The 285,018-nt window shown below is 52.1% G+C and overlaps 1 protein-coding gene across 1 annotated transcript; it reads left to right on the top strand.

Moving 5' to 3' along the window:
* The first annotated feature begins 47,435 nt into the window (after positions 1-47,435).
* CTIF (cap binding complex dependent translation initiation factor) lies at positions 47,436-262,426 on the top strand. The gene is made up of 12 exons (XM_021686347.2): positions 47,436-47,617; positions 62,450-62,521; positions 81,229-81,302; positions 82,659-82,763; positions 88,430-88,505; positions 129,517-129,593; positions 170,109-170,598; positions 173,459-173,758; positions 222,216-222,371; positions 256,652-256,705; positions 258,380-259,490; positions 261,561-262,426. Exons 1-11 carry the CDS (start codon positions 47,438-47,440, stop codon positions 258,593-258,595), a joined length of 1,800 nt encoding a protein of 599 aa, XP_021542022.1. The 5' UTR covers positions 47,436-47,437; the 3' UTR covers positions 258,596-259,490; positions 261,561-262,426.
* The last annotated feature ends 22,592 nt before the right edge of the window (positions 262,427-285,018 follow it).

Raw genomic sequence — 285,018 nt, 5'->3', positions numbered from 1 at the left:
TTAAAAGCAGGAGGGACAGCCTGTAATTAAGATTTTGCTGAACCTTCTTCCTCTGAAGACCAGTTCAGTTCACAACAGCTGACAGTTAAAGCAGCTGAGACACTCCTGGGCCTCCAGGGCCTTCTGCTCTAGCTAAGTGTGTGCGGGGACCTGAGCGGCCTTGGGGAGGGCGGCACTGACCACCTGGCCCTTGCCTGGGCTGGGTCACACCTCCTGCTGCCCAAGGGCATGCCTTAGATCTCTGTCGGCAGCAACCTAGTCCTTGACTCGTCACACAGGGGCAGGGATTGGTCCCCAGTCGGTTAGAGGGCAGGGAGACAGATGGTAAATCTGGAGTGTTGGCCAACCCTCGTGTGAGCAATTTCAACCTGTAAATATTTGACTCCCCTCACCAAAGCTGTAAACATGGCCAAACTGACCGACTAACTTCCAGTCTTTCCTGTAAGTGGCGCACATGGCCCGACACAGGGGAGGAAGCAGAGATCTGAATGAGGCCCCTTACCCATTCCCGAGGGGTGCCATGGTGAGGCTAAGAGGGGAGAGCTTGTATAACCAGGGAAGAACGTGTGTGACCGATCCATTTGCAGGGAAGCATGTCCTGATTCTCAGAGCGTAAAAGCCAGCGATGACTAGAAAGAAGAACACTTGTCATCTGGGGCAGAGGAGACTGGGGTTTAATAAAGCCAGTTGCTGTCTAGGTGTTAGATTCTGAGGCTGCCCTCCCTTCGTGAATTTTTTTTTTTTAAGATTTTATTTATTTATTTGTCAGAGAGAGAGAGAGAGCACAAGCAGGGGGAGCGGCAGGCCGAGGGAGGAGCAGGCTCCCCCCTGAGCAGGGATCCCGATGCAGGACTCAATCTCAGGACCCTGGGATCACGACCTGAGCCGAAGCCAGACGCTTAACCAACTGAGCCACCCAGGTGTCCCCTTCCTTCATGAAATATTGAGAAGCTACTGTGTACCAGAACTGTGCTGTGTCCTGAGGAGATGGTCTCCTCCAGCCAGAGAGCCTTCAGAGGTGGTTGTAGAAAGTCAAGTACTGATGAATCACTGAACTCTCCCTCTGAAACTAATAATACACAATATGTTAATTAGTTGAATTTAAAGAAAATAAAATTTTAAAAAAAGGTGGTTTACCATAATAATTTTCTGTTAAGACATTCTTGCATTCCTAGCATAAATTCAACTTGGTCAAGATACATTTTAAAACACATTGCTAGATTGCCTTTGCTGGCTTTTTTGTTATTGTATGTGGGTTGTTTTTTTCTTAATATATATGTTAAGTTCTTAGATGACATTAGCCTACAATTTGTCTTCTTGATTGTTTTTTGAATCAAGGTTATACTGTGCTAATAAAATGAGTTATCAAGTGTGGAAAAAAAAGCAAAACAAAAGAAAATCAAGGGGGCGACTGGGTGGCTCAGCTGGTTAAACATCTGCCTTCGGCTCAGGTCATGATGCTGGGGTCCTGGGATCGAGTCCCCCGTCTGCAGGGAGCCTGCTTCTCCCTCTCCCTCTGCCTGCCACTCCCCCTACCTGCCGCTCCCCCTGCTTGTGCTCTCTCTCTCTTTCTCTCAGATAAATAAATAAAATTTCAAAAAAATTTAAAAACTGATTAAAAAAAAATAAAAAAGAAAGTCAAGTATTTTGTCCCTGCTCTGAAGGGATATGCAGCCTAGGGGAGGGGACAGACATTGGCACACAGAGTGAAGAGAGAAGCCCAGGGTCTGGGGGTTTCTGGAGGGGGCCTCGTTTAGCTTGGGGAATTCAGGGAAGGCTCCTTATGGAAGGGTTGAATATGTTGAGAGTTAAGTCAAACGGTGGGGGGGAATCAGTCTGACCAAGAGGTGGGGAGAGGAGTGCTTAAGGCAGAAGGCACATGATGTGCAAAGGCCCCGTGGTAGAATATGCACATGGGTGGGGGTGAGTCAGCTACTTCTTACGACACAGACTTGGAGGGAAGTGGTGGGGGGCGAGGACTAGGGCTGGAGAGATGAGCAGGTCCCCTGGGCTGGGGGACCACAGTTCTGGGCAGTCTGGACATGGCCCTACCCCTTTGCATGGTGTTCTGAGGGCTCATTCGGACCCCTCATTGACATCCAAGCTGGAGGATTTGTTCTTTGATTCTGCTGTGAGGTTTGGATGGGCTTCCTTGTCCTTCATACTAGGCTGCCTGGTTGTTTTCTGAGCTGTGGCTACCTCTGCCCCTTCATGCCAGTGCAGATCTCTTCAGAGCCTGGCAGCTTCACTGTTTAGGGTATAGACGCCAACTCAAAGGAGCCAACCTATGCATACTTGTTAGAGCCAGAGACCAGAAATAACAGGGGTTGTTTAAGATGGAGATTATTCATCTCTTGCATAAAAGGTAGGCTGACCCGAGCTGGTATGCTGGCTCCATGGGATCTAGTCCGCGTCTAGTATTTTGCTCCACCATCCTTTGCATGCAGCCCCTTTACTCAAGGTCAGCTCAGGGTCCAACATGGGCAAGGAGGAGGAGGAGGAACTGGGATCAGTTTTCCCTGGGCCACGCCATGTGCAAGGGAGTCTGGGAAATGTCGCTTTTCAGCTGAGCAATTACCCAAGGTTCTGTTTGTAGGGAAGAACGGGAGAATGGATACTGAGTATCCACCAGCAGCCCCTGCCATGGCATCCTGTAAGAGTGAGCTGAGGAGGACCACCAGCTCCCTGAGAGCCTGGCCCCACATGCCATCTCTTCGTCTGCAGCACCCAGCACTGCATGGCAAATAGGGGACGCAGCTGGAGGGGTCGATGAATTGAGACCGTGACACGGGGAACTCCAATTCTAATTAGTCACCAGCAAGCCCAGGTGACCAAGCATGTTATATTTGGATACATCTCAGAGAGGAGCAGCACTACGTGGGCTGGAGGTCTCATCCCACTTCTTACCTTCCTTATCTTCTTCGAGCCTCAGTTTCTCCCTCTTCAGAAAGGCGATACTTCTCCCCCGGCAGAATTGACACATGGGTCAAATGAGACTATAGACTGTACAGAACTATATACCTGTAATTCATGGTGGTGATAAGTAGGTTGGGTAGCTTTTCAGACTCTCTTCCTCCCCTTGATAAAGTCTGACAGATTAGATTACTTTTCTGAGCTCAGTTATATATACTGACTTCTCTCCGTGTCTCCACTGCAGTCGCCTCAGCCACAGGAATCATAATATCCCCTTGTGATTCCAGCCATCTTTCTACTGAAGAGCTCAAAGCCTTAATTACCTGTGAACCATCTAATATTCCAAGGTACAGAAGGAGCAAGAATTATTATTTCCATCTGGAAAATGGGCAGGTAACTCATCCAGGGTCAGAGCTGCAACTAAAAACTGGTCTTTTGACTCCCAAGCCCAGAGTTCTTTCTCCCATACTAGCCTGTAGGGACCTTTTGTTTTCAAACAATAGAAGCAGCAGTACAAAACAGTTCTTAGTCAGAGGGCCAGTGCACAAAACAGGGAACAGAATACCACTGGCTATTTGCTCCAGAAGCTACCTCCCTGGAAACTGCCCCTAACTCTTTCTGGAGTAGGAAGTAGGAGCCCCCAGCCCTCCCCTTCATTGCAGAGATAAGGAACTTGGTCAGCCTGTGACAGTGATAGATGTCATCACACCTGGCTTGGCTCCAGCCTGGGGTGGAGACCTCATCGTCTAGCCCCATCTCCTAACCCAGCTCAGATTCCCAAATAGGTTCTCAAGTGCTTTCCTGCTTGAAAAAAATTATAAATTGTATGATATAACCACATACAAGCAATTATAATTTGTTATCCATTTTCGTTTTATTTTTGAATGCTTTCTATTTTCTTCCAAGCTTCCAAGCTTCCTAACTTTTTACTGAATCTGCCCCTGTCCCTTCTCCTGCCTTCTCTGTGGTCTACATGGATTATTTAACAGAGTTCGCAGATAAAGTCAAAATAAAAGACATGCTCTAGAAACAATCCAAATGTTCCATCAACCAATCAATGGATGGATAAATAAAATGTGGTGTATCCATACAAGAGAATATTAGTTGCCATAAAAAACAGTGAAGTACTGACATGCTACAATGTGGATGAACCTCAGAAACATGATGCTAAGTGAAAGAAGCCAGACACAAAAGTTACATATTGTCTGATTCCATTTATGTGAACTGCCCAGAGTAGGTAAATCCATAGAGACAGAATGAAGGTAGGTGGTTAGCAGGGGCTAGGAGGTGGGGGGGGAAGAGGAAATAATCACTTGATGGGTACAGGGTAGGGGTTTCTTTTGGTGTGATAAAAATGCTTTGGAACTAGGGGCACCTGGGTGGCCCAGTTGGTTGAATGTCCGACTCTTGATTTTGGCTCAGGTCATGATCTCAGGGTCATGGGATTGAGCCCTGAGTAGGGCTCTGCACTCAGCAGGGAGTCTGCTTGAGATTCTCTCGCCCTCTCCCTCTGCCCCTCCCCCCACTCATGCACACTCTCTGTCTCTCTAAAATAAATAAATAAATAGATAAAATCTTTTTAAAAAATGCTTTGGAACTAGATAGAGGTAGTAGTTACACAACATTGTGAAGGTTCTAAATGCCACTGACTTGGACACTTTAATATGCCTAAAATGGTTAATTTCATGTTATGTGAATTTCACCTCAATAATTAAAAAAAAGATATAGTCCAAAGTATTGTTTGCACTCTGTCCCCATCCACCCACAACCCCCTTCCTTCTTGCCCAACTTCCTGCTAGAAGTAACAATTAAAAAAAAAATTTACTACTGAAGATTTCAAACAGATGTAAAAGTAGACAGATTAGTATAACAAACCACTGTGTGCCCATCGCCCAGCTTCCTCAAATATCGTCTCGTGGCAGGCTTGATTCTTTTCTGCTGTTCACTTGTCTATCCACGGATTACTTGAAGCAAATCCTAGACACCATATTATTTCGCTTATAAATAATTCAGTATATATAAAAGATAAGAACCCTTTAAAAAAACATAATCACAATAGGTAGCACTTTTAATAATATTTTGTTTCTTTCATATTTCTTTATGCACTACAAGGAATATATTATTTTCCCTTTTCTTACATCAAAGGGAACATAATGAAAATGCTATCCTGTACCTCGGTCCTTTCACCTGTCAGAATATTCTGTAGATCTCTCCCACGTCAGCACATAGTGATCCTCTTTGGGTTTTTTCCAAGTGCGTAATATTCTATCATATGGCTGCACTGCAGTTTATTTGCCCATTCTCTATTTCTGGGTGTTTAGGTGTTTTCCTTGATAGTCTGGGCTGGACACTGCAGACAGAGGGGTCAAAGGCAAATCGTATTTGGCTCCTGGCCTCAAGGAGCCTGGACTAGGCAGATTTTCCAGAAACAGAACTATTGGAAAGAGAATCCTCCTGGGGCCCTCTGTTCTTCTTTATGTGATATCCCAATGTGGTATTTCTGAATGATATCTCTGTGTGGCATCTCTATATGGTATCTCTGTGTGGCCTCTCTATGTGGCCTATGCAGCATTTCTGTGGCATCTCTGTGTAGTTTCTCTCTATGTGGTTAGCTTGGACTTCCTTCCAACATGGTGGTCTCAATGCAGTTGACCTTATTTCAAGATGGCTGGCTCCCCTCAGAACAGAAAAGCAAAACTTCCAGGCCTTTTTCAGGCTCGAGCCTGGGACAGACATAATGTCACTCCTGCTGCATGCTGAACATCCATTTGCACACTGGGAAGTGAGGACACTATTCCATCCACATAGGGAATGTCTTAGAAAGTCTGGATACTCAGTGTCATCAGACAGAGCACTGGACTGTCAGAGACCCAGCTCTTGGAGTAACTTCCTATGTGACCTAGCCCAAGACTCACTCCCTCTCTGAATCTAAAATGAGGGTAATAGAAATATTAGCCAGTCACCTACCTGCCTCACCAGACTGTTGCGAGGTCCGAATGAGATAAGACAGTAATAACCATGAAAGGTGTTGGCAGCTGGGTTCAGCAGGGTTCTGGGAACTTCCCACCCTGGAGCTCCCACCTCTGTTGCCAGGATTCCTGGGGGCAGGATCTGGGAGCATAGGCACCCATTGGTGGGTAGGACTCGAGCCCAATGGGGCGTAGGGGGCTAACTTTTACTGAGTGTTTAAAACCCACTGGGGGCTTTGCAGCTTTTACATCTTAAATCCTCAGAGCAGTTCTGTAAGCTAAGTGTCACTTCTGCCCCTTGGATAGATATCCCCACAGTGCCACAGCTGAGTGACAGAGCCAGAACCCCAGCTTGGGCCCATCAGGCTCCCCACCTCGTGCCCTTTACCCACAGAGCTGACGCTGGCTGGGGAGAGAGACTCTTGGCAAAATACCAGAATTTTCCTTACTGTGAACACTGTCGACTTTAATTAGATTAATTTTCACTTGTCTTTTGCCTTCAGGGGGTTTAAAGATGATACAGTGGGATTTCAGCCATGCACTATGAGTAGAACTGAGTGAGAACCTCCAAGGCTGAGAATCAGTCAGAGGCACATTTATTTATCCATGTGCCCCCCTTGCCCCCCAAGAAGCCCTGCTCATCCCCCGAGGGCAGGGATGGTCCGTGGAGACCCAGCCTCTTAGTCTAGTTCTGCTCTCCTGGGCTGTTCTCGGCTCCCCAGCCCGGCCCGTCACACATGCTGCCGGCCCGGCACGCAGTTTCATGAAAGCTACTTTGTGCCTGTGTCTGCACGGGGCTGTGTGGCCCCGGCCCCCGGCCCCCGGCCCCGGTTCTCGGGAGTAAATAAGCATCAGCAGCTGCTCCGGCCATCTTCTCAGGGAGACTGCCCAAGGAAGGGTGCTTGTCTGGATCCAGGCCTTAGGAAATGAGAGCTCTTTGCCCAGTTTCAGCCTTGCTTTTTCATCCCGGGAAGCCCACAACACACGTTTGTGGGGGCCCAGGGCCTGCCAGGCGGGCCCTGAGCTGGGGAAACGTGCCTTGTGGAACAATTGGCCTCAGAGGGAACTTGCCAAAGAACAATTGGGACTTGTGGATGGTCTCTTCGCTGACCTCGGGCAGCACTGGCCGCATGTAGGGCCCCCACGCGTGCCCGCCTGCCCAGCTCGGGAGCCTGCCTTCTGGGAGATGTGGGTGTTCGGTCACTGGCACCCAGGCTGCCCGGGGCAGTGCTGACCTTTGGAAGGGCGGACGTGTGGCCTTTGGGGCTTTGCCAGGCCAGCCTCCAGCCTCTCTCCTGTCCAGCAGGGTGCTTTCCCTTCTCCTCCGGCCTGGCCATTTTTATTGGAAAACCAGAAACACATAAGTGTTTTGCAATAATTGCGGGAGACGGGGCCCATGGGTACCTCACCTCCTTTTTCTGAGATGAGGCTTTTGTTCATCTGAAGACCTTGGCCCGTTTGCCCCACCTCTCGCTGGCATCCTCATCCGGGGCCTGGCTCACTGCTGTCCTCGCTCTCTGGGTCCCCTTTCTCTGCGGGTCTCCACTTGAGCCAACACGACTGTACTTCTGGCCAATACGCCAGAATAAGTAGGCGGAAAGCCGTCTCCAAACGGGGACCCTGTTTTCCAGATTCACTGTGCCAGCTGAGGCAGAACTGTTTAACCGCGAACCCTGAGTTTCCAGTAAAACCAAATAAAACATGGTCCCGTGGAGGCCAAAGCACAGGATTTGCGTGTGACACAAAGCAACGAGAAGAAGGAAATAGGTTAGGATTTGGTCTGCTCCGCTGTGCCTTTTAAAATTCTTCTGTTGTCGCCTGTCATTCCCTACTCTGCCTCATAAGCTTGGTGTTTGGGGATTTCAGCGCTTGTCTTTTGTGTGGTTTTGGGTTTTGGCTTTCTCCATCAAGGGAATAGTGTTCTAAAAGGTTGAAATTGCTAATTATTCTTAAAACCTGGAGAGCCCCTTATGTGGGATGTGTGATATTAGAGCCCTTTCCTCTGTCAGCCGTGACAGTGAATGTGCGTACGGAGCCTCCAGGGGAGGGTTTCGAGGGGAATTACTGAAGAGGAATCATTGTACCCGCTCAGGAAAAGCCACCGAAGAGTGACTCTGATCGGGGGGGCATATGGAAGGCATAAGGTGGGAGGTCTGACTCGGGCACAGCGTCGGGCATGAGTCGTGGCCTCTCCTCCCCTTCGGTGACCCAGGAGGAGAGGGGTCTGCCCACGGTCCCTGTGTCACGGTATGGTACTGAGCAGAGACTGCTGGCCTGGGGACTCTGACCGACTCTCGGGAACTTGAGGTTTGAGACACGAGGAGAAAACCACAAGAAATTATGGCTCCAGAGAAATACCGCCTCATCCAACCCAGGCAGGGAGTTTGGGTTAAAATGGACTCTGACGTGTGTCCCTGCTGTGGGACCAGAGGATGGTGACGGAGTTCAGGTGTTTGAGGCAGGTGGTGTCCAAAGCCACATCCAGAAGAAGATAATCTAGTTTGGGGGATCTGTTATTCTTTTGCCCTAAGAGATGTTAATCCAGACGGAGTGTGGGGGGATCGGCTCCTGAGATGCGCCCTTCCGTCTGACTTCTCTCACACTTCCTCTTGGTCTTTCTTCTTTTGTCTTCAACCAGATCACCTAAGTATGTGCTGTGGCCCTGCGTGGGCCCTCATCTCCTGTTCTTCCCCTGTAATTTCTTTAAAATAAAAGCTTTATTGAGATATAATTCATATACCACAGAAATTCACCCTTTTAAAGTAGGTGGCTTTTTCTGATTTCACTCGTATGTGGAATTTAAGAAACAAAACAAAGGAACAAAGAAAAAAAGAGAGAGAGAGACAAACCAAGAAACAGACTCTCAACTATGAAAACTAAGAAAACAAACTGATGGTCACCAGAGGGGAAGTGGGTGGGGGGTGGGTGAAAGAGGTGATGGGGATTAAGGGGTGCACTTGTCATAATGAGCACTGAGTAATGTCTGGAATTGTTGAATCATTATACTGTATGCCTGAAACTAATTTAACATTGTATGTTAAGTATGCTGGAATTAAAATTAAAAACTTAATTAAAAAATCAAAATAAAAAAGTAGGTGGCTTTTAATATATTCACAATGTTGTACAACCAGCACTACTATCCAGAACATTTTCTAGATACATCATTTTCTATTTTATTTTATCTTATCTTATCTTACTTTATTTATTTTTGAGAGAAAGAGAAAGACAGCATGCCCGCGAGGTGTGGGGGGGGGGGTTGGGGAGGGGCAGAGGGAGAGAGAGAATCCCAAGCAGGCTCCATGCCCAGCGAAGAACCCAATGTGGGGCTTGAGAACACGACCCGAGCTGAAATCAAGAGGCAGGCGCTTAACCGATTAAGCCACCCAGGCTCCCCTAGATACATCATTTTCTAAAACAGTGCCATCCAGAGCATTTCCATTACCTCCTATACCCATTTGCAGTCCCTCCTTATTTCTCCTCAACTCCTTCAGCCCTAGGCAACAACTAATCTACTTTCTTTCTCTATAGATTTGCCTATTCTGCACATTTCACATAAATGGAGTTATGTAATATGTGGTCTTTTGTGTCTGTCTTCTTTCACCTAGTATAGTGCTTTCAAGATTCATGTTGTAGCATGGATCAGTGCTTTATTCCTTTTTATTGCCAGATGATATTCCAATAAATGGTTATTCCGCATTTAATGTATCCATTAGCCGATGGGTGATCATTTGTGGGTTGTTTCCAAACTTCAGTTATGAATAATGCTACCGTGAGTATTCATGTATAAGTTTTCATATGGACATACATTTTTAATTTTCTTGGATATGTACCTAGGAGTAGAATTGTTGGGTTATATGGTATTAACCCTTTGAGGAATTGCCAGACTGTTTTCCAAAGTGACAGCACCATTTTACATTCCCATCAGCAATGTATGAGGGTTCCAGTTTCTCTACATCCTCACCAACACCTGGTATGGTGTGTCTTTTTGATCACAGTCATCCTAGTGGATGTGAAGTGTTGTCTTACTGTGGTTTTGATTTGCATTTCCTTAATGACTAAGGATATTGAACATCTTTTCATGTGCTTTGTAGTGTTAAAAGTTCAGGTTTACCTGTTCATCGAAGGGCAATGGGCCACTCGTGTGTCTTCTTTGGAGAAATGTCTCTTCAAATTTTTGCTTGTTTTCTAATTTGGTGATGTGTCCTTTCATTGTTGAGTTGTAAGAGTTTTTTATGCTCTTATCAGATCTATGATTTGCAGTATTTTCTCCCATTCCATGGGTTGTCATTTCACTTTCTTGATGATGTTCTTTGAAGCCCTATGTTTTTCATTTTGATGGAGTCTAATTTATCATTCTTTATTATTTCATTGCTTGTGTGTTTGTGTCATCACTAAAAAACTATCACGTCATCCAGGGTCATAAAGATTTATTCGTATGTTTTCTACAAGTTTTGTAATGTTCTTACCTTTAGGTCTGTGATCTTTTGGGGTTAGTTTTGATGTATGATGTGAAATACAGGGCCAGCTTGTTCTTCTACACATGGATATCCTGTTGTCTCACTGCTACTTACTGAGAAAACTATTCGTTTCCCATTGATTGGTCTTTTTTTTTTTTTTATCATGCCTTTTTCCTACTCCGAAATAACTGCCGGCTCTTTCTCTCCCTCTTCCTCATGTACACGTGTGCACGCGCACACTCACACACACACACACACACACACACACACACACACACACCTGCCATCCTCTCCTGAAGTAATGGGCATCTCCGCTGCTTGACAGAGGCCTCCATGCAGCCCAGGGCCTTGTCCCTAATTCCCAGGATTCTTTCCCAGACAGAGCTCTGCTTTCTCAGGTGTCTCTATGCACTCATTTTTCTCCTAGCGGGGGTATTCACCTCTTCCAGGGGAAGGGCATGAAGGAGGAGCTCATGTGACTGCAAAGACCCACACTAGTGCATTATCTTTTCACAACTGTATTTCCGGCTCCCAAGCCAGGTAAGCTTTCTTGGGGCCCCTCATCCTTCAGAACAGTCTTCACTGATTGGATAATTAAATGGAGGTTTCTATAAGGCCTCTGGCTGACAAATGGCTCATTAAAGTATTGGTTCATCCATCCATTCACCCAGCCATCTGTCCATTCATCCATTCATCCATCCATCCATCCATCCATCTGTCCGTCTTTTCTTTCTGTCCGTCAATCCATCCATCCCTCTGTCCGTCCACCTATCTCTCCATCCATCCATCCTTCCATCCATCCATCTGTCCTCCCACCCACCCGTCCGTCCATTGTCTCTGTATCCATCTACTAAAAAGGAAAAGGGCCGGTTGCTTGGCCCCTGCTGGCTAGGTCAGAGTTGTGCTACAGGTTTGTATTATAAGCTCAGATTTATCTGACCATCCCAAGGGTAGCAAATTTCCCAGAAATCCAGACTGAGTTTATCCTGCTGTTTTCCCTGGCAGAATGCTTGGTGAAGGTCATTGGCACAGGGGATCTTTTGGTGTGTGAGGAGGTCTTCTCAGGAGGCCAATGACCACCTGGTGAGCAAGAGTTAGAGTAGAGGGACAGGGTGGTCTCAGGGCCCCTTCCTCCACTCCAGGTGTATTTCTGTCTAAAGTGTGATTTCTGCTCATTAGAATTGAGTGCCACAGGATGGAGGTGGGGGCTGAGAAGTTCGCACTCTCGGGTGACTGATGCCGACCATTGGCCGCAAGTGATAGTACCCTGGGGACCTCTGGCTCCGTCTCACCTTAGAGCAGTTCCGTTCTCTATGTCCTGAGATTGGGCCCACACTGAACAGCTTTGGACTCCCTGATCCCATCACTGCTATCTGGAAAATTGGGGTTTTGACCTTGATCCACATTTTGGGAATACTTTCTGATGGGGGCTTTAATCCCTGGCCACAGTTTACCTGGACCACCCCTCTTTCTGGAAGCACAGGGTGTGTCTGCCCAGATGCCAGGCTGCTTCACCTGTTGGGCGTTCTTCCTTAGGGTTCCCGTATTCTGTCCCACAAGCTGGCCTCTATTTCTGCATCTCCCTGATTCCCCAAGAATCAGGGTCTAGCCTGAACCTCAGTGGAGGACAGGTCCCCTGGGAGCCCTTGGCAGTATGTAGATTGACCATTGGGGTGGGGGGTGGGGGTGGGGATTAGAAAGCAGCTAACCCAGTTGCCAGAAGCATCATCTCAGACATCCTCTTGTTGCTCCAGAAACCAGATCCTTCTGCAGGCTCGCCTCAGAGCCGACTTCTTCTTTCCATTTACCCATGAGTTGCCATGACTTTGCCGAGTCATCATACACTCCTTCTTCAACGTCATGCCAGCACCAGCCCCCTGATATTCATTTCTATACATTTTCCACTTCACAGCGAGGAAAGGTGAGGCAGCAAGACTCTATTTTCACAAATACCACAGCTGATCACTGATTTTTTATTTTTGGAGGAAAAAGTCCTGAGATCTACCACATCCCAGTAGGAGTTACAAAACTTAGCAGCCCTGTGTCCAGAACTACACTTCGGTCCTTGAATTTTCAAAAATAATTCTTGCCACCACCTTAGGTTTGGGAACTTTAGTCCGGGCCCCAGCTCCCTGTTCCAAGGGCTTTCCTTCTTGTTTTGTTTTTGTTTTTTCTGCTACCTGTGTCTGGGTTGGATCTAAAGGCTCTCCTCTCCTCGCTGGGCTCCTGCAGACTTCCTGGCATTTCTCTGACACTGGCACTTCCTCTGAGGGAAGCAGAGGAGAGGAATGAAGAGGAGCTGGCTGGGGAGGGAAAGGAATGCGTCCTCTGTTGGCAGAAATGGATCAGAGCAAGTGGCTGGTTTGCTCCCTGGGGTCAGGCTTTCATCACTGTGGCATTGCTGTGGGTCAGCACCTCCAATATGCCTAGGGCCATGTTCCTCACTCAACTCACCATGCCGTGTCTGTGATGGGGGCTGACCTTCATGCCGACCTTCAGGGGGCATTTGGGCAGTGGGACTGGACGGAGCCTGAGCACAGCCTCTGTTGCCCCTGCCGTGTGGCTGATCCCCCAGCCCACCTGGTCCTGGGAGGGAAATCTCTAGCCCTACCTTGGTGGTGGGGGGGGGGGGGCAGGTACGTGACAGCAGGTGCTCCAAGCATTGGCCCCGAGGGGTTCTTAAGCCTCCCAAAGAGCGAAGAACGACAGAGAAGTGGGTCTGGGGAAAGGAAGTTCTGTCTAACTGGTAGTCTGTGGAATAAGGTGCTGCAGAAAATTTTAATGAATGCCCTGTTACCTTAATGCTCTCAGAGTGTGAAGTGTATCCTAGGAATGTGCAAAGTGTATCATAGGAATGTGTGAAGTGTGTCATAGTGCATCATAGGAATGAGAGCGAGTCCAACCCAAGAGAACTTTGAATTCAGGTTTCATTACTCTTGGATTTATAGATTGGCAGGGGAGGAAGCTGGACTATTTTTAGGCAGCACTGTATTAATTTTGTAATTAACAGACAGCGTGCCCCTGCTACACGTGCTCCTTGCTCATGCCGTATTGTGATTAGTGTTTTAATCATCATCAAACAACATCATACGGCCTTTCTGGGCCTGGAACATGCGGCCTGCTTCTCACTGCTCTGTCCTCTGTGCTGGGCACCTGAGCATACCAGGAGGGTGGATTCTGTGGCGGAAGGCCCAGATGACTGGGGAGTTGACCAGTGAGAAGTTTGGTAGGTGGCAGGAGCAGCTTGACCAGACCATGGAGGGACAGAAAGCATGTAGCATCTGGGGAAGGGCAAGTGACAAGGAGTGCTGGGATGAAGTTGGGGACCAATGGAAAGAGGCAGGACAGGTGGTGCCTTGAATATCAAATCACTTTTCTCTTGTTTTTAGGGAGCCAGGGCTGAAAACATGTGCTGTGTTGAAAGAACATGAGCGTTTTCTGACCCTTGGTCTTTCTGAAGACTGAACTCTCTCACCCATGTGGCACCTTTGTCGGAATTAGGAAAAGGCATCCCTTATCTTGGTGGATGAATTTTGAGGAAAGCAACCCCTTCCCCTTCTTCTCCTCCCCAGGTGGCTGCAGCCTTGCATCAGGGCACATGGTTGGACAAATGCTGGTTCTTGGTTGGATATGAGCTGGTTCTTGGCCCTTACTCACTGTCTGGGTGGATATCTTTGAGCAGTGCACAAACTACACAACTGAATAGGGTCACCCTTTTAAGATTTAAGGTCTAGGTTTAGGCTTTTGATTGGAGAGAGTACAATATGGGAAGACTTCCTGGGTCACCCAACTCTGATCACCCTGTTGATTTCCATCCTTCTCTTGGCTGTATATTGCTGTTTTTTCCCGCAAAGAACCAGGGCCTGTTACCGCTGAAGGTCAGAACATTTACAAGTACATTGATTACAGTTTCCAAGTGTTGGTCCTGGACCCCAAAGAACATTGCCATCACCCAAGGAGCTTATCAAAATGCAGATTCCTCTTCCCCAGACTTATGTGCGATTCAGAAAGTAGAAGAGAGCCCAAGAATATGTATTTTTTGTAAGTTCCCAGCTGGAAACCACAGATCTAGCTCATCTCGTCAATTTATAGATAAAGAAACAGACCTAGAGAGGAGTGTTGACTTGCCCAGGGTGGGAGGTGACACCTGACATTTTCAGTGTGGCCTCCTTGGACCACTCCACGTGAACCCCCCTCCCCTCTCCGCTGGCTCTTTCCCTGTTCCCCCCACCACTGACAGTCCCTAAGGCCAGGAACCTGGCTCTGTACCATTTGGTTTGCTGATCACTTCCTGTTAATGTTTTTCTTCTTCTTAGTATTAACAGTATGTTACTGAAGTATAATTTACATACAGGATACACGCATGAATCTTTAGCGCATGGCTTGAGGGATTTTGACAAATGTTTATGTTCATGTAACTATTGCTCAGACCAAAATAAAGATCATTTCCATCACCCCAGAAGGTCATCAGTGGCTCTAAACACACATTAGGAAGGCTAGTGAGGATGGAGTGCACCTGTTTGGGGGACAGGGACAACCTCTCCCATTTGTTCCCTGTGTGTCTTATGTCCTCTGCAATTCCCCTTGGACGGCTGGGGCCTGTGTATGGGGCAGGGCTCAGGGAGCAGCAGGAATGACTTGTTGCCAAATTTCTCAAACCCAAAACACCTTCACGTGCCAGGGCCAGACCAAACGGCAGGATAAAAGTGGTACAGTTATTTGGACTGTCAAAAGCACTGGAAGACCATTCAGGAAAATTTGTCCTGTTTTTGAAATAAAGGGAGGCACAGAGAGCAGAACAAAAATCATTTGGACGGTGGAGATAAAAAATTACCTTTAAAGAAAGTTCCAGCTTGGCCTGAGCTTTCCGTAACCCCAGCCCTGGCTCCTCAGGGATGATGCAGTCTCCTCCTGGCCAGTCCCAGCCTTGGGGAGGGCTCATGGAGTACCAGTTATGGCATTGCTGGAGCCCATCAGAGGACCCCACAGCCTGCAGTGAGGTTGGGGTAGGGCCTGGGAACACAGCCTGGACACTGACACCACCCTCACCCCTGGGGCAGCCTGCTAGAAGGATGTCAGCCCTGGCTCCCATGCGGGTAGCCCACCCTCCAAGGCTTGCTTTGAAGAGTCCACACTTCTAAGACGCAAAGCTGTGAACAGGGGCCTGTGGGATTTTCATTCTGTCCCTTAGAGGGGTGGGGCGTGCAAGAGATGCAATCTACGGCAGTCTTGTGAGGCGGCTGGGATTTTGCTAAAGGGCCTTGCCTGTCATTCCTCCTTTAGGGACAGGATCTGCTCGAAGCATTTGAGCTGATGCCCCAGGCTCTGAGAACCACCAGTGCTCCATAGCACTCCCTTTCTGTGTCCCATGCTCTTGTTTTAGGCTCTCTTTTCTTTTGCCTCAACTTCATGACTCTTTATAGCTGAGCTAGAACAAAGAACAAAGAATGTTTTCCTCTTTGGGTGAACTCTCTGTGAGCTTTATGGTATTGCCAGGGCTGACTCCAAGAGCTATCCTGTGGGTTGTGGCCTCTGCCCTTAGTTTTCCCAAGGACATACGTAGTGAATTGTCGAAGACATCTTTGGTTATTTTCTTGATTCCCAGGTTATGCCTGGATTTCAGGATTTTTCAGGTTGCACACATTTTCACCCCTGCTAGCCGCATGTGAGAACACGAGTCTCCCCAACACTGGGTATTAGCATTCCTTTGCACCCTGCCCAATTTGATGGGTGTAAAATTGGATCTCATTTGGCTTTGCATTTCTTTGATCCCTAGTGAACCTGAAGATTTTTGCAGGCATTTATAGACTGCATGTATTTCTTCCCTTGGAAATTTACTTTTGCATGCTCTTTGCTTATGTTTCTAGTAATGTATGCATCTTTTTCTTTCATTTTAGTGAGAGATCTTAATTTATAGGTTAAGGCCTTGATTTCCAGTTTTGTTTCTTTTTTTTTTTTAAGATTTTAGTTATTTATTTGACAGAGAGAGACACAGTGAGAGAGGGAACACAAGCAGGGGGAGTGGGAGAGGGAGAAGCAGGCTTCCCGCTCAGCAGACAGCCCAATGTGGGGCTCGATCCCAGAACCCTGGGACCATGACCTGAGCTAAAGGCAGACGCTTAATGACTGAGCCACCCAGGCGCCCCTGATTTCCAGTTTTTAAACAATATTTATCTCACCTGGATAAATCTAGATAGACTCAGACTTGGAACAACTTAAATTAACTGCAAAGTGGTACCTGGCCACCAGTCATGGGCCCATCTCCAAAGTAGTCTTTGGGAGAGCTAGGAAAGGCACCCCTTCTAGGCAGGCACAGCTCCATTCCTAAGTGCAGGGCCTAGTGAGCAGCACACGGGTGGATCTTAGCCGGTTCTGGGTCCCTCGGCCAGGCACCCCTGTTCCGAGCACAGCTGCACAGCCTACAGGATCCAGAGAGCCTACGTCACCATAAGCAGCCACTCTGAATGTTGTAAAACTGAGTCGAGGGGCGCCTGGGTGGCTCAGTTGGTTAAGCGGCTGCCTTCGGCTCAGGTCATGATCTCGGGGTCCTGGGATTGAGCCCCATATCGGGCTCTCAGGAGTCTGCTTCTCCCTCTTCCTTTGCTCCCCACTTGTGCTCTCTCTCTCTCTCAGAAAGATAAATAAAATCTTTAAAAAAAAAAACAAAACTGAGTCGAGCCAGTTTTGAAAATAATACCCAAACTCCAAGGCATTGGATAGTACAATTTTTACTATAATCGAACCTCCTAAACCGTTGACATGGGCATCATGGTGTTTTGAGTGGAATCTGAACTCGGTTAGCCTTGATTTGGTTTGAGTAGCAACCACAAAGGCCTACAGGAGAGTTAAGAGGCAGTGGAGCCAGTCCTGCCTTTGGGACTAATGAATGATGTGACTTTGGCAAGCCAGCTAGCTTCACGGGGCCTCAGTACTCTCCCCAGTAAAGGGGAAGCTGCAACGAAGTAAACTCCTGGGTCGTTCTCAGCACTAAATATCCGTGAGTCCAAGTGCTAGCTATATTTTTTTTTTCCACAAAAAGATTGTGATATATTTAAAACAGCTTTGCTGTATTTTTTTCTTTAGCATCTGAGTTATATAAAAGCAAAAACATTTCAAAATCCAGTACATATGTTTTTGCATTTCACCAAATTTCAGTCTGACTTAGTTATGTTCCCAGTGTGTCCAAAACCAGTCCTCTCTTCTAGGTTTTTCCCTGAGGGCATCTTGGGTGTCTGTGCAGTCACTGGCGAGAAGGCAGGTGCATCTGACAATGGGATACTGGTCAAATCAGTATCTTAGGACATTCCATCTCCTTCTTCTTCCCCTCCTCAGTAACCACTCCTGGAATGTTCCCTTGGCGAGGCTCGGAAGCGAGCACGGCTTCAAAGACCTCGTTGCCTTTTGGGAGCGGTGGCACAAGCCTGACCTTACCAGGACCCTCCTGTGTGCCAGCTCCATGGCCATTCTGCCTTTGCTCCATTACTGTGCTGGCTCTCTTGGCAGCCACTCCCACTGAGGACCCCTCCCGCCCCCAACTCTCACTGCCTTTGACTCCCACGACCACGTTCCTCTGCTCCCCCGTGCCTTCCTTGATCCACACATCTGCCCTGTTCTCAGTGGCCTGTCCAAGGGGGATTTCCTGGGGTCCTAGTCGCAGTGCCTTCCCCCACTTGCCCTCCTCCTGCATCCTCTCACCTCCTCGGGTGACCCTGGTTGTCACCTGAGTGCCATTGACTGTCACATCTGTTCTCTACACCAGGCCTGTTCTCTGATCCCACCCACCTGCTTCCTGGACTCTTGACCTCAGGCACCCTCTAAATCCAGTGGTCCCGTCCATGCCCCTGCTGGGGTTTGTCTTCCTCTCACCCAGCTAGCCCCCCAGGCCTGCATCCTGCCTCCCCTCCCTGCCTGTCCCCGCGGACACACTCACTGACTCGGGCCATTGCTGCCCGCATAGCTTTCGCCAGGCCGTTCCCTGCCACCAGGGCCAAGCCCACGACTTCTCTGTCCTGGCCTTGTGCTGTTCTATCCCTTGCTCCTCTGCCTCCAGCCTCTCCCCCTCCCAGTCTGCCTTTGTTCTTTTGGTGCAAACTTAAAACAAGGAAAACTCCTGTCCTGGGAATGAATCTCCTTGGATATCTTTGCTCCGTCGCTTTACCGCACCCCTTCCTGTGTAGGGGAGGTTGCAAACTTGCAAGGATGAACTTGACCTATGCTTTATCAAGGTGGCCTTCCCCCTCCCCGTTTCTGTTGCCCCTCAGCACAGTGTAGGCAGGGGGAGATCAGCCCTGTGCTCTTCTCCATCCTTCCCTGAGTTAATCCCCTCTCACCACCACCCCTCCCATCCTCCTCCAGATGCTTAGTAGATCCAAGAACCCAGAGTTGGGTGTCAGAGCTGGAAGGAGCCTGTCTGATCCAACTTTTTACATTTTACACAGAAAAGGGAACCGAGGCCCAGGGGAGGGGCATGTTGAGGGTCACACAGCTAGGTGTTGGTGGTGGGTCCTCCTGGAAGCGTGCGTACCAGTATCCTGGGGCTGCTGTAACAAATCACCACAACCTGGGTGGCTCAGAACAACACAAATGTATTCTTACACGGTTCTGGAGGCCAGAAGTTGGAAATCAAGGTGTCGGCAAGGCCGTGCTTCCTCTGACATCACTAGGGGAGGATCCTTCCTTGCCTCTTCCCGGCTCCTGCTGGTGGCCGCCGGTCCTTGGTGCTCCTCGTGTTGTGGATGTGTTGCCCCAGTCTCTGCCTCTGTCTTCACATGGGCTTCTCCCTATGTGTGTCTCTGGGTCTGAATTTCCCTCTTTTTACAAAGACACCAGTTACTGGCTTCAGGGCCTATCCGACACCAGGAAGACCTCAACTTTACTTCATTCCATCCTCAAAGACCCTACTTCCAGATAAGGTCACATTCGCAGATGGGGGCGGGTGGTTAAGTCTTCAGGGTGTCTTTCTGCGGGATACCATCCAACCCACAACCCATCCCTGTCTGTGGTGCCACGGAGGCCGTGTGAGGTGTGGTTCACACTGGGTCGTCTTGCAGAGGATCCCGCCTGGTATTTTAGGTTGGAAACTCTCAGTGTGCTGCTTGTTGGACCTGTACTCTTAATAAACAGTTTGTGAGGAGTGAGCTTCTTTGTGTGTGTGTATGTGTGTGTGTGTGTGCGTGCGCACGCACGCGCGTGCGCGTGAGGGATGGTAGATGAAAGTCACATGGACCTCCTTTTGATACGTGGCCACCCATTTCAGGCCAGGGGAAGGGAGAATTGTCTCACAGGAGCAACATTCTTGCTTGTTAACCCTTTGTCCTTGTTCCAGTCTGGAGAGTGAACTTGCACGTGCTCCAGAACCTAGCTGCTGCGCATTCTCCCCGTTATATTAAGCTAAGCTAACAGGCTTGCTCCTGTTTTCCTTTATAGGCAAGTGCCTTATGCTGCTGGGGTTTTTTTTGTTTTGTTTTTTTTTTTTGATTGCTCTGAAATTTCATTGTTGCTCTGGCCCTCCTGACCTCTGTCTGGCCTTTGCCCGGGTGCAGAGTTTCTGAGTCAGCGTTTTGGGAGGGCCGGAGGGCGGGCAGCATGATTTTCCATAACGGCAGAGGTTCGGGCCCTCGGCCTGCAGGTGGGGAGCGGCGTGGGGCTGGGGCTCCATATTTAGTCTGGAATCCAGGTCCCAGCTGTAGCTCTGAGGCCCAGTGGATGCCAGAGTGGGCGGAGCACCGGCGCTGAGCCAGGGCCGCCACGCCTGCCAGCACAGCTGGGGACAGAGGGAACAGCCCATCTGTGCCAGGCCTGCCCCCTTGCCTGCCTGCACAATGACCAGGAGGCCCCGGGGAGAGGGACGGTGAGGCAAGCAAATACGGATTTCCGGAAGATGAGAGCTGGAAAGGGCCTCCGAGGTGACATAGGCCAATGCCCCTTTTCTATGGGTACAGACACCAGGCTGGTCCAGAGAGGTGACTTGCCCAAGGTCACATGGTTAGTTCGTTAACTACAGAAGCCACTAGACTTGGGTTTCTGGAGTCTGAGTCCTTTGCCTTTCCTCGGAACGATGCTGCCCCAGGGGCTGCGCTGCCATGAGGATTGGGTGGGGGGGCCTTCGAGCCTCAGCTTTACCAGAGACGGGGAAGAGAATGACCAGTGCCCCTGGCCGCACCCAGATTGGGAGGAGACAGGTGTCTGTTTTAGACCTCGTCTTGCCTCCCCTTCTGTGCCACTGTCTGTTTCCCACTGGCCTCTGCCCCTCCTTACCCACCTCCACCCCTAGTGAAACCTGCTGGTGTGAGTCATTGACACTGTAGTGTGAACGTCAGACCTCTCCCAGGGGGACTGAGGACTCATCCCTTGGAGTCAGACAGATGCAGCGTTCCAGGGCATGTGGTAAGGTACATGCGGGTGGAAAGAGGCGGACCTCAGGAACGGAAGATGCTCCAGGACCAGCTCTCTCTCCTCACGCTCTCAGAGCATCTCAGCTCCCCTCTGGTGCCTGCCCTGTCTTCCTTGTGCACAGACTGGTGACCCATTGCATGCTCTACAGTCCAGACCTGCTCAGGAGCTGGGCTGATGGCCTTGCTGATGACCCTCCCTCTTCCAGGGCGGAGTCCGCCCACCAGGCCACCTCGTGGGTCCCAGCAGCCGGAGAGTGGCCCACTGTTGGGTGTGGCCACTTGTGGGCCCAGAGCAGCCTGGCCTAAATCTGGCACCAGGACATGTGGGAGGGCATAGCTTCAGCATCGGGAAGAGCTGTGCCCCCTGACAGCAGTCCCCATGGCCCCGTGGCCCCTCCCCGTGTCCCCCGGATGTCCATGTGCCCCTTCCTGCTCTGTGCTCATCATATCGGGGCCTTCCTGGTCCTCTGGTTCCTCATCTCTAAGATGGGATCCCTCTCACAGACTAGGGGGAAGGTTGGAGACGATGCGTGGAAAGGCTTAGCTCCCAGCAGCCACCCACTACTGCTCTTATTATGAAATTTGTTGCCTCAGGTAATCCTCACAGCAACCCTGGGAGGGGGGCCGGGCCAGTACTCTCCAGCTTCGGGAACTGGTAGTAGAGCTGGAAAGGGACCCACTGGGCCCTTCAGATTGCCGGTGCGGTGTTCTGGCCACTGAAACAGCCTGGCCATATTTGTGGGCTTGGGGGTGGTTGTCTCCCCTGCCCCAGTGCACCCAGATACTGGTGAGTAAACCATCGTGAAGCTCTCCACCTGCCAGGCACCTTACTTCCCCCGGATGGTTTTGAAGTCATGCTCCCTGACATGCCAGGGGCCATGGCTCAGACTCAGTGGAGAAGCCGTGGGTGTCCAGTGCTCAGGGAGCGGGTTAACACCGACACAGGGCTGCCGCGAGCCCTGGACACTGTAATTCCCATGACATGCAACCTTTGTCACCGCCAACAGTCAGAGGCTGTGTGCGGGCAGAGGACTCTCGGAGGAGGGCACGGGAGGGCCTGGCACCGCTGAGGACAGCAATTAGCAGGAGTGGCTCCTGCTAATTGGGAAGCCGGCCTGCCCACGGTGATGCTCCACGACACCACAGACTTGCCTCCTTCTCCACGGCACATTGCAGAAGTTGGGGAAGTGGCCAGGCGAGAGCAGAGGGAGGTCCACGCTCTCAGGATTAGCAGGAGTGGCTCCTGCTAATCGCTCTGATCAGCCAAGCAGAAGCCAAGCCTGCCGTTCACAGGCCAAGTTGGGCTCCTGGGGCCCCGGGAGAGGAACAAAGGGAGTCGCTGTAAAATTTCCGGGGGCCTCTTCTCATTCTGGAGGGGCCGGCTGCTGCAGGAGCAGGGCATGGTGGGCAGCTGGGAGCTGGGGAGCCCAGAAACAGGCGGGGCCCAGCCAGGCTGGCCGACTCCACTGCTCCTGGAGCCCATGTCCTGCCACCCAATGAGCCAGCACGTTTTGTTTTAATGAGCCTGATAAAGTTTTCTCCTGTCCCTCCCACCGTGGAAATCCTCCGTGGCCAAAAAGGCTGTGGCACTGTGTGTCTGGCGGGAGCGTGGCACCAATCAGGGTTCAAGAGGAGGCCACGGGAGGGATCCCCTGAGGTCAGGACCCAAGTGGCAGAAACAGGAAGCCCCTGCCGTCTGATGCTCGCGTGGAGAGCAGGCATTCTGGCGCCGCCGCTGGGCGGGGACTCCGGAGATCTTGCAGAACGGACAAGTCTGTAGTGTGCGTGAGAGGATCCAGCTGGATCAAAGTGAAAGTATCTTGATTATTGTTATCGTGATTGGTATTAATAATGTGTGTTTAGCATGCTTTTATGATTTAGACCTGGTATTTATGTTCTTGACAACCCTGGGAGGTTAAAAAAATGAAGTGGATAAAAAAGGTATTGCTCTCATCTGTAGGTGTAGAAAAGGAGGCCTCACCACTCAGGCGACGGACACGGGGGATTAACCAAGGGGAGAACATACCTTTGCCTCATATGGGGCACCTGACCCATCAGGCCGGGTGGCACTAGGAACTCATCCAGACCCTTTTCTTCTGAGTATCTGGCATTCAGTTATAAAGCATGTGCTAGAGGCTCCTGAAAAATTATTTCAGGGACTCTTTTCTAACACCCAGATGACACAGACCAAAGAGGGGAATAATGACCTCTCCTACCACAGGTGTCTCTGAGAGCGTGGACCTCCCTCTGCTCTCGCCTGGCCACTTCCCCAACTTCTGCAATGTGCCGTGGAGAAGGAGGCAAGTCTGTGGTGTCGTGGAGCATCACCGTGGGCAGGCCGGCTTCCCAGGCGAGCCTCCTTGCACCTGCCCAGGGCCGCCCACCTAAACGGGTTAATGCTTGGTGAATGCTCAGCTGTCGCTGTTTTGAAATTCTTCTTTTGAACAAGAGGCCCCACGTTTCCATTTTGCACTGGGCCCCACAGAGGAGGTAGCTGGTCCTGCTTGCTCAAGGTGCCACAGCTGTTAGGGATATGAGGCCTGTGGTCCTTGCCACCACGCCTGGGGTCTTTGGGGTCGGTCAGCTGGCCTGGCTGCTGGGGAGGGGCAGGCAGAGGCTGTTTGTGGGGCCGGCATTGATGACAGCTGCACGTGGAAGCGGGGCAGCCGAGCAAGGCCAGGCGGTGATTTCTGGAATGAATGCACGCACATTCTCTGGCTGCCATCACCCTTCCCGGGCTGCCCCTTCCCTTCTCAACTGGAAGCACCACATGCACTCCCATGACCTTGCAAGCAGAGAGCCGCGGGCCGGAAACCTTCGTATCCACCAAAGACAGGTGTCCCACTGCCCCATCCTGATGGCTCCATCCTTGCTCCCCATGGGATTTATTTTTGATGGATGGAGAACATGAGAATGATCCAAGGTTTCAGGGCTGCGCTCCTGAGGGCCTCCTCCTCACCTGGTGTGCTCTGTTAGGCCATAGTAGGTCCTGAGCAAGCATGCACAGCAGGGCAGGACCAGGCCCTCAGGGATGCAGAACCCCCCATCCCCATACCCCCCCGCCAGAGTACAGTCCTTCCCGGGGCATCAAGTTCAGCAGGGAAACCATTAGAGAGCTGAGGAGAGAGATCAGAATTACGGCTTCCAGACTGTAAGCCCTGTGAGGCTCCAGAGAGTGGAGCTCAGTGGTTAGTGCCCACTTTACCACCTGGACCTAATGGTGTCCCAAGTGGGGTGCAGAAGCACCCACCCGAGAAGAATGTTAGAACTTCTAGGTGTATTTATTTTTTTATCCTTTAATTTCTACTTTAGGGTATGTTTTTGTAATACACATGTAATGCACGTGTTTTTTGTATTACCAGGGTGAGCGTGTGTATTGCGTATAATGTGTGTGTGCATATGTGTGCACGCAGGTGCGTTATGCACAGATGATCTTAGTTTGCTGCAACTGCTGTCACAAAGTACCACAAAATGAGTGGCTTCAACAACAGAAATTTATTTTCTCACAGTTCCATAAGCTAGAAGTCCAAGATCAAGGCCTCAGCAGGGCTGGTTCCTTCAGGGGGGCTGGGAGGGAGAATCTGTTCCATGTTGCCCCCAAACTAGTTTGGGGTGGTTTCCTGGCAGTCTTTGGCATTTCTTGGCTTGTGGAAGCATCACCCTGATCTCTGCCTTCATCTTAATTGGGCTTTCTCCCTGTGTGTGTGTTTGTGCGTGTGTGTGTATCTGTATGTTTGTGTATCTGTGTGGCTGTGTGCCAATTTCCCGTTTCTGTAAGGAGACCAGTCGCACTGGATTAAGGGCACACCCCACTCCAGTATGCCCTCATCTTAACTAATCCCATCTGCAATGACTCTATTTCCAAAGAAGGTCACATTCCGAGCTACTGGAGGTTAGGACTCCAACATACAAAAACTTGGGGAGACAGAGTTCAACCTATAACAGATGGCATAAGCAAGGTAGAAAACCCCTGGCTTAGCTAAGCTGTTGGACACCGTGGTCAGCTAGCCTGACTGTGTGTTCGTGCGGCTGTCTCAATTTCTCATGCGGAGGCTCTGGTCAAGGACTAGCCCTGCTGGTCAGCAGGAGTTGCTGCTGGGAGGGGTGGATAGGAGTTGTCTGGACAGGAACGAGTCAAGGAAGCAGCTCATGTGCTGGCATGCAGATCCATCCACCCGGGCCTAAAGCAGGGCCTTGCTAGGGTGTCTTCTCTAGCCTGAGAATTGGGGCTGTTTTAAGTGAGGAGACCCAGCAGCCAATGCAAGGGACAGACCTATACCCTCCAGCAGGGCCCATGACGTGGCCTCTTACTCTGGCACTTTGTCTACTTCATTCCTTCAGCTTTTCCAATCCATCCTCTGGCTCCTGGGCCCTACAGCCAAATTCTTTAGACTTCCAATGGGAATATACCAAGCTCCAGGCCCAGAAATGGTGAGCAGGGAGCCAAGGGGGAGGGGGTGCAGGGGAGCCCCAGCTAAGGGTACTGGGAGGTTCTAGGGGTCTTACCAGGGTTCCAGATTTCTCTGCTTGGGAACCTAAGCACAGGCATCCCCCACTTCTCCATTGCCTTCTAAGTCCCAAGAGACAACCGAAACCATACAGCAGCCTGTGAGCTTCTGCCCATTCACATTTAAGGTTTTAGAAGCTTCTGTGTGAAAGAAGTTAGAAGTGTGGTGTCATTAGCAAGACGGGAAGGTGTGGCAGGCACCTCTCAGCTCTGGGGCTAAGGTGGCACCATCCGAGGATGCTCAGACATTCCTGCCGCCTGCCTGCCCTCCAGCAGCGGGCACAGAATTAGGCAAGAGAGCCCACAGGGCAGTGGGGCATGCTGAGGGGCCGGGGGGTGGGTGGCGCAACTGGGAATAAGCTTATGGCACGCGCCATCTCTGTGCAGTCAAACTTTCAAGATCAGCACTTGGGACCATATCTCCCTTCAGTGCTTTGCCAGCAGGAGAATCCACTGCTGGGAGTGTGTGAAGTGGTGAGGCAGCGTTGTGGTGTGGACAGGCAGGCTCCCGTGCTTACCTGCATGGGGAAGGCAGAGAGAATTCTGTAGCAACACCCGGAGCAAGCACGGGGACGGCAGGGCCAATGATGACAACAGTGACATTTGTTGAGTATACGGAAGCGTTCAGCATGAGTTAAAAGCGCTTCATGGGGATTGTCTTCCCTCCAGCTCCCAGCCTTCTTCCCAGGGATGGGGTGCGGTGGGGGCAACTCCATTTCCTACCCCTCCGGCCCTACGCAAGTAAGCAGTGACACCCAGGATGACCAGTGGACAGGATGCCCACGTCGCCGAGGCTCTAGTGCCTGGGCAGAGCAGAAGATGACCTCAGTGCCAGTCAGCCTCAGGGATGCAAAAAGGCCTCGTAGAGGAGCAGTGTTCCTGCCGGAGGGGTGCGGGCAGGCGGGCCTCAGGGCAGGGGTGTGCCCAGCGGCGTGAGTGGCCACCCGAGTGTGGGAGGGCAGAGGCCCCCCCGAGCCAGTGCCTCAGCCAGGTGACCAACAGGCAGAACGGACCCCACAATCGACCTTCTATTTCCTCTTTAAACTAAAGTTTGCCTTTTTCTTATAAAAACGCCCAAACTCATTTTTGAAAAAAAAAAAAAGAAGAAGAAGGAAACATAGAAGAAGATAGTTTTAATTCCACCTCTGAGAGATGTTTTAGATTTTTTTGTTTTTCTTTTTAGTCATTTTTCTCTGCATTTTCCTATACTTGAGATACTAGTGTATATAAAAAATTGTGCTTTTTCCCGTAACACGGTAACATGAATGTTGCCAGGTTATTATAGTTCTTCATAAATAATTCCCGAGGGCCAAATAGTCTCTCAGGGAGATGGAGCCCCTTTCCGTTGCTGAGCAGGAGACATTTTGGCTCCCACCAGGCCGTTCCCCTCCGTGCCAGCCTGCCTGGCTGGGCCTCCGCGGCGCCCAAGTCAGCACAGCACCTGGCTCTGTTCCTAAGACCGAGCGAAGTTTCCGGAGACCCTCCTCCTTCCAGGGTCCGGGCAGCTCCTGTGCCTCGGGTAGACAGACAGGGTGCCCAGATGTGTGATGAGCACTCCAAGGGCCCTGGCAGAGGGTGCTCAGGCCCCTCCTCACTCAGCCCGTCTCGGGGTGGGGGGGATTCCCCAGCCAGCCCAGCGTTCCCAGCACTTTCCGGCCTGTGACACCTGCCAAGGAACCAGTAGGTTGCCTGCCAACATGTCCAATAACCCTCTGTGCCTCAGTTTCCTCACCGTCCAGTGGAGGCAGCATCCCTGGGGTTGTGGGCATAAAAAGGCATAAAAAGGGCATAAAGGCATAAAACGTGCTCAGAAGGTGTCTGGCCCCACAGAGGCACATAGGTGGGCTGTCACTCTTAGCTGCCATGAGGGGGGCTCCTGGGTGGCGGGGAGCTAGGACTGGCATGGAGGTAACATGGGTACTGTGGATGAGCGTGTGATCTCAGGGCTGAGCGAGGGGCTGCTCCGTACATACACTGTGTAGGCTCAGGTTCCACCAGCTACTAGGTGGCATCTCATGGGTGACAACGCCACAGTCTGGGTTTTGGATGGATGATCTTTTTTTTTTTTTTTTTTGAAGATTTTATTTATTTATTTGACAGAGAGAGACACAGCGAGAGAGGAAACACAAGCAGGGGGAGTGGGAGAGGGAGAAGCAGGCTTCCCGCGGAGCAGGGAGCCCGATGCGGGGCTCGATCCCAGGACCCTGGGACCATGACCTGAGCCGAAGGCAGACGCTTAATGACTGAGCCACCCAGGTGCCCCGGATGGATAATCTCATGCATCCCCCATGCTCTTTATCTTAACTCAGCACCAATAATGACAGTGAAGGAAAGAGGGGCCGTGTGCTCATGTAGCCCGTGGCTTCCCTGGCTGCTGTCGGGGGCAGAGATCCTGGACTCATTCCCACAGCCAGGCAGAGCAGGGCAGGAAGGGACGCCAGCTACAGGAGGAGGGGGCCCAGCCAATGCTCCCTGGCATGGACAGCTTCCCCACAGGGCCCCCTCCCTATGTCCCTGTCCTACGGTGAGAGTCACCTTGGCGAGTTCACAGGCTCATTTTGGGCAGGCAGAGTTGTCATGTGGCCTGAGGGCTTACGAGGAAGAGCTGGTTTCCTGTCCCTGCCTCCGAGGTTGTACACAGGGGCAAAGGGCAAGTCTCACTCCTCAACCCCTTCTGCCCAACTGGTTAGGATGATTTAGGGGCTGTTTTGTTTTGTTTTTAAAGGCTTTATTTATTTATTTAAGAGAGAGAGAGAGCATGCGTGCAAGAACATGAGCGGGGGGGGGCGCAGAGGAAGAGGGAGAAACAGCCTCCCCGTGGAGCAGGGAGCCTGCCGCGGGGTTCGATCCCAGAACCCCAGGATCATGACCTGAGCCGAAGGCAGACGCTTAACCAACTGAGCCACCTGTTTTATCCAGCAGGTGTCCTGCCCCAGCCACCTGGGCTTGTGGGTGTCGGGAGAGGATGCAATGTCAGGGCCTCACGGGACAGCACACAGGCTCAGGGTTGCCTCAGTGACGCGGTCCCTATACTGGGGGCCCCTCCCGTCCACGACCTGGCAGACCTTTTGCTCCTCCTCCAAGGTCACTCAAGGAATGCGCCCTCCGACCTTCTTCTCGACACACATTATTATTAATTGCCATTATTTATTGAGCCTCGAATGCATGTTGGATTCTAAGATAAGCATATCAAATACACGGCATCATAGATTGATGGCCTACTGTTTGCCTGGGACGGTGCTAAGTTGACATATTTGTAGATCATCGTCTTGACTGCCCTGGGAAGTAGAGATTTTTATCTGCTTTGGGGCCAGGAAGACAGAGGCTCAGAGAATTCACTCACTTATGGAGGCCATGGCGCAGAGCCCACAGCACTCTGAAAGCTGGGTTTGTCCGCTCCGGTCCCTCTGTGCTGACCCCTGTGCGTGCCCTTGGACCTGTGTCTTTGTGGCTCCTGCCGGGAATGCTTACACTGTACCATCCTCTGCGTGCCACCCTGGGGGGGGGGTGTCCCAAGGGCAGAGGCCACGGCTCACTCATCTGGCACCTCTGGGTCTAGCACGATGCCTGGCACGCACAGAGAGTGACCACTTTCGTTGCGCTCTGAGCCAAGGGTAGAGCCAGAATGAAGGGCATGGGATGCACCGAAGGGATTTTCTTTTGCGTTCTGACAGCTCAATGTCCTCAGCTCTGTTCCTGGCCCGTCACTACAAATCAGACCATAATATTGGGTATTTCTTTTCCTCCCTTGGGTAGGGCTGGATGAGATGGACAAATTCTTTATTACTTTTTGCAACATAACTAGTTCTTTCCTTTTTTTCCCGTGATATTTCTGACTAGTACTGAGTGGCTGTTTGTCACATCCATCCCAGTGTGGCTTGTCTTTATATTAGTTACATTTGATACTGGTGTGTCCCTGGCAAGACGTGCCCCTTGCTGAAATCTGAGATGTGTGCTCGCCTGGTCAGCTGCATAGACAGGGCCTTTCCACAAACCTGTTCTCATGCTTGTGGGGCAGGAGCGTTTCTGGTTCAGCCTTCACACTTTGGCCTTGCATTTGGGGAAGTGTGTCTCTGCTCATTTTAACTGGATCTACCCTCATCTCAAAGGCTTTACACCCATTCTTTATCCAGCTACAGGAAAAGGAAAAAAAATGTTGTTGCAGCAAAGAGTTACCTGACTATGTTAATCTGTGCTAATGTCAAGGGGCCAGGTCTGCAATGCCAGGTTCACAAAAGAAAAATGTGTTTTTCCCTATCTTGATCCAGTGCCCTGTAAGACAGATGCACTTCCAGGATGCGAGCAGCAGGTTCAGATATCGAGAAGCAATTCAGCATTCTCCTGAACTCCAAATATTCCGTGTGCTCACAACACACATAGTGCTTTCCAAGGGCAGGCTCAGCAAGGGCGTTTCCACACTGTTGTAAGCGGTCTGATGGGGAGGCCGTCTCCCTGGGGGCCCTGCCCATAGAGACAGCGTGAAACTCCCAAGAAAACACCCGGTTGGCCTCATTTATAAATATTTCACAGTATCGTTGAAGGGCAGTCTAGGGACCAGGCTGTGGGGAGTGGAAATGCAGGCTCATGGTGGCTATAAACTAATGGTCCTTCTTTGCCCACATTGAACTCGGCTCCTTAGATTGCACTGGAACAGGGTTTCTCATTACCCATCTTCACAGGGCTTGTAGGACAAACACTGTATGTACTAACATGTAAATCTTACCATCATGTATGCTCTAAAAGACTTTTGTTTTTTGTTGTTTGTTTTTAAGCAAGAAGATGTAAGAGAAGCTTAGAGATGGCAGTCTCCTGGAGGTAGCCCAAGGGAGTAGAAAATAAAACAGGGGCGCAAATCTCAGCTAACAAGCATTTCAGTCCTGGGTCTCTGATTTGGGCTGTGTCATGTCGCAGCTCCATGCTCCTGTGTCCTCACCTGTAATATAAGGGATTGGCTTGCCCCTTTCATTGCTTCTAGGAGGCACGGGTTTGTTTTTTTTTTTCCACGTGTTAATATCCATGAAGTCAGGTTTCATCTTACTATTGCTGGCCATCAGCCACATGCCAGGGATGACAGTCATTGTCTGAGCAGGAGTGACCATGGTCATGCTGTTCAGACTGTCATGACCTCAGTTGAATTAGGTGCGTTGTTGGTTTTACACGTGTTAAGTCTAATTGTCATTCAAAATTGTCTTCAGAAAGATTTTACCATGATTACTTAAGGATACCAGAGGTTACTGTGTATGCAGAAGGGCACGGAAACAGCAGTAAGGAATTGATTTGGTTTTAGAAAAGCAAATGTTCATTGTTGGGGGAAGAACTGCAATCTCATACTTTCTTGTAGAACAGCAAGAATTGGGAGTCTCTAGGGGCACCTGGGTGGCTCAGTCGGATAAGCATCTGACTCTTGATTTTGGCTCAGGTCATGATTTTCAGGTCCTGAGATCAAGCCCAGCATTGGGCTCTGCGCTGAGGGAGGAGCCTACTTAAGATACTCTCTCCCTCTCTCTGCACTGCTCACACTTTCTCTCTCTAAAAAGAAGGAGGAGGAGGGAGGGAGGGAGGAAAGGAAGGAAGAAAGGGAGGGAGGAAAAGAAAGAAAGAAAGGAAGGAAGGAAGGAAAGACAGACGGAAGGAAGGAAGGAAGGAAGGAAGGAAGGAAGGAAGAAAGGAAAGAAATTTAAATGGAAACAGGTTGGATATTAAATATTAAAAAAAAAAAGAATTGGCAGTCTCACACATGCTAAGCAATGCCACCAAAGGCCGGAGAAATCTCCAAATGCCTCAGAAGAGAGGAAATAATCTCAAAGCCACATGAGGCTCATGTGACCAATGTGTCTTCATGCAGGACCGTCATTAAGGCATTATGTCATAGATAAATTGTCAGCCCTTTTCTTTGCAGCTCATAAAATAATGGTGGGTCTTACAATTAATGACTTTGCTTTCTAAGGTTTCCCCTTGTTTCAGTAAATAATAGTTATATTTGCATTTTTCTGTCAATTAGAGCAAGCTAATAAAAATAACATTTTCAGTATTTCTTTTGTGTGTGGCTCTGCTCCTCTGGGCCCCACAGAAACAATGTCAATTGCCTCATTACTTTCCTACCTTTCCTGTTGTATCCCTAGGACCTAACACCAAGCTTGACTAGATGCTTTTTTTTTTTTTTTAAGATTTTATTTATTTATTTGACAGAGAGAGACACAGCGAGAGAGGAAACACAAGCAGGGGGAGTGGGAGAGGGAGAAGCAGGCTTCCCGTGGAGCAGGGAGCCTGATGCGGGGCTCGATCTCAGGACCCTGGGACCATGACCTGAGCCGAAGGCAGACGCTTAACGACTGAGCCACTCAGGCGCCCGACTAGATGCTTTTGAAATGGATGGATGGATGGATAGATGCATGAATGCATGATAAATGGATGGGTGGATGGCTGGCTGGCTGGCTGGCTGGATGGATGGATGATACATGGATGGATGGAGCCACACCCAGAGATGCATTCCTATCTTTGGTGAGGCAGTAGAATCTTTCTAGGGAAGCTAAAGACATCCCCCAGATTCAGTGGGAACTTAGACTCAGTTTTTCAGGCTTTTTGTTGATTCATTTATAGTCTCAGTTGATTCTCACAGCTGTAGTTTTCTCTGGAGAGATCTCCAAGCTAATCAGCCAGAGATTCCAACCCAAGGCAATTATCCTGGGGCCAGCTTGTATAAATACACTAAATTTTTAAAGTGCTTTATTGAGATATAATTCATATCCCATACAGTTCCCCTACTTACAGGGTATAATTAAGTGGTTCTCAATATAATCACACATATGAGCAACCAAAATTTTAGAATACCTTCATCACCTCAAAAAAAAAACCCCAAACCTTACCCTAAAGCTGTTACTCCCCTGCTCACATAGCTCATTCCCTACTGCATTCCTAAGCAACCACCAATCAAATTTTTGTCTCTATATTCTCTCTCATCTTCTGGACATTTCCTATCAATGGAATCATACACTGCATGGTTTTTTGTGATTTTCACTTAGCACAGTATTTTTAAGTTTCATTCATGTTTTTATGTACAGTATTTCCTTCCTTTTTATGGCCAAATAATATTCCACTGCGTGGGGTGGGGGAGAGAGGGAGAGAGAGAGAAGTATACTACATTTTGTTTATGTATCATCAGTTGGTTGACTGTTTTTGGGTAGTTTCCATATTCTGGCTATTATTAGTAATGCTACTAAAAACATTCATGTACAAGTTTTTGTGTGGACATATGTTTTCATTTCTCTTGGGTGTACACCTACAAATAGAACTGCTGGATCATATGTTAACTCAACATTTAATCACCTGAGGAACCATCAGACTGTTTCCCAAAGCGGCTGCACCATTTTTAATTCCCACCATCAGTGTATGAGTGTTCTGATTTTTCCAAGTCCTCGCCAACACTTGACTCAATGATCTGTAAGGTCCTTTCTACTTCTAAGCTCCTAGGATTCTGGGGTGAAACCCAGTGACTGTTGAGACAGTGAGAAGCCCCTCTCTGACTATATGTTCTCCTTCTCCTGTCTCAGAGGAGTGTGCAGTGGGCTGTGGGAAACTTCTCAGTTAATTATCTGCCAGTTAACCACTCAGCCTGCTCCCTGCGGTTGTAACTGGCTACAGACTGCCCCTGCTGCGTGCGTGTAGAGAGGTTATCTGCTGCTAGCACGCTCTACTGGGTGAAATTAACTGCAAGGATAATGGGAAATAGAGCCCGAACACTGTGATGGGCTAATAAGAACAGCCATCCAGGATCTGCCACCAGGCGTGCTCTCTGCAAGGCACGTGGCTGCATCTGGGAGACTCTACTATAACTACCCCAGACTAGCCTCAGGGAGAGAGCTCCAAGGCCCAGACGCCCAGGATGGGCCACTCCACAGGCCTCCTGAGGGCAGCCTGGGGTCCTTCCCCCACATCTTCTATGGAATCCTACCTTGTGCCAGACCTTGGAAATACAATGATGGGAAGACAAAATGATCCCTGTCCTCAAGAACTCAGACCATAGTGGATGCCCAGGCAAAGTGATCTGGAGCTCAGATTTTCTGGCTGCCTATTTCCCTAGTTCCTTGACCCCAGCATGTCCCAGAGAGAAACATTTGGGGACATCAACCTCAGGAGAACTACCATACCTGAGTCTTCAACAAGGACTTGGCCAAGTGCTCTCATCACCTGGCTTGGCCATCCATGGCCATGGACCTCCATCATGGGGGCTCCGTGTTCTCCAAGGTAAAAAGAGCTAGCACATGTTTATGGTCTGTGGCATTGAGCTTTCCCACACCCTCCCTTCAGAAGTCTTTGCAGCACATAGGTGTGGTTTTGCATCCCTTCTGCACATCATCCCTCAGAGCATCATCTCATCACAACAGGACATGGTGGGTACATTCAGGGATTCATTGGCTCGTGCCACAAGAAGTGGGACTCTGAGATGTTGCTGGTCCTAGGGAAACACCCGGGGCTGGAGTCAGGACTGGATTATAGTCTTGCCCTGTCCCTAGGCCACAGGCACATTGCTCCAAGGTCCCCATCTGTAAAAGAGAGGTGGGAACGTATGCCCGGCTTTACTCACACCTGAGGTTATTGAGAGGCAACTGGCTGGCTGGTGCTAGGCTGGGCAGACCCTAGGGGTATGAGGCCAGAACCCCTTCCAGTCCTCCCCAGATAACTTCTGACCACCTCGATAGTTCCTATCTGCTGGCAGCTCACTCTGGTACCCTGCAAGAGCATAAAGCCATGACCTGGAACAGGTTCCAGGGCACAAGTCAGGAATGACCACACGGAGGGCAGCTTTTGGGGAGATGTTGGGCAAGGAATAGCAATGTTGAGTGAGTGGAGCTCTGGGCACCTCCCTGCTGTTTAATCAGAGTAGCCATATCTTAGAGCCACTCTGGGGTCAAATCCTGACTCAGCCTTTTCCTGGCCAGGTGACCTCGGGCAACTCCTCTCTGCCTCGGTTTCCTAGTTTATACATGGGGACAAAAATGGCGCTTGAGTTATAGGATTGTCTTGAGGATTAAATTACTATATGACAAGCCTTTAGCACAGGGCTTGGCACATAGTAAAATGCTCAGGAAATGTTAGTTGTTACTATCTTTTATATATTGGGGGAGCCATTTAGAATTTCATTTGAGAAGTAAGCATTAAAGGAGAACAGTTTGGAAACCAGCAGTCTGTGGGGAATACGGTATTGATGGTTTTCTTTCTGGCATCAGTAAAGTCAAAGGGCAGCTACCCCTGAGTAAGAGGAGCCCTCCCTGGCGTTCTCCAAGCAAAGGCAGAGGCAGCTATGGGGTGCTGCCTCTGGACCAGGAGACCACCTGCAGCGAGGGTCTGGCCTTCGCTTTTCTGTGCGTTTTACACTCCTGGGCTCTTGCTGCACAGGGTTTTATCTCCCTTTGGTTCGTGGAGAATTCAGGGCATTGGATCGAGTTCGAGACTCCCGTGGTTGCTGTCCAGCAGGCATTGGGTGTGATGCCTACAGGTTACTCAGCCCAAGAGGGGCCCGCGCCCAGCCTCGCTCGCTCTGCTGGTTCCGCTGTTAATGTGACACCATCTCTATGCCCACCAGCAGCCAGGAGGTGCCTCTCTGCAAATACCAAGGGAAACAGAGCACTGGTTACCTGCTGACCATTCTCTAATTTCTGGGAACGTATCATCAAATACTCAGGGATTAACTGAAGGTCAACAGTGGGCGCAGGTCTGGCTCCCAGGGGACGAGGGAAGGAGCAGACAATGTCCTCGGCCTCTTAGAGCTCAGAGTTTAGCTGAGGAAGGAGGCAGCCCCTCGGACCATGTCAGGGCTGAGCGGGACTGTAGCGGGAGCATTCAGAGGAGCAGTGGGCTAACCCTGCACTTACTTGGGCCTTCCCTCAAGACACCCACGAGGGGCTCCCCATTCTCTGGATGGAATTTGGAGGTGGACTGCCTTCTTTGCTTCCGGTGCAGCCCAGTCCCTTCAGAGTGACACAACTGTCCCAGAATAGCTCTGTGGCTATCTTCAGCCAGGTAAGGGCTGAGTCCTACTGGTCTGGAAACATTTTTTTTTCCCTCCCTCTCTGCAATGACTTTGCCTATTTTTGTTTTGGACTGTCATTTGTTGATTCCACATTGTCACTCCCAGGGGACAGTCCTGGAGCCTGACTTCCAAGTTCTTAGGGATACTCCTCATTTTTGGAGTCACAGACCACCTACAGCTACTTTCTTGCAGGGAGGGCTCAAGCTCAGGTGCCTGTGAGGGCCAGGCAGGCCACCTGTGTGAGTGAGTGGAGCCACGTGAGAGTGGTGGTTGTAGGCAGTGGGGAGGCATTAGGGAGTGGCAGAGTCTGTGGAGAACTGAAGATTGCGTGCTCTGTCTGAAGGGGTCGGCCCTGCTTAGCTCTGGCTGATGGTTGCAGAGGAGAAAGGTGGGTCAGTGTGGCTAGATCTCCCAGTTCTCAAGAAAATCAGAAATGTGGAGTTTTACATGAAATCTTTTGATTTGTAAATGTTGGCTCAGATATTTTAAAAATACTGAACCGTCTAGGGGCGCCTGGGCGGCTCAGTCGGTTAAGGGTATGCTTTGGCTCAGGTCATGATCCCAGGGTCCTGGGTTTGAGCCCTGGGTTGGGCTCCCTGCTCGGCAGGGAGCCTGCTTCTCCCTCTTCCTCTTCCTCCCTCTCTGCCTACTTGTGCTCTCTCTCTCTGTCAAATAAATAAATAAAATCTTTTAAAAAAATACAGAACAGGCCAAATAAAATGCCTGTGGTCCAGATGTGGACCAAATGGACATTTGCAGTCTCTGCTTGGTGGTTATGCTTCCTTGCAGAATGAGTTCATTATCTGAGGGGGCAGGGGGCAGAGGCCAAAGGCCCAGTGGGTGGCTGCTGCCGGTGTTCCGAGGGACAGGGTCCCTGTGAGCTGGGTGGTGAGGGTGGCATCCAGGAGGTGGGCCTGAGGATGAGGAAGGGAGGAGGAGGAGGACCACTGGCTCTGCTGCGAGCCAGGCCGTGTGGACTGTGCAACAAGGCTTCTTGTTCCATCAGGCTCGCAGAGACGGCGTGGTGTTGCCACTGTTCCGGCTGGGCTCTAGTTCAGGAAGCCGTTGCCAGGAGGGAGTAAGCTGACTGGGGACCTTGGCTACCCCGTGAGAGACACTGGAGAGAGAGTGTCACTCGAGAAGCAAGGTGTGGGGTGCTGGGGCCACCACACTTGGAGGAGCTTCCCGGCCTTAACCCGAGGTGCTCTCACGGGTGCATTGCTGGGTTAGAGCCCGACACTGTTGCTCTCCCGTCCCGGCATGCTTGGAGTTAGTTTTCGTTCTTTGTCCATCCACCCAGAAGTTTTGGAAGGGGGGGGGGGGGGGGGGGGGGTGGGGGACACACCCTGTCTACCCCCAGGGCCCATGGAAGAGAGAGACTGGGTCCCTGGGAGTCCATGCAGGTCAGCAGAGCTGAGGGCAGCCCAGGAACTGGAGTACAGGGGAGGGCCACATGGAGGCCCTGAGCGAGGCACAGGCAGTTCAGAGTGGGGACACATTAGGGAGTGGTGGGGTCTGTGGAGAACTGGAGTTCAGAAGGAGCAGGACCAATGGTAGCCAGAGTGTCCACGGAGGGCTTCACAGAGGAGGTGAGTCTGGAGCCAGGCCCTGGGAGAGAAGATACAATTTGGAGAGGCAGAGGTGGGAGAGATTACAGAAGATAGAGTGGGGCACAGCTGGGGGGACAGTTGTGATGTCAAATGATAGCCACAACCAGTAGTAATTGAGTGCTTGCTGTATACCTGGCTATGCTGAACACTTTCTCGTGAGTTCTCGCTTAATCCTCACAACACTTTAAGAGATGATATTTTCATCATCAATATCCTCTGAAGACAAGGAAGCAGGCTGCCCGAGGTCCCAGAGCTAGGATGTCGATTAGCCAGCACTGAAACCCATAATCCCTATGTTACCCTGTCTTAGGACGAGGGGGCAGTGAGGAAGCCACCTGACTCCCACCAGGGATGTGGCTTGAGTCAGGTGGGCTCCTCACTGCCCCCTCGTACCTGTTATTTGGTGCGAGATGTCCGAGGAGGCTCTACAAATGCAGGAGGAAGGGGTTGGAGACCTATTCTGGGACCAGGTAACCCTGGTGGCCAGTGGAAGGGGGGATTGGACAGGTCCACCCCAGTACCCTTGGCTTTAACATTCTAAGGGCCAGGAGGGGCTGCGGGAGAGCCTGGGCCAGTGGCGGTGGGTGGGAGAGCTAAGGAGTCCCACGCTCAGGTTAGGAGTGAGCTGGATGCACCAGCATGGAGGGGCGCAGGAGACACAGGCCAGTCTGCCGGCCTGGGCTTGAGCTTGACAGGTGTAGGCTGCAGCGGGCCTCAAGGATCATGGAGTCTTGTCAAGACAAGATAAAAGCCCATAAAAAATTCAAGAGCAGGACGAGAGTTGGGTAACAGCACTGGGGAGGGGGAGGGGTGTCAGGAGGCAGCCTATCCTCAGCACCAAGGGAACACATGGGGGGGTAGTGTCAGGAGCGGGTTGGGGGTCAATGCCAGGAGCGGGTTGGGGGTCAGTGCTGGGAGCAGGTAGAGGGTCAGTGCTAAAGCAGGTGGGGAGTCAGTGCTAGGAGCCCCAGCTCCTGTGGGACTCAGGGGCCCAGGGCAAGGCAGACCTGGACAACAGGGATGACCAGGGATAAAGCAGGGGTGGGCTCTCCCAGAGCCCACCCTGGGTGCCATCCTGCCCATTGGCCCAGCCCGCCTACCAGTGTGGTGGCCTCCACAGAGCTGGGAAAGCTGCTTGGGTTGATGTTCTTCCTCCAAGAGGAAGTCCGAGGCAGGAGACTGGAATCTAATTGGCATCCCCTGGGTGGATGGCAGTGGGTGCCCACTCCTGCCAGTGGGTGGGCCACGGCAGCATGCTCAGGTGAGAAGGATTCACAGCATCTGTCTTGCCTTCCTGGCCTACAGTGACCTGTACCCTCACCCTGAAATCTGGTCCAGTTCCTCAGATACTCCTGGAGGCAGCTCTCAGGGAGGGGCCAGTGAGGCCTGAGCCCCATTTGTCTTCTCCATGCAAGTTCTGATAGACCCACAGGGCTTTCGGAGTGGGAGCTCAGTATGGTGACTTGGGGGTTGCCTGTTTATCTAGGAATAGCTGTCCTGTCATTACTGCTTGACGTAACGATTGTAACCCAAACTGCACTTGGGCTCCAAAGACATTGACGGTCACTGGGCTGGGGAGGGGAGGTGACTCTCAGCTCAGCAGGGGGTCTCCAGGGCTGGCAGGCTGTTGAGGGGCTTGGAGTCTGGGGACCTGGGTTGCAGACCCAGCTCTTTGCATAGGCAACTCCGTGCTCCTAGCAAGTTGGTTCCTTTCTCTGGGCTCCAGCGTCCTCATCTGCACAGGGGAGGGGCCGGTACCCTCTCATTCTCTAAGGACCACTGAGGTCACGAAGCTTCAGTTTTAGGAGCCCCTTTGGCTGGCTCCGACCAGTGGGACGCGTCTGGGCCTATAGCTCAGCATTGCTGGGCTCTGAGCAGGTGCTGTTATAGGTACCTGGCTGTGAGCCTCAGGTGGAGGTGGGTGGTCCTGGTGTCCACCAATAAATACTAACTCAGCCTGCCGAGGTCCAGCCTCACCCCAAGGGGGCCCTCAAAGCAGCGCTGCCCCCCCTGCAGGGAGCTGACCTGCAGGCCCGAGGGTCAGGATGGAGAACTTTCCAGACCACGGTGAGATATCTACATAAGGGAGGGAAGGGATGTGAGAGGTTTTCTAGATCTTGGCTATTCAAAGCAAGCCCCTCTGACCTGAAAAAACAACATCAGCTGGGAGCTGGTTAGAAATGCAGAATCCCAGGCGCCACCTCCAACCCTCAGAATCCGAATCTGCATTTGAACAAGACAGCCTGTGATTCTTGCCACATGGCACATGGAAGTCTGGAAGCCACTTTACTTAACCTCTTGGCCACGCCTCACAGAAGAAACACATCTTCCATGAACAGGGGGAGCACCGGTTCCGCCGAACAATAGTCATGCCTACAATGCATGTCACTCACTGATGGTTTCAATTCAGTTGTATATTTCTAAATGCTGAAATCATGACTTTATTTTACCCTAAGTTTATTTTACAGCCCAGTAAATAGCTGAGACGTGCAGTTTGAAAACCGTATGCTAGCTAACGCCCTGTCTGACCTTGGAGCCACAAAGGGTTACAGTGGGGGAGGGGGCTGTCAGACATTTAGAGCACCCCAGGTGTCCCTGACACTGACAGTAAATGTTGTTGATTGCTTTTTTAAAAATTTTTTAAAGATTTTATTTATTTGACAGAGAGAGACACCATGAGAGAGGGAACACAAGTGGGGGAGTGGGAGAGGGGAGAAGCAGGCTTCCCGCGGAGCAGGGAGCCCGATGTGGGGCTCGATCCCAGGACCCTGGGACCATGAGCTGAGCTGAAGGCAGCCACTTAACTGACTGAGCCAGCCAGACGCTCCACGAATGTTGATTCCTGAAGTCACCTCCAGCTCTGAGTGTATTTGAACTTTCCCATTTCTGGCAGTTGGGGACCGAAGGCTCCCGCATGCAGAGGTGTCCCCGAATCCCCCTGCTTTTCTTTGGCAAACACCAGTGTGGCCCAGAGTCCTCGGGGCCAGCACTGCCTGGAGAGGCAGAGTGGTGGGCATGAGGGCTGCAGGTGGCCGGGGGAGCGGGGGAGAAGCACTCTGTCTGGAGCCTCGTTTTTGCAGGAGGTGGAGCGTGGGCTGGACTCCAAGGGGTGGGCTGGCCACTGGCATTGTGAAGTGGGTCCCCATGGCTTCCTTGGGAGAGCTACGGGCGTCCTGTGTCCCTGAGCAGTGGCCTCTCTCCTCCTACCGTCTCAGCAGGCGGCTGTGACCTGGCTTGGCCCTGCCCGACAGCCCACAGAGGAGAGAGCTCTCCTTGCCGGCTCTGGGTGAAGGTTCCGTTGCCAGCGCAGAGGGGAGCTAAGACAGGGAGAAGGGAGGGGCTCTGTGTCCCCAGGAACCAACTGCTGGTAGGGGCCCTGAGGGAGGGAGGCTGTGGGGCACCGTGGCTGTGGGAAAAGTGGGGTGGAGACAGCGGTGGATGCCTTCAGCACGAGGTGAGCGGAGGTGACGTGCTGGGCCCTGCTGCCCACCCACAGCTCAGACGTGCCTGCCCCTGTCTGCGGAGGTACAGTACTACTGGGATGGGTGGATGGAGCCCGGGGCAAGCGCCACCGCCCCCCCCCCCCCGCCACCCCGCGCCGCACAGCTCCCCTGCAGCTGGCCTGGGGTCCAAGAGCCTAGGCTCCTCACAGCAGCCAAAAGCCCCCAAAAGCCACGTCAGGAAAGCAGAAACAAATCAGGAAAACAGAAATCGAGACCTTCCCAGGCTTCGTCTGTGCGCTCCCAGAAGGGGACCCAGGGTGAGTTGCTTGCTGAGGACCTGAGGAAAAAGGGTCTGATGAAGGGCGAGGGGGTACCGTGCTGCCTTGTTTGGGGGCCTGGAATGGTGGATTCCCTAGAAAAGGCCTGGTGGCAGGGGAGGTGAGGCATCTCATCTGGTTTGCAGGTCACCGAGTCATCCCGGGCACTGGAGGAGGAGGTAATGCCTTTAATGCCTTTAATGCCTGGCTGTTCTTAAAGGGATTGGCTAAATTTACAGCTACTAATGCCATTTGTCACTGGGCGTGCACAAAGGCATGATGAGCCGGCTGGGACGGTTCCAGCGTCTTGTCTCTGGGGATACACGGGGTGCCCGGTGATGTCAGCCTGCAGGTTTCCTCCAGATCTCTAGCCCCTGACCTTACCACTGGGAGCTCTCACAGCCTCAAAGGTGGGCAGGGCCAGAAGGGTGGGGAGAGACTTCTAGCCTCGGGCAGAGAGAGCTCGTCAGCAGAAACATCTCAAGTGCTGGTTTTCTTTTTTTTTTTTTTAATTTTATTATGTTATGTTAGTCACCATACAATACATCATTAGTTTTTGATGTAGTGATCCACGATCCATTGTTTTCGTATAACACCCAGTGCTCCATGCAGTATGTGCCCTCCTTAATACCCATCACCAGGCTAACCCATCCCCCCTCCCCCCTCCCCTCTAGAACCCTGTTTGTTTCTCAGAGTCCATAGTTTCTCATGCTTCATCTCTCCCTCCGATTCCCCCCCCTTCATTTTTCCCTTCCTTCTCCTAACGTCCTCCATGCTATTCCTTATGCTCCACAAATAAGTGAAACCATATGATAATTGACTTTCTCTGCTTGACTTATTTCACTTAGCATAATCTCCACCAGTCCCACCATGTTGATGTAAAAGTTGGGTATTCATCCTTTCTGATGGCTGAGTAAGTGCTGGTTTTCTAAGGGAACCACACTGCTCTGGGCAGAGGGGGGGCAGCAAGCAGAAGATTCACCGGGGTCTGAGTAGGGGGACACGAGTGGGGAGAGGGGTGCCTTTTCATCAAAGAACATGAGTGGTTTTTTTTCTGGCCTTAAAAATAGGCAGCCAGGTTCCCCTGACTCTAGTGGCCAGCCCATAAAAGGCTGCAGCGGGGGTGCGGGGGTGGGGGGGGTGACGGTGCCCTGGGCCCCTGGGGCTGGGATGGGGTCTCTGATCAACATCAGGAGGAGAACAAGAGTCTGGCCTTTCGCCAGACAGCTGTAGATGGGCCTAAGTCCCATCTGGGCAGTGCAGGCCAAGGAGGCCCCCACCCCGCTGTCCTTCCGTAGGCTTGGCCCCTTTGCACCCCTCCTTAAGCTCTGCTCGCCTGGCTCACCCCTCCTGCCCGCAGGCTCTGGGCTGCCTGCCCTTTACAGCAAAAAGCAGCCTCAGCGCTTTTCCCCGCTCCTGCTGCTTGCCTTTTTGTTCTTCTGCATCCATCACCTGGCAGTGGGGGCAGGGTGGGGAGAGGTGGCTGGCTGGCTGGCTGCATTGGCCAGCTTGTTCCTGGGCTCCCGCTTCCTCCGCTCTGCAATGCTCTGCATTCTGGATGGCTGCCGCTGGAGGTATCTCTTCTCGTCCACCCTCTCCTTCCTTCCTCCCCTGCTCCCTCCCCCCTCACTTCCACCGGGATCATGAAAACATAAGCTCCTCTCACTGGCCCTCTCAGCTTAGCCAGCGGCCCAGCCGTGTGGGCAATCTCCCATCCTGAATTTGCTGTGAGTGCGAAACCGAGCCAGGAGGAGACCCCCAAGCCCAGGCAGGAAGGGAGCACGACAAGCCCTTGAGAAAGCATCCCTGTATCTCCCTGGCCTTCCACTGGCCTGAGAGCTCGTTCACTCTGTGCCTCCTCATTCCTTTTACCTTAAAAATAGGGCAGAGCTTGCGGGTATGCACCTCAAAGAATTGAAAACAAGGACTCAAATGGTACACCCATGTTCATAACAGCACTACTCACAACGGCCAAAGGTGCAAACAAGCCACATGTCCATGGATGGATGATGGACGCACAAAATGGGGTTTCTGGGTACAATATGTTATTGTAATACCGCGTCTGACATGAAATTCTGATACATGTTCCACCGTGAGTGAATCTTGAAAACATTATCCTAAGTGAAAGAACCCAGTTACAAAAGAACAAATATTGTATGATTCCACTTACAGGAGGTACCCAGAATAGACAGATCCGTGGAGCCAGAAGGGAGAGCGAGAGTTGCCAGGGGCTGAGATGAGGGGAGTGGGAGTTGTTGCTGAATAGGCACAGAGTTTCTGTCTGGGATGCTGGAAAGTTCTGGAAATATAGTGATGATGCGTATACAACATTGTGAAAACTCTTAATACCACCGAACTGTATGCTTAAAAATAGTTACAGTGGTACGTTTTATGTTGTGCAAATGTATTTTACCAAAATTTTTAAAAATGGGGTGTGAGTGCCTGACTGAACTTCCAGCCCGGTAGCTGAGGAGATGGATGATGTGGACAGCACCCCCTTCCTCTCCTTTCTCCCTCGTCTCTGCTGAGGAGGTAAAGTGCCCTGGTTGGGACTCATTCTAGAATGTACAAATGAGCCCAGGTGATACGTTAGCCTGGTTCCCTCTCAGAAAGTGGAGTTCCTGGACGTACCCCAAGAACAGGCATCCCTGGGGAGAGTGACACAGGAGGAAGGAGGGCCAGAAAAAGGGGTGTTACGGGTCTGGTCCCCACTGTGGGCAGCTGGGCCCAGTCCACTGGGACCTGCTGAGGGACCGTGAAGAACACACCTCAGTTGTCATGAGAGACCCAGGAGAGAGTGTTCGTCAGGGGCTGCCCCGGGAGCAGTTAGCATCTCGTCCTGCTAGGGCACAGGAGCCAGGCGCCAGGGGGGGCCTGCTGGCATCTGCTGGGTGTACCAGGGGAGCCCTGGGCAGAATGCGCTCAGGGCAGCTGAGGGGAGGTACTGTCAGGCTCCCTGTGTGACTCTGACTACAACGGGAGGGGCACCGAGAGGATGTGAGGACACCCAAGCCATCCAGAAGCGACCAGTGTGGGAGTCCTCTGTTTCCCTCTGGGCACCAAACTTGGGCAGGCTGAGAGTGGGTCTCACTGCCTGTCCCTTTCTGCAGTGATCACTGATCCCAGGGCTCCTCACGGGACTGTGGTGTGGCCTGGTGAGGGGCCTGCGAGAGCCTGGGAGAGTCCAGCAGAGCAGGCCAGAGCTGCTGCTGCAGGCAAAGCCAGGCACTTGATCCTCCTGGAAACACTCCTGTCTAGTTCCTGCAAAGCCCAGTCCTCCACCCGTACCTGTAAAGTATGCCAGGAGGCCCTTGATAAGATCTTGTCTTCGAGGAATAATGGGCATGGCCTGAGACACTGGCTTTTCCAGCAGGCAGCTCCCTTTCAACCCTCTCTGGACATCTGCCTTATCATTCCACCCCCCCCGAGGCCCAGCCATCTGCCCAGTGCCGGGCAGTGAGCTAGGCACGGGGCCCAGCCCTCTAGAGCCTGCAGCCCAGTGGGGGGGTAAGAGGCACACACAGCACTTGAAGAATCCACTGGGCTTTGGAAGGGTAGTGGAGAATGAGAAGTGGGAGATGTCCTGAGAGCCTGAGCAGACTGCTAGGAGGTGGGATGAAGAGGCAGTGAGGTATAGGCATGCCTGGAACTGTGCTGTGCAAACTTGAGCAAGTTACCTAACCTCTCTGAACCTCAGTTTTCACTTTTTTTTTTTTTAAGATTTTATTTATTTATTCATAAGAGACAGAGAGAGGCAGAGGGAGAAGCAGGCTCCTCGCGGAGCAGGGAGCCCGATGCGGGACTCGATCCCAGGACCCTGGGATCATGACCTGAGCCGAAGGCAGATGCTTAACCATCTGAGCCACCCAGGCACCCCCTCAGTTTTTACTTTTCTAAGTAGTATAATTATACGAGTTTCATGGCATTATTGTGAGGGGTAAGTGGGAGAAGGTATATCAAGTGCTGGGAACAGTGCCTGGCACGTGATATAGTCCCAGGGCACTTTAGCCATTCCTGTTACTAGAAGTCACAGTATCCATGCCCACAGGCCAAGGTGGGGTGGATCCTTTGCCCACTAGCCCACTCTGAAAGCAGGGGATTGAGCTGGTTGCCAGATGGCCGCTGAGGCACTGTTCTAGCATTCTGTGCGTGTAAGGACTGCTGGATTTTGTAGGCAGAGGGAAGGGGAATGTGTCGCTGGGTGAGGGGCACAGTGTGAGCAAAAGCAGAGGCAGAGAGAGAGCATCACATGTTCGCTTTCTATGGCCTCGTAACAAACTGCTACAAACTTAGCAGCTTAAAACAATACCCGCTTATTACCTCACAGTTCTAAAAGTCCAGCTCAGTAAATCATGAGACAAACCCAAGTGTCAGCCAGGCTGAGTTCTCATTTGGAGACTTGGGGACAAAGTCTGCTCCCAGGCTCATCGGTTGTTGGCAGAAATTGCTTGCTTGCAGTTGTAGGACTGAGGTGCCCTTCTCCTTGCTGGTCATTGACCAAGGACTGCTTCTCAGTTCCTGGATGCTGCCTGCTTTCTTTGCACACGCTCCTTCTTCTTTAAGCCAGCCACAGTGTGCTGAGTCTTTCTCATGCTTTGAATCTCTGTCTCTACCTCCCATCCCAGATTTAAGAGGCTCATGTGACTGGATGAGGACCTCCTGAATAGTCTCCCTATCTTAAGGTCTGCTGATTTGGAATTTAATTATATTTGCAAAATCCCTTCCCAGGATTAGCTAGATTAGTGTTTGAGTAATTAGGAGAAGGTGTACACCCAGAACCCTCTTAGTGTTCTGCCTACCACACAGGGCATGTGGCCAGGACAAGGAGTAGGGTAAGAGGGGGTCATGGGCAACCATTGGAGCAGGAGGGGTAAGGTGGGCCGTGGTGGTAGGAAGGGTGTAAGCCTGCTATAGGCCTTGAATGGCAAGTGGAGGAAGGGGCATGGGACATCCCCACCTTCACCTCCGACCATGGCCCTGCACCACTCAGCATGCTTCTCCCCAGTCTGAGCCAACTCTCTGCAGACCTGCCACCACCCTGGCCTCCACACCTGCCCTCTGATGAGGGTACCCGGGCCCGAAACTTCGGACTCTTCCCTCTGGATCAGGTGCACATACCCATGAGGCCCAAGGCTGCAGAGCTCAGGAACCCAGAGCAAGCACAGCTCCTCTGTAGCTGGCCTGGGGTCCAGCGGAGGCAGGGCCCCATGCGGCAGCCAAAAGCCAAAATAGGAGCCAGGAAATCAGTTGAGGAATGTGTGCGTCCCCCCAGGCAGCTCTTCTTCCCCACCACCAGCACCAACCTTTGAAAAGGCCGGTGACGGTCTGGGGGAGTACATGTTCATGGTCTCAGCAGCATTTCTGGAACCCAGTGTCCTGTTTTGGATCCGTTACAGTTGAAAACTCAACAAACCCTTGATAGTTGGCAAATAACTGTGTTCCAAAAAAGTTCTCTACTAGTAATCCAAGGTCTTGAAATTCAAATGCTCCTTTCAATATACGAGGACCTTGCCTTTATTATCAACAGTCACTTTCTAGATGCATGCAGTCCCTTGTGGTCCCAGAGTGCTGTGTGTTATTCGGGTCTTCTTTGTGTATCTACTGGTGGTCATTTGGTAGACCATTCTACTAGTTGTGATGATGAGACCACATGCAGGCTGGGCTTCCTCCAGCTTGAATGCACGCCCCCATGGAAAGCAGCAATTTTCCGACGACGAAAGGGACACCAGATAAGCCTGAACGCCCCTTCCCATCTGGCCTAGAGCCTGTCAGAAGGAAGGGGAGGGTCTCTGGTGGGAAGGAACCCAGAGGTGAGAAGGGTCCCAGTTCTCCCCACTTCCAGGTGGGAACTTCGGGGGACAGGAGTAAGCAGTGGGGGGGGGGTGTCCCTGCAGGCCTGGGCCCCTGCAATGAATGGCTGGATTGGCCCAGTCTGGTCAGGGAAGGACAGCAGTTCTGTGGGTGGACTTCAGCAAGTATCCCTAGAATGCCAGTCACGTGATGCCAGGCCAGCACAGAGAGAGGGCCCGAGGGCTCATGAGAGAGCCACATGCCTATGGAGGGTGGCCAGACAGCGCCCATGGCTAGCGCATGCTCTCCCACACTCTTCATGTTCTCTCATTAAAAACCAGTCACATCCTTACAGACTGAGCGGAGTGTGTCCTGGTCAGCTGCATCGTAACAAGGCTGCAGAGTTGTGTATACACAATTAAGGCCTACAGGCCTCACCTAATTTAGGGGGTAGTGTGGTGTCCCAAGAGAAAGCATCTCTTTAGAAGGAGACATTTTCTTGCAAGACCCAGGCCCCTTAGGGGGTTTGTGTCTGGAGACCCTGGTACATCCCAGTGCTTGAGTCTGGGACGTCAAAGCCTATGGTCTGTTTCATTCTGCATTGTGGTAGATTTGGCTAAGTCCAGGTTGGGAAATGGGGCTTGGCTGGGAAGCTGGGTCTGTCTCCTGCCAAATCCCACATGGTAAGGTCCAGGTGTGGACTAAGACCCAACACCGCACAAGTTGCTGCGTTGGCCAGTTAGGCAAGCTACCTACCTTCCCTGGGCCTCAGTTTCCCTCCACGTGCAGGGAGACTTGCAGCGTATTCTTCACATTGAAGGCAAGCTGGTGCCCCACTCACTTCTCTGGGATGTTGGGAGGCCAAGATGCCGGGACGGATGAGACAAGGTTCCAGGAGTGGGCAGTAGTTCTCAAGTGGGGCATCGTCCACGCCTCCCTCCAGCTGTGTCTCACCAAGCCCGCTGTTGTGTCTCCTGCAGCCCCCACACAGCCCCTGAGCTGGAGGGATGGAGAACTCCTCTGCTGCGTCAGCCTCATCCGAGGCTGGGAGCAGCCGCTCCCAGGAGATCGAGGAGCTGGAGCGCTTCATTGACAGCTACGTGCTCGAGTACCAGGTGCAGGGGCTGTTGACCGACAAGACGGAGGGGGATGGTGAGAGCGAGCAGACGCAGTCCCACATCTCCCAGGTGAGCGCCGGCGGGGCCTGGGCAGGTGCAGGGGCCCTGGCAGACTCCAGTGGGGGGAGAGGGAACCCTAAATCCAGGGAGCATCTAGTTGCCTGGCCCTTGATTGCTGAGGCATGGATGGCCCCAGGTGGCAGAGCCTGGGATCCAGGCAGGAAGCCCTCTGCTCTACCGTGCCCCCATCCTGCGCCACTGGGCCGCCGGGGCCTGGCCAGACTCACAATTCATTGAACACATGTTTATTGAGAGCCCACTATGTGCTAAGCACTGTTCCCTGTCCTCCACAAGCTTATGTTCTAGGAGAGATCTGGAGATTGTGGCTTCTCCAGAATGCACATCATAAAAGGCTATAACTTGGGAACATTGTCTCTGATTTCAAATACAGGCAGTTGTTGGCAGCCAAAGAGCTGAGTCTCAGGCAGTCACTGAAGGCTCTGTGTGCCAGCCCTAGGTAGGCGCCTGAGGCCTTCTGACCAGAATGTCAGGTTGGTGTTATCTGCTCCTGGGCTAGTCTGCGGTAGCCCCGGCCTTGGGTGGAAAGCAGACTTGGCTAACCGTGGGCCAAGATTTGGAAATCTTGAGTTCTCAAGAGTAAAGTGTGAGCCATTAAGGGTGGTGGTGATATCACATGCGTCTTTCCTTAATACCATAAATCCTCAGGAGGTATTGGTTCAAGAGCTGGTTCCCGATTTCCTTCTAGCTGTCTGTGTGACTTCGGGCAAACCCTTCAACTTCTCTGAGCCTTGATTTTCTTAGCTGGTGAATGGGGATTATCCTCTTGCCTCAGGAATGTTGGAAGGTCAAGGTGATAAGAGGTTCCCAAAGCTACAGAGAAGCAGGGGCGCGTTTCTTCTCCTGTTTGGGATCTGGGTCTTAGGTGTTCACTTCTTGCCTTTGTTGTCCCACCTCAAGCCGGGTCCCCTCTGACCAGTGGAGGGGAACCACTGGGGTACCCTGCTTTGAAGAAAAAGCCAAGTGCAACCAGCTGGCTGCTCACTGTCTGGGTGGGCAGAAGATCCAGACCCTCTGGCCATTTAGAAAGCCAGAGGAAACCTGGAACTCGGGACCGGGGGTCAATCTGGGACATTTGGAGGCCCTGGTGGTCCCACACCTTACCCCACGGGGGCAGGGAAGAGAAAAATCGGCCCCGAGAGAGAAGTGGGAATGTATGTGATGCTTTCCTTCGTGTCCTTGAAGTTCTAAATCACAATTCACAGTTAGCATAAGCTTATAATGCATCCATTATTCGCTCTACAAGTGTGTATCGAGCACCTACCCCGTGCTGGACACCGTTCTAGGGCTGGGTATCTGGGAGTGAGCCAAAGAGGCATAAAGCTCTGCCCTCATGGGCCTTACATTCGAGGGGTGGGTGATAATTGCTGTGGAGAAAAATAAATTAAGAAAACGAAATAGGGAGTGATGAGGGTGAGGAGGGGTTTGTAGTTTTAAGTAGGCTATCAGGGAAGATGTCACCGAAGTAGGTGAGGGGTGAGCTGTGCAGATATCTCGGGCAAAGACCCAGCTGGAAGAGTATTCCAGGGACAGCAAGGCAGCTAAGGTGCAGAGCAAAAGGGAGAGACAGGGGGGATGGGTCAGGGAGAAAAGGGGGTCACGTTGATAAGAGGTGCAGGCGCCGAGCCCGGGGGTCTGCTAGCACTGAGCAAGCAGGGTTGGGAGGAGGAACCAGCCAGAGACCAGGAGTGGGGCTGGCAGGGAGGCAGAAGCAAAACCAGGCAGGGTGAAGTGCTAGGAGCCCCCAGGGAGGATGTGTTCAAGGAGATGGGGGACGGGTTGGCTGTGTTGATGGCAGCTGCTGGGCCATGGATTAGGAAGACCAAGAAGGACCTGACCAAGCTATGGGGGCTCTTAAGGGGACCCTACCTAGAGAGGTGCCCATCAAGTGGCAGGGGCTAACGTTAAGGAGATGGGTTGCAGATGGGGAGGGTAATGCAGATCCTCTATGTATTACAGGGGTGTCTCTGTAGAGGGGAGAGACCTGGTATTTGGGGAAGTGAGGTCAAAACAGGAGCATCCACATGTCGTATGCATGGATGGGAGTGGTCTGGGGCAGAGGGGAGGCTCCATGGAGCCATGGCCTTGAGTAAAGGAGAAGGCTTGGCCTTGGCTCGGGTCCCCAGCAGCTCACCCACAATCACAGAGCGGGGGTTTCCAGGCTTGTAGCTGTGCTTTCAGAAGGACCCCTCATTGTGCAACATAGCTGTGAGTTTCTCCAGCTACTTTCAGCCACGATGGCGCAGGTGCAAGTGCAGTTACAGAACTGAATTTAACCGGGACTGAAGTTTCTCTGGGTGATGCCACTGGAGGGAAAGAAGGAGGAAGGAGTCAGGAGGAGTCAGGACAGTGCATTCCCTGACACTGAGCCAGGCAAGGACAGGAGTAAGGACCCAAGGCAGTGATAGGTGCTGAAGAGTGGTGGGTCAGTGGATTGGGGGTCCCTAGGGTGTTGGTGAGTGGCTGGAGTCCTGCAGGAATGAGCAGCAAAGGGGAGTGTCCAGAGTGCGTGTTGGAAGTCCAGGGCAGAAGGTGCAGTAGTTGGCAATGAAAGGCTGGGCCCAAGCATGGAGGTATTGGGCAGAGAAGAGATCAAGAGGAGGGGACCATGGAGCTGATGGGCAGGGCACAGGAACCACCATCACTGACATCGACAGGTGCCGGAAGAGGTGGCCACGATCCAGGAGAAAAGTCTTGAAGAAGTACAGGGACTGAGGTGGGGGTGGGTGACCTGGGGGTCTACAGGTGACTGCAAGGACGGGGTGCCTTGTCTGATGATGTGTTAGTTTCAACCACCTTTATCATAGAGTTAACAATATCATCACCTGCAGTGGCAGGGGGAGGGGTCCTAGACTAGACTGGACAATTTCCAAGGGAAATAAACCTCTTTGGGTCGTGGAGGGCAGGAAGGGGAGGGAATTAGGTGAACCAACTCTTGCATACACCCGTAAGCATCCTGGAGCAGACTTCCCTGGGAGCAGGCCCCGGGGATGGGGTGTGGGGCTGGCCTGCCTCCCGCACTGCGTGGCCTCCAGCAGGGCATCCTTCAGAGGCTCCTCTTAAAGGAGGAGTGTCCAAAGATGCCGTGAAGCTTCACCCCAGAGGAATGCCTGACGAATGGTAGAATTTCTGTTCCCAGAGCAGCCACCGGGGAGATAATTCTGGAAGCAGGGGCCCTCCTGGTGTCTCTGGCCTCCCTGTGGTGATGGCGGTGCTCTCAAGATGCCGAGCAGATAGAGATGTGCCCTCACTCTGGGCCCTGCCCTTGCAGCTCCCACTCCTGGGAGAGGTCAGGCCTGACCATGCTTGGATGTCCACGTCTGCAGAGGCTTTCAAACAGATGTTTGTTGTGAGGCCACTTGTGACATCTGATGCGTTCCTTAAACTTTATGCGTTCTCTGATGTTCCCTGGAAGAATGCAAACACCTGGCAAGATCCCGGGGCCTGCCTGTGTACCTCTGGCCAAGGAGGGATGTTTTAACCCCACGCCCAGCAAACCTGCTACCAGACGCCCACAGACACAGCTGGGGTGCAGACTCCAGAGGAGGGGCAGCTGTGGATGGCTCTCAGTAAGGCTAGGGTTATATGTGTTTATTTGCACACTTCTTTAAAAAAATAAAGTCTCTGTTGACACAGCTTTAAGAGAAGTCTTTCTGCTAGAGCACTTTTGCTTGTTCTTATTTAACCTGATGACTATTTTAAATGGAAGCCAAGAACCAAAAAAAACCCTCAGAGAATGTCCCCATCTGCCTGTCTGCGGTGGTGTTTTGGTATTTCTGGGAGAGGAAAATTGTTAAGAATCTTGGAAACGTTGAGAAAACTTGAGAGAGTGGAGAATAATGTTGCTCTTCAGTTGGTGGGACCATTTTTTAGGATCTGAGAGATGATAGTTGACCCTCATGATGCTTGTACAGTTGTGTTCTCCCCATCCCCTCCTTTAGCAACAACTAGGAAGAAAGATGGATGGACGAATGGATGCATGCATGGATGGTTAGATGGTTGGAAAGAGATTAGGTAGGTAGGTAGGTAGGTAGGTAGGTAGATAGATAGATAGATAGAGTGAACCAGTGAGTTTCCTTTTCTTTAGATGAGTAACCAAGAGAATGTAAGTTCTAAGTTTCCCAACACTTTTAAGATACATGCCCCACCACCCACCCACCACACATCCATTTCAGGAGTGCATGCCCTCCAGTGGATTCCAAGTCCATAAAAGCACATCCTGAAAGTTGTCTTCACTCTGTCTTTGAGAGAAGGGAGGATTATAGCCCTATTCCACAGGAGAGAAGACTGCTGGAGTACAGATGTGGGAAGGGACGAAACCACACTGCTTGGTGGTAGCTGATCTGGGGCCCAACCCTTCCCTACCCACTTCTGGCCACCAGACTTGAGCTCCACTGTCGAATGGGTAGAATGTAGGGACATTGTAAAGAGCAGATACATTTAATGAAAGCATATTTCCCCATAAATTCTTGGGAACAGGTGAAATGAAGAACCAGTGAGGGTAAAAATAACTTCCTATGGTCCTTTTTGATGTTGTCAGGCACTTGAGGCTCCTAGGTTTTGTCTAAAATGCAGAGTGTCCTTAGCAAGAGCAGTGCAACCATGCGGATGTAAAGAATGGGATGCAAGTATTCAGATTGGCATGACTTCTCTCACTCACAGTGTTTTTCCTTCTCTTTCTCTTCGTGTTTTTCCTCATTCTGCCTTCCCTGTTCACTGTTCCCTCATCCCCCTTTTATCCCATTCCTTCATTTCCTCCTGCCCTTTGAACACTCTCCCCTGCCGTATTCACTCGTAGGAGGAAGCACTCAATGGTGGACCACCCATGAAAGGCTTAACTGAAGAAGTGAGTTTAAGAGGAATTGTGGGATGGTTGAGCATGGGAGCCTCATTTTCTTAGAGATACAATTTATTTTTAATTACACGAGTCCTCTATGCGTACATTCTTAGAGTACACAAGAATTCTAATATTAGCAATAAAATCTCCCTTAGCTGCTGCCTCATTCACCGCCTTGATTGGTGAGTTAACTTCATCACTCTTTTTAATGCATTTATCAACCTATATATAACATAGGACTTTTAGAAATACATTATTTCAAAATCATAAATCAGGGATGCCTGGGTGGCTCAGTTGGTTAAGCGTCTGCCTTTGGCTCAGGTCATAAGACTGGGGGTCCTGGGATCGAGCCCCGCATCGGGCTCCCTGCTCCACGGGAAGCCTGCTTCTCCCTCTCCCACTCCCCCTGCTTGTGTTCCTCTCTCGCTGTATCTCTCTCTGTCAAATAAATAAATAAAATCTTTTTTAAAAAATCATAAATCATAGCCAATGAATATATTGTTCAATGACCTACATCTTTCACCTTGCTGTATGCCGTAGGGATTCTTCCAGCCTTGTAAACCCACTGTGTTCTGTTTAATGGCTACATAGTAGTCCATACCATGGATGTCCCAGAGTTTAACATTCATCTGCTGAGGGGGATTCAGGGAACTTCTGAATTTTCCCCTGGAAATATAAGATACTTCAATGAGTGTCACTGAACATGCCTCTGCCTGCACGTATAAAAGTGTTTATTTAGGTAGATGCTGAGAAATAGAATCATTTTTAATAGCTATTGTCAGATTGTTTTCTAAAATGTTCTGTTTTTCACACCACCACCGGTGTATTGGGACAAATCATCTCGTGGCATCTTAATTTGCATCTTCTTGATGTCTAGTGAGGTTGTGTCCCTTTTTAATCTGATTATCAGTCATTTTTTAATGAGTTAAAATTTTATTTTACTTTTAAAGCAACAATTGGAAAAACAGAGGCAATCAGGAAACAGAGGAAGAAACCCAGCATAATTTTGTGATAAAACTAATGTCATTTTTGGGTATTATTTTTTCTTTATATACCTTTTACAACATTGAACTTCTCGCATACATGCAATTTTTAGTTCACTCATTTATTTAGCATGATCTCCTAGACATCATTTGGTGGTTCTTGGCATAAAGTATAATTGTTTAAATCTGCCCCTTTTCTGGTAATCACTATTGGTTAAAGAGTGAAGTATAATTAAAGCTAACATTTTGTTCATTCAAGCCCTGTTCTAAGCTCTGGGGATAAACTCAAGAACAGAATGAACCATAATCCCTGCCCCCCACCCCCCAGCCCTTCTTTTCAAATGGAGAAAGACAGATGACAGACCAAGAAGGAAATAGGATGGTAGAAGGTGTTATACACCCGAGTGGGCAGGACAGGGGTAGTGCTGGGCTGTCCCAGGGAGCTTACTTAGACTTTTGAGCAAAGATTTGAAGAAAGTGAGAGAATGAGGCCACATGGGAACCAGAGTTCCAGGCAAAGGGAATGTCAAGGGCCCAGCTCTGGTGTGGGAGTGTGTCCGGCTTCGAGGAACAGCTTGGGGGCCCAGTCTGGCTGGAGCAAAGTGAGCAAGGGGGGAGTGTCATAGAAGAGCCAGCTCTGCAGGGCCTTTCCCTCCCTGATGAAGACTCTGGCATTTTCTCTAGTGCAACGGGATGATGCCAGAGGGTTTTGAGCAGAGGATGGGTATGGTATGACTGGCTAAATCGGATCACTCAGGATGCTGTGTGGAGAAGAGGCTATGGCAAGGGGCTGGCAGTGGGGAGTGGTCAGGAAAGGAAGCAGGGAGACCAGGAAGCTGTTGGGCTGGTCCAGACAAGAGGTAATGATGGCTTGGAGCAGTGGGGTCACCGTGCAGGTGGTAAAAGGCAGTCAGATTCTTGTTATGCCTTAAAGGTACAGATAACATGATTTTCTGATGAATATCCCTGAGGATTTTAGCCTGAGTAAATGGAGGAATAGACTTTGCAGAAATGAGAGATATATAGGAGACCCTGAGAGTAGCTTTGGGGAGCAAAGATCAAGAGTTGAGTTTTGGAACGTGAAAGGTTTAAGATAGTATTAACGTCTTGGTGGAGATGCTGATCAAGCAGGTAGATGTGCAGAGGTGGCATTCAGAGGAGAGGAATGACCTGGAGACTTACGTCTGTCAATAGTAGCATATGGATGGCATTTTAAGCCCAGGAATGAGGGAGCTTAGAGAAGAGGGTCCAAGATTGAGCCCTACGAGACTGAGGAGATGAGCAGGAACTAACAAAGAATACTGAAGTGTGTCCATATTAACTCATTTACTCTTCACAACAATTCTGTGAAGATACTATTATTGTTGCCAGCTTACAGGGGAGGAAGCTAAGGCACAGAGAGGTTGAATAAGTTGCCCAAGGTCACACAGCAAGTATGTGGCCAGTCTAAGGTCTGAACCAGGTGGTCTTACTCCGGTTGCCATACACTTAACCTCTCTACTGCTGGTAGTTTCTGTTAATTATTACAGTTGGGGGAAATTGAGTCTTTGGGATAAAGTGGCTCGTCGGAGGTCATAGAGTAAGTGATAGAGCAGGAATAGGAACTCAAGATTCACCGCTTCAAGAATTCGAGCTCCTAGTCACTACATTATGCTGCTTCTACAACAGGAAAGTTGGGGTTTTTTTCTTTTTAAGACAGGAGCAAAAAGCCTTTCTTCCTCTCTCAAATCTCAGTCCTTGGGCAGCACCTCCTCCCCCTTCCACACAAGGCTTTTCTGGAGCATCACATGGATGGAGAGTGGGCTACCAACAAGTCTCTGCTCCCACCTTCCCTTCTTGTTTCTCCTCTCCATGGACAAGGAGCCCATGTACCCAGCATACAGGAACTCGTTCCAGACTTTGAGAAGCTCAGTCTGTAGGCTGGCAGGATTCTGCTCCTGGCTGGCCTATCTCTGAGCTCCGTGAGATGGTGAGGAAGCCACGTCCCCTTTCTGGGCATTGCGAGAAGACAGTGGCTCCCACTTGACCTTCAAACTGCTCCCTGGGCGGTCCTGCAGCCCCCTTGATTAAGAAGCCCTGGGTAAGATGACTTTTTAAATGATTTTTCACTTTGAAATAAATTCAGATGTAAATAAAAATGGCAATAATAGTACAAAGAATCCCTGTCTATCCTTCACCCAGAGTATCCGATTATTCATATTTTACCACTTTGCTTTCTGCCTCTCTTCCCTCAGAAAGAGAGAAAGAGATTCTATAAAGAGATTTTTTTTTAAAGATTTTATTTATTTATTTGACAGAGAGAGAGAAAGCGAGAGAGGGAACACAAGCAGGGGGGAGTGGGAAAGGGAGAAGCAGGCTTCCCGCTGAGCAGGGAGCCCGATGCGGGGCTTGATCCCAGGACCCCGAGATCATGACCTGAGCCGAGGGCAGTCACTTAACCGACTAAGCCACCCAGGTGCCCTGAGATTTTATTTATTTATTTATTTGAGAGTAAGTTGCAGACTCTCCTTTATTCCTAAACAGTTCAATGTGTGTTTTCTAAGAACAGAGACATTCTCTTACATAGTCATAGTATAGGAAATAAACATTGAAACAGTATTATTATTTAATCTATAGACCTTATATTTCACCAGTAATATCCTTTATAGCAAAGAAAGAAATTGTAGGTTCCTCAAAAATTAAACATAGAATTACCATGTGATGCAGCAGTTCTACTTCTGGATATATATCCCAAAGAATTCAAAGCAAGGATGTGAAGAGATATTTACACACCCATATTTATAGCAGCATTATTCACAATAACCAAAAGGTGGAAACAACCCAAGTGCCCATCAATAGATGACTGGATAAACCAAATGTGGTCTATCCATACAATGAAATAGTATTGAGGCTCAAGAAAAAAAAGGAAATTCTATGACATGCACAACATGGATGAATCTCGAGGACTTTATGCTCAGTGAAATAAACCAGACACGGAAGGACAGATACTGTATGATTCTACTTCCATGAGACACTTAGAATAGTAAAGTTCACAGAGAATGAAGGTGGAATAGTGAAATGGGTAACAGGAGCTAGGAGGCTGGGGGCTGGGAGTTAGTGTTTCATGGGGACAGAGTTTCAGTTTGGGATGATAAAGAAGTTCTGGAGATGGGCGCCTGGGTGGCTCAGTCGGTTAAGCGTCTGCCTTTGGCTCAGGTTATGATCCCAGGGTCCTGGGATCGAGTCCTGCATTGGGCTCCCTGCTCAGTGGGGAGTCTGCTTCTCCCTCTGCCCCTCCTTCCCCCACTCATGCTCTCTCTCTCTCTCAAAAAATAAATAAATAAAATCTTTAAAAAAACAGAAAGAAAAGGTCCTGGAGATGAATGGTGGTGGCGGCTGCATGGTGATGTGAATGTACTTAATGCCACTGAAATATACTCTTAAAAAAGGGTAAAATGGTACATTTTATGTTCTGTATATTTTACTATAATAAAAAAACTTCTGGTTCAGGGTCTAATCCAAGATCACACATTACATTTAGTATCCAACACTTTTATTGGCTCTTTGAATGAAAAGCTATTTCTGCCTTTCCTCATTCTGCCACTTTTTGGCCGTGTAACCCTGGGTGAGTTAGCAGCCATTCTATGCTTCAAATTCCGTATTTGCAAAGTGGGCATAATGAAGGTGCCTAGATCTCTGTGAAGCGTAAATGTTAATATATGTAATAGGCTAGATGTAAATGAAATCTTTATATATTCTGACAAACTAGTTCTTGTCATACACCCCGCAAGTAGCCTCTCACTTGGCTTTAATATTGTTCATGATTTCTTTTGTCACACAGAAGTTTTAGAATTCAGTGTAGTCTAAAACTCATAGCTTGGCATTTAATCGACTTGGAATGTGCTGTTGACAGATAGTATGAGGCAGACATTGAGAGTAATTTTTCCTCACTTTCCTCCAGTTGTCTCAATCCCAGTGTTTATTGATGATCTCTCCTTTCCCCTGTTTGGAAACACTGTCCTTATCATTATATAATCTATGATCTAAAATCCCATTTGTACATCTGTTTGTTTATGGATGCAGTTTTGTCAATTATCTCTTTGTCTCATCCTGGGTGAGACATACTGAGTCAACTTGCTGGTTTGGCTCAAGCCTTGTAATATACTGGGTATCAGGAAGTGCAATCCCTGGGGAGCTTCATACCATGGAAAAGTGGGGTGCACCCTCAGCCTCCCCCACTCCGTGCTCTTCCTACCCCAGGGTTCAAGGGGTTCCCCTGTCTTTCACCAAGTCTGCTCCTAAAATACTGTCCCTCCTGGGATGCAAATGACAGAGAGCAGATTATAATTTTTTTATTGTGAGATTATTTATTTGTTTATTGTTTAAGATTTTTATTTTAAGTGATCTCTACACCCAGTGTGGGGCTTGAACTTACAACCCCGAGATCAAGAGTCACATGCTCCCCCCAGCTGAGCCAGCCAGGTGCCCCTACTGTGAAATAATTTAAATGTGCCGATAAGAGCGAAGAATACTAGAATAAGCATCTATTTTGGGTATAGAATAAGCATCTGTACTCCCATTTATGAAACCTTCACCCCGTGCCATCTGTGTTTCAGGTTTTTAAAGTAAGAAATAAATTATAGCAGCAGGGTGGAGGCCCCACACTACTCATTCGATGTCCATCGTTCCCATATATAAAAAATGTCCCACTTTTCCTGCCTCCTTGTGTTCAATGACCTTTTCCGGAGGACACCACCTCTTCCCCCAGAGGACCTGCTCCTAGCAGCAAACCAGTTTCCCTTGAAGGAGAAACTCTCTAGTGTTGGAATCAGACATCTGGGTGGGAGAGCTGAGCCTGCTCTCCAGGCGGGGGCCCTTCTCTCTGTTCTGGAATCATCTCATACAGATAAGGACAGGTTCAGGGAAGGGCTGCGTCTGGAGATTTTTCTAGGCGATAGCTCAGAAAAGGCAAGGGAGAGGCAGGAGGTGGGGGCTACAGCCTAAGAGCAATCCCAGCAGAGGTGGGGAAGGGAGAGTTCCCAAGGGGCTTTAGGACCGGGGAAGGAGCCCTCATCCCTGCTGGAGGTGATCCCAGCACCAGGCAGCAGCAAGGAAGAGGCGGTCCCTGGGACAGCTGCTCCTGCAGGGGTTGGAGGTGGTGCCTCGCAAGCCCAGTGGGTACAGCTTTGTGGGGTAAGTGCAGTGATTCATGCTTAATTCCTTCCTGGGGCGCAGGAAAGCTGTGCACAGCTGGACCACACAGTCCCTTCTGCAACCACTTTGCCCAGGGACCTGCCTGTATGCAGCCCTGACTGGGTCTCTGGGGTGGGTTTCTGCAGACTTTATCGCCTTGCTTGCTCTCCTTCACACAGATCAGCCCCTCTGCTTGCTGCTTGTCTGTACCATGCTCTCAGATCCATTTCTTCACTTCCATCTCTGCCTCCACTGCCGGTGGAAAACCAGACGCTGGACTCAGAGCCTCCTGACCCGCTCCCCGCCCCGCCCCCACCCGGGCTAGTTAGCCTTCCCTAATACGGCTCTGATGACGCCCTCCCCTAGCAGGGTCACCCCGTTCTTCTGACCGGAAAAGTCTCCAAGTGCCTTGATCAGAGAGAGTCTTGCTTGCTGCACTCGGCCTCTGAGCTGGAGACTGTCCCGCTGCCTGTGTCCACACCCAGCCTCGCGCCTCTCTGGGAATCCCCACTTGCCCATTTTCCTTCCCCGCAACCCCCGCCCCGGGCCCCCTGCCAAGGGCATAGCTCTTTCTTCTCTCAGCCTTGCCTTCCACCTGGCATCGCTGTATCAGACAGCTCGCCTCTCCCACGAAGGGAGGTGCTTATTGCAGGTCCTGCATGGAAAGCGCCCAGAAAATGGCTTCTGGTTGGAGGATACTAATTTAGGGATGACTTTGACAAAGCAGAGCCATCTCTCGGGAGCCTGGAACCGCTCTCGGAAAGCCTAAGCAGGGGGTGAGGTTACCTCTGGCAGTGTGTGAAACCTCAGCCTTCTCTCTGCTTGCTTGGCAAGGGGAGCCATCGAGCCTCCCCGCCCTGCTTGCTGACCCCAGGAGCGTGCCCAACCACGAGTCACTCCTCCAGGAGATGTCACACAGGGGCTGTGCAGCTTGGGACACCTGGGATGGGGGGAAGCCTTTCTCTGCAAGGCTGTCCTAGGATGGGATGGAGGGTGCGTGATCCCAGCCCGTACTCGCTGTGGGCCTTGGCCACCCCCTACCCTGTCAGCAGGAAAGGAGAAGCCACCGCAAGGGTATAAAACAGAAGAATTGTTTTTATGGTAGTTTAAACACTTTATGCACATATGTACATACATATGCTTATCTGTATATATCATTCAAAAAATATGTATGCATACATACATATACGTATTACTTATTATTTTGAAATTATTTTAATTAAACTTAAGGCAAAGGTGTAAACATAGTACAGCGTGTTCCCATGGACCTGTCCAGCTTCCCCTAATACGAACACCTTACCTCACCATAGTACAATAATGAGAACTAAGGATTTAACATCGGTATCGTAAGACGTTATTCAGATTTCACCAGTTTTCCCACGAACATCCCTTTTTCTGTTCCAAGATCCAGATTTGCATCCAGTTGTCATGTCTCCTTATTCTCCTTCAGTCTGTGCATCCTTCCTGGGTCTGGTTTTCCATGACCTTGACTTGAGGAGTGCTGGTTACTTGTTTCATAGAAAATCTTCCTGATTAGATTGAGGTTGTACATTTTTGGCAAGAACACTTCAGAAGCACGTCATACTCGGGAGTCCATGATGTTGATAGGCTTCGTTATATGGCCAGTGTTATCCCCCATCTCTCGGTTGAGGTGGTGTCTGGTGGATTTCTCACTTTCCTTCATATAACTAATTAATTAATATATTTATTATACTTAATAATTGATATAGTTAATAAATATATTGGGGGAGATGCTTTGAGACTGCAAATATCCAGACAGAGGGAATTTAATCCAGGCAATTGGTTACCCAGATGATAAAAGAGCTGAGAAGCGAAATAAGCCAGATACTAGCAATCCCAGGAAGCCAATCCCACCTCCAGGCCTGAGGCACAAAAGGAGGAGTTGGTGTTTCCAGAGCCCAGGAGTCAGGGTCATGCACAGAAGGCTCATCTGGTGAGGTCTAGAGCCATGAAGGAGACCCAGTCCCTGCCGGCAGGGCCCTCCCTGAGGCACAGGGAGAGGGGAGAAACCAGCACCTTGGCTTCTTCCTTCTTTCTGCCTCCCAGTGGCCGAACCGAGCTGGAAGCCAGCTGACACAGGAGGCTGGGAATCGTAGTCTGCAGGGGTCAGCTCCTCGGCAGTGCCCAAGAGGGATGGGCCAGACGTGGCTGTTAGGACACACTTGCCCAGGACTGCTGCCCCGCTGTTTCCCTCGAGCTGTGCCATCCAGTATCATAGCCACTAGTCACGTGTGTCTCAAACACTTGAAATGTGGCTGGTCTAATTGGACATGTACTCTAAGTAGATTTCAAAAACTTGGTATGGAAAGAAGAATATAAAAGATCTCATTAATACTGTTTTGGGGCGCCTGGGTGGCTCAGTCGGTTAAGAGTCCAACTCTTGATTTTGGCTCAGGTCATCATCTCAGGGTTATGAGATCGAGCCCTGCATGGGGCTCTGAGCTCAGCGAGGAATCTGCTTGAGATTCTCTCTCTCCCTCTCCCTCTGCCCCTCCCCTCCCACACATTCTCTCTCTCAAATAAATAAATTAAAAAAAAAAATAATGTCATATGAATTACCTGTTGAAGTGATCATATTTTGGATATATTGAGATAAATAAAATATATTATTAAATTTAAGTTAGCCTTTTCCTTTTTAAAATCTGGCTGCTAGATCATTTTAAATTACCTCTGTGGCTCCTATTTGTGGCCCTCGTCTTATTTCATTTGGATAGTGCTGCTCTTATACCGGCCTGTGTCAGCGGCGCTGTGACAAAGGTCGTGCCCTTGACCTACAGTCAGGAGGGTGTGACCAGCTAAGGTTTTATAACACCGGGACTGCACTGGCCTTGAGCCGTTCACACTCACTCTGTTTTGACCAAGTATGTCAAACAGAGATATTGGGCTCCTCCGCTCTTCGTGTGTTGGTGTGGGTCAAGGTCAGTGTTCAACATTAGCCTAAGGGGCTAGATAACATTTAACGAGAATTAAAAACACCACCATATAGCTCGATGACACCTTACAGAGGAAAAGCTGTACTGTTACAACTACTTAATATCTCTACGGTGTTTTTATACGTTTACAGAGGTCCTTCATTTCAACCTTGCAGTCAGCCAGCCTGGCCGGCCCTGTTTTGTAGATGACCAGACAAAGCCTGGGAAATCCATGGATTTCAGCGGCTCTCAGACTTCTGGTGCATCACTAGGGAGTTTGTCAAAATGCAGCAGCTCAGCCCCACCCTCACTGAGGGTGGAGGGTGGGGCCCAGGGACCCCCGTGCAGCAGGTTTGGGGGGAATCTCATGCAAGTGGCCGTCAGACCACACTTTGGGGCACCGCGGATCTCTGAGCTCTTGAGGAGTGAATGCTGGGACTGGGCTGGAGCCAGGCTTCTGATGGCCAGTCTGGGTCTCTTCCTGTCAGCCCACAGGTCCATTGTCCCCTGGAGCTGGGTACACGGGAAGATCCACACGTATATGCCTCCCCTCCGGGTCAGGCAGTCAGACGCTGTGCTGGTTGTTCAAAATACAACCACCCTGTGTCCTGTGTGGTTGACTCTGGAAGGTAGCCGGGCTCGATCATTCTGGTGGGCTTAGGTGAAGGGAAGTAACTTTGCCTTCCCCAAGCATGCACCAGAGGGGTCACCTCAAGGTGGAATTTGGAGATGCCAAAGTGGACCCGCTGGTAGGGAAGGATTTGTCTTTGAAAATGGCCAAGTAGGCTTTTATCCTGGCTCTCCTGCAGAAGGGCAGGGCCGTCCCGGCAAGGCCCCGGCAGGGTGAGGACGAGCCTATGTGTCCAGCCATCACTGACCACTCCTTTCTCTCCTGCAGTGGGCAGCAGACCACGGTGAGCGGCTAGACAGCAGCTGTCCCTTCTCCCGAGGGCGAGCCCCCCCGCAGCAGGTAGGGAACCAGCTCTGTGCTCCTTTGGGGGTGCTCACGTGTCTTGTCTGTCTGGGTTCCTGGGCTGACTCGTGACCGCTCTCCTGAGCCGTGGTGATGAGGAGAGAGCGGGAAATAGGAGAGAGGAGGGTTGCAGTCTGCTCTCTGGAAAGTTCTCCCCGAACACGCAGCCCACAGTGAAACACCCCCTCCTCAAAACACATAGATTCCTGAGATTTTTTTCGTCATTTGATGATTTTTGCATCAACATCTGCAAACAACTGCATGGCCGTTGAGAGGAGAGTGGATAAATGAGGCGTGGAATAGTAGACGGCAGTAGCCCGAATGACCTTGGAGGTTCGCACATCAGCGTTGGTGATGGATCCCACAAACAGTGGGCCTCCTAGGGTTTGGGTGCTGGAGGGGCACTTGAGATCACTTCTGCTTCAGGTTTGCAGAGGACCTGGAGGGGTAGAATGTGGGGGTGAGGTGTCAGTCCCCCCAGACCCGCCAGCCATCCAGCTTCCTGTTTCCGGCTGGAACCCGCTGCTTCTGTCCCTCCTGCTTGCCTGTGAGATCCCCAGGGGGTACCCACACAGGTGTGGGGTGTGAGGCCAGGAGGAAAGAGGCAGCTGCTCTGGTGACCCTCAGGCCCCGTACACCCCCTCCTGGTCATCCATCTGTTTTTGCTGATACCTTCTTCCTGGAAGACCATGGGACTGGAGGCTGAAAAAACCCATCCATCCCCATCGGTCAGCCCAGCCTCCTGCTTTACCTGTCCAGAGAGACAGGGGGAGCCTTTCTTGGCTCCTGCACTCACCTGCTCCCAGTTTCAGAGCAGCTCCGTTCACACATTGCCCTGAGCCCACTTGCTTGTGTCTGACTTCTGATTAAATCAACTCATCTCTCTTCTGTCCCAAGCGAAGATGGTCAGTGGCCTCAGTTCTAGATCTTTCTTAGGCTGCCGGCCTTTGTACGCCATGGTGTGGGGGAATAGCTGCCCTCTCACACTGCAAGATGTGTGTGTGTGTTTCATTGTTTCTTGGGCAGGAGGCCATAACGAGAACCCTGGGTTGGGGTTGTGGGTCAGGGAGGAGGCAGGAGACCCAGGTTCTCCTGTTTGCTCTGCCACAAACTTGGTAGAAATTCTTTTCGTCCTCAGCTTCCTCCTATAAAAATCAGAGAACTCGATGGCCTCTGAGGGTTTGTCTAGCTTCTCTGTGCCACTTTGTAACTGAAGTCCATGGAGGTGTCATGACCTGACCCAGCTGGGACTTGAACCCAGGTCTCTCACCTGCCCCTCCCCCTATTTGGCCCTTTCCCTTGCTTTACTGTAGTAGGTGTCCTTCCATGGAGGACTGTTGTCCCTGCCACTAGACTACCAGTGCTTGGTCAGGAACCCCGTGTTATCCTCCCTGAATCCCTCCAGCCATGGCCTGAGGCCCGGAACATCAGGAGCACTGTCTGCCAATTTCCTACATAAAGACTCCTTTAACTCTTCAGTGGCAAAGGCGGGCTTGGATCTGGGGACTCAAGAACCAGAAGGTTCCAGGAAGGGGTTGAAATTCTTGGATAGGGGACATAAGTGGCTGATAAATGAGAGACCAAAAAGTAGCTCTCTATTATTTGGTCAGTAGGTATCTGGTGCTGGAATCTTCCCAGAATCTTCCTTTTTTTTTTCTCTCCCCTTTATCACCTTTTCTGGGCCCCCTCTTCCATTCCCTCTGGTCTCATTCTCCTGTCACTCCCAACAGGATTCCAGGGGGCTGCGAATGACTTGTGCTCCCACTTGCCCCTCATCTGCCTCCCTCACCCCACGCTGTCCTTTCATGGCCAGGTTCACGCCCCTGGAGAACAGTGGGTGGGGAGTTGGCCAGACCGTAGGCTGATGGAGCAGGGCTGGGGGACAGTGGGATGGGGCACCTTGGCACCACGAGCACGAGCTGACCCCCAATCCCACCTTCAGGAAGCAGTTGAACAGTTGGCTTGGGTAAGCGGGGTTAGACAAAATGAATGCAACTAAATTTAAAGAAGAAATCATAAAAGGCTCATATTTGATCATTTCTTGGCAGGTGGAACTGAGACATAGGTTCATTATGGGGGAAGAGCCCCAGGAAGGTGGAGATGGGGTCTGGTTAAAATAAACCTGCCTCAGGGTGCCTGGGTGGCTCAGTTGGTTGAGCGTCCGACTCTTGATTTCGGTTCAGGTCATAATCTCAGGTCATGGAATCGAGCCCCGCATCGGGCTGTGCACTAAGCATGGAGCCTGCTTGGGATTCTCTCTTTCCCTCTCCCTCTGCCCCTTCCTCCCCACTTGCTCTCACTCCCTCCCTCTCTCTCTAAAAAAAAAAAAAAAAAAAAAAAAAATTGAAATTAAAATTTTAAATACACATATAAACCTGCTTCTCTTCCCTGATGTGCCCAGAGGACGAGGCCTTTTTGAGAGGGGTCTCCTGGGTCACAAATTCATGTTGAATCAAACTGTTCCACATACATTTGGCTATCCCCTCAGCCAGCTGGTCAACCTTGAGATGAGTGCTAGGGCTGCCTCTGTATCTCTGACCACCCCTGCCTAGGGCTTTGAACACAGTAGTCACTCAGTTAAGACTCCTGAGACTGCACTGAGTTGGCCCAGGTCCAGTCCATGCAGTCAGTCCCTGGTGGGCTCTATTCCTCTCACCACCAATTTTGCTGAGCTTTCTCAGGTCGTTGGGATGGTGGAACAGCTCTGCTACCCCACATTCACCCATGGGGGAGAATTTCAGAAGGAACTAAAGGTAGATTGAAATGGGTGGCTGGCTGAGTTGGCATTCCCCCTTAGCCACATGGGCCCAGGAAAGTGGGGGCCAGCAGGAGGATGCTGAGGTTCTGCATCCTGCCCAGGGAGCTCTGTGTGGCAGGTCACAAACCGTGCCCTGAATGAGTAGCCCAGGTGCAGGCACCATTTGGGGATTAGCCATGCACTGGCATTATATATTTTGTTATTTCAACTAATGTAAGGAGAAGGGGAAGGGAAAAACCCTTGCCCTCTCTGAGCCCTTTCAGAGACACAAAGTGGGGATAACCTAGGGCAGGCTGAGTCCCATGAGATAAGAGGAAGGGGCTCAGAGGAAATTGGGCTATCTACCTGCCCACAATTGGGATTCAGCCGTATTGGGGAGTATTTGGTGTCCTGGCAGCCTCTTTCCAAGAGAGCTCATCCATCACCTAGTCACTTAGGAAGTTGTAGTCATTTCCAGCTTTTCACTGTAGTAGGGGAATCATTGTGGAGATGATTTACAGGAAAGTAGCTGATAGGAAAGAGTGCAACCCGGTGCATTTAGAAAATGTCTCAAGGTGCCAGCATGGGATTTAGCATTCAGGGAAGAAGGCCAAAGGCATATGGAAGGTTGTATGAGGTCAGGAGCTAGCAGCTCTTCTCTGTCTGCACAGAAGTGCCAAGGGAAGAAAATTAATGTGCACAACAACAGCAGAGCGTCTGATTAGTCCTGATTAGTCCTCCCTGACTGAAGAACTTGTTGGCCTGCAGCGTTGGCTGTTGAGCAAGGCGATGAAATCTTCACTGGGAGCCTGATGGGCACACTTCCTTATCGGGCAGTTTCATGCGGAGCCCTGGGAAAGGTGGGGGTGTGTTAGAAGTGATGTCTTTGAGTCCTGGCCAATGGCCTGGGATCCCACATTACCTGAAATGATGAGAGAAGGGCACTCCCCTGTGCCATCATGATGTCCACTAACAAATGAAGCCTCAGGAAGGAGTGAAAAGAGTCTTGTGCCAAGGGTCCAGAGAACCAGATGTTGATCCAGGTGTGGCACACAGTCCAGTGCCTCTTCTGCAAAATGATAGATTTCTCTGAACCTCTTTGGAAATCTCTTTCATTGTTTCTGGGTCTCCAGAAATGACCAGTTGGATCCAGATAGCTGCTAAAAGTAGCAGCAAGTCTGGATTTGTCTGATTTCTCCACTGTTCCCTTACCCTCCCTAATACCTGTGCTGACCTGCAGCTGGGTTCATTCTAGACACCAACATTGACTTAGACCCAAGAGATGGCAGGTGGTAGGCAGAGGTGAGCCTCAAATACATGGCTTACCTCTGACCCATAGGAAAGGGTAAAAGGAGTTTTCTGCCAGTCATCTTGTTGCCCTCCAGTAATTATAGTATTTGGTTCAGTGCCAGTTAAACTCATTAATACAAATGATATCTTAGTAGAAATACCTAGATTTTTACTAGTATACTTAAGAGTATCTGTGGATATTTAAGAAATATCACGTTCATGGCACTTCTATTTAGTCAGTATTTATTGAGTATCTGCTGTGAGCTTGGCAGACACAGATGAGCTGGAGCCTTTGGGCTCATTACCTGTTTGTGGAGTAGAGGCCACTTAACATGGAAGATATACAAGGCACCCAGTTAAGTCCCCCAAAGATATCTCCTGACCACAGATGCTGTGGTCATTCCAAAGAGTGGTCCTTTTCGTCTCTGTGGGTAGAGAGATGCCTTGTAGAATATGAGACCTGATCTGTGCTCTCAGGAATGGTTAGGACGCTTGACCAGACAGAAGGGAAGAGAGAAGAGGGTGAAGAGAGAAGAAATGGTGCTCACAAGGCTTGAAGTTGGGTGCAATATTGGGATGTTAGGGCAGCAGGAGAGCGTACACCTGGAGCGGGTGGTTTGTGTTGGGGTGACAGGAGTGGTGGGAATGAGGGTGGTAGATGCGGCGCTGTCTGTGCACTCAGCTGAGATGCTGGAACTGCTGTCCAACCCCACCCCTGCTTGTGTACCTCGTATATCTTCTGTTGTCTCCGGTGTTCCATCCAGGTAAAGTCTGTCCCCTTGTATCAGTCAGGATAGCCTAGGTCATGCTGCAGCAACAAACAGCCTTGAATCTCGGTAACCGTAAACAACCCATCCAGGACCTAGCTTGATGGAGCAATTGCCATTCTCAGCAGTCACCAGGATAGAGGGAGAAGGACCACTGGAGGGTCTTGCATTGGCAAGTTAACACTCCAACCCAGATATAATACACATTACTTCCCGTCTTAGCTTGTTGCCTGGAACCGGTCACATGGCTCCACCCAATCATAAGCACCCTACAAAGTATAATCCTACTATGTGCCTGGAATTCAGGAAGCCAGAACTATTTGGTGACTGGCTAGAATAACTCTCACATGCGCCGCCTCTAGTAGAAGCTCCCAGGAGCTGGGGCTGACCTCTTCCTCCCACATCAGATCCAGAGCCCCTAAAACATCATGGGCTCTCAGGATGACCAGGAGCTCAGAGGTCACCTGATCCAACCCCCACCCGGCAGTACAGGAGCCCCCTCATATGGCTGTTGAGATGCTGGACATTTCCAGTAATGGGGAGCTCACTCCTTCAAAAGGCATCTCAGAACATTGTTAGGCAGCTCCATTGATTAGAATGTGTTTCTCTGATTTAGCCCCAAACCACCTTCTCCAACCTCCAGCTGATGGTTTTAGTTTCACCTCCTTTGTCCACGGCTGTTTAGTCTCGCCCACAGTCCAGCATGGCGAGTCTGTGTTTTGAGCTAAATATCCTCATTCCTGCAGCTGTTGCCCTTTGTCACGGTTAAGTTGGTTCATTCCTCTGTTTATTTATTGGTTTTTTCACACATTGATCTAATCATCACATCATCATGGAGGGCAGCTTGCAGGAAAGCAGCATGGTGAAGGTGATGGGCGCAATCTCTGTTTACATAGAGGTTAGAGAGGAGAAGACAGACACTTACACTGCAGTGCTGAGAGGTCTGGGACATGACCTGATGGTTCTTAGGTCCTGTCCCATCCTACAGACTATCGTTCCTCCTAATAAGCCTCCCCAAACTGAACACGGTCCTGTTGGCATGATCTGATTCTGCAGACTCTGGTTCGGCCAGCATGTGAGCTTCTATTTTCCAGAAGATACCACCTATCCTTGTCCTCAAGGTACCTTCTGGCTCCAGCTCACCTGAAGGAACCAGGCTACAACATTTAAAACAGTAGCGACGGTTGACTTGTAGGGAAACAGTCAGCAGCCACCCATTGAGCCCCTGCAGTCAGTAGTATGAGCCATGTGGCATGGACTCTGTCCTCAGAGAACCTGGAGTCTGCTTAGAGAAATAAGACTTTCTCTAGTGGGAAAGCAACAGTCCAGAGCAGCATGGGAATACAGGCAGGAATGGGGCTGGTGTCTGCGGGGGACCTTGCAGCGGGCAGAGGAGGTCAGATGCGCAGGCACAAGGGAGGAGGCGCCATGCTGTCATGGTAACAGCACTGGACTGAGAGCAAGGAGACATGAGTTCTAGCCTCTGTACCTCTGACTTACTCTACGATCATGGTGAGACAATCATCATCTTGCAGTAGCCCATTTCCCTCTGAAAAACGAGATGACCTAGACTTAAGGCCATCAAAATATTTTGTTAAAAATATGGACCTAGATTTCTGCTTTGGGAAGATGGAGTAGATGTTCTTTTTTATATTCCTTCTGCTAAGGGCAACTAAAATCCTGGACATTCTGTGTAAAACAAACATAAGATTCTGAAAGGTAGAGATAAGAAGGCAGACCAGCTAGGGTTTGGGGGACCCAAGCAAGGACACAGTCATGACTTCCCTGGGTTTCCTTTTTACAGGTTTGAGTACAGGTTTTTGTGTGAACATAAGTTTTCATTTCTCTGGGATAAACACCTGGGAGTAAAACTGGAAAGTAAAACACCTGGGAGTAAAAACATCCCAGACTTGGGGCCAAAGAAGGAGGTAACCAGGAAATGGCAGTGGACACAGATTTTCAAAGTCCCAATAAAAGTCTGGTCTCTCTAAGCAAAGGTCCAGGCAGAGGACAACCTATCAAGATAGAAAAGTTTTAGACAATAACTGCTCTACTCCAGCCAAGTAGCACAGAACAAAGTGTGGCCCCACCCTCACCCACACCAGCAAAGACCCACTGGGAGTCTAGACTGCCACTCTCAGAGTGTTGTAATGAGCCCTCCCACCCCTACTGGGGTGGTTGTCAGAAAAGGCCAGGCAGGAAGCTGAGACTTTCATCCCTGCCAGCTCATAAGTAGGACCCCTAGCACCCCATGGCATTATTGGAGACCGTGTGGGGGCCTGGACTTCCACCCCCACTCAGCAGTTTTGAGGCACCCCTTCTCTCCCTGGTGGGTTGTGTCAGAGGAAATTTTAATAGAAAGTTGGGACTTCCACTATTGCCCAGTGGTAATGAGGCCACCCCCCACGGCAGGGTCACTGGGGAGTCTGTGGAATCCTAAAACTCCCACCTAGAATTCCCACCTCCTAGCCATGAAAAGTGTACCCCTGGACTTCTGCCTCCACTGGAAGTACTGAGGCTGTGCCCCCCGCCTTTCCCTGCCAGAGTGTTATTACAAAAAGCCAGTTAAAAAAGAAGACTTAAATACAATTCAGGGTCTCATAACATAACATGGAAGTGTCCTTATTGCAATAAAAAAATCATTTGTCTTACTAAGAACCAGAAATATTTCAAACTAAATGGAGAAAAGACAAGCAGTAGATGTCAACACTGAGATGAGAAATTAGACTTTATCAATATTAAAAACTTTGCTCTGGGAAAACCCCTGTTCAGAGGATGAAGGGACAAATTACAGAGAGGGAGAAAATTTTGCAAAACATGTATCTGACAAATGGACTAGTATCCAGAATATATAAAGAACTCCCCAAACTCAGCATGTAAAACAATGCAATTAGAAAATGGACAAAAGATATGAAGAGACATTTTTCCCTGAAGAGAAAGGATGTACAGATGGCAAATAAGCACACAAAAAGATGTGCAACATCATTAGCTGTAGGGGAAATGCAAATTAAAGCCACAATGAGAGATTTCACACCTATCAAAATAGCTAATTAAAAAAAAAATAGTGACAACACTGAATGCTGGTGAAGATACAGAGAAATTGGATCACTCATACATAGCTGGTAGGAGTGTAAAGTGGTACAGCCATTCTGGAAAACAATTTGGCAGTTTCTTAAAAAACTGAACCTGCAAATACCATACGATCCAGCAGTTTTACTCCCGGGTGTTTATCCCAGAGAAATGAAAACGTATGTTCACACAAAAACCTGTACTCAAATGTTTATAGCAGCTTTATTCATAATAGCCCCAAAATGGAAACAACCCAGCTGTCCTTCAACAGGTGAACAGTTAAAACAAGCGGTGGCAATCAGCAGTAAAAAGGAATCAGCTAGTGACACATGCCATAACCTGGGTATTATGCCGAGTAAAAAAAGCCAATCCCCCAAAGTTGCATACTCTGATTCCATATATATAACATTCTTGAAATGGCAAGATGATAGAAATGGGGACTAGGTTAGCTGTTCCAGGGATTAGGGAAGGGAGGGGCAGAATGAAACGGTTTTGGCACAAAAGGGCAACAGGTGGGAGCCTTGTGCTGATGGAAATGTTCTGCATCTTGACTGTATCAATGTCAATATCCTGGTTTTACTATTGAGCTATACTTTTACAAGTTTCCCCATGGGGGAAACTGAGTGAAGGGTACAGGGGATCCCTGGGTTATTTCTTACAGCTAGATGTGAATCTACAATTACCTAAAATAAAAGTTAATTTTTTTAAAGAACAGAACCTTTTGTTTCTTTAGAATCTTTCAGCGAAATCCCATAAGGAAAACAGAAGGGGCAAAACTGCTTGGTGAGGCGGGGGAAGGAGGAGCCCACCTGCTGTCTCTCCCACTTCATCTACTTCATTGCTCTGGGAGCACCTCTGTAGAAGCCCCAGGTCACCCCTTGGACCCAATGATCTCTCAATTCCTTTCCTCCCTCGCCTTCTATGGTTCTGAGTCTGGGGCTGGCAGTAGGGAGTATCCCTGGGGCCTGGGGAGCTTCAAGAAGGCTTAGTGAGGAGCCTTGGAGGATGGGATCCTTTCTCTGCAGAGGGGCATGGGCAGCGTGGACAACTGGGGACAAGTGAATGGCCCCCATTATTTCAGCAGATGCTGAATAGGAAGCCAGCCAGAAGGGGCCTGTGGTGTGGCCCAGTCCAGGACAGTTTCAAATAACATGGCCATTTAAATCCGAAAGCACAAACTTAGTTAGCCAAAGAGAGTGGGCAGAAAGGATTGAATTCAAAGAAATATACTTGGTCACGGGCTTCAGTCATTATCTCCCACATTTCCCTTTGGGTTTTAATTCAAAGACAGTGGGGTCTAGTAGAGAAGGAAGGGACAGAATGAATGGATAGACAAGAAAGTTCCAGAATGAAAGGAATGGCCTTTCCTGCTCCTGAACTCAGCTCTGGTGCCATCCAAGAGGCCCTCTGTGCTGGTTGTTCTGCCATTCTCCTGCCCCAAAGATCCTTCTATTGTAGGGGCATTAAAATATTGGGGGGGCGGAATCTATCATTGTCTCCCACCAGCATGTGGGATGCTGTCCTTGGTGCTGAACACAAACATGCACATACATGCACACGCACTCACACACACACGGAATTACTAGGACAGGACTGTTTTTCAAATTCTGGTTTAATTGGAGCCTAAGAGGAGTTTCAGACCTGGCCTATAGGAAGCCCCTGTTTGGGCCTGGGAGATGCCTTCAGGGGCCTTTGGTCTCAGTGTCTCATATGGTCCACCTGCTCTCCCCACCCCAACCCACCCCAACTGGGAGTCACTGGTCCAGTCCAAAGACTCATCGTGCAGAGGGAACAGCACAGGTCCGAGTGACTCTCCTGAGCCCTCCAGGATGCAGCTTGCAGGCCTGGAACCTGCTTTCCCCACTTTTAATCCAAACCATGTTGCTACTCGAAGGAAGTTTTCCTGGAGTCTTGGAGCACCTCTGTTCTCTCCCCCAAAACCAGCCACAGGGTTGGCAGGTATCATGTCATGTGGTGCTTGACCACGTGCCATCTTCCATTGTTCTCTTTGTTTCTGTGATTCCTGGTGGGGTGGTGAGACCTTCGAGGGCAGGGATGATAGCCTCAGGACTAGCACTGTGCTAGTCCACTTCTGTGGGTGATAGATCGGGGCTGAGGCAGGGGAGTTGGGGTGGGGTCTTTCGAGAGGAAGGAGAGAAGTTTCATCTGTGTCTAAAGGGATGGCCCTCCCAGTCAGCTACGCTGGGAACCTGTGTCCTTGAAGTGAGAGAACCCACATGAGGGTCAGGCTTGCTGTTGGCCCTCATGATGGGCAGAATCTGTAGAAGAACATTCTACACTGAGAAGGGAAATGGACTGGGATAGTGAGCCCTCTGAGGAGCAGGGGCTCTACTGCCCTTTGCTTTCTGGTGTCCAGCACCGGGCTGTGTATACACAGCTGCTCCCCTACTGGACTTTCAGTTGTGGGAGGCCAGGACCAAAGGCTGGCCACCCCTGCCTCAGTGGCCCCTGGCACAGTGGACAAATAGCAGGCATACTGGGGAAGTCCAGACCAACATGCCCCAGCTTCCTCTAGCTGGAACTTCACCTGTGACCCTCCCAGGAATGGGGGCAGTCCTCCTGCTGCTGGATGTCCGATTCAGTCAAGTTCTGCTTAGTCTCTAAACCCTCGTAGCCTGGAATTGTCCACACCTGTATACCCACACACATGCACATGCACGAGCAAAAACCACTCCACAGTTTTATACTAATACAGCAAAGACGGCGGCACAGAGGAGGGTTTATTTTCCTACTGCTCCTGACTTAGCATGTTTTTCTAGCGTGCAGTGATTTACTCCCACCTGGTTTCATTCACCCAGGCACAGAGCCCCCGCCCCCTGCCATCTTTATCCAGCCCAGCTCACACCCCCAGATGCCCTCTTCACTTCGCTGCAGGCGGTTTACTCCCTCCGCCCGCACTACCTTCCCAGACGTGGGCAGAGATAGACTTGGAGAACCCAGCTGTCTTGGGTTGGGGGGGATGGATACCTTACTGCATTATAGCAATCCACGCTGGGGTCATGGTTTATTTGGGTGATGGCACTGCACGGTGCCACGGTTAAGAGCGTAAACTCTGGGCCACACTGTCTACATTCCCATCCTAGGAACTAGCTCTCTGAACACAGGTAGGTTCTGAGCCTGTTTTCTCATCAGTGAAATGGGGCTTCCTAAGGTTGTAACCAGTGTGAAGTGCTCAGAGGGTGGCCGGCATTTAGCGAGTGCTGCCTCAGTGCCTTTGCTCTTGTCATCGCCCGGAGTCCAGCCCCCCACCTCCGAGCTGGGGGTAGCCGTGCATACCTGCGGGGCCCTCAGAGGCGGCTCCAGTCTCCCTGCCCGCAGGCAGGCTGTTTCCTTTTCTTCTCCACGTGGTGTAAAGTGCTCATTATCTCTTTGTGCTCTGTTCTGAGAGCAGCATGGTTCACGCTGGCATGAGGCCCCCTAATTGCCAGGGAAAGGGGCTGTTGTGAAGGATTCGGCAGCGTTTAAGTGCTAAACACCATCCCTGAAAAGGGTGGTTGCTCCTGATGAGGCTTCTCAGAACCTCGGCCTTGCAGCAACCTGGGAGGCAGGGGCCAGCCGACCCCCGGGTGGAGCAGGGATGGGGCTCAGAGAAAAACTGCAGCCACAGGAATGGCAAACTGGAGGATGTGCTTGAGGAAGCCAGTGCAGTTTTGTGGGGGGCTCTCAATGCCCGAATCCTTGCTAAAAAGTATTTAATGAATAAAGCTGGGTCCCACGGCTAGGATGAGGGGTGAGTGGGCAGAGGGATGCAACAAAAAAAGTGAAGCCAGGGTTCCCAGTTGAGGGGATGCAGAATCACTAGGGAAGAGGGTTAGAAGACTGTTTCCCAAAGTAGGTTCTGTGGAACCCTGGTCCTGCCCCCCCCCCCCCCACCGCCAAAAAATGCTCTGTGGAATAAAGAGGAAGGATGGGGTGGGTTTTTGGCCAAAGGAGTTTGGGGAATATTGCATACTATACTGCCACCTCTTGAAGAGTCAATCTCCATCCAAGGCCAATAAAGGCACTGAGAAGTTTTGCAATAAAGTAATTTATTTAACAATCTTTTACCCAGTGTATCCCAAACATTTGATGAAGGAACCTTTTTTGTGTGTGTCCCCCACAAAACCCTTCTAACATCCAGTGTTTCTGAAAGTGTGTTTCGTGGACCACCCCAGCTGCACTAAATTTAACCTAGCAATGCCCCTCTCTCCACATGATTCTGATGCATATTGACATCTGAGAGCCAGTGGGTTAGTGTTTCTAGAACACCACTGGGAAGCTCTGCAGCCGAAGAGTTAGGAAGCGCTGGACGTGCTGTGGGTTCCTGGGGCACAAGCTTCGAGGACACGGCAGAGGGGCAGAGAGGAGGGGTCTTGAGCTGGTTCCTGTCAGAAACAAAGACTGGGGGCAGGGAGGACATTTGTTTCTCTGAGTCCAGGAAGAGCACAGTGGTCCAAAGAGGAATATAATCCCATATCTTGGGCAGCACAGTGTGGCCTCAGAGCCCTTGACGCTAACACCACGCATTACTTGTGTGCCAGGAAAGCCGACGCTTGAGAGCGCAGGGAGCGCCTGGGAACAAGCCAAGTCCTGGTCACCCTCTGCTCTGTCCTCTGCTTGTCCTTGCTTCTCACGTGGCTCCTCAGTGTGAGCACGGGGTGGTTTGGAGAGTGAGGTGGGTGTGGCTCCAGGTGTGAGTTTCCAGAAATCAGATTGCCGTCTGCCTGTCTGTGGGTCTGTCTGTCTGCAAGATCCTGCCTCTTTGTAACTTACAACCTACTTGGGCTCATGGATGAACCTCTCTGCAATCATAAGAGGGTTTGTGGAACAGGTGGTGTGTATATTGGGGGTTGCAAGGTTTGAGGATTGGTGTCCAGAACTCAAGAAAGGGGGAATATCCAGACACTTCAAGGACTTAGACAGGATCTGAAGCCCCATGGCAAGGTGGCCTCACGGTCAGCTTGGATGCTGCCAGCACAGGGCTGGGGCGCTGGGGATGGGCGTGTGAAGCTCTTGGTTCCTGGTGGTCCAGTTTCACTGTGGCACTCAGTCACTCTGCCAAGTGAGGCCTGGTCCCTCTGGGCAGTGCCCAGGCCACCACCTCTGCATTGACAAGGGACAGCAAAGGAAGGCTCAGCAGGTGAGGTTCTTCCCTCTCTGGGCTGAGATTTGATGGAGATTGATTTTGCTTCCAAGTGCCAGGCAGTGTCTCCAGCCCCTGTTGAGAAACGGTTGCATGCAGTGATTATATGCCTGTCACATTGCATTACAAGAAGCTCTGAGGAAACATCCAGATTCTTGTTATATGCTGCAGTTATTGCGTCAAGTAGAGCAACAATAAATAGGTCAGCCCCTGTGACCCAGACTTTCATTGTGAGCTTCTCCAGACTTGCCCTCTCACCTGTTAATGGGGCTACCTTCTGTCCCATTCAGCAAAGACCGGCCGAACCTCTGGCCCACAGCCCTCGGCACCTCCAGCTCAGCAGCCTGAGGGCCTTCCTTCTTGCCCAGGGCCATCACCTCCTCCGGGGCTGCTGAGTGACACAGGGCCGGGGTCCCGTCCACGTTATTCTTTTCCTGGCTGTGACCTTCCCATCCCTTCATCATAGTCATTCTCTCTGCTGCCCACATGCCTCGCTCTTCAGTGGCCTTGAATCCTAGGCTGGTAAATCGATCTTGACTTCCCAACCTGTGAATCAATCGTTCAGACTCAAAAGCAGCAGGGTGGAGTCCATTTAATTGGTTGGCAGGCATTGGAGGCAAACCTACTGTGTGCCTAGCTTGGCCACTGTGGAGGCCCAAGAAGAGAAGGTAGCTGTAGTCAAGGGGCTTACAAGTCTGGCTCCAGGTGTGAGGCTGGGCTCATGGATGGACCTTGAGGACATTATGCTAAGTGAAGTCAGCTAGTCACAAAAAGACAAATCCTGTATGATTCCACTCGGGTGAGGTATCAGAGTGGTGCAAATCATGGAGACAGAAAGTAGGAAGGTGGGGGCTGGGGAAGGGGGAGGGGAAATGCGGAGCTAGCATCCAGTGGGATTGGAGGTCCAGTTTTACAGGGTGAGTGCTGGAGAAGGATGATGATGAGGGCTGCACAACCATGTGAACGTACTTAATGCTGCTGAACCGTATACTTAGAAATGGTTAGGATGGTAAATTTTATGTTGTGTGCACTTTACCGCAAGAAAACAATTTGGGAAAAAAACTTACCTGGAAGATTTAACTTTTTTTTTTAAATTTATTTATTTATTTGAGAGAGAGAGAGCAAGTCGGGGGAAGGGCAGAGGGAGAGGGAGAGAGAGAATCTCCAGCAGACTCCCGGGTGAGTATGGAGCCTGACACGGGGCTCCCTGACATCATGACCTGAGCCAAAATCACAAGTCGGATGCTTAGCCAACTGAGCCACCCAGTCACCCCAATATTTAACATTCTTATAAGGGAACCATGACAAGCAATGGTCCCCTTAGGCTGAATTTGTAAGTGCCAGAGTCAGTTGGGTATTTAAAGCATAGGGGATCAGGGAAAGAGATTTCGTGTGCTACTCTGAAGGACGGTGAACTTCACTCTGGGTGAGGTCTCAGACATGTACTTCGGAAGCAGAATTTATTTGTTTCTTTGATTTTGTTGTTGTTTTTTGACCTTTGCATCTGAAATGCTCTACTACCCATGAGAGCTGGCTAGGTCAAGAGTGCGTGTGACTCTTGATCTCAGGGTTGTGAGTTCAAGCCCCATGTTAGGCATGCAGCCTACTTAAAAAATTGTGAAATGCTCATGGATTATTGCATTTGAGGCCTGGACCAGCTAACATCTCAGGAGGCCTGGGGGCTGTCTCCTTGTGGGGGTTGATTGTGAGTCTCTCTAGCCATGTGCAATTTCAAAATTGCATTTGAAGCAAGCCAGGCACCAGGAGTTGGGATGGGGAGGATGATGAAGCAACTCAAGAAGGGAGGGAGAGGGGGTGATCTGGAACATTAGCAGTCAGCTAATTCGAGGACTGTAAATCATGCCATGATTGATTAGTGATGTCTGCCCCTGGTGGGAGAGGGCTTGGCATCAGTGTGCGTGCCAAAAGAAACCCATCTGTAGCACACAGCATTGCACTCTCAGAGACCGCTTTACTTAAATACAAAGAATCTCAAGTCCAGACTTCACTGAGGTCACAAGGCAAGGTCACTGTGGCAAGAGGAAAACACAAGCTTGAGGAAGACAGTGGAAGTTCATTGAAGTGGAAGTCAGTTCGGCAGACACTTCTCAGGCAGTGAGCAAAGAGCCCTGGGGGACCAGGGAGGTGCCTGCCAGCCAGGGTCTCTGATCTAGTGCAGGGGAGGGATCGCTGGATGGAGTGATGGAGTGAGAACTGCCACAGGTGGGCTCTGCTGCCACACGTCACCTGCTTGTGTGGTAAGTTCAGGACAGAGCAAGGTGACTGTAGTTTGGGAGGTGAGATGAGCTTCCTGGAGGAGCCAAGCTTTGAAGGAGAAGGGCAGGCGAGGAGCAGGTTGAGTTGGTAAGACCGTGTCAGTAATGAAAGGGATTGCGGGAACGTGGGACGGGACAGGTGTGGGTAGGAAGCACCTAGTGCACAGAGCTGCCGCCTGGCACCATATGGAGAGGCCTACGGCCCTAAGTCAACGTGGTTGATTCACAGGAGGATTGTGGCACAGTGGGAGGAGAAGGAGCTCTCAGGGCACGGGGGGAGGAGAAAGTTTTCACTTAGAACCTAGGGCTTCTGGCTGGTGGTGCCACTGGGAGGGGCCAGTCCCCATTTTATTGATAAGGTCTGAGGTCACACACCACTCCCCTTTGTTCCCTCAGCCCCCCCATTGACGGCCCTCCCTTTTCCCTACACCCCCTCATTGTCTCCTGCCGGTGTCTGTGAGGGGCCGAGCGCTTGGGCCCCTCTGCTGGGAGGCTGCGCTACTCAACCTTTCCACCGGCCAGTGTGTTCCCTTTCCTTCAGATTGATTAAAGGCTGAAATGCACCTGCAAACTCCTCACTCTCCCTGGAAGCTAGGTTGGTTTCCACGTGAGGGGCTGGTGAGTCGGGCGTGCTGAGCATGATGCAGTAAGGGAGGAGAGTGTGCTCACCAGCTCTGACCAACGTGAAGAAAATGAAGAGAATCAAAAACAAAACCAAACCCCCACATCGTGGGCCTTCTCTGTCAAGGTGCTGGTATCTCCGTTTTCTGGGAGAAGCACAGGGCTGGGGTCACTGAGCCTGCTTCAGGTTCATTTCTTATCCACTGGGGCTTTGTTCAGCAGGCTCTGGGGTGATGTTGGCTGTGGTCTGCAGGGGAGTGGCCACCAAGGAAGATAGCAGATGGGGCTTTTCAGGGGCCGGCTCCTGGGGAGGTGGATGTTGGGAGTCAGAGACCAGCCCAAGCCGGCCTGGGTCTGGGCTTGTCTGCCCAGGCTGCTTTGTTTGTAGGATTTGGGAGACCCTAGCCCTCAGGTGTTTGGTGTGACTATGAGGACAGGAGGAGGTCATGGGGTTGGGGCAGGGGCAAATGCTGACTGCAGGAGAAAGGGACACAACTGACCACCCTCACAAAGGGAATTTGTAGAGAGATGGATGGTTGATCGCCATATTATTTTGCTAGAGCTGCTTGATTTCACACTTCTGACCCCCAAACTGGGTCAACCTGGTGAAAGGTATTGTCATCCCACAGTTCTGGAGTCCAGAAATCTGAAATCAGGGTGTTGGAAGAGCCATGTATCTCTGTGAAGGCACCAAGGAAGGATCTGGTCCAGGTCTCTCTCCCAGCTCCCAGTAGTTCCTTGGCTTGTGGCAGCATGCCTCCGATTTCCCCATGGCATCCTCCCTCTGTGCGTGTCTGTCTCTGTGTCCAAATTTCCTCTTTTTATGAGACCAGTCATATTGCATTAGGGCCCACACGTATGACCTCATCTTAACTAATTCCATCTGCAACCACCCTATTCCCAAATAGAGTCACATTCTGAGTACTGGGGGTTAGAACTTCAACATACGCATTGGAGGGGGCCACCATGCAAACCCAACAATCACTGAGGAATACTTGTGGGGCTCCTAGGAAGTCCTGGCCAGGACAGAGTGGAGACAGTTGGAGACCACCAACTCACCCAGGGTTTGGGGCTCCTGGACACTCCCCAGGCTGCTGTGCTCCATAGAGGCCCTGAAGTTACCTAGAACATCCTGTTGTGTCCTGCCCTTTCCACACTCCGTCCCCTTTGCCAGGATGACCCTGTCCCTGCTTTTCCCTCTGCTTGCCTGACCCTCCGGAATACTTGCAACCTCTGCTCACGGAAAGTCCCCAGGAAAGTTGTCTGTGCTACTATGGCCCCTTGAATCAGTGTACGTATCACACTGTCTTGTAATTATTTACTACATATGTGTCATCATACACCATTCTTTGCAGGTAGGGCCTGTGACTTTTCTACTTCTGTGTCTTCAGTGTCTGGCCAGGCCTAGGCCTATGGATAGGTCTCAAAAGAAGATTGTCCAGTGTAGGAGCTAAAGGACCTGAGACATGGCAGGTTTGGGGAGAGATCAGTCATAAAGACAGGGAATACTACCAGGAATCTAACCAGGAGGTCCTAACACACATGGAAAATAGTGCACATATCACGTGCGTACAGTTCAGTGGGTTTTCACAAGCTGAACACATTTTTGTAACCAGCACCCAGATCAAGAAACAGAACATTACCAGCCCCCACCCCGTACCCCCTCTGGGGTCCCCTTCCAGGTACTATCTGAATTCTGTCTCCACAGGTTAGTTTGCCTGTTCTTGAACTTTATATAAATCGAATCATAGAATTGGCACTTTTTTGTGTCTGGGTTCTTTTGTTCTACTTTGTGTTTGGGGGAATTTACTTATGCTATTGTATGTTGTTTTAATTTGTTCATTCTCCCGGCTGGGTAAAATTCCAGTATGTGAATTATACCACAGTTTATGTGTCTGGTCAACTGCTGGTAAGCATTTAGGTGGTTTCCAATGTGGATGTGTTATGCAGAGTCCTGCTCTGCACCTCTGTGCTTCATACTGTTAGTGAACATTTGTGCATGTTTCAGTTGTGTTTGTACCTGGGCATGACTTCTGGGTCATAAGGCATGCAAATGCCCAGGTGTACCAGAGGTGGAAGTGTTATTTGTGAAGAGTGTGATGATGAAAGTGGCCTGTAGGGGTAATGAGGGATGGATGACATCAGGAGTGAAGGCACGTTGCTGGAGAACTTGGGGAGATCGTCAGCCAAAGGGCAGAGAAGCCAAATTATAGAAACCGGATGGAATAAAGTGCTTTCTGTCTACGGGATGTATCATGTAGGAAGTACTGGGGGACAAAGACTGGAGCGGGTTGACTTAGAGAAGTTAATAACTGGTGTAGCCTTGGTCAATGGGGGCTTCTCAGTGCTGCCTGATTTTGTGAAGTGGGGGCTTAACTCCAGAGGAAGCCAGCCCCTCCACACGGACCTGCCACCGTGTCTGGCTTTGCAGAGCCTCTGTGCCTGGGAAGAAGCCACTGCTATCAGGCTGCAGCTCAATAGCATGGCAGCTTTGAGGACAGAGCCATGGGCTGGGGGCAGCAGAGACCCAGGCTATTTCTGTACTGACCGCACAGGTGTCAGATACCATCGAAGGGGGGGGCCTGTGCCTGGGGGGTTGCCAGGGGTCCTTGTGACTCTTACTGGGGGCACCAGCCAGGATGCCCACTCCAGTGGCTCTCTCCAGCCCACAGCCTGCCCAGAATGACCACCCAAGGGGGGAGACCTCTGCAGCCCTCTCTGGGAATGGGCCTTTGCCCACTTCTTCTCTGTGTCCTGACCTAGCAAATAATGCCACCCTTCTCATCCCCTGTTTCTTCCAGAATGGCAGCAAAGACAACTCTCTGGACATGCTGGGCACGGATATCTGGGCTGCCAACACCTTTGATTCCTTCAGGTAAGCTCCTCTTCCTCTTGTCTGTGCCATATGCCTCTGGCTGGAATGCCAGCTTCTTGTCCTTATAGAAGCCCTGTGGGGTCTTTAGAGGTTGAGTAAATGGTGAGTATTCACTGATCAAGAAGTGGAGAGAAACAAAGAGAGGGTGAAGTAGAAAGGATGAGACTGCTGAGGAAGGAGGTCAGAGAGAGAAAGAGAGAAGGAGATGGAAGGAAGGAAAATGAGGGGAGAGCATCCAAAGGAAAGAGAGAAAGAGAAGGAAGAGGTTGAGAGAGGGTTAAGGGGAAAGAGAAGACATGCTAACAGTCCAACTACAGGGAAGAGGGAGAGAAGGCAGAGGAGTGGACTGGTGATTGGAAGAGCAAAGGACAATGGCACGTGGCACACACCAGGCAACCTATGTTAGAGCCAGGGACAGATGGCTGTGACTGCAGATACCCGCCCCCCCCCCCCCCCCCCCCCCCCCCGGCCGCAGGCCTGTGGGGGGGGGGGGGGAGGGGGGGGGGGGGGGGAACCCCCCCCCCCCCCCCCCCCCCGCCGCTCCCGGGGTCATAGGCATTGGGGGTGATGGCTGCAGGGAGGTCTGGAGGAAAGAAGGGTTGTCAGTGGTTCAGATTCTAGAAGGTTCCTGATGGGCCAGGTTGGAAGAACAGGTATTGACCAGGGTTTCCTCAGTATGTGGGGATGGTGCCCCTGAAAGCTTTGCTAATGGGTACCTACCATATGTTCACTCCTCTGGGGAGTGATAGCTTCGGACTATGGATGGCAGTGGCCCTTTAGCTCTACTCTGCCCCTGGCTTGGAGCTGGCCGACACTGGGCATGCTCCAGGCACACCCCTGGCTCAGACTCAGAACAGAAGCACCATGGTCTCCTGGGACTGGGGCTGGTGGCAGCCGGCGTCCTGCCGTGCTGACTTGCCTTATCTACCTCAGAGCTGCCTTGCCTCCATTTTGAGCTGCTATCAGAAGCTTCAGGTTTTTGGCCTCCTTTTTCTCCAGCCTTCCTCAAATGTAGGTGTGAAAGCAAACTCTGAAGTGTTTTAGGGGACCGCTGTAGGGTAAGCATCAGACCGACACTTGTGTTTTATAGGCCCGCATTATTGCCCAGCAGCGCGGAGAAGAGGTGGGGGCTTCGCACGCAGCTTCCTGCCCCTTTGTCTGTGAGCACAGAGCTGACACCACAGCCTCCATTCCGAGTGACGGGTCTCTGTCCATCCTGCCCTTGGCTGGTGGGGGCCTTCCCCGTCCAGCCCACCTCTTTGTGAGGACACTCCCTGTGTCCACTTGTCTGGTCCCCATCAGTGACTGGGCTGGTCGCCCCCTTACCTCACTTCCTCACCTTTTCTCATCCTCTAGTGGTGCCACCTGGGACCTGCAGCCTGAAAAGCTGGACTTCACCCAGTTCCACCGGAAGCTGAGACACACGCCCAAGCAGCCCCTGCCACATATCGACCGGGAAGGGTAAGGAGTGACCAGGGGCTCTTGCATGGGGGTGGGTGGGGTTGCAGCCGTCCTGGGGTTGAGAAGGGCCTTTCTCTGGGCAGGCAGGCATCTCTGCTGAACTGGGGACACATAGGTGGCTGATGTCCAGAGAGGCTCTCCACCTAGAACTGCAGGCTCACTGGCCTCTCTCCAGAATCCCTCCACACTTCCCTGCCCAGCCCCCTCCATCCGCAGCCCCTGCTCCTCTTCATGACCACCACGGCTCTGCTTGTCAGTCATCAAGTGCAGTGGGTCTCACATTTGATCAGGACCCCTGGGAGACTTGTCAAAACAGCCAGAACATCCTGAACTCCCATTCAGAAGTTCTGGGTTGGGGCCTGAGAATGTGCATTCCTAACAAGTTCCCAAGGAATGCTGGTGCTGCTGGTCCAGGGACCCCACTTTGAGAACCACTGGTGTAGTGTTTGATCTTAACACCGGGTTGTCTCATCCTCTGCTTTCTTCGTGTATCAGTGTTGCCTTCTTCTCTTAATGATGTGTCCGGGCCTGGGCTGACCTCAGGACAGCAATGTGACTGACACAGGGGAATGAGACAGATGGGGGTTTTTTCCCTTTCTTTTTAAAATGATTGTTATTAACTTAGAATTCACATAACAATGCATTAACCATTTTGAAGTGTTCAATTTAGTTTTGTTGCGTATTTTCATAATATGGGGTAGCTACCACCTCCCTGTAGTTCCAAAACATTTTCAACGGCCCAGAATAGAATCAGATCCACTAAGCAGTTACACCCCAGCCCCTTCTTATACCTGGCAACCACCCGTGTGCTTTCTGTTTCTGTGAATTTACCTCTTCCAGATATTTATAGAAATGGGATCATATGTGGTCTTTGGGCTCTGGCTTCTTTCACTCAGCATATTTTTGAGGTTCATCCACATTGTAGCATCTATCAGCACTTCATCCCTTTTTGTGGCTGCATAATATTCCATCACATGGCTCTATCCCTGTTTGTTTATCCATTCATCTGCTAATGGGCGTTTGGGTTCTTTCCATGCTCTGGCTATTGTGAATGATTCTGTGATGAACATTTGTGTACAACTATTTGTTTCAGTCCCTGTTTTCAGTGCTTCGGGGTATGAGCCTGGGGATGAAATTGCTGAGTCACACAGTCTAATTCTGACACCAGTTCTGAAGTGTGTGTGGTTTTTTTCCCCAACACCACCAAGCAGTTTTCTGGTATCAGCTGAGTATCCTGCGATCTGGCTCAATTCTGACACCATCTACCTGGAAAAAAGTGTCAGACTCCACAGGTTGAGAATTCAGTCCTACACGTTGTCCCCTCCCCGCATTGCAGATGCCAGTCGAAAGACCAGGCTGTCATCTGTGCTTCAGATCTCTGGCTCTAGATTGGGGGTTCCAGCGACCCCCTCCCTGGCTTCTATTGATTTGCTGGGGTGGGTGGTGCATGGGAGTTGGGAAAACACTGTACTCACTAAATGACTGGTTTATATAAAAGGATGTAACTCAGAAACAGCCAGATGGAAGAGAGGCATAGGACGAGGGATGGGGAAAGGTGCCGAGCTTCATGCCCTGTCCAGAGTGACACTCTCCCGGAATCTCCCCGTGCTCTCCACCCCGGCGCTCTCTAAAGCCTCTCCTTTTAGGCTTTTGTGGAGGCTTCATTACACAGTCATGATTGATCGAATCATTGGCCATTGGCGATTGATTCCAACTTCAGCCCCTCTCCCCTCCCTGGAGGTCAGAGTCAGGACTGAAAGTTCTAACCCTCCCATCATATAGTTGGGTCCCCTGCCAAGTAGCCCCCTCCCTTAGGTTCCCTAGGTGTTTTTGCAGAAGTCGCCTCATTAACATAACAAAAGACACCTTGATCTCTGTCTTGGCTTAAGAAATTCCAAGGATTTTAGTTCTGTACCAGGACTGGGGACACAGACCAAATATATCTTATATAAATCACAATACCACACATGGTAATTCCATGTTTTAAGTTTTTGAGGAAATGGCCAAATGATTTTCCACGAAGGCTGAATATTTTGCATTCCCACCAGCAATATTCAGGGTTGCTGATTTTTCCACATCTTAGCCAACACTGGTTGTTCCCCCCCCTTTTTTTTTAATTATGCGATGGCTTTTACTTTTCCTTCCAATCCCTTCCTGTCCACTCCCGCCTCCCGTCACTGCAGATCTAAACATAACTGGTATTATTGGTTATATTAAACATAACTGCCTCTCACCTGCTCCCTACCCCACCCTAGTGGGCACCCCCTCTCTGGCCACCCTGGTCTCACCAGTGTCATGAACAACAATCTAGGGAGGGAGATGCTCTTGTCCCTATTTCAGAGATGAGAGAAATGCAGCTCAGAGAGGCAGACTAACTTGCCCAAATGGAAGAGCCATGATTTAAGGCCTTCTGACACCATCCAGTGCCCAGGTCACCATAATAGAGTATCTGTGAATCAGCTTAACCCCCTTAAAGTTTCATGCAAAATCACGTGCTTGTATAAATTTTTCTGGGGAGAGACCCATCACTTGCCTCATACTCTCCCAGGAGACCCCAGCCTCTCACCAAGGCTCCTTTTTCCATCATCCTGCCTGTGTGGGTTCCATCAGAGCTCCCAAGAGCATTTTTTGCTTGGGTAGAGAGGGGAGATGGCCTTCAGCATGGAGGCACCCTATTAGAATGGGATAGAGCAGAGGCGAGACCAGGCCTCCCCAGGTTCCTGGGGGATTGTGGGTGTAGCATCCAGTGGCCACCTTGTGGGTGAGGCAGGAACTGTGTCACCCTTAGAGTCCAGCCATACTGGGGGCGGACTCCACGTGCCCAGCCACTGCAGCATCCCTCGGAAGCAGGGTACCAAGGTTGGTTGCCAAGGCTTCCCGCAGCCCATGTTTCCATGGAGGGACAGAAATCAGAGAAGGCTGTTGCCTTGGAAACCCTGTTGGCAGCAGTGACTCAGCTGGGTAGTAGCAACCTTCTGCCCTCCGAACCTGCAGTCCCTCCAGGGAGTTCCGAATCCCAGGCAGGACGGTCTAGGGGGACAGCAGCTCTCCCTGCACGCAGTCCCCTGCCATCCCCAGGGGCTGCCGAGGCGCCTGTGCTGAGCTAAGCTGGTGTGTAGCATGTGCTTGGAGCTCGGGGCAGCTGAGAGTCCAGAGGTGGGGGGTAGCATACGTGATCTGGGGGTGAGGGTGTCAGCCATTCCAGTCAGCCAGCGGTCCCCAGCTTCCACACCTCCTGCTGCCATGGTACGCATGAAATACAGATGCAAGCCATTGGTACCTTCACCAGCCAGCCTGTAGTTAAAAGGTAGCTGGATGTTTCCAGACCTTTCTCCGCCTCCTTACCTACATGCAGCCCAGGGCATCAGGAGGCTGGGGTGGGGGCAGCGGGAGCAAGAACTCTCCTCTTTTCCCTCATGTCCTTCACACCCTCCTTACACCCCTCCCACCCCAGCTCCACCTCCCAGAACCTGAGCTGTCCTTCCAGCCCTGGTCCTCTAGCACCATCTTGCCCCTTTACCCACCCCCACCCCCGCCCCACTCCCCTGGCAGGAAGGCTGGCATCCCAGCTGGCAACATACTTGGGCTTAGCTCCAGGCCATTGCCTTGCTGCCCTCTGCCCAGGACATTCTCCCGAGTTCTCTGCTTGGCCAGCTCATGACCCACCTCCCTCCCTCTGCCCCAGACCATTCTGGACGCCTCTGGACGGTCTGGGCAGCACTCCTGTCGGTTCCTGAGCTGCCCTCGGTTGCTCCGAGAGGCCCAGTCTATGCATGGTTTACACTGGGGCCCAGCCTGAGCTGGAGCCCACACAGAAACACTTGTTGAATGGGGGCATAGCTCACATCCTCTGCCCTCTTCCACCCAAGCCTTGCTAGGATATGCAGCCACCCCAGCTCCGCCTTCTGTAAGGCTTCCCTGATGCTTATCACATGCTGCCCCCTACTGGTGGTCAGGCTCACTGCCCTGTCAGATGAGTTTAGGATTTGTTTCCCAAGAGCTGTTGAGTCGTGGAGGGCAGGAACTACACCAGATTTATTTTCCATGACTCCAAGGGAGGTTAACAAGGCCAAAAACACAAGAGATGCTCGGCAAATACTGAACAAATAAATGCTCTGAAATTTGAGAGTTGCATTAATTCTGCAGCTGGAAAATGCCGCAGCCATCACACCAGGCAGCCCTCACCATGCCTGGGTCCCTAATAATAACAATGAGAGCAGTGGTCACTAATCCATCCTGGGCACCGTTCCCAGTGCTCACCTCGTATTATTTAAAACTCACCAAACCTAGGGAGGCAGGAGCATTATTCACGTCAACAAATTGCGGGAGCCCAGAGGCGCAGAGAAATGAGTAACTTTCGTGGGCTGAGGTCGGCTCCAGGGTCTAGGCTCTTAATCAGTCTCCGTGCTGGTGCTCTCTTCCCCGGCAGCAGCCACAGCAAAACAGGGGCGCCTGGCGTTGAGCGTCTGCCTTTGACTCAGGTCATGATCCCAGCGTCCTGGGACCGAGCCCCGCATCAGGCTCCCTGCTCCGCGGGAAGCCTGCTTCTCCCTCTCCCACTCCCGCTGCTTGTGTTCCCTCTCTCGCTGTGTCTTTCTCTGTCAAATAAATAAAATCTTTTTTTTAAAAAAGTAGCAAAACAGTAATAGTAGGAGTACTAGTAAGATAGTTGTAAACAGTATTAGTACTAGGAGTGTTAGCCCTAGTGGCACCATATTATTTATCTTATTATAACTTGATGTGATTATTACCCGTATTTACCATAATAATATGTTTACCGTTAAATATGGTATGTAAATATGGTTGTATATATGGGGGTGTGTGAGTGTGCGAGCACGCTCGTGCGCGCCGGGCATGATTGTAAGCACTTAGATACATTAACTGGTTTAATCCTCCTACCACCTTAGTTAGACACTACTAATGATCCCCATTTTACAAATGGGGAAACTGAGGTCCGGAGAGGTTACATGACTTGCATAGGGTCCCCCAGTTAGTAAGGGATGCAGCTGGGGTTCCAGCCTGGCAGTCGGGTCCGAGTCTGCACCTTCAATACACAGAAGACATGGGTGTTTGATAGCGAATCGAGGCCAGTGTCTGTGCCCTGATGGTAGGGCTGCCCATGGAGGGCATGAAGACAAAGCATCAGCATCTGAGTGGGCTCGCTGGACGGGCTGAGAGGCAGGCCATGGAAGGAGAAATCCCTGTTGCTGGCCTGTGTGACCTCAAGAAAGTTGTTTGGTCTTTCTGTTCATTCATTGTCCCTTTGGTATAATGGGGGAGATGATGGGCTTTTGCTGGAGCTGTGATAGGTTTTGGGGTATTCATCGGCAGGGAGCTTAGCGTCTTTGCCTGGAAGGATCCAGGGGAGCTCTGGTACCTCTGTTACCCTCCCTGGGGGTTGGATGTCACATTAGTGCTCCCTGCCCCGGGACTGGTCCCAGCACGCCCACCTGCACAAAGTCCTTCGTTCCCGAGGCAGGGCCTGTGTTGCCAGGCCTGAGGAAGGAAGGCATGCTTCTCCAGAGCTGTTTCCTCTGGGTGGGACAGACTGATCCTGCAGGCCTTGGGGAGGCAAGGCCAGGTGTCTGCTCTTCCTGCTTGCCGGGCCGGGATAGGATGCCTGAACATGCTGACTTTTCAGTGCCTTTCTGTCTTTTCTGGTCCAGGTGTGGAAAAGGGAAGCTAGAAGATGGGGATGGCATCAACCTGAATGACATCGAGAAGGTCCTCCCAGCCTGGCAGGTAGGTGCAGGAACAGAGTCTCCAACCCCCCCAGCCAGGTCCTGATCCTCAGCCTGGGCAGAGCCTACCTGCTCTTTTGGCCCCTTGCTCTGGCAGTGGTAGATGGGCAGGGGTGGGCGCCTGCCGAGGTCCAGGGTGTCCCATGGTGATGCGTGTGGCAGCACGCTCTTGGCTATGCTATAGGCATTGGTGGCAGGCCTGACATCCCCCAGAGATGAAATGAGGCCATGCTCTGGCAACTCGGCGCACTTGGAAATTTTTTGTCCCTTGACCTGAAATCTCTGCAGGTGAGGTGTCCTGCAGTGTGTTCCAGTGGGACTGGTGGGGCTGCTGGCATTTCCAGCATGGTCAGGGCTATTTTTAGGCTTTTGAAAAGTGGAGTTGTCCTGCCAGCCTCCAGGTGTCCGCTGTGCTTGCTGATTTTATCACCATTTGGGCTCCTTTCCCTGAATTGAGCCAGGCTCTGGGACAATAGGATCCACTCAGCAAAGAGAAAGCAGATCTGAGTCTTTAGATGCTTCTGGTGCAGAAATAGTAGGAATCTGCATCCGGGTACGGGGTTGGGACCTGCCACAACGGAGTGCGAGCCCGTCTCCTAGGTGACTGAGCCTGCTCTGCCCCTGATCTGCCACCACACTCACCACTTCACCCTTTCCTTCTCTTCTGAATCTCATGCCACTTCACCTGCACCCATTCTCTTCCTGCTCCTTTTGTGCTTGTCCCATTTTGTGGGTTCAGTGTTCATGCCTTGGGCCCATTAATGAGAGACAATCGAATGTACGGTCAAGGTCTCAGCAATCTGAAGAGGATGTGCCTTGAGCTGGTTTTTCTTTGTTTCTTCTACTTGGCATTTATTGAGTTTCTTGGATCTGTAAGTTTATGGTTTTCATCAAATTTGGAAAAATTTCAGCTACCACCTCCTCCCACCACTGGGATTCCAATGATATGTCTGCTGTGCTTCTTCATATTTTCCCACGGCTCACCAAACTCTGCTTAATTTTTTTTTTAAGTCTTTCTTCTCTGTGTGCTTCATTTTGGATAGTTTCCATTGCTATGTCTTCAGGTTCACTAGTCTTTTCTTGCAAAGCCTAACCTACCATTAATACTGTCCAGTATATTGTTCATTTTGGATGTTGTATTATTCGTGTCTAGAAGTTCACTTTGGATCTTTTTTCTCTCTCTTCCATTTCTCTCTTCTTCATGCCCATGCTTTCCCCAATCTTCTTGAGCATAAGAAATATATTTATAATAACTGCTTTAAGGTTCTTCTCTACTAATTCTGTCATCCATGTCATTTCAGTGTCTGTTTCTATTCATTGATTTTTCTCCTGGATATAGGTCATATTTTTTTCTGTGTGCCTGGTGATTTTAGATTAGATGCCAGGTATTAGAAATTTTACATTGTTGGGTGCTGGATTTTTGTTGGTATTCATTTAAACATTTGGGGCATTGTTCTGGAGCACAGTTAAGTTACTTCCGAAGAGTTTGATCTTTTCAAGGCTTGCTTTTAAAGCCTTGTTAGGTGAAAGGCCTTTAGTCTAGGATACATCTTACTCTACTACTGAGTCAGTACCCTCTGAGATTGCTTCCGAATGTGAGTGTTTCTACCTCATCCACTGGAAACATAGACTATTTCTAGCCCTGTGTGATCTCAGGGGATTGTTCTGTCTATTCCTTTCGGGAAGCCTTCTACTGGCTCTGGAAGTTTCCCCAAGCTGCAGATTTCTGGATTTCTCTTCTCTGGTGCTCTGCCTTGCAAACTCTAGTTGCCTCAGACTCCCTGAATTTTGAACTCTTTCCCCATAACTCATTGAGACCACTTGGCTCTGTGTAGACTACTCCCCCTGTGCTATAGACTGCAAATTCTCTTCCAGGTACCAGACTGGGGCACACGTAGGGCTCACTCATCACAAAGGGAAATATGTGACCTTATGGTGGAGAAACCTGCCAGAGTCTAATCTGACCATATGATGGAGGTTAAGGTCATTAGCGACAGGACGGGTAGCCACCACGTGCTGTCTGGTGTGCAGCACGGAGAAACCCAACATCCTTTCTGAGGGGTTTCCTGCTAAGAAAGCACAGCTTGAGTCTGGTCACGAGGAAACAAATGTAAGGACCATTCCCTAAAATAGCTTGCATATGAAAAACAGGAAAAGACTGAGGAATCTTCCAGGTTGGAGGGGCCTAAAGAGGCAGACTGAATGCCACGTGTGTTCTTTGCTGAGATCCTGGACCAGAAGACTTTATTGGACAGTTGGAGAATGTGAATGGGGATCTGTGGGGCAAGGGGAGAGCAGTGTTGCCTGGGTGTTGGTGTCCTGACTTGAAGGGCTACATGATGGCTATAGAGACAAGTGTCCTTGTTTTTCAGAAATACACAGTAGAGGATTTGAGGGATATGGGGCTTCCTGTCTGCAGCCTGTCCTCAAATGTTTAGAGAAACAAAAAATAATGGGTATATAGATACACAGATGGAATGAAGAGCAAATGGTGAGCTTTAACAGTCAGGGGATCTGAGTGAGGAGCATAGGAAAGTTCTTTGTATTGTCCTTACAACTTTCCTGTAAGTTTGAGAGAAAAAAGAACCAGTATCCTCAGCCATGGTGTGTAGGTCAATGGCATGGAGTATCAGTGCATGAAACATCCTCTGGGTTGGATCTGTATTAAATTATCACCGTGAATATAAAGCTAGCTTTGGTGCAAACAATAAAAGGATAAAGTACTCAGAAATTACTGTTTTATTGCTCCATTCCTAAATGCCTACAGCATTCACTGTTGATAGAAAAAATCATTTGAGAGACACAGATCCAGGTGAGGATCCAGATTCCCCCTGCCCTAGGTGAGGTGTTGACCCTTCGGTGGCCTTTGAGCCAGAAGCCTGGGACATCCTGGCCGGGAAGCTAACAGGTCTGACCTCTTTCTCCTATTTGGCGCCTGTCTCCTAGCTCCCAGGGGAGCAGAGCAGAGTGGAGGGCCTTTCATTTCTGCTCAAAGGGCAGGAATAGCTGGGCCCCTGGCTAGGAGGGAGGCAGCAGAGCTCAGGGGTTAAGGGCTTGGTGTCTGGACCCCAGACATGGACTTTATGGAATCCTGGCCCTGCCACTGACTAAGCAAGGAATCGGGCTAATTACTTATTGTCACTCTGCCTCAGTTTCCTCCTGTGTAAAATGAAGGTAATGGCAATCTCTACTTCATAGGGGCGTTGGCGAAGATTGAGTACTGAGTTCATGTGAAGTATTGAGAACAATGCCTGGTGCGGAGCAGGTGCTCCCTCCCTCTGATGGTGGACTCCCATAGCCTGGTTAGGAGGTGGGAGAGGGAGCAGTTCCCTGTACCCCACCCTGTGCACTTTTCCTAAGTGACCTCCCAGGCAGTGCAGAAAGATTGCACTAGAAGTCAGGAGAATCAAGCTGTAGACTTCTGCCCCAGAAGTGCTGTGTGACCTCCCCTCCCTGGGCCTCAGTTTACTCATTAGTAAAGTGACTCAGTTAGACTAGATCACAGGTTTGCAAACTGAAGCTCCTGGGTTTTTCAGAGGTTCTTTGGGGGTGCTACTACGGGTGTAGGGTGGGAGTAGGGAGGCTGGAGAAGCAGGCTCAGGGGCCCGTACTTGGGCTCACCCAGAACTGCTCCCCTGGTGTCTCTAAACCAGTCTACTGTGAATTATTTCATTTGAGGAAATGGTTCTACTACTAAACAAATGGTGAAAATCATCAGGCCAAGGCCCCCCTCAGGTTGCATATTCCATGTTTTCTCTCTTTCTTCCAGGGAGCAATAAGTCAGCAAGCACTCCTGGTTCTCCGGGGCCGCGTCTGACACTTAAGCAGTTAGGGGCTGCTGGTAGTGGAGGTCTCCACTTCTCGTCTCCATGTGCAGTGTGGGTCCACACAGTAGCAGGGCTTTGATACACACACACGCCACTTTGAATCAGCTTTGCCCCCAGAAAACTCTCAGCAGATAGGCCCCTAAACCCATGGTACTGAACCTTGGCTGCACATCAGATCTGCCTGGGAAGCTTTTAAATCTACAGCTTTCTGGCCTTACCATAGACCCACTGCATGAATTATCTCCTGCCATATAATAAATAGTTTAACATCTAGCAGCTTAAAAAAACAGACATTTACCATCACACGTACATTCAGAGAGCCAGGAATCTGGGAACAGCTTGGCTGGGGGTTCTGGCTCAGGGGGTCTCTCCTGAAGTTGTAGTCAGGCTGATGACCAGGGCTGTAGCCATCTGAAGGCTTGACTGGGGCTGGAGGGCCTCCTTCCGTCACGGCCCCCTCACACGGTTCCCTCAGTTCCACCTTGGTTGTTGGCAGAAGGCCTCAATTTCTTGCCATGTGGGCCTCTTCGTAAACTGCTGAGAGTCCTCCCAACATGGCAGCAGGCTTCCTCCAAAGCAAGTGATCTGAGAGAGAGAGAGAGAATCCAACATAGAAGTCCCCATCTTTTATAACGTAATCTCAGAAGTGACATGCTATCACTCTACCACATGCCATATGTTGATTGCAAACACACCAACCCTGGTACACCGCAGAAGGGACTGCACAAAGGTGTGACTGTCAGGAGGCAGGGATCATTGGGGCTGGTGACCACACCTACTGAATCATATCCAGGAATCTGTATTTTTTAAAGCATCACAGGACATTCTGCAATTTTATCAAAATTATCAATAAGAGTTGAAATCCTAGAGTTACAGATGATAATGCTCATGACGCCTCTTCTTGGGTGTTTGTACTTCATATGGGTACCATTAGGGCAGGACTGACAGGCTTCCTGATCCCAAAGCAGAGCTGTGGTGGTAGAATTTGAGGCCCTAGGAGAGCACATTGGGATGATTTTTCCGAGTTTTCCTAGCATTCTTCAGAGCCCCTCACAGACAGGGCTGGCTGGCTGAGTTGTCCAGCTTTGGGTCCTCAGGGTCAGCTAGCCTAGCTATTGGCATTGGGGTTGGGACAAATCTTAACTGGATGAAAGTGTCTGATGCAATGTAGGATGTTCAGTGTTCCCGGTCTCAGCCACTGAACTCTGGTCACTGGGGATGGATGAGCAGCCATGGTGACCACCAGAAGTACTTCCAGATACACCAAGGAGACACTGTGCACCCAGTTGAAGACCACTGAAGGGGAAAGAAAGCCCACCCATAGCCTGGGGCCCCCCCCAGCCCTCCCACAGAGTCTTGGGCCTGAGCAGAGATGAGGGGGCTTCATACACTGTCTTTGAGAAAAGTCAGAGTTTGAGGAGTAGAAAGAAACCTACACTGGTTAACCATGGTTAGTTAACCTCATCCACAGGTTAGTGGTTAACTTCAGTAGTTAACCGAATCTGCAGTTTCGCCTTCCTTGGTCTCAGTTACCTGAGGTCAACTGAGGTGCAGGAGCGATGAAGGTCAGTGACAGCCTAACCCGACGTCACAGGCCCCGCGTCCTTCACCTCACTTCCTGTCCTCAGGCAGGCATGTTACCACCTCACATCATCACAAGAGGGGTGAGTACAGTACAGTGAGATTTGGGGAGAGAGACCACATCCACAGAACTTTAATTACAGTATAATTGTTCTATCTTATTGTTGTTAACCTCTTACTGTGCCTGATTTGTAAATTAAACTTTAGCATAGTATGTATGTCCCGGAAAATATAGAGTGTGTGTGTGTGTGTGTGTGTGTGTATGCGTGTGCGTGTGCGTGTGCGCGCACGCGCGCACGGTTCAATACTAACTGTTTTAAGGTTTTAAAAGGTCTTGGAACATGTCCCCCGTGGATAAGAGGGGACTGCTGTATTGCCTCCCCTCCCCTACTGGGAGGCAAAAAGAAAGGAAAATAGGAGGATGAAGGGAGAGTTTGGCCTGAAGCCCATTGCCCACCTGCCCACCATTTCTTCCACCCCAGAAGAAGAGAAGCATTAGGGCTGTACCCCACTCTTTTCGCTCCAGCATCTCCTCACCCCATAGAGGCCCGAGGCACCATTCCTGACCCCTACCCTCCCTGTTCAGACTCCTTAGCATCTAGGAGGCTTTGTGATTTGCCCCAGCGCCCCTATGCCTTGCCCAGGTCAGAGTCCTTGCAGGGGCACGTCTGGGCCCTCTCCCTGCAGACTTCGCCTGTCTCCTCCGTGCTACTACAGAAGCTGTTCTCTGGGACTTGAATGCATGGCTGAGTATGGAGCATTGACCCCAGCGGCCCCCAGACTTAATGACTATTTCCAGGGAGCTCTGGCTTATCTCTCACTGGGAGTTGCACATGGGGTGCCCGTCACAGTGAGTGGTCCTAGGTAGGCGTGCCTCGGTCAGGTCAGATGCCGTCACCTGGGTACCTGGCCAAACTCCCCTCCAGTCAAAGCTGAGGACCCTTATCCCTGATTGGTGGCCCTGCCTGGCTGTATTTCCACAGAGGGATCCTCGGGGATCCCTATTGCTGGGACCACTGGGGCCAAGTCCCCGGAAGCACCCAAGGACCTGGGAACAGGGCACACAGGTGCCCATGTCTTCCAGGTATAGTTCTTTACCCGTAAAAGGCATTTAGTTGGTTGATAAGGGCTGGTGCTGATGATATTGCCTGTCGCCAAGGTCTCTGTGCCTATAGTGGTGGCTGAGGGTGTGGGTGATAGCCAGCAGCCACATCTTTGCATCCACGAACACTTGGCGGCCTCCAGTGAGCTCGGGCTAGCATTGTTCCCCCACACTGCTGATGGGGGGAGGGCAGCTGGAGGCTCTGAGCGTGGTGACACGGACTTGGGTCATCATCAGTCACGGTTCCAGGTGGTGAAGCCATGGAGCAGGGCCGAAGCTGAGACCCACACAGTGGGACCCAGGATGGAGTCCTAGGGGCCCCTCTGTTGGGAGCCGTGTGAAGGTGGACTGGGCTTAGCCGGCCTGCCACGTGGCCGGTGATGTGATCACTGCGGTGCCCGTCGCCCGTTAACTGCTGCAGCGTGGTCCCAGCTCAGCGGGGCCTGGTGCAGAGGCCAGGCAGGGACACTGGCTGCACCATGATCTGCTCCCACTAGAGGACACCAGCGCACCGCTCTGGAGGCTCAGTCTGGCGTTTGCAGTCGCAAGTCCCACGTCCCCAGCAGCCAAAGGTGTCCTGGCCTCCTTATTGGTGCTCAACATGCAAAATGTCAAAAAAATGACCCAGGCCGATGCTCAGGCCCTTGCTGGCCAGAACAAGGGACAGGATGAGGTGGGAGCGGAGGTGGTCACACACAGGTGTTAGGGACATACCTGTTTGACCCAAATGTGCCCCACTGTGCAAAGGCCCGACATCCCTCCGGGGGGTCCTACCCCCTCCCCGGGAACACATGGCTGCTCCTAGGAAGGCACACCCCTTAAGCCTCCGTCAGCCACATAGACAAGGAGGGTGCCTTCCCATGGAGTGAGGGGTGCAGGCAGCATTCCCTGCACCAGACTTGACCTGGGCCTGCAGGGGAGGTGCCCACTGGCGTGGGGCCTGGGGCCTTCCAGAGCGCTGGCTTCTGCCCTTGGAAGAACAGGCGCTGGCCGGCTGTATGAGGGCAAAGATGGAGCGCCATAATGCAGGCCAAGTTAAACCTGACTACGTGCATGTGAAGCCCAGGGAATAGACTCTGAAGAAGCCCGAGACCCCTGCCCAGACACCACCCAAGGCTCCTTCCCCCTCAGGTGTGGTCACTCGCTGAGCGGCTTCTCCCCCGCGTCCCCTCAGGTTCCAGAGCTCAGGGGACCACACAGCCTCAGGGCCCTGCGGAGAGGCTGCCTCCCTCTTCCCCACGCGGCCCTGGATGCTTCTGTGTCTTGTACGAAACCCCAGTTGAGAGACGGTGGTCTTGAATTATCCTGCGTCTTGCCCAAGGCTTTCTATAAGGACATATTTCGATCGTTTTTCTTGAATTCTGTCAGACAAACGTGAGGTCGGCCGCCTTTTGTCTGACAAGAGGAACTGCATAACCCAACTGATTTCCCTTTTTGCCTTCCTGTGAGGAAATTTTGAAACTGAATTCTGTGCCTGCCTGCAGTTAATTATGAGCTCACTGTGACCTGGTCAGGTCCCTCGCTTTGATCCTCTGGTGACTGACCTAGTTTGGTAGTAGACACTGTATAATCCCACCGTCGTGCGGTTGGCAGGGTACCCAGCTGGACACCCAGCATTACCGCGTCAGGTGGGATTTCGGGCCCCACGCGTGCTCCCTAGGTTCTGTCCCCTGAGGGGCCCAGCAGAGCCAGGGAAGGGGGAGTGGGAGTTCAGACCTCACGAGAGTGTCCACAGCAATCTCTTCACACGGGACCCACAGAGGGGACAGACCCGCTAAAGCAGGGGACAGGGAGGTGTGCGGTTAAGCACCCCATCCCCCGGGCGCCTGGGTGGCTCAGTTGGTTAAGCGACTGCCTTCGGCTCAGGTCATGATCCTTGAGTCCCGGGATCGAGTCCCACGTCGGGCTCCCTGATCAGCAGGGAGTCTGCTTCTCTCTCTGACCCTCCCCCCTCTCATGCTCTCTATCTCATTCTCTCTCTCAAATAAATAAATAAAATCTTTAAAAAAAAAAAAAAGCACCCCATCCCCCTGCTTGGCCCCGAATAAGGACAGGATGAGAATCTCGCCCGCCCCACCCCTCTGAGGGACAAATGAGCTTTGAGAATGGAGAATGAAAATCACTGCTCTCCTGAATGACGACCAGCAGCCCCCCTCGCCCCCCACTGGGTGCCCTGAAGAATAAAACTGGTGGCCACTGCAAGAGCAGCCTCGCTCCTCCGGTAGGTGGCGCTGTTGCCGTTTGGAAACCGGGTTGGCGGGACTGGGCCCCCCTACTGGATTGAAGCTGCTGTAGCCCAGTTCCCAGCTATCCAGATGGGAAGGAGTGACTTTATTGTTCCCTAGAGCTATGCCAGCTCTGTTGCTAAGACTTCTGGAAGTTTCTAGGATATGCTAACTCACAGGCATCAGGGTTATTAAAATAACCCAAGATGCTGAGGAACAGTCATGTGAAAACCAAGCCCTACCTGGAACCCCCAGGCCTGTCATCTTCCCCAAGCACTACTACTTCATGTCCCCTCTTGGTCTCACTGGAGGTATGGTCTGACTTCATTCACCCGGGCTAACTACTGACTGAGCACCTTTCTGGGGAGAGGCACTGTCTTAGCCATGAGGGACTGATTTAGAATGCAGGGGCTGGCTTCCTGTCCAGTGGACGGGGACATGGGATTCTCCCACTGTTCCTTCAGAGAGCATTCAACAACTGTACTGCCCCGTAGGAACACTGGAAACCCTTGCCGAGTGCTTTCCACGCTTTCGGAGCTGTGACAACGTTTCCTCTTTCTTTTTTTTTTTTTTTTTTTTTTAAAGATTTTATTTATTTATTTGAGAGAGAGAGAGCACATGAGAGGGGGGAGGGTTGGGAGGGTCAGAGGGAGAAGCAGACTCCCCGCCGAGCAGGGAGCCCGACGCGGGACTCGATCCAGGGACTCCAGGATCATGACCCGAGCCGAAGGCAGCCGCCCAACCAACTGAGCCACCCAGGCGCCCACGTTTCCTCTTTCTTATCTTGCTTATCCGCCCGCCGTCCCTGGGGAATGGGTTGTCTCTGGTCAGATGTCACCTTCTCAACAGGCCTTTTGAACACCTCGCCGCCCCCCCTCCCTTATTCTTCTCCATTGCATTCATCATGTATTTGCTTTATTTATTTCGTGGTCTTCACTCTCCCACTGGACATACAGGTGCTCATGAAATATTCAGTGAATGACTGAATGAGGCCTGACTTGCTCCTGTCCCGGAGGGACTCACTCCCAGCACCCCAGTCCAGAGCCTGGGCCCCCTTCACAGGGGCTCGAGCACTGTCTGAGCTAGGGTCTGCATACCACCCTTTCTGAGTTCATGTAACGGCCCCATAGAGCAGAGGTATTACTGTTATCGCCATGGGAGATATTAACGCAAATGCGAGAATTGAGATCAAATACTTTGCCCAGGTCACGTGGCTTATAGATGGGGGAGTGGAAACTGGAATTTAGGCAGCACGACTCCTCTGGCACCCCTTTGTAAGGAATGTTGATGAGGAGGAAGAGGTGCTGGAAAACCATTTTCTATATTCTAGGTGACCGTAGTCACGTACAGCAAGTGAAGGGTGAATGTCATTTCCTTAATAAGCAAGAACAAGAAAATGGATATCTTTTTTTTTTCCTCTCCTGCTGAAGGCACTAAAAATGGAAAGAGAGAGAGGAGCCCCACGGACACCTTCGAAAGAGGAAGAGATACGGTTTTTACTTTTTTTAAAAAAATCAGTTTCTAATGCCCTCCCCCACAATCCCTGCTGACCCAAGACAGTGCATCAGCTATCAAGGAGGAATGCTTACCTAGGAGATCCCCTCCCTCTGCCTCTCTGGCCACCTCCCCCCCTCCCCCCAGTGCTTCCTCCCTCAGGACAAAAATAGGTGCCCCATACAATAAAGGAGGATACCAGGAGTCCTTCATTCCACGGTTTCCTGTCGGAGGCCGCCAGGTAGCAAGGCCCATTGGGAATGGGGCAACATGCTCTGTGAGGCAAGCCTATTTTTATTTTTGTTGTTTGTCAGTCTTTTTACAAGAAGTCACCACTTGGGGGTGAAGACTTTTGCTGGTGACAGCTAGGGAAGTTCCTAGGGAGCAGGCTGTGGCCACGTCTGGAGTGGGTTCCCACGCGGTCTCAAGGAGCTGGGACAACAGGTAGCAAGTGCTTTCTGGCTCCAGGGGGCCCGGGGAACAACTGTCTCCCTTACCAAGCTGCTTCGATGATCCGGAACACGGCTAGGGTCTTCAACAGGGATGGCAAACTGGCACAGACCAAGTCCGGCCCTCCAGCCTGTTTCTGCAAATAAAGTTTTATTGGCACGCAGTCCGCCAGCTGTTGGCTCCCTGTGGCTGTGTTTGGGCTACAGGGCAGAGCTGAGGAGTTACAGTGGGACCCTACCGCCTGCAAAGCGTAAAGTATTTACTGTCTGGCCCCTTACAGAAAAAGTTTGTCAAACACTGACCTAGAATATACAGAGTAAAAAGCTCTGAGAATTTTTTTTTAAATGTTAAAAAAAAAAAAAAAGCTGGCAAAAATCTGAGGTTCATTGAACTTCCAACGTCTGAGAACCCTTCAGTCCCACGCACAGAGCATTGTGACATTCGCCGAAAATCATTCTCTTCCAGCTTCCATTTCTCCAGCTATAAAATGGGATCATACACCTGTTTGACTTACATCGCAAAGCTATCCTGAGGCCATCTCACAAACCAGGTTATATAATGACAGCTCTTTATAAACCGAAAAACTGCTCTACGTACGTGAAATGTCCTTACTAAGTAGCACAGTGATAACTGGAAGCAAGGACAGAACCGCTGAGCTTAACAGGCAAGAAACGTGCTTGGGAAGCCTCCCACAGGGCCCTCCTGTGATCTGGGGAGCACGGGGGTGGAGATTGTGTTGAGTTTCCCCGGCTCCTTCTAAGACCGAGCTCTCAGAGAGCAACCGTCTGCCTGTGTAGGACTCAGGCTGAGCAGGACCTCACCAGCTGTGCCCTCCCCACTCCTTACACCTGCTGTGTCCTTACCGCCCCCCTGGCCCAGATCGCCCACCATCTTTCATGGCCCCGTTCACACTTTCCCTCCTTCGTGGAACTATCCTCAATGAAGCAGATTGCCACAGGCCTCGGAGAGTTCGTGGACGTTGGAGGCCTTGATTCTAGACCAGTTGTGAGGTCCTCCGGTTGTTTCCTGCCTCTCCTTGTGTTTATGCTTCCTGGAGGAGGCAGACCTTGAACTGGACCGTGGGGGTGGCCAGGGAGGTTCTCTAGGGAGAAAAGAAAAGGTCTGGCATTCAGGGCTGTAGAAATAAGTGAGTAGTGGTTCAGAAGCAGTAGAGGCTGTGGAGAATGGGGGTGTCCAGGAACCAGAAGGGGCATTTTTGTAAGTAGAGAGAGCCATTGGTATGGGTCCTTGAGGCCTTGGGACTTGACCAAATAAGGACTCAGTCAAATGCTCTTGAGCAGCAAAATGCATGATGGAAAGAGGATTTAGGAAGCCAAGGGCTAGGGCCTGACCAGTCCTTGTTTTCTTGGGACCTATAGGGAATTCCTAGGACCATACACATCTTCCCTCAGTGGCCAGGAAAGGAATTTTTGTGACTTCATTAGAGACAGGCCAGTGTCCCTTAAAAACAGGACTTGCCCCCAGTAGACAGGTCATCTTGTCCATGCCCTGCTTTGGGCCAGACCACATCCAGAATCCTTTGCTGAGTGCCTGTGGGCTTGATCAGTCAGGTGGGAGGGAGCACCTGGGGGCGAGGGTGGCGAGCCCAAGCAAGGCCAGACTAAACACTACCTCCACCAAGAACACGGCTGGGCCCAGGCCATCTCACAAAGAACAAGAGCTATCCCAACCAGCCCAGCTCGGGAGTGGCGTGGGCTTGGAATGAGGAGGCCAGCAGAGGTGCCAGAGTTGTGAGTAGGCCCTAAGCTGGCCTATGGGGGCCCTGGCTACCAATGCTCAGAGACTCCTGCACGCGCCCACCCACCCACCAGTGATGCAGCAGTCCTGCCCGGAGAGGCCCCGAAGCACAGGATGAATGGCATCACCCCACCTGCAGCCCCACCAACCATTCCAGGGCTGGCCTAACACCTCCAGCCATCTTGGTGATGCCCTGGTGACTTGAGCCAGTCCTGGTTAGACCAGGCTGCATTCTGGTCCAGCACCTTTCCTCCTCTGTCCTTGGCCCGTGCAAGGAGCAGCTGAGGCTAGAGGAAGAGGAAGGTGTTGCTAAGGGTGTGAAGCATCCATTATTCCTTTATTAGCCAGTGTGCCATTTCTGGTCGCGTTCCCCTTCCTGGCGGCGGTGAGCTTGGGGGCGGAGAAGCCCAGTTATTTTCGTTTACCCCAGCTTCTCACTGGGAGTAGTCAGAGGCTGCAGGCAGAGGGGGTGGGGGCGGACGGGGCTACGTGCTCTCCAGCAGGCGTTTGTGAATGGGCCCCAGCTCCCAGGCCACCCGACGGCAGGCTCCCCGCCCCCCCACCCCCAGGACGCGCTGACTCTCACTGGCTGGACATCGTCATTTCTAGCTTTGCAATGGCCAGGCAGGAGGAAGCTTTCTTCTGGCCCAAGAACAATACCAGGGTCAGCCCGGGGACCTCCCTCCTACACCCTCTTCCTTCCATTGTGAGCTGCTATACAATCCCAGGCTGCTCGGCTCTGCACAGCCTGGGGGCGGGAGGACTTGCCCAGGAGAGATTAGCAATGTGGGTGACACCTCTAGTCATCTGCCTCCACTTCCCAGGCTGGGCCAGGGTTCTGGAGGCAGCAGATGGACAGACAGACCAAGCATGTGTGAGTAGCTGTCGAATCCCTCTGCTTTGCAAGGGGCTGCTAGCAGGGTGAGGCCACTAGCTGGGTGGCCTCACTCTCTCCCTCTGCCCCCATTGAATCACAGCATGTCAAGGCCGCAAAGGCCTACTTAGACCTTCTGCCCATCAGCCCATTATACAGACAAGGAAAGTGAGACCCAGAAAGGTAAAGGTTTTACCCAACTTCTTATTGCCCTGCTTAAAAATTCTTCACTGATTCCCTTGGCCTATGAGAAAACCGCAGACTTCCCTTTCTGCCTGGTATCCGCCAGCCTTCCAGGCTTCTCTCCTGTCACTCCCCAACTTGTGCTTTAGCCTTGTGACTAACTAATAGGCCCTTGATCCAGCAGCACTGGTCCCCCTGCCGTAAATGTCCTTCCTGCTTCATTTGCCTCCCTGCCGTATCCCTGTTCTTCAAAGACTCTGCCTGCAGGTCACCTCCTCTGTGCACCCCTCCCTGACAGGCATTTCCTTGTTGATTCACCTGGGCTTCTCCAGCACTTAATATAGACCTACAGAAGGGCTGCCCCCCTCCTTGTCATTGGTAAGCACGTGTGTGTCCCACACGTCCCCCTACAACACACACTCCGGATCCTAAAGGCTGAAAACATCTCATTTGCCTTTGCAACATTTACGGCAGGGGTTCTCCAGGTGGGGTCCTCAGACTAGCTGCATTAGTATCACCTGGGAACGTGCTAGAGGTGCAAATTCTTGGGGCTCCCTTCTCTTTCACTGAACCAGAAACTCTGGGGGTGGGGCTCAGCGATCTGTATGTTACCATCCCAACAGGTGATTCTGATGCCTGCTCCCATCTGAGAACCAGCACCTTAGGACCTGCTTGCAGGCAGCTGGCTCTTAATTATTTCTTCTATTCTCGCTCTTTTTTCTTGTCTTTTTAAATCGAGATATATTTGACATACAACGCCGTGTGAGTTTAAGGTGTGTGACATATCGATTTTATATGTTTATGTCGCCGTTTACATTGTGTGGCTCACCCCACCTCCCTGGCATCACGGAGTTATCACTTCTTCTAGTGTTGGGAACAGTTGAGATCTGGTCTCCTAGCAAGTGTGATATTTATAGTACAGATTTGTTGTCTATCTTCATAATTTCTTGATAGTGTCATGAATAATTGACATCACCCATTCCCTTCTATTTGCTGCCAAAATCTTTGGTTGTTTGTTTGTTCTTTATCATTATTTTGCTCCAATGAAGGACAAAGAATCTTGCCCTCTTGGACAACCAAGGGTATGGATTTGCAGAGGGTTGAGTGATTCAAGATTGACACAGTGCCCCAGGCTCCAGCACCTGATCCTGTCACTGGCCATACCCCAGATGGATGACCCATTGGCCCCGACAGTCCCGGGTGAGCCCCTGCAGGTTACCTTCCCGCCTATGAAAGGTAGAAACCTCAGGAGAGTCCCCAGGGACACCGCACACTTGCAGGGGATCAAGGCCACCCCCTGGGGTGAAGATATGGGGGCAGCTTGTGTTTTCAGAGATGACTAGAACGCCCTGAGCTCTTCTCGGCGGATCCCATTGCTGCATGTGGAGCTGATTTGCCCACCCAGTGTGTTGGGTGACGGCTGGTGTTGAAGGGAGTTTGTCCCTGAGCTCAGAGACTCTGTCGGCAGCAGGCAGTGACCCTGACGCATTCTTGGTGGCAGGAGGAAGCTGACCTGGGGATAAAACAACAAACACTAACTTCTGCCTACAAAGGGAGTAATCAAAAGTTGCTACTAAATAGACTATAAATAATAACAGTACTGTAATTGCAGGCCTAGCCAAACAGACTATGGGAAGGCCAAACATTGAGATCGTGTCCGGAAAACAGCCCTGGCCTTTCCCTCTGAGGTTCAGTGTTCTAACTTTTGGAGCAGAGGGACTGAGGAGGCCAGAGCCCTGACCCAGAGACAGGTGATCATGCCCCACCTCTGAGCCTCATTGTCCACTCCCTGTGAAATAGGGGTGAAGCCTGTGCCACCCTCTGGGCCCAACCCTGTGACTCTCCTTACCCACGTGCTTTATCACTCCCTCTACATAATTTTCTTATTTTCTTTTTTTTTTTTTTTAGATTTTATTTGAGAGAGAGAATGAGAGAGAGAGAGAGAGCACATGAGAGGGGGGAGGGTCAGAGGGAGAAGCAGACTCCCTGCTGAGCAGGGAGCCCGATGCGGGACTCGATCCCGGGACTCCAGGATCATGACCTGAGCCGAAGGCAGACGCTTAACGACTGAGCCACCCAGGTGCCCCAATTTTCTTATTTTCATCTTGATGGTTTGAAGAATAAGTTGTGGACATGGTGTCACTTTACCCCTAAATACCTCCATGTGTTTTCCTAAAAACAGGGGCAATTCTCTTACATAATTGGAGTTTCAGGGTCAAAATCAGGAAGTCAACATCGATAGAATCCTATTACGTAATCTACAGACCTTGCTTCCATTTTGCAGTTGTCCGGTAATTGCCTAGCTAAAGAAAAGGTAATGTTTGGTTGTGTTTTCAGACTTAGAACCCAGGAGAAAGTCACACTTTGCTTTTCATCGTCATGTCTTGTGAGATTCCTCTATCTTTCTGTCTTTCATGATCTTGACATTTTTTTGAAGAGGACAGACCCGTTATTTTGTAGAATGTCTATCGAGTTGGGTTTGTCTGATGTCTCCTCGTGATTAAACGTATGCACTTTTGAAAGGAATGCCACAGAAGAGGCTCGGTGTCCTCAATGCAGGATATCAAGAGGCACAAGATGTTGATTGGGTGACTGGGACACAGACCACCTGTTCAGGTGGGAACTTCTAGAAAGTTACTACATTCCCCTTTATAATTAAGAACTGTCTCACAGGGAGATATTTGAGACAGTGTCAATATACTGTTTCTGATAATACTTTTACCCATTCACTTTAGCATTCATTGATAATTCTTGCCTGAAATAGCATCATGTTTGCTGGCAAATGGTGACTTTTCTAATTCCATCTACATATTTTAGTTGACTTCCTACTGTAAGGAAGATCATTCCTTTCTCTTATTTATTTATTCATTCATTCTTTCATCATTCATTTATTAAATGTCTTGGCTTATAGATTTTTACATTTCTGGTTATAATCCATGACTATCTGATGTCTAATGGTTGGAGATTTGATGAGCGGGAGCCCCTTCAGGTCACTTCTGTGTATTTCTGAAATGCCCTAAATGATTATTCTTTGAATACTTCCTCACTTGCTGGCACAAGAAGTGGTTCCAGGTTTATTGGGTACTTTCTCTGCCTGGCCCTGGGATCCATTACCCATGGCACCCAGTTACTTCTTAGCGGACGGTTTTTAGAAACCCAGATCCAGGTGCTAGGTGAGCTCACTGCGACTGAATCCGCTGTCTTTTGATCCATTTCTCTCTCCCATTTTCTGAGTCCCCAGATCAGAGCTTCTCCAGAAAATAAAATCTCTTGCCTGGAGGTGGGGATAGAAGGATATTGCATGGCTGTGTGGGGTGGGGAAAGACACCTGGGGGGAGTCCATATCCAGACTCTTCTCTCAGCACCTGAACCCTGCCTTTTGTGGTCCCTGGTCCCTCCGAGCTCTGAGCTCCCTGGGCGTTTGGCACATTTCTCTTTCGTGTTCCCCTCTGCTGAGTTACCCACCACTCCACTCACGTTCTGTCTTCTTAACTTGGTGGAAATCTCTTTGCTCATTCTCTGTATTTTTATAGGTTTACAGCCTTTTTTATTATTATTATTAATTAGAAAGGAAAATTTGAAATGAGTGCATGTAGTCAATCTACCATGAGAGTCAGAAGTCCAGTTGGTTAGATTTAAGTCATCAGGGAGAGAGGGAGATCGTTGAAGGGGACACTGAGCTTCACATACTTGTCGGGAGCAGATGTTTGTGTCTGGGAGTAGAGGGATGAAGTGACCCGTCCTCTGAGTCTATGCAGGAGGACCAGTATGTGCCAGAGGCCCTGGGCACGTAGTCATTGGGATCAGAATATAAAGGGGGGAGGGGGGGCAGCAGGATGTACCTGAATGCCAATAAATAGATTCTTTTCTTTCCTGTTGTTCAAAGAACTCTGGGAGGGGACACACACACAACACACACACACACACACACACCCCAACTGTCTGAGGTGCCTGAGAAAATCTGCTTGGATTCAGACCTTACAGAGAGGCTTACTCTCACCTGAGAGCCAAGAACCATCAGGACAAATGCTCTCCCCATGGAGGACCCAAGTATAAGTCTTTATTGCCTAGCCATGTAGGATTCCAGCCACACCCTGCCTTGCTGTCCATTGCCTAGTGGGAAAGACTTTCCTCCAGCAAGTCTCCAGGTCCTCGGGAGCAAGGCTGTTGTCCAGCACCACACCTGGGCCGGTGTTGGACACAGGGTGGGAGCTCAGAAAATCACAGAACCATAGATAGTTGCTAAATGCCAGAGCAAATGTGTGAGCCAGCTGTGCCAAGGAGGGGAGCAAAGCAGCCTCTTACCCTGAAAACCTGCAGGTCATTGCTGGGCTGTCTCCTTCCACAGCTGTCTGAGTCTCTCCCCTTTGGCATTACTAAGAAACCTGACCCCCACCCACCCCCAGTGGTATGCTGGCTCCAGAAGCCCTCACATAAAGTACAAGCTGTCCCTTCCTTTTGCCAATTCGCATTTCAACAATCCACGCATTCTGCAGTTCCTGAAAACCATTTATGTAGAACTTCTGGTAGCTTTAATCTCCTTACTTGGGAGTTCCCGCTCATTTCTGGAAATGGTGAAATAAGCAAGTATGCCCTTAAGGGCAGGCAGGCTAGGTTTGCTGGCATAACTAGCTTGTACCCTCGTGATAAAGGGCAGCACCCCAAAGAGCCGACCCTGGTGGACGGTGGGCTATTCTGTGTGCTGTTCTCGTCTCGGGAACACAGAGCCCTGAAAGGCAAGGACTCTGGGTACATCCTGTTACCTGGAAGCGCTCCATTTCCAGCTGATCACTGGCAGGGATCCGTTCTGTGGACAGGTTGTCACCTCGGGGCCCCGTGAGCAGGATAAAGCTGGAGCGTACTTGGAATGGGGCTGGCGGTGGGGGCAGGGTCAGATATGGGCAGGCCCAGGAGTAGGGGACACCAAGAATGACTACCAAGACGCACTGAGAGAATGCAAGCCACTTGGCTGCCTCAGCCTGGTGCCCGGGGCAAAGAGCAGCCCGCGTTGGTCAGTGGGGCAGGAGTTGAAATCTGTCCCTGGGCATCCAGCTTGGAGACCAGCTAGTCAACATTCTAAGCCATGAGGAAAGCATTCTGAACACATCATGCTCCCCAAGGAAACGAAGGTCCCCCATGGGGAAGGGCTGCACCCAAGGGCATGCAGCCCACCCAACGACAGATTTGGGGCCCCAGATCCACAGGTCACTGCTCTTTCCCACACATCCTGCAGTTTCATTTAGGATGAATTCTCATGATTGGTCCTTGTAGAAGGCTCACAGGATATCTGTTTAATAATTCAGTCTGGAATTTCACTAGGGATCCGATTCAATAGGTATATTTGAAAAGGCCTCATCGCTAAACTGCACATAAAACATTCTGTAGAAAGGAAATTCGAAATCCCACCTGCAGCGGGCTCTGCATCTCCCACACCCAGCCCCAGCCCAGCAAGGCCATCGGAGTGGCCAACAGCAGCCCTGATCCCACACGGTGCTCCCTGAGGCCTGATGCTCAGCCCTGCTGGGTCCAGGGCATGGAGAGACGGAGGGCTGGCCACAAGGATGCAGTGAACTGGGCCTCTGTAAACACCGTGGAGGAGAAGGATTTTCTGCCGTGGCATCTGGACATCCCATGTCACGTCCCCGCTTTGGTCCCTGTTCTAAATACTGAGCCATGGGGCCGGCGTTTGAGTCCTTTTTTAGCCCCTAAAGAAGTGGAAAGTGTTCTAGTACATGGACCAGCCTGCCACTGACCAGACTGGCCATGTGTGCAAAATAGAAAGAGAAGCTCCTTCCTCACACTCGACAGCCTCTGCCCAAAATTGTCAAAAATCATCCAAATCCACGGTGACTGGGGTGAGGACCGTCTCCTGGAGTAGCACAGAGCAGGTGTCGGCCGCAGGCTGTTCTTTTTTTTTTTTTTTTAAAGATTTTATTTATTTGAGAGAGAGACACAGTGAGAGAGGGAACACAAGCAGGGGGAGTGGGAGGGAGAGAAGCAGGCTTCCCGCGGAGCAGGGAGCCCAACGCAGGGCTCGATCCTAGGACCCTGGGATCATGACCTGAGCCGAAGGCAGACGCTCAACCAACTGAGCCGCCCAGGCGCCCCCGCAGGCTGTTCTTTTTAAGCAAATGTCACAAACGGGCTTGAGTTGAATACCTAGGCCACTAGTTCATATTATAGAAGGCCAGGCTTTGAGTTTAGAGTATTTCCAGCAAAAGAGAATCCCCCTTGGAGATTAATATCTGACAGCCCGGAAGGCTGAGTAACCCATTCTATTTCTTCGGGTGAAAGGAGTCACAAGGCCATAGCAGGATACAGATTATGAGACCTGAAAGGACCCTAATGTCATTGGAGGCAGCTCCTTTCATTTTGCAACTGGGAACACTGAGGCTCGCACAGACGTCCCTGCCCTGAGCACAGGGCTCTGCCCCTCCCCAGTACGGGGGTGAGGAGCTGAATTCTAGAGGCTGTTGTGAGTCAGAGGTCCTCGTACCCGAGAGACCCCTGCAGTCCGGGAAGGGCTGGATGCAGAGATAATGTGGAAAGAAGAAAAGCTGCTACCAGATTCCCCAAGTTCTTCCAAGCCCACAATGAGACCCTAGCACGTGACCTCGTTCACCTGCTCTGGTCACCAATCACGCGCTCAGCATTGGATTCTTCTTACAGCAACGTAAGTGAGCCTCGATGATGCAGGCCAGTTGGGGGGGATTCTGATTGTAAGGAATTTATTGCAAAGACCCTCAGCAAAGTTGGCCATCAGAAGCAGGCATTCTGAAAGCAGATCCTTCCTGGTCCTCGCCCATACACCCTATACCCAGCCCAGCCAGGGCCTAGCGGCTGGTCAGGGGCTGCTCACCTGAGGGGCAGTTGTCCCTCTTCCAAGTGTCCCGATGCACCTGCATACGCATGTACACACACTCTCTCTCAACATGCTAAAAATGTTGGGAACAATTCATCCTCGTTCTTGACCTATGACCTCCAGGGCAGCTCGGTGGCCTCTGGATCATTGTATTTTGCTTCAGAGAGTACCCTCCAGGTCAAAGCAGAAACATGTGCTTGGCAAGAAAAGAGAAGATGTTCCTTTATGTGGCCTTTCCTGGCAGCAAGAAAAGGGACATTGTTCCAGCAGGCTGGCGTGTGGTGTGGTCAAGGAAATGCATCATACCCCTCAGCAAGGCCCTTTCAGGACAACCCAAAGGGCAGCAGCACCAGCAGCTGGCCACATGGGCCAGGTTGGTCGCTCAGGTTGGGCAACCGGCACAGGATGTCCATGCACAGGAAAACCTGATTGGTGGAAGACAGACGGGTGGACAGACTGCACCTGCAGATGAGGACTGGGGAGGAACCTTGCTGGGTCACTGGGGACCCTGGGCCGGGGGACCTCTCCATCCCTCAAGAAGAGAGATGCCTCAAAGACCTTGGGATGATTCAGAGACAGATGTTAGTAACTGAAAAGAACAACTTCTTTCGGTCCTGCGATTAGCATGGTGGGGAAACCAAAGCACCCCTCTGCAAAGCTGAGTAGACCTTATTTCAAGGTCTCTGGAATGAGGCATTGCATCCCTCCTCTCATTCCTTGCTGCATGTTAGAGTTGGCTGGGGAGCTCTTGAAAAATATCCATGCCTGGACCCCAACACCGGCAGATCAGAATCTCTGGGTGATGGATCCTGGGCACCTGTCACCTTTAAAGCTCCCCAGGTAAATCTAATGTGCAGCCAGGGCCAAGACCCTCTGTGCTCAGGTCTTAGGGATTTCTTACATTGTGCCATCCTGGAAGGTGTTTGCACCAGAGAAAAGCAAGGGGTTGGCCAGGATTTGATCCAAACTTATAAAATATTAGCATAGTAACCTCTGCCTTCTTGATATTAATTACATTCTGCCTAGCTTAATACTCCTTCATTTTCGATCTGTCTTGCAAGGATGTACTGTTCCTTCAGAACTGGGACTGTGTGTTATTTGCCATTTCTCACGGATGATGCCCTATCCCCCCATCCCCCCTCGCATCCTTCACCAAAACCAGCCGATTTTATTCTTAGATATTCATAGACCCTCCTTCTATCCCTCTGCCATTTCCCTGATCCTTACATTAGCCATTGGCATCTCTTGGCCATTGGGACATCTTCTTAACTGCTCTGCCCTGTGCTGCACTTGAATCCCCTTGAATCTGTCCTCCACACCACGTCCAGCACGATCCACAAAGTATACAAATCTAGCTGTTTTACTAATGTGCCTTTCCTTGCTTCCCCATCACATGTAGGATGTAGCTCCTGCCCTGTAAGGCCTCCCCCATCCAGCCCCTGCTCTCCTTCCAGCCTTGGATCCCGCACTTTCCCTATCATGCCCCCTATGTAACAGCCACACCGACTCGTTGTGGGGTCCTGAATACAGAAGGGCCAGGCATCCGTCTTTGGCTGGCATTGGATTGGCAATGCTGAGAAGACCCCGAGCAGGTAGTGAACCCACTCACAGTGGCTCTTTTTCTTCTCCCTTTACTCATATCTAGAGTAGGGATGTTAAAATCTATGTCCTACCTGCCACTGTCTCAGGAGGAGAATCTAGAGAGACGATCATTGAGAAAGTCCTTGGACAGCTGTGAGGCGCTAGTCAAATCTAAGAGCTTCTACGAGGACATGAAGACATAGGTGTTGCATGGCAGTTCACTGGGGCCCATTGGGAGTCATTCGCACAGAACACTGTGCACGTGCTGGTGAGCAGGGCAGGAGTGTTGGTGGCGATACCGGCCTCTTCCCTTAGTGTTTTCATAAAGGGAATCGGGTGAAGGAAATGTCTTGGAATAGACAATCTTCCTAAACTCCCCCGAAATAACTTCAGTGGAAACAATTGTGGTACCGTCCACTGCACAGTTATTGTTCCAATCTACCACAACATGGGAAAAATCTCCCGGCATTTCCAACTCAACTGGGAATCAACTTGACTTCCAGAGGCTTGGAAACAAAGGGATTGTGCTCAAGGGCTGCTCTGGGTCTTCATGGCCTACTGGAGCTGAGGACAATCCCAGGGCTTGTACACAGTTTAGCTTTTCCTCTCCACTTCCCTTTGGGAGTCTTGTTTGCTAGAGACCTTTGTATTTTCCCATAGATAACTTTTGGGGGTCATGACCAAAAGACTTTATTACAACAATACTCGAGATTCTAGATTTCCTTCCAGTCAGTTCTATAGCACAGCATTGCAGATTTGAGACCTCAGAATGCTCTTGCCCACACCCACCAAATGGAATTAATAGAATAGTATAGTATAGTATAGAACAGAATAGAATAGAATAGAATAGAATAGAATAGAATAGAATAGAATAGAGTAGAATTCCCTCCTTTGGAAGGTCTTCCTTGGTGCCCTATTCTTCTACCTTCTCAAAGGCTCTATCTTCCAGACCTGGTTAGAGCCTCCCGTCTGGTCGTCCTGTCTCCCTGCTGCTTCTCATACTAATCTGTCCTCTTCAAAGAAACTGTCAGAGCACCTTTGCCCAAGTCCCTTCTCCTGTTACATCCCTCCTTGACTCAAGAGGCAACATGCAGCTCCCCACTGGCCCATGAGACAAAACCAGGAGCTCTCTGCAGGGCATCCATAGTCCCTGGAATCTTCCTTCATGACCCCATCCATTCTGATCACCCACCACCTCTTTTTTTTTTTTTTTTAAGATTTTATTTATTTATTCATGACAGACAGACAGACAGACAGAGGCAGAGGGAGAAGCAGGCTCCCAAGGAGCAGGGAGCCCGATGCGGGACTCGATCCCAGGACCCTGAGATCATGACCTGAGCCTAAGGCAGATGCTTAACCATCTGAGCCACCCAGGCGCCCCACCCACCACCTCTTAATTGCTGCCCCCACTTGACCAAGACCAACCTGATTTTCCTGTCATTTTATCCTTTTAAAAAACTCGAGCTTGTTAAATGTGTAACTAAGTGTGATTTAATTTTCTTTTGTAAAAAACACATTTTGACCTCTTCTGCTGGCTCACCCTCCCAGAAGACCAGTCTCCTCTTGCCTTTGTATTTGGAGTCCTCCCCACCACCTCTCTGCCTCAAATTCTCCCATCCCTCAGAATATCTCCTCTCTCCCTTCCTCCAAGAAGTGTTCCCTGATTACTGTGCTGGGACATTCTAGAGTCTTCTCTTTCTCAGAACAAGGTACCTTAGAGCAGCACTTCTGACACTTGAATGAGCATGCAGGTAGCATGCAGGGCCAATTTCTATGCAGACTCTGACTTAGTAGAGCAGGGCTAGGGCCTGAATTCCTGCATTCCTAACCAGCTCCCAGGTGATGCTGATGATGCTGGTCCATGGACCGCGTTCGAGTAGCGGGATCTTTTAACCATGGTTCCCAGATTTTGTTGCACATTAGAATCACCTGGGAATTTTATTTTTTTTTAAAGATTTTATTTATATATTTGAGAGAGAGAGAAGGAGAGACAGAGAGTACAAGCGGGGAGGAGAGGGAGAAGCGAGCTCCCTGCACAGCAAGGAGCCCGATGTGGGGCTTGATCCCAGGCTCCTGCGATCATGACCTGAGCCGAAGGCAGACGCTTAACCGACTGAGCCACCCGGGCGCCCCTCACCTGAGACTTTGAAGAGACCTGTGCCAATCTTCCACCCTTAGGCGTTCTGATGTTATTGGCATAGGGTACAACCCAGGCATTGAGATTTTCTAAATCTTCCCAGGTGATTGCGGGGCACAGTCAGGTGTGACAACAGCTGCCTTATCATATAGCGTGAATATAGCTAAGCCTGTTACATATTTCATCTGTGCTTACCTTATCTCCCTGCCTTAGACAACAGTCCCTTTTAAGGCAGGACTTGGTCACTTTTTTTTTTTTTTTTAAATGAGGCTTGATTGACTGATGTTTGACTTTTAGGCTGTTAGCCATGTTTTTGATGATAAACCGGTGTTCACAGAGTACATATTGCCAGTAGGGAACCATAGTAGATGTCAAGAGGGGAACAAAGGAGAAGGTCTTGGATTTTGCCAGAGAGTGGTAAAATCTACACGGCGCCAGCCTTGGCTGAGGGGAACTGCCTATGTGGCAGGGTTTCAAGGGCTCTGGACACGCTTCCTCCTCATCTCCACCCCTGCGCGGGGGGGGGGGGGGGGGGGGGGGTGGAACCAACAATCTCTCCCTGGTTCATTTATTCCCAAAACACTACCACTGTTTTTGTTTTCCTTTTGATCTAAGGCTGTGGTTCTCAACTTGACCACCCTTTAGAATCACCTAAAGAGCTTTTAAAATCTCCACTGCCTGGGCTGTACCTCAGACCACTTGCCTCAGAGCCTCCCAAGTGGCACCTGGCCATCTGGATGTTTTAAAGCTCCCCTGGGGCTGTCAGTGAGTTGCCAGGGGCTGAGAGCCACTGACCTTAGGTTTTTATTGATTGAAATGTAAATATAATCCATTTATTCTCCTCTCAAGGGATTGAGGTTATCAGGGCCTTCCCTGAAGACAGATTCAAATAGCAGTAAAGGGAGAATGTGAGGAAGCTGGGTACCTATCAAGCTCAAGAAGTCACCACTGAGTTGGGGGAAAGGCCTAGAGAGGGAGGACAAAACTACAGCAAAATGCACTTGGCCTCCCAAGAATTCATTAGAGCAGGGGTCAGCAAATGACAGCTTACGGGCCAAATCTGGCCCACCACCTGTTTTTATAAATAAAGTTTTATTGGAACACAGCTATGCTTCTATGGCTACTTCTGCTGTACAAAATGACAGTTGAGACCACATGGCTTGCAGATCCTAAAATATTTACTATCTGGCTCTCTTTTTTTTTTTTTTTTAAGATTTTATTTATTTATTTGTCAGAGAGAGACAGAGTGCATGCACAAGCAGGGGGAGTGACAGAGGGAGAAGCAAGCTCCCCGCTGAGCAGGGAGCCCAATGCAGGACTCGATCCCAGGACCCTGGGATCATGACCTGAGCTGAAGTCAGACGTTTAACTGACTGAGCCACCCAGGCGTCCCTATCTGGCTCTTTATAGAAAAAGTTTGCCAACTCCTTTTCTGGAGGGTTGCTCTGCATATACTCCCTAGCTACAATTTATGTGTCAATACACATGCTCAGAATTTTTAAAACTACTTCTCTGTAATTTTTTAGTTACTTTTAAAACAGAACAGAGTGTCCTGATAGAGGTCTGAGAATAAGTCCTGGTTGGGATAAGGTATGGCTCTCGCTCAGCCTCCGGGTGGTGGGCTGTGGGTGGCCATGGTTGCAAGCTGCCACCCTCTGGCCCCCAAGCAGCCTCACTGGGGTACCCTCATGTGCCATGCACATGTCACCATCCTTCTTATGGGCTGCGGGGTGGGAAGACTGGGAGCCCCCACATCAAAACCTGATAGATGGTAGGAGGTTGGAAAGGCTGCCCAGGGACGATGGAGTCAGGAGAGGGGCTGCAGGAAGCAAAGGCTCCGCAGATGGAGAGAGGTGGCAGGGATGAGCACTGTGCTTGACCAGCGCGGGAGGGCAGCCAGGAAGTGCCTGAAGCCTGCGCTTCAAAGTCCTGTGTCCAGGCTCTCGTGTTCCCCTCCTTTCCTTCTTGAGCCACCACTGTGCCCCTGAAAGTAGGTCAGATCGCTGTCTGCTACAGAGACGTGGAGGGAAATAGATACCAACTAGGTCACCATCGCTGCTGGTGCCTGGTGAGCCGGCCGAGACCAATGGCTGCCCGATTGAAGACAACCCATAAAGACTCTTTTATGTGGCAGGGACTCCTTAATAGCCAAATCCACACGACAAAAGGTCAGCCCTGCTTTCTGGGAATGGAACAAGTAATTGAATTTCTGAAATGGTACATTTCCTGTAGTCAGAGAGAGGTACAACCCATGTCCTTAAAGTATTCCCTTAAAAAATTAGTAAGTTGGAGGCAATTATTTCTTTTACCAAAGATATTTGCAACCGGACTTCTAATTTCCTACTCCCGTTAAAGCACAGTTGCATGCAGGAAGTTTTTGCACGCACGCAGCTTTGAAGGAATTCGTCTGTATCTACTGATGTCCTATCTTTCTTCCTCATTGGAATCCTTCACCAACATAAGACCATGTTCCTTAGAGTTTTCAATTTGGACAACACCCGGGTCAGGTCCCGTGGTGCTCATCATATGAATATTTAGCTTGGAGGCTTAGCTATTAGTGATTTAACTTGGAAGGAGGGAAAAGGAGGAAGCAAGGTGCCCCCAGCATAGATCAAACATACCAAACCTGGGAGTGTATGCTTTTTTTTTTTTTTTTAAAGATTTTATTTATTTATTTGAGAGCCAGAGACAGAGATAGCAAGTGAGAACACTGAGCGGGGAGGAGAGGGAGAAGCAGGCTCCCCACCGAGCAGGGAGCCCGATGCGGGACTCGATCCCGGGACTCCAGGATCATGACCTGAGCCGAAGGCAGACGCTTAACCGACTGAGCCACCCAGGCGCCCCGAATGTATGCTTTTGACACTGCCAACTGTCCACAGCGTGAATCCAGGGGCGACCATGAGTGGGCTAACCCTACACATGGCTTGCTGTAAACCGTGCTTATCATTCATTCATTCATTTTCTCATTCTACCAACAAACGTCGTGGAGTACCTGCTATGCGACAATCACCGTGCAAAGTGCATTGTGATGGAAACCAGGGGTCCATTGCCCGAGAGATGCAACGCCCCCGAATTCTGGATTGGTGCGTGCTGTGGTGCCAGGCCTCCGATCTGCCGCTGGGCAGTTCCGTCCTGAGCCTGAGTTGATGTCCCGGGCTCTATTGCACATTGTTTTAGGTCTGCTGTTTAATTGAATCCATCCTCCCTTTCCTCTCCCGTCGAGAATGGATAATAAGAGTACCTCCCTCTCAGGGTCGATGTGAGGTTTAAATTAGTTGATACATATAAAACTCTTCGCTCCGAGCACTCAGTAAGTGATAGACACTGCTGTTATCCTTATCATAGCTCACAATCCTTGCAGACACAATTTAGTTCCTTCTATGGTAAGAAGACCTTTTGAATACCTTCCAGGGAAACGGAATTGCTCACTCAGTGGAAGGGAGTGTATTTATGGGGCAGGACTGGAGGGGAAGGAAAGCCTTTGCAGGCTAGCTTCCCCCCATTGTTGGGCTAGCTCATCCGCATGGGCTGCCCTAGCCTCACCTTGCTATCTTCTGGCCGCCCAAAGTGGCCTAGGAGGTGGCCTAGGAAGGAGCCAAAGAGAAGCTACTGCAGACAGACAAGGAGTGTGCAGGCGGGTGTTTCTGCGTGTACGAGCTGCCTCCCATGTGTGTCTCCCCTCCACCTCTTCCCCAGCTGTCAGTGTCCTTGGTCAAGTGGAAGAGTCTCACTGAGCATGTGCAACATGTGAGATGCTGTTTTGGAGGTAAGACTTTGATAGGGAAGGCAGGACTCTCAGGGGTCTCCTAGCCTTTGCCTATGCTGTGGTCCCAGCTGTGACCTGGAATTCAACTACCCCCCGCCCCCAACCAAGTGCTTCACACCAAGCAAAGAGCACAGATCCAGGGCAGAGAGCAGGGGCTGAATGCTATTCTGGAATCAATGACCGTAACCCAGGAGGGGCCGTTGAGTGGGACCTTCCTATGGGTGCCTGACTCCTGGTCACAGCTTGGGCCAGCCCACCTTCAAACTGCCTTGTGCAGAAGGAGCCTTGTTTAGAGTCCCTGAGGAGACCATGCCTACCTCCTTGGACCCTGCAGCCCATTCATCCCTCTGCCCAGTAAGGTGAACTCTTGGTATCACCTCCCTGGCTCCTGTTCCTTCTGTGACTTCTCCAGACCGTATTCCTGCCCTGGTGGGTACTGACCGCCCCCCCTCAGCCTGTCTGGCCTCAGCTCTGTAGACCGAGGGTACTCTTGGACCCTTCTCTTTGAGGGCTGGTCTGGGCATGAGCACCTCCCCATTTGAGTTGAGTAAACATGTATCCAAAGACTGGCCACGCTGTGTTCCCATGTGTCCTCTCCTTTGACTTCCAGCAGCTCATTTAATCCTCACAACAGAAGGAATGCTTAAGTTCTCCGTTTTAGAGCAGAAGAGACCATGGCCCAGAGAAGGGAAGGGAGCAGACCTACTACCTGGCCCGACTGCCCTCTGCCTTGCACATAGGGTGGGCTTGGCAGAAGTGGGATGCTTGTTACAAACTAGGGGGCCTGTGGAGTCGAGTGGTCGGCACCAAAATCCACAGTGTCATTGTCACCATGCAGGCCAGCGAACGGCCACCTTGGTTCTCAGAGAGCTTACAGTCTAACCGAAGACTGGGGGATCCGGGTCTTCATATCTTCTGCATTTAACTGGAGGAGAATTGCAATTACAGATTGAGGGCTGAGGGAGCTGTGGAGCATCCTAACTTCTTACAATGCAGGAGACATTCCACGGTTGAGGGCCGCAGTCTATAGGCCCTGGGTCACCTGTGAATGCCGCCGGTCCACAGTGGATGGAAGGGGGGTGGCCCAACTCTGGTCATCTAGGGTCGTCAGTCATCTTAACTTTTCACCCAACAAGGAATTATGGAGGACTGCAGTATCTAAGGCACGGTGGGGCACACAGGAAAGAAGGAAACACGGCCCCCGAGCCCCTGAAAGTTTGTAGCATGGGTGGGGAGACAAGCTTATAAGCAACTATCTAGTCCGTTTAGATACCAGGATGGAGTGCTAAGAAGTTGGTCCAATGTGCTGTGTGACCAAATGGGTCAATTCTCATGTGAACTAGGATTGTTGGTTTTTTTAATGGGCATGAGCATTTATGCCAATGGCAAGGTCTAGACAGTATTTTAGGGGTGAACAGAAGTGGGGAAGATGTGGCAGGGAGAGGGAAAAGCCTGGTTCCGCAATGTGTCGTGCAAGGGTGAGGGTGGCAGGCACATGAGGCGGGGAGGAGTGGACGCTCCTTAAAGATCTGGAGAACAGTCCACTTCCAACCCCAGGGCGGGAAACCGGGTCTCCTGGCCCCTGGCCCAGTGCGCCTTCTGATGCATTTCCATAAATAGAAGCTTAAAGCCAGTTCTCAGGACCAGCAGTAGGGGGTACAGATGGGGAGGTGGGGGGGACAGTGATTAAAGCTTTTCCTCCAGGTAGGTTCCTGATCTGACACAGAAGCATGGGCAGTGAGAGCAGAAAGAATTGCTTCCTCCACGGAAGTGGTTTGGTTGGAAAGGCTGTGGTTCTGCCAGGAATCCTGGCCGTGCCCTTAAATCCTGGCCCTCAAGTCAGCCACCCAGCCCTGTGGCCCCGAAGCTCATCCCGTGGGCCAAGCTTGTGCACACTGACCTTCCTGGTTATGCTGGGGGTGCTCTGAGCCTGGAGCTGGGGGGCTTTGCAGGGCAGCTCTCCACTCCTGAAGGGCGGCACTAGTGGAAATGTTGCCTTCTCAAAAAAGGAGGGAGGGAGGGGGAAACTCATCCCTGATAACCTCATGGATAAAGGGGACAGCAAGTGCACCAGCTTTCCCTTCTGTTTCGGCAGCTGGGCGATCTGGCAGATGGGGATTGCCCTTCTGAGATCTCCCGTCATGGTGGCGACAGCCTGGCTGCGTCCTGAGCTCGGGGAGGGCCTGACGGTTGGCACAGGAGGCACTTTGATATGTTCTGGGGAGGCTGCTTCAGGGTTAGGAGCTGCTGGCCGCTGAGGGCTGGGTGCTTATAGGTCAGTGGGTGCTCACCCAACTAACTGCATTGTGTCAGTGACCCAAGGAGGATAGCACAGTGGCCAACGCAGATAAGCCAGAGGTCTTCCGCTGGTCTTTGGCAAAACGAGAAAAATGCTAAGTTCACAGTTTCCTTGGGGATTGAGGTCAGGTGAAAAGGATCACATTTGTGCAGAATTATACTTGAAAATCCCTTAAATGGCCCATGAAGTTGAGAATACTTGGTTTGGAGTATGTACCCTGGGCGTTATTATGTACATATAAATGTATACTGCATGGTCTGCTATAAAGAGGGCATAAGCCTCATTGAGTATTTTCATTTTATCTCTAAGTACATGTAGGTGAACTTGAGTAAGGTAGGTAAGCACCTGCCTGAGACCCTGTGTAAAGGGTCTATAGGATAGCGTAGTGCTTTGCACAGAGCTGAGGCCGATCCGTGGAAAGGACCACCTTTTATTTAAAGTCCTGTCCTTTGTGAAATGAAGGTTATAGTAGCTGGGATGTCCTCAGGCAGAATGAAAGGTAACAACTCCCCATTTTTAAATTTAAATTTTACTGGTCTATGAAATTCAAAAGGCAGGGAGCTACTAGTCTAAGCCTACTACTTTAAGTTAAAGAAACTCTTAAGCTTTGTATGTTGAAGACTAAACAGAAGGAGAGTCAACTCTTTCATTTTTTTTTTTCTCCTATAGAGAACATTTGACTTTCTCTCAATCTATCCACCTGGTCATTCCGGTTGGGCTCCAATGTCACTTTCTTAGAGAGACCTTTTCTGATCCTCCGGTTGAAAGCATTGCCCTCTTCACTTTCGTTGTTTCTTTTTGTTCCAGTGCACTGGTCTCTGTTTAAGTTATCTTTTTCTTTTTAGCTGCATCCTATTGGCTATCCCCTTCCCCTTGTGAGATGGAAACCCTGATCTGTGGTTCAGTCCACTGTTGGGTTTGCAGCACCTCCATCATCCCAGGAGCGTCGCAGGAATGAATGAAATTCCGGGTGGTTCCTGAGGGACGGACCATATTTTGGCCTCTTGCATCCAGCACCAATGCTGAGGCTACCCCTGCAGGCGCTCAGTCAGCCTGAGCGCAGAAGCCAGTCCCTCCGCACTCTCTCCCTGCACTCCTCGTCTGGTGTGGCCTGACCCCTTCTATGGCCTGCGAACTGTCTGCTGCCCACAGCCTGGCCATGCTGGTCTGACTCAGTGCTTCACTCACCACTTCTCTTGCATCGGGGTGGACGTTGACCGTCTACAGGGAGGAGGCTGAGGCTGCAGCAAGCTGCACTTTTGTCCCCTGAGAATGTTCTGGACACAGCCAGGGAGCTCAGGAAGCGGTTGGTGGGGGGACCCAGGTGGCCACATTCTAGAATGGCATCCCTGGGGGTTTGAGCTCCTGCTTCCCAACAGGCTCATGAGGGACATGGGTGGAAATACTGAGGAGGTCTCAGGGGTGGAGGGCTTTCCTACCTAGGACAGGGGCTTGGGGCGCAGATGGAGGTATCTCACAGACTGTGCCAAAGAAAAGAAGAGGGTGAGGGGGATCTCAGCATCACTGCTAGAGGTGGTTTGGGCACGAGATCCCTCCACATGGCCCGCAGGTGCCCTCACACTTACTGACCCCTGACTATTGCTAGTTTGTATAATGAGCTGCGCCAGAGTACATTAAGGAGAAGCAAGAGCAAAGCCATTAAAGCCTGCTTCCTAGTAACCTGCGCCAAGGCCGCCATCTTTCTTAGCCTGCTTCCGGTCACTCGGAGGGTAGCCTTGGGCACCCCTTCCTCCAGGTGGTCCTTGTTCCGTTCCATTCCTTGCGCAGCTTCCAGCCTTTGGTCTGCAATGGCTCGAAGGGGGTGGCTTTTCAGTTCATCAGGGCTCCCGGGACCCTCAGTAAATGTCCCTCATCAGGGGAGTGGAGAGCGCGTGTCTGCCCCAGTTGCATCCTCGTGGCTGCCGCTGTGTCAATGAGCCCCGGGAATACCACTGTGCATCCAGGACTGCCCCTGGACTGACTTGCACAATGGAAGGCTGACAATGGTCATTGAAAACCCAGCCCCACAGCAACGGGTTCCTTTACATTTTATACCATAGAATGCTGAAATGGTGTTCTAACATTGTTCTGTTGTCTCTTAGTTCTGTTCACGTTCTCACTCATTTTTTTCTCTTCACTCAAAATTGTCAAGCAAATGCCATTTGTATTTGCACTGACATGGTTTCCAGTGGGAAGGGGAGGGGATGGTCATGTTTGCTTTCTATGACTTCACAGATGAAATGAGATCCAGCACAACACCGTCTAAAGCTATCTCATGCTGGATTGCTTAGGACTTCTTTGGTTATAAGTGATAGAAACCCACCTCAAAATATTTGAAAGATAAGAAGGGGAAATTTATCGGCTCACAAAAATCAAAGGAAGTCATGACAAAAGAGGCAAATATTTTCATCTTCATCCTCCACCAGAAGGAGGAGAGAGAGGGCCCCAGGCGTGGCAACAGAGCTGGGACCCAGGTTGTGCGACGGGTGTGTGTGATTTATTAGTCAGGACTCTTTTGGCTTTTACGGCGAGAAATCCAACTTGAAGGAAAAGGGAGGGATGGGTTTTATCGGTTTAGTGCATCCAAGGAAGGCTTGCCCATGGCAGCAAGCTAGTCTCTTAACTGCACCACCATGCAGCACAGACCCCCAGATTATGATGAAGGTCATGGGCTCACCCCGAAGACTGACAGAGGCACAGTGTTCGCGTGCAATTCAGGAGGGTCACAGAGAGCCTCAGTTCATCTCCTCCTCTAGAAGAATGTCCAGTTCTCGTGGAGCCAGCATCGATAGGCTATCAAGAGCAGACCTTCTCAGAGTGGGTGGAGTCTAGGGTCATGTTCCAGGGTGTGAGTGGAACTGTAGCTAGGGGTGAGTGCCGGTGGCTCAGCCTCTGGATCTCATCCCTGTCACTTTTATCTGTGTTTTTTACATGGGAGCTCCAGCTAAGGTCTTGTTTTTTTTTTTAAGTCTCTGCTGATTAAAAAAGAAAACCACAAATTTAAACACAGGGGAGCCTGTCTGCCCCTCACCTTTCTTTCTAAAACAGGTCTGCCTCTCTGAATAGCTGTGCAGCCTGGAGATTCCAGGAATTTTAGAAACATTACCTGTTTATTTCATTGGACGTGACCCACATATCCTGCCCACGTGCCCACAGCGAGACCTTGGTAGGATAACTTCTTAGAAGCTTTGAAAAAACATGACCCCCCGCAGGAGGAAGCCTCCGCTATTGAGACAAGCTCATTGTCAGGGAACTGTACTTGGTATTTTTATGGCCCATTAAGTTGCCAAGTGCTGCGGCTGATTTGTACCGTTCACCCTCGGGATATCTCCCCAAGTTGGGCTGGAGATGGGGGAGTCCCGAGCTGGCTTGGCCAGAGGGTCTGCCCTGCCTCTGCAGGGCTCTAGCTCCCTGGGCTTGCCCAGTGGGCACAGCAGAACCAACATCCAGTCTTTCTTCTGCCAGGCTATCGATAGGGCCCTCCACCTGAATCCTCTGGAATCTTCTGGAGAGAAGGAACCATTAGTTCCCATGTACTTCTTGCGAGTGACAGGAGCCTGGTTGGGCCAATGAACATGCAAGCTCGTGAAGAAAAGGAGAGGGATCGTGCTTTCCAAGAGGCCCAGGTGGAGAGTCAACATCCAGGTGTGATGGGGGCAGACAGGTGTGTCATCGGAGAGAGCAGGGCTGGAGCGCAGGGCCTGCCTCATCAGGAAACCAGTGAAGATGCCTCGCCACATGAAACCTCACACTGCAGTCTCACCAGGACCAGGTTCCCCAGCCTTCTTTCCAACTCCGGCATTTCATAGCTCCACTGCCTCCCAATAAAGACCACGCAGTTAGTGCTGTTTGTCCAGATCTTCTGGTCTCGGGGGATCCTTCACACACTAGGAGGAAGATTCCTTATATTTGCATAATGCTCTCTCCCTCTGCAAAGAGCTGGTGTGTGAGGGAAAGATAACGGACATGGGAAGCAGTTCGGCTTGGAGGATTTCTATCAGGCTCAGGTCTGGGGTTAGTGGCCAGAGGTCAAGGGTCACAGGAATATTAGGAAAATCTCTCTGAGGGGAAAGTGGGCATGGGGTTCCCTGAAGTATGCACATCTTTCCATCTGCCCTGCCTCTCCTGTCTCCCTGGTCCCTGCAGGTGTGCCAGATGCTGGGGCTGGGCCAAGAGGCAGATGAACCCTGCCTGCTCTAGGGGTTTGGGTCTCTTTTCTCAGATAGACCAAAAGCACTGGGAAGGTAGGGGCCTGGGCAGGGTCTCAGGCTGGTGGTTTGATGGGAAGCCAGACGAGCCTAGCACAGAGCCTGGGCACTCCACCGCTGGAGCAGCATGACCCTATGGGTTATGGCCCCAAAGGCTCTGGAGTGGAACAGGTGTGGGGTTGGTAGCACTCACCCACCAGGGAGAATCAGATGGACTTAGGACCACCCATGTCAGATAGGGTCCTGGAGGACCACACTGAAAGGAGCAAGCTGCTGAGGAGGAGGGAGCACATGGGGGGAGGCCATCAGGCCAGCCTCGTGCTGTGGGCCTGCAGCTGGGACCGTGCTGTGGGATCTGGATGGGAGGGCCAGGACTGTATTCATGTTCTAGAGCCACCATAACAAAGTACCACAAACTGGGTGACTTAAAGAACAGACGTTTATTGTCCCACAGTTCTGGAGCTAGAAGTCTGGGATGGAGGAGTCCGTAGGGCCCGTGCTCCTTCTGAAGGCTCTTTTTGCCACTAGCTTCTGGTGGCTTCCAGAAGTCCTTGGTGGTCTTTGGCTCAAGCTGCATCAGTCCAACACTGCCTGCATCTTCCCGTGGCCTTCTCCCTCTGTGTTTCCTGTTCTTCTGTAGCCAAATTTCCTTCTTCTTGTAAGGACACCAGTCCTTGGATTTAGGGCCCACTCTCATCCAGGACGAACCCATCTTCACTTGATCATATCTGCAAAGACCCTATTTCCAAATAAGGTCATGTTCACAGCTCTGCAGGGTTAGGACTCCAACTAATCTTTTTGAGGCACAGAATTCTACCTGTTCCAGGGGGTGAAGAGGACGGTAGAGATGGCACCAAGCCGGACACTGGTCAGGAGCACCAGCGCGGGCCGTCAGAATACCCTGGGGCTTCCCTGTCTGCCCACAGTGCCAAGCACATCTCCACACGCTGCCGTGACCCTAGCATCATTGGCCGGCAGGTAGAGGTGGTAACACACCTTCTGGTCTTCTCGTGAGCCCCTATGAAACGACTTAGGACTCAGCCCAGGTTCCGCTCTGTGGCGGAGGCTTCCCTGACCCTTCTCCCAAGCAGGGAGAAGACCTGCTCCCAAGCATTCCTTCTTCCGGGCTGCCAGAGGCGCCTGTTCAGTGTCTCCTGTGGCACATGGCGTCCATCAGCTTACTCGTTTTGTGTCCCCCTGACCTCCAGGGCTGGAACTGGGTCTCTTCATTCTGGTATTCTCCATCTGAGGCACCTGGCACCTGGTAGGCCTTCAGCGCTGACTGAGTGAGAAAGGACCACAGATGGACATACGGGTGGGTGGGTAGACGGATGGAGGTCGAGTAACAGAAGTCTTCCATGACCACCCCCACCCCTGCACGCATCCCCTTGCCAGGCCTGTTCTGCTCCATAGCGTTTTCGTCAATTATCACAGCATCTGCTCATCTGACTGTTGTCTTTCTGCTTTCCCTAGAATGCGTGCTCTGTACAAACAAGCATTTTGCCTATTTATTTTTTACTACTGTATATGCAGTGCCTAAAACGGCCATTTTTATAGGCTAGGTGGGTAGAAGAGGGGTGGGGGGCAGGGAGCCCAGCGGAAGTGTGTCACTGTGATCAGAGTCCACGGGTCACAGAGCCGTCACCGTGCAGGCTCCTTTGTTCAGTGAGCTCCTTGGCCCCCGCTTACGGCACCCTCACCCCAGACCCAAGATTTGTATGTTTATACTGGCATCTCAGGACAAGGCCCTTACACTCGCAGCCTGGGGCCCGCAGCTCTGCTGGGCTTGCCTTTAATCCCTCAGAAATACTGCCCTGGGTTGTGAGTATCAGCCTCAGCCTGCCCTGGAAGGGGAGGACTTTACATAACATGTTTGTGCAACTGAAGCAACCAGGCACTGCCCTGCAAAGCTGCGTCTTACACCATTGCTGACCTCCGAGTCAGGTGTGTGTGTGTGTGTGTGTTTGTGTGTTGCATGTGTATTCTGCCAGTGCTGCATGTGGAAGGAGTATTATCTTCCCTCTGTCCCTGGAGAGGCTTGGTTTATATAATCTGCTTGTCTCCCAGGCCCATTTAGTGAGCAAAAGTGGTCAGAGGTTGGGGGGGCGGGGACTGCAGCCAGGTCTCAGAGTGACGGGAAGAAGGGTTCTCAGGCAGAGAAGTGGAAGAAGAGCAGGCAGGGCCTGGGGTGGTCCAGCATACTGCTACAGAGGCTCCCGCGACGGAAGACTACTGAGACCCACCAAGCAGCTGGTAAACCAGAAGGCCGGTGCTCTCATTTATGGAGGTGGGGGTGCTCTCACACTTGGACCGACGTTACCTGGACTGACATCCATATGGGCCTCTTGCAAAGCATGGAGTGGAAGAATTTGTTGAGTAAAGAATTATAGCAAAGGCCACTCTTGAAGGATAATTCTGACAAGCCTGATAAATTTCCCATTCTCCACTTGAGGGATAGATTCTAAAAAGCAGGGAGGGATCTCTGGTCTAAAGCCAAAGTACCATCTCCCCTGACCAGGCCTAGAGATACCAATTCATGCTCCTTTCCAGATTCCTCATTAGTCACACTTGTCAGTGGGTGCCTCTTACCTAGGACGGGCTGCCCTTTGCAGCCCTATCTTATGTAAAATGTTTTAGGGCAGCTGCTTTCTGGAGAGTAATTGAGTGAGAGAGGAACACTTTCCATTGTGGCTGGATCTTCTTTTTTCTTTCTTTTAACACTTGCTGTCCCCTCTACCCGGAATATACTGCCCCCAGGTTTTCTTCCCACCTTTTTAAATTGAGACATGATTTACATACCATGAAACTCACCCTTTTAAATCATACGGTTCGTTGTTTTTTTAGTATATTCACAAGGTCAAGCAACCATCACCACTGTCTAATTCCAGAATATTTCCATCACCCAAAAAGAAACACAGTACTCATTAGCAGTCATTCCCCTTCCTCTTTCTCCCCAGCCCCTGGCCGCCACTCATCTACTTTCTGTCTGCAGATTTGCCTATTCTGGATATTTCGTAAAGATGAACAATATGTCGTCTTTGGTGACTAGCTTCTTTCCCTGAGCATGATGTTTTTAAGGTTTCCCTGGTCTTTGTACAATATGTGGTCTTCGGTGACTAGCTTCTTTCCCTGAGCATGATGTTTTTAAGGTTCATCCACGTTGTCACATGTATCAGAACCTCCTTCCTTTTAGGGATGCCTGGGTGGCTCAGTTGGTTAAGCAGCCAACTCTTGGTTTCAGCTCAGGTTGTGATTTCAGGGTCGTGAGATTGAGCCCCACATCAGGCTCTGTGCTCAGCAGGGAGTCTGCTTGAAGATTCTCTCTCTGCCCCTCCCCGCCACTCTCTCTCGTTCTCTCTCTCTCTCTCAAATAAATAAATCTTAAAAAAAAAAAAAAAAAGAACTTCCTTCAATGGTAATATAATATCCCGTTGTATGGACATACCACATTTTGCTTATCCAATCATCAGTTAGTGGACATTCAGGGTGTTTCCAGTTGTAGCTATTATGAATAATGCTGCCATGACATTCATGTCTTACCTCTGGCCTGTGAGTAAAGAACTTCTGCCAACTCAGGTCAGCAGCTAGCCTGATGGCAGATGTGTGACTAAGAACAGATTTTCTCTTTCTTCATCTGCTGGCCTCATCTTTGCCCCTGTTGACACCCAGTTACCCTTGTCTTAGAAGGACTGTGAGCAGCATCTTGAGTTGTATGTGTCAGTTGGTGGCGACCACCCACTTGAGAAACAAAGTGACTGATTGCAGAGGGCCCTCCAGCGAAGCTTGCATAAATAGTGTGCCCTATCTCGAGCAGGAGCACCTGAAAGTCCTATGTAATTCACTCATTCATTTATTCACCCAGATGCCTATAGCCTGGGGCTCCAGGTGGTCTTGGGGGTGGGACCTCTCCTCCATCACCCTGGCCTGGATTGCTCCTGGGGAGGGAGGGCCTCAGAAGTGCAAGACTTTGTCCTTTGACGCTTTTGTAGCTGATTTCTGGCCTCCCGCTGAGGTCTGTCAGCCTCGCACTGAAGAAGGCACAGGCAGAATTTCTCCCTCCTTCTCCAGCTCCATACCTGGGTCACCATGCCCTCTGCTAATCTGCCTTCTCTAACCTGAGGTTCCCCCCCGCCACACAACCCCCTGCGAACCACCTCAGCCAGTCTCTGTGCCGGGACCGGGGGCTCCACGAGGAGAGGGACCAGCACAGCCTGCTGGTTTGGGCCCACCTGGCCCTGAGCAGAGTGTCAGGACCATGGGGACGATGATGAAGGTGAGGGTGATGGAGGTACCACTGGAGAGACTTACGGAGGTTTACTACATACCAGGCACTAGGCTACATTCTTTACATGCTTATCAACTCAGCTAAGCCTCACCAGGACCCGAGGAGGCTGATGCTGTTATGACAGATGTGGAAACCGAGTGCTGTCAGGTGAGGTTAGCTATCAAAGTCCCACGATCATCAAAAGGAAGAGCCGGGAGCTGACTGCTCACAGTACAGCTGCAGAGTCCATGCTTTGACTACTATGACATCTTCTCTGCGGGCACACGTATATATTAATTTGGGGGGAGATGGATGGACACAGAGGCCACAGCAATGGCTTCATTAGAAGCCCCGAGCAGCACGGCAGGCCCTCTGGGCCACCCTGAGTCTGGTGGAGAGCTAGAACTCTGGCTGAGGTTGAGTCCCCCGAGGGCAGCTCCTCCTGCTATGGTTCGTGGAGGAGGAGGGCAGGATGGAGGGCAGAGCCCCGGACTCTGAAGCCCAGACAAGGGCAGCCGCCCGTCCTGGGCTCATGGAAGGCCCGGTGTTGCGGAGAGCTCCATCTGCCCGGCCTCACGGTGAGATCCTGATCCAGGCCGCCAGCTTGAGAGGGAGCCTCAGCTTCCTTCCATTGTCTGCGTGGGGCACACCCAGTGTGTTCCTGCGGTGACCCGAGGCCAGGAGGGAGGGAAGGGGCCAGCCCGGAGCTGGGTCAGGATGGGAGAGGGGAAATGAGAGGGGAAGACGTGGTGTTTTTCCTTGTTTGTGTTTTGTATTAAAGAAAAGCAAATAATATCCTTTGAGAAAACCATTAAACAAAGCACATCCTAAGGCTGCGAGGCCCATTGTGGCTGCCTGGAGCCCGGAATTCATTCATGCCTTTTTGGCCAGATTGTTAGAGACAAGAGACAGGGTAGGAGAGAGGGAGTGTTATAACAATAAATGTTGAAATGTGTCATTCCCTCCCTGAACTCAGTAGGAGGCTAGGCCATGCATCCATAATGCCAGAGTCCCTGTGTCCTCCTGAGCCTATCACCTGTTGTCCTCCAACTACCCCTCCCTGGGAAGCTCCTTGAGACTGGCCAGAGCTGTCAGCATCCACCCCACCCCAGTCAGGGGCTAAGCCCTGAGAAGGCAGCCAGGGCGGCCCTCCACGGTGGACCCTGAAACCAGAGGGCTGCTACCATAGAGGATCAGGGCCTCAGGCTCCCTGTCTATAAAGGGTGGGGGGGAGGGGGGCTAAATGGACGCTCACTGACCACTCTCCAGCACACTGGGTCCTGTCACTCCCTCTCACCTTGTGTGTGTGCAGGGCCTCGTGCGTGGCATTGGCCGGGGCGGGGGGGGGGTGCGGGGCGGGGCAGTGGGGGTTGTCACACGCAGGCTGTAGACTGCACCAGGACTTGTACACAGGTATCCCAGGCCCAAGTCAAACCACCCCCTCCTTCCAGCCTTCCAGGCTAGGGTCCCCTCTACCACCCCCTGCCCACCCACCCTCAGAGACTGCCCATAATGTGATGACAGTGCTCGCCCCCATGTCCCACCAGAACACACCTCTGCTGGGAGAAGGGCGATGGTAAGAACAGAGCTGGCCATTAGCCCAGCTTCGGCAGATAATTCTGCCTGGGGCCTGGCATTGGCAGGATCAGCCTCGTGTTATAAGCAGAGGGTCCATCTCCAGCCTTGACATAGGTGTATAGCTGTTGTCTCGATGACAATATACAAAAGACCATGCTTGGGATTTTCCCCAGTTTAAAGTTTAAAAAAGCATTGAACTATGTCATGTTTCCCCTAAACACTCCCCAGGAGTGTGAAGAATGAGGGTCTTGGGGCAGAATTGCACAGGCCGTCCTGGACCAGGGTGAGGCACCCGGGGTCCTAGCACACTGCGTCTGCATGAGGCTCAGAGTTTGCAAGGGGCTGCATCTCCTTGGTCCCCTCAACAGCCCAGAGAAGATACTGACATTCCCACTGTGTCGGGAGGCTTAGAGAAGTCATGAGTGTTCAAAGAGTAACTTGTCCTTGGACATACAGCCATGAGTCCGGGATCTGGTCCCAGCTCCGTTGCTAAATCTCTGCAAGACCTTGAATGGGTTCATTCACCCCTCTGGCCGTGAGTGTCGTCACCTGGAATTTGAGTGACTGGATATGACACATTCTAAGGTCCCCTTTGTCTCCTTACTGTTCTTTGGTAGTGTAATTCCAGCATCATTGCCTGGTGGGAAATTGATTCACCCTCCCATTTTCCATTTTTCAGTCTGGATTTGGCGGTCAGAGTCTAGTCTTTCCAAACTCCCAGTTTCTTTTGGTCATAGATGTTATCATCAATAGTTACGTGCAAGAAGGTCTTTGCTCTCTTTCCCAAGTTACTCATGATCCCCCTTCCTCCCACACCACACAGGGCTACCACCCAATGCCCCACGAAGTGGAGATCGCCCACACCAAGAAGCTGTTCCGGCGGCGGAGAAATGACCGGAGGTAGGAGAGACTCCGTCGCGAGCTTCGGGTTTTCTGTTCTTGGCCAGCCATCTGTAGCTCCGTCAGTTCTGGCCTGGGTTTCGCTTTTCCCAGGGACCTGCTGTTACCTATGAGATGAAGCAGTGGGGTCAGGTACCAGTTGGGAAGCAGGAGCCCCACTTCTCGGGACTGGCCCAGGGAATGGATCCCTTCAGGAGTCCAGGGACGGGGTGCAGGTTCCACAGCTCAGAAAGAGAAAGGCTCTTTCCACTTGCTGCAAGGACCTCAGTCCTCAAGGGATTAGGTCCCAGCTGACATGTGTTTTGAAACATGGCCTCCAGGAGGCTCCAGAGCTCGCGATTTCAAGGGTATCTGTGTCTCCTGCTCTTCCCTCGTCACTGCAAGTCGTCCCTGGCTGTGCTCGGCTCTGCAGTGACAGGCGAAACGCAGATCAGCAGCCTCACGTGCACCTGCCCTCCAGTGCCTGGAGGAGCTCACTTAAACTAGGGCAGGACCCAGGTCTCCCCACAGTTCGGTGTGCTGGGTGATAGCAAGGGGCCGGAAAAAGTGCCCCGAGACAGCTCTGGATACACGAGCAGCTGAGGCTGGGCATCCCAGGAAGACCTACCTTCATTCCCTTAGAGCCTTTCTTGCATGGAAAGGTCTTCCTAGTATATTTCATGTGGAAAACTCCAGGTACAGAGCGATGTTTGTAGTCTGTGGACATTCGTAATAAAGCAGGGTTAGAGTGTATTTTTTGTTTGGATATGCATCAGTTATTTCTGGTTGGAAATATAAAAAAAAAAAAAAGGAAGGGAAGGAGGCAGGAAAGAAGGAAAGAGAAAAAAGGCTTCTGCCTGGGAATTAAAATGAGGCGTGTGCCTCTATAGGGAATTTCTTCTTAGATCAAAGTGATGGCCTGTGGTTTTACCTTTAACAAACAGAGAATATTCTCAGAGAGCCAAGGAACAGTCCAGGCGACATCCCTTGCTCAGAAAGCGGAGGTACATGTTCTCCTGCTGCCCCTTGAAACTAGGGCTGTGGCTGGTCGGGGTTCCTGGGCCTTCCCTCCACATGTGGGCCCTGAACAAGGAGTGCTGGGTGGTGGCCACAGCTCGGGTTGGCTGGAGGATGGGGCACCCAGAACTCGTCATCAGCTGGTGGATTTAGTGAGTCTGCGGCCTTCCCAGGGGACAGTAACCATACCGCTAACTAGGAGGAAGGCCGTCCTGGCTTAGAAAGCAGAACCACTAGGCACGTTATGTAGCAGCAGGAAAAGGGGAAACTGAACCAGGCGAGTTGGACCAAGCCCCGGGCCAGGCTTGACCAGGGTGCAGTGATGGCTGTGTGCCCCAGCTCAGTGCTATGCGGCTTCACAGAGGCTGACACCTCGTTTCTGGGCACCTGGCAGGGGGAAGAAGCAGGGAGCACCCTTCTAAAAGGGGAATGGGGCTCTCGGGGGACTGGGGAAGAGTCAGCAAGAGCAGAGGCTGGGTGTCCCTCCTCCCCTGCCCGCTGCTCCCTAGTCTATGTCTGGAGGTGTGGGGAGTCCCCGAGCTTTGACTGCAAAGTCACCCCCTGACCCAGGAGCAGTGGCAGGCTGCTGCCTTGCATCCAGGTCAGCCACACCTTGGCTCATGGGCCAGGCCGCGTGGCCCGGCAAGCACCCCCTGGACAGCAGCAGGCCTCCGGAAAGCAGCGTGACCCAGGGCTATAGGAAGAGGAGCGCACACTGGGAAGCTGACCTTCCGCTGAGCCACGCTCGTGTTAACAGATGCCCGGTTAGGTCAGCGCACCTCGCAAAGGATGTGGACCCGGGACAGGGTCCAGAGCAAGGCAATAAAGATGATTAAAGGGATGGAAAGTATGTCCCAGGAGGAGAGGCTAACGGGACGGGGCCAGGGAAGAGGAGGCTGCAGGGAAAGAACATTCACGCCAATAAACTCATGAAAGATTTACACGGAGGCTAAGGGAGAGCTGCCTCGCATTCATAGGGACCCAAACCAGAGGAAGCTAGCTGGGAGTGGAAGAAGACAGTGTTCAGCTAGACCAAAGATGGGCTCAAGGAAGAAACGTCTTGGTAGCTGAAGCTGGATGGTGTGGTGCCTTGTAGCCTGGAGCAGGAAGTCTGCATCATAGCCCAGCTCCGGCGGGACGCCAGGCTGGGCGTGCCCTCACTGCTTTTCGTCCCAGTTGTTGAAGTCGGAGACACATGCCCTGGAATTAGGCCCTGGATGTGAATTCTGCCTCCCCCATTCCCTAACTGTGTGACCTGGGCAGATTGCTTCATGCCCCTATTTCCTCTTCTGTAAAGTGGGTCTACTAAGTGGGAGGCTTGAACGATCTAATCCTCGTAAGGCCCCTGGAAACAGGCTTAGCGCTGGCCCACTCTTGAGTCCGAGGTACATGGGAAACACTGTAAGGGGAGAGGTGGGGAGATGCCTACAGCGAGGGTGGGCTGCCACCCGGGATCTCACTTGTGAGCCCGGGGAGCTTTGCTCTGCATTCCCTCCAGGATCAACTGCCCAGGCAGGCAAGGCTCCCTCCAGTGCAGGGGTCTGCCGAATCTGCTCCCACACTCCAGGGGCTGCTCCCAGGGGCTCTGTGATTAAAGTTGAGCTGTGAGAAGGAGAAGCTCCTGACCAGTTCATAGGTTGTTTTCCTGAAAAATGTTCTCAAAACTTAAACAACTCGTAACCACTTGTTTCTTTTGGGAGACTACTCAGATGTTTGATTTCAGACAAAATGATGCATTTCATGATATGAATGTTCTAAATGAGTATTTCAAGCATTCCTCAGACAGCAGCATGCCTCAGGTGCTCAGTCCCCAGAGCCCTGCTGGCTGGAGGGGGGCCTGCAGAGGGTTCCCCTCCCGCCCCAAGCTACCCACCCAGCAGGTGCAGGCAGAGGAGCAGGCTCCCAGAGGGCTGAGTCCTGGCCATGCTGCTGACCCACTGCCTGTGTTGACCTTGAGTGAGTGCTCACCTGCTGGGGGTGCAGGTTTCTCTCGACTCCTCCCCCACCCTGCTCCATTTTGCAGAGTGAACAAACTGAGGCAACGAACGACCCATCAGAGTCTCTGTTCCCTGGGAAGCAGAGTCTGGGATGGAGATGAGCGGGCAGGGCACTTACTGAGGTGCCTCCTTTGGATCAATAGATGTAGACGGGGAGGGAAGGGAGCAGGATGGGGCAGAGGGAGAAGCTGAGCTGCAGTGCAGTCTGGCTGGGGAGCTCTGACCCTACAGGGAGGTGACTTCAGAGCTGTCCCAAGATGGAGTAAAGGAGCAGGTCTTTATATCCGCATGTCTGCTGATCATTGGAGAGAATTGCCACAACCTTAGGCCAGCAACTGTCATCGCCCAGGGCAGTTTCTGTAGGGCCTGAGAGACACCCCAGCACGTGCAGCAGCTGGTGCGGGGAGTGCGCCATTCGTAAAGGGGGACCCGGCTGGTGCCTCACAGTGAATACCCCGGTTGGAGCAGGACTTAACTCTCCTACTGGGACTGATGGAATGGCGCTCCATACTACCTGCTGAGCTCTGGAGCAGGGCAGAGAAGTGTCAGCCTTGGTCCCTGCTCTCCGGGGCCGGGGTACAGCTTGCACAACCCCCTCTGGCTCCTGAAGCCACCAGAACGTGGTGTGTGACTGTGTAGCATCCGAGCATGCAGAGAAAGGAGCCAGCAGGGGGTGGCTGCGGACAGCTTCCTGGAAGAGGTGGGCATTGAACTAGCCGTGAGACACCGCAAGGATTTGGAAGGGGGGTGGGAGAAGTGTGAAAGTTGCTACAGCCGAACAGGTGTGGGAGCCAGGGATTGCCACCCCCCCCCCCAAAGCTCCCTAGAAACAGCACCAGAAGGGTGGAGCTCACAGCAGCCACCACCCCCAGCTGAACTAAATGGAAGGGAAAAGCCGGAGCTCCTGGTTCCGGAAGGGCCCGGCCCAGGGTGTTACAAGTCTCTGTCGACACCACGCACTCCCAAGAGCCCAGCGTCCTGACAGAGCGGACCAGCTGATGCAGGCACTATCGTTCCATCCCACGCTGCCCTAGCAGCCGGGGAGAAAAGAGAGCCATTCTCCAAATTAATCTGTTTCATTAAGGGCGGTCTCAGAATGGTTCATTTACTCTGTGTGCAAAGCAGATTTGGAAGGAAGAAGGAAAGAATGCCGTGGTCATCCAACTAGTGTCAGATGGCCCTGCTGGGTGAGGAGCAGGAGAGCGAGCTGTCCCACACCTCCACATGCCACCCCCTCCCTGGGTCCCCAGGTGGTGCAGTCAGACCACATCCGGGACACTGCAGGGTGATTCGAACCTCCAGCAGCTCTTGCTGCTTCTGTCCTACCAATGACCATGACCGTGGCTCGGTGTCCCCTAATTGTGGAACCAATTAAGAATCTCATCCCGCCTTCCCTTCCTCTGCCAGCAGGTGCCCAAACCCTCCCTGGGTGCCAGGCTCTTTCCCTAGGGACAAAGTGTCAGCCATCAGATTTGATTTTGCAAGCTCTCTGTGACATCATCTGGGTCACTGATAAAAATGAACAGGACATCTGGAATTAGTGGTGATGGATATGCAACTTGGTAAATAAACTAAAAATCCTGGATTATGTAATTTAAAAGGGTAGATTTTGTTGTATGATTTACATGTCAATTAAAACATTTTTAATGAATAAGTCCACTCCCCGGACAGAGTGATACCACAAGCCCCTGGGAACATTCCTTGAATCTTGACGTCTGCAGGGTTCCCCAGATACATCAGGCAAGTGACCCTTTCAAAAGAGGCAGTAAATCTGGTCTAGTTTTGTGTGAATCTGTTCTAGCTATTAGTGGTGACATTGTTTCTTCCAAATCATCTCTTTGGGAATCTCTGAGAGAAAGCCTATCTGTATTTTTCTGGTTTTTTGCAAAATTGGAACTGTATGCACACAGTCTCTAGCACTTTGTCTGTTCTCCAAGACTCCTCAGACGTGTTCCAGGGCCATTTATGACCTTAGTGCAGAGTTCTCTTTTCCTGAGCAATATTATTCAGCCCTTGGGCAAGAAGATGAGCATTCAGAGCACCCGTCATTTCCCACCATCCTGTCCTAGGTTCTGGGCATCATAGGGATGCTCTGCAGCGTCTGCCTTTCCTGGGCCAGCCTCTGATAGAAGGCAAATCTTTGTTTCAGCTGCCCCTTTAATTTTACATCATCCCCATCAGCGACCTCATGCTTCCATCCTCCTTCTCACTCGAAAGACAAAAATACAATTTTAGGACTATCGTCAACCCTTGGTCAGTGCACTCCTTGACACGTTCTCACGACTACCCCATGCTTTGATAGTCATCACTGGTTATGGGCAACCCGTCATTCCATTCTAGAATCACTTTATCCCTCCTCCTCACTTCAAGGCTCGCGGGCGAGGACCCTGGGGATGCCCTCTGCCTCCTTAACCCCCTTCCCGTAAGTCACAGTTCCTTTTGGGAGCTTGCTGCTCCCTTCAGCACCGCAGATGACCCCTGCCATCATGGAGTCCTTCATCCTATGAGGATGACTAAGTCCCAGATCTTGCCAACCAGGAGCGGATCAGGAAATAACCTCGTTCGGAGCCCTGGATTTATCCATCGGCTCATTCACACAAGTTGTTAAGTTAGCCCTTTTGGAAGTAGAGTCCGTCCTCATTACTCGTGGATTCCATTTGCAAATTTGCCTACTTGCTAAAACGTATGTGTAACCCCTGAAATCAGTACTCGCCGTCCTTTCAAGGTCATTCGCGGACATGCGTGGGGCAGTGAGAAATTTCACTTGCCCGATATGCACATTCCCAGCTGAGGTCAGACCAGGAGATGCCCCTCCTTTGGGTTTCAGCCCTCGACCTGCAAACAAGCATCCTTTCCGTGATCGCCTTAGCACCATAACGTTCACGTGTGTGTGCTTCGTGTTGGTGAATTTGCTGTTTGAAGTGCTCCCGAGTGTAGTGCCGAGGTACTCTCTCCTGTTCCTCAGGGCAAGAAGGCTGTGATGTACCTTCTGGAGAAAAATACGTGTGTTAGAGAAGTGTCGTTGAGGCACGAGTTATATACAGTTGTGATACTTACGACGTATTTTCAGGATCAATAGAGTGCCGTTGACCATGACTTCACCATTGATGCATCAACACTATACATTAAGCAAGGTGTCTTTAAGCAGAAACACATAATATAAAGTTTATGTATTGATCAAATGGGGAAAATGTTGTGACCAGGGGCTTGTGGAAACCTAACCCTGTATATCCCCTGGGAGCAATTGTTCAGTATTCCCTAATTTGGTATTTGCAGGACTTAGTAGAACTTCACTACGGTGAATAATGAGAACCAACTGTGCTTGCTCTTCAAAGCCGGGTAGAGAGGTGCTCAAGGTAAAGGAATATATTGTGAGGGATGGGATTTCAGACCCAGTAATTTATCTTGTGTGGGTGGTGGTGGTAGAACTGGGGACCAGAGAGCCTTCCTCCCCTGGATGTCCCCTGGCTTGGGTCTCATTGAGGAGACCTCTGCTTCATTTGCCCCATCCTGGGATGACACCGTCCCTAAACACCCCCCCCCCCAGACTGCTTAGCGCTGCGGTGACCATCATTGTCATCCTGTCATCAGGAGCCCAGGGGACAGCAAGACAGATCACACTGCCATTGCCTGAGGTTTGTCTTTCTATCCCAGCAAGGAAATTGCCCTCATTAAGTCCCTGCTAAAGATAGATAAGAAAATGGGACAGGCAAACCCCCACCTGGCAGGCAGCCCTGTCAGATTCGAAGCAACATGAGTCAGATAGGAATTATTTTTAGTCTCCTTCTCCTCCCTCCCCCACGCCCACCCCCAAGCAGGCACTCTTGGAAAGAAGAACAGCTCATTTCTTGAAGCCACATGTCCACGTCTGTGTCCAATGGATGTGAAATTCCAGCCCTGATATGCCTAGAGAAGACCCCAGCCGCTGTACAATCATGATGGTCAGATCTTCCTGTGGACCATGCAGCCGCCTCGGGCAGTGTTCCTGAGCAGAGCTGGCTGTGAGAGGGCCCGGGAAGGCCGGCCCGTGACTCACCTAAGGCCCGCGCACCTTCCCTGGATGCCCTCCCTTGCCCCTCTCTCCTGGCACACGCTTCATGCTCAGGATCGGCTCTATGCATCACACTTCGCGGGAAAGAAAACAAGGCCCTGGGGCCCCTCTCCCAGGGAAGGGCCAGCATGTCCCTTGGGCCCAGGCCCGCATCCGTGGGAGGGCCATTTTGTGCATTTTGGCAGAGCTCCCGGGTGCCGGGCCTGCCCACCCTGGCAGTGGGCATCTCCCAGTCTGTGCCCGCTCTGGGAAGCTGAGCATTGCCCTTCTCTGTTGGCTCTCTTGCCCTCTTTCCAGCTCTTAGGGTGTATTCACACCCCACTGACCCCAGATAGCAAAGGAGAGGGACCAGGAGGCAGCAGGGGGCCCGCGTCTAGAGGCCTGGGCGGCGCCAGGGTTGCTGACCAGGAAACTGGCTGAGACAGAGGAATGCCATCTTCACGGGCTCTGTGCCCGGGACAGGAGGGAGGGCGGATACCCCAGGAAACAGCCACCTGTGTGCGTTCAGTTTCTCCTCCTCAGGGGCCTCAGTCTCTCGGTTTCGGCCATCTTGGCATCTGGGAATTGGCTCAGAAATGTTAACCCCCAGCCCTTCCTCCCTTGCTAGAGCATATGGAAACGGGCAACTCTGGGGGTCCCGAATGACTGGGCCCCAGGCGCCAAGTCTGTGTAGCCTTGCGCGGGGGCGGCATGCGTGGTGGGCAGCCCAGGGCCTGCACCAGCCTCACTCGGCTTCAGGACTGGCTCCCCTGTCACTGGGCAGGGGATCTTGAGGAGCTAAGGACCCTCGTCAAGCCCGTTCTTCTTGCCATCTCAAGGACATGGATGTGCAGCCTGCAGGGATGTGGTCAGGTGACAAAGGCAGGCCCTATCTGCTGCCCCCGTGTGCATCTTTCAGGACCCAGTCTGGTCCAGGTCTGTCCCCTGGGTACCCTGCCCGCCTCTGAGTCCCCATACTCCCAGCATCTGGCTGCCTGCGATGGGATGCTGCCTGGGACCACCTCACTCGGAGGGTAGGCGGCACATCCCACTGGGTCTGGGGCCTTTTGGCTGGACCCACGGGCAAGCCCAGCCCACCCTCAGTCCTCCAGAAGGCACTCAGCAATTTAACAAGCGCTTCCAGAATGCTCACCATGTTCGGGACACACTGAGCCCTTTACAAAATATCAGCTCCTATCGTCTTGCCACCAATAAGGAGAGGAGATACTGGTTTTATTTCCATTTTACAAATGGGGCAAGTCACTGGCACAGAGTGGTGAAGGAGCTGAGCCAGACGGCAAAGCTGAGCAGTCTGGCTTCAGAGCCTGTGTCCCCATCCAGTTCTCTGCAGAAAGCTCTCGGTCCCCTCCCCGGCATGCTCCGCCTCCCTTTTGGGTCCTTCACCGCCTTCTGCGTACACTCCCTAATTAACTCATGTGCCAGGGGTGGTGAGCAGCGTGGGGCTGCTATTTTCAAATGGACTGAGCAGAAAGCTAGTGCATAATTCAAAGGAATGAGTGAATGGCAAGGTTTCAGACGAGACCTACCCGACAGCACCACTCACCTTCTGCCTCCTGCACCCCAGCCCCAGCTCAGTCATGCCTGGAGAACCCTTCCCTGGTTCAGATGACTCACGCATGGGCGTATTTAGGAGGTCTCTGCAGTAGCCCGGATTGCGGGGGCCGCACCCGGTGAGAAGCTGGAGGAGAGGTGGTATGAGTTCTAGAATGATGGGCAGCACTCCAACGGAGGGCAGTGTGGCCCGGAGCACCTCCTCCCACTCCCCTAGTCCCAGGGGGTTGGGCCCAGGGCACACTCCCCAAGGTTTCCCAGCAGGGACATGAGCACAGGCTTTAAAAATACCAAGGAGCCTTCCTGCCTAATCAGCGTCTACCCTGAGCTCCAAGAGTTATTTGTGAGTCTTCCCTAGTAATTTAAGTTTAGTCACTTATTCCAGTGTGTGTGTTTTGGGGAAGCCAAGGTGGCCTCTATTATGGTTTGGAGTATTTGGGGGGGCCTTGGTTTCCAGAAGTGATGCAGGGCCTCGATTAGGCAAGACATCAGCAAACAGAATTAAAATAACTCAACAAGATAGGCCCCTGGGTCCTCGGAGGTGATCCCTGTGCTTAGCCCCTGGGGTGGGCGGGGGAATGTAGACCGAGGTGTCCCCAGTCCCTTGTGTCAGGGTCATCTTTCAGGTAGCACCTGCAGGCATCTCAGTGCCCTTGAAAATGCAGAATCGATAGAGCTGCCAGTTCTTTCCAAGTAGATCTGAACAGACAGCCGGAGAGACAGACAGCCGGAACGCCAGGAGCAGACAGGCCCACGGCCGTGGCAAGCTCTGTAGGTCCGGTTGTAGGTGGACACTCAAACGTACCAGCAGTTCAAGGGGAGCTTACCACTTACAGTCCCCAGCACATTAACACCTTAGCAGTTTGGGGCAGAATTATCGATAATCCTCCCCACAACCCCCAGGAAGAGATCGTTTTTATTTCCATTTTACAGATGAGGAAAGTAGCTTGCAAAGAGCAGTGAAGGAACCCGACAGCATATAACCTTCCTCCTAGACCTCCAGAACCCCCTACCAGTGCCGGCCATACCTGCCCCCTCCCCTCCAGTCCCTGGAGGCCTGACCCCCCCGCCTGCCCCCTTGCCTGCCCCCCACACACACACACCCCTCCCTTCTGCTGCACAGTCCTCACTGCGCTCTCCGTCTGCACAGGAACCCTCCCACCTGACTGTTGCCCTTGCGGGCTCCCTCCCACTGTACAGGCCCCACCTGCCCCACCCTCCACCCAGCAAGGTCTTTTTAGGCCTGTCTGGTCCTCCTCTCTGACCTTGCCCACCGAGGAAGGCCTGGCGTGCACCCAGAGAGCTCTGCCTGCCTCACTCAAGCTCGCTGGCTCATGTGGAGCAGGTGCAGCAGCTGAGGGATCTGGGGACAGGCGGATGCCCCAGGACATGCAGGACCCTGGTTCAGTGGTCCCCATATTCTGAGCCACCTCTCCAGGTGAACAGACAAGCCCAGAACAAAAGTAGCCACCCCGGGGCCACATTACCCACAGTTACACCCTCCCTCAGGAATACACCAGCCCTTGAGCTGTCTTCAGACTCTGATTTTCAGCTGATTGCAGGCTTTCTGTTTGTCGGGCCAGCTCTGAAGTCCAGGATGATGTGTGTGGACCCAAACAAAGGTGAGGAATGTTGTGAGAAGGAGAAAATACGATATGGGGCTGCCTGTGTGTTTGTTTGGTCTGGTGGCCCGGTGGCCACAGTAAGCGAGTTCCAGACTGGCTCAGGGCATCAGGGGACAGATGGCACAGCCTCGTTACCGTGAGCAGGAAACCTAGTGCCTTTGAACCGTGAGCTCCAGCCGTGGCTCGGAGAGAAGAGCGGGAATGGGACAGGCAGAGGGCAGAATTCTGACTTTGCCCTGATGTTCTGGAAGGTTGGAGGTGTTCGGTCAGGAGTGGGGTGGGGAGGTGATCGCTGGGATGTCTCTAGGCAGGGTCCAACTAGGTCAGCTCCCTCTGAAGGCCCCCCTCTCCAGTTCCCATCCCACTGCCCTCAGGACAGCAGGGGAGTCTGGGGCACCCTTTCCTGGCTGAAGCTCTAGTATATTTTCACTTCGGTGCTTCTTCTGACACGATTGGGGGAAACCACCTCCACCTCTCCATCCACCCCCACCTCTCACTATTCCTAAACAGCTCCTGTTGCCCAGATTTTATGCTTTTGCATCCCATCTTGTGAACTGGGGTGTCCGTGGTCGATCTGGCCTTAATGGGTAACCAGGGCAGGTCACTTTGCATTTGGCCTGAGTTAAGAGAATGATCTAGTGCTGAGAGTTTCTGGCACCCTGAGAAACCAGTACAGGGAGGGTTGAGAGGGAGGGAAGGTTGAGAGGAAGGGAGGGTTGAGAGGGAGGGAGGGTATTTCCTGAAGACAGGAGTTTTAGCTCCTAAAAGCCCAAAACCATCCCACTGTAGGCAAACATCCCTTGGGCCCCTACCTTCACTTTCTGGAAGTCACAGAACAGGAGGCTCTGCAGCCAAATGTGTAGGTGGCCCCTTGAGTGTGCAGACTTGTGCAGACTTGGTTTGGGTCTCGTTGCTAGACATGGAGCCTCAGGCGCATTTCTGCACCTCTCCGGGACGTGTTTCTCATCTGTAACAAAGGACATCTACCTTCTAAGACTGTTTGCAGTTCAAATGGGACGATGCTTAGAAAGCAGGTGAAATGTCAAGGGCTGCACAACGCGAGGACTCCCTGCCCGTATGTGTGTCCGTAGGGCACACGTGTCTGTGTGCACAGTTGTGTGTGTGTGATGGCTCTGGGGACTCCGCCATTTTGCCGTTTCCAAGGATAGTTCGCTGGAAATGGAGCTTGGCCTGGGCGTTTGTATTGGTTATCTATTGCTGCATAACAAACTGCTCCAAAATGCAGAGCTTAAAACAACAAACATTTATGGTCGCACGTGGTTTCCAAGGGTCAAGAATCCAGGAGCAGCTTAATTGGGTGGTTCTGGCTCAGAGTCTCTCTTGAGATCACAGTCAAGCTGTTGGCGGGGATTGTGATCATCTGAAAACTTGATTCGGATGGGCCTGGAGGGTCCACTTCCAAGCTCACTGACGTGGTTGTTGGCAGGCCTTAGTTCCTCACTGGCTGTTGGCCGGAAGCTTCATTTCCTTGCAGTGCGGGCCTCTCTGTAGGGTGCTCATGACAGAATGAGTGATCCAAGAGAGAGGGACAGAGACAGAGAGAGAGAAGCTGTCATGTGTTTTACAACCTAATCTCAAAAGTGACATCCCATCCCTTCTGCCATATTCTATTGGTCATACAGACTAACCCCGGTACAGTGTGGAAAAGGATGAACCAAGAGCGTGAATACCAGGGGACGGGGACCATCTGTATCTGTTTCTAGTTCCTTTCTGTGTCTATTGCTTTCCCCCACCCTCCGCCCCCACTTTAAATGACCTAGTAAAATCCACCAATAGCTTTGAATGGGTTGAGGTGTTTTGTGTTTTCTCTTTTCTGGTTCAACTTCGAATCTTTCCAAGAATGCCTTCCTTATCTTCTCCTCTATTTTTCCGTCCCCCCTGTCCATGGTTCCTCTGTAGAGTGGAGCGTGAGTGAGAGTATTTCCTCTCTGGGGAAGGTGTTAAGCCAGAGGATGCCGTTGTCTGAGCTTTGGAACATACGTGTCCTCCAGGGGGTCCAGCAGGTACTTCCAGGAAAAGGGAACTTTCCAAGATACACACACACACTCACACTCACACTCACACACATACTTATTTTCCTTTAAGCTCTATAATCTCAACGATTGTAAAAAGTTAGGCTTTAATTAGAAGCATACTGAAATACTTGAATCTGTCAGACACTGACAGGGAAGGCTGCTTGGGTAGGAGAGAAAAGAATACAAATTTTTTTTTATGATTTTATTTATTTATTTAGAAAGCGAGTGAGCAAGAGAGCACAAGCAGAGGGAGGGTCTCAAGCAGACTCCGCGCTGAGTGCAGAGCCCCACACGGGGCTTGATCTCATGACCCTGAGATCATGACTTGAGCCAAAGTCAAGAGCGGACGCTTAACCTCCTGAGCCACCTGGGCGCCCCGAAAAGTATACAAATATTAGCACCACAAGTAGAGATGTCTTCCACGGTGTTCCTCCCCGGATCCCCACAGCAGCCCTGGGAAGCAAAAAGACAGAGGCAAATGTCCCCCTCGTAAGAGTTATATAGGGGAGGCTCAGAGAGGCCACGTGGTTTCCTCAAGCCCTTGCAGAACTGGATCGGAATACCCAGATGTTCTTCCACAGGATTCTGTGTCATTGGCCCTGTACAGGGAGACATGCGCTTCTTTTGTACCCACCCCAGAAGACAAGGTAATTTGGAGTTGTCTGCCTGTCTGGGTGAGGGGTGTCCTGCCTGGGATGGACGAGCAGATATTATAGGGGTTCAGAATAGCAGGGAGAGGAGAGACAGCCGTCAGAACTGGAAACGTTTTGGTGGGTGTGATAAAAGGTTGTGAGGGAACCGTGGTGATGGGCGAAAGAGGACCCTCTGTAGTCTGTCCCTTCCCGTCTGCAGGTGCCCCTCCCACCAGAGGTACTTCAGGGGGCATTGGCTCCAGATGGAGTCACAGGATGAAGAGATGACAAGCCCTTTCTGACCGGAGCTGTGCTGTCTGGTACAGTTGCTACGGTGGCTACGGAACGAGTTAAAATGAAATAAAGTTAAAATTTGTCCTTCGGTCCCCCGGCCACTTTTCAAGTGCTCACTAGCTCCACGCAGCCGATGGTTATCATGGCGGACAGTGCAAATAGAGAACATCTCCGTCCTTGCCGGAAGTTCTGTTAGATAGCCCTGCTCTGCAGAAGCCTCCTGGGCCCCAGAGAGCCAGGCCTGAGCTGGCTGCGGGAGAGAGAAGGCTGAGGTAGAACAGTCCGAGGGGCTGGGCAGGGGGAAGAGGCCTGAAGAGCAGAAGAAAGAAGCTGAGAAAGAGAAAGACAGGTTCACTGAGCACACATGCCCCGCCCCCCGGGGGTGGGGGCTCGGGAAGGGGTTGCTCCTCTTTGTGCTGCGTCTGGGGACGAGGAACACTGCCCACCGTGTTGGGGTTCCAGAGCCTACAAGGGCCGCTTTTTCCAGATCTTTGCTCAGAAGTGTGGCTGGAGGCAGACAGAATGCTACCCCTGGGGAACGGCCTTCAGACCCTCTCTGTGAGCCAACAGGACCCCTGGGAGCTGAGCAGCCTCCTCCAGACCTGACGGGGACATCACTGAGAGAGGTGCGTGCAGAGCCCTAATTGTGGGTGACCCAGGGCACATCCTTGGGAACAAGGAGAGACACTGAGTTAGGGAAACTAAACGTATAAACCAATAGAAGAAGACCTCCTTAGTTTTGATCACGTTGGGCCCAGAACCCAACAGTCCGCGCCCACCACCACTGCTGTCCCTATGTCCCCACTACTGTAAAGTAGTTACTGCAGCTGCTCCTTATGGAGTGGCCCCTGTCCTGGGCATCCTGTCTGGATCAGGGGTCAGCAAACTTATCCCATAAAGGCCCAGATAGTTAAACAAACTTTATTCACAAAAACAGATGGTGGGGCATTTGGTCCGCAGGCCATCGTTTGCAAATCCCTGATTTAGATTATCACAGAGCCTCCAATAAGCCCAAAGAAAAGAAAATTTGTTTCTGCCATACAGCTGAGACCAAGGCACAGCCAGTGAAGTAACGCTTCTCACTCTGCTCTCACATGTGTCTTGGGGCAAATCCAGGCCTCTCTGGCCGGTGCTCACGTCCCCTGCCCCTCCTCCCTGCTGAGAATGAGTGCCTGCCCAGGGTCCCTCCCCAGGACAGAGGTAGCCAGAAGAGAGGTGCTGGGGGCCCCAGGCCGCCTTGCCCCATTCCCCAGCATACTCTAGTCCTTGAACGCAGCACTAGATCTGAGAGGTGCACATCTCAGGCTAGTGTGCTGGCCAGATGCTTGAGCTCAGTCTGATCAGCCTCACACGCCCTGTTGGCTCCCCGCTCCAGAGTGGACTAAGGTCCCTGGGGATGCATTTTGACCTGGAGGCTGCAGAAAGTCTTGCCAAATGCCGCCGAGGGAGACCTCAGGATTCAGGGTAACATGGGAGTAGCCAGGGACACCTAATGGGTAGCCGCAGAACTTGGAAGGTTAGACTCCACGGAACACGGAGTCACAGGTGCCCTGCTTCCCTGAAGTTGTTAAGGTAAGGGCCTGAGAAGGTGGAGGCCAGAGGAGAAGGAGGACCAGCAGGGTGGGGCAGCACACCCAGGACAGGTCTTGCTGCAGCGATGGGGCTGGCCAGCCCAGACCCGTGCCTGCCAAAGGGCAGCCACAGCCTCCAGCATCCCCCTGCTGGAAAGCCTACACCAGGGGGGCCTCTTCTCCAAGTGCAAAGCCTCTAGCTAACATAGCAGCCCAAAGCATCTGCAGGCTAAGGGGGTCTCTTGCTCTCGGTGACCCATCCCTGAGCAGCCCCTTCTGGACACCAGTCTTCTCGTTCATTCTCTGGAGTTCTTTGGGATCACAGCAGTGCCTCTTCTGCAGACTAGTATGGCCCAGCCAGCCAATGCCGTCACTTTTGTGCCCTCCATCCTGCACCACCATGCCGCCAAGGGTCGGGGCTGCCCAGCTCCCTGCCAGGGTATCTGTCTGGAGTGTAGGCACGAGCAGGCACCCACTAATGTGAGCAGCCGTCTGGGAGTGTCAGTCTTCTTTGTGCCCTCAGTAGAGGCCTAGTGGACTCTCCGTAGATTTTCCACCTGCACATTAATCGCGTGAATAATCATAGCGTGAATGAATGTTATTTTGAGAGGTGCTGGGACTGGGCTGTCTGGACCTCCATCATTAGCACATGCCTTCATAGGGTTAAAAATCCACATTTCCTGTGTTCCCTGCAAGGTGTAGCTGCCCTCCTGGGGGAAGTAGTATCCCGAGACTCTCAGACCCCTTCTCGGGATGGACTTCCTCGAGACGGTGGATGGCGGATGAGGGATGGGGGCGAAGAGGGGCAGAAAGGGAAGTTGGAAACAGCATGGGGGTGGTGGCGAGGGGCAGGGGAATTGAAGGCCCAGCTTGGTGGCCTAACGACTGGGCCTTAGTCCTACCCGCCTATTTTGGGAGGCCACTCTGCGGCCTCCCACGTCCATTAAATCCCTCAGATGCCCCCACCCAGCCGAAGGGGTTGAAGCAGGACCAGCCGGGCTCCTGGCCAGCTACTCTTCTCCTGGAGGAGCCTCCTGAGCGCAGGGTCAGGAGAAGGGCTCTCTGGGGCTGACGGAGCCACGCCCAAGCCCCACGGAGCCCCTGTGGTCGGGAGGAGTCTCGGGAACACAGGTGGCCTGGCAGGAGTCTCTGGCTGCCAGGGAGGGGGCCTACCAGCTTTGGTGACATCATTTTAAGGTGGGCATTTACAGTGCAGCCGGCCCAGCCCACCAAGGAGCCACAGGGAGTGTCGGGAAGGAAGAAAACTCTCCCAGTCTGCCCAAGGGTTTTCATTTTGTAAGAGCAGCAATGTGGAAGAAGTCTCCTTTGGGCCACACCTGCAGGGACCCTTCCAGCCAAGCCAGCAGGTGCCCAGCCCACCTCAGAGTGGTTGCCCTGACTCCCCCTTCAGCCCCTTTCCCCAAGAAACCACGACTAGCCCAGCCCTTCTCCACATCTCTCAGGGCTGGGCTCAGATGTAAGCTTCTCCTGGGTAAAGGCCTACTTCCCATCTTTTTTTTTTAAGATTTTATTTATTTATTTGAGAGAGAGAGAGCATGAGTGGTGAGGAGGGGCAGAGGCAGAGGGAGAAGCAGACTCCCTGCTGAGCACAGAGCCTGCCGTGGGGCTCCATCCCAGGGCGCCGAGATCATGACCTGAGCCAAAGTCAGACACTTAACTGACTGAGCCACCCAGGTGCCCCCCTACTTCCCATCCTAAGACTCTGTGCCTTAGCAGCGGTCTTAATTCTGATGGAGGTGGATGGCAATTTGGAGTCCACTAAAAGAGATATTTGGAGATAGAGCCAGCCATCTCCCCAAGGCAGGGTTCAGTCTCAGCAAGGCCATTAGGGATGTTGGGTTCTTCAAATTCCACAGAGGCTGCCCTGTGAGCCCCAGCTCAAATCCAGCACGGGACAGGTGGGGTTGGAAGGGAGGCTGGAGGCCCCATCCTGTCTCCCCAGGGCCGGGAGTTGGGGAGACCTTCAAGACCGCTCCTTCCCTTGGCAGTGACTGCCCACAGAAATAGGTCAGGGCTGCCCCCCTCCAGCATGGCTGTGGTCAAAGAGATGATGTCTGCTGAGCTACATTAAAGTGATTCCAATCCCAGGATTCATTTATCTCCCGTTTATCCTCAGGGCAGCATGGTAGGGCAGAGGGGAAAGTTTTTTCTGAGGCAGAAGCACTTCGCAGTGTTGGCCTCACCCACCTCATGATCCCCGGGTGGTGGGAGCCAGGCCTGTCGCCATCCCTTTACAGGGAGATGAGCAGGACTGGAAAAGCGGGCTTCGGTCAGGAAGGGGGGTCTGCTGAGTGCCTTGCAGGCCTATGTCTGTACCAGTGTGCAGCCTAGTTAGAGATAGAAGATGAAGATATGCTGAACAGGGGCGCCTGGCTGGCTCGGTCCGTAGAATAGGCGACTCTTGATCTCGGGGTCATGAGTTTGAGCCCCATGTTGGGCGTAGAGACTATTAAAAAAAAAAAAGATATGCTGAACAATTCACTTTGTAATGTGGTTGCATGTGTGTGTCTTTATGTATGTACGTGTGTGTGTATGGTGTGCCCGTGTGTGTGTGTGTGTGTGTGTGCAATGCAGTCCATAGGCCCTGGGACTTGAGAAAAAGGAAAGATTTCTGGGGTTTACCATAGCAGCCAAGAAGCCTTCCTGGAGGAGGCACAATGTGATCGGTCCCTTCAGTGGGGCCAGGTGGAGGGCAGGGGGAAGCGAAGGGCGTGGTTCCCGGTAAGTGACTGAGCAGAGGAAAAAGTCCAGTGGCATTCAGGGACAGTGGGCAGGGCGGCCTGACTGGAGAGCACAGCACCCAAGTGGAGAGGGCAGGTCAGGGAGGTGGGCCCTCTGCAGAGAGCCTGAAAAGCGAGCGAAGGGTTTAGACCCAGCACATCAAGCTACAGCTGCATCCATGATGCATTGCATACAGATATCCAGGCAGCAAGTCTAGGAGAGGACATCCCTGGAGGGGACAGCAGGTGCCAAGGAACACGGTTGGAAAGCTTGAGACTTATGGAGGGTGGTACTGAGGACGAAGTTCACAGTGGCAAGAAGGAGGTGAGATTGGGAGATGGAAGAAGGGAGATGTTGATGGGCGAGGAGAGGGCACCTGAACAGATTCTCTATCTTCTGGTGTCTGAGGGAGCCTCAGATCTTTGTCTTGAGTCCCAGAGCCCAGTTCCCATCCTTTCAGGCTGAGGTCTGCAGAATCCTGGCTGGTGATTAAACTCCCCCGTCAAGATAGGTCATGCTGAAAACGTCTACCCAGGGGCGCTTAGGTCTGCTCAGAAGGTGGAGGTGCTCCCGTGCCACCTGCTGTGCTCCCCAGGAGCTCCGGCCCGTGGATCTGGGGCCAGAACAGGATAGACCTCATGCGTGCTTGTGGAGGGGAGAACCGACGGTCCCGGGGGCAGGGCTGGGCTGGTTGTTATCCTGTATGTCAGAGGAAGCGGAGGAGTTGGAAAGGGCACACCAGGGTGGTCCGGCGGTTAGGATGGACTCATTCCTGGGAATGGTTGCCACGAAGCCTTTCCCCCACTTCTCCAGAGCGGCAACGGCTCCTTCCCGGAGTGTTATGAAAACCTGTAATTACCGAGCTGGCGCTGTGTGGGAGCGTTCAGACCTCCTCGTCTTTCTTCCAAGATACACTGAGTCAAGACCCGGTCAGTGCAGAAAGTGGATTCCTCTCCCATGTTCCTTTCCGCACGGCCCCACGGGCTGTGGTTAATGAGCTTGGTGACTGTGGATTTGACGTCTGGGATTTGAAAGGTGAAGGGCGTAGCATGAGTGCCTGTGCCCCTCCAGGCTCCGCAGCTCCTCCTCCTGCTCTCGGCATGCTCCGGGGCCACTCCGCAGACCCCACGGAGTCCCCAGGGTCCGGGGTCCTCCCTGCCCCTAGCTGCAGCGAGCGGAAGTCAGAGCTGTGGATGGAAGCTTGGAGAAGACGTTGAGCCTGAGCGTGTGAGGCACAGCTTAGTGGGAAGCCCCACCCAGGCTGCCACTTTGGGACGGCTCATAGTTTTGCTCTTTCTATTTCTTCCAGGGATTTTTCTTTCTGGCATATTTATTTCCTGGCCTCTTGCCTTTACATGTGTGAGTTGTGTTTGGGAGTGTGGGGAGAGAAGGAAAAACAGAAAGGATGGGTGGCTCCAGATCTGAAATTTTTTTCCATGGAAGAAAGAATAAAAACAATGCTCATGCTCTGGGAACTTTCTGGATCTGCACCACTGTGGCCAGGGAGCCCCCAGGCTCCAGACGGCCCTCGTGGGGAAGGTGACCCTGGCCCAGCCTCAGGCAGGAAGAGTGCAGGAGCCTCCTGTCAGGGCAGGCCAGCCGTGGCGGCTCAGCCTTTACCTCCCTGGGGGGAGTGTTCAGCCCTCTGCCATCCCGACCAGCTGCCCGGTCACCTGCTGTTCCACTCTGATCCTGGCATCTGTGAACTCCCTGGAACTGTATTGCCCAGCTGGCTGCTCCCACTGACCCCCTGCTTTGTAAGCACACTCCTGCCTCCTGCTCACAGCTCTGTCTCCATAACCCAGCACGTGGCTCCTTGTCACCTAGCAGCCCTTGCCATATGCAGCAAACCAGTGATGGGGCAGAGACAGTCACACGATGGAACTCTTGTCTTTATTGCCTTCCCCTAAGATGACTTTGCCAGGAGCAGTTTCAGATCAGCCTACACCCATCCTCATAGAGAACCAGTGTCCCCTCCAAGGCCCATAGAACGTCTAGTCCAGGCTCCTCATTTTGCAGCAAGAGTGGGGCTCCCCAAGGTCAAACACTTGACGTTGGCAGAGCCCGACTATGACCTGAGTCCCCGGTTTCTGCCCTGATACTTCTCCTAGCGTATGACAAGGCCCCACTATGCCTATCTCAAGAATCAGGGAGTTCTAGAAGCTCAAAACAGGAAGAAACCACAGAATAACCCATTCTCTTGTAAACTGCTGCACATGGAATCCTAGAGACTGCTTGCCCCTTACCCAGAGTGGTAGTGCTTGCTAGAATTGAGCCACCATGGTACAGACATTTCTAAAAATCTATAAAAGTGGGCGGGGGGCGGGGGGGTGTGGGGAAGCCATCCTAAAAATAAAAAGCAGAGAGAAATGAATGACCTTAAATAATAGTAACAGAAAAAAAGCAAAGTGGAAAAAGTATACATAGTACACTTGTGTTTCTCCCTGAAAAGGCAGATACAAGTATGTATTCATATTCACTTATATTAAATATAATGAATGGATAGATAAACCATTAAACTAATAAAATGATTATTTATAGAGGCAAAAGGAGGAGAAGAGTAGAAGCTAGTTCTTCATTTTGCAGACTTAACTTTGGAACTGTGCAAATATTTTACATAATTATAAATGAAAATTAAACTGAAATAAAAACAAACTTTTTGCTGAGCCTAAGAGAGCAGGTGCATTGCCTGAGCCAGGGTATCCGGCCAGCTCCTGGGGCAGCCATCTCCTTGAGCTCCAGGCTCCTGGATCCTCCAAATGTCCTCAACATCATGGAATGGGTATCTCATAGACTTCTCAAACTCAGCATATCCAAGAGTGAGCTTCTGCCCTCCTCCGAGTCTCCCCTGGCTCAGGTAACACAGCTCCATCCTTGCACCTTCTGAGACCAAATACCTTGGAGGCATCCTTGACTCCTCCCCTTCTCCTACCCATGTCTAGCCCATCTGCAGTTCCTGCCAGCCCTACCTTCAGACCCAATCCAAAATCCACCCACCTCTCACCATCTCTGTTCCTGCCCCTGTGGCCCAGGGCACCATTGGCTCTCATCTGGATTATTCTTGTAACCTCAGTAGTCTCCCAAATTCTTTTCAAATGTCATTTCTTTATTAAGAATCCTTCAGTAGTTCCCCATTTTATGTAGAGTAAGGGCCAAAACCCTTTCAGTGGCCTACAAGGCCCCAGATGACCTGGTTCCCATGACCTCTGACCTCATCGTCTACCATCCCCCTCACACTCTGCACTCCAGCTACCACCGACCTTGTTGGGGGCTTCGAGCGTGCCAGCAAGCTTCTACCTCAGGGCCTTTGCACTTGCTGTCCCCTCTACCTGGATTGCTCCTCTCCCGGATATTTACATGACTGCTCCCTCACATCTTTGCTCAGCGGCACCATTTTGGTAAGAGCTGACCTGGCCTACCCACTCTATCCAAAGGTGCAGCCTCTCGCACAGATGCTCCCATCACACACCAGCACTCCCAGTCCTCCTTCCTGGCTTCGTATTCTCCATAGAACTTAACACCTTCTAATGTTCTGCATGATGCATTTCTTCTGTTTATTGTCTCTTTCTCCCCACTAGAAGATGAGCTCTGCAAGAGCAGGGCTCTTTGTCACATTACTCCCGACCATATCCCCAGGGCCTGGCATGTAGTAGATCCTCGGGAAATACTGAGGACAAGAAGGTAGCCAGCCTGCCCCAGGGTCCCAACTTCATCCTCTTGGGGCCTTTCAGCACTCCGTTACGGTCCTGCCAGCTTTGGAGTACCTGCCCTCGCGCAGGTCTCCCTGCTGTGGCCCAGAAATAAGTCTGTTAGACAACCCAGGAGAGACTAACATCAGCGTCCAGGTTTGAAGCAGAAAGAAACGTTGGTTTCCAGTGACCACTCTGGGCCTTTGTTAGGAAGGCTCAGGCCTGGATCATCAAGCAGCAGCTGGTAGAGGGACAGTGCTGATGGACGTTAAGCCTCAAGCAGGACCCTAGAGGATGGGTCATGGTGGCCCATGCATAGAGCTCTCTTGGGAGGTGAAGTTCAGTTCAAGTCAAATCATGACAAATAAAGATCCTTGACGTGTCATTCAGGTGCCTCCTGTGCAGGGTGCCTGGTCATGGGTTGGCCTTGAGTTGTACGTACCTTCTTGATTCAACCCCCAGTGGCAGAGGAGGGCCAGGCACTGCCAGATGTTACCCCCAGCCCCATGTCCTCTTGTCTTACCTCATGGCAATGTGAGAGAAAGAGCACTGGGCTGGGAGTCAGGGCCTAGGTAGACCATCTCTTTGGCCAAGGCAGGTCAGGAACTTGATCAGGCCACCTACTCTTTAGGGCCTCCATTGATTCCCTGGTCAAACAAGGGGAACTGAGTCTACTGATCTCTAACTAGGTGGGGGCAGGGGTCTGCTTTCCCTGGGACTGTCCAATTTTTAGCACAGAAATGCCCGTATCCCTGGAAACCCTCAGTGCCGGGCAAACCTGGGTCACCGCGTCTCTAAGGCTCCTCCCACATCTGGGCATGTGACGTTGAAATTCCTTAGATGTCATCACCAGGGGAGTATTAATTACTCCTCGCCCTCCCCCAAACCAGTCAGATAGACATGATTCCTCCTGGTTTAGGAGCCTTTGAAACAGGCCCGAGGGACTTGTGGGGGAGAGTTAGTATCGGGCAAAATGGATTATTGAAGAAAAGCGAGGTGTCTGGAGGGACAGGTCTAACCCCAAGCTGGATGCCAAGCGAGGACACCCACTCGCTGTGGCCTGTGACACCTTCAGGAGGGGCAAACTTTGGCTTGATGGGCCCGGGCCTGGCGGCATGCTGTGGGAGAGGCCACAGTCCATCCTGCTCAGACCCTGGCCTACCCCTCTCCATTCTTTGGCCTGTGGGCTAACCTTTCTGTCCCTCCTCAGGTCTCTTCATCTTTGGAGGGTCACAAAAGAATCACTACCACTCATGGGAGATGGGGTGAGTCCTCGGTGTGGCTGTTGCACCCATACTGAATGGGTGGCATTCCAAAATGGCGGCCTGGCCAAGAGCCGACGTGGGAGGCCCTTGGGGGATGCTGTGCTATAATGAGCTATGGTTTCAAAGTTCACAGATGCCTTTTGTTCATCCTTCTGGAAGGACCCATGGGGAGAGCCATGCTGATCATCGGAATATAGTCTGCTCCTCATCCGCTACCTCCTGTCCTTCTCCCACACCCCAGATGTCTGCCTGGCCATCTGGGGTGGCCCAGATTGCTTCCCGCTGATGTGCCACAAGTCCGACTGGCCTACCCATTGTATTTAGTGAATTCTTAGAGAGGGTGTCCTGGGTTTGAAGGGTTCTACAGTTATCAGTGCACATGGTACAACCACCCTTTGAGGTGGGTACCATGATATCCACATTTTACAAGGAAAGAAACTGAGACACAGAGAGGTAACATAATTCACCCGCGTCACACAGTGAGACAGAGGCAGAGCCAGGGCCTGAATTCAGGCAGGCTGCTGGAGGGGCCTCCCCAGGGCAGCTCCCCCTCTTCATCTCTCAGCTCAGCCTCCCAGGACCTCTCTCAGCTGCCAGTGATCCAGCCGCTCCCTGGCTCACCACCCCTGCAGCCCTGTCCCTGACCCAGCTCTGACCGTCCAGTGTCTAGGCTCCAACAAGACTTGCTCCAGCCAAAACCAAGGTTCCTGCTCCCCCCATACCATCAGCATGAGAGCCCCAAACCTGGCCCTGACCTAACCTTCCAGAATCTCTTCCCACCACCCCACTCTCACTGCCCGTGTGCCCTGTGTCATGATCAGCCAGACCACTACCCTGGCTCTGACCAGGCCCAGGCCTTCCTGTGGGACCACTCATCACCCTCATAGAAATCCCACCCACGCTGTGAGGTGGCTTGGGTCTTCTAAGACCCCACCCCACAGGGTCAGACTGGTTGTTCTTCTGTTTCCCCTGTGGCCCTTAAGGCAGGACAACGGGGAGGAAGAAGGGCTTTCTAGCCACCGGTCAGGGAGTTGCGGCTCCTCAGGTCATTGCCCTTGGCCTGCCTTGACTGTTCCTCTGTGTCCCCGGAGAGCAGAGAAGCTCTGGCTTCGGAAGGAGTGGGCGGCACTGCGTACACCTCTCTCCCGTGGTGGTCAGCCCGTTGGAATCCGGATAGAGCCAAGAACAGACCATTAAAAAATGACTAACAGGCTGTAGAAATATCACAACGTTAGAGGTTAGAGCTTAATGAGTCTCTAGAAATCATTCTCTCGAGCCTCCTCTAGCCCCTCTGCCAAGTGTGGAGGGATAGCCTGGGCTCTGCCCAGCTTCTCACCCTCTAGCTATGTGACTGAGGCAGGTGACATCACCTCTCTAGGCCTGTTTTGTCAGCTGTACAGTGAGGATCCTAAGGTGGCCATTTACCTCCACAGGGTTGTGGGGATGATTGAATAAACTGATTTGTGTTCTTAGAAGAGTGCCTTGGACCTAGAAAGTACCATTCAAGTGTCATTCCTTGTAGTTGTTGCTAGAAAAGAGAACTAGGGCCCAGAGAGGTATTTTCGTTAACCCAGTGGCACCCAGCCGACAGCCCCAGAGCTAGAGTGGAGCCCAGTGGCCCGCCGCCCCCTCTCCAGCTACTGTCTCTGGCTACTGTGCCCCTCCCTCTCCTTTGTTATGCGTTTTCAGGCAGTGGGTTATCAGTGCATCTGAAGTGAAGCTGAAGGAATGAGAATGTGAGTCCCACCCGGGCCCAGCCCAATCCCATAGCTTTGCAGCCCCACCTGCCCCTCAACCCCATCACTTCCCGTAACCAGGGCCAGTAGTTAGAGGCCCACCTTGGTTTCCCACCTGAAAGGAATGGTCTCACTGAGCTGTACTGAGAGACTCGTCCCTTTGCCACCCTGACCTGCCCCTCACCTGCCCTCAGACCATGCTCACCCCTAAAGAGAACAGAGAGCAGGTGAATGCTGCTGGGAGCAAGGCCCTCTGAAACACCCTTCGAGCGTCACCCCCCCATCCCAGAAACCACTTCCCATGAGCCCGCGCTGAGAACCCAACCATCCATTGCCAGTGGATCTTGATACTTCCCATAGTGAATCTGGCAGGAGCAGAGCAAGAAGAGATCCCTGCCTGCCCTCCAGGAATGAGCTGTGGACACAGGCTCTAAACACAGGGATATTCACCATCAACCCGGGGAGAGATCCTAGGGACACAGCGCATTCACCGTGGGCCGGGTGACCAGGATAGATCCCCCAGTGGGGCACACTTGAGACCAGTGGGGAGGAGTTCGGGTGTCAGGGATGAGGGAGGCAGGCAGCTTCGAGCACACTGCTCAGGCCTCCAGTGCATTTCAAGGCTTTGAGACTTCCCCAGGGGCCAGCCAAAGAATCCAAGCCATCCTGAATACCCCACACTGGTACAATAAACCTGAGGTCATATGGAAGGGGTCAAGCTTGCCATGGAACCCTGTGGAGGCAGAAGAGGTGTCTTCTGGGCTCAGGCCTCCTAGCTCCATACCCAGGGGCAAGAACACTGTACCCAGGGGTGCCTGGGTGGCTCAGTCGTTAAGCGTCTGCCTTCGGCTCAGGTCATGATCCCAGGGTCCTGGGATCGAGCCCCGCATCGGGCTCCCTGCTCAGCGGGAAGCCTGCTTCTCCCTCTCCCACTCCCCCTGCCTGTGTTCCCTCTCTCGCTGTGTCTCTCTCTGTCAAATAAATAAAATCTTAAAAAAAAAAAAAGAACACTGTACCCAGAGTCCCGGCTTGTCACAGCTCCTATTTCCCAAATGAAGCTACGGCAGCTTATCCAGCCCTTGCCCTGGGTCAAGTGAAGCTTATTTCACCATCAAACCTTATGCAGTACCCCTTATCATCCTTCCCCCATTTTACAAATGGGAAACTAAGGTACAAGTCAGTAAGAGTCTTGCCCTGGGGCACACAGCTAGGTGGTGACAGGGCCCTGCTTTGAGCCCAGGCCTGGTGGGTTCCAGAATCAGGCTCTTACCTCCATGCCAGAAGTAGCTTTTTACCCTAAAGGCAAAACCACCCAGCATGAGCCCCACCCCATGGATGTGGGGTGAGTGCCCAGCTTAATGGAGATGGGAGAAGCACGCCCAGGTCTCAGCCCCCAGCCAATGCATCAGCCAACAGCCCCGGGAGCCACTTTGGTGGTTTTGACCATTACGCAGTTTGAAATTATTTTTATTCTTGGCCAAATATTTAATTTTTACCATAATGGACAGTTGGTTAAAGGCAGGAAGCATTAAAGAACACTGATATTAAAAGGCTGGTTCATGAGGAACAAACAAGTGGTAATAATTCTGCACATTTGCCTCGGGTGCTCTGCCCAGATCCAGAGTCCCATTCATCTGGTCGGAGTCCCTGGGCAGCAGCTTATGGAGCTGCAGAACCCCAGCCCGGCCAGCTTCCAGCTCTGTTCCCAAGGAGCCGGAATCCTCCACGCTCTTGCCCTGCTACTTGGGCAAAAGTGATTGCATGTGAAAATTTCCTGAAACTTCTCGGATATTGTCATTTAGAAAAAAGCAAGAAAATTATAAAAACAAACCAGGTGTTTTTTGTTTTTTTTTTAAGATTTTACTTATTTGTCAGAGAGAGAGCGAGAGAGCACAAGCATGGGGGAGTGGTAGGCAGAGGGCGAAGTGGGCTCCCACTGAGCAGGGAGCCCAATGCAGGACTCGATCCCAGGACCCTAGAATCACGACCTGAGCCGAAGGCAGATGCTTAACCAACTGAGTCACCTAGGCTTCCCGTAACCAGGTGATTTTTATTTTAAACAAACAAACATAAAATTCAGGAATTCCAAACAATGGGCCACGAGATCAGTTTTCGCCTTTTGTTTCTTTTTCTGCCTTATATAGTCAAAGATTAGCCTACATGTTAACATGTATCTGGTGCCAAAGCCACAATGTAATGGTAGTATGGCATTTTGAAACTTCTCTGTAGAAAATCATGCTTTTGCTTTCATAACTCACTTGTAGGAATAAACGGAGGAGAAGGGCATCACTTGATAAGTGGGGGAAGGTCAAATTTTGTCTTTATTCGTGGATGTTCTTAAAGATCATATTAAACATGAACCTTATAATTTACTCCCAATAATATATCAATATAAAAACCATGTTTTAGGGGCGCCTAGGTGGCACCGTCAGTTGAGTGACCAACTCTTGGTTTCAGCTCAGGTTATGATCTTGGGGTTGTGAGATCGAGTCCCAAGTCGGGCTCAGCACTCAGCGCAGAGTCTGCTTGAGGTTCTCTCTCCCTCTCCCTCTGCCTCTCCCACTGTGCTCTCGCCCGCGCGTGCTCGCTCACTGTCTCTCTCAAATAAATAAATAAATCTTAAAAAAAAAACATGTTTTATGTAAAATAACTTTTTTATTGTATACTGTCAAAAATAACAAAATATTCTTTAAGCTACTAGGGATGTTTGCAAGGTGATGTATCACCATGAGAGCAGTTCTCAAAGCTAAAAAGCTGAGCGAGGCTGCAGCCAGCCCACTAACCTGCCTCAGTTTCCACAGGTATAAAAATAAGAAGAATAAAAATACATCCTTTTTCCCACTCATTGAGGGACTAGGTCTCCTGGTGGGTGACATACAGGCCCATCCCGGGGAACAGAGTCTTGCTTTATCCAAGAGGGCAAAGGAACTAGTTTATGATGGTGCACGGGATGCTTGCAGGCCCATGTCCCCCAGGATATGGGAGTTTGGCTGCCCTTCAGACTCTGCCCAGATACTTGACTTCCATTAAGGACTTCTATGGGTCTCAAGGACACAAATGTGCAACGAGCTCTGTGTTCACCTCCAGCGCCACCGTCCCTGTGTGAGGAGGGGGCTCTGCAGTTTTACCTGCTGCTCGCTGGATTCTCTGTGGTCAGTTTCACTGTGTTTTATTTGTTACTTCCTGGGGTTGTTACATATGAAACTGACTGAAGAAAAAATGCCACCTTGTGTTTGATGAGTCTCCTGTTTGTTCTAGAATGCCCTCTCCAGTCTTCCCTTCCAACTGAATCCTACTCGTGTGTTTAAAACTTTTGTTTTGACAAAATTTCAGACTCAGAATAGTGGCAAGAATCGTACAAAGAATTGTCATAGATTATTTGCCCAGATATTAACATTTTAACATATTTGCTTTATCTTTCTTCCCCTGGTATACTTTTTTTTTCTGACCTGTTTGAGAGAAAGTTGCCAAAATGATGCCTTTTACTGCTAAGTACTTCACAGGGTGTTTCTTTATGAAGACATTTTTTGCCATCGCCGCAGTACAATAATCAGGATCAGGAAACCAGCATAGACTTGATGCTATTATCCACAGCCCTTGCTTGTTTTTCTCCAGTGAACCTAGATCCTGGGCTATGTTCAATCGTCACGTCTCTTTAGTTTTTTGTTTTCTTTTTTTAATCTGGGGACAGTTCCCAAGTCTTTGTGTTTCATGACATTGACTTTTTTTTAAAAGAATGACCAGTTATTTTTGTAGAAGGTCCCTCATTTGGGATTTCTCTGATATTCCCTCAGGTTCCAGGCACATGAGTGATGGCGTGTCCTTCTCAGGGCATGGGACTGGGGGACTCAGGCTGCCCTGTCGTCCCATGACTCGTGGTGTTAACTTTGATTCCTTGGTTAAAGGCAGTGTCTGCCAAGTTTCTCCACTATAAAGTTACAAGTTTTCCCTTTGTAATTAAGAAGTAGCTTGTGGGGAGATACTTTGAGACTGTTCCAATATTCTGTTTTTCCTCAAACTTTCACCCACTGGCCTCCAGTGATGATTCTTGCCGGAAACAATTATTATTGTGATGTTTGCCAAATGATTTCCTAATTCCATCATTCCTTCTCATCTTACTGGTTGTCTTTCTGCTGTCGGAGAGAGTCTCTGATCGATTTTAAACTCACTACGCTAAGCCTCAAGATCCCCCACATTTGGGAGCTAGGGAGAGTAAGTCTGAGTGTCCCTGAGTATGTGCACCGAGTGCTGATGGATAGGTGTTTAATGGGAAGGCCATCTGCACCCTGCTACCAATACCTTGTGCTCTGGAACATTCTAGCCCCAGAATCCATCTGCTGTGCAGCTGTGCCCTGGCACGGCTGGGTGGGGGTTGGGGACCATGAAGTGTGTGAAGCTGTTGAGTGGCTCTGCTTCTGCCATCACGTCTGGCCGTGGACTTGTCAGTTCCTCCAGCCCTGGCTGCAAAATGGGGCCAGAGGGAGGCCCCACTCCAGCTAACTCCCTGTCACATTCCCTCTCCTTCCAGGAGGGAAAAACAGCCCTTCCGGGATGGAGCAGACCTGCCAGTAATGAACTGTGAGGGAGGAAGGTATCCCAGGAGGGTGGCTGATGGCGAGAGGCGGGGGGGGGGGCAGCCGGTAGTGTTTCCCGGGAGAGCCTGCAAGCGCAGCGGGACTCAGCAGCCACACAAAGCCAAATCGGCTCCCCGACTGCCCTGAGCAGCCCTGCTTCCCATACGGGAGCCATCTTCCTTCACCTTCCCCAGAGCCCCCAGGGCTGGCCGAGAAAACCTGGGGTCCCCTCCCGGGGCTGGCTGAGGCAGAGGGAGAACGGGCAAGGTTTATCGCCCAGCCCTGCAGTCATCCCTTTCAGCTCAGCCTCTCTCCTGTTTTCCAGTCAGGAGGCCCACTTGATTGATACAACAACTGAGGGGCAGAGAGGGTAGGCAACTTGTCCGAGACCACCTGGCTAGATGTGTGGGCAAAATCAGGGTAAACCCAGTGTGTCGTGTTTTCGAGTTGTCACTGCATCATGCTGCCTCTCCAAGTGTGGACTCCTGGGATGACTGCTGGGACCCAGGAGGGCTTCCTGGAGGAGGTACTAAGTGCAGAATAGGCAGCTTAGGGAGAAGAGGTCTCCATAGCTGTTGGTCAGTGATTCTTGTGACAGGGAGCTCACTAAATTCCCAGGCAACCCCCTTAACTGGGGGGACAGCTCTCTCTGTGAGGAAGTTTCTCCATTCGGTGCACTCAGGCTATGTCTCTGGGCTTTCTTCCCCATGGTTCAGAAGGGCTCAGAGGTTGGTCACACCCGGGATTTAAAAACTCTTAGGAGACTCTCTCCCTCCTCTTCCTCTATCCTACCTGTTGCCGTTTGAGGGCTATTCCACAGCCCTCGTGGAGATGGTGAAGTGGCCCTGAAAGAGGGCTCTTTCCTGAGTGTGCTCTGAAGTCAGCACATGGGGTAAGCGAGGCCACGCGGGACCAGCTGAGGCCCACTGGCCAGCTGTGGTGGACGCTGATGGCCAGGCGTTAGCCAGGGAGTAAACGAGTCATTGGAGGTGGCCCCCAAGCCTGTGGGGTCCCCTTGGGTAGTGTTTCTCTTGGGAAGACAGTGTGAGTATTTGGTGATGAAGAATTCCATCCTGAGAAATCAAATCCAGGACGCAGCCCTTAGAGGGTAGAATTAGAGCAAAAGCCAGAAGCTGGACATCTTGGGGTTTCTCCCTTGATTCTTAACACTTGAAACAGCCTGTTTTCCCCATGGCTTCAGCTTTCCTGCCTGTACTGTGGGTGTGCTCCTAGTCATCGCTTCCTCTGAATATCTAATGGATTCATGCTGTATTGCTTGGAAAACCCACAACATATTATCATTACAAGCAAACACTAGTATAACACCTAGGCTCCTTCAGGACTCCAGGAACCCCAGGAGATGGGGGTACTCTGTCCCCATTTTAAAGATGAAGAAGCTAAGGCCCAGAGGGGTTAAAGTACTTGCCCAGTGTTGCACAGCTGGAAGTACAGAGCCAGGATCTGAACTCTGGGGTTCTGGCTCCTACGTCCATACTTTGAAATACAGCCGTATGTTGCTTCTTGGAAAATGCCCTGGGAGTTTGGGTTGAGCACCTTCCATGTTGCAGGCAGTGAGGGCCTGTGGATGAAGGTGCACGGTGGTGCAAGTTCACACCCATAGCTGGACCTCCCCTGTTCTTTAGGAAAAGTGAGTGGGGCCGGCAGACTCTCGAGCCTCCAAAAAGGTGGCCAGAGCCAGATTTTGCTTCCTGGTGTTGAGTCACGTGACTGGGCCAGTTTGGCCACAGGTCCTTAGAGCTGGAAAATCAAATATCCCAGCTAAGACTTGACCAGCGTTCATGGCTGATGTCTGCCAGCCTCTTATTGAGCGCCCGGCGCCGACACGCAGCTCAGTGGATGCCCTGCCTGGCCAGCAGGCCGCACTGAGGGTCCGCAGCTGGACCTGAGCGCCTGTGGGGCTTGGCCAGGCCGGACAGAAGGGCAAGGGCCTTCTCCTGGAAACACTCCGCCGAGGCGGCCGCACACTCGTCCCATGACATCACGCTGCCTAAGAACGCATGAGGCCAAGGATTCTTGGAATGCCTGATTCACACTGGAACAAAAATAATACCTCGTATGTATAATGTGCCTTTGTTCCCCAAATGCTCTCCTGGCCTTGATAGTATTGTAATTTCTGACCAGCCTGGTGACCCAGGCAGGAATGCAGAGAAGGGGGGAACTCACCTAAGGGTACACCTTGAGTGGGGTTTTAGTATTCCCATTCTGCAGGTGGGAATACTGAGACACGAGGACTCAGCTGGATTGCCAAAGCTGCCCGGCACTGCAAGGCTGGTCAGGAGCCCTGCATTACCAGAGCTATTGGGAGGAGGACCTCAGAAATGCCTGAGCAGTTGAGTGAGACTTGGGGACCCCCCACTAATACCCCAAAGAAAGCCATTTCTCCATGGCTTTCTGTGCTGCCCCAAGATGGAGGAAGGTGGCAGGAGCCTGCAGCTCCTCCTTCCCTTCCCCTAGGGTTCGGCAGTGAAGCCGGAGGGCCATCCTGAAAACCCCACCTCCCAGCCCTGCCCCACAGGCCCCAGCCACGGGAGCTAGCAGACTGGCGGGGAAAGGATAGTTCCCAGCACAGATGGAAAGCCAAGGGCCACACGTGGCTTCTGTGGTTTTCCCCAGACTCACTGGAGCCAAGGCTGGAAGCCGGATTTCCAAACCTCGACTTGGGGCTCTGTCCAGAGCCCTCCCAGGCTTTCCCCTTCCCCTCCCACGGGCCTCAGCTTCCCTGTTCCCAGTGGCCCCAGGCTCAGCCTTTGGCCCTTGCGTCTGCATATCTAGCCCTGCTTCCGCCACGCGCCACCAGCCCACAGTCCCTTCCCCCTCTGGCTTTGGCCAACGCCTGAGAGCCTCTGGATTTGGATTTGGATTTCAGTGGCTCAGCAGTGATGCCAGTGGCCCCAGGCCCTTCGGACCCTCTGACAGGCCTCAAAACCATGAGGCAAGAGAGCGTGGTGGTTGAGAGCACGCATTCTAAGGTCAAACTACCCAAATTTAAACCCACGCTCTACCTCTTGCAAGCTGTGTGGCCTTCAGCAAGTACTGGCCTTCTCTGTGCCTCATGACCTCTCTGTAACACGGGGTTGCCAACAGTCCCTCCCTGTTAGGGTGAGGAGAAATCCGTGCCTGGCACATGGTCCGTGCCTCGTATGTGTTAGCATGTTTTGCTTACTGTTGCGCCGTGTCCTTGTTATCTCCCTTCCAGTCCTGTCCTTCAGGGCCACTCTGGGCAGGGCTCAGTGTTCTGCCAGTGCCATCTTGAAATTCTCAGTGGTTTTTGAACAAGAGGCCCACATTGTCATTTTGCACTGGGTCCCACAAAGTATGAGGTCTGTCCCGCCTCCAGGACCAGGCTGTCACAGATCCCTGGGCTATTCTCTGCTTCCTTTCCTTTGGGACTCTTGTCCCTGATTGTCACCAGATAACCTGTTTCTATAATTAATGGATTCGTGTTTGTCTCTCCAAATGGATCCTAAGCTCCATGAGGGCATTGCCCTATGTCAGGGTCATCGCTGTGTCCCCAGGGCCTGGACATTGTGGGGCTCACTGGAGGCATGGATGAAGGTCCAGCTCCCAGCCAGACCCCGAGGGAGGTAGAGAGAATGTTCTGCCCCATCAGAAGGAAGTGGATGCAATTAAGGCCATACAAGAAGAATGCATGAGGCATAGACTGGGAAGTCAGGCTGTAATCACATCAGGAGTCTGAAGGCGGGGGAAGGGGCCTCCAGGGAGCTGGGGAAGGCTGCTGGGCAGATCTGGGCCTTGGAGCCCAGATGGGATTAGGAGAGGTAGTGAGACACTCCTGAGGGACAGCTGAACAGCTTTTGTCACCCACAGCCCCAGCTCCCCTCAGAGTGTTCCAGGAGCTCTGTGATCTTGAGCAAGCCCATTGACACCTCCAATTAACCTCCAGGCAGAGCAGAATCTCACATGCTTCATTAATGAAGCAATAAATGAAGCAGTCTTCCCTCTCATCATCCGTTTGCTCATGCATTCTATAATTGGAAAAGTCTCTTCTCTGCCTTCAGGGGGCAGAGGTACCAGTCAGACCCTCTCATTTCCATTCCAGAGCATCCCTTTGGCCAGGTAAACATCTGGTTTCCAAAGCTTTCGATTCATGCAGTGGAATACCTTTGCCTTGACTGGCAGTCTTGAATTACTTTCTTCCCAACTCTGAGCATGAGAGTCCCAGAGCCTGCTGGAGTAGAAGAACCTGGAGCTTGTCCAAGGCAGCAGGCGTGTTCTGGAAGCACGCTGGCTCTCTCCTTGAGAACCATCAGGGGCACCCACTGTGGGGAGCAGGCCAGGCACTCAGAAAGCCAGCCAACAGTGTGCTGCCGTCACCGCTGTGATGTTGATGGGGTTCCCGGGGGGTCCGGTTGTCGGAGCTGTGGTGGTGCCTCAGTTCTCCAGAGAGCAGTAAGACCCTAGACAAGTAACTACAAAATCCAGTCATAGAGCGTTTCAGGCAGCGCCTTAGCACAGAAACACAGATTGGAGCTCCTGCCCAGGCTTCGTCACCAACTCCTTGGGCAACCCAAGGGGAAAAGGCAACCTCTCCGAACCGTGGCTTAGTCATCTGTGAGACTGTCGTGCTCTCACTCCATAATCCTCACAGCCACCCCTGAGCTGGGGGCCGACACAACTGGGAACAGATGCAGAGCCATACACCTGAAGTGGCCGAGCCAGGCTCTGGGCTGGTTGCAGTCTCCCAGACAGGCCTGCTGAGGGGTGTCTTGTGGAACAGACCCAGTGGATTTCCATTACCTCATCCGGCCCCGAGCGCACAGTAGGTGCTCAGTTAACATAGGCCGCCATGATTCTGGTCCCTTTGTTAAGCCAATGGCGTGATTCCCTCCGTTGGCTCCCTGAACCCTACACTCTCCCTTGTGAAGCATCCCAGTCTTTCTGCAGACGGGGGCAGGCATGTGTGTGTGTGTGTGTGTGTGTGTGTGTGTGTGTGTGTGTGTGTGGCCGTGACCCTCGTTCCCAGGCCCCGCATGCCTGCGCTAAGCTAAGCGGCCCCAGAGCTGCGAGGAGCCCTGCGCCTGCGCAGTCCGGCTCTCGCATGGCCCCCGCGGCTGGGTGCGGAAGGTAGGACCCCGTGCAGGGCGTGTGTAGGTGGGCAGGAATAGAGGCGCCTAAGCTAGTAATAAGCAGTCATCACTTTTCCTGAAGGCAAGAAATATGAGTCCGTGCATAGTTTTAAAACCACTTGCCCTAGGAATTTTGCTTTCAGAAATTTTTAAGCAGACCTACAAATTATGTGGTAAAGTGTCCGACATTGAGAGAACCATAATAAGTCAGTGGCCCTCGGAATATCTAGTTGGGAACAATTATGAAATAAAAAATGAACAGAGAGACGTTTGTCTGCATTTGGACTGCTGTTAGAATCATTTTTTAAAACAAAATCTGAAATTATTCTCCCTACACCCACCTCCCAAAATGCAGCTGTGGTGTGGGGAACTTTTTCCTTTTTTTTTTTTTTTTTTAATAAAAGAGCACAGTCTTAGAGTGAAACAAGACATCTGATTTCAGAACCCAAAGAAGGAAGAATAAACTAAATGAGTGATGGAAAAAGCATACTGACAATGTCCGTTCTCCCCACCCCCAAAAAAAGCATTTCCCTAACAGCAGGTGTTGCCAATGGCACAAATGGAATATTAATCCTATCTCCTGAGCCATTCCTCTCCCCTCAACCACCACCACCAGAGAAGACTTCCCCAGAGAGATTAGAGCATAATGAGTAGACGAGGAGATGGATTTTTGCCCTTTTTTTGCTCACGAGGCTGCAAAACTGCATGTCTGCTATGTTTCCAAAACCTGGACCCCCACGTCCATGTATCTGAGACCAAGGGCTTCCTTGGCTGGCCACAGGGAGCAAAAGGATCTCATCTGCAGCCAGGCCCAACCTAAACCCACAGGTTTCGTGGTGAGCAGCCAGCTGGCCCCTCTCGGGAGGTATGGACGAAACCCAGGGCCAACAAACGCAGGGGAGAGAGAGGAGCTGGTTTTGGCCAGCTCGGCCAGCGACTACTGACAAATATTTGTGAATGGCCAGAGCAGGGAAGCCTGGGTCTCCATTGCTGGGACCGAGGCCCGGCCCCCAGTCTGCTCCAGTAGCTAGGGCTCTCTCAGCCATTTCCCACGCTCAGGCCGTGGACCTCGTGTGGCCATGACTGCAATAGATCTCAGTGGTAACTTGGCCCTTCTCTCCTGAATGTCTGGATCTGAGGGCAGAGGGGAGAGAGACTGGAGGTGAGCACTGGGTGCCGGGACTAGCTGACAGCCTGGGCACACTCCGGAGGGTGTGTGGGACTTCACCTCACCGAGCCTCAGTTGACTTATCTATAAAGTGGGAAGAAAACTTCTTGACCAGCCTGCACACAGAGACCAGTCCCAAGCAATCAGTGGCCCTAAGAACTAATCAGAGCTTTGAATAAGAAGGAGGAAAAGGGAAAGAAAAAGGCTTCATGCCCGCTGCCTCCAATGGTATCTGGCTCTTCTGTGCCCCCCCGCCCAAGGGCCCACCCAGCCAGTATCATTGGCCGTCCAGCCCCCTATCAGCCCTCTTCTTTTTGACTCCATTGTCTTGCCTGCCCAGGTAGGAGGGGGCCCATAAGGGTGGACTCCCAGGCCTCCCCTCCTGCCTACAGACAGCACTCCTTGGGTGCAAAGGAGCTGCCACCCAGGCAGAATGGGTCTGAGAACACCCAATAAATGCCCAGCAACCTGGACATCCCTGGTCATTGCTGGATGGACAGAACTGGCTGGCTCCAAGGTCTTGCAAACTAGGATGACTTGGAGTTCCAGGCCCCCCAAAATTTCCAGCAAGAACAGCAGAATGTCTGCAAGACCTAGCTGCTTTCTTTCTGAGCCCTTGACCACCAGCCATGTCAAAATTACCTCCTTCCTCCTCCAGGTGGAGAGAAGTTTTGTTTTGTTTTGTTTTGTTTTGTGGGGGAAGGAGGGAGGATGTTGGGCAGAGACAGGGAAATCCCTGATATGGCAAGTGGGAAGCCAGACAGTTTCAAGACAAATGCAGGGAAGGACTTGGTCAACCATCGTTTGGGGGCATTCCTTGGGCCATAGCTGCATTCACCACAAATTTTCTAAATAAGGATGGGAAAAGTCGTGAGAATCAAGCGTTATCTGCCAGGGAATTTCCAAGGTTCTTCTCTGGCCTTAAAAATTACTCATACTCCAAGAACAAAGAGAGTGGAAGGAGAGAGGGCAAATTACTTGAAAGTCACTGAAAAATAAAAGCAGGGAGAATTCGCAAAATGTCACAGGCGTGTGGCACCCTGAGGAGTGGGAGGGCCATGGAATTCCTCCAGCTCCCAGGTCCTGGAGGCTGGTCTGTGCCTCTCAGGTGAGGGCCACCAGCTTCCAAGCCGACCTGTGGCTCAGGCATCTGGGTTTAGGTCTGGGCAGTCCGAAGGCCAGTTGGTGATCCTGGAAAGAAGCTGAGCCAGTGACTTACTTTGCAGAGGGGCCCAGCCCTTGCCTGGGGGCCTGTGCCCATGAGCCCTGCCCCTCGGTGGATGCAAAAGGACCGTCTTCCAGAACCTAAAGCATTGGTGCCTCGCTGACCCCTGTTTCTAGAATGAGTCCACTGGGGAATAAAACTGAGAGTTGTAGGCATGCTGGCAGAGGTGAGGGGTGTGAGACGGAGGGGCTGCCTCTTCCACCCGAGGATCAGGGCAGCACGGTTCTTTGCACCAGGGATGTGCTTCAGACCCAGTGAGATTGAACCTGGACATCAAGGATGGAAAATACCACGCAGGCCTCATGAGAAGGGCCCAGGGAACACCCAGGCAGCCAGACGCCATGCCATGTACCAGGCTTCCATAGATGTTTCTATAATGACTCTTAAATTATTAAAATAAATTCAGACAACTAGAAACCCTGAACATTCTATATAAAAACAAACATAAGAGGACTCTGAAAGGTTGGAGAGAAGGCAGACCGGCTGGGGACCATGGTGCCCAAGGAATGATAGAGTAGTAACTTGCTCGATTTCTTCCTGGCCTCACAGATCCCAGACTTAGAGCCAAACAAGTCGGCAACCCAGAAACACCAGTAGGCACAGGCAGACCAAGAAGCCCCAACAAAAACCTGCCCTCTCTAGCCAGAGGACCAGGAAAGGGGCAGCCTCGCAAGGCAGAAAACTCTTGGTTGGTAACACTCAACTCTAGAAAAACCCCCAGAAAAAAAAACAGGCTCCGCCCTGACTCACACAAGCAAAGGCCAAGGAAAGAGCCAAGAGTTGACACTCACCGGGCTGTGAGGAGGCTCCCAAATGCTCCACCAGGGTGGTGTCAGAAAGGCTGAGTGAGGACTTGGGACTCGTCCCCGCCCCGTGGGGCATGGAGCACCCCTCTCTCTGTGTCAGTGGGGAATAACAGTGTGTACCCTTCTCCTAGCCAGGGAGGCATCAGTGTGGGGAGCCAGAACTCCCACCCCTGCTCAGCAGTAAAGAGGACCTCCCTTGGGGTGTCAGAGAAGGCCCAGTAGGGAACCCGACCTCTACTCCCCGCTTGGCAGTAACAAGTCCCAGCAGCCCTTTCCACTAGTGGAGCAAAGTCAGAGGAAGCCCACTAAAACCGCTCTAGGACTCTGACCTTAACAAAGTCCAGACTCACATAACGTAATACCCAAGATGTCCAAGTTTCAACCGAAAATCTCCTAGTCGTACTGAAACCCAGAAAGATCTCAACTGAATGAGAAAATACACTAGATGCCAAGACCAAGATGACAGAAACGTTAGAATTATCTAACAAAAGATTTTCAAGCAGCCAGCATAAAAATGCTTCAAAGGACAATTAGGAACATACTTGAAACAAATGAAAAATTAGGTCTTGGCAAAGAAACAGAAGCCATGATAAAGACCCAAATGAAACTTCATAAATTAAAAACTCAATGCATGGCCTCCACAGCAGAACGTAGGGACAAGGGAAAGATCCGGTGTACTGGAAGATAGAATAGAAATGACCCAGTCTGAGCCACACAGAGAGAATAGGCTGGGGGAGAAAAAAAAAAAAAAAAAAAGGCGAAGGAGCTTCTGGGACCTGGGAGTCCACAATATCATATCTAACATGCGTGTTCTCAGAATCCATGTGGTCGAGGAGGGGGATTACTGAAAACAGCTTGTGTGTTGGTGGTGGGAATGTAAAATGGTACAGCCTCTCTGGAAGAGTTCAACAATTTGGGGGTTTTTGTTTGTTTGTTTGTTTGTTTGTTTTAACTAAATGAGCAACTACTCTGGGGCACCTGAGTGGCTCGGTCGGTTAAACACCGGACTCTGGTTCAATCTCAGGCTTGTGAGATGGAGCCCCATGTGGGGCTCTGCGCTGGGCTTGGAGCCTGCTGGGGATTCTCTCGCTCCCTCTTCCTCTGCCCCTCCCCCCTCTAAAAAAAAAGAGAAAAAGGAAAAGGCATTCATGTTCATTTAGAAAACACAAAAAAGAAAAGAAGAATCCTCATCCCATCCCCCAGAGATAACCACTGTTAGCATTTTGGTGTCTGCTTCCAGATTTTTCTAGGCACATAAATATCTGCCTTAAAAAATAGCACCATGCTACACATTCTACAACATGTGCTTTCTTCCATCAACCAGAGTCAAGTCTTACACCATATTCTTTTTTTTTTTTTTTAAGATTTTATTTATTTATTTGAGAGGGAGAGAATGAGAGACAGAGAGCACGAGAGGGAAGAGGGCAGAGGGAGAAGCAGACCCCCTGCCGAGCAGGGAGCCCGACGTGGGACTCGATCCCGGGACTCCAGGATCATGACCTGAGCCGAAGGCAGTCGCTTAACCAACTGAGCCACCCAGGCGCCCCGTCTTACACCATGTTCTTAATGTTCCACATTCAGTTTCTCACTGTTACACACTGCCGTGATGAACATCCTTGTACCTACATCCCTACGCAGGGCTTTTGATTATTTTCTTTGGATAAACTGCCACAAGTGGAATTACAAGGTCCAGTGGTTTACATGTTCTAGAGGCTCTTGTAACAAATCTTCAAATTTCCCTCCAGAAACATACTAATTTCTACTTCTAATATACAATGTTTTTAGTTACCATTTGTGTGGAAACAAAAGACTACACACCTGTCTCCCACTTAACAACTTTAAGTCCCCCTTGAAAACCCTGCTAGTAGGGAAAACTTTTCAATGAAAAAAAAATTGTTTTCATTTATTTTAATGGGAAAGTGACATGTTTAGCCTCAACCTAAGATGCCTCCAAATTTTCACAGATACAAAATTATCAAGTGAACATTGAAACTGACTTTATATAAGTAATAGTTTCAAAGTCAATAAATACCTTTTTTGTTCATAAAATGCAATGCAATGCAATGAAGGTCTGTTCTACCCACCGGAGAGATGGGTCACAGACGAGGGTGTAAGCGTCATTCTTTAGAAGGTAAAGTCTTCTTTCTGCGAACTTCCTTCACCAACTTTGCAACTTTTGAGGGGCTCTTGGTCATCTTGTTCTCCATCTGCACTTCATATAAAGTCATGCTGTGGAAAATACTGTGAGGTTGGACACGAAAGGTTTTCCAGAGATGGAAGCAGCCTTTGTGGACAAGACCGGAGGGTCCCCAGGATGCCCCTCCCATGCCCTCGCTTGCCTTCAGTCCACAAATCAAAACGTTTGGGGTTCATCCCATGTGCACACCTCAAGTGTTCCATGTGATATTCTCTGCCTTAGAAATAGCGTGTCCAGTAAATCGGTGGGTCACATGTCACTCTCGTATTAGTTAGCTCAGACTCCCATAACAAAATACCAAAGACAGGGTGGCTCAACAACAGAAATTGAGCTTCTGAGACTTCTAGAGGCTGGAAGTCCGAGGTTAAGGTGTCTGCAGGATTAGCCTCTTCTGGGGCGTCTCCCCTCGCAGATGGCTGTCTTGCCATCTCACACGGTCTTTCTTCTGTGTGCCTGCATCCCTGGTGTCTCTCTGTGTCTAGATTTCCTCTTGTCATAAGGATACCAGTCAGATTGGATTGGGGCCCACCCTAATGGCCTAACGGATTAACTTAATCCCCTCGTTAAGGGCCCTCTCTTCAAATACAGTCACATTCTGAGGTAGTAGGGATTGGGGCTTCCACATGTGAAATGTGGGGCTGAGGGACACATAATTCAGCCCGTAACAACTTCTCATTGCATATTTTGTTAGTGGGCTTGGGGATAGAAATGTCAATCTACCAAAAAAAACAAAAACAAAAACAAAGGTTGTTTAACAAATGCTGTAACTTTACAAGAGCCATTATGGTAAAAATCCATGAATGGGATAGTTGTTCCGAGACGCAGGTCTGTGTGTTTGTCTTTGCGGGAACGTGCATGGAATATGTTTGGAAGCTTCCCAAAATGGTAGCAGTTGCTTCAAGAGGACCCGCTGGGTGGCTATGGTCGTCAGGAGGATTCACTGTCTCCTCCAGCGCCTCCTTTGAATTTGGTTCCCCACACATATGCTGATGTGTATTCTAATAAGGGAATAAAATAATACCTGAACTCAAGGACTGACCTAAACCCTCGGGAATACAGGGACCTGTCTGTGTCCTGCTCTGCAGTATCCGCAGGCCCTGTCATGGAGCCTGGCCCAGAGGAGGTGTTCAGGAAGCATGAATGACTGAATGAATGAATGAACAACTCAGTGAATTGCTGTCCTGGTGTTTGGCACAGGGACCCTGAGCAGCCCTCCCGGTGACCCTCTGTGTCTTGCCCCTTTGGTTTGCAGACGGCAGCAGAGACCTCCAGGAGGAAACAAGCCCCAACAGCATGGTGACCACCAGCCGGGCAGTGCCAAACACAACAGGGACCACCAGAAATCCTACCCGGGGGGCTCAGTGCCGCACCCCTCAGGGAGGCCCACCCATCACGGCTACAGCCAGAACCGGCGCTGGCACAACAACATGAAGCACCCCCCAGGCGACAAGGGGGAGGCAGGCACCCACCGCAATGCCAAAGAGACCGTGACCATGGAGAGCGCCAAACTTGAGGACGCCCTGGGGGACACGGGGCACAGCGGCCTCGAGCCCCCCCGCAGCCCTGATGCCCCAGCCCCCGTGGCTTCTGAGAGGCTGCCCCCACAGCAGCCGGGGGGTCCAGAGGCTGAGACAAAGCGTAAAGACAGTATTATTCCCGAGCGCATCGGGGAGCGGCCCAAAATTACCCTGCTCCAGTCTTCCAAAGACAGGCTGCGGCGAAGGCTGAAAGAAAAGGTACCGGTAATTGAATTTTTGTTGTTCTCTTGCACCAGGGAGGACAGCGCGAGGTAGGCACTTTGGTAGGTGGGCACGAGTTTGAGGGGGCCGCCACTGCCTTAGGGACCCCTGGCCGCCAGAGGGCTGGCTCGTGGCCAGCTCTGCATGAACCCCTCCAGCACATTTCAGCTCCTCGCCTTCTGGTCCCCCAAGAGGCCCACGGGGGCACCGGGCACCAGCCCCCAGCCTGAGAGGGAAGGGGAGGAAGGGGCACGTGGCCAAGGGGGGTGGGAAGGGAATGGGGAAAGCCTGGTTCTTCCCTCCAGCCTTCTCTGTGGTCAGACACTGCCCTGATAGTGCTAAAGGGCATTTGGGGGGAACTCAGAGCTGATACGATGAGAAGGACTGATGCTTCTCCCCCAGGTAAGTGCTGGCCAGCTGCGGTCCCCACCAGAGTCGAGAGCAAAGGTGAGTTGGGCAGAGTGTGAGCAGGCCTCAGCTTGGCCATTCTCCTCCTTCATCAGCAGCCAGGGAAGGGTCTAAGGGACAAAATTTAAGGAGGCCTCCCTTCCTCCCCCCTGCCAGCATCCCACAGGTCCCAACCCTGCATTGGCACAGCCCTGAGAGTAGGGCCTTCTTAAATGTTGCCCCCTGCCTCCCGCCCCAAGCCTCTCTGTCTTCACTTTACCCTTGGCCCTGGCTTCCAGAGGCTGGCTCGCTGATTCAGGAGGACATATCCCTGAGCCTCTAGCGAAGGGTTGGGGCTATGTCACTGGCAGCCTCAGGTCTACTGTGCTCACCCTAGGCCCCCTTCCTGCCAGAGATGCAGGAGAAGTCGCCTTGCGAAGGAGCTGTTCCTGAGAAAGGCCGATTTGCCCCCAGCCCTCCCCAGAGTCCTCCTTCTGGGGCTTCTGCAGAGCTCGAAGCTGTGGGCTTCTCCCCAGCCTCTCTCGACCGCCTACTCTCCTCCACCTTTTGCCTAAGAAACCAGGTCTAGGGGGCGCCTGGGTGGCTCAGTTGGTTAAGCAGCTGCCTTCAGCTCAGGTCATGATCCCAGGGTTCTGGGATGGAACCCCGCATTGGGCTCCCTGCTCAGTGGAGAGCCTGCTTCTCCCTCTCCCTCTATCTGCCACCCTGCCTACTTGTGCTCTCTCTCTGTCAAATAAATAAATAAAATCTTTAAAAAAAAGAAGAAGCCAGGTCCAGGTCCACACTCAGGCAGGACGAGGCAGGTCAGACCTCTTCCCAAGCCAGCGCTTGAAGCTGAGATGCTGTTCCTGGCATCCTTTGTGGCCCTGAGTTCCCACCCACCACTCCCCAGGGGGCAAGCAGCTGTGAGGTCCAGGAGGAAAGCACCGTTCATTTCCCTGCTTCTCAAAGGTGGGAGCCTGGAAGTGGTTCCCAGCTGGTGACCAGTATGTCTTCTCCTGGAGACCTTCCAAGACATATTCCTACAGCCTGGCCGGGGTGGGGGGGTTATTCATTATATTCCCTCCAGTTCTACTAAATGTAGCTGCAGTGTCCTAGAGTGGAAACAACATGGGCTTGAGAGTCCAGCAGACCAGCTGATGTTCACTCTGCCTTTGACTGGCTAGGTGACCTTGGGCAAGTCACCTAGCCTCTCTGAGTCCCAGTTGACTCATCTGTACCCACCTTGCAGACAGACCGTGAAGATTAAATGTCATAACATGCATAAAGACCCCTGTGGGTGGTGGTTATTTTATGTACAGACCACTCTTCTGCCCTGGGGCCCAGATAGTTGGGCAGTGGGGTGGGCAAGGAGGGGCTAGAATAAGGGTAGATCCATAGCGCCTATACATGGGTTTCAAGGATTCCCCTTAGATGAGGCCCCCTGGATTCCTAAACCAGGAGGACATTGGCATAGGCAGTAACAGGCCTCAGGAGAAACGATACATCATCTAACCTCCTCGTCTTACTGGTGAGTAAACTGAGGCCCAGAGAGTGAAACCACTGCCAGTAGCCAAATAGCCAGAGGCAGACAGCAGGCTCCAGGACCCTGGTCTGTGCCTCCCAGCCTAGAGCTCTTCTTGTTGAGAACAGAAGGGCAAGCGTGGGACCTCGCTTTATGTCCCTGACCGTGCCCTTCACCCCAATCTTACATCCCAGCAGTTAGGGTGATCACATGCTTGGCCATCAATCCATTGCTTTTGCATAAATACTTTTGAGACTGTCAGATGCCATTTTCTTCCTTCACCAGCCCGGGGCCTGATCCACCTGCAGTGAAACTTCTTAAGGGTGTTGAGTTTGTTGTTTGAAACTTCCTTCCAGGAAGTGCCAATCGATTTAGTGGCACATGGCAGGATTCCTTGGTAGATAGCATTTGTTATAGAAGGCCAGCACAATCTCCTCCATAGGACACAAAACCAGGGCCATATTTACCCAGAGAACACAATCGTCCTTGGGCTGTAGGAACCAAGAGTCTGGTAGACAAGGTAGCCATTCCATGGGCGTCCTTAACCAAGGTGGTAGGCATTTTGGATACCTCCCTCCTTCCTGCAAAAAAATATTTTGTTTGTTATCTAATTTCATCTTTTACAAGCCCCATTAAGTTATTTCCAGCTTGAGACATTTTATAGGCAGGTAGACAGACACAGCCAATATATATGGGAGTCCTGGGTAAGAGTTAGAGCTTGCAAGAAGGGTCAGCCCCAGATGTCACAGGAGCCAAGAAAAAGGTCAGCAGAGGACCCTGGGGCCCGAGGGTCCTTGGTGGAGGTCAGTATTCCCAGAGGGGCCAGACCTCAGGTTCAAGAAGGTAGGGCTGAATCCTTTCTGGGGGCGGCAGCCCTCCCTCCCCTGGTCACCCCCAGCGTTATCCTCTGCTCCACTCAGGCGCGACTCGGTTTGTCTCCCACACCCCCAGGACGAAGTGGCAGTGGAGACCACCAACCCTCAGCAGAATAAGATGGACAAGTTGATTGAGATCCTGAACAGCATGAGGAACAACAGCAGCGACGTGGATGCCAAACTCACCACCTTCATGGAGGAGGCCCAGAACTCGACCAACTCCGAGGAGATGCTGGGAGAGATCGTCCGGACCATCTACCAGAAGGCCGTGTCTGACCGCAGCTTCGCCTTCACGGCCGCCAAGCTCTGCGACAAGATGGCACTCTTCATGGTGGAGGGGACCAAGTTCCGGAGCCTGCTTCTCAACATGCTTCAGGTAAGCGGACACCGGCAGCTGCGGGCCCCCCGCCCCCGTCCCCACCGCGCCGCGCCCGCCCCTGGGTTATTACTAGAGAGAAGGCTGCTGATTCTGACCACTGTTGAACTTTTCCCAAGTTCCACCCATGCCCGATTAATTACAGAAAATAAAAAGGCACCCGAGGGGCGAGGGATGTGTGTCTGGATTTGCGTGTGTTTGTGTGAGTCTCCATGGTTACAACGGACCAATATACTTGCATAAGTGCTTCATGTTGCATCAGCCTTTCTTTCCCTCTTTCTACTTCCATGATAAGAGCGCTGACGCTCGGTCTTAACCCGTCTCTGTGCTTTGACCTCTCTGCGTCCGAGTGGACTCGAACTTGGTGTGGACTTCTCTTTTCCTCCTCCTCTTCCTCCTGCCCCGGACCACCCCCCGCCCCCAGCCCCTGGAGGTGGTGTAGCCAGTGCTTAGGTTTGGTCTGGCTGCCCATACACTGGGCTTCCTGAGACCACCTTTAAGGCAGAGGGGAAGCATGGAGATCCAAGACCGTCTTGTTCCTCGGTACCTTCCCACTCAAAATCCCTCCTGAGAGCGTAATCTCGATCCTTTTCATCTCTTCCTCCGTGGGTGCCAGCGCTCAGTGCTGGTTTTATCAGTGTCAGAGGGTAGTGGGCACGGGAGTGGGCGCACAGACTAAGACTGTTCCATCTCGTGAGCTGGAGGCCAGCACCTGCTCTTCTGTCATGGCTGCGGTAGCAGGGGGACTGGCGGCGTCAGGGAGAGGTAGCAGGTGGGACGGCATGGCCACCACGCCTGGGGACCCTTCGCTGCAGAAAAGTCGTCTCTATTCTGACTTTGTACCTTAGACTCCTTGAGATGTGAGCTGAGTTTCCAGTCCAGGTGAGGTAAGACAGGAGCCTGGACGTTCTGAACGCAGAGTTCCAGAACGGGAGGAGAACCCCTGCAGGTCTGCCTGAACGAGGGGGAGCACAGGAGAGGTTATCCAAACCCCGGCACTTCTGAGAGGCCCAGGGGCTCTATCCATAATTACACCCGGACACCAGGCGTAAACCAAGGCATGTGGTCACGCCGGTCTTAACCAGCTGGTTGAAAGTCTGCCGTCTCTTCCCCCCAAAACAGGGAGGAGGGAGCCCCCTGTGTGTGCTGCCCGCAGGGCTCCATCCGTGCTGTCCTCCCCTCTTCCTGGGGAGTCTGCTCAACTGCAACCTGAGCCCTCGCTGGCCAGCCCGGGCGGCTTCTTTCCAGCCCCAGGCCCCGATCAGGTTCCCATTCCTGGATCGCCCACGCTCCCCTGGTGACGAATTCCCGCATTACCTGAGGGATTTGCACATCGGGCATGTTCCTCACGGGCCGGAATGTCCTGGGAGACTGTGGAGGGTGGCGGCGGGGAGCAGCCTGTCTGCCACGTACTACCACGCACGGGGGAGTCAGGGACCGATTGGCCTTTGGCTTTGGTTTTTGGTCTTTTTCAGAGAAGGGCCAGGATAGGGCAAGACTTGCAGACAATGGCTGCTAGCTCCAAGTAACCTAGCCAGAGCCAGCGGCGGACAGACAGCCAGGGTGTGGGGACAAGACGCACCCGGCCGGGAAGGGCAGCTGGCCGCAGGGTCCGCCCAGGATCCTGCCCGGGTCAGGCATTTCTTCCAACGACCGGTGGTCAGAGCAGCCTTGCCCACAGTGTCCGGCAGGGCATCCATCCTGGGACATGCTCAGCCACAGAAGGGGCTCCGTGGCACACCCGCCTCTCCATCAGCCACAAAGTGGACTGGCTTAGCACAGCAGGAAGGGAACATGTTTGGCCCCGCCGAACTCAACGAGTCCTCTTTGCATCCCCTGGCTAATAACGTCTTGTGGAAGTAGTGTGCCAAGGGACATAGTTTGGCAAACGCTAGCACAGGGCAAGAGCACTAAATCGAGAGCCGGGAAACAGGGCTTCTCGACCTGATTCAGCGGTCAGCAGCTGGTGCTGGGTCTCTGCTGCTCCCACTGGGAAGGGCTTGGCTTGGCTGCTTGACCCTCCTCCGTGGACCTTACAGGTTAACCCTGCTGGAGATGAGTCAGGGGCCTTGAGGAGGTACCCCACAGGAGCCTCATCCACCCTCACTTTCCCTGGGCCCTGCCGCTGCCGGAAACAGTCCTGGATGCCCCTAGTCCTCAGAACCCCACCCACCCCATAGCATGGCTCAATGACAGGTATGACATATGCTTTGGGAGCCAGCCCAGGAGACCCAGCCCGACTGATGCCACCTCGTCTCTGGGGCAGAGGAGGGCTGTCAGTCCCACATCTGCCATTTGCCTGGGTAGGGTATTTGTGGGTCAGGTACTGAGAAATCTGAATGTCCCCCGTAGGCCCCCACTCACCACCTCCCCAGCGCCTGCAGCCCCAGCTTTTGTGTAAGCTAAGGAGAGAGCCCCTTGAAGGGCTTGAGCTGGACACTCACTTTCAAGCCCTTTGGGCAGGCTGGATATGCTGCCATGGGGCTGCCTCTAAGCTCCTGACGGACCAACTCCCCGATTACAAGGCTCAGAGGAAGCCAACCCCATGGGTCTGCTCGGGCCCCCTCGGGCCCTGCTGTCTCTCCCTGGCACTGAGGAGGTGGCAGATTGAAATCAGCTTTCCAAGCAGCATGATTCGTGGCCATTGACCACCCCAGACTCACAAGGTACAAGAAAAGCGGGAAGTGGACATGGCTCATCAAGCCCCACTTTCCTTCTTCACGCCCACCGGGGTGCCTTTTTTGACTTGCCTTCATTTTCTAGCAAACCTGATTTGTGTCCCTCTCCTGGCAGACAGTCCCCGGCCCCCAGAGGTCTTCCCTTCCCTTTCTCTCTGTGCAGCTCATACTCAGCTCTGTCCTCTCGAGGCCCGCTCCCTCTGGCTCTCCAGCCGGTCACAGCTGGGCTGCTGTCGCCACGTCAGAGGCCCGGCTTAGCGACGCCGGCCGCAATGACGCCGGGGTGTGAACACAGCTCCCAGCGCTGGCTTTGGATGGTGCTCTCCTTGGCCGACTGCTTTTGCTGCCCAGGTTTCGGCAGTGGGACCTGGCAGCATAGGGGGAGAGGGGCAGGCTCTGCTGGAGGGGACACTCTGGCAGAGGCATGAGAGCTGCCTGCCAAGCTGGGGTGCGGAAACTGCGGGGCAGTAGTGGGGCCAAAGGGAGGTCAAAGGGCCTTGAACCCTTCCCAGCCAAAGACTCAGCATTGTCCTCTCCAGGAACCCAGAAACACTGCCCTCATAAGCCGGGACAACGCCAGAGCCCCGAGGGTTTCAGTGGACCCATCGCCAATCCCATAGCTCAAAAATGGTCTTTGATTTTTACATCAAAACCAAGTTGTTTTGCCTTAAATGTGGGGTCCTTTTTTTACTGTTCTTATAAATAAAATTCCACTTATTAAATGTCTGTTACGCGTCGAGCGTTAGATCAGTGTTTCTCATCAGATCAGTGCTTCTCAAACTTGAATGTGCTTTTGAATCGCATGGTATTTCATTTAAATGCAGGTTCTGGTTCCGTAGTTCTGAGTGCACCCTGAGATTCTCAGGTCTGACGAGCTCCCAGATGATGTGGGCACTGTGGGCCCAGGGACCTGACACTTTGAGTCACAAGGCCTTGTATTGGATGACTGATGGTTTGTGAGTGAGGGGTCAGTTTCATAGATGGGCCCACTGAGGCACAGTCTTATTGCTGTGCTTGTCAGACGGGGGGATCCAGCCTGGGAACTCTGAGTTTCAGCCACCGGGTTTTCTGTAGGCCAGTGGTTCTCAGCCTAGCTGCCCGCTAGAATCATATGGAGAGGAGCCTACTGGTGCAGGGGTCCTACCGTGGACCAGTTGAATTAGATTGTCCGGGGACAGCTGGCCATCCTTTGGAAAGATCTCCCCCCACCCCCACCCCCGCCGGCGCATGATGCTGCTGTGTAGGCAGGTGAACACCACTTGTGGGGTAGATACTCCAGAGATGCCCCGACTGTGCCACCGTTGTCCCTTAGGAACCAGCGGCCCTGCCTGTCATCCCGGGAGCCAGTCAAGAAATTCGTAGCAGGTACGTAGCAGAGTAGTGTGGAGGAAGCGGAGCCTGAGCTGGGGAGCGAACAGAGCAGGAGACATGACAGCTGAGACAGTCCCTTCGCCTTGCTCGGCCTGAGGTTCCCCTCTGGGCAGTGAGAAGGCTGTTCTGGACCATCCTGGGGGCCCTTTCTCACATTCCTCGCCACCATTCCGGGGTTCCTCTGGAAGCAGCTCCGCACTAACCAAGTCAACCAAGCGGGAGCCCAGAGTCGCCTCTCCTCACTGCTGGCCCTAGTCCTCTCTGTCCTCGGCTTGTCTCCCCGTGTCCTTTTCCTTTTTCTTGGCCTCGGACATTTGTCGGAGCAGCTATCACGTGTTTTAGGGAAAGGACCTCACTCTGAACCCACATGGCCCGCGTGTGCCAGAGGCTGGGCCACCTGGTAAAGCTGGGGAGGAGGCTGGCTTCACTGCTTGGCTCCCGGCTTCACTGCCTGGCTCCCGACTTCACATTTGCAGGGTCCCACACCCACTGGAGTGTGTGCATTGATGCTGTCTGACTTCCAGGAGAATGTGGGGTGCCCAGGACCCCCGGGTGACAGAAGTCACCAAAACTCTTGGCCTTGATCCTCGCCCAGGAATTGCAGGATGATAACGGGGCGGCGGGGAGGTTCCAGCTTCACGAGGCGGGGAGGAATGACTGTGCCTCTTTTTATGGGACCTCTGGAATGAGAAGAATTGGAGGCCTGAGCCCCCTCCGCCCAGCACTGCCCTGTCACCACCCCAGGCCTTCCCCCTGGGCTCCGGCAGTGGTCCTTGGCCGAGGTATGCCTGGTAGGACAAGTTCAAGCCCTCCTTGGTTGAAATGTGCGTGCCCTGTTTAGCCGAGAGGTGTCTGCATCTGAGCTATGTGGAGCGAAGTATTATTAGAGCAAGCATCAGTGTGTCTGTAACTGACCCCAGCTCTCCCTAGCAACCGTTGCCAACAACACATCTAACAGAAGGATGCGATACTTTTTTGAAAAAAAAAAAAAAAAACAAGTCATCTCAACTCAAGTTGTAAACACAGCAGCAGGGCTATTGTGGAAAAAAAAAAAAAAAAAAACCACGCCAAATCGGAATCTGGCATATGACCAGATTTCAAAATAAATTGCTCTCCACCAGCACCTTCTATAAGATTGTCTCTTAAAAAAAAACTGGTCTCAAGCTAGAGAACAGACAAACTCCTGCGTTTCTGGCTGGGTCACCGGTCAGCACTGTGTTTAGGGCTTTTGATACATGGAAACTCCATTGAGTGGCGCCAGGGGCTGCAAGGGGGTTCTGAGGGGTCTCTGGGAGTGATTTTAACTGTGGGTTTTAGGCCCAGAAGGCGCACTCAAGATCTCCTGGCCTGGCGGCCCCATCACTACATCAAAAACATAAGATACATCTCCAGGGCTGGTGGGACACATACATCCTACTCTTGCCCCGTTTCTCCCATCCTCTGCCCCCTGTCTTGGTCCCACATTTGCTGGCTTGGGCAGAGGCCCTGGGCCATCCTTCTAACTGCACTCATCAGAGAGAACTTCCTTCTCTCCTGGTTATTGCAAGGTTTCAGGAAAATCAAACCTGTTCCTCCTCACCTACAACCTGGAGTTCCTAACTCCCATCTTTTACAGGGAGAGCGGGGAGAGGGGCTAACGTTGATTCTTGGGGTTCTAAGCAGCTCTAAATGTAAACTCGAGAGCAGGAGTCCTGGCTGAGTTGGCATCTGACATGACCAGCTGCTGACATCATGACTTGGGCATAGTGGTGCTCAGGAAATGATTGTAAGGGAAGGATGGAACCCTCCATCTTAAGTCCCAGTGCTCCCTTCTGTGTGGTGGGCTCCTCCACTCCTGAGCACTTTGTGTGTGAATGTCAAGACTCTCTCTCTGAGCTGGGTTCCAGGGCAGGAGTCCTTCCCCGTGTTTACAGATGAGAAAAGTGGCTCAGGAAAGCTACAAGCCTTACCCAAAATCACTGGGCTGAATGGAGGCTGTTAGTCCAGCACCCCAAGCTCCTGGCTCCCATGCCACCCACCCACCCACCCCCCACCCCCCCCGCCGCCCAGATAGGGTGTCAAGGTCAGAAAGTTGGGAAGATCAGGAATCTGTCTCCTGAAGCTGTCAGTGGGGATTCCAAAATCCACCCTTCCAGTATAATCCCACTGTATTTCCAGCAGTCTCGGAGTCTGAGCTTTCTGGGTCAGGGGAGGGCTGAGGGTCTCTGAGGAATCACCTTCACATTTCCGTTGGCTTTATCCAGATGAACCACACAGCTGCTATTCCTGAGGTGAGGTCTGGCTCACCCCCTGGCACCCTCTCTCTGCTCAGACCTCCCTCACTTCTGCACGCCCACCGCTGAGCTGACATGCACTCCAGGCATGGAAACTAATTTTACTGTTGGCCAAGCCTGGCATACTCAGGGATAGAAGCGCATTGTTCTGTGCATTCCAGAGCCTGAGCAAAGCCCGGGGCTGTACCCACCCCGAGTTCCCCTCCACTGGTTGCTAGAAATCAAGAGGGGATAAAGCAAAGGGCTCCCAGCAATGCAGACCGCTTTCCCTGTGGGCAGACTGTGGATGGCGATTGCAAAGACCCACAAAAGTCTTTTGCTCTTTAAAAAAAAAAAAAAGTTACCCCACCTGCTGGCCGGGGTGCGAGCACCCTTTGAGTCGTTATGCCTGCCCGTACTGAAGTCCTTGCCCTGTGAGGGCCATGGGGAGCTGCAGACATATCCCCCCCCGAGGATGGGCACCAGCAAGCCTGCCTCCCATGCCACGGGAGACCGACTGTCCCAAGAGCTTGACCTTCTGCATCAGAGTCCATGGCGGGCACAGCCACTGCGCCAGGGAGAGCCGATGCTTGGCTGCTACCCAGGCTCCTAGTGCACTCTACCAGAACCAGCAGGGACACACTTGTTGCCCACCCTGGCTTTGGAATGAGTGGGTTGTACCTTCTTTCTTCCAGTCCTCATTTCTTCCTCTCAACAAACCCGTTATTGAGCCTTTGCTGCGTATCTTGCCCCATGGCCCAGCCTGCCAATGTGTTGTCGCTGCTAATCTGCGCCCCCCTCTGGTCTTCTCCCAGTTTGTGCAGATGGGGGTATTGTCCAGAGTCTGAGTGCTGTACCTGAGGCCCCAGCTGGAAGGTCTCAAAGGCCCCAGGTTCCTCAGATTGTTCAACTTGGGGTGGCATGTGGTGGAGGGGGTGGTGGGAGGTCATGGTGGCTTTCGAAAGTGCTAAATGGAACTTTGGAATGCTGGGTGGGACAGAAGCAGCCCGTGACTTGAACGGGAAAAAAAGCATTTTGAATTTTTAATCGGAAAATAAGCAGAGGAAAGAAAATGATCGTGGACCCTCAGTAAGTCCCAGAAGGAGCCCAGAGCAGCAGCTTGCCCGTTAAGGTTTTCTTGTCGGAGGCTGTGTTCCTTGGCGTCTTGGGAGCGGAGACTGTGTTCTTGTCACCTTTGTGCACCCCGCCCCCCCTACCATGCCAGCACATAGTGGGTACTGGGCCAGCATCAGATGGTCGGGTCCAGGAGCTTCAGTCCAGCGGGGACAAAGGAGCATTGGTGACAGCAGAAGGGGACAGTTCAGCGTTCTGCTCCCGCCTGTCTCTGGGCCAGGGGAACTTTACCCGGGTCAGAAATTGTTTCGCCATCACCTGTGTCCCTTGCCAGGCCGTGTCCTCCTCCCCGCATACCCTCACCCCCCACCCCGGCTTCATTTTCCCTGCTAAATCCCCTGAGAGAACTTGGCCGGGGCGCTTCCCTGTCTGAGGCTGCCATGCCGAAGCAGGCACTGTAGATAAGTGGGTTATCGGAGAAGGCCAGCTCGGGTGTCCCGGGCCCCAGAGGGTCACCCCTGGCTGGCTGGCAGCTCACCCCCAGTACCTCCTCCTTTCCCCTTCCCAGAGCCAGGCCAGCAGGAGACAGCAGATCCTCCCCACAGCTCAGCGAGTGGCCGGCCCCCAGCCGCCGCTGGGAATCTGAGCTATGCTAAGCCACTCCAGATCACAGCATCGCTGCCCTGCCCAGGCACGGCCGGCCCAGACAGGGCGCCTCTACCTGCCGTGGCCGCCTCTGAAAAGCTGGCACTGCCTAGGCCGATGGAAAAAATCTCCCTGCAGGTTATGTAACTGCTCACCACCCTGTCCCTGGCTCCCCAGGGAGGCTCCCGGCCACCACCCAGGATGAGCGGCAGTCTCCGGGGAAGGAAGGGGATGGTGGAAGGTCATTCCTTCCAAGAGAAGTCAGTAGCCTTGAGTCCCTGTCCAAGGTCTTCCTCTGAACCCAGGGTCCACAAGGCCCTAAGGAGACTGCCGTTCCCTGTAGCTTGTGGAGCTCCAACGCCTGCCCCAGCCATGTAGCCCAGAAGAGTGAGAAAGGCTTGTCAAGGGACCTGGACTCGGCCGGAGGGGCTGAGAAGGAGAGCGGGAAGGATGGTGTCGTTGTTGGCTTGTTTGGTTTGGTTGGGTTTCTTTATTTGGCCTTTTATTGTATTGTGATAAACTATATGCAACATAAAATTTACCATTTGAACCACGTTTAAGCACGTAACTGAGTGGCACCAAGCACAACCACAAGGTTGCAGCGCCTCTGCCACCATCCACCCCCGGGACCTCTCATCATCCCAAACCGAAGCCCCATAGCCGCCAAACAATAACCCCCCAGCCCCTCACCTTCTGTCTCCATGACTCTCATGCTCTGCACATACTGCACATGTGTGGATTCATAAGATAGTTGTCCTTGTGTGTCTGGCTGATGTCACTTAGCAAAGTTTCAAAGTTCATCCATGTAGCACCCGTCGGAATGTCATTCCTTGTCACGGCTGAATAATATTCCATCGTGTGGATCTGCCCATTTTGTCTATCCATTCATTCATCATTGGACACTTGGGTTGTGTTCTCCTTTGGCTATTGTGAGTCACACCGCTGTGAACGTGCACATGCAAGTATCTGTTTGGCCCCTTCTTTCCGTTCTTGTGGGTATATACCTAGAAGTGGAATTGCTGAATCACATGGAAATTCTACTTTTAACTCTTTAGGAACTGCCAAACTGTTTTCTGGGAGATCGTTTTTTTGTTTTTGTTTTTGTTTTTTTAAAGATTTTATTTTATTTATTTGAGAGCGAGAGAATGAGAGACAGAGAGCATGAGAAGGAGGAGGGTCAGAGGGAGAAGCAGACTCCCTGCCGAGCAGGGAGCCCGATGCGGGACTCGATCCCGGGACTCCAGGATCATGACCTGAGCTGAAGGCAGTCGCTTAACCAACTGAGCCACCCAGGCACCCTGGGAGATCGTTTTTTGATGGGGGAGATAAAATGAGCCAAGATCCAAAGAAACGATGCAAGTAAGGGACAGTGGGGACCCCACCTGGCCTGGCATCAAGGGTGTAAGTGGAGAGTTGGAGGAAGTCCATAAGATGAAACGAAAGGATTTGGGCTTCATGGAGTAGGACCAGAGAGCCATTGTTGGTTCTTGAGCCGTAGCATCCCAAGGTTAACTAAAAATCAGAGAATGGTATGGACCGAAGGATGGATCTATAGATTACCCATCCAACCCTTTCATATTGTAGATGAGAGACTCGAGGCCCAGGAAGGTTAACAGAAGCCAGGCTTCAGGAAGACACGTATGACGGGTTATAGGATGTTATGCTCAGAAATCTCTTAGGTAAGAGAACCAGGAGTTCTGGGTGAGCGCTCCCCCTCGCCGTCCTGCCCCCGGACCTGCGTGCATTGGCTGTGCTCTGGATGCCTGGTGTGGACGAGAGTGACTGACCCGCAGTTAAGGAGTGTGGGAGTGGGGCGGAGAGGGTTGAGGGGATGGAAGGAGGATGACAGGACAACAATGTAAACAGCCAGCAAGAGTGTCACGCTTGTCTTAAACTTGCTGCTTTCAGGGCAGCTGGCTTCCATCTCCCCAGACAAATAAGAGGTCCTCATAAGTGGACAGAAGTCTTCCCAGCTCCCCTCTGGGTGGCTACTGAGCAGTCACGAGGCATCCCAGGATGCAGAGTGCAATGCAAGGGGCCCTGGGGAAGCCGCCTGCCTCACAGATCATCCCTCTCTTAACAGTCCCCACTAGGACTGAGCACATTCCAGAAAGGTGCCCACCATGTGTGTGCATGCCTGGATCGTGTGCAACCAAATGCCACCACGCTACTGTATGGTGCCCAGCTCGGCCTCAGAGCAGGGGTGATACCAAAGGAGGGGGGAGCATAGGCAGTATCCAGGGATGGCTGGGCTCCAGCTAAAGCTGATGAACGTCTCTCTGTAGTTGGGATAAGTGCATTCTTGCACCGCTGCCTATAAATCAGAGCCCCACCTGCTGGACTCATACTTACCATTGACCCCCATCAGGCCATTGCATTGCTCTGGGTGCTGAAAAACCCCTGATTAAAGGAATAGTATGTCTAATGCATTGTGTAAGCCGAGTCACTTGGAATCCTGCGTGTGGGCCACAGGGACTGCCACGTGGCAGAAGAAATCATCGCTGAAGCCCAGCGTCCAACCCCGACCCGATCCAGTGTCTAACCCTGGTTCTGGTAACCAGTCAGCTGGCGACTTTGGGCAGATCTTGAATTCTAGCTGCCCTCCACTTACTCTCCCATTAAATGGGGGTAATAATACCTGGGTCCAACACCCACTTACCCCACAGATATAATCATTGTTAGAATTTGTCAGAACACATATCATTTTGTCTGTGTCCTCTTGGGGGAGGAACTTCTGAATTTCATAAAATCATGTTTTTCCCTTTGCCCTGATGAATCCCATTCATCAAGGTTCCTAGGAGAGCCCCCCTCCCCGAGCTTCTACAAACCCAGGGGCCACCAACTTGTACAACTAGAACTTGGGATTCGGATGTGGCATTGTGGATAGCCCTGAGATCCAGCTGCAAGGAAAGCCCTCACAGGGCCTTGGGCCTGGCGTGGAGGCCCTGCTGGGTGCACCATGCTCAGCACTATTAAACCCCAGTGAAGCAGGGGCACTGGCCTCTACCAGACAGAAGCCTGCTGGAGGGGCAAGGCCAGCTTGCCCCTCCAGAGAGCAGTTTAGGAAAGTCAGAGAAGGGGGCAAACCCTTTAAGTGCTAGCAGCTGGGGAAGGCTTCCTGGAGGAGGCGGCATGAAAGAAGAGGCAGGATTTGGGGAGCCAGAGGAGAACAGGAGGAAGGATCCAAAGCAAAGGCTTATAGATGAGGGGAGCCTGTGGGGCGCAATTGTGTGGGGGAGCCTGGCGGGATGAGGCAGGTGGTACTCTGAGAGCCTTGGCTGAGGGTGTCTGGGAAGCATCGGGGGCTCTGCCGGCGTCAGCAAGCCCTGGTGTGAGGCTGCCCAGCCAGGCGGTGACCCCAGGCCACAGTCACCACACTGGCCCTTTCATCTGCTGGCACTTGCTTCTCGCCATTGCAAGCCAAGATGGTTTTAATCCAGACCTAAAACTTCTCCTTGGGCAAGGGGCAGGGAGGGCCGCTGCATCTGGGGCCCCGGCCAGCCTGCTGGGGGGCCCGGGACACCAGGGTGTCACTGAGGGAGATGGTGGGGGGCCTGGCAGTCGAGGGCAGGGCCCCAGGTTCCGACCTCACGTGACTCACTCAGCCCCTCCTTATGGATCGGCAACTCCAGGGAGCAGGCTGGAGGTGGGTGCCCACATGCTTCTCTCTGTGCAGACACCCAGCGCCACGCTGTCTTCTTGCCACCCCCTCTTGCCACAGCCCGTTAGCCCACAGGGAACCAGAAGCAGGGCTGTGTGTGAGGCCGTGGGGCCGGCAGCCTCACAAAGCCTCACTGCTCTGCTCTTACCTCCCTGCCCTCCCCCAGGACATATTTTCTGACCTGCCTCAAGGGATAGAACAGGAGACAGACGTCTGAAGCCAGTGTCTGGCCTGGCTCCCCCCACTCTGGGCCTCATGGTCCTCCTGTGGTCTGGGGGTCGGCCTCCCCACGGGGCAGCGGGCCTCCTGACTCCTTCTGTCTGGCTCCCTCAGCCCCTTGGGCACCTTGGGCTTGTGAAGGTTGCGTGGGGGTGCAGGACCAAGGAGAGCCTGGAAAATATTTGGGAGTTGCCTAGGTGTGGGAAGAGAAGATGGGGACTTGCTCAGGAGGGGATTTGAAGGTGTGGTAGAAGAGGTCCCGAGGCTCCAGCCGGCTGGGTTCTAGCTCCTGCCTGGCATTTCTCTAGCTGGGTGACCTCGGGCCAGCCCTCCCACCCATCTGGTGGCTTCCTCACCTATAAAATAAAGGGGTCAGAAGGGCTATTTCCAAGTGCCTACCAGCTCTGTGTCTGTCATTCTAGAGCAGACACGCGGGGCACACAGAGTGCATGGTAATTGCCCACTGCTGACTGATTGGTCAGTGGGTTCACCAGTGAAGAGCAGACCCCAGCAGACCCTGGCAGACGCCTAGGGGGTGTGGATGGGGGGAGGTCTGCAGTGCAGTCCTCTCTTCCCTGCCCTCCTGCCTGGTCTGTGGAGTCCGTGCCCTCCTGTGGGTAGAGCGGCCTGCAGGGGGCGCCAGCGCGCAAGGCTGGCCTCACCTGCCCGCAGGCCTCTCCTGGGCCAACCCAACATCTTGGCATCCCCGGGGGTTTTCCCACTGGGAAGATTGAAGCCATATGATGGTAGTTCTGCCACAAAGCCACCCTCCCGTGTGCAATTTCCAGCCCCTCAGGGGCCCCAGCCCTGAGTCCAGCAGCCTCAGTTTGAGGGCCCCTTCCAGGCGTCTGCAGCAAGCCAACAGAGCGCTCACTCCGCCAGTGTCTGGGTGTTCCTATCAGGTGTCTAGCTGGAGGCCCCTTTCCCCTCCCTTTTAGTCGGGCAGTTGCTCTGCAGGCATTCGGGGTGCACTGGCTGAGAGCAGATACTGGGCGCCCTGGGTACCCTTTAGAGATTTGTGAGGTGCATGTTAATAGTCCCATTCTACGCATGGGTAAAGAAAGTTCCAGAAAACTTAGGAAATACACCTGAGGTCACACAGCCAGTCAGTGAAGAAGCAGAACAGGACCCTAGTCCCCCAGTGCCCTGCACCCCTGCCTCCTCAGGATGTGCGCCACCTGAGTGCCTCTGTTGGCTGAAGTGTTATTTGTGTTTAGGGGCAGGGTGGGGGCAGGTATAAGGTGACAGGTGGCAGGGGATGAGCTAGGGAGACACCTTTGAATGACAGTGCGACCAGAGCCTCTTCCCTGTAGACTAAACAGGAGCCGAGTGGTCTCCTCGCTGTCATCTCATGACCAAAAGCATCGAGACAGTTTCCAGACCAGAGCTCAGGGGTCCCCTGCTCTCTGCCTGTCTCAGTGGGGGCCGGAGGCAGGGGTGCCCCTCTCCACCAAGCTGCGGACAAGCAGCAAGGTGGCTCCTGGTTGTCCCAGCCAGCCTCAGCCTCTCCTCTGTGGCCGTCCCCACGATTGCTCTCCAGCCTGTCACCCTGGTGATTCATGAAAAGAGACAAAGAGAAGAAGAAAACTCAGTTCAGTTTGATTTGTCCCTGTATGACGGCCCTAGGGGCTAGAGGCCGCAGCTCTGGGTAAAAGTGGGTCCTGTCGAGTGGGCGCCCATGGCGCCCCTGGGTTGGCAGCCCCCTGCGGTCGGGTGGCAGGCCGAGGCTCCTGTGTCAGGCCCCAGCAAGGGAAGCCTGGAGGAAGTGGGTCATGTCTCTGATGGGACCTTGGGCCTCTGTCGCCTGTCTAGGCTGGAGGAAGGGGTGGTGGGACCTTTAACGGGTCCCTTCCTCACTAGTCATCAAGCCTGAGAGGACAGGACCTGAGACCTGCAAAGGGAAAAGGAAAGAGAGAGAGACAGAGAGAGAGCGCCTGCATGCTGTCTCATTTCTAATGCTCTAAAGTATGAAGAAGTGAGGACCCTGGGGTGTGAGCCGAGGCAGTCTGGGTTGCTCAATCCCAGAGGAGCCCTTCTAAGGTTTCCCCGGCGCGCAGCCCAGAGTGTCACCCCAGAGAAAGAGCCACGCTGTGAAAAGCCGTCTTTGCTGCCACTGCCATGCCTTTTCCTTTTTTTTAACCACCCCCCCCCCATACAACTTGATTTATTATGACCCCTATGCATTTCAGCAGCTGCGGCTTCATTTCAGAATCAGGTTAAGTAGCCGAGGGTTCAAAACGGAAAAGGTCACGGGGGGGGGGGGGGGCCTGCAGGGAAGGCAAGGGACACTTAATACGGCGCATTCCCACGCACACCTCTGCCGTTGCCTGGGGGTCGCGCACATCCCCTCCCTGCACATGTGCCTCGGCCACACAGACACCTTGGCTCCTCGGCCTTATAAAAGGGAAGCTCGAAAATATGGTGCGTTGGCCCATTGCAGCTGGCTCCCTCCGTGCTTCCTCTCCCTCTGGCCCCGACCAAAGAGATAGCCTTCTCAAGAGCTGGTTGGAATGAGAGCCCCACTGGGGGCAAGATGGCCTGAGGCCAGTTCAGCTTAACACGCATCTATTGAGCACCCTCTGTGTACCTAAGGGGCAGAGTGGTGGGGTGGGGCTCGAGGGAGGGAGCGCAGATAGGCTCAGAAGCTCCTTCTGTCCCCTCCCCGGTCCCTGGGCTCCCTGCTCTCATCCCACCCCTTCCTGGCTAGCACAGCTTTCCAGCACACAGAGCAGGTAGTATGTATGTGTGTGAAGACCCCCATCCTTGCCATGGTGGAGCTTCTGGCTTTTCGAGCCCCCTCCTTATTGTCAGGCTCCCAAATGACCCCAGAGGGCTTGCTTGCAAAAGTTTGTTCTCTGGACTTTGTGTTTTCCCCGTCTGCTCTGCCCTCCCCATGCCTCCTGGCCCTGGCCCCAGCACCAGCCCCTGTCTGTCCCTGCAAACACAAGTCAGCTGTGTGTGCAGACAAAGCCTTGCGTTGCAGTGGGGGCCGGGCCTGCAGAAGGGACATTTCCAGGGAACTCTGGGGGCGGCGGCTGGGAGGGCAGAGGCGACTGTCTGATAGCAGGGACTCGGCGTCACCGTCTAGGGGACTTGGCCGGGTCCCAGGGGCCAGTGGCTGTGGGTGGTGACTGGGAGAGGCGGCCAGGCTGGAAGAAATCTGCTGTTTGAAAAGTGTAGGAAACGGTCTGCAGAGAGAGATAACACAGCGCGGGCTCTGTGTGTCTGTGTGCGTCTGCGTCTGCCGGCCAGGGTGGCTGGAGCCAGCCGGTCTGAGGCCGTATCTAGTGAGATTTTTGTCCTGGGTTGTGAAAGTGACCTATGGAAGCCAACAGCAGGGTTCAGGGCCTGGGAGAGGAGACATGTGGTCCTCCCTCCCCTCCCCCTCGGCCGGTGTTCCTCTCCACACTCCTCCTCCCCCACCAGAGAGTAGGAGGGGGGAGTGAGGCTGGCCAGAAGGAACATTCTTAGTGCGGTGCAAATGGTTAAAAGGCCTGGTTTCGGTTCGACTGTATCACTGACTTCACATATGGACTTGGATACATCGCCCACTATTTCTGGTTCTCAGTCTCGTCAGCTATAAAATGGGGATTATTTATATCTGCCCTGCATATCACCCAGGAGGGGTGGAAAGATCTTAAGAAATAAGGATGTGAAAAGTTCGTAAACTGTGAAGTGCCGCATAATTGATTGTAATGATTAAAATTGCTTTGTGTCCACTAGGGCCGGCGAATAAAGACCTGGGTCATAGGAACATGGCAGTGAGCCGTGGGGAGGAGGTGGGCTGTGGAAGGTTCCGGGGGCAGTGGTGGGTCATAGGTTCCATGAGGGAACCTGAACCCAGGGTAGGAGGGAGGGCACAGCCCATCGGAGGCTCTCTGCAGGTGGGGGTGTTGGTCCCAGGTTTGCTGACTCGAGTAGAAGGTGGCCTGGGTTCCATGCATGTCTCCAGGGAGACAGGAAAAGCTACGTGAAGCCCCTCAACCCACCAGGGGCTCAGGGCCCTTGCCTGGTCTGGAGGATAAAGTCCTAGCTGTTGCAGAGGGATGAGGGGTAACTCTGCCTTCCTTTCTTAACCTCCACTGTCCAAGGCAGCCAGGTCACCCTGTCCCACCAGCTCCTCCCCATCCTGACCTGGAAATCAGCCACCTCTGGTGTAGAAAATGCAGGAAGGAGCCCGCAGAGGTGACAGGGCTCTTAGGTTGAGAGAAAGATACAGTGCCCTGGGGGCATGAATGCCACCCACCCCTGAGGGCTTCTCGGCCTCCAGCTTCCCCTTCCTCGGCCCGGATCCCAGGGCTTCTGGGCACCCGGAGGGCCACAGGTCAGGTGCCAGGGGCTCTGGGAGCTGCAGGCCTCCAGCTCCTGGGGCTGGCATGGAGTGGCTCAGCCTTACCTCCGGCTTGGGTTCCCTCCTCTGAGCCTCTGGGCTGAGTTGGCGGGGCCACACAGACTCCTTGGCTCCCTGTGCCTTATAAACGGGGCCGGGGCCGTGTGTGGAGCTTACAGGAGGAATGCCTAGCGCCTGTGGCCCAGGGCAGCTGCTGCCCCCCCTCCCCCATTGGCCACCACGGCACCAGAGCCAGGAGGGAACCAGAGCCAGCCCAGGGCAGGACTGGGAAGTGGGGAGCTTTGCCTGGCAGGCCCTTTTCCCCTGCCCTGACCTGCCTTCCCAGAACACCCCAGAGTATAAAAGGGTTTTCTCCTTTTTCCCCAGTTAACCTTTACCTGTCCCCATGTCCTAGCCCGTTAGTGAGTGATGCAGGGTGCGGCCCCTCGTCTCCTCTCTGTAGAATGAAGAAGGACTGGAGACAGGCCTGTTAGACATGGGTACCACGCAGGCCCTCCCACGTGGGGACAGGCCGAGGGGCCCTTAGCTGAGTGGTTCCCGGGTGCCAGACCGAAGCTGGTCTGCACAGGGCGCTGTACCAGTAAGGTTTATGTCCGCTGTGATTCTGCCCCCCGCCCTGCCTGGGAAGGACTGGCCATTATTCTGAGACTGCATCCTTCCTACTCTCTTGGCATTAGATTGTCCTTTCTTTTATGAAATGATGGATGAAACCTTTTTTAAAAACATCCCTAGCAAAATAAAACATTGGCAACCCTCAAATCTTTCTGATCCAAGAAATCCTGGAGCCCATGCCCAGCCCCCTAGTTGATGTCCAGAACAGCACACTCCAGCGGGGCATCCAACTGTCCGGGTGCAGGGGAGCCCAGACCTGCAAGGCCCGCTGGGTGGGAGGACTTGATAAGTGAGCGGGGTACAGCTCGCGAGCTGGCACAGGGCACTCCCGAACCTGGGGCTGCGTGTCTCAGCCTGGCACTCGTGTTCAGCTTTGCTGCTTGGGTTTGCAGCCCAGCCCGCCTGCTCTGTTCTCTCGGCTAGAGATGCTTCCTCCCACACGGCTGGGAATGCAGTGTCCCAGCGGCCACCGCACGCTGCGGCTGTCGGCTGCCCCAGCAGGCCTGGGGAAACCCAGAGAAGCTGCGTCGGCTGCTTCCCACCAAACACAGCACGCTGACTCCCGCGCTCGGGAATACTGACTCCAGTTACCTGGTCAGCACGCACTGCACTCCCACCAGCGTGCACGGTGGCCTGACATCGCCACCTTGTCGCCCTCCTGCGCGCACACAGTCTCTGTCCATCTCACATGGATCCACGTGCATGGCGGCTACAGCTTTTCAACACAGAGATGTGCTCATTCATTAGCTGAGCAGCTGCTATGTGCCGGGCAGGGTGCTGGTGGAGAAATGGAACAGTGTCCCTGCCGTCACTGGGTGCCTCGCCATCTGGCAGGAGATACACAAGGGTAAAACAGCAACTGCAGACGTGGCTGCTGAGGGCTTTTGTAGAGGCACACACACACTGTCTGAGAATCTAGAGGAGAGAGAACTCACTCGGGGCACATCAAATGCTATCGGCCGGTGAGTCTCCGTGGCTGGTGTGGGGGGACCCAATGAAGAAGTTTGCAGAGGATCGTTTTCCCGGCTAACAGATGAGCACACACATAGGCAAGAAGCAGGAATAGTGTGCAGGGGCAAAGGAGGTGATATTACGGGAAAGAAGTGTGCATTGGGGACAGAGGGAAGAGAAGGAGGGAGGGAGAGCCAACCTAAGTTGGGAGGGACACTTTGCCCTGCCAAGGAATGGGGACCATACCCTTTGGTCTTTGGGGCACCACTGAAGGTTTCTAAGGGAGGTGACATCTCCTGATGGGCATTTTAAATCTCCCTCTGCTGTGCGACAGAGGAGGGCAGGATGAGGACTTTGGGAGGAGCAAGATGTCCCTTTTGGGGAGGAGAGGCATGATCTGGAGGCTTCCCTCGGTCAATGGCAGTGGGACCCGGGGGTCGGGGGGGGGGGACCTGAGAGTGATCTCAGGGTTGGCTCTGAATGACTTGGCAAGTTTCCGGCTTGGGTGCCTACAAGGACCCCTTCATTTCATATGTGTCAGCATGGCGAGCACGGGATGCTTGGGTCAGAGTGAACACGTATACATGGGAAGAGCCACTCCACATGTGCTCAGAGAGGTCCAGGCTGCTATTCTCACTTTCCAGAAGTGGTCACCTCCAATATCTTCCCATTCTTCCCGATAAACACACCCCAAAGAGACCAGCCCCCAGCCCTCGGCCATTTGCTGCACGTGGGAGCACCCGATTTTCCACACCTGGTCCATTTCAGATAAATGTGAGCTATGTGGACAGGTTTGTGCAGGATGACTGATGGGCGCACAGGAGGAGATCCTGCCCCCCTCCTCCTGGAGCTGCCAGGAGCCCCCAACCCCATCCCACCCAGGAGCCTCCAGGAGTGCAGACAACGGGGGTGGGGGGCTTTGGGATGCATCAAGGTCACCAAGACCACTTCACGAAACCAGGTCAGGTCTCGCTTTCTGCGATTTTTCTCATTTTGTAGTCACTTAAAGCCACCATAGCTGAGATTAGGTTTGGAGCCTGTAAGAGTGAGAAACAGGAAGCTTCCGTGCCCTCCTTCTGCCTTTCTATGAGCTTTGTTCATTAAAGAAAGAGAAGGCAGGAGGGAAGGAAGAAGGAAGACAAGAGAAAAGGAGTCTACCCCAGAGTCAGGCTTTGCCAGAAGCACAGAACTGCAGGGCCACCTGGCTCTGCTCTCGTAACCAAGCATCATTCAGCAGCCCGGTTAGGGCCGCCCGGGCTCAGCAGGGAGCAGCCTTAGAGCCTGGCTGCAGTCGGAGCTGCATTCCTGCCCCGGTGCAGAGCCCAGCTCCGCCGCTCCCGGCGCGCACCTTTAGACAAGTGACCTAATCTTCCTGTCTGTTTTCTTCCCCACGTGATGGGGATGGTGATAGAGCCGTTAGCAGGACTGAATGAGATGCCGCCTGTAAAGATTTAAAGCGGCGCCTGGCACAGAGTGAGCCCTCCATAAATCCCAGGTGCGCCGAGGATCCCGGCCAGCGCTACACAGTTGTCCCAGGCTGAGCAGGAGCGACCAGGGACCGGGGCCTGAATCAGTGCGAGGTGCCGTCCTAGGGCAGTGCTTCCCCTTTGGCCTTGACTGCTTTTCGCTAGATCAGGATGCGTGGCGCACCGAATCTCAGTGAGGAGCTCCGAAGGGATGGGAAGGACCCGGCCCCGCTCTCGTACCTCCTGGGCCTCACCCCAGCACAGCCCAGGGGCCTTCCTCCTCTGTCTGCCGGCATCACTGCCGCCCCCACCCCACGCCAGCCCCACGGGCCGCTGCTGACTCTATGAAAGCCTTCTGCTTGGGGGCAGCGGGTGGACTGGGCGACCTCTGAGTCCCTTCCCTCCCTGCAGGGTAGTAAATCTCCCTTCCCTCACCCTGTCACTCAGTCTGTGGCCTGCTGGGGACCACAGCCTGTCCATATGGTTCGGCTGGCGGCCTGGGAGGGACCCTGGGGATGGGACTTTGTTTGGGGCCTCCAGACCATTGAGGGAGGGGCGGGGCTGGGGTCAGGACAACAGAAGTGCCTTTCCCTGGCTCTCCCGGAGCAGCTGTGAGGGGCGCTGGCAGGAGACAGATGACCGAGACCCCCCCCCGCCCCGCCCCCCGGCCTTACTGTTTGTGAGGGATGAGTGGGCAGGGGCAGCCAGGATGGACTTGGCCACCTTGGTTCACATCTGAAGTATCAAAAGAAAAAGAAAGAGAGAAGGGGGGAGAGGGAGGGAGGCAGGGAGGGAGGTGACCCCTATCTGTCTAAAGAGAAAAGCCATGAAGTAACAAGGGCTTTCACAAGTAAATTCTCTCTCTGTGGGCTGCTCTAAAAACCCTGGCCATGTGGCCCAGCCCCAGGCCTTAAATACCACTGCGTGCAACCCAGGGGTTGCGGCAAGGGGCCATGATAAGCCCCAGCTCTTGGTCTCCTGGGTCTTCTCTCTTGGTTGGGAATCCCCCCCCTCCCCCCAGGAAGGAAGAAGGGGCAAGACGCGCGCACGTGTGTGTGTGTGTGTGTGTGTGTGTGTGTGTGTGTGTGTGATTGTGTTGCCACATTACACATTCACATTCCAGCTCCCAGACAGCGTGCGTCTGGCTGCTCCCCATCTGCTTTTCTTCCAAGGGTAGTTTGCAGTTTAGATTAAGGGCTCCTGGCTATACGTGGTATTTTCTCAACCCCCACCCCAACTCCCCCACCCCTCCCCGCCTTGCCCCTGCTCACACACAGCTTCCCCAGGCCCTGGAGGGGGCTGGCAAAGCAGCAAGGGAGGTCGGGCAGCCCTGTGCTTTCGGGTATCTGTCTCTCACAGCTCTCCGAAGGAGGAGGATCTCAGCGGGGGGCAAGGTTCCGAGCCAGACACTGCGGCCCGGGGAACGCTGCTCTGGACAGCAGTTCTTATGACCTTCAGTGGGAGCTCCCCCTTCTCGAGGTCTCCCAAGTGAGAACCCCCACAGGAAATGAATGGATGGCTGACCCTCTGACCTTTAGGTTGGAGGAGAAACCTGAATTTTTTTGGATTTGTCCCTTTCCGGGAGGGGGCTTAGAAAGGTTCAGGACCCTGCTGTGGGACCAGGGCACCCCGGGTCCCAGGATTCCATATAGAATGTGTGGTTATGCCCCCTGCGGAGGGGCACACAGACATCAGCGCTTCCGCCAGGGCTCAGGATCCTGAGTTCTAGGTCCCGCTTTGCCCCCTACTCTGAGGAGGAGTCTGGGTGAGCCAGCTCTCCTCCTTGGCCTCCCCTGTAAATAAATGGCCTGAGCATCTTAGGGCCCCTCAGGGCTAACAGTGAGTCCCTTGACCTGTTCCTCCCTTTTCCCTGAGCATCCCAGGACCACACCTGGAGCATCCCCCCTGGCTCCCTGCACACCTGCCCTCCAGGGGCTGCACTGCCAGGAAGAACTCGTGAAGCTGGAGGGAGTCAGGGGAGCGGCCTTTGTAGACCAGATCCCTAAGTCTGGGAGAGGCAGAGATGCGACTACTGGAGGGACAGAACACAGACCTCATCAGCATCACTATAAATTCCAGACCTGCAAAACCCAAGGTTCCCCCCTGGACAGGTCACTTGAGGAGAACTACAAGAAAGTGCTCGTGCTGCTGTATGGGTGGGTGTGGACTCATCATCTCCCTGGAGAGGTGGGCCAGAAGTGGACCCCGACACTAGGAAGGCTGAGGTCTGCACGGCAAGATGCCTTCGGGAAGAGCCGTGCAGGACCCTGGGCAGCAGGCCCTTCAGCCGGGGTGCCCCAGACAGACTCAGGAGAAGTGGGCTATGCTGAGCCTGGGGGAGGTGGCAGGGATGGGTGGGTGCCAGGAGACATGGAGTCCCACGGTACCCACGGGGGGTGCCTCCTGGGCTGCAGACCCTCGTCTTCAGCACGCTCATTCTGCCCCTTCCCTCCATGGCTTCTGCAGCCCCTTCCTTAGCAGGGAGCACTGAACCACTGAGAAGCCCCAAATCGTTTCCTTTGGGTTTGAGGTTATAAGCAGCTGATTTTTACTTTTCCAGAGTAGGGAGTCCAACAGGCCTGGATTCGAATTCCAACTCCTGTTTAGTAGTCATGTGATCTTGGATGTGTTTCTGCCTCAGTTTCCTTGCCAGTAAAGTGGGGATGATAATAACACTCCATGGGGTTGCTGGGGAGGTTAAATGCGGTAATGCATGTGAAGGGCTTAGTACAACGCTGGCCCTCCGTATGCGCTCATAATTCAGTGATTCGACTGGACTCTGCTTGGGAGAACTGTGAGAGGAATTTGTGATTTGATCCGAGTCATCCCATGTGCACTGATACCCTGGGTTGGGTCCTGTATGAAGCTCTAGGGAGCTACAATCGAGTATGAATCAGGGACGTCTCATGCTCACGGATCAGAAGGCTCAATATTAAAATGTCTGTTCTTCCCAAATTGATCTCTAGATTCAACACCATCCCAATCAAAATCCCAGCAGGCTTTTTGGTGGAAACTGGCAAGCTGCTTTTGAAATGTATCTGGAATCACAAAGGACCTAGAACATCCAAAGGGGTCTTAAAAAAGAAAAAGTTAGAAGTGTAAATCAAAGGCTGGTTTTTGCTTGAGGCTCTGCTGGGAAGACAAGACAGAGTGAGAGACCCACAGGCATGCAGGGCCATGGTTCCGAGTGTTTGGATGTGAGAGCCTGATCCCGGGGCTTCCGATGTCAGCTTTGCCAGGAGCACGTTCGTGACCTTGAGCAGGATACTTGTAACCTCTCTGTGGCCCAGGTTCTCTTTAAAATGGGGATAATCACAGTGCCACTGCCATGGGGCTGTTATAAGGATTAAATGAGGCAGTCTCCTAATCAGGTGCATTCCACCAACAGAACACCGCGATCAGACTCATTGCTCTGTTGATTTGGAGCTCCTAAGCTAGTGGGGAAAATAAGACCTATATACACGTGGCCGTATCTACTGAGGGCCATGTGACTGGGACACTAATAGTGCCCAGAAGATTCAGAGGGTGGGAATGTCATCAATGGCTTGGCAGCAGACCAGGCCATGAAAAAGCAGAACCGGATGTAGTTCTCATGTATGAACCGCCCTCAGCCCCCAAGGCTGTCTACTAGATGTTGGGGAGGGGACAGAGATGGAATGAGGACACTTCCTGCCTCGAGGGTCTCAGGGTCCTGCTGAAGAGACGAGACTTGAAGGATAGCCACCCTTCCCAAAAGATGAAGTGCCAGAGCTGAGAACCCGAGGCCCGTGAGTCCGGCCCCTCCTTTTCCCGCACCCGGACTGGGGAAGTAGCTTCCCCGGGCTCACTGCGCCGAAGGTTCAAGGTAGAGGAAGTTTGAAGCAGACAGGGAGTGTGAAGGAAGATCCGAGCACAAGCAACTGCAAAGGTGTCCTTGGGGCCATCGGAAAAGGCTGTTTCTGGAGCCCTGAGTTCGAGGCGGGCATGGTGGGTAGGGGACGACCAGCAGGCTTGAGTCACCCAGGGGCAGGCTGCCAAGTCCAGCAGGACACCCCACAGAGCCCTTTGGCCCAGGCCCAGCTCAGCCACCCCTCCCTGGCCCCCGGATGCACATACCCCACCAGGCCTGGAGCCGTTTCCTGAAAGACTGAGAAAGCGCCCGGAGCTGGAAGGGGCCGCCTTGGCCGCCAGGGGCCCGGGGCCAGGTCTCTCACAGAGGAGAGACGTGTGAGGGGAGGACGTGACCGGCGGCTTTCATTTTCAGAGGCCGGGGATTTCAGAGGAATGTGGCCAACTCCTGCTCTGAAGTTCCCACTTCAGACCCCGCCCGGCTGGAGCCAAAGCCACCTCCAGCCGCCACCCTGGAAATCTCAGAGGCACATCACAGGCCACGTCTGTGGGGGGGGGCACGTCCTCCTCTGTGGCTTCTGTGAGCTGGCCCACTTCCTGGTGTTCCCAAATATACCTTCTGCTCATGGAAGGCCTTGGGCTCACCTCCAGCCAGCTTCCCCCAATCTCTGATCTTCTTTGGCCCCACACCTGCCCGCCACACATGCCATCCGCCCAGGAGAGCCTTGGCTCCCGGAAGCGACCTCCTAAGAATGTCACGACTCTGCCTTTGAGGTCATGAGCAGACCTAGGGGAGGACGGAGAATTCTGTATGAACCCTGCACAATGGCTCAAGCCAGGCTGAAGCGTGGACACCTGTCCACAGGTAACTCCACAGGTCTGCTTTGTTGGCCCGGTGACTGTGAGAGCCACGCTCTGGGGAAACCGAGGCAGGAGAGGCCAGGATTTGCCCCAGGCCCTCCAGTAAGATAGAGGCAGAGCAGGGTCTAGGTCTCCTCAGCCAGGGCTCTTTCAAACTGTGTTTGTGGTTTTCACTTTCCATTTTGTTGTTTTCGTGTTCTTCCTTCCGTAAATGAATGGCAAGTTCTGGACAGGCTGACAGGCTGGCAGGGCCCCTAGAGACCCAGAGATGAGAGGAGAGTGGACGTGTCGCCAAGTCCCTGCCCACCCCACCATGCTGGGTGGAACCTGTCCCCCTGCCCAGTCCGGCCCCGGGGCGGGGGGGGGGTCTCCTCGTCTTCATGTGAAGCGTCCCGCTCACCCGAGGATGAGCAGCAACCCCCAGGCCTCCTGGCAGCCTGTTGCTGACTTACTTGTGACTTTTCCATGGTACCTTTGTCTTCTTTGGAGCTTCTTTCCTGAGGAGCTTCCCTGGCTCCAGCTGATTCTATTTGTTTCCCATCCATGTTGCCTGATTTCCTGGAATCCGCTCTCCCTGGAACCTCTTCCCATCACCCAAGCTGCTCTGTGGTCTGCCTGTGCCTTCCCTGGGCACTTGGCTTTTGCTAGCTGGTGTCCTTTGCTTCGCCTCACTGGTCTATCCCTGTCTCTCTAACAAAAATTTAGATGACTTCATCCATTCAACATTCAACAAACGTTTGTTAAGGGCCTGTTGTGTGTCAGGTGCTGTGCTGGGCCCTGGGCTCTGGGCTCCGGGCTCCAGTGGGATTCAGCAGTGAATGAAACAGACTCAATGCTTGCTCTTCTGGAGCTTACATTCTAGTAAGGAAGGGGACAGTGAACATCGAGACAATAGATCAACAATTATGATAAGACTGTGGAGGAAGATGAAGCAGGGTACGTTGAGGGTGCAGTTTTAGATAGAGCAATTAGGAAAGGACTCACCAAGGTGACCTTTGGACAGACGTGAAGGAGTGAACCATGCAGCACAGGGAAAGAGCAGAGCAAAGGCCCTGAGGTAGGAGGGCACCTTCCCCATGGAGGCACAGCAAGGAGGCCCGGGGCTGGGAATTATGGGAGGACAGCAGGTCAGAGCCATGGCAGGGCCTACCTTGTGCAGAGATCTGCAGGCTGTCACGAGGACGCATGTTGGCTCTGAGCAGGATGGGATGTCTCAGAAGGTTTGGAGCAGGAAAGACTAGATCTGACTTAGGTTTTAGCAGGATCATCTGGGCTGCTGGGTTGAGAGTAGTCAAAAAGGGTGGGCTAGACTCAGGGAGACGAGCCTGAAGGCTTCAGGGAGAGTCTAAATGAGGGGTGATGGGGAATGGATCAGGGTGGAGAGACAGAGCGGAGTCTGGATCAGCTGTGAAGGGAGAGCTAACAGGATTCGCTGAAGGATGGGATACAGGAGCAAGGAACAATGTTTGAGTCCAGGGTGATCCGAGGCTTGGAGCCTGGACAACTGGAAGAGGGGCTCCTACTCCCCGAGAGGGAAGGACGATGGCAGGAGTAAGTGTAGAGGGCAGAACGAGCCATGAGGTGGCATTTAAAACCACCAGACTGAATGACATCTCACAGAAATGAGGGTAGATGAGAAAAAAGGCCACTTGCTTTAGAGTGGAAACTGGGTTTGCATTTGTCCAGAGTCATGCGTGGGTGGCGGGGGACTGGTGCTCTAGCCACCTGCGTGTCACCACAGACAGAGTGGAGGAGACAGGCTACAGCCCCTGCACACACACCCGCCCCCCTTCCCGATCCTCTCCCAGGCTGGCACGGGCCAGGGCACACGGGGGCAGCTCGTGATGCTCGTGGGTGAGGAGGCCTCTGCCGGAGGGAAACCAAGAGGGCCGGGCTGCAGCCCCACCACCTCTAAACCTCTTGACATTTCGGTATTTCTGGCAAAATGTTTCCTGCCTCCATGAGGATCTCTGAGTAAAGAGAACACCTTGGAGGAGGAGGGCACGGCTCCAGCAGCCTGCTCACATACCCCCCCGCCCCTTTTTCTCTGTAATAATTAGCATGGATGAAGTTCCTCTGCATTTATCTCCTTTTCCGTAAAATTTCCTCCCAGATTCTTCTGCGAGGTCATAGCAGAAACACCGAAGGTGGAATAATGGAGGAGTTCAAAATGCCAGCCCGCCCCAGTTTTATTCGAGGAGAGTGCCACTGGGTCCAGGCACTTCCCCAACAATATAGGGAAGGGCTTCTGGGGACAGCCCGATTCCCAGAGAGCCGATGCCCAGACCACAGGGACCGTGCTACTTAGCCCAGCCTTGCAAATAAGAAGCCCCGGAGGGTCCCCCAGCCCCCCGGGGGAGGACCCCAGAAATTGAGAACGCCTGGGTTGGAGCCCCCACTCTACCCCATGACCTTCTCTCCTGCTCTGCGGAAGATGTCATCCCCATCACCAGACGGAGAGATGGCATGTGCCCCACCCAGGGATCCTTTGGGCCTGCTGACTAGTTACCCCAAGGATGGCTTTCAGCCCCCGACAGAGGTGCCGCAGGGGCGCGCTACCCACTTATCCCAGCTCAGTTCCTGTGCCCCACCCCTTCCTCCTAGAGATACATAGGCAATCCCTCTTGCATTTTTTGCTGCCCCTTCAACAGACTCATTCTTCCCAGCGAGGCCCAAAGCTGAAAGCAAGTGTGAGCTCTCGAACAGTCTGAAGTCATGTCGGGCGCGGAATCAGTCGGTATTCTAGCCCAGTGGTGATGGAAAGATGGGGTGAGCTGGCGAGCCAGGTCTGTGGGCCGCCTGAGACTCACAAGCTAAGTCCCTCAGCGAAGCTCCCGCCAGCAAACCCAGGCTCCCCCGCAGGTCCCCCAAGGTGGGTGGAGGGCCTTAGGCCAAAAGCGGGGAGGCTTTGGCTGGTGGTCCCAGAGATGGGAGCTCCGGCTGAGCCAGGGGGTTGACCTTTCGGTAGCCAACTGCATGGGGTGGTGAGCAGAGAGAAAACTTGGAAGCAGAGGGAAGTTTGGGGACATTCCTCCCAGAAGAGCTTTAAAAATAGGACAGCTTTACAAACCACCTAGGATGATTGAAAGCAGGTAGGATGGGAGCAGATGCCCTCTGGAGATGCCTGTCAGACCCAGAGTTTGTCGAACTCTGTAGGTTTTCCTAATTGTTCAGCAAATCTCAGAATGCGGCTTAGGACGTTCCTTCCCTCAGGCCCCTTGTGTATGCTGCATCGGAGTCCGCATGTGACACAGGAAGCCCATGAACATCTGGGAGGGGAGGAGCAGAGGAATAGTGCACAGATGGATGAATGGGTGGATGGCATACAGATGGATAGAGTGTTATGGACTCCAAATTAGCAGGCTGGGGTTCTCTGGGGAGCTCCATGACGAAATACAGAAATCAAACGCGGTTAGTTTTGTCTTCACTTCCTGTGTTGGCTTTATCTGATGTTGCTTTCATGTCAGGAAGAACTCATGTTTTGGAAGCAGGTGGCATTATCCTGGTGAGGTATTTTGATCCTCAGCTGTGAAGATTGCCTTCTCTTTGAAGGATGGTGTGTCCAACCATGACTTAGTTCCCTGCCTTGGCGGAGGCCCGCCCGAGCAGGGATGTGGTCCTCAGAGCCCAAGTAACTGCTGTCCCTGGCATCCCCATGTCCCTCGAGCATCCCCTGTGACCTGTTGGTGGGCCTTAGCTTCTCCCCCAAACTCTCCCCACTTCTCCAAGGCCATCAACTCCCATAGAGACAGCTTCCTGGGGTTACGATAACTTGCAGTGTCAAGAAATGGGCCTGCACATCACCTTCTTATCTAGCCAGGAGTGTTCAAAGGTGGTCCCCAAATTCAAGGAAGCCTGCCATGCATTCTTCCATCTAACGAAGATGCTTATTGAGGGGCCAAAAAAAAAAAAAATCACATCTTAGTTTTATGAATTTAAGTTTCTTTTTTTTTTTCTTAAACATTTTATTTATTTATTCATGAGAGACAGAGAGAGAGAGAGAAGCAGAGGGAGAAGCAGGCCCCCCGCTGAGCAGGGAGCCCGATGCGGGGCTCGATCCCAGGACCCTGGGATCATGACCCGAGCCAAAAGGCAGACGCCCAACCATCTGAGCCACCCAGGTGCCCATGAATTTAAGTTTCTTAAAATGACTTATAAAGAGGTGCCTCTAGTCTCTGGACTCTGTCAGATAGGTGGGTCCTACTTTCCCCAGGAGCTTATTCACTGGGAAGATGGGACCAGTCCTCCTTCCTCTGAGTTCCCAAAATGGGGTTCAGCACTAGGGTGTACAACTTCTTTTTTTGGTCACTCACTTAATGATTCAGAATTCTGTGTGGGGAAGAATTTCAGGCCATCAAAAGAAACCTATCTCTTTGTGTAAGAGTTTAATGTTTACGGAAATGAGATTTTCCTCTCCAGAAAGATGGAGTCGTCACCATCCATGCCTTGGGAAGGCCGAGCTGTTTGCCACCCAGAGGGCTGAGGCAGGCGCCATCTTGCGGGTGCTGGCAGTCAGTAGAACTGTGTGCTTAGGGTGGAGACGGGAACACCCCCTCCCCAAGAGACCGATTTGTAATATGGCAAACATTTCCACTATTTTTTTTTAAGATTTTATTTATTTATTTGACAGAGAGATAGAGAGAGAGCCAAGTAGGCAGAGTGGCAGGCAGAGGGAGAGGGAGAAGCAGGCTCCCCGCTGAGACGGAGTCGGATGCGGGGCTCGATCCCAGGACCCCAGGATCATGACCTGAGCCCAAGGCAGCCGCTTCACCAACTGAGCCACCCAGGCGGCCCCATTTCCACTATTCTGCTTTTTTTTTTTTTTTTTTTAAGCTTTTGGATCCATGAGGGTCTCTGCACAGGAAGAGGGGACTAGCTGGAGGTGGTTAGAGCAGAAAGCAGCGTATCAATGTGGGCATTGTAAAAAGGAAGAGACCATCTTCACTTCAGTGAAGTGAAGTGTGCCCCCCACACACCTGCCCCACACACTCAAACACCTGCGCCTGCAGCCTCTCCGAGGCTGACTCGGGGAGAAGGACTTAGAACAGGCTGGCCTCTTTTATGTGCTTGTGGCTTCTGGCATATTCGTAAGCACACTCCTATCGTCCATTCCCTTAGGTTGCTGATGCGCAGCACTTTTGAAGTGGGAATGGTTCCCCCATGTCCTTGCAGGGGTCAGACACCTGCAGTGTCCTTAGGGCCGTCCTTCAGACTGCTCAGGCTTTTTCTCTGACAGCTGGAGTCAGAGGTGCCCAGCCCAGAGCCAGCAAGCCGTGTCGGAGACTGCACCAACAGGTGCAGACTGCAGCCTTCCCTGCCCAGGTCCCCAGCCAGTATCCTTGTCAAAGTCCCTCGTGGACTCCAAGGCCTCCTGTGATCGGCCACCCTATAGATGCTTTCCCATAGTGCTGCCCCATGAGAAGTACCCTAACTATCCCTAATTTTCCTCTCTTTAAACCCCACTTGTCTCTGGGGCACCTGGGTGGCTCAGTCGGTTAAACATCTGATTCTTGATCTCAGCTCAGGTCTTGATCTCAGGGTCGTGAGTTCAAGCCCTGCATTGGGCTCCACCCTGGGCATGGAGCCTACTTAAAAAAAACAAAAAAAACAAAAAAAACACCTGTCTCAAGTCCTGTTTTTCTTATAAAAGGGAAGTTTCTGATCAGTTGAACTGTGCCAATGTGATTTATAGTTGATTACCTGTGGTTTGACTGGGGAGTTTCTGGAGAAACAGTGCCTTATGCTGAAGGTGTGGTGCTAATGGGGCATGCTGGTGGATGGGGTGCTCTAGGGCAGAGGGGAGCCTTCTGGGATAATTCCACTGAGGCCCATGCTTAGTCTAGGCCTGCAGCCGGCCTCCCCTCCCCGTGGAACAGGAATCAAGCATTTGGATCTCACAGTGAGAGGCAGTAGGGCTCATCGTACGAGGCTGTTCTCCAGATGGGGCTCAGCAAGGGCAAGAGACCTGCCCCAGCTCACAGAGTGCTCTCTGGACTCCCCTTGGGTATGTTGGCCAAGGAAGTGGAGCCTTCCGTGCTGGGCAGAGCTGGTGGCACGGGAAGGGAGACGACTCCAGGTCTTTCTGTTCTTCTCACTAAGTCAGAACGTCACTTGTCACCCGGGTGACGCTTCCTCCGTCTCCGGCAAAGCCAGTGCCACCAGGGGCCGGCAGAGGGGTGGGGAGGTGCCAGACACGATTGGTACCTCCAGCTTCCTGCCCTTTCTTCCCACAGACCTGTGAACGAGCTGGCAGTATTTTTATCTGGGGACACTGATGTGGGAGGCATTTTGTCAGTGTCCTCTGTTAAATGCAGCTGCCTTGTCTGTTGTCCAAGGCACCCCCAAATAAGCAGGGCTGAGTGTGCTAAGCTGGTCACATTTAAAAATACAGCCAAGCTGATGAAAGATAATTTGCTCAGGGTGCTGACATCACAACAGAAGCACAGAGCTGTCAGTTCCAGAAGAACAAAAGCTTTAGTTTTACCCTATTGGGCTTTGAAGGGTCATCGCACATGAGGATTCATGCTTTCTTTAAAATCCTAATTCTGTGTCTGTAATCCACAAGATGGAATATGGCTGCAGTCTGTGGACTGGACCCAGGGGCGGGTTGTGGACGCTAATGCTGGGTGTGCGCTAGTCAGCAGGAGCTCCAGGCTGAGTCCAGCGAGAAAGGGCCACTTGGTGTGCAGGTGTGTGACAGGTGCAGTCCCCAGGAGGTTTCTAAAGATGGTTTTGGGAGTCCCCCCTTATAGACCTTGGTAGAGTCCCTCTTGTTCCCCAGCATCATCCCAGTGCCTCTGAGTCTTGCTGTGGCCTAAAAAGTTGCACTGTGGGGTACAGGAATGGGCAGGGTTTCACTTGAGGCAGTGGCTCCCAGTGGGGGGGGGGGGGGGATTTTGCCCCCAGCATGTATCTGAAAATGTCTGGAGATATTTTTTTGTTTTCACAACTTGGGGTGAGGGTGGGGAGCTTCGACTGGCATTGAGTGGGTAGAGGCCTACAGTGCATGGGACAGAGCCCCACAAAAAGGAGTAATCCAGCCCAAAATGTCTACAATACCAAGATTAGGCAAGCCTGCTCTAGCAAATGGAGCCTCCTCCCACCACCCAGCATGTGGCTTGACAGGAGGCGCCTGGTCAGCAAGACCACGGGTGGGGAAAGTGATGGGTGCCAGCTGGCAAGCCTGGGACACGTGGATCCATTCAGGATGTGTCTGTTGAGCCCTCTACCTCATGCAAGGCCAGGACCAAGCTGGATGTTGAGGGGCTGGTGAGCAAGGTGTGCTTGCTTATCCGTCAAGGCCAACCACCCCGTTTTGTAGAGTACTTTCCATTCTCCTGGTGATTTTATATCCATTACCTCCCTCATTCAGTCTTCACCACCACTCATGGGCCTCATGGGACATGGGACATGGGGCTAATGAGCCCCATTTTGTGGATAACCAAACCGAGGCCCAGGTAGGTGAATAACTTGCCCAAGGTCACATAGCCTCAAAGAGGCAGGGCTTCTGGTGTTTCTGTTTGATCATTTCTTAGGAAAGATAACACACCCTTTTTCAGTTTCAGAGCTCCTTCTTCTCTCTTGGCTCCTGTTGGACCCCATTTTGATGAGGAATCATCCCTTTCTTCCATCCACCTTCATATGAGCAGAAACTTGAATAAGGACAGAATGAGCTTCCCATCTTAGCATCTATCTTTTTCCCCTAAGAAACTTCCCTTTATAACCCAATCTAGAATCATCTCGTATTCATGCCCTCTCTGACTTTTACCAAAGCCACACTCAGATCTAGCAGGGAAGTTACCTACTGGTAGAGCAACCAGAGGATCACCTCCCCCATGCCTTGACAATATCCCCTCCCTGGCGCCATGCTGCCTCAGAGACTTCCATTCATTTGTTCAGGTACTCCACAAATACCTGCCAAGAGCCTACTATGCCCTGGTCACTGGATGTATATTGGGGAATAAAGCAGACAGAGTTCCCCTGCCCTAATGATGTTTGTGGCCCAAACGGGAGAGGCAGTCACTGGGCACATAAACCAGCAAGTGTCTAATTCCAAATTGTGTTATGTGCTATGAAGAAGAGCCAATGATATGGCGGTGGGGCAGTAACCGGAGTAAAGGATCTACTTAAAGAAGGCAGGAGGCCTCTGGGAGGAGAAGACAAGATGGCCAACAGCTGAAGGGTGGGCATGTGAGCCAACTTTTCAAAGGCCCAAGTGTCCCCAGTCCTGGGGAGAAAAGCCTAGCGGGGTAGGGGTGGGGCACCTTGGTATGCGTGGAGACAAGATAGATTTTTCTTCCCCAACTCTTCTAGTGTTTCACAGTTAACACAACCTTCAACAGAAATATCTTGAAGGCCTCTTCTCAAATTAAGTCATCAAGAGTTTCCAAACTGCCATTTTATACCCAGCTCTACTTTCTGCCGGATATGTGAGGGAGGCAGAAAAGAGAAGAAAGACACCAAGAGGCTTTCAGTATAGCCAAGGAAATAAAACATCTCATGAGACTCGTGCTAGCCAGAACGTCAGCTCCCAGTGGAGTGCTCCCCACCCCTGGCCCTCCCCTGGCTCAGTAACCTGGTGTCACTACCCCCCACTGTTCTCCCTCTGCACAGATGCCATTCCCCCCCCCACACCCGATTCTAACTCACACCATACACGGGCGAAGGAGCGGGACGTCAGACAGGCTATCTCATCATAGCGGGCATGGATGTCCTTGGGGCCTAACTTGGGAAGGCCAGGGAAGCAAGAAGAGGAGAAGCATCCATCGAGTATTTGCCCTGGTCAGAGAGTTTTCACTCTCCTTCTGTCTAGCCCTGTCACCTTTTCCCACATGGGGATGTGAGGCCACAAGAAGTCCTGGGGCTTGCCCAGGTCCAAGGGCTGGGTGGAAGTCTGATCACCCAGGCCTCTCTGGCTTTTGAGCCCCTTGTGTGTACTCTTGACACACCAGTGTTTTTGAGACATTTTTAGCAGCAGTGTTATTTTTTCCAAACTTGACTTTGGGCCTATCCTCAACCATGTGAAACAGATCCAGTAGAGGGGCTGGGCCAGGCACTGAGGCTCTCCCCCGACCGCTGGTCATCCACCCCCACAGGTGGCCCAAGCGTCCTTGGAACAGCATAAGGGCCCATCTGGTCTGCAGCCTGGAGCTTGTGGCTCATCGAGAAAGGCCTGGATGCTTCCTTCAGGGACACCCCCACCCCTACTTTGCCAGGTACAGAGCAGACACCAAATGGAATGGCATGTTGCAATCGAGGGGTGGTTCAGACAGAGCCTGATGCAAACAGCTTCCATCCACATCTTTGTGGAAAGGAGCAGGCATGACAATGACTTCCATATCCATACCCCCATGTGGTCTTTATAACCAGGGCAGGAGCCAGGATACGTGGATGCAAATTTTGGCCTTCTGGACCTTGTGTTCCCCTCCCCAGTTCCCTTCCATGAACCCCACCCCAAGTTGTTGCTCAACTGTTGTCCAGTAAACACTTCGGGATACAGCTTGATAAAAGATGTGCGCACCCGCATTCCAGCTTCCCTGAGGGATAATGCCCCATAAATGTTAATGTGATTTTTGAAGACTTCGTCTGTGGCAAAGTTCAAAGTCGAGGGTGGATTTGGGCTTCAGGCTGAGTCATTCTGGAATCCCCATTATAGGCCAAATCTTTTCGTGAGCATTTCAAGGGGTTTTCTCAAATTCTATAAATAGTTTAATAACGCCTGTGTAATCATCTATTTTTATCGCTAGCCTTCCAGGCAGCTTCAAAAGCAATGGGGCTGCTCATTGAAAGTAGGATTTCACATCCTCCGTTCCATCCTGCATCCAGAACGTGGCCCGTGGGCCCAGCCCCGAGCAGTGGGATCCCAGACAGCAGTTCTGGCTGCGGGAGGGGACCCAACTTTCGAGGGAGAACCCAGTCCAGGCCGAAACTCTGCGAGCAGAGTGAAACCCCGGGGTTTCACACGTGTTTGTCACTTCATCACCCTGCTGACCCTGTACCGGTCGCATAGTCTCTTTCCATTTTACAGATAAGGAAACTGAGGCACAGACAACCCTGATAATCTCACGGTGACCTGCCCAAACTAGACTGGTTGCCCTTTTCTTTTCCAGTTGGCCCTCCTTCCCCACAGAGAGCCCTGCATCGTGGGTAAGACCTACCTGGGCCGGGTCAGACCCCCGTGATGACATGCCTCGGAGCCCACGGCCACTCTCTGGGCAGGATCCAAGAGGAATCTGGGCTCTGCAGAGTGACAGCAGGGCCCTCTCATCTGCAGGGAGCTGCAGGGAAAGGCAGGGCAGGGGCAGGTATCCTGTCTACAGGCAAGCCTTTTCCAACAGGACAACTTTGGGGAAGAAGGAGCCCCAGAAGCCAAATCAGAGACCTGGGTCCCAGCCCTACCAGCCTCAGAAGTGTGAGATGCTGTGGGAGGTGGAGCCAGTAACGTTTGTAGGAAGTGCTTTGAAAAGAAAAGTGACATGTAAATGTCCGGTGGTCCTATTACACCAAAGTCAGGCTGGCAACCAAGGGACTTCCCACAGAGTCTACTAAGTGTCTGGTTACTGAGGGCTGCCCTAGGAGACTTCAGTGCTCTCCAGCTCACCTGTACCTGGCAAGTACCTGCGAGTGTCTTCCTGAGGCTAAATGAGTCCTATGACACCGTGGACGGAGGAATTCCTGCTCATCCACCAGTATTCCTGTCTGTCAAACAGTCCAGCCCTGCTCAGGCTGAAAGGAAAACTTCCAACCTCTTCTGAGGGCCTTTCAAGGCCACAGCCACAGCAGGGGCTGGCTCCCCCTTGCCTGATAATGAGGCTTCACGCCTGCATAAGTGTGAGACAGAATTCCCACTGAATCAGCCCAAGTTCTCGGCTTCTCCCCACTGCACTCCAGTGCTTCTGCTCCCACCCCCCTCATACGGATCAGCAGAGCTGAGCCAACCTGACCTGATTTTGCCAAGCCAGAAATATCCTGGGTGCTCACACCCTGGGAGCCTTGGAAAATATCTACAGAATATTCTAGATTCAGCTGCAAGTGGCTGATGGCTGTTCCCAGCCACTGAGTGTTCCTTTCACCTGGAGCCATGTGCCAGAAAGGATGCATTCTCAGCCACAGTGCCGTGAACCATCAGTGACAGAGAATGTCTGCAGGGATTCTTTTTTTTTTTTTTTTAATTAATAATAGTTGAAGGGCTGGGATTTGGGGCATGATTTTCATCTCTGCTGATTAGAGCAGATTCGAGATCATCCAGTAACGTTACTCGATCTTCATTCTTTTGGGTGGGACTCAGAGGGCGGTAGTCACCACCAACGTGCAGAGAATTTGACACGATGCTCAAGAGTGTTTCAGGCATGTGTGAAAGCCACAGCGATGGTCCCAGACCTGGGTCTGTGTTTTCAGGGGGAAGCTGTTTTCTCCACCTGTGGTCTGGGGGTCAGTCACTGCGCTGCACCCGCCCAGCCACAGAATTGGCCACATGGGTCTGGCAAATCAGGGAACCCCATCTCCACGTCCACAGTGATTGGGCTGACGGATGGTCATGTGACAAGCAGGGCCAATCAGAATCTGTCCCTGAGATTTGTGGTTTGGACACTAGGAGAGAGGGAGGTCTGTCTTCCTTTGGTTCAAAAGCCATTATGATAGAGATGGGGAGACGCCGACCACCATCTTTGGCTTTTGCCATCACAAAGGGAGACCCCGGCAGGAGAAAGAGTAGTCAATATGCACAAAACCAAGACAGGCAGAGGCAAGAGTGGGGAGGGCCTGCTCTGGCATCGATGTTTGAGCCCTGGGGACCAGCTATGTCCTTGGAGCCCCACCCCTCCCATAAGCCAGTTCAGGCCATGTGCTAGTTGGAGACGGCTTTGGCATCACGTGGGTGGATGTCTGGTCCGTGCAACCAGGGAAGTCAGGGATGCTCAGGAAAAAGTCCAGCCTGAAGTGGGAAAGGACATGCCCAACAGCAAGGAGCAGTACAGGGCCCAGCAGACATCAGAACTCAAGGCAAGCAATCAGTCGGGGTGGAGGCGGCAGCCCCAGGCTCACACCAGTGTCTGGGGTGCCTTCTCCCCCCCCCCGCCCGATGAGATGGGAATCCGCAGCAGACACTTGCTGGAGCCCCAGTGCCCTTGCAGGTCAGATTCTCGCTGTTCCAGAGTCAAGGTACTGCTCAATCCCCAGGGCTGGGCCTCCGTGCCTAACAAGACTGAGCCAAGATTAGCAGCTGTGGCCACGCTGTGACCGTGATGGCCAGCTGTGGGTGCAGCCTGGTGAGCACACCTCTTGGCTGAGTCTGCACCCACAGCCTGCCAGAAGGATGGGGGGCGGCCAGGTCTGGGCCCAGCTTTGGTGGACAGAATGACTCAGGTTGCAGTGACCAAGAGGTCTCTCTGTCACTTGTTAAACACCTACTGTGCGCCAGATACTCTGCACATGTCACTCCTTGAAGCCAAGAAGGTCTCTCTGACCTAGTCAGAGTGACACCAAGCCCTGGGTGATTGTTCCATGATGCTACCCCGAGTGGGTGTGCAAGGGGCAGGATGTGTGGGCTGCCCAAGGAGGACTGCCAAGAGACAGATGCCTACCAGATAGCCCTCCTCCCTTCTCCTCCTCCCCTGACCCAGGACTGTGCTGGAAGCATGCCCACCCAGCCTCAGCCCACTCTCCTTACCAACTCTGCCCAGCCATGCATCCTGATCCCTGGTTCCCAGCCCCATTCTGTCCTCCTGCCTAGAGCCCAGGGAGCCATTATTCAATCACAGAAGATAGGCCTATTTTCACACTGATCAGTTCTTTTGGTCCTAAGTCACAGAAACCAACTTGAGGTGGCTTGACTTCCCCAAATCCCAATTCATAAGGATTCAGAGATGTCTCGTGGAGCCTGAAGGTCCCAGGATAGGACAGAAAATGGCACGCCCAGGATTCTGTGTCTCGGGCCAGGGGCGATTGATCTAGCAAGTCTCTAGGTTCCCCTCCAGACCAGCTCTAGGCTTGGGAATTCCCCTGCCTCTGCCCCTGGGGGGGCTGTTACTTTAGAGACGTAGTTGGGGGAGGCCTCCCGGAGGGGCTGACACTGAAGCGGAAACCTGAAGGAAGTGAAAGTTTGAGCCGAGCCAAAATAGAGCACCTCCTATTTGAAAATGACTTTCGTCTTTCCAATATAAAGAATTCCATCAAATCCTCCTTTTAAGCCCTCCAACCAATGGCCGTGGAGGAGGACCAAGACCAACTCAACTGCTGCTGGGCTGTCACCAGCTCCTCAATGCCTGTCCCTCCCACATCTCATCCCAGCTTCTCCAGGAAAAAGAAACTTCCTGCCAGAAGTAAATAAAAGTGCACTTTCTCCTCCCCGCTGGGGAGATGGCAGCCCTGGCCACCTCTCTGCCCAGAAACAAACCAGAGTCACTGGGGATATAGAGTGTGGATGGGCAAATTTCCCTGGGTCATTTGTTTTCAAAGAAGGAGAAGGAAATGATGGGGAGGTTGCAGGGATTGGAGGGGCCATCTGTGTGCTTCGGGAAGTGTAAGAATACAGTGTGATCCTTGTCCCTTCAGCCCTCCCTCCGCTGGCTCGCTGGGAGCAGCATCTCCCCGACGCTGTGGCTGGCTGGGGGTGGGGGTGTTTTCCCCCTGTGCCTGCACGCAGCTGTTTTTGGCTTGACCACAGGACTCTATCATGCCAGAGTTCATGTGGTTATCCAGAGCGGGGAAGAATTTCCCAGCATGCCTTGAGAAACCTGAGCCACTGAATGGCTTTCAGGGCTTATTGATGTGGTCGGTTCAGGAAATAGCAGTACGTCAATAAATAGTTTTAGGCAGGAAACAGGGCTTAAATGGTAGCCTTAAAGTTTGGGGAAAGGCACTAGGGGTTGCTGGGAGGGAACCTGCCAGTCAGATGAGAGCTCAGAGCCAAACACCCGACTTGGAAATGGCTGCCACCAATCTGAGGCCCCTTGCTGGTTCTGGATGCAAGAGGCTGACGTTGAAGGCAGAGCTGAGACCCAGGGGATGGCTGGTTTCGGTTGGCAGAAAAGAGCTCCTTGTTCCAGAGGAAAAGCTAGCAGCCTACAACCTATGTGCCCAGAGGAGACACACAGCTGGGTTGTGGTGGCCTCTGAGCTTGCCATGTTCACAGCCCATTTCCTCACACTTGCAGTGAAAGTCAATGCTAGCCTGTAGATCACTCCGGGAGTTCCGCTGTCCTCATCAAAACAATCAAGGAAAAGAGTCACAACCTGCCAATTTCTTCCCAAGTATCTGTTTTTCTGATTATAAAACATGTTCGCAGAAAAATAAAGACATTCAGAAAATAATAAAAAGTAAAAAAATAAAGGTCATCCTTAAATCCATACAAAGTAGACTTTCACTTCTACTGAGAAACAATGACTATCAATACTGTGGATGTTTCTCATCTTTTTCCTTTAAAAAAAAAAATCGTGGGGTGATTTTTGGATGAGATTCTAATTTTAATCCAGTCATTCTAATCTTGGATGAGATGATAGAGGACACACAATTTTGTTTTTGCTTTTCTTACTTAGTATCATAGAGCCATTTTCCCCAGCTGTTACAAACTTCTCATAAATGTATAATTTTTAATGGGTGCAAGGATTATCATTGACCTAATCATTCCCCTATTGTTGGATACTTAGGTTGTTGAATTTTTGTGTGTGTTAAGCTTATTTTTCCTGTTACATTTAACTATTGCCTTATGATAATTATCCCAAAGGGCAATTACTAGATGAAACAATAAGAACACTTTGAAGGCTTATTTTAAGATTTTTTTAGGAAAGTATAACCAATGCGCACTGTGCATATATGAGAATATCTGTTTCACTGCATCCTCCACAGTATTGACAATTACTGGTTTTTAATTTATTAATATAATAAGTAGAAAAAAATAGTGTTTTCATTCATTTGATTGCTACTGAGATTTAATTAATTTGTTTTCATTTATTTACCAGCAATTTATGTTTTGATATAAGAATTGTCTTTTAATGGTCTTTCTCCATCTGTCCGTGAGGGATTTAGTACTTTTATTACAAATTTGATCAAGCTATTTATAGGTTAAGACTATTACCCTTCGTCACATTTATTGCAGACATTTTTCCCAGAATGTTAATTGCCTCCTAAGTGTGTTTGCAGTATTTTGATTCCTTTGTTGTGTTGATGTAGAAAGCCCCCCTCCATCCAGAAGTTTGATTCTCTATCAAATTCTTACGGTTTGTCTTCTTTTTTTCTTTAACATTTACCTCTTTATTCCATCTGGTATTCATTTTAGGGCTCAGTGTGAAGGGAGACTCTGAATTATTACCCCCCCCCCCATACTTAGCTGTACCTGCTGGGTTGCTTGAGTGAATAATGCTCTCTTTGCCACTGATTTGTGGTCCTCCGGGGACCATGTGATAAATCCTTATGGATGCTGAACGTGTTTCTAGGCTGTGTGATCTAGCTGTCCACTCTTATGTCAGTTCCACACCCTTTTCATTAGTAAAGCTTTAGGATAGGTGAAAAATAATATGACTCTTTACAATTTTGATTTTAGCTATTTCCCCCATTACTCTTTTTTTTTTTTTGGAGATGGGGGAAGGGGCAGTGGGAGAGGGAGAGAGAATCTTAAGCAGGCTCTACATTCAGCACAGAGCCCAATGTGGGACTCAATCTCACAACCCTGAGATCTTGACCTGAGCAGAAATCAAGAGTCCGAGACACTTGATGGACTGCTACCCAGGCACCCCTCCCCCACTGCCTTACTCTTTCAAATTACTTTTAGGATTATTTTTTTCTTTTCTTTTTTTTTTTTTTAAAGATTTTATTTATTTATTTGAGACAGAGAGAATGAGAGACAGCATGAGAGGGAGGAGGATCAGAGGGAGAAGCAGACTCCCTGCCGAGCAGGGAGCCCGATGCGGGACTCGATCCCGGGACTCCAGGATCATGACCTGAGCCGAAGGCAGTCGCTTAACCAACTGAGCCACCCAGGCGCCCAGGATTATTTTTTTCAAGCTTCCATTCCCCCTTTCCCTCCAAAAAGTTCCTTTTGGAATATGGAGTACAAACAGGGATTACACCTGTGAATTATTTCAAGGAGAATCACCATCTTTATAATGCTGTCTACCCATTAAGGAATATTGTGTGTTTCTTCATTTGTTGAAGACTTTGTCCGAAATCTCGTAGTTTGGTTTTGCAATTTTCTTCATAGAAATTTAGCACATTCCTAAATAATGTTAGGTAAGTATTTTAATTGCTTTAATAAATGAGCTTTGGTGCACTAAAATATCTCATTGGTTAATCCTATCATTTAAAAAGCTGTTGATTTTTGTATATTAATTTTGCATCTAAATACTCTTACTAATTAGTTAGTGGCTAAACTCTCATATTAATTCTAATCTTTATTAGAGAGTTCTCTTGGGTTTTTCATTTGTATAATCATATCAAATCATTTTATCTCCTTCCTTCCAAGGGTCATGGATGTTGCTATAATTTTTTAATCAGGCCTATTGATGTGTAATATATTGTGTTTATAGATTTCCTAATACTAAATCATCCTTGCCTTTCTGGGATAAAATCTACTTGGTTATAATGGATCCATTTGCTAGCATTTCATTTAGGACTTTCACATCTACTCGCATTAGAGAGATAAGCCCATAGGCTTCCTTATTTGTAATTTCCTATCAGGGAAAAGTTTATCTTTTTTCTGTTCTAGATCAGTCTACATAGCAGAGCAGCTATATAATTTTTTGAAAATTTGAATCAACTTACCTATAAAAATCATAAATTTAGAGACCTCCTAATTCAGAACTTTTCATTTATTTTATGATTTTTAGTCTTTTCTGGCCTTTTATTGATTTTTTTTAGGAAAGTTTGATATTTATTTTTTTAAAACATCTCCTATTTTATCATTTTTTTCCCAAAATCATCAGCATAGAGTTGTAAATAGCTTTTATTGCATTTTTATCTACTATATATGTTTTTTAAGTATTTTGATTATATTTCTAATTTGATTTCTGTTACTTCTTTCTTGATTTTACAAAATTTCCTTTCTCTGTTTTCTAATTAATTAGTTTCTAGCTTTATCTGTATTATGTCCTTTCATATATTTCCTTAGTTACTGGTGGCTTTCTAATTTTTGAGTCAGATATATAGATTAACAGTAGTCAGTAGAAATATGGGATCCAAATATGTATTTTTTTTAAGATTGATTGATTTATTTGAGAGAGAGAGGAGCATGAGCTGGGGGTGGGGGGAGGAGCAGAGGGAGAGGGAGAGAATCTCAAGCAGACTCCCCAGTGAGCTTGGAGCCCAGCACAGGGCCCAATCCCAGTACACTGAGATCATGACCTGAGCCAAAACCAAGAGTCAGAGGCTTAACAAACTGAGCCACCCAGGCGCCCCTGCATATGTAATTTCAAATTTAGTAACTTATATTATTTCACCCAGTATATCCAAAATTTCAGCATGTAATCGGTATTTTTAAAATAGGAGACATTTTACATTCTTTCGTACTAAGCTTTCAAAAACTCCTGTCTCTTTTACGCTTACAGAACATCTCAGTTTGTATAAGCACATTTCAAGCACTCAGTAGTCACATGTTGCTAGTGGCTACCAAGTTGGACAGCATAGGTTTAGATGATGTATTGGCTTCCTCTTTTTAATAGCCAAAATAGTTAAGACTATAAATTTACCTTTCATTATAGCTTTGACCACATCCCACAAGTTTTTGTAACTCTTTTTTTATTTTAAGATTTTATTTATTTATTTATTTGACAGAGACACAGCGAGAGAGGGAACACAAGCAGGGGGAGTGGGAGAGGGAGAAGCAGGAGCAGGGAGCCCGATGCGGGGCTCGATCCCAGGACCCGGAGATCATGACCTGGGCCGAAGGCAGACGCTTAACGACTGAGCCACCCAGGCGCCCCTGTAACTCTTTATTTCCTAATCTGTTAACATGTATTTGATTATGTCTTTATTCCATCTTTCTTTGGGAGACTTTGTTTTTCCTTTTAGAGGGGAGGGGGCAGAGGGAGAGAGAGAATCTTAAGCAGGCTCCACACCCAGCACAGAGGCCAACACAGGGCTCGATCCCATGACCATGAGATCATGACCTGAGCTGAAATCAAGAGTCGGATGCTTAACCAACTGAGCCACCCAGGTGCCCCCTTTGGGAGACCATTTTTAAACATCCACGTAATGGGCTGTTTTTTAATTGTTCTTAATTCTTGGCCCAAGTACGTAACCTGTAGAATTTCTGTGCTTTGAAATTTAGAGTGAATCACAGCTTACATGAGGCTGGTTTCAATTTAGTCTTATTAATTACATTATCTAAATCAGCTAAGTGGTTACATTTTGTTAATCAGCCATGGAATGCTAGCAGCTTCATTTCCAGATGCTATTCTTCCTATTTTTTTCTTATGTTTCAATAGCTTTTGTTTTATGTATTTCGAGTCTATGCTATGCAGTGTATAATCTTTTTTGTTATCTATTATGAATGTAATTTTATTTATATGTAACCTTTTTTAGTTTATTTAATGATCGTCATCTTGAAAACTACTTTGATCTTACTAGCGCTTTAATTTTATTTTTATTTGCCCACAATTATTTTTACCCATCCATTTATTTTATATATCCTGTTTTCAGTTCTGCTAATGGTTACTAGTGTTTACTTTTAATACTTTTAAAGGCATACTTTAACTTCTATTTCTATGATTACCATACTTAAGAAAGAAGCAATAACTGCTGAATCCTTAAGGTCTAAATTATGAAATGTGTATGCTTTACCATCTTCTGTTCGTCTTCCACCAGTATGTATCAGTCTTCAGTAAGTTAATCTTAGAGTATTAAATCACTACTGCTATGAAATTCTTATTCAAATTACATTTAAAGATTAAATAACTTCTCTTTCAAGGGCTATTTTCAGCTTTTGATTCTGACTCACAACCAAAGTTATAATTACTTATTTTGTTAACTCCGTAAGTCTACCTGGTTTCAGTTTTCACTTCTGGTCCTTCTATACCATGATTTCCTCAAACTGAGTCTAAATTTTGTTGGCTGGGCATGCATTTAAGAGAGTTTTTAAATGTTTAAATTATTTTTAATTGTGGCAAAAGAAAATGCCACCTAAGTAAAATTTACCATTTCAACTGGTTATATGTGTGTAGTTCAGTCAAGTCAAGTGTAGTCACGTTGTTCTACACCCAATCCCCAAAACTTTTTCCTCTTACAAAACTGCGACTCTAACCCGTTAAACAATCCTCCAGTCCCCTCTCTCCCCAACCACCAGCAACCATCATTCTACTTTCCGGTTCTGTGATCTTGACTTCTGTAGATACTTGTATAAGTGGAATCATACAGTATGTGTCATTCTGTGACTAGCGTGTTTCAATTAGCATAATGTCCTCGTGGTTCACCTGTATTGTAGCATATGTCAGAATTTCCTTCCTTTTTAAGACTGAATAATATTCCGTGGTATACACGTGTCACATTTTGTTCATCCGTTCATCCGCTGATGGACATTTAGGTTGCTACCACCTCTGGGCTGTTATGAACAGTGTTGCTATAAACATGGGTGTACAAATATCTCCTCAACACCCTGCTTTTAGTTCTTTCGAGTATATACCCAGAAGTGGAATTGTTGGATCATAGGGTATTTCCATTTTTAATTTTTTGAAGAATCGCCATACTGTTTTCCATGGCGGCTGCACCAGTTTGACTTTTTTTTTTTTAAAGATTTTATTTATTTATTTGAGAGAGAGAGAATGAGAGACAGAGAGCAGGAGAGGGAGGAGGGTCAGAGGGAGAAGCAGACTCCCTGCTGAGCAGGGAGCCCGATGCGGGACTCGATCCCGGGACTCCAGGATCATGACCTGAGCTGAAGGCAGTAGCTTAACCAACTGAGCCACCCAGGCGCCCCAGTTTGACCTTTTTTTAAGATAAGCACGTAGATAGGACTTTTAAAAACCTTTGCTTATTATGTAAGATGCGTTTCTCCTTTCACTCACAGCTGTGTATGTTCTTTCCCCCTCAAGCAAGGGAAGATGTTGTCTCAATGTCTGAATTTTAACATCAAATACAGAAATATAAGGCCAACCATATTTTTGTTCCTTTGTAAGAAACCTAGGGGTTCCCCTCCCCCCCCCACCTTCAAAGCTGTTTTTAGAATTTTTCTTTTTCTTGAAATTAAAAAAGAGTGTTCTCCTGCTAAGTATCCATGGTGGGGCTCTGGGACGCTGGGAGCCCTTTCTGCCTGCAGAGTCCATTCTTCTTTGGCTTTTGGTTTTCAACTCAAAGTGTTTCCCTCTGGTGTCTTTATTCCATGTATTCTGGGATCCTTTTTGAAAGCCTCTATAATTCACAGGTCAGACACCCGTCCACTCAGTCTTCACCGCTTTCTTTTCTTTTTCATCTATTTATCCTTGTCTTCAACTTCCTAGCTGTCTTATGTGCGACTTTTTCTGCAGCGCACATTCTGTCCTTCACTGCCTTCAGCTCACGCTCTCATGTTGCTGTGGTACCTCTCGTTCCCATCCGTTCTTCCCGAAGGCCAGCTCCCATCTTACACTTCATCTCAGTGTTATTCTTATGGAACTAAAAGCCCACACGTTTTACACTGGAATCTTGAATTTTATTTATTCTTGGTATATTGTTACCATTTTCAAAGCTATGCATTTCCATTAGGTCTTCGGGGTAGCAGCCCCCTACTCTGCAGTGCAGGATTTTCCCTTAGACAGCATACTGCCTTTCTCTTCCCTTACCCTTGAATGACGAAGGCTCAGTTTGGTTTGGGGGTTAACGATATGGATCGTCCTTGGAATTCTCAATGTCTGCTGCGGCAACAGTAGAGTCCCCCTCTCCGTGGGTGGCTTCGTGTGCACATCCCAAGTTTGATTTCCAACATTTAGCAGGTGTTCGGTTTTCTAGTGCATGTTGCTAGCCCCAAACAGAATCCTCTCTCAATGCCACTGATTATCAGGAGGAAATGGAGTCAAGCTGTAGTTCTTTGATCAGATTTGATCATTTTTTTAAAACTCCAGTTTCTGGTGTGCACTGCCCCAAGACTTTCCCTGCCCGAGAGGGCTTTGCCTGAGAGCACCACACCTCTGAGGACACAGGGTACCTTTGGCCCCTGAATCTGCAGGGACCAGGACAAGAGCAGTGCTGCTAGGAGCTGCCTGGGTGCACAGGACAGGGTTTATAAGTAATCCCAGACTGCCTACCAGCCAGGGGCAGACAGGGAGAGGCCGAAGGTCAGGCTACCTACCCATCTACCCCTAACCTTTGATCTTCTGGGTAGGAGGCCAAGCTGCTCTGGGCAACTAGAGCTTCTTGGTGACAGCACTTGAGTTTGTGGTGTTACCTCCCGAGTCTGGTGAGGAGGCTGTTGGTGAACTGTTATCTTCCTTCTCGGTGTTGTTGTGGGGCTTTCTTCTTCTTCGTCTGCCTGCTCGGGTATTTCTCTGTGAGATGGGAAAAGGACAAATTGGGCCCTGATGGACGGGCCCCATTTTAACTCCCAAGTCAGCACCTTATAAAAGCCTGGAGCTGTGGTTCTCGGCCATGGCCACACACTGGAATCACCTGAGGGCTTTCACAGATGACCAGTGTCCAGGCCCCACTGTGGCCAGCTACACAAGCCTCTGTGTGGCAAAGTCCAAGCACCTGTAGCTTCGAAGCTCCTCCGGGTGCAACCAGGACCAAAAACATTTAGCCCAGATTTGAGAACAATGGTAGTGCTTGGGTTCTCATTCAGATTCTAGTCCTGCGTGACCTTGGTCAAGTCTTTTAACTGCTTTGTGCCTCAGTTTCTCCCATTCTAAAATGAGAATGCTAATGCCTGCCTCTGTTCTGACCACATAAGGATACAGTGGGGTAAACACAGGCTAATGAGGGTGGAACTACCTAAAGATTTATGACTTCAAGGCCAGCAGTCCAGGGCCCTTTGTAGGCCTTAGGGTGGGGGGCAAAGTCATTCATTCATTCACAGGTACCTAGAACAACACAGGTCAGCCCCTGTGGGCTCCCTGCTCCAGGCTCTATACTAGGAAGGAGACCCCGCTCCTTTTGGGGTCCCTGGCTAAACCCAGGGGACTCTTCCAGGGATACCGCCCTGTCTCAGACTCCAGGGCGGGAGAGCTCCATGAACTGGCAAACCACAGCTGTACACAGGTAGACATTTCAGTGGGAAGTGAGTGGGGAGGCAGGAGACCCAAGAGTCGGCATGGGGCCCATGAGATCTGTGAGCTTGAATGGACTTCCGGGGGCAGTATGAACAAATGACTTAGTGGAAAATTCAGACACAAAGTGAGTAAGAGCTTGGGCTCTGACGTACTACCTTTCCAGTTTCAAAACACCATGAGAAAAGAAGTGGGGAAAAAGCTTGGTGTCCAGAGTAGGCAGATCCAGGTTCAAATCCCAGCTCTGCCATTTCCACGTAGCCATGGCCAAGTTGGGTAACTTCCTAACCTCAGATTCATCATCTCTAAAATGGGGCAATAATAGGACCGGCCTAGTGGGATCATTGTGATGATTACATGAGACATTACATTCAGGTCCTTGGCTCGGCGTCTGGTGCACAGGTAGTGGACTGCTACACGCACACACACTTTAAGCTGGAGAAATTCTGAAACATATAAGCCATGACCCAGGCTCATCAGAAGCAGGAACTGGAGGGACATCTCTTGGAGATCTTCTCATCCAGCCGCAAATTGGCCAGCCGAGGAGGCTGAGGTCCCATATGCCCTTTTAGGTTTCTAGATAGCACTTCCATCATACACAAGGGACAGACATTAGCCAAGTCTTCCGTGAGGACCTTCCTTCTCTGGAGATTCTGAGATTTGGGCATCCAGGAGAATGCTCAGCCCAAAATCCACGATGGGGAGGGGTACTGGATGGTGGGGACGGCATGCGGCACGTGCTACAGCCTCTTCCCTCCCATGTCCTATTCCTCTTGGTGGCACAGTCCCCCACATCCAGAATCTTGGTATCATATTTGACTCTTCCTTTTCCATCAACCCTGAAATCCATCACTTGGCAACTCTTTATCTTGACAGTGTCTTTTATAACAATCCTGTATCAGGCAGCTAGTACTGCTCAGCAGACAACCACAGAAATCCTCGTGGCACACAGTGTTGTGTTGTAGTTAGATTATATGTGTGCAGGTTGGCTGGGGGCCACCTGATCTAGTCTAGACTTGGGTGGAGCCCTGCTTCACATTCTCTCGTCTTCCCTTTGGGACCATCAGACCACAATGACAATGGGAGAAGCATGGGAGAGTAAGCATAACTATGCAAGGCCTCTTAAGGCCTCGGATCAGAATTGGCACCCTGTCACTTCTGCCTCATTCTGTTGGCCAAAGCAAGTCATATGGCCAAACCTGAAGACAAGAGGTAGGGGAAATATATTTCTGAATATAATCTAACCTACCACAGATTCTTATCTCTCGAATGCCAGAGAGTGTAGTTTCATTCAGCCTGCACTTTGGCGGCGGCCTCCTGCTTGGTCTCCGCATCCATGCCATAGTACCCTTGTCAGGAGCAGAGATATGACCATGGCCTTTCATGACCCACCCAAAACCTTCTCTGCCAGCCATCACACAGAATGAAGCTCCTTGGCTGGGTGCAATTATCCATACTCTAGCCCCACCCTCTTTCTCGGCCCTGCCTCCTGTTTTTTTCTTCTCTATGCCACCCGTGCAGGACCCAGACTGCATTCTACCTCCCTATTTCCCAGACATCCATATTACCCTCCCCACATCATTGTTCTCTCCGCCTGAAATGCCCCACATTCCTGAGTCAGAATCCTAGCTCTTTCGTGGCCTTGATTTCCCATTCAAAGTGACAACTTCTGCCTCTGAGCTCCCCAAATCCTTTCACCTGGAACCCCACAGTGGCTTTGATACCTTCTCTCTTGTATCACGGTTACAAGTGAACATGTCATTTCCTAGTCCTTAATACAGCACCTGGCACACAATGGGGCAATACTGTTTTTAGGGAGGATGAATGAGTGTGTCTAAACCCCTTGCAGGCAGGGGCCGTAGCTGTCTCCAGCCCAGTGCTGGAGCCACAATGGGCCTCAGTCACTAATTGCTGACGTGCAGGACAATTCTCTGGTTACCCTCCCTCATGTGGAGGGCATGCTTTGGGGATTAGCAAAGGGAGGTGGTTTAGGCACACGGAGTTGGACGGGGGAGGTGATAACTCTGGGAAAGGTGTCATCTGCCCTTCATCTCACTCCCCCACCTCAGCATTGGGGTCAGTGAGGCAAGGCTGAGGGGCCCCCAATCTGGGAACTGAAGAAGAGGTGCTGTGGCCAAAAGTCAAGGTGGCCCTGCTACCCACACGTGAGTCCCCCACATTCACACTCCAGCCAAGGGTCACCCATCCCTCCTTAGTGAAAGCATGGGGTTTACCAGTTGTCTAGAGCCGGCCCTTAGACAGCAGGCACCACAGCCAGGCAGACTGACCCTGGTGAGGCTGACTCGGTCTCTCGTGCCTCCACAGAAGGACTTCACCGTGCGGGAAGAGCTTCAGCAGCAGGATGTGGAACGCTGGCTTGGCTTCATCACCTTCCTGTGTGAGGTGTTCGGGACCATGCGTAGCAGCACTGGCGAGCCCTTCCGCGTGCTCGTCTGCCCCATCTACACCTGCCTCAGGGAGGTAAGAGACCCGCGTGGCCGGGCCCACTGCCCTGGCGGGGAAGGCCACCCTGGAATGTCTGTGAGCAAAACTCAAACACGCCAGGAAAGGGCTTGTACCACCTAGAATGATCGATCCTTTGGTAAACAGAAACGTCACTCTCTGTGCTTCTGTTTACCAAAGCAGGGTTTTAATTCATTGGGTTTATATAGAGGGAAAAAGCCCTCCAAAGGAAATTATTACTAACTCAGACTTCAGTCATTCATAATCTAGAACACTGCCTGCAGAGAGGAGGCCTCCAGTAAATATTAATTGAATGAATGGATCTTTGGTCTAGATTGGTTTACCATTGAATTATATATTTAAAAAAAATACTTGCTTCTAAATTTCATCTGAAGAAGAAATAAATGAGAATAACTGAGAGCTTTTGAGAAGCAAGAGGTCAGTGACGCACTTGCCCTACCAGGTATATATAGCCCACTTTAGAGGGTCATCCTGGCTACTCTTGGGGGCCAGAAGCTGGGAGTTCATTATGGGGTGAGGGAGAGGTTGGTGGCTCAGAACACAGCCATGACAGCGCAGAGGAGGTTTGCATTCCAGTTATATTTTTGAGATGGAACCAACAGGACCCGCTGACATGAGATATCGGAGAATGGAGGAAGTGATGTGGGCTCCTGGTTCACAAGCCTGGTGACACCATTTTCTGGGATAGGGAGGGCTTGAAGAGAAACAGAAGGGGATGAAAACTAGGAGGTGGTTTTTTTCTGTTTGGGTGACCCGGTGGTCATCCCCAGAGAGCTGTCCCACTGTTGCTCAGGTAGAAGCGTCTGAAAACTGGGAAGAAGTGTCAGCCCTGGGGACTCGGAATTGAGCATTTTGTGAAGTGTCCGTGTATACTTGGTGCTCAAGGCTGGGGACCAGATGGGATCACCCAGAGAGAGGGTGTAGATGGAGGAATGGCCAGGAGGCGGGGAGGCGGTGGAGGTGAGGACATGAGTGTGGACAAGTCTTTGGAGAAGTGTTTCTGTGAAAGGCAACAGGAAAGAGGAACTTGTCAACTACAGGGGGGTGTGCAGTCAGGGGACATTTTTGTGTTTTGCAAAGGAAGAAGATAATAGAGCAACCTAAGAGAAAGGAGAGGGTATTTGTAGATGGTTTTGAAGCATCCGTTTATGGGAAACAAGGTGCTCATTCCCGACTGTGTGGATGCTCACTAAAGCAGAGCATGCAGACCTCTCTCAGACACCTTGTAAACCCGTCAGCCTCTGCCACTCCACAGAGCCCAACGTCCCTCCTAACAAATGCACTTGAATTCAGAATTGTTTCTCAGAATCTGCAAATGACCTCCTCCCACGGTATGTCGCTCTCAAAGGGTCATAAGCTCAGAACGCAGCACCACAAGGGGCCATAGCTTTGCTTTTTGCATCCCTCGGGGGTGATGTGAAGGCAGCCTTCTTGGACAGTGGCCTCTTGGGGTCCTCCCATCCCTGCCTGAGTTGCCCTGTGCCCCTGACAACCCAGCTCAAGGCAGGGAGCAGCACCGTTCGAGGGCAGTGACCTGGATTGCCCCAACACGTTCCCTCTGCGTGATCTGGGCACCTCCTGGTGTTGCCGTCACCTGCTTCCCCAAGCAGGGGGCGAGGCTGCAGCTGAGCGCCGGCCCTGGCTGCCAGGACCTTCTAACACCGCCTGAGGTAGCGCGAACTTTCGGGTGTGAGATCCGGAAGGTGCCAGGAGGTCTGCACAAAAAACAAGGAGCGTCCCCTAATGCACACTTGCTTGATGCGTTCAACTTTTCAGGACGATGTCATGAACACAAGTGGCTGCCATGCTCACGGTAAACTTGAAGAACAAACAGTTCATCTACAGCTTTCACCATAAAAGGGGAAATCAGAGCCCCACATTGCGAGCGCTCTGCCAGAGGCCCGCAGTGAGCTGGTTCCAGAGCACCAGCCCTGGGCTCCAATCCTGCCTCTGCCAGGTTCGAGCTGTGCCATCCAGGGGAGAGTTCACCTGCCCTGAGCCTTGGTTCCTCCTCTGTAGAGGGAGACCATGCTGCTTGCTCTGAAGGGGTTCAGGGAGAAAGACACGGTGTGGAGAGGGTGCTAAGCGCACCAGGACAACGAGGTCAGAATGTAGAAGGAAATGCCCCAGGGACTTGTTCTAGGGCACGGTGGCTCTCAGAGAGCTGGGTTTCCTCCAGTCTGACTTAGGGCCCGGCACATGCCCAATCTTAAAGGGGCACAGAGGCTGAGTGCCCTGCCCGGGGACACATAGCCCCTCACTGCCGGCCTGGAGCTTCTCCACTACCCATCTAGAGCTCTTTCCAAAGAGAACTTAGCTTCCCTAAAACAGGGCCTTAAGAAGAGATGGGGACATAAACGTGTGTCCTACGGATTGTATCAGTCCCTACGGAGAGCCTTTGCCTTTCCCAGCTCTCTGGAGACAGACACCTGAATTCTCAGAGCCTGTTGCTGCCTCCCCTACCTTATCTGTCACACACACACACGTACCCAGGTCTGACCGACATTCCCAAAGCAGGTTGGGCCAGCTCCAAGAAGTTTCCAGAAGCCAAAGCCACTGCTGCTGCCTCTTTCCATGCTGGAAAGGTTTAGACTTTTCCCCTGGGGCCATGCAGATGGCTGACCCAGATACCCACCCTACCACCCTACCCCGGGCCCTCCCAACTCCTAGAACAGTCCCAGGCCTGCATTTTCAGCTGCCCACTAGATATGTCCAGGTCATGCCTCAAGCCTCTCCAGTATCATGTGGCCAGAGCTACACCCCAAGGCCTTCCTGCTCAGTCCAGATCCTAGTGTGGGCCCAGACCCACCCTTCCAGCACCCCCACAGCCAGGAAGCAGCCCCAGAACCCACCTGATTGCCTTTTCTTACAACTGTGGGTCACTCACTCTATCCTCTGCTTCTGCACGCCCTCCCTGGCTTCCCCTGCTCCCTTTTCCTCTAGGCCCTGAATCAGACACAGACCCGTGGGCCATCTTGGTGTGAAAATCTCATTTAGAACAAACCTAAGAGGAAGATACAAAATCCTCACAGCCCCATTGCAATCTCGGGGTTCTCAGCTCACAGGCCACCTTCACTGGACCTGGGGCTCACTGGCCTCCACTCCCCTTTAAGATTGAGCGCATGCTTAGCCCCAAAGCCCCTTCAGACTGGAGGCCACCTGGGGCTCTGAGAGCCCGCCTGCCCCAGGAGGAGTCCCCTGGGCATTTCCTTGCACACTCTGACCCAGTTGAATTAACCGTTCTCTCTGGTTCTCTTGGTTACTCAAGCTTCAGACCTTGGACTCCATCCTTGGAGTCTCTCTCTTCCTGGCCGTAACACCTCTTCCCAGGCCCAGCCCAAGCCACTTCTGGGAAGCTCCCCGCCCCCACCCCCAGCGGACCACATGGACAGCTCCCAAGAGTGAGACATGGCACTCCACCCTGACAACTCCGCCTTTCCACAGAGTCTTAGTATTGGAGCATTTGGTAACTTAGCCTCTATTTAGTAATTTAGTATTTTATAATGATAACGGCACACTAGAAGGCATTGCCCAAAGCACATCATGCATTCTTTTCTCTTTTAACTCGGACAACACTCTGAAGATGATCATCCCTGGCTGCCAGAGAACAGAGAGGTCGGGCAGTTTGCTCAGGGCCACACAGCAGAGTGCATATCGGAATCCAGATCTGACTGTTGGAGTCCCTGCTCCTGGCCGCTCTGCTCACGCCTCGCAAAGCACCTTTCTATTTCTTCAGTCCGTGCTATGCAGCCAAAGCCAAATAGGTCATCAGAGAATTGATTCCACTTTTGCCATAAATAACATGTGCCAATCAGACCTTTCTTTGAGGGATGGAGAAGAATTTCCGGTGAGCCTTTTTATTGTTTAAGCACCACTGGCTCTTCCAAGAGGGTTTTCAAAGTGACTGAACTGTATTATCAGCACCTGCAAGGTGTAGGAGTCTCCTTGCCCTCCTGTTTACTGCTCGTATTTGCTTCGTGAGCTCTTTTTAATTTTTTTTTTAAGATTTTATTTTTTTAAGTAATCGCTACACCCAACGTGGGGCTCGAACATACAGCTCCGAGATCAACAGTCATATGCTCTACCCGCTGAGCCAAGCAGACACCCCTCTTTTTTTTAAATTTTTTTAGTGTTTATAAAATTTTATTGTCATAAGAACACTTAATATGAGATCTACCGTCTTAACAGCTTTTTAAGTGTACCGTACAGCATTGTTATGTCTAGGTACAATGTCATTATAGTGAATCCCTAGAATTTATTCACCTGGCATAACTGAAATTTTATGCCCAGTTTTTAGCAACTGACATTCCCCCCCACCCCCGCCCCCAGCCTCTGGCAGCCACCTCTGTTCTTTGCTTCTACAAGTTTGACTCTTTGAAATACCTCATGTAAGTGGAAATAGGCAGTATTTGTCCTTCTGTGACTGGCTTATTGCACTTGGCATAATATTTTCCAGGTGCCTCCGTGTGTCCCACATGGCAGAATTCTCCTCTTTTATCAAGTGGAATAGTACCGCTGACCTCCAAACAACATGGGTCTGAACTGTGGGGGTCACTTAGATGCGGAGTTTTTACGATACAGTACTGTAAATCTATTTTCTCCAGCTTATGGTTTTCTTAGTAATATTTCCTCTAGCTTACGTTGTTGTAAGTGTACAGTATATAATACATATATACAAAATGTGCATTAATTGACTGTTGATGTCATTGGGAAGGCTTCTGGACGGCAAGAGGCTATTAGTGACGTTTTGGGGGAGTCAAAAATTACATGTGGATTTTCGACTGCAGGGGGCTTGACGCTGCTAACCCCGGCGTTGTTCAGGGTTAGCTATATTCCACTGTATGGATATACCACGTTTTTTCATCTGTGCATCTGTTCATGGACATGCAGGTCATTCTCGCATCTTGGCTACTGTGCGTAGAGCTGCAGTGACCACGGGAGTGCAGGAGTGGTCATATGTCTTCGAGATCTTGATTTCAGTCCTTTTAGATAAATACTCAGAAGTGGGGTTGCTGGATAATATGGTTCTATTTTTAACTTTTTGAGGAAACTCCCTACTGTCTTTCAGAGCAACTATTTCTCCCCCTTCTTGCCAACACTTGTCTTTTTTTTTTTTTTTTTGAAATAATAGTGGTCATCCTAACAGATGTGAAGTGGTTTTGATTTGCATTTCCCTGATGATCAGTGACAATGAGCACCTTTTCAAATACCTGTCGGCCATGTGTATGTCTTCTTTGGAAAAATGTCTATTCAAGTCCTTAGCTCATTTTTTCAATCCAGTTATTGATTTTCTGCTTATTGGGTTGTAGGAGTTCCTTATATATTTTGAAAATTAACCCATTATCAGATATATGGTTTGCAGATATTTTCTCCCATTCTGTGAGTTGCCTTTCACTCTGGTTTTTTTGGTTTGGTTTGGTTTTTTGTGGGTTTTTGTTTTGTTTTGTTTTGTTTTGTTTTTGCTGTGCAGAAACTTCTTCATTTGATGTAGAAGTCCCAGTTGTCTGTTCTGCTTTTGGGCTTTTGGTATCTTATCCATGAAATCACTGCCAAGACCCATGTCATGAAGCGTTTTCTTTGAGAAGTTAGTTTTAGGTCTTAAGTTTTAATCCATTTTAAGTTGATTTCTCTGTGTATGGTGTAACATAAGAGTCCAGTTTCATTTTTCGGCCTGTGGATGTCCCATTTTCCCGGCACAATTTGTTGAAGAGACCGTCCTTTCCCCATTGTGTGTTCTTGGCACTTTGTCGAAGATTGGTTGATCATATATGCACGGATTTATTTCTGGGCTCTCAGTTCTGTCCCATTGGGTCTATAGGTATGTTTTAATTACTGTAGCCTTGGAATATATTTTGAAATGAGGATGTGTGGTGCTTCCTGATTTGTTCTTTTTCAAATTGTTTCAGGATTGTTTTGGCTATATGAATCTTTTGTGGTTCTCTATGAATTTTAGAATTGTCTGTTCTATTTCTTTAAAAAATGCCATTGTAATTTTGACCAGGATTGCATTGAATGTGTAGGTCACTTTGGGGGATATGGACATTTTAACAGTATCAAGTCTTCCAATCCAAGAGCAGGAACAAGACAAGGGTGTCCACTCTTATCACTCCCTCTTAACATAGTATTAGAAGTCCTAGCCACAGCAATTAGACAAGAAAAAAGAAATAAAGGACATCCAAATTGAAAAGGAAGAAGCAAAATTGTCTGTTTGTAGATAGTGTGATCTTGTATATAGAAAACCCTAAAGACTCCACAAAAAAACAAAACATTAGAACCAATAAATGAACTCAGTAAAGTTGCTGGATACAAAATCAACATACGACAATCAACTGCATTTCTCTGCAGTGATAACTAACTATGTGAAAAGGAAATTAGGAAAATAAGTCACTTTACAGTAGCATGAGAAAGAGTAAAACACTTAAGAATAAACTTAACTAGGGGCACCTGGGTGGCTCAGTCGTTAAGCGTCTGCCTTCGGCTCAGGTCATGATCCTGGGGTCCTGGGATCGAGCCCCGCATCGGGCTCCCTGCTCAGCAGGAAGCCTGCTTCTCCCTCTCCCACTCCCCCTGCTTGTGTTCCCTCTCTCGCTGTGTCTCTCTCTGTCAAATAAATAAAATCTTTAAAAAAAAAGAATAAACTTAACTAAGGAAGTAAAAGACTTGTACCCTGAAAACTGCAAAATGTTAATGAAAGAAATCAAAGAAGACACAAAGAAACAGTAAAGCATCCCTTCGGCTGTCTTCCAGTAGCATTGTAAGGACCCCTTCATCCTGCCCAGGCCCCCAGCCAAACTGTGACTGCAAGGGCCCCCCACCCAGGAGGGTGTAATTAGTGTTTGTGGCCCAAGCTAGGGTTCTGTCATCTCCCATCTCAGCTGGAACCCACTTGTCAACCACTTAATTGGTTGGGGTTGGGGCTGGTGGGGGGGGGTCCTCTCCTCACACCCTTTTCCTGACCCTGCAACGCTCTTGGCCCCCTCTGCTCCTCTGTCACCTCTGTGACCCACTCGTGATCTTGCCAGACTGTTCCAAGATACCAAAGAACGCTTTTCTCTGGGCGCCTTTCTTCAAGAGCTTCATCAAAAATTCCTCTGGCAGGGAATGCTAGAATGGCTTTTAACCCCTTACACCTGTTTCCTTTGAGCAGACATTCCCTGCGCACTAGTGGCCTGCTTCTACCTGCTCCCTCTCATCCTTTCTGTCTCTAGTCCAATCCCCCCAGCCCATCTCTACCCGTGATTCCCAGTCTCCTGCACTCTTCCGAGTCTAGCAGCCAAAGCCAGAGGTCAGGAGTGGAGGAAAGGAGGAAGGGAGGGGGGTGCCCTGTGCCAGGAATCTCTCATCCCTCTGCACCTCCCTCTGACCCCCTCCCTATGGTTGGCTCCCTTGCTCTCCTTCCCTCCAGGCCCCAGAAACCCCATCCGCCCCCTCCCTGCCTTTTCCAAAGGAAGGGCAGGGAGGGGGCAGGTGCCTGTGAGGGGTGTCTCCGATGGGCACACACCCCCCAAGGATGCAACTGGTTGGGCTCCTGGAAGAGGCCGGCAGGCACAGGCTGGGGAGGAGGACACAGAGGGCAGCAAGTCAGGCTTCTCAGGAAATGAAATTGCTCCGTGCAACAATGAGAGAGCCACTTTTTTAACTTTTTGCGTGAGCGTGCATTCAATTGCTCACATTGTTTTGGCTCCAGGGGAAATCTGACCTCGGAAAAGGCTGAGATGAAGTGGGTGTGGGTGGAGATCCTCTGCTATTTCACAGGGCTAGGAAAGTCAAGCAGAACATTCTTCAGAGGTACCTTTCCAGCAGGACTATTCCTCCCTTCCTGAGAGCAGGAGATGGGGCCGCGTTCAACTACCCAGCTGGGGCCAGGACATGGCCCACTGTGCCCAGAAGAGGCCAAGGTCAGCTGCTCCCAGGATATCGATGGACCCTAATGGGGAGCGGAGAGATTTGAAATTATTCTCCATGCAACCCAGGACTCTTGACCCTGTGCCTTGGGAAGCTTTTTTAAAAAAGTACAAATTCTCAGACCGTACCCCCAACCCCATTTCAACCAATTAAATCAAACTTTCTGGTGATGGGGTTTGAGAGGGAGAAAAAAAAAATTCATCTCTCCATATGACTCCAGTGTGCAGCCAAGGTTAAGAAACGCAAGTAGCTGCATCTTAGGTGCATTTAGTGAGCAGCCATTGATGGCCAGAGAGCACCGTGGGAAGAGCACAATCGGAAGAACCTCTCTGGCCGGGAGTTTGAATCCGGGCTCTGCCATTCCCAGCTGTGGGGCTCACCGGATTCTTTAATGTTTCCAAACCTCAACTTTCTATCACACGGGAATATGGGACTAATACTCACCCTGCAGGTTTAAGGCTTAAAATGAAAGCAAGTGGTGTGTGACAGCCCCTCGGAGAGCTAGCTGCATTGTCGCGCATTGCTGTGGAAAGCAAACCGTGTTCCAGGCACTGCTCCAGAGAAGTATCACCCCACAGACAGCCCCAGAAAGTAATGTCCGTTCTCCTCACTGGGCACCATGGCCCCCCACAATGAAACACAACCCCCCTTTCCTGGAGATCTTCACAGGAGGCCTCTGAGGCTCCAGCCACAGTGCTCCCGGTGCAGCTCCCCAGAAGGCCTCTTGCATTCCTCCTGCCTGAGCGCCATCTTCCTCCTCCTCCTGTCTGACTCCTGCCCGCCTTCAAGGCCAGGTTCACTTCCTGCCATGCCCCCCACCCCCACCCTGAGTTATTCCTCCCGTAACATCCTGTGCAACTAGCATGCATATGGGGCTGCTGATGCCTGTTCTCTGGACACGTCCTTTGCCAGGTGGTTGTATCAATGCCTTGTGACCTCTTCTTGGTTGCTTTTAAATCATTTCAACCTCTCGTTGGTACCTGTGGGCAGGCTGGTCTCATCTATCATGGAACCCCAACTACATTTTGCTCAGGACGCTCCACTCCTTCAAGAAGCAGTGATTTGGTTTGAGACAATGCTACTTTTCTTATTGAACTGCAGTTTCCTAGTTGTTCTAGAAGGAGAGCGTATAAGTTGTGATGTTCCCCCAAAAGGCTGACAACCCATTTGGTGACAGAATCCACAGAAATTACGCAGCTGTCAACATTTATGATGGGTTGTGCCAACGTAAGGGTAGGGGGAGTTTAGACGTGTGGACAGCTGCTGGGGGCAAGGGGGAGGGGAGCTAGGGCTTCAGAAGACATACTGGCCTGGCCCCCAGGAAGAAAAATGAACAGAGGCACGAGGGCCAGAATGAGCATGGCCCATCTATGTCAGGTCTGATGGATAAGTCCTGGGCTGGTGCTGGCGCCCAGCAGAGGCATTCGGTACATGCAAGATGATACCCAAGTTTTAAGGCCAGAGAGCAACACCATGGAAGGCATGAAAAAGAGTTATTTATTCATTCAACAAACACTGAGAAAAATGCTACTTCCTTATCGAACTGAAAGGTCTCCTAGACACACTTCCAGAGAGAATATGCTGAAATAACAAAGTCAAGTAAATCTGGGCTGTCCCTAGCCAGAGGGACGCCCGGGGTAACTCAGTGCACAGTGCAGTGCTCAAAATCAGGTGAGCCTGGAAGCAGGAAGGTGGGAGCCCAGAAGCAGACAAGACAAGGAGATCTGGCAAGGGCGTCTTAGCAGACGAACGGTCCTCAACTCCCTGCACCTGTAATTCCTTACTGTAACAGTTGATCAAAAAGACTAAGCAGGAAGTGAAAGGCTGGAAGGAAGCTTGAAAATTCAGGCGAACCTTTCTCCATGAACAGTTTATTCCAGCCCTAATCTTCGGCATAGACTCTGCCTGGAATGTTCCTCTGAGAATGCAGCCTTCCTGGGGCAGGTACACAGCCCCTGGGCACTGGTTTAGCTGCAGTTCCTCCAGGTCCAGCAGCTGCTGCTATGAATACCTCAGCTTAAGCAACCATTCCTGTAACCTCTGCTGAAATAACTCCCCACAGTTTTGTTCCCCTCCAAAGCTGTCGCCCCCCCCCCCCTTCCAGTTGGCAGCCAAGGCACTCTGTGGTGTGATGCCCCTGACCTGCTCGGACACCCCCAGCGCATACCCACACACCCGCGCACGCTGGCACGCCTCCTCGAGCCTGGGGATCCTAGACCACCGCCCCCACCCCAAGATAAAACCAGGGCCTCCCTCCCACCCCAGCCACCAGTCCCCGACCCCTCCCCAGCCCCCACCCTTTAACTGTTCTACTTCCTTAGCCAGACTGCAAACTGAAATGTGAAATTCGAAGCCAGTGTTCCCCTTAGCAACCATGGTAACACAGGATCTGATAGAGAGCCTGGAGTTATAAAAATACCAGCTTCTACCAGACACTGGTTTCCACAGGGAAACCAGTCTCCACGCCAGAACCGTTTTTAAACAGTCTTAAAACTCAAGAGATTTCCAAACCCATCTCAGCATGGCTTCAGGTAGACCTCTCTTCAATTCCGGTTTGGAAGGTGGTGGCGTTGCAAGCTTTGGCTATTTTCTCTAAAATATAGAGATCCTGTCTGAGAATGAGCTAGCCTTACATATATAGGTGGGAGCGGTTTTTAAGAAACATCAGATTTTCGGCATTCTTTAAAAGTGAGGTTGAATTGCTGCCAGCCCTTCCGGTCCCCACCCCCGCCCGCCCCGCGCCGGGGAGTCAGCGCCATCAATCCTCCTAATTACAGAAGAGGACTGATTGGGTCTATCTCCTCTTCGTTGAAAACGGTTTTAATTAACATAACCGTCTTCTAGCAGGAATCCCACGTTGAAGGCCTCGGGTGGGGAGGTAAGAAGAAGAGCAGCCGCTCGGCGCGGCCCCCACCTCCCCTTCCACGGACGCCCCCTCGGGTCGGCCCCGGACCGGAGCGCGGAATGCGGCTCGCTCTCTCCGCGCCGCCTGCAGGGGGCGCCTGGCCTTGCGGGCTGGGGAGCGGGCCCCTCCCGGAGGCCGCCCCGCCTCCGCGGCCCCGCCCCCCCGCGCTCACCGCCTCCTTCCTCTTATCTCCCGGGGCCATGCCTGTAATTCCGAAAAATATTCTAACTCAGTAATTAATGTCTGAACTTCAAGAGGCCCCTGCTTTCGGCAGAGGCGCGCAGAAGGCGGGCGGGGACCGGGCGGGGCTGAGGCCTCGGTGGGGAGGGGCGGGGGTGCGGACTTTTTCTAAACTGGCGAGTGGACGGTGGAGGATAAATCAGGACACACATCTATACATATACACGTGCATCTGTCTACGTTTTTAAATCCTTTGGGGCTTTTTTTTTTTTTTAAAGTAAGATACCTTCCTCGCACCCTCCCCTCCCATCCCCAGTGGTGGCGGTTTCGCAATGGGCTGATGGCAGATTCTGCTCAGTCAACTTTGGGGCTAGAGGGGAGATAGTCTGAGGCACTTTCTCCGTGTGTAGGGGGATTGGCTGGGAGGGAGAAGGAGTGACCCACATATTTAGAAAATAAGAAACCAGGCACTGTGGGGTTGACAGATGGCCATCGGTAACTTCTGGTAAGTGGCCCCAGTGAATCCTGGCTCCCCTGGACCCCCCCCTTCCAGTGCCTCCCCATGGTTTGCACAGCCCAGCCCTGCCCAGACTTCATGCCAGGTACGCAGCAATAGGGGCACCAAGTGCTGGGCTGGCTGCTTGAGCGTGACGTGGTCCCTCCCCTCCCAGAGCTGCTATCTGCTGGGGAGAAGGGAAAAAGCAAAGCACCCAGGACTGGGAGCTGGTGCACAAGTCACATGCAGCTACCCGAGCCCCAACCCCCCCACCCCACCCCCACAGACCCGCACTGATCTTCCTTAACCTGCTAGCTCTCAGACCCACCGATTAAGTTTAGCTATTGAGGATACCGGGCGGACTGCCGTCCCCACCTCCAGATTTAAATAATGTGTAGGCCAGCACTTGTCCATCTGGGCTAGACATAGTTAGGAACCAGCTTTTCTTCTCTCTTCTAGAATCCAGTTCCTTATTGAGGGCTCCATTATCACCACCACCAGCAATGATCAGTAGGTACAGGTAGCCTGGGCCAGGCCCTGAGAGAAGAAACCTCCGGGATTGCCCGATCTTGTAACTGGCAGAGCAAGATGCTAGGGAAGAAGGCCGCCCTCAGAGCCAGATGAATTCGGGCATCTTATCCTCTCGGGCCCTCAGTTCCCTATTGGGATGAGGATTAAACGGGATTTAGTCGATTTGCTAATTACAAGTTGACTTCCTCCCTTCCCTGTGGGGGGACTCACAAAACAAAGACATGAAAAACAAAAACCATGAAATAATGGGATCATGCAGCAGCGTATTTATATCATATAAACCAAGTGCTCCTTAATAAGCAAAGCTGTGAAGGAACACAGTAAAGTACGTGTCAGGGCCTTTGCTCTTGCCTTTCCTTGCAGGAGAATGGCCTTCTTCCGGTCACCCTTCCAGGTCTCAGCTGGATGTCGGTCCTCAGTGGACCCTCACTCACCACCCCCGCAGCCTGCTTTCTTTTTCTCCATAGCCTTTACCAGGATCTGGCTCTCCCTTAGAGCTTTCTGTGTCATGTGTTTTCTCTCTCCCCAACTAGCATGGAAGCTCTCTAAAGACAAGGAATGTGTTCTCTTCACTGCAGTATCCCCAGCGACTAGAACAGTGCCCGGCACGGAGGAGGTGCTCAGTAAATACTCATTGAACAAATTAATGAAATGGAATGTCTAGACCGCGCAAAGCAGGAGACAGTAGGCACCCTTCTAGAGTTCATCTGGGAAGACCTCTCTGAGCAGAGAAATCCAGAATCCCTGAAGAGGCGGAGTGAGCGAGCAGGGCGGAGACTGGCTGGTAGTGGTCCCTGCAGATGAGCTCAGAGTGGGATAGGAAGAGAAATGCTCCCCCAGATCCAACTCAGAGGAAGCAATCTGTGCTCACAATTTGAGCAAAAGGGGGAGAACTACCGTCAGCCCCTGAAGCTGCCTGCGTCCTGTCCCCACGCTTTGCTCTGCTCTAATTAAGTGGTCATTTCTCGACTTTGACCCACCAGCCCTCATATGAGATTGAATTAGTCTGTCCCGAGTCAGAATCCCGTGAGCCGCAATCACGAGAAGTCAGGGCGGGCTTGTGGCACAACTTCACGGATCAAGAGCCATGGGGAAGGGGTTGTGGAGGGGCGCTGAGGGGGCGTCTTCTGTGTGCAATGCCGGCCTTCAGCTGGGCCTTGCCCTCTGGCCTCTCCCTTGAGGAGGGAAAGGAGTAAAGATGCGCAGAGCTCAGGAGAGTCTTCTGAGGGTCGGGGAGAAGGTGAGCACAGGAGCTGGGAGGGGACACGTGAAGTCACAGATGTTGAGGACAGTGGCAGCCTCGGTCCTTAACTATCTCGGCGCAGTCCCGACTAGGGAGCAACATGTCCAGTACAATATCATGTGAGCCACTGTGTCGCCGTGTATTTGCTAGTAGCTGCATTTTTAAAAAAGGAACTGGTGAAATTAGTATCTTTTATATTATCCAGTATAGCCAACGCATGACCATTTCAACGTAATCAATATTTAAAAGTATCAGTGAGAGGTTTGGTTTTTTTTTATATATTCTTCTTTTTTGTACTCAGTCTTTGAAGCCCACTCCATATTTTACGCTCGAAGCGCCTCTCAGTTCGGAATAGGCACATTTCAAGACCGCATGTGGCTGGTGGCTACTGCCCTGGACAGCATGGGTCTGGAGGCTAGCTTCTAGAATCCTCAGCCTTTGGGGGACTGTTCTGGAGTCCTAAAGTATCTGGATCCCCAAAGCCTCAAAAGTATTTTTCCTAGCTTCTCTCACTGAGCACCCAGAAGCAAAAGAAAACGTTGTGAGCTAAAATCTAAATCAACCAGCCAGCATGCTAGCGTTGGGTGGTTGGCTGGGGCTCCCTGCTGGGGTCTGCAAAGGCAATCCTTTGGACCCCCGAATGAAGAAAGGTGAGGAGAGCGGAAGGTGAGGACAGAAAGGGCAAGAGAGAAAACCAGCACAGACCATGGGAATCAAGGGCAGGAGGTGGCAGACTGTGCCACAGAGCTCCCAGCAGAGTCCGCAGACCCGGAAGGGGGGTGCGGGCAGTCCTCGGAAGGCACAATTAGCTCACTCCTGCGTTGCCCTTTTGATTACACTGTTCTCAGGACTTCCATTTCTGTAATTAAGACCTTGTCCCTTACTCAGAGGTATTGAAACATAAAAGTATTTGCTGAATCTGGCTTCCCAGGGTTAAAAGCCAGACTTAGGAAATGCAAACACACTTGTGGAAATGCAAACACACATTCACTAACTAATTATCCCGTAATTAAGGCCGAAGCCCTGCTTAAAACAATTAGCTCTGGGAATTGAACAGTAGGTACAACTCTACTTTTTGCTAATTGTTCTTCCCTGATAGACTGGATATGGCCAGTCTGGGGAGGGCGGGGAGGAGGGACAGTAGGGAATGAATTAGTCTGCCGCTTTAGGTCTGGACTGGACCATGCTCTGCTTGGTTTGGAAATGTTAGTCAGAGGAGAGTTTGAGGTGTGGAGAATAGCAAGGAGGATGTGGTTTGGGCAAGGGGAGTTGAGCGGCTGCCCCAGGCTTGGACGCGGGCCATGGGAAGTCTCAGAAGCTACTGCGGGCCACACTGAGGTGGCTTGCCTGGCTGGAGCTGAGGGTGTGGGCCAAGGATTAGCTGACTGGAAAGCAATTAGACGAGGTGGGGCAGGCTGGGGAAATACCTGGAATCCCAGGGCCAGAGTTGAGACTTGCTTGGGTAATGCCCTAGGCGGGAGGCCTCGTGGCCTCTGGGGAGTGGAGGTACCCACCCTCGAGGGTGGCTACCAATATCCCCACCAGCCGCAAGCCTTTTTGGCCTCTTGCTGATGGTGAGGAGGGGGTTCTAGAGTGTGAGGAAATCGGGGCGGGGCAGGATGCTTTCAGCCTTCCAGGAAAGAGGCCCTTTTCCTGATGACCAAGGTCTCCTCCACCTCAGTGTGTCTGCCCCCTCCCTCCACCCTGCCTCAGACTCCCAGGACTTTCCTGAGGCCTGCCCCACGCCATCAGGTAACCCCCCCACACACACGCCTTTTCTAGGTAGGAGGGATGTGTGTGGAAGGTGTTACCCGTCCAGGGACTTTCACATTTTGAAAGGAGAACTTGGAAGAGTAAAATGTGTACCCCAAAGGGGAAAAAAAGAGGCTCAGGGGTTTGTAGAGGTCGGGGAGATTACTGACCCCCCCCCCCAGTGAACCCTCTCCCCAGAAAATACCCATATGCATTAAAGCTTGCAGAGAATCCCTGGAGCCTGTCCTCTGGGGCTTCTCATTACGAGCCCCTGCACTAGAGGTGGAATTTGGGGTTTTCGTACAGGCAAGTGGTCAGAGGGGCCTTCCAGACCACCCTCAAAGCAATTGTGTAAAGGATCCCCAGGGTTGACCCGGCACAGCACAGACAAGGACTGACACCTCACTTTTTCCCCCCCAGAAAGGATCCCAGCTCTTACACTGGTCCTCCTTCCTTCCCATCTCCCCTCCCCTCCCACCTTCCACCCCTTCTGTCCCCTTCACGCTCTCCATAGATCAGAGGTTAGCAAACTTCTATAAAAGGCCAGATAGTAAATATTTTAGCTTTGCAGGCCAAGAGGCTAAATCGAGTTTAACCACATCCCTGTGATTTGTACTGCCCTGAGCAGCCGTGCGAAGCCACGAGAGCAGTTTCTGTGGAAAGTACTCAGTTCTGCCTTCCTAATGCGAAAGCGGCCGTGGACAATATGTAAATGAACGTGCGTGGCTGAGCTCCAACTAAACCTTATTTATGGACACTGAAATTTGAATTTTATAGCATTTTTATGTGTCAAAGAATATTATTATTCAATTGCTTTTTTTCCCCACTATTTAAAAATGGAAAAACTGTTCTTAGCACACAGGCCCCATTAAAAGGAGGCTGTGGACCAGATTTGGCCCATGGGCTGTAGTTTACAGACCCCTGATAGAGATCTGTGGTTCTCAGTGCTCATTAAAATCGCGGGATCACTGTCTGAAAAGAGAATTTGCCATTTCCTGGGCGGTGCGGCTGCTACGGTAGGAGATCCCCGCACTGGGTAGCCCTGATCTAGTCTGAATGCCACCCGCATTTTACCGATGATAAAACCGAGACCCAGAGGTGCCGTAGCTCTGTCGTATGAATCCAGGGAGAGGGTTCTCTATCCCTGGATGTGGAGCCGGCTGGTTTTCTATCTCTAGCCGCCTCCAGAGATCTACCCTGCCCGCTCACACTGCCCAAGGCGCTCGCTGAACCACAGGAAAGGTGTATGTGTCCCCTGGTGTCCCAAACTGACAGGGCTCCAGGGAGTCATTTCCCATGAGTGGAGACAGTGTGCACTGAGCCATCCCCATGCTGTCAGACAGTTCCCTCCTGACCACCTTTTCAGCTTCGGGGATCCACAGAGCAGAGCAGGATGAGAGGGAAGCTAAAAGTCCCCTCCGCGAGAAGAGAAAATGAAAGAAGGAGGGCTCAGACATCGGACTAACATGATTTCAAATCCCACACTGTCAGTACTAGCTAGGATCTGAGGCAAGTTACTGAACCTCCTTGAGCCTCAGTTTTTCCATCAGTAGAATGGGAAACAGCCCACTACCTCTGCAGGATTGCCATGAGGATTAGTGATCACAACTGTCAAGTGTCTGGCACATAGTACAGAATGTTTATGGTATCTTTATTGGCCACCCTGACATAATGCCTCAACCCCAGCGCTACCCAGCCACAGCCCGACAGGCACGGAAAAAGGCTATATGATCCTCCTGATGACACATGAGATCGTGTGACTGTCCTTATGGAGGCAGGCACTGTCCCATACTCATGTGACACTTTCAGTGGTGATTTAGGTTGGATTGTGTAAGGCCATGTCAAAGGTTTGTATCTGGGACCCTTGGGTGGCCTTCAAGGTCTAGGAACTCACAGAAATTGGATGCAGACATCTGTGAATGTGTGTAGGTGTGCATTTTTCTGGGAGAGATGCCAAAGTTTCCATCAGATCTTCAAAGACTCCCATGTTCCAAAAAAGCTAAGGGACACGTGTCTCTAAACACAATGCATAAGAAAGCACCAAACTTTGGGGACAGATTCTTGGGTCTGAGAATCAGCTCCCTACTCCTGATATATGGCCATGGGCACACTGGACATCATCTAATTCAGCTCCAAACTTCCATTTCTTCAGCCTTAAAACCTGCAACTAGCCTACCTGTACCCCCCATTCCAGAATCAGATGATGTCTTATGAACGAAACCCCAGAGTCAAGCAGCCAAGGACGGTGGGGTTCTCAAAGTGATCACCAGGTGAGCGAGGGGCCTCGCAGGAACTACCCGGCAGGTCAGTGTGTTTGCTTCAAATGTAAAGGCCTGGGGGGTTTCAAACAGGTAACAATAAGCTGCGGTGCTAAGCAGGATTGTGGCAACCTTAGGGGAGGGGTGGTGAGAAGAAGGAGCACAAGAAGCCTATGGGGTTCTCCAAGGTTCTGATGCTCAGTCAGGCCTCTGGTAGCACGAGTGTATCCCCTGTGTGAAAATTCATCTAACGGCATACTTAGGATGTATGCACCTTTTTGCCCGTGTGATACTTCAAAAGTTTTCTCCCAAAAATGTTCCACTGAGAAAAGTAGAAATACAACATAAAATCACCCCCTTGGGGATCTTGCTATATGATGTTGGAGTGACATTAGCACATAGCTTGAAGAAAGAGTACTTTATATATAAACACAAATAGGAGAGTCAGGTGTTAAAATCATCCAAAGGCCAGATTTAAGTATCTTTCTTTTGGACCCAAACTGCTAATCTAAGTTGGCTTAACGTAACTTTTGCTTTCTTCAATTCTCTCCCGGGACCCACAGGCTGTCTCCAGCCTCTTCACAGCCATGATGGGCCTGCCGTGGTCCGGGCTGTTTGGGGTAGCCTGTCCATGAGGACAGGGGCTCTGCTCAGCCCATCCCTGATTGCAGAGGGCTGGCTACCACGGGCTTCCCTCCGATGGGTTCCTTCTCTCCACCACATCCCATGCTTCCCGCTCTCTAGTGGTTTCTTCCCAGCAGCCCACCAAAGCCTCCAGAGGAGGGAAAACCTTCCCTTGACCACACATTCCCCTCCGGGAACCCCTCCGGGAACCACCCTACTTCTCTCTTCCCTGTGGAGCCGGAGGTTTCAGAAGAAACGTGCTGTCTCTCTGGATTGTTTCTGCCCCCTCAGGCCAACAGCATGGTCCCTGCTGAAATCATCTTGTTGCCAAATTCAGAGGCCCGCTCAGTCCTCGGCACCACTGTCGTAACAAGTGAGCGGCTGCCGGTGACATGGAAGCCAATGACCTGACTGTGTTCTCACAAAACTTTATTGATCGACGCCCAGAGTGGAATTCCATGTAATTTTTACATGTCAGGTGTATGTTTTTCCCAGAGTTTGGTATAGGAGCCTTTGCTTTGGGACTGTGTTCACCTTTAAGGCCTTCTCCAAAACTTCATTTGGTGTCCTCTTAACCAGAGGCCTGGAGAAGTCGATGTGCTTTGGGATTTACCAAAGGACAGGTGACCATAGCTGGTGGCAAGCCAGGAAATGGGGTCCCAGGTGCAGGTCCCAAAGCCTGTGTCAGTCACAGGCAGATTCCCAGGGCAGCAGCAGCCCCCAAACTTGCCCGGCACAAACTAGATCCACATCTCCAGGCCTGGGTACGTCCACCTGACACCTCCCCCTGGCCCACCCACAGACAGCCCCTCAAACCCAGAGTGTCTTAATGGAACCCATCTGCTCCCAGAGGGTGCCACCATCCTCCAGGCTGTGACAACAAAAGGCCTGAGGCCGTCCCTGACTCTCACCGCCACGCTCCACCCCGTGAATCCCCAGGGTCTGTGGACAGCAGCTCTTCCCTGGTCCTCACTCTGGCCACCATGTGTCTGCCTGTCCACAGCTCATGTAGGCCAAGGTCCCCTTTCACCTGAATGAGCCCACCAGCCTTCCAGCTGGGCTCACCTCCTCCCTCCATACTCCTCCAGGCTCACAGGATTCTCAAGGGTGACCTTTCTCATTGCCTAGAATGTTCTTTCAGTTCCTTCTCCTGGCCCCACTCTTTCCCTAGTTCGATCTTAAAGGGTCTTCTCAAAGCTCTGTCCCCAGGACTTCCCTGGGCTCCTCTCCCCACGCAGGTGAGAACAGTTCTTCCCACCACCCACCCCCACAGCACCCTCAGTTCTGGGCCACATGCAGCCCACTTAGGAAGACCAGCCTCCAGTGATGGAGCTGCGCTCACTGTGTGCCAGGTACTATTCTAACTCTGGGTCCCAGATGATCTCATTTAATCCTACCCCACTTTCCAGAGAAGGAAACTGAGACACAGAGAAGTTAACTGTGCAGCCTATTGGGGGGGGCGGATGGGGATTAGAACGCAGGCAGCCTCGCCTTACAGCCTTGGTTCCCGTCACTGATCTGCTGGTGCGACGTCTGTCTTCCCTACTAGACCAGTAGACCCGTGAGGATAGGACTCGTGCCTCCTTGTTGAAGGAATGAGCGAATGAATGGAACAGTTGTCCCTTCAGACTCCCTGGAGGAGGTGCAGGACCTGCCGTGCTCTGGGCCCGTGTTGCTGGGTGGGCTCCATGCCAGGGAGCAGAGGGGCCCTTCTGAGTGGCTTGACCCCAACCACAGCACACTTTCCTTCGAATCCATTCTGTAGGGCAGCGGAGCACAAGGTCCTGTGTGAGGAAAAACCAGTCAAGGTAGACCCTAGACTAGACTAGCAAGAACCAAATAGTCGCCCCCGGGCTATGAACAGAGAAGCTTCTGGTTATGGAGGTTAGGGGAGGAGGTCAGGGAAAGCTTCTTGGAGGAGGAAGGTCTTTGTGATCAGTCTCAAGGGATCCAGAAAATGGAGCCAAGGTGGGGTTTGCTCCTCATTGTCCCTGCAGATAAGAACAAGATGAGTTCGTAGGCCTGTGAACAGATGCCATTGGGTGGCCTGGAGGTCTATGAAGGCGAGGAGAAGGGGGTAGGGCCGCAGGGGTGGACGTGGCCAAGGGGGTACTGTCTGAGCATCCGCTAAGCACTTTACCCCCTCACAGCCCCCTCGGGTGAACCAGTTAAGAATGCACACAGAATACAGAATACTGACTCGCATGCGCACGCACTCCTCCAAAAAGATCATCTCAATTTAGAAACAGAGTTGCCCCATTATTACAGTTTATATTCTGCTAAGGGTAAGGCTCCAAAGTCAAACAAACTTCCAGGTGCCAATTAAATACTCTTATCTCCAACCTTAGACTTGGCAGAGAGTACTTCGCCAATCCTTTCTGCCGTCCCCAGGCAGCCCCAGGCCCTTTTCTCAGCCCAGGCCTGTCTGTCCCTCTATTGGGTGGCTGAGGCTCTGAGTACAAATGCTAAGTATGCCTTCAGCACAGCCCTATTATTCTCCGCTTAAGCTTGTTCCAGGCCCAGCTGTCCCTGCCCAGTTGGGGCTTGGTGACCGCCTTGCACCCAAACCCACCGCAGAACCAGCTGAGTTTCCTCTCCCGGGGGACAGACCTTCAGCCCAGCCTCTGCGGTGTGGCTTCAGACTCCTCCCTCCACCCCCATGCCGGAAGACTGGCACCTCTGTCTGGTAGCCAAGCTACAGCGGGCATGCCTTCTTCTTAAATACAGCACGCCAGGATTATCATGCTGAAGAGGACCTGTGTTCAGCAAAGGTATCTTCAGAATTCCATGCTTGGTAGCAGAGTAGGGGGCCGGTGTGGCCCTTCTCCAGCTCCTTAAAGCCCCTGGCTGGTTACCTGTGCCTTCCCCCACTCACATACCCTGTAAAGTCTGAGATGGGTGGAGGCACGCCTGGTTGACTTGGCATACCATGAGTTTCTTCCTAGGCTCAAGGGAAGGTGGGCCACTGGCGAGGCCCCTCAGACACTGGGCACCACAGATAACAGTGGTGAGGGCAGGGGGTGGGCGGAGAGCGGCAGCAGCCCCTGGACTCTGCACAGGGACACCTTTCCTCTGAAGCTGGGGGGTCGCCCTCTGTGACAGGGCCCCCTCCCCCAGACTCCTTCTGGGACTGCAGAAACCAGCAGAGAATCCAGTTACCTCCCCCCCACCACCACCACCCCTTCTTCCTGATTGCATGTCTTGATCTGGCTTCAGGAAAGGCAAGACCTTGCACCACCAGGAGGGGTCCCGGCTTCCCCGGCCTGCCCACCGGATTCTGTGCTGAGACTCAGGAGAAGGCAGCGAGGTGGCGGGGGTGAGGGGAGGCCTCACTCAGGGACTCGGGCGGCTGGACAGTGGCTCGGCCACCGGGAAAGCCGACCCAGAGGAGGAAGGGACTGTTTCGCAAGCGAGGCCGGGCACTCAGAGCTGGCCCATCAGCCCCTGGCATGCGGCTAGGCCTGTCAGGAAATCAAGGAGGTGCTCTGTCTGCTTTCCAGCAGGCGCCACTTCTCTCTTTCCACTGCCTTGCTCAGTTCACGGCGCGGGCTCCAGGGCCGGGCAGGCGGGTGGGCCAGGCACCCTCTGCCACAGGCCTGGTGCCCGGGGAGCGCCCACGCCTGCCTCGGCTAGCCTCGTCATGCCTCGTCACGAGGGTCCCCAGGCCCAGGCCACAGAGCCACACAGAGAAGGCCAGCCAGCCACCGGGGGCCACTCGGGTGGGAAGGCAGGGTGACTCTCGGGGAAGGATTCCAGACTGTTTCCTTCTCGGTTGAGCTCCAACACCCTTATCTCCTTTCCTGCCAGGCGGGGACTCCTCACGAGTCACACACAAAAGAAAACCCCACCCAAGACACACAACCCCCCACATACTTGAAGGGGGAGGACTTGCCTCCAGTGCCAATTTAAGCTACCTGGTTGTCAGTCTGTGTGCATTGCCCGAATATGAAAATAGTATAGATTTGGTCCAGAAGGGGGGGAGCAGATGGAGGAGAAGAGCACCCACTAAATGGAGCCACCTGGGCGGCTGTCCTGAAAGCTCTTGGAACTGCCCCGTCAACTGAGATGTGTCTTGGAGGAAAACCAGCGGGGGGAGGGGGTGGCAAAGGGCAATGCCAAGGTTCAGAGGCGGTTGGGATGGAAGCGAGGGGCCATCACAGGACAGAAGAGCACGGAATGGGAGCCGTGCCATGCATAGCATGGCCCCTCCCACGCGTGTCTGGCAGGCCTCGGTACCATTGTCATTTCCTAGAATACAGGAATAATGGCTGGAATATGGGAATAGAGAAAACTGCAGCCCTGAGCTATCCGCTGGTCCACCGGCTTACAAGGCCTGCTGCGGTGAGGACTAAGGTAGAGAGCCCTGGCCTTGCAACTCCTAACTCCTTCCCAGGCCTGCTGGTCCACTCAGAAGAGCAGTGGACCCCGGGACTTTCAGACTTGACGTTGGGCTGTGCTTCCTAGAGGCAGGGGGCTGGCCTAGTTGACCCCTCGGGGTCTCATTCCAGCCCAGCGTGCTGGCAGCTGATTCTACAGGCAAGTTGCTATAGGAACTCTAACTTTGAATTTCCTGGCTCTGGGGCTGTGAAAATCACAACCTGAACCTTCCGTTGATGTGGGTTTCTCGATTAATTTCCTGTTTGATTGTTTACTTTAGAGAGCGGAAAATGCCTTTGCAGGCAGCTAGTTCCCTCCACCAAGACGCTTATCACACCCACCCCCGAAGCCAGCAAGGTCAAGTCCAGGCCTCAGGTGGGTGGAGGTGGGGGGGACGGGGCCAGGGGCCAGGGGCCAGGGGCAGGGGGAGGTGAAGCTAAGAGCCCATGGCCCTCTCCTTGTGCCTGCCGGGGGTCCCAGCCCGGTGGGCACCAGGAGAGATCTGTGAGTTCAGAGACGGGCCGCAAGAGGGGCATCTGCCCACCACCCAGAGCCCCGGGCCTGGCCCCCAGCCAGCCCAAACCCCTCCTCCTGTCTCAAGGAGCCGTTTTGTGCTGAGTCAGACACAAAATGCAGCCATTCTTTCAGAGGGGTGGGGTACCTGGGAGGGGGTGAAGGTCCCAGGTGCCACCCGACACCCAGTGCCTCCAGGCCAGGCATTCTTGGCCAAGTTCCCCTGGGGAAGCTTGCAGAATAACTGCTTTTCCATCTGCCTGTCCACCAGCTGCTTTCCCCAGGGCCCCAGCGCTCCAGCAGAGCAGGGGACAGGGCATTCATTATCATCATTCCATCTTGTTCCCAGCTCCGTCCTTGGGGAGCAGTTAGCGCTGGCTCAGGTGAGGCCCCACAGCAGGTGTCATGATCCCCTGCAATGACAGCCACCTTGCTGGAAGCAGGATGCTTTGTCAACGTCAGTGCCCTTCTCCCCACCCCGCCAGCTGAACCCCTCAGAGGTGGGCAGGAGCACTCACTCACTCACTTGATAAATAGGGGCGCTGAGCCCAAGGAGGGCAAGTGGAAGAGGCTAGAGGTCAGCTGGTAATCCGGGGGGGGGCCCAACTCCTCAGCACCCCTTCCCTTGTCTGGGTGACGATATAATGTACCATCCAAATCAGGGCCCTTTTGTGAGCAAAAGGGACACTTACTAATTACTTTGGGATGGCAAGTGAAAACCAGAGCCATCCGAGACAGACCCCACTTTTTGCTGACCACCCCCCACCAGACTCATTTATGTGGGACTTAGACAGGTGCACATATGTGTGGATGCTCACGTGCAGTGGGGCAGTGGTGATGTCATTTGGCTATGGAGGAGGATGAGACCAGGCTTCAAATCCCGGTTTTCCATTACTTGTGTGCTCTTGGGAAGTCACCCCACTCCCCATGCCTCAGTTTCTGCAGCTATAAGTGAAGAGAGCTAACTCAGATAAACTGGTAAGAGGATAAAATGGATCTTAAAGCCTACACACAGCGCAGAGCTTCACCTCTAGAGCAAGCATTCAAAAATGTAAGCCAGGTGATGATTGAGGACCCCGAAGGTATTGGTCAGTCCTCAGGAGACCCCTTCTGGAAAGGTAAAACCTCAGAGCTGCCTCAGGCATTTTCCATTCATCCTTTAGGGGAGATCCATGGATGTCCGGGAAGTGAATGCAAAACGAGCCACAGAGAGGACAGGCAAGGCTTCTAGAAGAGAAAAGAGGGCACTAAAGGAGCTGGGAGGTATTGACAGCAGTCATGGCCAACGTCCCTGTGGTTTCAAACCCCGACCCAGGGTCCTGGGAACATATGGGCTTCAGGGACTCTGTGAGCAGAACTCGCCTCCTGAGTGGGCCACTGGCCAGGGCTTGGCTCCCAAGAGGGGCCACTGGAGCCATGGCCCCATCCTCTGGCTCCGGTGTCTGCAGGATTCAGTGTCTGCTCTGAGCCCCAGATTACATTTCCACCCCCTGGGGCCAGTTGTGGGATGAAGCATTCCCCCATGTGACATTTACTGTGGCCACTTTGTACAAGGCGGTTTGCAAGCTCTGCAGGAAGGAGGCTAATTATTCCCTCCAGGGCACCTGGTCCGCAGTTAGGGTGCGTGCCCGCCTGCCCGCCTTAGTTATTAGGAGGGCTGACAGCCAGACCGCAGGGCACAAGCTTGGACTGAAGTCCAGGTCAGAACCATGAATTTCCTTGACATCTGATCATAGCCGCCATACCAGGGCTCCTTATTAGGCTAGTGGCATAGTGATATTTGGGGCAAATCCCCCCTCTCCTGGGGATGGCTGAAATGCAGGCCGGCACAGAACCCTGATAGCAAGTGAGGAAGCTAGAACAGCACCGATTTCATAGTTGCCCTGACAGGCTGGCCAGCGTGAGCATCCACACATACGTGCACCTGTGTCTACAGCCAGCCTCACCCCTCCTGTCCGTGTCAGAGGGTATGGAGCGCTATCACTTCTCTTACCTAAGGCTAAGCTCTGCACCTGGTCCTCCTCACCTCCGACGACCCCCTTCTCTCCTGCATTCCACCCGCTCATCTCTGCCTTTCCCACCATAACAACTGCTCCCCTTGACCCTGGCACGGGGTCCTACCCTTTTTCTCTTCCGTAGGCAAGTTCAAAAAGAAAGCAAGAGAGAGGGGGAGGAGGGAGGAAGGAAAGAAGGAAGAGGAGAAAAGGAGAGAGAGAAGATAAGAAAGAGTGGAAACCCACAAAGAAAGAGAAAGAAATGGTGTACTCTTGCTGTGTCTACTTCCGGCCTCCCTCTCGCTCTCCAATCCTATGTGATCCAGACTTCCGTCTGTCCCTACCCCTGCTCTGAAGTTCATCATGGCAAAGGTCACCCTAATCACCAGATCCAGGGGGCCCTGGTCATTGTTCATCTTACTTGACCTCTCTTGAGCATTTGACACCACTGACCTTGTACTTCTTAGAACTTTCTTGGCTTCCATGGCATCACTTCCTCCCATTCCTCTTAGCTCTCTGACTGTCCTCTTGCTTCTTCAGGAGTTCCTCCTCCTCCACCATCACCCTTTCCAGGTTTGGAGCCCTTACCCTCTCCTCTTCTCATCTGGGTCTTCCCCCAGTTCATCTCGCTAACACCTACGGCCTTGACCTGGCACTAATGATCATGGATTGCCAGTCGCCCACAAGTCATCTTCCCCAGTCATCCCCAGAACCATGAACTCAGTATTTCTAATGCTGAACTCCTTCACATCCCCCCAAACCACCTCCTCATGCCTTCCTACGATCATTGATGGCATCCCCATTCATCCAGTTGGCCAAACCCAATGGGGATTATCCATCTTCTACATTGTCCTTCTCCTCACCCTCACTTCTGCCTCCTAAACATATGTCCTCCCATTTCTCCTGCCTCGATTGAAGGCACTGTAATTTCTCACAGCAGCCTCCTCACTGTCCCCTTGCCTGCAACCCTCTGTTTGCCACACTGTGCAAGAAAGGACCTACCAGGGCGCCTGGGTGGCTCAGTTGGTTCAGCGACTGCCTTCGGCTCAGGTCATGATCCCGGAGTCCCTGGATCGAGTCCCTCATCGGGCTCCCTGCTCGGCGGGGAATCTGCTTCTCCCTCTGACCCTCCCCCCTCTCATGTGCTTGCTGTCTCTCATTCTCTCTCTCTCAAATAAATAAATAAAATCTTTAAAAAAAAAAAAAAAAAAGAAAGGACCTTCCAAAATGCACTCTCCAGTTAAAAATCTCTCGGTGGCTTTCCCATCCCTTAGGATAAAATCAAAACACAGTATCATGGCAGCTAAGAGCCCTTTAGGATGTGGCCCTTGCCTTCTTTGTCATCATGTTCTCTCTCTCCCCCAGCACTATATATGCTAGCATTCTGAAATACTTGTAATTCACTAGTGCACTCTGCTAGTTCACATTTTTTTTTTTGCTTTTGTGCATATATGCCATATGCTGCTGCTTATACCATATGCCTGGCATGTTCTCCATCCTCATTCCATCCATGCTTCAACCCCATATACCTAGCACAATCTCTTGATTCCCCCTGCTAGACTATGAGTTCCGAGTCTCATTCTTCTTGTTATCCCTGTAGTTATACAATGTTTAGCACAAAGTAGGTATTCCATGACTGTTGTTGAAAAGATGGCTACGTAGAAGGATGGATGGATGGATGGATGGATGGATGGATGGATGGATGGATAAGTGAGTGAGTGTAGACAGATGGATGAAAGAATGGGTGGGTAGATGAAAGGTTGGATACATGTGTGGGTAGATAGAAGAATAGATGGATGGATAAATGGATATGCTGGTGGATGGATGATTGCAGAGTTGGGTGAATAGATGCACTAATGGGTTGGTGGGTGAGTAAATGGGGGTGTGGACGGGTACAGTGGATAGATGTGTGGATGGATGTATAGATGATGGCCAATGCAAACAAAGAATATGTAAAATCAATTCAATTTTGTGAAGGTCCAGGTTGATTCTTGTCACTGGTCAACAAAATTAAGAATTATGAGCTCCGGCCACCAAAACAAGAATTAGCAAATGTGAGCGAAATTAAAATAATTCTCCAAGAGAAAGGATGCTGACCCAGGACTCTTGAACACCTTCTAGTTCTTCTCAGACTTGCTGTCTGGTTTGTGCAAGTCACTTAACTACTGCGCCTCAGTTTCTCTATCTATTAAATAGAGATAATAATGCCGTGGCCTTTCCCTGTCTCCACAAGAGTGTCACGAGGGTAAATGGGATGGTACATAAAGAGTGTGCCAAGATCTTCAAGGAAAATATATGTTTATAAAGAAACAGATTTAATAACAATAATCACACCTTGCATTGGGATCAAGCTTTGCACTTCTCAAAGCTCCTTCACAGACATGATCTCAGTTGACTCTCAAAACAATTCAAGCAGGTATTATCCCCATTCTCAGGTGAGGAAAGTGAGGTACAGAGTGATTAAGTGACATGCCCAGGGTTACTCTTAGTGAGTAGCAGGTCTTCTGACGCTAAGCCCGCCGCACAATTTTGACGACAGCCTTTTTCGGATAGATTATCTCCTTTCCTGCCTTCCTGAAGAGACCCCGACTAATAGATCCTCTCTGTGATGAGTCAGGGTCAGTATCGAGAGCATCAGTTCCCGCGCTGTCCTCCAGACCTAGCTGTAGATGCCAGTCCAGGTCCAGCAGAGGCGCAGGATGGAAGGGCTGGGACTCGAACCCAAGGGTGCTCCTGAGGGGCCAGTGGTCACGTGCAGCTCCCCCCCCAGTCACTGGTCCAGACCCTCTGCCTGTGTTACGGCCATCTCCTCTCCATCGTCAGCACTGTGGCTCCCATGGCCACTGCAGACCTCTCCCCACCCCCACTCTTGGCGCTTCTCTCTCACCTTCCTGCGATGTCCTCCATGCTTCCAGACCACATCCCTGGCCCTTCCGTAGACCCAGCCAGGCCATCAGGGCTCTGTGAGCTTGTTCTCCAGAAAACGAGCGCATCGCATGCTCTCTGAAACCTCGCTGTGCTCTCTGGTTGCCATTCCCTCACCCCCTGCCCAAAGCAGAGAGGCCCCCGCAGGCAGGGTCTGAGCTGGACTTTGGCTATGGCTGCATAAGGCCTCGTGGGTTTGCTCTACAAGGTGGAAACCCTGTGCTGTCGGTGAGCTGAAGGGGTCAGGGTACGGAGGGTTGGGGGGGACCAGCCAGCCTGTCTCAAGGCGGCACCCACTCTTCAATGGAAAGGCAAGACATGGCCGTCTACGGTAATCACTCCCCTCCCGCAAAGGGAGGCAGCCCCCTGGGTCCTTCCATCAGCACCTTTCCCTTCCCACGGGGTGGCATCCCCAGCAACCAGCCGGTTTACATCCCGGCTCGCCTTGGGCAGCATGCCCGTGCCCTGGGGACCTTCCCCTGGGGACTCCAGGATGCTCCCACCAAGCAGCCTGTCTCCCTCGTCGCTGTTGGGCCTCCCACAGCCTGACTGCGAGCACCTTGGCCTCTCCCCGAGGGAGGATATGATGGGTGTGCCCACAACAAGTCTCCGGCAGAGACAATAGGACAGGAATGCATTAGCTTCCGAACAAACACTGTGTGGGCTCGCACAATTGCCTTGGATTCTCATCCAAGAAACACATTTCGCTGTTCCGAGGGCGCGGGTGGCTTGCCTGCCCCAGCCCGCCCACACCCCTCTCTCTGCCGGAGACTTTGATGAGAGGCCTGCCCCTCCCACCCACTCCAGGGCCCGCAGCCCCCAGGTGGGGCAACCCGGCCTCCTCCATCGGTGCAGCGTCTCTTCCTGAGTGGCAGCAGGGGGCAGGGAGTCCTGCCCAGGCAGAGCATGGCCTGCCCACCCCACAAGTGCCCACCCCGGCCACGACTGACTTTAACCAGTTCGTTATGGTGGTAGAGTATACAGAACACACAACTGACCGTTTTAGCCATGTTCTAGCCAGTTCAGCGGCATCCAGAACGTTCTGTCATCCCAAACTGAAACTCTGTCCCCATCAAACCCTGAGCCCCCAGTCCCCCATCCTGGCTGCCCCTGGCAACCGCCATTCTACTCTCTGTCTCTATGAATTTGACTATTCTGACTATAGAAGTGGAATCTTAAAAAAAAAAAAAAAAAAAAGTGTTACAGGATTTGTCCTTTTGTGACCACTTCATTTCACCCAGCGTCATGTCCTCAAGGTTCATCCATGTGGTAGCAGGCATCAGCCCTGCCTTCCACTTGAAGGCTGAAGAACATTCCATTGTGTGGATGGACCACAGGAGTTCATCCATCTATCCCTCCCTCCACGGACGCTCAAGTTGCTTCCTTCTCTTGCCTGTTGTGAACATGGATGGACGAGTACCTGTTCGAGTTGCCATTACTTTTTGAGATTCATCTTGGAGTTAAAAAAAAAAAGAAGAAAAGAAAAGAAAGCATTGTCTCCAAAAGATTGCAAATGGAGCATACATAAACAAGAGAGCTCGTTGGCCCCCCTCAACCTACCAGTAGGGATTTGTTCATCGAAACCCGAACTGTCCCTTGGGAAAAAGCAGAGTGCTGAAGAAATGGAACACAGAACAGGTAAATCTGGCCAAGATGGAAAAGAGTGGAAAGATCCCTCACTTGGGACACTGCCTGCAAATGACAGGTAGGGACAGATTCTTGGAGAGCCGCTGATGGCCAAGACGCGTGGGAGCCTCTAAGAGGGGCAGTGAAAGGGGTCTCGGGAGGGAGCCCCTGTGGAGTTGTGTCAGGGCTCCTGGGTGTGGAGGTCAGCCTCTTGTTACACCACAAAGAGCAGCAGGGTGTGACTTCCGGAGATTAGGGGGTGCCAGGGCCTGGGGGGGATGAAAATGCTCTGGAGGTAGGGTCCAGGGAAGTTAAGGGGGACACTCTCCGAAGCCCCTTCAGCTCTAGGGCTCTGAGATGCTGCTCTCCAACACTGGTCATGAGAGTCCAGGACAGCATTTGCAGGGGGAACAGGAAGCGGTCTGCGGCCTCCCGGCAGATTCCCTTCACATCCCTGCACCCAGCAACTCTGAACGAAAAGTGTAGTGACCCACCCCAGTCCTCCCCCGCTTCCCTGAGAAAACCCAGCAAGCCGTTTGCAAGAGGACCTATCGCATGATGTGATTGTTGGCTTAGCACAGACTTTCCCAAACAACCAAGTGGAAGATAAGGCTGGAGGGGAGGCCTGGGGTTGGGAGCCCGCCCACAGCTCTGCCTGAGCGCCCGGGCAAGCCACCCTGGCCTTCCAGAACACCCCACCCTGTGTCTGTCCCTTGCCTGGCTAGCCAGGAGCCAGGGCCTCCAGGGAGAGAGCCAGGCGGCCTGGGAGTTTGGGCACACAGAGGAGAAGGGACTGGAAGGGAAGTAGCCCAGTCATAAGGATGTGGGGAAGAAAGAGAAGGAGCAGAAAGACAGAGAGCCCACTCTGCAGTTCCCAGCCTCCATCAGGAAGCAGAGGGCAGGCCAGGCTTGGGGGGTTAGAGGGAATGGGAAGAAGGGGACACTTGCTCACCAGAGCTGGGGGCTTGGCTGGCAACAATACGGAGGCTCAAGGAAGCTTTTCACACTGTGCTGTCAGCAGCTCAGGGGGCTGCTTGGAGGGAGAAACCATCACCTTTCAGAACATCTAGTACTTGTCAGGCCCTGACTCCTACCAGTATTACCATAAGGTTACCTCCCTTGTCCCGAGAGCCCCTAACAAGCTAATCTCAGGACAGAACATGATCCAAGGGGCATTTCAACTTACCACGACAAGCCCCCTTGAGCACCTACTGTGTGTCAGCCGATGTGCTAGATGCATCCAGAGTGGACCCTGTTCTTCCCACGAGCTGCCAGCTCGGCCTGGTCCCCCCTCCCCACCCAACTGCTAGTACGTACTCCATCTCTAAGAGTTCCCTTTCAAGAGTTCCCTTTCTTCCAGATTCCCCCCTTTCTTGTCATTTCTTTTTTTTTTTTTTAAGATTTTATTTATTTATTTGACAGAGACAGCGAGAGAGGGAACACAAGCAAGGGGAGTGGGAGAGGGAGAAGCAGGCTCCCCACCGAGCAGGGAGCCCGATGTGGGGCTCGATCCCAGGACCCTGGGTTGATGACCTGAGCCGAAGGCAGACGCTTAACGACTGAGCCGCCCAGGCGCACCTCTTGTCATTTCTACTAGCAGTTTTTAAGGCTTTTTTTTTTTTTTCCCAGTAAGTGCTACAGAAAACCTATTAGGGAACAATTATGTTCAGAAAGAAATTCCAGCAAACCTTACAGGGTTCTCCTACTCTAGATGAGTCCCTATCTCCCCTGCAGAGTGAACAGGGCTAGGCTCACTTTCCCACGCTGACCCCATCCTAGATGGCCAGGGGCCCCTCCCAGTCTGTGCCCCAGCCCCTCCCCGAGCACATGTGGGTGGGGACCACATGCCGTAGGTAGGCCCGCTGCAAGGTGAATCACCTCCCCCAGCTTTCTCCAGAACCTGGTTCCTGGTCTTCACTCTAGCTTCTTGGGTCCTCTAAATGAGGGATGCCCTTCCCCATGTGCCTTCCCCAGGCACTGGCTTGGTGGGAGGCTCCCCTGGCTCCCCTTGGGGGTCTGCAGCTCCGGGAGGCAAGAAAACTCCAGAAGCAGGTCCAGGTGTAGCAGGCGAGGGACAGCAGTGTGTTGCAGGGTGCTCTCTATGCCTACGTATTGTAATTTTCTAACCAGTCCCCTTGCTGCTCTTACTATAACGATTGTGCAGCGAAAACCTTGTATCCGTGTCATGGGGCATGTCTGGGTCCATGTGTAGGACACATTCCTCGAAGTGGGACAAAATAGGCCCTGCCCTGGTGGAGCTTGCCTTCTCCCGGGTGGGGGACAGACAGCAGACGAGCAAGTAGATAATGTGTCAGGGGCGAGCTATGCGACAGCAAGAAGTAAGCCAGGAGGTGAGCGGGGCTGGTGGGTGTCACAGAGGCCAGTGGGGGAGCCTGGCTGGTGCGGTGACATTTGGGCAGAGCCCTGAGTAGAGCGAGCGAGTAAGGTCCGAGCCTCTGGTGGCTGAAGAGGCCAGTGACGAGAGCACAAAGGCTGGGCTTCAGGCCCATGTCAGTAAGTAGAACGTGCACGCCAGTGGCCTCGATGCCTGTCACTTTGTGTTGGTGGCACCATTTCCCTCCCCTGAATTGTCCCTTGCTCTCCGCCTGCTTTTCATTTGAGCAGGTCAAGGACTACCTCTGTTCCTTCATACCAAAATGGCTTCTATGTGGCTAGCCAGCCCAGTTCTGACAGATACAGGGAGAGAGCAGGGCAGGGAAGGAGGCCTGGGCCCTGATAGCATCTCTGGCCAGTGCAGCCAGGACTGACCTGTCTGTCCCCTGACCTCTTGTGGCCTCTCAATGCCCCACACGCCCCTCGGGCACATAGCAAAGCTCGCCCTGAATCTTCAGCCCTCCTGAGGTGAATGCTTCTGGCTCTTGCTGGGAGGGCCCCCGGGCTGGGTGGATGGATGCAACATGACAGGAGAAGGGGAGAGGTGAGGAGGATGTGCACAATTCGGATTTCAAGCTGGCAGCAAGAATAGTCCCCCTGTGATTTCACCTCTGCTTGAACACGTTACACCCGTGTCAAAAACCTTGACTCCAGTTCTCATTCAGGGAACGAGGACACTCACCCTAAAAGTGCCTTCCTCTTGTGCTCTCCTCACCCTCCACCCTTCCTTTAAAACTAACAAACAACAACAACAAAAGTGCATGAATCATATCGACCAACATTGAGTGAATCCCTACTGTTGTCAGGGGCCAGGCTAGGTGTTAAAGTGGCAAATAGGAACACAGCACTGTCCCAGCCTTCAGGAAGCGAGCAGTTCCCACTGGAAAATGCCTTTTCACTCGTGTGGAATGCTGAGCGGGTGGGAAAGCTGGGGAGTGAGAAGCAGGAGGGGTCACCAGGGCCTGGGGTGATCCAGAGGTCTCCAAGGAAAGCTGTGGGCCTTGAAGGGTGGGCAAGTATGGAGAGTTCCAGCAGAGGGAAGAGTCATCCGTGGCAGATAATCCAAATGCAGGGTCCTCCTAGGGATGTGATGGTCAGTGTGGCGGGGGATGGCAGTGGACACGTACGTAAGGGTTTGGGAAAAGCAGCTCCGGCCAGTCAAGGGGACAGAGGGAGAGGTGGTCAACGGGGTTTGTGAAAAACAAGACTGTGGAGCTTCTGGGGCACCTGGGTGGCTCAGTTGGTTAAGCGACTGCCTTCGGCTCAGGTCATGATCCTGGAGTCCCAGGATCGAGTCCCACATCAGGCTCCCTGCTCAGCGGGGAGTCTGCTTCTCCCTCTGACCCTCCCCCTGTCATGCTCTCTGTCTCCCATTCTCTCTCTCAGATAAATAAATAAAATCTTAAAAAAAAAAAAAAAAAGACCGTAGAGCTTCTCTGAAGCTGTGCCTCAAAGTTTCTACTGGGAATTAGGAAAAACAGACATTTTATGAAAAAGCAGAAAATAGCAAATATTGGTGAGGATGTAGAAAAATCAGAACCCTCAGACATTGCTAGAGAAAATGCAAAATAGCACAACCACTGTAGTTTGCGGTCCCCAGAAAGCTCAACATGACCGAGCAATTCCGCTCCGAGGTAAGGACCCCCAGAGACCTGAGTACATGTGCTCACACAAAAACCTGTACATGATCAGAGCAGCATCATTCATGATAGCCAAAAAGGGAGAAACAGCCCACATGTCTATCAGCTAATGAATGTGTAAACAGAATGTGGTCTCTCCATATAGCAGAATATTACTCGGCCATAAAAGGGAACAAAGGACTGGTACATGCTGCCACATGGGTGATCTTTTAAAAAGTTCTGTTAATGGAAGAAGCCAGTCACAAAAGACACATGCTGTGTGATGCCATTTATGTGAAAAATCTAGAATAGACAAATCCAGAGAGACAAAGGAGATTAAGGGTTGCCAGGGGCTGGGGGGGATGAAAATGCTCTGGAGTTAGGTAACGCTGATGGTTGCGCAACCTTGTGAATATATTGAAAGTCACTGAGTTGTGTACTTAAAAATGGGGAATTGGATGTTGTGTGAATTATATCTCAGTTGAGAGAGAGAAGGAATGAGATGAGGCAGAGGGAAGCCTGGATGGGGGCATGGCCAGTCCCAGCACCAAGCAGCCTGGCCATGGCCTTGGTCAGGAAGCAGCTCCAGCCTCTGGGTAAGTCAGCACAGCCATGGTTTTGCAGAAGAGCACCATGATTTCTGGAAGTCCTCCTCTAGCCAGGGCCCAGGAGCGCCTGAGACCATGGCTGAGCCTTCTGACCTGGCCGGTGCACCCGGGCTCTATGACCACCGTGGTCCTCCAGCTGCTCAAATCCTGACAGAGAAATTGCTGTGTTCCTCCTGTCCTCTGACCTTCGTGGACTCTCTCCCCAGCCCTCCCCTCCGACATGTCTGTTCCAGGCTGCATCAGGGCTAGGGCTGGGGTCCAGCGGCAGGGGCCTGGGAGCTTGCGTGCCGCCCCCTCAGGAGTGTTCTCTGCCTCTCTTTTCTACAGCTTTTGCAATCTCAGGATGTGAAAGAAGACGCTGTCCTGTGCTGCTCGATGGAGGTAAGCATCTCTGACCTCAGACCTGGTGTGCCCCTCACGCCTAACAGTTGTGGGCGATGAAGGATCACTGGACATACCCACAAGTCCCAGGCAAGGGTGTGTAGACGGGGCTGGTGGGGAATGGCTTCCTGAGCCAACGTGGATCCAGAATTATCAACCCCAAACCAGAGTAAATGTGGATGGGGTAACCAGCCCACCACTAGCTAGAGGAAGAGATGGCTGGTTCTCTAGAGAGAAGGACCAAGTGCTGGCATTGTGCACTGTCCTTCTGTCCCCAAGACCACCTTCTCCTTGCACTAGGCACACCACATAAATGACTTAAGAGATTCCAGGTGACCCCCACCCCCAAATATCTCCCTTGGCTATGGTGGTGCAGAGTTTGGGGAAGATGCCTGAGGCCTGAGGTCCCACGGTGGACGCCTCTGCTACAAAACACCCACTTAGGAGGCGCCACTCCTGGTCCCAAAGTGGGGCCAGTACTCATTGAAACTCTTTCTCTGGGATCTTCCTCAGGGGCAAACCTTGCTCTGGGAAACCAGCGCAGTCATTTAGAATAGAGTGGCTGTGAGGACAGGTGTCTCCTGCGTGAGCACCTTCTGCCCGGCCTCCAGGCCACTCCCAAGGCTCTCGGGGGCCAGAGGTGCTGCGAGTCGGGACAACAGCCTCAGGTCTATGGGATGGTCCCTTCATTTATGGGGCTCCATCTGGGTACCATACATGGGACTTGGTGACAGGGACATAGGGGAGAAGAAAGCCTAGTCCCTGCCCTCAGCTGTCACTCTGGCTGGGGATAGATAACACCGTGTAGAGAAGAAGTATGGGTACAGAGCATGCATCCCTGAGGAGTCAGAGGAGAGAGATCAGGGTGGTCCAGGGAGATCGATGAGGACTTTATGAAGAAGGCAGAGCCTTGAAAAATGGGTGGGATGAGATGGGGTGGGGACAGCGATGGAGATCGAGATACTGTGGAGAGGACCCGCAGGGGCTACTGCCTGAGGCTGCATGATCCAGACCACTGGGACCCCTTCCTCCCTACAGCGGCTTTTCAGCATCATCGGGGGCCTCTCTTGAGGGCGGGCCCTCTGGCTGACCTTCTGCCCCGGTTCATATTTCCCTCCCGCACTTCATGTCACAAGTGTGGGCAGAGGTCAGCTGGGGTGGGGAGGTGGGATTAGGGGCAGGAGAGAAATAGGAGACCTCATCCCTGCTCTCAGGTTCCATGCGGAGACGTGCAGGTGATAATGACCAAGCTCTTTTCTAGAGACATCCTAGCAAGTGGAAATTAACACGGTGCAGCCTGATCACCTTTGAGGGGAGCAGATCAGCCATTGAGGGTCTGGGCAGGGGTCAGGCAAGGCTTCCAGTAGGAGGGTGAGTCTTTCTTGGGTGAAAGACAGAAGTGGCATGGTCCCAGTGAGGGCTCTTTTCAGCCCCAGGGAGCAGGCAATAACCCAATCCCTCTTATTCCTGCGGCAGATTGGTCGGTCAACGTGGGCTTTCACAGTTGACTCCTTCCACCTCCTGTCCTCCCTGGGGCACAAATGCCTGGCCTGCACCTTCCAGAGATAATCCAGTTCTTTCCTGTCCCTGCCCCCGGCCCTCCTAACCAGGGTGGCTCAGGGGGCCATTCCGGGGGCGCAGGTCCTGTCCTAAGCCCCGCTTCCCCACCCGCAGCTGCAGAGCACAGGCCGGCTGCTGGAGGAGCAGCTGCCCGAGATGATGACCGAGCTCCTGGCCAGTGCGCGCGACAAGATGCTCTGCCCCTCAGAGTCGATGCTGACCCGGTCACTGCTTCTGGAGGTCATAGAGCTCCATGCCAACAGCTGGAACCCTCTGACGCCCCCCATCACACAGTACTACAACAGAACCATCCAGAAACTGACAGCCTGACGGCCAGGGGGCCTGGCGGGCGGCCCGCGGGCAGCTGGGGCCCTGGTACCCAGGGCCAGATGGACAGGCGGGAGGACAGGGGTGGCCCTGGCGGGAGAAAGAAGTGGGGAGGAAAGCAGGCAGAGCCGGGGGCCAGGCTGGAGCCAGACCGGGAAGGAGGAGCGCCCCTCATCCGAGCCCCCCCAGCCCCACGCATGCGGCAGCTCACACCAATAAGGGAAGCATGTTTCCTTCTCCTTGGTGGCCCCCCCCCCGCCCCCGTCGTTCCCTCCCCACTCCCGCCCCTCCCCGCCCCCTCCCATCAACCGCGTCCCCGCAGGGCTTTGTGCGAGGGGTTTCATCGGCGTGACTCCTCTGAGGCCCTGGCAGCTCGGCACGCCGGGGTACCGCTTGGGTCAGAAAGGACCTCAGAAGGCTGAAAAAGTGGGTCGGAGACGGGCTTGCATTGTTCCTGCTGTCAGCCGCGGTCGCCAACTGGCAGCAGGCGACGTAGAGCAGATGTCCGGGAGGACAAAAGCAGGCACGGTCCCCACCAGCCGCCCGTAATTGACGGCCTTTGTCCGCCACGCTCGGCCTGGGGGACGGAGGCTTCTCCTCTAACCTGCACGCTGCACCCTCCCCACTCCCCGTTCCTCCTCCGTGTGGCCCCCCAGCCTCAGGCCCAGGGGCGGGGTGCAGGGAGGGGAGCTGGGGTGTGCGGCTCTGCTCGTGCTCTTGTGTTTTATTGTTTTATTTTCAAAAGTCAGCTGCTTTGAAGTCTCCTCTCTCCATGAAAAGAGTCCGAGCTGTGATCACACAGTCAGCACCACTGAGGACCCCCTGATTAGTGGAAGATCAAACCCGGCCCCCTCTGGAAGGATTCTAGCCACAGATAGCTTGCCAGTGGCCAATTAGGGTAATTGGAAACTTCTGCCCCGGAGGGGGGTCCCCCTGGAACCCTGTGCTCCGCAGCCCTTGGCTTCCAGGACCTCTGTTCTCTTCTTCCCGCTCTGCTCTGTCAAAGGGCTGATGCTGTGGCAGGCGCCAGGAGTGCGTTAAACCCCATCCTGGCTGGGGCTGAGGGGGGGCGGCGGCTGTGGTGAATGCGGCACAGTCAAGACGGGCAAATTCAAACCAAAACGCTAGGTGATGTCGCCTGAGCCCCACACAGGTCTCCTCCCGAGCTTAGTGGGGGGAAAGTGGCCGTTGGGGGCTGCCTGGCTCCCCGGGACTTGGAGCTTAGCTAAATGGGCTGTGTCGATGGCCCAGCCTCATCGCGGGCAGGATCCAGAAGCCGAGGCCCCCCACAGCCAAGGTCTGTATGCTCCAGGAGGGCTCTGGGCACTGCGGCCCCCGGGGCTGGGGGGGGCGGTGTATTCACTGAGTCGTGAGTAGAACAGTGAAATGAGCAGGCGGGGCCGACACATCTTTCCAGGCCTGGAAGGAGCGAGACTGGGGTTTCTTGGAAGGGCCAGGTCCTGGGGAGAGCCCCTTCTCTGTTGGAGGAGAATGCAAGTCAGGCTCTAGGAAGCTGGCTTTGGGGTTGTCACAGGCATCTGCCCGGCCCCAGCTCTGGGGTCTGGAGCCCGCACTTTGATAAGCCCCCGTTAAACCAACTCAGAGCCCAGCAGCTTCTGGGTTCCCTGGGTCACTGGAGGGCCTTGGCTGCCTGGTCCACTCAGGCTGGCCAGGGGTTGAGGGCTGGAGGTTTTCCTCTGTGGACTCCGCTTCTGGGAGAGCAGGCAGGGTGGGGCGGGGGGAGCGGGTCCCCCAGTACTCCCTGGCTTTCCCCACCAGCTGCCACCCACCTTCCAGCCCCGGGATAGGAGCCTATGCCGGTCCCAAGGCAGAGCGTATTGGGGACATGTGTGGGGGACACAGGTTTACCTGGAATGGGTCTGTAGCCTCGGCCCCTGGCCTTCGCCTCCTCCCCTCCTTGAGCTTCTCCTCACTGCCTTTCCTCCTCAGCAGGCACCTTCAGCCCAGCCTGGGGCCCAGGGACACCAGGGACCCCACGGGAGGCCCCGAGGGAAGAGCTGGACTGAGGTTGGAGGGCTCAGAGAGGGCACCGGGGACCTCGTGGTCTGGAGGAGTCAAGCAGCCTCCGCCAGGCACGGAGCTGCCCCCAGGCAGCCCTCAGAGAGCTGCGTCTGGGCTGAAATGGGCCTAGCTCCCCTTGAGTGTGAGTGCGAGTGCGAGGCGTGCGTGCATGTGTGTGTGTGTGTGCGCGCGTGTGTGTGTGCGCGCGCGCGCGTGTGAGCACGTCTGCTGAGAACAAAGCAGGGCCCCAGAGGAAGGGAATGACCCAGGGGAACAGGGCCTCCTGCCCGTTCCATGAAGCAGAGAGCGAGCACGCAGGGGCTGATGTTCCCTGCAAAGCCGAGGCCGGTGGTATGGTGGGCGCCATGGGCCTCATGCCCCTTCCTCCTAATGCCCCTTCCTCCTAACGGCCTCCTTGGTGGTTTTCCCTCAGGGCCACCCCTCCTCGACTGTTAGGACCAGAGTATGAAGAAGTAAGATATAAATATGTATACATATATAAATATATTTTTAATTACGTGTCGTGTCACGGTGGCTCCAGACATATGGTTTGCCTAGTTTATCCCATTGCTTGAAAGTGCTTCCTGGCCAATCCAAATAACAATGTAAGCTGTTTTTCTAAATGCAGGTTGCTGCTACTCTTTGAGACATGGAAGGAAAACATTAAAAAAAAAATTTTTTTTTTAAGGAAATAACAGTAAAAAACAGTAAAGCATTAAAATCTGTGACTCTGAGGCCGCCTCCCAAGGGAGACAGGAACCAGGGAGCAGAAGTGGGCGCCCCTCAGACCCCTAGTCCCTCCCCAGGCCAGACCCCCCTTCTGCTGAGTGAGAAAGGCCATATCCAAGTTGACCTCTGAATGTATTTGATGGGAGGCAAAACTGGATATTGCATTTCTAAGGCTTGCGTTGTTTTCCCTACTCACCCCGCGGCTTTCTTGGCGCAGTGAAGAGGCGAAGTCCGGCCATCTGATGTTGATCCTGTCTCGGTCTGTGCCCCCTCCCAGTCAAGACCAGATAGTCCTTGCTTTGCTCTCAGGCGGCCAGCCCGCTCACCACAGCCCTGCTCTCCTTGGCCTCGTGGGTTTGCCTGAGCGCTGGGACCGCAGCCCCAAGAAGGCTCCTAACCTCCCCCGGAGAAGGTGGGAACCCCACCATCCTCCGTGGGGAACATGCACCCCAAGCCCAGTTTCGTCTGTTCGTCCTTCCTCGATCAGTCTGTAAACCTTCGAGGTTTAGGGATCGCCCTGTCCATCCATGTAAATGTAAATGTTGGCCGAGTCGGTATTTATTCTAATTTTTATTTTATTTTATTTTCTCTGAGGGATGGGGGGGTTGTGTGGGAAATGTACCACTGATCACGCCCTGGGCAGCTGCAGGGGCGGGGACCCCGCCAGCCAGGCCACCGCGAGGAGCAGCCCCATGCGGCCGCCCCAGACGCCACGTTCCAGTCTCTGGCATCAGAACCCGGCCAGTGTTCCTCGTGTGACAGACTCTCAGGACCTGCCCACGGAGTCCTGTGCCTCAGCTGCTGGCGCCTTGTGGGGCCCTCTGCCCGGGCCTCTGAGGATGCAGATCGCAGAGGAGACCGCTCCTCTGGTCGGGACGCTGGCGACAAGGGCTGCCCACCTCGCCTGAGCCAGCTGGGAGCCTGGCGACGGGACCTGCCTCCCTGGAGAAGGGGCCTGGGCCTTCCCGCCACAGCCGCAGCAGAATCCTCCTCACGCGACCACGTTCCCTCCCTCAGTATGTCCTGCTTTCCAGCTGAACCCAGACTACAAGTGGGTTTAAAAAATAAACACCAAAAACCAAAAACGCCCCGGATCCGTGTTGTCTGTGTGTTCGGCAAAGGAAATCTTTCCCAGAGTCTTCTGTGGTCTCCACCAGTGTGCTGGCAGAGACCTCCAAGGAGCCCCCGGCCAGGCAAGGAGCTAATGAGATTTCCCACGGTCTGGCCGTCTTGGAGAGCAGGGGCATGGTCTGGGGCCTGGGGAAGGCTGTGAAGGAGTGGTCCAGAGAATGTGGGTGGAAGACACTTGGGCCCCCCACCTCCCCAAGCTGGCAACTGTGGCCTAGCCGAAGGCATGGGATCGGGCCGGTCCTGCAGAAAATAGCTTTTGCACTAAAGATGTGGTTTGCTGCGCGCTTAACCACCCCACCCCCCAAACCTACCCCTTCCTTAGAAATATCACTGGAACATTTGGCAAGGACTTACTTTAGAAAGACAGAGACTTGGGCCCAGAAGCTTCTAAAAGTCAGCAGCAAGTGGCTGTCCAATCCCAGTGGGTCAAACCAGTCTTTCATCAAAGGGGCCCAAAGGGGCCCAGTGATTTATTTTCCTGTGATGACATGTCCCTTGTTTTGCACAATCCCTCCCATGGCAAGACACTGGGGACACTGCCTCCTGGTAACAGATCCCCCTCAGGGGTTCTCTCTGACTAGAACTTGCCAGTCTTTCAGCTCTTTGGGGCGGTGACAAGAGTGTCCACCCCCCTTCCCGAGTCCCTGGCCTGGTCAAGACGGCGGCCGACGCAGCCCAGGAGCCTGGCGAGGGCGTGCTGAGATTGGTCACTGCCTGTTACTGAGTCACATGAAACTGCGCAGGGCCAGCCAGAAGTGCACAGATTGGTAGAGGGAGATAACATTTTAATGAAACAATTGAGGCATTTGTCAAACCAAAGTTTCTACAAAAATGCAGTTTACAAACATGCAAAGGTGTAGAAGCAGAACATGGAGATCAGAGCAAAAGGCATTTTGGAGATGGGAGAGAGGGTGGGGAAATCTTACCAAACACTGTTCACAGAAAGGGAGAGGAGCTTTTTCTGGGTGATTTAGTCCTGGTTCCAGAAGCTTCTAAGTTATTGAAACTATGAAACACATCATCCAAATAATGTTTCAATCCTGCATTTCACCACCCTCTCTGCGGATGTGTGTTATCTGTCCTCCTGAGAGTAGGTTCCATTTATCCTGGGGTGTGTAGGAGGGAGGGAGGGGAAGACAATTTCGGATGAATAAGCTAGGACGCATGTGCGCGCGCGCACGCGCGCGCACACACACACATACACACACACACACACACACACAGGACTGATAAGGGCCTTTTATGTGCCAAGGTAAAGAGCAGGAAAAGAAGAAACTGAGAGGGGGGGAAAGTGGCTATGCCTTAATATTAACGGTCTGTCTTCCCCGCAGCTCCCAGGGGCTCAGGGCCCTCCGTGCAGTGTCGCAGGGGGTTGGACGAAGTAGGTGGGTATCTTTGATCCCCATTTTACAGAGGACAAAGCTAAGGGTCAGAGAGATGACCTGACTGACCCAAGCCCAGGGCTGGTCAGTGTGAGCGCCAGGTGGCCCTTCCCCTAGCCCAGAAGGCGAGCGTGTCCTGGGCGGCCTCTCCCCGCTGCCCGCTGCAGAGCCAGGCCCCAGGGAGGCACCGGGGCAGCGGCCAGACAGAAGCTGCCCGCTGGGACCGCACGGGCCGCCGGCGCGCTCGCCTCGGCGTCAGTGGAATGGAGGCGCGTGATGAAATCAAGGGATTTGGGTGGGGTGGGCCGAAAAAGCTGTGCTGCAAAGTTCGGCGCTGTTATGTAAAAGGATCCGTTGTAATGTGTGCCAACTGTCCCCTGGGATCTCCACCACGCCAGAGGTTCTCAAGGTGGGGGGAGGTGAGCGAGATGCTCTCAGGGAGGCTTCCGAGCCCGGCAGTCAGTATCCGAATTGCCTGGGGACCTCTCAAACTATACACGGAAAGAGGACACCCCTATATATACACACCAACATTTTCAGAGTTCTGGCCTCAGGGAGCGCCTCTTCTTACCGGTGGGGGGACAGGGGCCATACCCTCTGTGGGGAGTGGGAGAAAAGGTATTTAAGGCCGCCATCCCTTACTCCAGGGACTAGCTCAAGGATAAGCACGAAGAGCCTTACGGAGAGTCAGTAGAGAGGCAGGGGTGCCCCAGGCAGGGAGCAGGGAGCGCGGAGCCGCCGGGCTCCTTCCCCGGGAACCACAGGCAGCAACTCAGCATCAACCACCAGAGCTCTGAGCTGTGTCTGGGAGCATCTGTGCCTTAGCCCCACCAATTTCACCCATCCCTCCACAAGATGTGTCCTAAGGCACCTGAAAAGCTTAAGAGACATTATTTTGGGGGTCTGGGAAGGCTCAGAACTTTTCCATATAAATTAATGGCAATTGCTTCTTCACTTTATGGCATGCAAGCCTCTGCAAGGTCTCATAGGAACGTAGGAACGCTCTACTTTCGCATAGCAAGGGAAGGCCGTACTGGGATTTGCCATCCTAAGTGAACTGAGGCTGGCCGGCACATTCCCAATGGGGGAGGGGCTCCAGGAAGCAGCTTGAGTGCGGAGCAGAATAGATACCATGGACTCGGGGCGGTGTTAGGACTTCTGTGGGACCCGGGCACCCAGGTTTTCGTAGGCCCTCGTCCTTCAAATAAAATAAAAATGTATTTGATGACCACGTGGGGATGAAGACAAACATACTCACATTACTTATTAAAACTTTTTTTTCCAACCTAGAAATTCATCTCTTACTTCTGATTTTAAAAGAAATGAAAAGTATTTTGCGGGCCCCTAAAAGTATCCTGTGCCCGAGGTACTGGGCCTAACGGGTCCATCGGCCCTGAGGGAAGGGCCAGCTTGCCCAGCCACCTGCCTGACCTCAGGGCAAGCAGGGCAGACGAGGGTGGGTGGAGGTGGTCAGCAGGGCAAGCGCATGCTGCCGTCCTCCGAGGAAGCAGTTGGCCCACTCTGGAAGCAGATGCAGTAGGGTTTCTGCCCCAGACCGGCAGCGGGGCAGACAGCCCGGGAGCGCCCGGCAAGCAGCCGTGTCTGCCTGGCCCAGGGGACTGGCCCAGAGAGCCCAAAGCCGCACCCAGCGCTAGTTCCTGAATGCAGCACTTTCCCACACGTTACCTTGTGATGGGCTCACCAGAGTCCTGGGAAGGACATAAATAAAATTCTACCCATTTTACATCTAGGAAAACTGAGGTTTAGAGAACGATGATGGTTGAATGGCACTTTTTGGTTTCAAGTACATGTTCTGTATCTCACCGTAGCCCTGCCAAGTGACAGACACTTTTGACTCCATTTTATTTCCTTTTTTTTCTTTAAGATTTTATTTATTTATTTGTCAGAGAGAGAGCACAAGCAGAGGGAGTGGCAGGCAGAGGGAGAAGCAGACTCCCCGCTGAGCAAGGAGCCCGACATGGGACTCGATCCCAGACCCTGGGATCATGACCTGAGCCGAAGGCAGACGCTTAACCAACTGAGCCACCCAGGAGCCCCTTGACTCCATTTTAAAGATAGGAGGGGCCCTGCACTGCTGCCTTCCTCGTCCTGAAAACTGCCTGGTAGGCATGTATAGGGACCAGGCTGAGGATCCAGGCTCCTGGCCTCCAGTACCCATGGCCACCTTTGTGCCCAAGTCCCCTTGCCCTGCCATGTCCCCCAGCTCTAATCGACCCACCGGCTCCCAGGGCTAAGTAGGGGCTCAGGCCGGGGCACTCAGGCCCAGTGGTGACCCAGCAGGACATAGAAGGACATGGCCCTGAAAGGTACATAGATGGATGGGAGAGAGGTTCACAGCCTGGCATGTAATCAGGGCCTTTCCCATCTGACCAGGGCCAGGAGTAGATTCTGCCTTGGGCTTGGCTCAGAGGAAAAGGAGAAGTGCTGGGACTGAGGAGGGGACAATAACTCCTGAAGCATGTCAGGAGGAGAGGAGAGGGTGCTTGAAATCTCAGCGACTTCCAATCCAGATATTCACTGCTCTTCTTTATGGGTCTATGGACGGGCTGGGGTTTGGATGATCTTGGTTGTCTGGCTGGGGACTCAAGCCCAGTCTCTGGACCATGGACAGTGGTTGGAGGTACAGTTGTGCACCTTCCCTTAGTGTTACTTCCTCCAGGAAGTTCGCCCTGACTGACCATCCCCCACTGGGCTCCAGCAGCTCCCAGGGACGCTCCTGCTCACTGTGTGTGACCACGGGCATGTAGGTGGCCCAAGCCCACTGACTATGAGCTTGACCTCATCGAATTGCTGATACAAGCAACAGTGTCTACCCAGAGCAGTAGAGGGGTGGGGGGGAACCCCACATGGGACAGGGACTTCCAGTGGGGAGGGCTGGTGGCCGTGGGGTCCTGAGCTCTAACAGCCCGGAGAGGCCCGGAGGGGGCAGATTCTTCTGTGGTTGGGGCCAGAGCCACGGCCTTTGTGTGAATGAGAAGATGTCCTTCCTCCCTCAGGGCACCGGTCTTGGCCGGGACCCGTGAGCCACCCCAGATGCCCTCAGCCGGGCCCTTGTGTGGGACACGAACTGTGTGCTGTGTGTGAGGTTTTTTGGGGGATGTGCGTTTGTGGGGGGGTGTACGCCTGTGGGGTGTGCGGATGGTAGGTGTAGGTGATATGTGTGCCTTTGTGCCGCAGCGTCTCGGTCCCCCGGCTGCTTGGCCTCTGAGCACTGAGGGGTGGGAAGCAGAGGCATGAGGGTCCCGAGTCCCAGAACTAGAAACGGGGTGTCTCTCAGAGGAGGTGACAGTGGTTTTCATCCTGCCCTGTGGGAACGGGGCTGACGTGAGGCCCTCAGTATGCCATGAACAAGCTGATGGTCCCCGGATGGACAGGCCACACGCTGGCCCTCTGCTCAGGCAAGGCCTTCCTCCCTCAGCGTATTGGTTACTTAGCGAGGGGGAAGGCGGGGACACACTGAACAGAGGAATCTGGGAAGGACAATGTCCCAAAGGGGGTGGAGGTGCCTGGTCTCAGAAGACCATGGCTCAGGCGGAGAGCCCGGAGGGCCTCTGGCCATGGTTGCAGGAGGTCCTGCCCTGGGAGAAGCCTGATGCTTCGAGGAAGGGGCTGCACAGGACCACCAAGGGAAGACTCGGGCTGCCGGCCCCGAATGCGCCGCGGTCCCCGTCAATCGGACCCAGCCCCCCGGGCAGCGGGCTTCGTCCCCGGAGTCCCGATCGCCCCCTGCCCCGCTGGCCCAGTCAGATGCTAGGGCCACGCATCTGTGCAAACTGAAGTCTCACAGAGGAATCTGCAGGACCTGAGTCTTCATCTCCCAGGGCTGCTAGGACTGGGCCCCAGGGGCCGGGAAGCTGCCCCGTCCAGGTTGCTGACCCTCCCCTTGCCACGGAGCCGGGCTCACGGGGTCCGGGAGAGCGTCTGCGGCCCCAGACGCCGGACTGGAGCAGGGATCCTGACCCGACACTTGTTGGGGAGACGACACCCTCAAAAGAGCTGTGCCAAGGCCAGAATTGGGTCTGAACAGGACAGACGGCTTGCTCGACTTGCCCTGGGGAAGCTGCACCGGGAATAGGGGATTCCCCTATGGGAACTCCATTTCACTGGGCCCCTGGCCAAGGGCAGTGAGCAGGCCAGGAAGGAGAGGGGAGCTGGTGCTCGGTGAGCCAGGAGACACGGCGGGAGCCCCGCGTGCTGCCTGAGAAGGCGCTGGGGGGACGCATCTGTCCTCACAGCGCCGACACACGTTCCGGGGGAGAAGGACTGGGGGGCTGGATGCTGAGAGTGGACGGCAGACCCTCCGATCCAAGGACAGGCTGGGGCCCAGCAGGTGGTGCGGCACGGAATGGCCGAGGGTCCACACACGGGCACGAGCCCCCGCAGGAAGGCTCCCACAGGAGCTGTGGCCCACCCTCCCAACAGTGCGGGAAGAAGCCCGCCTTTGTGCTGCGGAGCTCGCGTTGGGAAACGCCGCACACCGCTTCCAATCGGAGGTGCTGTCCAGGGAACGGGGCCTCTGGGGACGCCTGCCTTCCAGGACCTGCCCTTGCCCTCGATCCCCAAAAACCACTTCATCCTTCCTCACTCCCCACCCTCCACCCTCCAACTACTCCAGGCTGTCGGCATGTGGAGGGGAAGTGAGCGCCCACCCTCCCGTCTTACAGATGAGGACACTGAGGCCCTGAGGGCAAAGTCACCAGGGCGGTGGCCGCTCACAGGCATCGGACTGCGCACTTCTCAGCATCTCACCACGCACGGGAGGCGCTCTCTCCATGTCACAGAGACTGGGAGAGGTCGGCTGGCCCCCGCTGGGACCACGAGGAAGAGGAGGGGCAGCATTCTAAGGGGGTCCCCTCTGCCTCCAAGCCCTTGCCGGTGACTCCAAACCCCAAACTCACTGTCCCACACGCAGCCATCAAATCAGAGGAGTCCACTGAGAAGCGCGGACAGTGTCTCTCAGTAACGTCTGCCCGGAGAAGTATAGTGAGACCGGCAGGTCATTCAGTCTCTGAGCCTTAGTTTCCTCTATTGAAATGGGGATACCTTTGTTTACCGTCCCATCTTCCTGGCAGATTTGGATAAACAGTGCGTGTCCTCCGAGCCCCTCACAGATGACATCTCTCTTCCCTGCAGGCCACCAGGCTCTCCCGCCTCACTGGCTGCGTGTGGCTTTTCTTCTGGTGGGTAACGGATGTGCACTGGCCTATGTCCACTGACCCACCGGGATCTGCCGGGATAGGGGTCGGGGTGGGGCTTGGGTGAAATTTGAGTGCCTTTGAAATTGGAACTTCGAGTGTAGACCTTTCTACCCCCATGGAGGCCCTGAGAGGTGAGCTGATGTGTCCCCCACACATTATGCCCCCTCTAGTGTCCCATTAGCCGACCCTGAATGTCTGCTGGGTGCAAGACACAGAATGGGGTCTTGCCCTAGGAGACACGGAAAAGGTCCCCTCCTTACCACTCCCTCCCTGCGCCCAGTGTTGGCAATCTAGACACGCACTTAGGACAAGTAGGTGTTCAAGCCAACAGGACGGCCCTCTCCCATGCACCCCCTGTCCACCAGGTCTGTCCTGGGGATGAGGACACCCTGAGGGACCAGGAGGTGGAGGCTGGCTGGCAAAGGAAGCAGGCATGTAGAGAAGGGACCGTGACGTGCAGTGGCTGAGAACATAGAGCTGCATGTTCTGGTGATGGAGTCATTAATCCCTGGGCAGTGGGGGGCCCCCATCGGATAGGAGCCTGACCCGGCACATGAGGTTGGCCTCGGGGTGGGCTCACGGTGTGCAAGCAGGTGTAAGCAGGGGCAACAGTGCTGGGGGAGGACCTCGGAAGGCAGGGAGCTGGGGAGGGCAGATAGGACAAGTCTCAGATATGCCAGAGAATTAGAAGCCACGTCTGTGAGGACCTGGCGGTAAATGTGTAGAGGAGTGGCCAGGCTGAGTCACCAACGAGTTGACTTGGGGTTCAACTGCGGGAGCAAACAGGTGTTGTTGGAGCCCCCTTCCTTCGGCCTGCAGAATGGATTAAAGGGGAGAGACATGGAACCCCAGTTCATCACGCAGGTGGGAGGCACCTTGCTGGGGGATGGGGGCTAACCCAGGTTTGCTGATTCTGATCTTCACACGGGGTCGGCCCTCCCCATCCAGGGTGCCTGGCTGGGTCCAGAACGGAGATGCCGTTACTGTAACTCACCTCTTTTCACGGAAAACTTTTCTTGACAAGTTTTTTGGTAGAAAACGTTGTAGAGAGGATCATATACATCCCCGAGTTCTCAAACAGGGGCACCGTGTGCTTCACGCTTTCTTGATGACTCAGGGTCATTGCGACAACGCTAATGAGTAGACTGGACTGTAATCCTGAATTACCCTCAGAGATGATCAAGGTATATCCAGCCTGCTTTGCGTTCTTAATTACTGCATCTGCATTTTACAATTTTTCTGCCTCCTCTCTCATCATCAAGCTGTTCCTACTACTATCAGTGTACCTGTTGTGGCCTGAGAAACTAGACCACCACACTTGTCAGAACTGTTCGTCAAGTAGGAGCAAACAGGCCCTGAGGGGGGCCCAAGGGGCATTTTTATATGCAATGTCTATGAGCTTTCCTGCATAAACCGATATTTCACCCACTCAGAAGCCATTTTTGCCTGCTTTCCGTCCCATGATGACTTCCAAAAGCGGTGGACCCACCAGATAAGTAAGGTTTTGCTAACTTAGGATTAAAGTTGTGTTAGTTCATGTGATCCTCCTCATGGCCTGGGAGGCTGCTGGGCTGGGTCTTACCCTAGTTTTCCAGAGAGGAAAGCACAGCCTGAGGCTGGGTTGGGCCAAGATTAGACAGTGAGTCAAGATGAATCTCATGACCACTGGCTTGGGCACCTCGCCCCAGGGCCACACCAGATCTCCCATCCCAAGAACTGAGGAGAAGGGGAGGCAGCAGTCCTGAGACTGTGGCGAGAACCACTGCTTCCAGTGGCAGTCCTGGTTCCACACTCACCAGCTAGGCCCCCGTGGGGGCAGTGCTTCTCTGGCCTCAGTTTCCCCATCTATAAAAGAAGCATGAGTCTATTCGTGTTTAAAGTATCCTGTCTGTGATTCTAAAGTTATCTTTGCCAATTAGCAGGAGAGGGAAGGAGGGAGGGAGAAGGAGAGAGAGAGAGAGATTCACAGTTGCTCTGCCTGAACACCCCACCCCCAAACCCCCAGATGCCCTCAGCCCCATGACTTAAACTCCCTCGTGAAGCATCCCTTCCCAATCTAGTTTGTACCTAGGCTGACCCATCCAGGAGAGCTTTTAAATTTCAGATTAGTCAGCTAAGATTCTACAGGCCTTGGGGGAACGGCTTAGTAATAATGACACCCCCCTAGATGCAGAGGGTCTTGCCTCCCCGGGGAGAGGACCCCAAATCAACAATTCTTTAGCTACTTTTGTCTTTAGGGCCCTCCACCTGGGGCCAGTTCTCCGGCTTCAAGGCACTCTCCCTGTCTGTCACGAAGCCTCCCAGTCGGCCCGGGATGGTCCCTGTGACTGGAAACCAAAGGGGGTCCTGCCACTCTCAGGTGAGTAGGTGGAAAGCATCGCCCCTTGAGAGGGACCAGGAGGGAAGGCCAAGCGATGACCAGCTGAAGACACCGGGCAGCGTGCCCCCGGCACCCCACCCGCCAGCTGGACAGCTGGGCCCGGTGGTCTGCTCGCTGGAGACCCAGCGCGCCCTGGCCGCAGGGACAGCACGGGCCGCCCGGGCTTGGCGGCTTTCCTGGGCGGCTGCCTTATTGATCATTTCAGCTCTGTTTTTGCTGGGGATATCAATTTAGCGGGTTCCCGGGATGGCTGTGTTTTAACCTCTCACCCTGGTCTAGACTCCCCCGGCTCCCGCTGTCCCTGGGCCAGGAGGAGATGGAGGGCCCCAGGTCTCTCGGGCAGTCTCTGGAGCCAGTGGATTTCCAGGAACAGATGCTGGCTGGGATCACCCAGCGGCTCCGCGGCCCCGCCAACCTGCCTCCCTCCAAACCGGCCCGGTGAATTATTAAAGATGCAATTTCCTTTCATCTTTCCAGTAAAATCGCTCCCTGTGCCGTGAGCCACTGTCTTCCTGTCACTGGCTGGGCAGGGGCCTTGGCAGGACCCTTGGCAGGACCCTTATTCACCCCACTCCCTCCTTATGCCTGGGCCCTCCTAGGAGGCTGGAGGGGGCTGACCCCTTCCTAAGAGGGTCCAGGAAGCCCAGGAATCTTGAGAAAATGGGTGCAGCAGAGGAGACTTGGAATCACAGAATACTGGAGCCTGCTGTTTTATAGCTGAAGGAAAAGGAACCCAGAGAGGTGTGGCGGGCAGCCCCAGGTGGCACAGCAAGCTGTTGGCAGAGAGGGGGCTCGAACCCAAGCCCCAGGCTCCCCGCTGACGGACTCCCCTGCTCCAGCCCCAGAACAGCCTCGGGAGTCCCAGCCCTTTCCCCCAGGATGAGCCCCCCAGCACCTCCCACGACAGGGAGTCGGGTCAAGCTCTTCATTGTATCCATCAGTTTCTGAGTGTGATTTACAGTCTTTGCTTGTTATTTACCACCCAGTCCCCACCCCTGCTGCATCGGGCTAGCTGAACGTAAAACCATAATAAAACCTCTTGTCAGTATTTATTGTTTCGGTTTTTACTGTTTACTTTTGGTGATCAACCCTGAGGGGCTGGCGGGCAGGCGGCTCCCATGATCCTGGCCCAAGCCTGAGCCCAGCCCCAAAGCCTCCTCCTCAAAGCCCCTCCAAAAGCTGCCTCCCGAGTCACCCCAAAGACCCAAACACTTCTGCCTCCTTCTGTGCTCCATGCAAGCTCTGCCCTGATAGGGTGCTTGGAAAGCACAGGTTTCCAGCTGGTGTCCTGGTGTCCAAAGAGAGGGGACGCCCTGTGCCCAGCCAGGAACCAACTGCTCTGGGGCTCCAAATGACCAATGTCTCTTAGTCCCGGGGTCAAGTTCCCTCAGCCCAGGCAGAGGGATCCCAGAGGGGCCCTCGAGGCCACCACTTCCCCCCGCTGCTTGGCCTCAGCTGCACGGAGAGCAGGCCCCAAGGCTTTTCTCCATGACAGAACAGAAAGCCTCTTCAGACAAAAGGGGCCTCCAAGGACAAAAAGCCTGCCAGAGAGGCAAACCCGCACCCACCCTCTTCTTGTGGCACAAAAGGGTTCTGAGGCCCTTGTTAAGCTCTTGCTCAGACCCTGATGGGCCCGGGTTTGGGTGACTGGCCTTTGCCCACAGCTTGCACCAGCCTGGCTCGGGCACCCCACCTTCCCCTTACCAGACTCATAGTCCTAGGGTTCTTCAGCCCCTCTCCCAAGCCCTCCCTGCTTCCCTCCAGCCTCTGACAAAGAAGACTCTGAGCCCTTCTTCACTCACCTGTCTGGAGCACCCGCTGCCCGAGTTCAACACTCCCCCTCATCCTTAGTGTTGGAACCAGCTACACGGCCAGCTCACCTCTCCTGGGCACTTCTGTGTGCCCGGCACCATGGCGGGCCCCTTCACGGTCTACCTTTTACTCCAATTCGTGAAATGGGACCCTTACAACCACCTGTGGTGGGGCCCACCCTCTCCACTTCACTTAACATACAACGGATCGTTTTATTTTTTTTAAGATTTTATTTATTTATTGGACAGAGAGAGCAGCAGAGGGAGAGGGAGAAGCAGACTCCCCGCTGAGCAGGGAGCCCCATGTGGGACTCGATCCCAGGACCCCGGGATCATGACCTGAGCCGAAGGCAGCTGCTTAACCAACTGAGCCACCCAGGTGCCCCCAGCGAATCATTTTAAAGTGAACAATTCAGTGGCACTTAGTACCTTCACAGTGTTGCACAACCACCACCTCTGTCTAGTTCCAAATCCTGTTCATCATCGGAAAAGGAAGCCTGGTACCTATTAAGCACTTCCTTCCCATTCCCTCCTCCCCAAGCCCTTGGCAACCAGTAATCAGCTTTCTGTCTCTATGGATTTACCTATTCTGGCTGTTTCATATAAATGGAATCACACAGTATGTGATCTTTTGTGTCTGGCTTCATTCACTCAGTATAGCTTTTGAGGTTCATCCACATTGAAACATACATCGGGAGGACTCCATTCCTTTTTATAGCTGAATATTCCACTGTATGATATATTGCTTATCCATCCATCCGTGGGTAAGCACTCCCATCTTACAGAGGGGAAAACTGAGGCTCAGAGAGGTACGTGATGGAAGGTCCCCTTCACCCTCCGGTCTGCTCCTCACAGGCAGGGGCCCCACCTGTGCTTGCCCTATACCTAGGACAGGGCGAGGCCCTCAGAACGAGAGCCTGATCGCCAACAGCGGAAGTGCCCGCCAGGGCAGGTGTGGTAAGGGAGGCCCGCCTCTGAAGCCGGCTCCAGGTTTGAAGCCCGGCTCCGCCCCTCACTCGCCGCCTGGCTCCGCCCTCACCGCCTGGCTCCGCCCCTCACTCGCCAGGATCTGTGCTTCGGGCAAGTCGTGCAACTTCTCTGTGCCTTTGCTCTCATCTCTAAAAGGGAAATGATGACAATAATACTGCAGAGGGTGTTGCAAATATTAAGTGAGCTACTCCTCTATATAATTCTAGAAAATGAAAACTAACATATAGTGACACAAAGCAGCTCAGTCAGTGGCTGCTTGGGGACCGGAGCAGGGGTGAGGAGAGAGAGATTCCAAAGGAAGGGTTCTGAGAAAACTCTTGAGGCAATCGGTTCATTCATTATATGAACTGTAGTGACGGTTTCAAGGGTATGTATGTGTGTCAAATTTATCAGATTGTACACTTTACGCATCACTCCCCGTATATCAACTGCCTCAGTAATGCTGAGTTTTAAAAATCTCACCTGAGCTAATCCGCCCAAATCACTTAGCACCATTCCAGGCACGGTGAGAACTGTGTGAATATTAAGTACTGGTGTTGTTCTTCTCTCCTGGCCCTGCCACCAAGCCCCCCCACCCTTACCAGGGCTCCCCCTGCTCTTTTTATCATGAGCACTTGAGGGTGCCCAAAAGCCCCCACAGGCTCTCGGCAGCCAACCCTGTCTGGCTAACCATGTGGGTACGTGCTATCAAACTCCTGAAATTCTTCAGGAACAATTGCTCAATAGCCACCCACCCCTCTTCCTGCACTCCTCCAATTCCCACGGTCACCCCAGCCGCCCACATCTACTAACACCCATTTATAGCAATGTGAAGTTGAGAATATGCAATTTCATGGGGTTGGGAAAAGGGGTTGATGGAGTCCAAGTATCTCCAAGGAAGAGGAACAGCCCTTATTTTTTTAAAAAAGCTTTTAGTTGGGACCCTTGAAAAGCACATCAGAAATAGATCAGCCTTCACAAAATTGAAACCTAACTTCAAATGAACAATTCCAGATTGGGTTAAATGAGCTGCCTGTACTCTCACTCTTTTCCAGAAACAAGAGTCAATCCTCCGTGGACCATCCAGAACCTCAGATTATCTCTGTAATTTTCTATACACATGGGATAAAGTCAATAAAGTTTACCAGGCATACCAGGAGACAAGATCATATGACTGAAACCAAGAGGGAAAAAACAAACAAACAGATAATATCAACAGACCACAGGAGATCCAGGTACTGGCATTTAAAATAACACTGTAGGGGCACCTGGGTGGCTGAGTCATCGGGCGTCTGCCTTCGGTTCAGGTCATGATCCCGGGGTCCTGGGATTGAGCCCTTCATCGGGCTCCCTCCTCCGTGGGAAGACTGCTTCTCCCCCTCCCACTCCCCCTGCTTGTGTTCCCTCTCTCGCTGTGTCTCTCTCTGTCAAATAAATAAATAAATACTCTTAAAAAAAAAATAACACTGTAAAATAACTGTGATTAATATATTCAAAAAGTAGATGAGATTTAAAAAATTAAGCAGAGAACTGGTAATTTTTTTAAGTTATGAAATGGAAATTCTGGAAATGAAAAGTATAATAGTCATAATTAACAATGTAATGGATGGGTTTAATAACAGATTGATGCAGGTAATAGAGGATTAGTGAACTGGAAAACAAAGCATTATAAAATATTGAACACTGAAGTACAGTGAGAAAATTTGATCGATTATAAAATCAGGGCATAAGAGGAAAAGCACTCTTTAAAAAAAAAATCCCTAGGGGCGCCTGGGTGGCTCAGTCGTTAAGCATCTGCCTTCAGCTCAGGTCATGATCCCAGGGGCCTGGGATCAAGTCCCGCATCAGGCTCCCTGCTCAGCGGGGATCCTGTTTCCCCCTCTGCCTCTGCCACTCTCCCTGCTTGTGCTCTCTCTCTAATAAATAAATAAAATTTAAAAAAAAATTTTAAAAATAAATCTCTAAATTTGCCCCCATGAAGCACAGTATATGTGGCATGTATGTTCAGGATTCCACAGTGCAGTGTCTGTGTGTGTGCATGATACGTGTGCTCACGGACAAGATGTATTAAGGGTGCATCTGTAAAATTTAATTATGGCATTTAATTGCATAAAAGATAAGAAACTGGAAGTCTCGTACATTAAATATAAACTTGATGAGACTCCATGCTGTATCAGGCTGGGGGAGAGAGTGGGCTTTGGAGCCTGCTGCCTGAATCCTGCTGTCTCCTACTATTGTGTGGACCTTAGCCACATCCCATAACCTCTCTGAGGCTGCTTCATCCTCTATAAAAATGGTGTAACGGGGGCACCTGGGTGGCTCAGTCGGTAAGCGTCTGCCTCTGGCTCAGCGTGTAATCCCAGGGTCCTGGGATCGAGTGCCGCGTCGGGCTCCCTGCTCTGTGGGAGGCCTGCTTCTCCCTCTCCCACTCCCCGTTTGTGTTCCTGCTCTCGCTCTCTCTCTCTCTGTCAAATAAATAAAATCTTTTTTTAAAAAATGGTGTGACGTTGTCATGAGGACTAAAGGAGGTAGTGTGTGCACATGGTACCCAGTGGGGACTTCACAGGTGATAGAGAAACCAACGGCTTCTTTGGGTCTTCAGGAGCTGACTTCTCTTGGATCTCTCTAGCACTAGAGCCCTTACTCCATGGAAATGTCTTGATTCTGGGTCCCACACCCCAGGCGAGAGAAGCATGTGATATATTCATTTACACCTGGGAAGTCCATAACGAATGTTTGCTTCCAGAGGGAGCAATGCAGGAAAGGGGCAACACTTAACTATGAGGGAAGACTCTGGAATGGTGGGCCTTCAGGCACGGGCAGACCCTTGAGGAGAGGGGCTTTGGGTAGGGGATTCTTCCTCAGGTTCCTTGACCCACAGCACGTGGGTGATCTCCCCAGGCTCTCACCCTGCTGATCACCCTGATCAAGTCACTGGCCTTCTTTCAATTTCATAACTTACCGACCTCTTTCCTACCTCAAGGCCTTTTTCCATGCTGTTCCATGAACCTGGGAGGTGCTTTTCCCTGCCCTTCTCACGTCCCACTCCTGCTCATCCTTCAGGTGTCAGCTCAAATAGCACATCTCCCAGGGACCTTCCCCGACGGTCCCAGCTGAATTGCGTCCCCTCTCGTGACCCTGACTACACTAAGAATTCACTTTGTGTTCTTATTTCTTATCTATAAATTTCCTCTATTGCTGAAGACAGCTTCTCTGGGGCCCTGAATGTATCTTCACTCTGAGTCTGAGACCAGAAGTGTCAACCCCCAGGCGTTCATTCGCAAAATGTCTCTGGAGCGTTGACTCTGCAGGACATGGGCAAAGGCACTGGGGGCACAGGATGAACAAAACAGACAAAGTCCCGACTCTCAGGGATCTGGAAAGAGACAGGCATAAATAAACAAAACCCGTGGGAGGTGCTGAGTGCAGTTGAGGAAAATATATCTGTAAAAGGAGATGCAGAGGGCACCCGAGAGGAGAGATGCCATCGTACATGGGGGGAGGCACCAAGACCTCCCCGGTGAGGTGATATTCAAGTAAACCCTGAAGGAAAGGATGGGGCTGGCCATGATGAGAGGGGGGTCGAAACTTCCAGAGCTTCAGAAAAGGGTTTGTTATGCTTGGCAAAATAGGAGATTGTGTTTATGTTTCTTTGGTTTCCAAAGCAAATTGTCTCTTGTGATTTAATAACATAAATCAAAAGCCTGAAAATATGCATACCCTTTGACCCACAAGTCCATTTAGGAACCCAGCCACAGGAAAAATAACGTATACACATATATTTGTGTATAAAGATACTAAGTGAATTGGAAAAATTAAAAATACGGAGATAGTATCAAATGTTCAATGTGAGGGAAGGTGTTAAGTCAATGAAGGTCATCCACACAATGGAATGCAGCGCAATTATTAAAAATACATAGAAAGGGGCACCTGGGTGGCTCAGTTGTTGAGTGTCTGCCTTCAGCTCAGGTCATGGTCCCGGAGTCCTGGGATCAAGCCCTGCATCAGGCTCCCTGCTCGGCGGGAAGCCTGCTTCTCCCTCTCCCACTCCCACTGCTTGTGTTCCCTCTCTCGCTGTGTGTCTCTCTGTCAAATAAATAAATAAAATCTTTAAAAAACAAAAACAAAATACGTAGAAAAATATTTCATGATTTAGAGAAATGTTCACAACCAATTGTTAAGTCATAATCTAGCCAAGGACCATTTTGTGAAGAAGAAACTGTATGTGTAGAAAACTTTTGAAGGTATAAACACCAAAGTGTTGACAGCAGTTAAATTAGTGAATGGTAGAATTATGGTTGACTTCCGCTTTTTCTTTTTTTTTACTATTCTATTGTGTCAAGCTTCTTGCATTGAGTGCATTCTGTATTAATTTTGCAATGTGAAAATGTTATTAAAGTAACCTAACTATCCCTGATACATATTCGTTTATGCACTGAACAGATCTGTATTGAGCACCTACCTTATGCCAGTAGGTAGGTAGAGTTCTGGTGATAAAGAACAAGCAGGCAATGACACAACTAAGCTGTTCACCTGTTGGGCCCAGTGTCAGGAGGGGCCCCACTGGAGCGGCTGAAAGGGGCCAGCAGGCTTCCACTCTGACTGTGGAATGACAGAAAGGACAGGGAGGTTTTGAGGAAGCTGTGGAGGCAGGAAGGACGTTCTGCTTGAAGCCTGAGGCAAAGTCAACAACTGAGCGTGGGCAGGGGTGGGAGGGGTGAGGGTGTGTGAAGCCTGAAGGACAGCACAGCTCCCAAAAAGCACAACAGACCTTCCAGGCAATGATGAGGCCCTCTTGGAAGTCTGTGATGTGCCAAATCAGCCCAGCTATTGGATTTTCTCTGGCAAAGTTTGACTGTTTGGGAAAGGTCGGGATTCTCCAAAGAGATATAAGAGAGAAAGAGAGAAGCCAAAAACGGTGGGGTTAAAGCCCAAAAATGGGGAGGTTGAAAAATTGTGGCTGTTGAGGGTCCCGCTCAGGGTCAGTGGACAGAGCTGGAGGCCCGGAGGATGGGCGGGGTGGTCAGAGAGAGTGAGGCCTGAGACCAGGTCTCTGGTGGAGAACAAGGGTCACGCTATGCCCCAGGGCTGCCTGGGGAGGATGAGTGTGCTGGAGGTGAGGCAGTCAAGGAACTGAGACTTGGACTATGGGCAACCCCATGGAAAGTCCCAAGAGGCTGAGGACAGAGCCAGCATCCCAAGGAATGATGGGGCGCAACCAGGCACCAGCAGGAGGAGGCGGAGAGAGAGTGGGTGCCCAGGGCGTGAGCATCAAAACAAGCTGGGGTTTCAGAAGGAGGAGAGAAGAGGGGAGTGGGAAGCTACCGTGTGAGCAAAAATGGGGCCCACCCGCCCACTGGCCCTGAGATGGAAGCAGAGGAGAGAAACACTCCCTTGGCTGTGAGGGCTTGTGGAAAGCAGCGTCCTCAGGGACCTCGGGACATTCACTCAAGAGGCTGAAGCTCTGGGCACGTTTGTAATGGCAGATCTGGAGTTGCAGAGACCAAGGAAGGCGGGAGGCTGTGTCAGATCAGGGATGTCCAGAAGGGGTAAGAGTCTGGGGGACAATGGATAGTTCTAGAAAGCTGGACTCCTTTCAGGATGAAGAAAGAGAAGGATGTGAGTTAGCCTCTGTTAGTGTCCCCAAGTCCAATCTAAGTCTGAGGTCCAGAGCGGGGAAGGGGCTCGTGAGGGCTGGCTATCCGTAGGGGTGGGAAGCCTGAGTCACCATGGTTGGCTCTTCCAGGGCTCAGCCTCCAAGCACCAGTGAGGGAAGCCACGAGTCCTCAGGGTCACATAGAGCAACAAAGAGCTTGCGTCCTACAGCCAACTTAAGGAGAATCACTCCAGGCCATGCAACCCCGGGCTCATGCCGCCCACTAGGGGCTCTGGGCGCCCCACCTCCCAGGAGGAGGGGACAGGGCGCACAGGGCACATAGGGCACATAGGGCCTCCTCCTCTCTCTCCGGGAGGCACCGCTACTCCCCACCCCCTACATACACACAACCAGCAGGCTCTCCTGACTCACTGGCCCTGGATGATCCCTCCTTCCCAAGCATTCTTCTGTGTTTTAATGCAGGGCTGGACTTGTTAAAAGAGTAAATTTAGGGCACCTGGGTGGCTCAGTCGGTTAAGCGTCTGCCTTCGGCTCAGGTCATGATCCCAGGGTCCTGGGATCGAGTCCCGCATCAGGCTCCCTGCTCTGCGGGGAGCCTGCTTCTCCCTCTCCCACTCCCCCTGCTTGTGTTCCCTCCCTCGCTTTGTCTCTCTCTTTCAAATAAATAAATAAAATTAAAAAAAAAAAAGACTCTCTTATGGTTTAAAAAAAATAAAAAATAAAAGAGTAAATTTAGCTTTTACGGGAGAAGCAGCCGGGCTTGGTCAGGGAGGCGTGATCAGGGGTCCCCAGGCTGCCCCCAGCCCCTCAGGAGGAGCCTGGGAAGATGCCTCCCCTGCCACCACCTTCCCTTGCCACTGCCCATTACCCCGATGAGGGGCGGCAGGGGAGGCGAGGGAGAAAGCAAAGAGGGGGAGGGCATTCCTACAGGTGGAGGCCGACCTGGACCTCATCTCTAAAACGGGACTGGGCTATCTCCAGCGAGACTGGAGAGAAAGCCAGAGGGCCAAGCCCCTGTCACCCCCACTCTGTGAGTCAGGGTCCTCGGATCCCGAGGCAGGATTATGCCTGAAAGGAAATGGGGGAGATGACGGGAAAGTGTGGGAGAGCCCTTAGACCAGGGTGCAAATCGGACTCCAAGTGAGAGATGGGAAGAAAACGGGGGGTGAAAGAGTCCTAGACCGCTGTGGAGTCTAAGGAAGGCTCAGCCAGGCCGTCGGGAGTCCTAGAGCCAAAGTCAGACACTGACAGTTGCATGTCTCCCAGCAACGGCCCTGCCTCGGTGTCCCTGCCAGGCTGGGAGCAGCCTGGGGGCCTCACGCCATGATTCCAGTAGGCAGCCCCGAGGGCCCTGGGTCAGTTCTGCTCCCGTAGTTGGAAGAGTAGGAGGCCCAAATCCAGCCCTGGCCTCCTGCTTCCTCCTGTGGGGCCAAAGGCGCATGGGTCAGCCTCTCTGTGCCTGTTTCCTCGGCAATCAAACACCCACCCCAGGGGGAAGTAGTGAGGAGTTCATTAGGACTAACAAAGCAACTAGCCAGGCCCTAGTATATCAGCACTGGGTACCCCTCTACCCGCTGAGGCTGACACAGCGGTTCTCAACTAAGGAAAGAAAGCAGTGCCCCCAGGGGGTACCCCTGCCGTCAGGGAACCAACAGACCTCTCTCTCATTTTCTCCCATTTCTTCTCCTCCTTCCTTTATACCCCTCCTCGTCATTTCCTCTCAGAGCATCCCTGAGACTGGTGGCCACCTCCTCTGGGAAGCCTTCCTGGCTTTCAGCCACACAGCCCTCTTCCTCCTCTTTGGAATCTCATTGTCTTTTAGAGTCCCACCGGCCAGGAAGACACTTGCAGGATTTATTTTTATTTTTTTTTAAAGATTTTATTTATTTATTTGACAGAGAGAGAGATAGCGAGAGCAGGAACACAAACAGGGGGAGTGGGAGAGGGAGAAGCAGGCTTCCTGCCGAGCAGGGAGCCCGATGTGGGACTCGATCCCAGGACCCTGGGATCATGACCTGAGTCGTAGGCAGACGCTTAACGACTGAGCCACCCAGGTGCCCGACACTTGCAGGATTTAAACATCTTATCCCTGCTTGGCATGGAGCTCCCAAGAGGCCTGTCTTGCCTCCTGCCACCCCCAGCATGGGCTGAGCACACAGAAGTCTCTGGATTGATGGACAACTCTCCAGAATGCCAAGCCAGCCCTTGGCACAGCATGCTACCGTGGGGCAGGGAGAGACCATTTATGTGTCCTGATTCTATTAATTAAGCTTATCGCCTGTCTGCTCTGCCTCCTGAGCCTGCCTAAGTGTTCCAGTCTGCTCTTTGTACGCACGTTACCGCAGGGCAGGTGAGCAGGACTGGACGGCTATCGGAGGCCCGGGCACTTCACCAGGCAGGGGGCATCAGCCTCAAGGACTCAACCTGCCCCACCCCAAGAGCACAGAGTCTGGGGGAGATGGGCCCCACCTCTCCAAAAAGGTTGCCCCTGCCTGAATGGGAGGGAGGACCTGGGACCAGAGGAGCTGAGAACGCCCAGCCCTGCCTTCCCAATCCTGTGGGAATAAGACGAGGGTCCCTGCACAGAGCTCCTGGAGCAGGAGGGACCAGGGGAGCCCTCCACCCGCCACAACAAGGAGCAGCAGGCCTGGGCTGCAGGGATAGCCCATGCCACATGGGGCCTACGACACTCCTGAGAGCGAGACGGGGCAATACAATTGTCCTCGTAGTACTGAGGGGGAAACTGAGCCCACAGGTGTTTTGCCCAAGTTGCAACCGTTACAAAGAGATGACCACCAAAAACTGTGAATCGCAGTGTCTGCCCGCCCCCGCCCCCTCCCCACTTTCCCCCGCCTGCTGAGAGATGATGCCCTTCACAGAGGGGCAGCCCCCCCATCCCTGCGACCTGGTGTGTGTGACTTGTCTCGTGGCCTGCCTCCTCACCTGCAAAGAGCCAGAGGCCCTTCCCAACCCCCGCCAGCCGGTCCCGGCGGGGGCCTCGCTCTGTGCTAAGCCCCAGGCTGCAGGGTGGGAAGTGTAACTGGCATTCTGGCAACTCCAAGGCTAGGAAGCCAGCTGAGCACCCAGAACTGGCTTCAGGGACATGCATGTGGCCCAGGATTTGCCATGTTCTGAGGAGAATCAGGCTCATGCACCAACCCTTGGCCTGCCATTCATTCAAGGAGGGCCTCAGCGCCACTCCCAAGGACACCGGGAATCTCTGCTCAGGTGGGCCTCCTAACCAGTGAGGCTAAGCCAGCTATGGACTGGGAGATCTCCTCCTCCAAGGCCTCTGCGGGCAGCCACAGGCTTCTCTGCGAAAACAAGTCTGTTTCTGAGGGTGCCTGCCCCTGGAGCAAAGCTGAGTCTCTGCTCTGCCTCGCCCTGGCTGTGTGACCTTGGGTGGGTCATTTCCCTCTCTGGGCACAGGGTCCTGTCTCAAAGGTCCCCGCCTCTGTAAACAAGGGTAGGGGCCTTTGGTTTGGGAGGCCTGCTGGAGGCTGGGGGGAGTTCCTTTCCCCTGTAAAAAAAGGCAGGTGTGAGCCTCCTCCATTCCCGTTCCCCCTGTGCACCAGAGGCCCAGCAGCTCTGCAGGATGGACGGGGAAGGGGGATGGAAGGAAAGCTAGGGCCACACCAGCCTAGGCCTGCACTGGCCTGAGAAAGGCCTGGCTCCCCCTGGCTCCCCCTGCGCGGGCCTGCGCTCCCCAGGGAGGGCCAGCCATCTGACCCCCTGGCTCCCTTCGGCTGCCTCAGACGCCAGATGCCTCCTTGCTCCTCCAGCGAGTCGGTTCCCAGGCCAGCCTGGGGAACTGAGCACCCCTGCTCACGCTCTCTGTCTACCCAGCAGGGGTGGTGCACCCCCATCCATCTGCCCTTCCCCCACCCCCACCCCCACCCGGCTCAGCACCCTCCCTCTTACCCAACAAATGTCTGGGCTTGCGACGCCCTCGGGCCTTAGTCTGTGTCTTGCTCCCAGACCACAAGGACCATGCCCACCCCACCCCGCCCCGAGAGATTTGAGCCTCAAACAGCCACCGTGGTTGCACTCTGGGACCCACCTTGGCTCTCCGCCTTGTAAAAAATGCCCAAAGAGTACTGTTTGCTGCAAAACATCTCCCTAGGCTGGCGGGCTCCTCCTGCCCTGCTCACAGCCATTCCTGAAGCATCAACGTAGGATCAGTTAAACCAAACCAAGGCCTGTCAGCGCAGCCCCTCCCTCCTTCTTGTCCCTCTTCCCTGAACACTGCTTACCCTTGCACGATTCCAAGTACCCTTAGCTGCCTGGCCTCCCCTCTGCACCCCGCTATCAGCTCCTGCTCCCACACAGCCTGCCTGGGGCCCTACCTTGTCTCAGTTTCCCCAGTGTCTGCCCAGTCACTGCCTGTTGAACAAATGAATGAGTCAACAAATGAACGGGCACATTTCTATCGAAACCATTGTGGCAAGCTGCCTAGGCCCCGATAGAAAGGGGCTGCATCGAGCCTTAAGTCAAAGTAATGAAACAGCAGGGAACTGGGTGGGCCAGGCTGGGCAGGTGATCGAGATGTTTGTGAGGCATGAAGTGAGGAACAGTGGCCTTCTGGGGAAAGAGGAGTCACAGTGTGGAGGTACTCTGTTTCCAGACCGAAATCCACCTTGCAGTGGGCATCTGGCTCCTGCCACAGAAGTTCTGAGTCTGCATAGAATGTGGTTTATGGAGCAATCCCGGGAGTACACCTATCCTCATTGGGTACATAGGATCCATCCCATCCTAGGGGCATTTCATTTTATCCCATCAGAACCTGTGAGGCAAGCCTTACCATCCCCATCTGGCAGATGAAGAAACTGAGGCTCAGAAAATTTACTCTACCCAAGAGCACTTAGTTAGAATGTGGCTGAGGCAGAATTGGAACCCAGCTCCCCATCTTATGCCAAATCCCTTCTTTCCTCTATACCTCTCTGTCCTTTGCCTCAAATATAGCCCTCCTACCCATTGTTCCTTCTGTGACCCTGGAGGGCAGCAAGGGGCAGATGTAGGTGGCCACAGGGTCTGTGGTCAGCCTCCAGATGGATCTCAAATGGCCAAGTCCTCTGACCAGCCCATCAGAGTTATCCCTACCATGACCGGCCACAGGGCCTGGGATCCTCCCTGTGTGATGCACAGAAGCTCTCTGGGTGGAAGTTA

Source organism: Neomonachus schauinslandi, chromosome 14, assembly GCF_002201575.2.
Source record: "Neomonachus schauinslandi chromosome 14, ASM220157v2, whole genome shotgun sequence".
In the NCBI taxonomy this organism is placed as follows: domain Eukaryota; kingdom Metazoa; phylum Chordata; class Mammalia; order Carnivora; family Phocidae; genus Neomonachus; species Neomonachus schauinslandi.
Note: the sequence above shows the minus strand (reverse complement) of the source record. Positions and strands in the feature narration are given on the sequence as shown.

Excerpts from the sequence above, each read along its gene's own strand:
- CTIF (XM_021686347.2), top strand. The coding sequence starts at position 47,438 with ATGGAGAACTCCTCTGCTGCGTCAGCCTCATCCGAGGCTGGGAGCAGC. Across the intron at positions 62,522-81,228 it reads GGCGAGCCCCCCCGCAGCAG|AATGGCAGCAAAGACAACTC; the intron begins GTAGGGAACCAG and ends TGTTTCTTCCAG. Across the intron at positions 88,506-129,516 it reads AGGTCCTCCCAGCCTGGCAG|GGCTACCACCCAATGCCCCA; the intron begins GTAGGTGCAGGA and ends CACACCACACAG.